The following is a 288358-nucleotide window of genomic DNA, read 5'->3' as shown; positions in this document are numbered from 1 at the left end:
CTTATTAGTCCAGTTGTGAGGAATTTTGTTTTCTGTATGTTGAGGTGTAATCCATACTAAAGGCTGGGGCTTTTGATCTTCATCCATAAGTTCTTCATGTCCTCTTGGCTTTCAGCAAGCACAGTTTTGTGGTCTGCATAACACAGGTTTTTAATGAGTTTTCCTCCAACCTGGATGTCCCATTCTTCTTCATATAATCCTGCTCTTGGATTATTTGCTCAGCATACAGATTGCATAAGTATGGTGACTCAAGCTTTTCTTTCAACATAGATTAGCTTGTATTATTTAGACCTTTATATAAATGGGCTCATGGGCTATGTACTTTTTTGTCTGGCTTTGTTTATTTAGTGCATATTTTTTGAGATTCATGCATGTTATTGTGTGTATCGATAGTTTTTTCTTTTGTATTCTTGAATAATATTCCTTTGTATGGATATGCCATTATTTGTCTATCCATTCACCTACTGAGCGATATTTAGATTGTTTCTATTTAGGGGCTTGTCTTAGTCTCTTAGTGCTGCTATAACAGAAATACCACATGCAGATGGTTTTAACAAACAGAAATTTATTTTATCACAGTTTAGGAGGCAAGAAGTCCGAATTCAGGGCACTGGCTCTAGGGAAATATCTTTCTCTCTCTCTACGCTCTGAGGGAAAATCCTTGTCTGTTTTCAGCTACTGGTCTCTGTTCCTTGATGATCTTCATGTGACTTGTATCTTCCTCTCTGTTTGTACTTCCTTTGTGCCTAATCTGCTCTTTTTATATCTCAAATGTGATTGGTTTAAAACATACCCTACTCTAATATAGACTTGTTAACATAACAAAGAAAATCCTATTCTCAAATTCGACTTCCTCCACAGGGGATTAGGATTTAAAACACATTTTTGGGGACACTATTCAACCTCCATAACAGGGCTATCGCAAGTAAAGCTGTTATGATTAATTATGTACAAGTATTTGTATGGACATATTACTCCATTTCTCTCAAGTAAATATCTAGGAGTGAAATGTCTGGATCATATAGTGGGTATGTACTTAACTTTTTAAGAAACTGCCAAACCATTTCCGAAGTGGTTGTACTATTTTTTATTTTACCAACAGTGTGTGAGATTTCTCTACATCCTCACCAATACTTGGTGTGTTTTTTTTTGCTTTGTTTTTCTTTTTTTTTAGTTTTAGCTATTCTAATAAGTGTTTCTTTTTTTCTTTCCTATCTTTGTGATGAACTTCTGCTGTCTTCATGTATGATGTTCTTGATGTCAGCCCATAACTAGTATGGACTTTGGTCGTTAGTGCTCAATGCATCAAATCTGTTCTTGAGATGGTCTCTAAATTCCAACAGAACATGGAAATTATCAAACAAGATAGTATCACACACAAGTAAATTTTTTCTGAAGATAACTCAAAAACAGTTGCAGCAGTATGTCGACAGAGAACTGCCAGAAATTCAAGCTGAATTTAGAGGAGGATGTGGAACCAGGGATATCATTGCTGATGTCAGATGGATCCTGGTTGAAAGCAGAGAATACCAGAAAGATGTTTATCTGTGTTTTATTGGCTATGCTAAGTTATTCAACTGTGTGGATCATAATAAATTATGGAAGACATTGCAAAGAATGGAAATCCCAGAACACTTAATGAGAAACCTGTACTTAGACCAAGAGGCAGTTGTTGGAACAGAGCAAGGGAAGACTGCATGGTTTAAAGTCAAAGGTGAACATTATAGTTGTATCCTTTCACCATACTTATTCAGTCTGTATGCTGAGCAAATAATCTGAGAAGCTGGAGTATATGAAGAAGAATGGGGCATCAGGATTGCAGGAAGATTCATTAACAAACTGCATTATGCAGATGACACAACCTTGTTTGCTGAAAGTCAAGAGGACTTGAAGCACTTAGTGATGAAGATCAAAGACCAGAGTTGTCAGTATGGATTACACCTCAACATAAAGAAAATAAAAATCCATGCAACTGGACCAATAAGCATTATCATGATAAACAGAGAAAAGATTTAAGTTGTCCAGGATTTCATTTTACTTGAATCCACAAACACCACGCATGGAAGCAGCAATCAAGAAATAAAGCAACACATTGCATTGGGCAAATCCTCTGCAAAAGACCTTTTTAAAGTGTTAAAAAGCAAATATATCACCTTGAGGACTAAGATGAACCTGACCTAAGACATAGTATTTTCAATAAGGAAGATCAAAGCAGAACTGATTACTTTGAATGATGATTTTGCTGAAGAATATTGAATATACCGTGGACTTCCAGATAAAGGAAAAAATCTGTCCTGGAAGAAGTACATCCAGAACGTTCCTTAGAAGCAAGGATGGCAAGATTTCATCTCAAGTACTTTGGTCATGTTATCAAGAGAGACCAGTCTGTGGAGAAAGACATCAAGCTTGATAGAGGGTCAACAAAAAAAAGGAAGACCCTGAATGAGATAAATTGACACAGTGGCTGCAACAATGGGCTGAAACATCGAGATGTTTGTGAGGATGGCACAGGACCTGGCAGTGTTTTGTTCTGTTGCACATAGGGTTGCTAAGAGTTGGAATCCACTGAATGGCACCTAACAACGATATATCTATAACTGATAGTGAAAGGGTTTGTAAAGCTTTGACAAAATTTTAAAGGTTGTAGAATAATTTTAATATTTCCCTTAGATTATTAAGATTATTTTCCATGTTTTTAATTTGCATGATCATTTATATGGTCCCTTACTACTGTGCAAAGAAAGGACGGCATGCACTGTGTGTTGCTTTGTATATAAATTATTGATTGATTATGTCATCAGGTTATAATTTAAAGCAGAAGACCTGATGACATCTCCAGTCAATGAAGACAGAGTTCCGAAAATGTCTAAGGACTGAGACTGGAGGCACTCTTAAACTCTATTAGACTTTTGAAAAAATGCAGAGAAATGTTAAGAAGCTTTAAACAAGGTAAGTGAGGGTTACTGGTAGACAAGAAAACAAAGTGTTTTCTAGAGGAAAGTGAATAATTCTGTCAAATGCTACTGCAAAAATAAGATGGAATATAGTGCACAGAGTAAACCCCAGTGGCAGAGTGGTTAGCTGTGAACCAAAATGGTCTGCAGGTCGAATTCATCAGGTGCTCCCTGGAAACTCTATGGGGCAGTTCTACTCTGTCCTATAGACTCGCCGTGAGTCAGAGTGGACCTGACCGCAGCGGATTTTGGCATAGTTGTTAAGAGCTATGGCTGCTAATCAAAAGGTTGGCAGTTCAAATTCACCAGGTGCTCCTTGGAAACTGTATGGGGCAGTTCTACTTTGTTCTATAGGGTTGCTATGAGTTGGAATATGCTTGACAGCAATGGGTTTGTTTCTTTGTTTGTTTTGGATATAGTGCACAGATAGTGAAATCAGCTTTGGCTAATGCGTGATTCATCTGTAATAATGAGAATGAATATAGCATGTGTAGACACATACACAATTAGAAGGACCTATGTGGTAGGTGAAATTCTGGAAGTAGTCTTCTAATTGGTTCACTTTTCACGATGGAAGTAAGTATCAAGGTCATCAGCTGAAGGACAAATGGAGGAGATGAAGAAGATTTGAGTAGATCCTTGACTTAATTAAATGATCAATTCTGAAAGATACCAAAATAATTTTCTTGCCACTTGTTACTTCATTACAGTTCTTTATACAGTAGAAAAAAAAATTTTTCTGAAAAATAAATCTAAAAGATCTTAGTTAAAATTTAAACTATGTAATCAAGTTTAAAAATATTTTTAAACAATATTTAATATAATCAACACAAATAGATAATGTTGTTACAAAGGTTTTAATGTGAATAAAGGTGTTTTAAGTTTAAAATTATGTTTACATGCATTCATTTTAAAGCACCCACATAAAACAATGAGATAAAAATAAACAGCAAAATAAAAATGTGCAAACTATATAAACTCAAGATAAATCTGAATCAACATAACCCTGAAGTACGGTATTTCACCTATTAGAGTGGTAGAGATTTAAAAGCTTTCTATACTGAACATGAGTATGGAGAAACATGAACTTTAATATGCTGTTTTTTTGTAAGAATATAAATTTTGGAGTGCAATTTGGCAGTATCTAATTATATGCCTTTTCACTTACCAGTTTCACTTCCAGAAATTTACTCTAGGCTAAAATCACAAATAAGCCCCCTCCAAAATAAACACAGATCGTCATTGTTTTAATGATTCAAAACTGTAAACAATCTAAATATCCACCAACACATCATATTATCAGACAGATAAAACATGAGATGGATGTATAAATAAGAATTAGCACAATCATGGGTAGTACATTATCATTTATTAAAGGTGTGTGTGTTTATGTGACTATATGTGCTCTTTTTTCTAGTTTTTTTTTTAGGAATGAAAAATGATTTTAAAAATGTTCTACAAAAAATGTCGCTTCTTGGTGAAGGCCTAAGTTAGGAAATTTGACTTTTTAAAATAAATAAATTTTCAAAAATAACTAAGGAACAATGCTACAACCATGCTAAATAGGAAGTGTTACTAAAAAAAAAAAAAATAGGAAATGAGTAATTAGTGACCATTTGGGAGTAGTGTTGGGGAGAGAAATATCAGGTTTTACTAGTTAATGTGCAAGAGTAATCAGTTTCTTCTCATCTCACCAGACTCTCCTATTCGGGGATAATATTCGCCATTATTTGTCTTTGCTTGTTCAGTGACACAACGTAGGTACGTAATAGGTAATTTGTGAACCAGTAAATCTCTACTGCTATATCAATTTCAAAGTGTGCCACCTTTAACTTTGATTTGTGTTATATGCCTTATCTTTAATTGTGCAAGTTTTGTACCTGAGCTATACATTTTCAAGCATTGTATATTTATCCCTTTGATGATATTCAGTATAGTTGTATTATCTTTTAAAAGTGTTTGCCTTCCCCAACTAGATAGTAAGATGCATGAGGCCAGGGCCCTTCTGGTTTTGTTACCAGTCTGGTGAGAGCCTAACACAAGAGTTGAAATCAGTATTTTAAATAAATAATCTTTTAGAACATTTTGAATTGTTTTAATATGATTCACCTATTTTTCTGGTGGTTTTTAATCTGTATTCAACTCTTGATTATCTATTTGTAAATTTACCCTGAAAAATCTAAAACCCCAGGCTATCTTTCTTTTGCTACTTTTTAGTAATTATTAGTTAAAGAGTGCTGATGGTGCAGTGGATAAAATGGTTGGCTGGTAAGTGAAAGGTCAGCGGTTTGAACTCACCAGCAACCCTGCTGGAGAAAGATGTGGTAGTCAGCTTCCTTAAAGCTTACAGCCTTTGAAATCCTACGGCCCTACGGTGCAGTTCTACTCGGTCCTACAAGGTGGCTGTGATTCAGAATTGGGTAGACGGTAATGGGGAACTATTAGTTATTAATATTTCTTAACATGTATCTGAATCTTCACTGCCAGATTATGAGTATTCAATGATTGAAACCTGGTATTCCTGTAGTCTGATTTCAAAAACTGAGTAAAATAAACAATAGTTCAAAAATCCATTCTAATTCTATTAGATAAAATAGTAGAGAGTTAGCTATAACAGGGCTATTAAAATATTGATTTAACTTTTAGGATTAAAGTGGTATGTATATGAAAATCACAATCCTTCTTGTGACTAATAAAGCGGCTGCATGCTGTCTCAGATAAGCTTTACCCAGTGTATTAAATTCTTCTGATCATAAAGCAAACATACACAATGTTAACGAATAGCATGTGTATTGAATGTTTATAACATATATGTACATTAAAACTAAGGCTTAGCTTTCATTTTATATTGTTTTCTGTATTTTTGATCACAATTCAAAATACCTACCAGGACTTGGTATGTGATTAAATTTGAAGAAAAAATGGAAATAAAGAGAAGGATTGGCCATGAGAATAACCACTAGATGAGGCTAGTTGTCTAGTTTTTTTAAAATCTAAGCAGTTGCTACCTTTTAAAAACTAGATTTTAAAATCAAAGTCTGCTGCTACATTTTCTTTGCCAATGTTTTTTTTTAATAATTCAGACTTCCATGTCTTTTTAGGTGTGGCAGCTGTTCAAACCACAGTGTCTAATCCAACACTAAGTTTTAGTGAAATTGAAGTTTATAAAAAGCCAAAATTTATAACATCCAAATATTAAATATTCGCTTCCAACTCTCCGCTCCATTTCTTGCTTTTATATCCTAAAAGCAGACATAGTTTCTACCATCCAAATTTAGAATATAGTTATGATATACAAAAATTATTCTTAACATTTTTCAAATATATAACCCACCTATATGTATATCCATATTCGTTTGAATATTTTTGCCTTAAGGACTACAAATGATTTAATTATGTCATAACTTGGCTCACTTCGACATATTTATTCTAGGACTAGGATAATTCTGGAACAAGGAAATGACTACTTCACAAACTTGCGATTAGAGACGGTTTCTACCTTTGCGCTATAACCTAGGAGTGGAGGAACAGCTGGAGTAGGACACCTCTTCCATGAGGAGGATTTTGGGAAGGGATTTTTGATTATGCCTGAAGCGCACAGAACTGGAAAGGCAGAATCTGCTAAGGCAGGTTTACTTATCCGTTCCTTTGGTCAGGCAGGCATTTTCAGCTTGTTGAATTGTCTTCTGCTGATGAGCAATGGAGGAAGTAAAAAATAATGAGTCCTAGAAAAGTGCTGGAGAGGCTTCACATTCCATCAATCAAAGATCATGTTACAGGGTCCTGCTGCCTGAGGACACCATGGAGAGGGCAGGCTAAGGGCGGAAGGGACTTAAAGTTAGTCATTTACTGTTGTAAAAATATTGAATGAGGTTTCTAAAAGTCACACCTTTTTTTAAGCATGCATTGCAATGACATATCTATGATTCCACTTCTAATTTTTCGCCTATATTCATCCCATACAATGTGAAATGTATCAGAGCTCTTACCTGTAGAATTAGGTGCTTTGTGGAGAAAATTTAGACCAGACAACACTGCCTCCAGAAAGTTAGTGAAGTCACTGATGAAGAGGTCTGTATCTCAGTAATAAGCATCAGTGGTGATGGGTTCTCCAGAAGAAAGAGTTCTGATCAAGATTGTAGGAATGAGGACTATGCGACGTAGTCCACAAAGACAGCTCAGCATATTGCAAATTCCGCTTCTGGTTTACCATAATATTCAAATTTAAAAGAAAGCAGAGGAGCCCTGGTGGCACAATGGTTAGAAGCTCAGCTGCTTAATAAAAGGTCAGTGGGTTCAAACCTACCAGAGGCTCCATGGGAGAAAAGACCTGGCGATCTGCTCCCAGTAAAGATTATATCCTAGAAAGCTCTATGGGACAAGTCTACTCTGTCCTACAGGGTCACTATGAGTCAGAATCAACTCAATGGCACACAACAACAAAAACATCAAGAAAGTAGAAAAAAATGAAAACTTGTTTAATTTTCTCTGAGTCTCACTCTAATTTTCAAGTAAGATGACTATCCACCATCAAATGAAGTGCATATATATTTTAGGAGCTGGAGGGAACTTTAACCTTTATTCTTTGGTAATGTGAAAACAGATCCTCAGAACTTTAAATTTATAAAGGATTATCTTATCAGATGCATCATTTTTACTTCTTTTCCCCAAGTAATAATGCTTTGTATAGTTGAGGAGAGCTAATTCCACTGTCCAGGACTAGGACTAATTAACACTCTGTGGAAATAAGAGTTAACAAAGCAAAGGTGCTGAGGCAAGATTTCTGCTGGAATCTGGCAATCTATTAATTTCAGCTGTTTTGTGAATTTAAGGATCACTTAGAAGGTGAAGCATCATTGAGAAAGAACTTGTACTGCTTCTTAAACATGTAATAGTTTTCCAGTTGCAGTCTGCCAGAAAGCTAGCTTTTTCCATATAAAAGACTGGATTTCCTCAAGGAAAATATCAAGTAGAACATGAATATTAAGGTGAGTAAAAAGTGTTGCAAGTGTATAATCCCTTGCACCATTCCTAGTTACCTGTCTAGGCATGTAGCAGGAGCTTTCCTTATAAAATATTTGCCATTACCTCTGCCTGGAGTCCCCTCCCCACCTGGCTTACCAGGTGAACTCCTATTCATCCTTCAAGACTGTTGATATGTGTCAAGTCTTTCAGGAAGCTTCACCATCCTCCCCAGAGCCAACTTAATTACTTCTTCCTCCTCCATACTCCTGTAGCTCCTTAAAGGCCACGTATTTACCTGTTCATTTCTCCCTGTAGTGAATAGGGATTAGATAATTACTGCTCTGTGTTGTCTCCAGTCTCTAGCCACCCAGCATTGTGCCCACTGAACTTCCATTTCCTGTTGCTGTCAAGTGGATTCCGACTCATAGTGACCCTATAGGACAGAGTACAACGGCCCCACAGAGTTTCCAAGGAGCACCTGGGTGGTTTGAACTGCCAACCTTTTGGTTAACAGCCATACCACTTAACCACTACACCACCAGGGTGCCCACTGAACAGTAGCTATTTATGTTTCTTAATGCTGAATAAACAATAAAATAAATCCGATGACAGCACTTACTCTCTGCTTGGGGTTTCATGCTGGCAGCACCTTTCCCTCTACAAAGACTTGGTAAGCAGTCAGTGCTCTTTTCAATACACCACGGCTAGCTGTCATATACAGGAAAGTAGAAAAGTTAGCACTGTTTTCAGTAAGTACAGCAAAGCCTTAATAATCACATATCTGGACATGAAATAAATTGCAGGGGGTCAACAACACATAAAAAAGAAAGAGAAAGAGATGAGGATGATAGATCAAGACCAAAAAACAAACAAACAAACAAACCAAACCCGTCTCCGGCCAGTCAATTCCAACTCATGGCGACCCTATAGAATAGAGTAGAACTGCCCCATAGAGTTTCCAAGGAGCACCTGGTAGATTCAAACTGTGGACCTTTTGATTGGCAGCCATAGCACTTAACCTCTAGGCCACCAGGGTTTCCAAGGCAGCAAACCAAAAGTCAAACCTCTTGCAATTGATTCCAACTCACGGATACCCCATGTGCTACCGAGTAGAACTGGGCTTCATACGGTTTTCTTTGCTGTAATTTTACAGAAGCAGAGTACAAGGTCTTTCTTCTGTGGCACTGCTGAGTGGGCTTGAACCACCAAGCTTGAGATAAGTAGGCAAGCACAAATCATTGGTGCCACTCAAGTACCTGAGCAAGACACAGAGGGCACAAAAGCAGAAGTGAAGCTAAACGGAAACTTTCTTAAAGCCAGTATTGGATGAGGACGGAGTTGGTCAATGAACTGAAGAATTGAGTGGAGTGGAGAATCATAAAACAAAAATATATAAACATGACTTAAATGTTTCATTCTAACTTAAAACCTAAAGGTATTTATGAAACACCCGGTGTTTCATCCACGGCCAGCCTTTTCTTGGGATGACTAACTGGAGTTCAGTTTTTTCTTTCTTGTCTAAACCTTGCAATGCCTTATTTGTGATTTCCTGCATAGGTTTCTGCAAACCAGGTAAAATTTAAGCATCCTTCAGAGCTGGTATGAGTGTAGAATGCTTCCAGGAATTTTCCCCAAACTTTCATAGCTCATTTCTAATACGGCAGCATTTTTTTTTCTATTCTCTTTTATTGAGCCATTCCAGACTAAGGCAAAACAAAAACAAAAAAAACCCTCATTGTATCTATCTGTTTATATAATATTTAATTAAATTAAGCCATTAATGCACTATAACAAATAAAATTGACATAAATAGATTTGAGGAAAAATACAACTGTGCCACTTGGTAAGTCATCTGGAGTGTAAGCACCTTACAGAAACTTTTTTTTTTCAGTATAATCTCCCTCTCTGGCAATACCTATAATACCTGATGTAAATATTTCTTGAACAGACAAGTCAGCTAGGACAAACTGATGAGTGATAGTTATGACAACATTCTGAATCCTAATTTTGACTGTGGTCTAAGCTGTCCTTGTACTTCAACCTCCATGAACCCTGTACAGTAATTCCCAGGCTTAGAAGCCACCCAAGTTGCAGTGCCTATGGACCATGAAATCATACCTGCCCACAGTATCTTCTACTCAAGTGAGTTCATCCTTGAACTTTGTTCTGGTGCCTATATTTGTCATTCCTTTTTTTCATTTAGGTAATTACTTCTGTTTTAATTTTTATTACTTTACTGTCACGTTCTTTATGTTAATTGAATTTACTAATTCTGTATCATTTTTTAAAATTGACATTTTTATAATTTTGTGTTTTACTATTCTCTTAAACAGTATTTATTATGGTTTTAATATTATTTTCTATTCATTTACCATTTAAATAAATTACAAAATCATTTGTTTATTTATTATTTTTCACTTTAATCCTCATCTCTCAGTGCCAGCACCTGATACACAGTGGATACCAAATATAATTATGTTGATATTACCTATTGTTGGTGTTTTTAGGTTCTACACTATGTTAATTTGGCATTTGCCTTTATTTGTAAAAAATATTCATTTATAGAACTCCTTGACTCCTTGTGCATGTATAGTTCAGATAATGAATGGATAATATCGAATCCCTTTTTCCTGACACCAACTATGAAGATACAATAAATCCCCACTTTTCACTTCTCTGTTCAGTTCAGATATCAGCTACCCATGCAGAACTTCTTTCTCCAGCACTAGCCACTCTGGAGCTAAGTCAGACCTCACAAATTATATGTTTTGATATTCTGCTGTCTCCGGAACATTCAGTAGTTATTTTCTTCATTTCTTGATTACAGATTTGTTTGTTTTGTCCTGCTTTTTTATTTTATTTTGTTATGTCTGAGCAGGTGGGCTGTGTGTTATTTGTTGTTTGCTCATCTGTAGTCGCGATAGTTTTCACCTCCTTGTCTGATGGGTAGGGCCAGTCATTCAGCTATTATGCATCAGGGCAAGTCCAGCTGAAGGGAAGTGCCTGGGATGAGTTGTTTGTGGCACATACTAGGGCGGACAGGATGGGCTAGGAATCAGTGCTGGGCAGGTTCCAGTAGGCCATGGCTGTGGTGCTCAGGGGTGTGATGTTCAGTGCATGGTGCAGGTAGGCAGTAAAGATGGGGCAGGTTGTGATGTGTGGAGCTAATAGGGGTATGGAAAAGATGAGAGAGAAACAGGAGCCAAAAACAAAGGAAGGAAAAAAAAAAAGAGTGCTAAGGGAGCTTGCCATTGGAGTGGAGAAATGAGAAATCAAGAAATGGAGAAAAGCAAAAAGGAAAGAAAGAAAAAGGGAGAAAGAAAGAAGAAATAACTAGGTAAAAATTTGGAAACAAAAAAGGAAAAGTCTCTAGAAGTCCCAGAGTCCCACCGTTGGGGCTGCTAAGACTGGGGAAGTGGCTCACAGGCTGTGCAGTATAGCCTGGATAGGGGGGTATAGATGTCACACAGCACCAGGTATTCAGGGGACAGGAAAAGAATATAAGTGTAGAGCAATGAGAACTGAGAAATGAAGAAAAGCAAAAAGGGAAAAAGAGAGAGAGAGAGAAAAAAAAAAAAAACGAACGAACGAACAAAAGAAAAAAAACACCCCAGGGATCCCACCTATGTGACTACGCAGACTGGGGGAGTGGCTCCTAAGCTGTGCAGTGCAGCCGAATAGAAGGGGATCCCAAACTGTGAAAACAAAAAGAAAACAAATAAACACAACAAAGCAAAACAAGGAGAAAAAAAGGCCCCAGGGATCCCACGAGCATGGTGTCGCAGGCCAGAGGAGTGGTTCTCCAGTTGAGTGTGGCTTCATAGCCATTCAAGAAGAAGCAAAGATGGCACGAGAAGCCAGGTGTTCCAGAAAAAGGAAGAGGAGGTGGTAGGAGGCACAGGAGAAAGCAAAAGAAAAGGAAAGAATCAACACCAGCTAAGGGGCCTAGCCAGTGTGGGCAGAGCGAATCCAAGCAGCCTGGGGCCAAAGCAGTTGCCTCTTGGCCAAGACGCTGCAGCTGGCAGGAAGCAGAGGAGGCAAAATGGGGAGGGGGGAACATGGAGGGTTAGAAAACGATATATCACTTGTTACCAGGTGTTCTGTCTCCTGCTGGGAACTTGGTGAAACTGCTTTCCTGTACTCCCTGTCCACAGATCTGCAATGTGGGTAGGGCAAACCCAAGTGGCATTGATGTTGCACTTCCTGGCTGGCTGAGCCACTGCATTCAGCCAGGAAGCTTGGAGGTAGAGCAGCAGGGACAGAAGGGGGGGTGGGGAACCGTGTATCACTGGTTACCTGGTGCTCTGTCTACTGCTGGGAGTTCCATGAAGCTTCTTTCCCTTGCTTCCTATTTGCTGATCCCTGACAAGAGTCCATGATGGTGGATCTGTGCTGCATTAGCTGATGGGGCCCTCCATACATAACTCTCCTTGCTCTCTGCCCTCTGTCAATTCCTTATTCCATTCGGTGCTTGGCTGAGTTCTTTATCTCTTCATTTGACACTTCGGGATCCAGGAATGACGTTTGTCTCTGTTGTACTTAGTATTTCAGGTCTTTGCTGTGGTGGGAAGGAATGGCGCTTCTGTCTATGGTGCCATGTTGGTCAGATCTCACAAATTAAAAGGACATAGTCCTCCAGACTGCCAGGTGGGCCTAAGATTTCAGATGCCAGCCACAAGTTTGGAAGTCCACATGATTCCCTCACCTCTGACCTGCTGGCTACAACTTTGGTGCTTTCCTACTATACCGTCAGGATGTCAGCTATAAGCTTTAGGGTTCTCAGACCTCTTCTCTTCTGATCTGCTGGCTCCCACTACTCCTTTGGTTAAAATAATACACTGGAATGACACAGAACTCATCGAAAGAGCTATACTTACAATTACAATCTTATTATAGCAAAAAGGAGACAAAGAGACTCATAGGGTGAGGTCTGGGAGGATTTTCAACTCAAAACTTCCATTCCTCAAAGGGCCCACTACCTTCCCAAGGGCGTGGATGTCTTTCACCAATCAAGAAGTCCATCTATATCCAAAGGCTTTATTGGTGTCTTAGTCATGAAGTGGTGCTATAACAGAAATACCATAAGTGGATGGCTTTAGCAAATAGAAATTTATTTTCTCACAGTTTAGTGGGTTAGAAGTCCAAATTCAGGAAGTCAGCTTCAGGGGAAGGCTTTCTTTCTCTGTCAGCTCTGGAGGAAAGTCCTTCCCCTTGACTAGGAGCTTCTCTCAGGAACCCCTGGTTGAAAGGACGTACTCTTCTCCTGGAACTGGTTTCTTGATGGTACGAGGTCTCCCCTCTCTGCTCGCCTCCCTTCCCTTTTATCTCTTGTAAGAGAGAAAAGGTGGTGCAGGCCACACTCCAGGGAAACTCCCTTTACATTGGATCAGGGATGTGACCCTAGTAAGGGTGTTACAATCTCAGCCTAATCCGCTTTAACATAAAATTACAATCACAAAATGGAGGCAACCACACAATACTGGGAATCATGCCCTAACCAAGATGACACATATTTTGGGGGGACACAATTCAATCCATGACAACTGGTTTCATTAAATAGTCATAACTGAGGCTTCATTTCATAGGCACGATTGGGGCTTGATTGCATAGGCAAGAATGATTGGATCATGCCCCCCTCCCTGAGGTCAGCTGATATCAGGCCATGTGGTAGACTTTCTAGCTGGGTCAGCTCCTACTCATTAGCACAAACCCTCAAGTGTGGTTTAGATAACAAAGGCACTTCAATTACTCAAGAAACTACAAGTGTTATCTCTCAAGAACAGAAGACAAAAGTCAAATTACTTTGAATAAAGCAATTCTTTACCTCACAGGTACATTTTAAAAAATAAGTTTAATATTTTAAAAAAAAGGTAAAAAGGAAACTTTTCCTGAAGCAAAAATTTCTGAAATCTGGCAGGCTCAATTGAGTTTCCTAACAAGGCTGACTCATATAGTGAAGATGGACCTACTTGAGTTATCTATGCTTTCTTATCCTCAAAATGAGAAATGGATCTGAATAAGTCTTGTGTTTAATTAATTTCTTAATTAACTGATCTGTGGCTCTGCTCTTTTAGTATTGTAAGCTTTGTCAGGGAAAGAAATCTTTTACTTTTTCTATCTACCTCTACTTTGTGCTTTGTAGGAGCTCAACACATATTTTTGTTTAAGTATGTCAGGTTGGAAGGCATTCAAAACACAACTGGGGAAGAGCTGCCTCCTCAAAGCAGAGTCAACATTAATGATGCGGTGGAGTCAGTCTTTCAGGGCCTTCATTTGCTGATGTGGCATGACTCAAAATGAGCAGAAATAGCTGCAAACATACTTTAATAATTAGAACCTGGAATTTACAAAGTATGACTCTAGGAAAATTAGATGTCAACAAAAATGAAATGGAACACATAAAGACCAATATCCTAGGCATTAGTGAGCTGAAATGGACTAGTATTGGTCATTCTGAGTCAATCATATGGTCTACTATGACGGAAATGACAACTTGAAGAGGAATGGCTTTGCATTCATCGTCAAAAAGAACATTTCAAGATCTATCCTGAAGTACATGCTGTCAGTGATAGAATAATATTCATATACCTACAAGGAAGACCAGTTAATATGACTGTTATCCAAATTTATGCACCAACTGCTAAGGCCAAAGATGAAGAAATTGAAGATTTTTACCAGCTTTTGCAGTCTGAAATTGATCAAATATATAATCAGGATGCTCTGATAATCACTGGTGACTGGAATTGGAAAGCTGGAAACAAGAAGGATCCATAGTTGGAAAGTATGCCTTGGTAACAGACAACGCCAGAGATCACGTGACTGAATTTTGCAGGACCAATGACTTCTTCATTGGAAATACCTTTTTTCAGCAACATAAACAGCAACTATACACATGGATCTTTCCAGATGGAATACATAGGCATCAAATTGACTGCATCTGTGGAAAGAGACAATGGAAAAGCCCGATATCAGTCAGAAGAAGGCCAGGGGCTGACTGCAGATCAGATCATCAATTACTCATATGCAAGTTCAAGTTGAAACTGAAGAAAATTAGAACAAGTCAACGAGAGCCAAAGTACAACCTTGAGTATATCCTACCTGAATTTAGAGACCATCTCAAGAATAGAATTGATGTATTGAACATTAATGACTGAAGACCAGACAAGTTGTGAAATGACGTCAAGAACATTATACATGAAGGAAGCAAGAGGTCATTAAAAAGAGAGGAGAGAAAGAAAAGATGAGAAGATTTCAAAGGGCAGCTCAAGAAGACAAAGTATTATGATGACATGTGCAAAGACCAAGAAGAATTGGCCAACGTTCAACCATTTCAGGAGGCAACATATGATCAGGAACTGCTGGTACTGAAGGAAGAACTCCAAAGCTGCACTAAAGGCATTGGGAAAAACAAAGGTCTGGGAATTGACAGAATACCAATCGAGATGTTTCAACAAATGGATGCAGTGTTGGAAGTGCTTGCTCATCGATGCCAAGAAATTTGGAAGACAGCTGCCTGGCCAACCAACTGGAAGAGATCCATATTTATGCTCTTCCTAATAAAGGTGATCAAACTGAATGCAGAAATTATCAAAAATTATCATTAATATCACATGCAAGCAACTTTTGCTGAAGATCATTAAAAATTGGCTGCAGCAGTATATTGAATTGACAAGGAACTGCCAGAAATTCAAGCCAGATTTAGAAGAAGACATGGAACCAGAGATATCATTGCCAGTATCAGATGGATCCTGGCTGAAAGCAGGATTGACTACGCAAAGACACTCAACTGTGCAGATCATAATAAATTATGAAAAATATTTCGGAGAATGGGAATTCTGGAACACTTAATTGTGCTCATAAGGAATCTGTACATGGATCAAGGGGCAGTCATTCGAACAGAACAAGGGGATACTGTGTGGTTTAAACTTAGGAAAGGTGTGTTTCAGGATTGTATCTTTTCACTATACCTATTCAATCTATATGCTGAGTAAAATAATCCAAGAAGCTGGACTATATGAGGAAGAATGGGGCATGAGCATTGGAGGAAGACTCATTAACAACCTGCATTATGCAGATGACACAACCTTGCTTGCTTACACCTCAACATAAAGAAAGCAAAAATCCTCACATTCGGACAGATAAGCAATGTCATGATAAATAGAGAAAAGATTGAGAATGTCAAGAATTTAATTTTAGTTGGATCCACAAACAACACCCATGGAAGCAGTAGTCAAGAAATGAAAAGATACATTTCATCAGGCAAAACTGCTGCAAAAAACCTCTTTAAAGTGTTGAAAAGCAAAGATGTCACCTTCAGGGCTAGGGTGTGCCTGGTCCAAGCCATGGTGTTTTCATTTGCCTCATAGGCATGTGAAAGCTGAACAATGACTAAGGAAGACGGAAGAAGAATTGACACCTTTTAATTGTGACATTGGTGAAGAATATTGAATATACCATGGACTGCCAAAAGAATTAACAAATCTGTCTTGGAAGAAGTACAATCAGAATTCTTAGAAGCATAGATGGTGAGACTATGTCTGACATACTTTGGACATGTTATCAGAAGGGTTCAGTCCCTGGAGAAAGACATCATGCTTGGTAAAGTAGAGGGGTCAGCAAAAAAGAGGAAGACCCTCAAGGAGATGGATTGACACAGTGGCTACAACAATGGGCTCAAGCATAGCAACAATTGTGAGAGTGGCACAGGACCCAGCAGTGTTACGTTCTGTTATGCATAGGGTCACTATGAGTCGGAACTAGCTCAATGGCACCTAACAAGTACATCATTTAAAAGCAGAGTGTAGTGGTATAATAAATGCAATGAACATGATAGACTAAGCTGAAAAAAGATGGGAAGTGTGCCTGCAAGAAAAACATTTAGCAACCTCCTTCAGTTTTAACCACTTCAAATTCTCTTATTTAAGCTAGTTAACAAAGTTATATATTCTAGTTGTTTACTCTTGAATTTGGTTCTGGGAGTCTGTATGTAATAATAACAATAATAATAATAGTGAACAACCCAGTAATCTATAAAGAGGACTTACTGTCAATCAATATTTAAAATATTGCCCTCTTCCTCACTACCTCTTTTTTGGGGCAGTCTCACTTCTGTTTGGCAGCTGTCAGAAGCAGAAAGAGGTTTTGAAAGATGCTACAGTCCTAATTCAACTCACAGAAACCAGAGAAGTCAAGTGCGTGAAATCCTTCACCACATAGTCTGATCAGTTGTAAAGGAATATCAGTGGATAGAAGGTGTGAAGCAATGTGAATCAAATAGCACATTGAATTATTTACTTGATTGGAGATGCCGTCAGTGAGAGAGACAGCAGCATGCACCATTTCTCAACATGCATGTCTGGATTTAAATATTCATGCAAATGGTAATACCTGTTTCTTTGTTTCTTCTCTGATTCCATTCCTAGGCTGACATATAATTCCTGATCCACACGAATGCTTTTGTGAGTGAAAAGGGTGCTATTAGTAAGTTTGCCAAAATATTAGGCAAACTAGGATGTAGAGACACCCTATTTCTAACCTGTATGTTACTCTGAATAGTTGATGACATGCTCTGTATCACTGATCTACATGCAATTTTGATAACACACACACTTCCAGGGGTTTGTACGTATGTTTATACATTGTAAATGCATTTCGTGTGAGTGTTTATACACTGTAGGTGTGTTTGTGTGTGTGTTTACGTGTTGTATGCTAAGGATTAATCTTCTAGGTATCCTTGTTCGGCTCTTGTCTACTCTGTCACTTGCCATACCCTAATGCTAGTTGTTTTTATCTCAGTTCTAATCATATAGTGATTCTGTGATCAAAAATATTCAGAGATGCAGACATTTACTTTCTATTACATTGTCAGGAGTTAAAGACAAAAATTGGTGAAAAATGAACTTCATAAAAAAATTCAATATTTGGGGGGCAGAAGGAGAATACATGACTGTTTTTTCACATATTTTCTGCCTATTTTAATTTTTGAATTGAAATACAATAAAATATCTTCAATTTTTTCTCAGCAAATATCATATTAAGTAACTAGAAAATGGAATGATATTTCAGGAGGAAAAATACAGACTACAAGTATGTTCATATCAACCAGAAGTTATTATTTGAAGTAACAGTGGGGTCAATGTTACTCACCATTAAAAATATTACCCCCAACTTCCAAAAACAAGACATGTGCAGTCCATCAGTGCATCAACTGGTCATCTTCACAAGAAAATGTCTATGATTGCTAATCCAACATGCACAATCTTATTAATATTAGGCAACAATAAAATCCCTGTCACTGAAAATCGATTCATTTACATATATAATTTTGCAATGTTATAAATGAAAGAACAACTTTTATGGTTATGGAGGAACAGTCTTCATATATTTCAGTTTCTCTGATTATTTGCAGACCATACAGATTGAATAAGTAGAGTGAAAGGATACAATCCTGATGCACACATTTCCTGACCTTAAACCACACAGTATCCAATTGTTCTATTCGACCAGATACCTCTTGGTCTATATACAGGTTCCAAATGAGCACAATTAGGTGTTCTGGATTTTCCATTCTTCATAATGTTATCCATAATTTGCTATGATCTACATAGTTGAATGCCTTTACATAATCAATAAAACACAGTTTAGCATCTTTCTGGTATTCTCTGCTTTCAGCCAGGATCCCTCTGACATCAGCAATGATATCCCTCATTTCAAGTCCTCTTCTGACTTTGGTTTGAAGTTACGTATATTAGCAATATGCAGTTGGAAAGCAAGATTAGAAAAAAATACTACTGAAAATAACTTTCCCCCAAAATAAAATATTTATATATAATTCTAATAAACATACATAGAACCTGTATCCTGAATACTAAAAATGCTGACAAAACAAAGAATTGTGATATATACACAGAGAAGGCATACTGTGCTCATAGATAGGAAGAATCATTATGATAAAGATTTAAATTCTCCCAAATTTTCTATTGATTTATCACAATACCACCTAAAATCTTAGCAGGATTTTGTACATATAAAAAAATAGGCAAGCCAATTTTCAAATTCGTATAGAATGGTAAAGGGGGTAGCAAAGGATAGAATAACTGAACAGTTTTGAAAAAGAGGAACATACTTAGAGCGATCACATTACCTGATGTTTAAGACTTAGTACAAAGTTATAGCAATTAGGACAGTCTGATATTGGGGAAGTGGTAGACAGATGGGTTAATGGAACAGAACTGAGACTCCAGAAATAGGCCCAAACAAATATGACCAATTGATTTTTGACAAAAAATCAAAACAAACACAATGATCAAATGTCAGCCATTTCAACAAATTTCTTGGGAAACTAGTTGCCCATGTGTTTTTTAAAAAAGAAACTTAACCCTAAACTATAAATAGAAATATACACAAATTGAAATGAATAGTAGATTTAAATGTAAAATATGAAGCTATGAAACACTCAGAAAAAAACATAGAAGAAAATAGTTACACCTTGGGTTAGGCAATATGGTCTTATACTTGACACCAAAGTCACAATTTATAACAGAAAAATGAAACTTTTGTTTTATTAAAGACAATGTTAAGAAAATAAAGTGATGGAAAGATTCAGAGTAGGAGAAAATTTTGGCATATCCTTTATGTAAAAAAGTACCTGTACTCAGAATATATAAAGAACTCTCTATATTCAACATTCAGAAAACAATCAACGCAGTTAAGAATGGGCAAAGAACTTGGAGAGATACTCATATCTAAAGAGGGTAAAATGATGACAAATAAGAAAATAAAAAGATGTTCGTCATAATTAGTCATTACTAGAACCAGTTGTTGTCACATAGGCCCCAACTTATGGTGATTCCATGTGTATCAGAGTAGAATTATGCTCCATAGGGTTTTCAATGGTGATTTTTTTTTGGAAGTAGATTGCCAAGGCTTTCTTCCAATTTGACTCTGGCTTTACTTGAACCACTAAGCTTTCAGTTAGCAGTCTAGAGTGTTAACTATTTTTACCACCCATTAATAAAAATGTAAATAGGAACTATGAGGGATTCTACTGCAACCCTGTAAGAACGGCTAAAATAACACTGACAATACCAAATGCTGGTAAGGATGCAGATGAACTGAAACTCATATATTGTTAGTGGGAATGCAAAACGATATAGTCATTCTGAGAAATGCTTTGCCAGTTTCTTATAAAATCATACATACACGTGCTATATGACTTGACATTCCCACTCCTGGGTATTTACCATACAGAAAAGAAAACTTAAGTTGACACAAAATTGATCATATATAATAGCTCTATTTGTAATTGTCAAAAATGTGAAACAACCCAAATGTCCTCCAATGAGTGAATGAATAAACAAACTGAAGTACATCCATACAGTGAGATACTACTCAGCCAACAAAATAAAACAAAACAAAACAAAAAACCCAAAAAACTACTGATACACATAACAACTTGGGTGAATCACAAAGGCTTAATAAAAGAAGCTAGGATAAAAATGTCACAAGATTGACATTATTTATGTGACATTCTTTAAAAAATGAAACAATAGTGATGGAGACAGATAAGTGGCTGCCAGGGAATAGAGTTGGGGCAAAGGTGTCACTCTAAAAGAATAGTATAAAGGAGTTTTTTGGGATGACTGAACTATTCTGAGTCCTGAATACAGTGGTATTTACACAAATCTAAATTTTTTTTTTATTCATGTCTTAGAATTGATAGAGATGTACAACAACAGAAAAAAATTAATTCTGTTGTTGCTAGGTACCATCTCGTCAGTTTGGACTCATAACTACCCTATGTACAACAGAACAAAACACTGCCTGGTTCTATGTCATCCTCACGATCCTTGCTATATTTGAACCCATTGTTGAAGCCACTGTGTCAATCCATCTCATTGAAGGTCTTCCTCTTTTTCACTGACCCTCTACTTCACCAAGCATGATGCCCTTCTCCAGGGACTGGTCCCTCCTGAAAACATGTCCAAAGTATGTGAGATGTAAGACAAAGTCTCCCCATCCTCCCTTCTAAGGAGCATTCTGGTTGCACTTCTTCCAAGACAGATTTGTTTGCTCTTCTGGTAATCAATGGTATATTCAATATTCTTCACTAACACCATAAACGCATCAATTCTTTTTCTGTCTTCCTTATTCATTGTTCAACTTTCATATGCATATGAGGTGATTGAAAATATCATGGCTTGGGTCAGGTGCACCTTAGTCCTCAAAGTGATTACAATTTTAGTGTATTGTGATTCGAAAAATGAAATAAAATATTCTGATCCCATCTATGTGATCTACATTAACATTTAAAAAGGTCATTTATGGATTCTTCTTAGTTTAAGAAAAAATAGAATAGTGATATAGACTTGGTTTTAATTGATAACAGGGTGTAATCATCAGGAAGTGTAGGTAGAAAATGTATATAATTTGTACTGACAGACTTCTACCGGGATTTTTTTTCTTTTTTTAATAGTATTTAGATGAAAGTTTACAGAGCAAACTAGTTTCTCATCAAGCAATTAATATGCATATTTTTTGTCACATCGGTTGCCAATCCCATTACATGTCAACACTCTCTTCTCAACCTTGGGTTCCCCATTACCAGCTTACCTGTCCTCTCCTGCCTTCTTGTCCTTGTCCCAGGTCTGGTGTGCCCATTTAGTTTTGTTCTATAGGCCTGCCTAATCTTTGGCTGAACGGTGAACCTCATGAGTGACTTCATTACTGAGCTAAAAGGGTGTCTGGGGGTCATACTTTCAGGGTATCTCGAGTCACTGTCAGACCAGTAAGTCTGGTCTTTTTGTGTGTGTATATGTGTGTGTGTGAGTAGAATTTTGTTCTACATTTTTCTCCAGCACTGTCCAGGAACCGGTACTATGATTCCTGACACAGCAGTCGGTGGTGGTAGCTGGGTACAATCTAGGTGTAGTAGACTCAGTCTGGTGGAGGCTATGGTAGTTGTTGTCCATTAGTTCTTTGAACTAGTCTTTCCCTGTGTCTTTGGTTTTCTTCATTCTCCCTTGCTCCAGACAGGGCGAGATGAGTGGAGTATCACAGATGGCCGCTCACAAGCTTTTCAGACCCCAGATGCTACTCACCAAAGTAGAATACAGAACATTGTTTTTATGTTATGCCAATTGGGCTAGACGTTCCCCGAGACTGTGGTTCCCAGAGCCCTCAGGCCAGAAATTTGGTCCTTCAGGGAGTTTGGATGTGTCTGTGCAGCTTCCATGACCTTGCCTTGGACAAGTAATGCTGGCTTCTCCAGAACTGTGTACTGTCTTACCTTTCACCAAAGTTACCACTTATCTATTGACTATTTAGTGTTTTTACCTCCCACCCCCCCCGTAACCATCAAAGATTGTTTCTTTTCGTGTGTAAACATTTTCATGAGTTTTTATAGTAGTGGTCTCAAACAATATTTGTCCTTTTGTGATTGACTTATGTCACTCAGCATAATGCCCTCCAGGTTCATCCATGTTGTGAGATGGTTCACAGATTCATCACTATTCTTTATCGTTGCTTAGTATTCCATTGTGTATATGCACCATAATTTGTTCATCCATTCATCTGTTGATGGGCACCTAAGTTGCTTCTTATCTTTTTGCTATGTGAACAATGCTGTGCATGTCTATTCTTGTAATGGCTCTTTCTCTAATGCCTGGTGATGGAGAGCATTTCCTTATATATCTGCTAGCTGCTATAAAGTCTTCTTTGGTGAAATGTCTGCTCTTACCCTTTGCCCATTTTTTAAAAATATGGAACGCTTCACGAATTTGTGTGTCATCCTTGCGCAGAGGACATGCTAATCTTCTCTGTGTTGTTCCAGTTTTCTTATACGTGCTGCCGAATTGAGCACTAAGGTTCAATATTTTTTTTTAATTAATTTTTATTAAGCTTCAAGTGAACATTTACCATTCCAATCAGTCTGTCACATGTAAGTTTACATACATCTTACTCCCTTCTCCCACTTGCTCTCCCCCTATTGAGTCAGCCCTTTCAGTCTCTCGTTTCAGGCCAATTTTGCCGTCTTCCCTCTTTCTCTATCTTCCCATCCTCCCTCCAGTCAAGAGTTGCCAACACACTCTCCAGTGTCCACCTGATTTAATTAGCTCACTCTTCATCAGCATCTCTCTCCCCCCTGCTGACCAGTCCTTTTCACGCCTGATGAGTTGTCTTCCGGGATGGTTCCTGTCCTGTGCCATCAGAAGGACTGGGGAGCATTACCTCCGGGATTCCTCTAGTCGCACTCATACCATTAAGTATGGTCTTTTTATCAGAATTTGGGTTCTGTATCCCATTGGTCTCCTGCTCCCTCAGGAGTTGTCTGTTGTGCTCCCTGACAGGGCAGACATCGATTGTGGCCGGGCACCAACTAGTTCTTCTGGTCTCAGGATAATGTAGGTCTCTGGTTCATGTGGCCCTTTCTGTCTCTTGGGTTCTTAGTTGTCGTGTGACCTTGGTATTCTTCCTTTGCCTTTGCTCCAGGTGGGTTGAGACCAATTGATGTATCTTAGATGGCCGCTTGTTGGCATTTAGGACCCCAGACGCCACATTTCAAAGTGGGATGCAGAATGTTTTCATAATAGAATTGTTTTGCCCATTGACTTAGAAGTCCCCTCTAACCATGATCCCCAGACCCCAGCCCCTGCTCCGCTGACCTTTGAAGCTTACATTTTATCCCGGAAACCTCTTTGCTTTTAGTCCAGTCCAATTAGACTGACCTTCCTTGTATTGAGTGTTGTCTTTCCCTTCAACCAAAGCAGTTCTTATCTACTGATTGATCAATAAAAAACCCTCTCCCTCCCTCCCCCCTTTGTAACCACAAAAGTATGTGTTCTTCTCCATTTTTTCTATTTCTCAAGATCTTATAATAGTGGTCTTATATAATATTTGTCCTTTTGCCTCTGACTCATTTCGCTCAGCATAATATCTTCCAGATTCCTCCATGTTATGAAATGTTTCAGAGATTCGTCACTGTTCTTTATCGATGCGTAGTATTCCATTGTGTGAATATACCACAATTTATTTACCCATTCATCCGTTGACGGACACCTTGGTTGCTTCCAGCTTTTTGCTATTGTAAACAGAGCTGCAATAAACATGAGTGTGCATATATCTGTTTGTGTGAAGGCTCTTGTATCTCTAGGGTATATTCCGAGGAGTGGGATTTCTGGGTTGTATGGTAGTTCTATTTCTAACTGTTTAAGATAACGCCAGATGGATTTCCAAAGTGGTTGTACCATTTTGCAATCCCACCAGCAGTGTATGAGAGTTCCAATCTCTCCGCAGCCTCTCCAACATTTATTATTTTGTGTTTTTTGGATTAATGCCAGTCTAGTTGGAGTGAGATGGAATCTCATCGTAGTTTTAATTTGCATTTCTCTAATGGCTAATGATCGGGAGCATTTTCTCATGTGTCTGTTGGCTGCCTGAATATCTTCTTTAGTGAAATGTGTGTTCATATCCTTTGCCCACTTCTTGATTGGGTTGTTTGTCTTTTTGTGGTTGAGTTTTGACAGAATCATGTAGATTTTAGAGATCAGGCGCTGGTCGGAGATGTCATAGCTGAATATTCTTTCCCAGTCTGTAGGTGGTCTTTTTACTCTTTTGGTGAAGTCTTTAGATGAGCATAGGTGTTTGATTTTTAGGAGCTCCCAGTTGTCGGGTTTCTCTTCATCATTTTTGGTAATGTTTTGTATTCTGTTTATGCCCTGTATTAGGGCTCCTGACGTTGTCCCTATTTTTTCTTCCATGATCTTTATTGTTTTAGTCTTTATGTTTAGGTCTTTGATCCACTTGGAGTTAGTTTTTGTGCATGGTGTGAGGTATGGGTCCTGTTTCATTTTTTTGCAAATGGATATCCAGTTATGCCAGCACCATTTGTTAAAAAGACTATCATTTCCCCAATTGACTGACACTGGTCCTTTGTCAAATATCAGCTGCTCATACATGGATGGATTTATATCTGGGTTGTCAATTCTGTTCCATTGGTCTATGTGCCTGTTGTTGTACCAGTACCAGCCTGTTTTGACTACTGTAGCTGTATAATAGGTTCTGAAATCAGGTAGAGTGAGGCCTCCCACTTTCTTCTTCTTTTTCAGTAATGCTTTGCTTATCCGGGGCTTCTTTCCCTTCCATATGAAATTAGTGATTTGTTTCTCTATCCCCTTAAAATATGACATTGGTATTTGGATTGGAAGTGCGTTATATGTATAGATGGCTTTTGGTAGAATAGACATTTTTACTATGTTAAGTCTTCCTATCCATGAGCAGGGTATGTTTTTCCACTTAAGTATGTCCTTTTGAATTTCTTGTAGTAGAGTTTTATAGTTTTCTTTGTATAGGTCTTTTACATCCTTGGTAAGATTTATTCCTAAGTATTTTATCTTCTTGGGGGCTACTGTGAATGGTATTGATTTGGTTATTTCCTCTTCGATGTTCTTTTTGTTGATGTAGAGGAATCCAAGTGATTTTTGTATGTTTATTTTATAACCTGAGACTCTGCCAAACTCTTCTATTAGTTTCAGTAGTTTTCTGGAGGATTCCTTAGGGTTTTCCATGTATACGATCATGTCATCTGCAAATAGTGATAGCTTTACTTCCTCCTTGCCAATCTGGATACCCTTTATTTCTTTGTCTAGCCTAATTGCCCTGGCTAGGACTTCAAGTACGATGTTGAATAAGAGCGGTGATAAAGGGCATCCTTGTCTGGTTCCCGTTCTCAAGGGAAATGCTTTCAGGTTCTCTCCATTTAGAGTGATATTGGCCGTTGGCTTTGCATAGATGCCCTTTATTATGTTGAGGAATTTTCCTTCAATTCCTATTTTGGTAAGAGTTTTTATCATGAATGGGTGTTGGACTTTGTCAAAAGCCTTTTCTGTATCTATTGATAAGATCATGTGGTTTTTATCTTTTGCTTTATTTATGTGATGGATTACATTAATGGTTTTTCTGATCTTAAACCAGCCTTGCATACCTGGTGTAAATCCCACTTGATCAGGGTGAATTATTTTTTTGATGTGTTGTTGGATTCTATTGGCTAGAATTTTGTTGAGGATTTTTACATCTATGTTCATGAGGGATATAGGTCTATAATTTTCTTTTTTTGTAATGTCTTTACCTGGTTTTGGTATCAGGGAGATGGTAGCTTCATAGAATGAGTTGGGTAGTATTCCGTCTCTTTCTATGCTTTGAAATACCTTCAGTAGTAGTGGTGTTAAGTCTTCTCTGAAGGTTTGGTAGAACTCTGCAGTGAAGCCGTCTGGGCCAGGACTTTTTTTTATTGGAAGTTTTTGATTACCGTTTCAATCTCTTTTTTTGTTATGGGTCTATTTAGTTGTTCTACTTCTGAATGTGTTAGTTTAGGTAGGTAGTATTTTTCCAAGAATTTATCCATTTCTTCTAGGTTTTCAAATTTGTTAGAGTACAATTTTTCGTAGTAATCTGAAATGATTCTTTTAATTTCATTTGGCTCTGTTGTGATGTGGTCCTTCTCGTTTCTTATTCGGGTTATTTGTTTCCTTTCCTGTTTTTCTTTAGTCAGTCTAGCCAATGGTTTATCAATTTTGTTGATTTTTTCAAAGAACCAGCTTTTGGCTTTATTAATTCTTACAATTGTTTTTCTGTTCTCTAATTCATTTAGTTCAGCTCTAATTTTTATTATTTGTTTTCTTCTGGTGCCTGATGGGTTCTTTTGTTGCTCACTTTCTATTTGTTCAACTTGTAGGAACAGTTCTCTGCTTTTGGCTCTTTCTTCTTTTTGTATGTGTGCATTTATCGATATAAATTGGCCTCTGAGCACTGCTTTTGCTGTGTCCCAGAGGTTTTGATAGGAAGTATTTTCATTCTCGTTGCTTTCTAAGAATTTCCTTATTCCCTCCTTGATGTCTTCTATAACCCAGTCTTTTTTCAGGAGGGTATTGTTCATTTTCCAAGTATTTGATTTCTTTTCCCTAGCTTTTCTGTTATTGATTTCTAGCTTCATTGCCTTGTGGTCTGAGAAGATGCTTTGTAATATTTCGATGTTTTGGATTCTGCAAAGATTTGTTTTATGACCTAATATGTGGTCTATTCTAGAGAATGTTCCATGCACACTAGAAAAAAAAGTATATTTTGCAGCAGTTGGGTGGAGAGTTCTGTATAAGTCAATGAGGTCAAGTTGGTTGATTGTTGCAATTAGATCTTCCGTGTCTCTATTGAGCTTCTTACTGGATGTCCTGTCCTTCTCCGAAAGTGGTGTGTTGAAGTCTCCTACTATAAATGTGGAGGTGTCTATCTCACTTTTCAATTCTGTTAAAATTTTATTTATGTATCTTGCGGCCCTGTCATTGGGTGCATAAATATTTAATATGGTTATGTCTTCCTGATCAATTGTCCCTTTTATCATTATATAGTGTCCTTCTTTATCCTTTGTGGTGGATTTAAGTCTAAAGTCTATTTTGTCAGAAATTACTATTGCTACTCCTCTTCTTTTTTGCTTATTATTTGCTTGATATATTTTTTTCCACCCTTTGAGTTTTAGTTTGTTTGTGTCTCTAAGTCTAAGGTGTGTCTCTTGTAGGCAGCATATAGATGGATCGTGTTTCTTTATCCAGTCCGTGACTCTCTGTCTCTTTATTGGTGCATTTTGTCCATTTACATTCGGCATAATTATAGATAAATAAGTTTTTAGTGCTGTGATTTTGATGCCTTTTCGTGTGAGTTGTTGGCCATTTCATTTTACCACATACTTTTTTGTGCTGAGATGTTTTTCTTAGTAGATTGTGAGATCCTCATTTTCATAATGTTTAACTTTATGTTAGTTGAGTCGTTACGTTTTTCTTGGCTTTTTTCTTGAGTTATGGAATTGATATTCCTTTTTGTGGTTACCTTATTATTTACCCCTATTTTTCTAAGTAAAAACCTAACTTGTATCGTTCTATATCGCCTTGTATCACTCTCCATCTGGCAGTTCAATGCCTCCTATATTTAGTCCCTCTTTTTGATTATTGTGATCGTTTATCTATTGATTTCCATGATTCCCTGTTATGTGTATTATTTTGTTTATTTATTTATTTTTTAGAATTAATCTTAATTTGTTTGTTTTTGTGCTTTCCCTATTTGAGTTGCGTTGATATCAGGATGTTCTGTTTTGTGACCTTGTATTGTGCTGGTACCTGATATTATTGGTCATCAGGCCAAACAATCTCCTTTAGCATTTCTTGCAGTCTTGGTTTAGTTTTTGCAAATTCTCTAAACTTGTGTTTATCTGTAAATATCTTAATTTCGCCTTCATATTTCAGAGAGAGTTTTGCTGGATATATGATCCTTGGTTGGCAGTTTTTCTCCTTCAGTGCTCTGTATATGTTGTCCCATTCCCTTCTTGCCTGCATGGTTTCTGCTGAGTAGTCTGAACTTATTCTTATTGATTCTCCCTTGAAGGAAACCTTTCTTTTCTCCCTGGCTGCTTTTAAAATTTTCTGTTTGTCTTTGGTTTTGGCAAGTTTGATGATAATATGTCTTGGTGTTTTTCTTTTTGGATCAATCTTAAATGGGGTTAGATGAGCATCTTGGATAGATATCCTTTCGTCTTTCATGATGTCAGGGAAGTTTTGTGTCAGGAGTTCTTCAACTATTTTCTCTGTGTTTTCTGCCCCCCTCCCTGTTCTGGGACTCCAATCACTCGCAGGTTATCCTTCTTGATAGAGTCCCACATGGTTCTTAGGGTTTCTTCATTTTTTTTACTTCTTTTATCTGATTTTTTTTCAGCTATGTTGGTGTTGATTCCCTGGTCCTCCAGATGTCCCAGTCTACATTCTAATTGCTCGAGTCTGCTCCTCTGACTTCCTATTGCGTTGTCTAATTCCGTAATTTTATTGTTAATCTTTTGGATTTCTACATGCTGTCTCTCTATGGATTCTTGCAACTTATTAATTTTTCCACTATGTTCTTGAATAATCTTTTTGAGTTCTTCAACAGTTTTATCAGTGTGTTCCTTGGCTTTTTCTGCAGTTAGCCTAATTTCATTTGTGATGTCTTGAAGCATTCTGTAAATTAGTTTTTTATATTCGGTATCTGATAATTCCAGGATTGTACCTTCATTTGGGAAAGATTTTGATTCTTTTGTTTGGGGGGTTGTAGAAGCTTTCATGGTCTGTTTCTTTATGTGGTTTGATATGGACTGCTGTCTCCGAGCCATCACTGGGAAACTAGTTTTTCCAAGTAATCAGCTAAAAAAAAAAAATGCAGTCAGATCCCTATTTGAATTCTCCCTCTGGCTCAGGGTATTCGGATGTTAATGGAGCTGCCTGGGGAGGGTGGGGGAGGGATCAGAGTGCTAGGAGTGTAGCACCTCAGAATATAGAGCTGATCCCCTCATTGACGCTCCACCCGCGCCTGCCAAAATCCCGGCGGGACGGCTCCCCGGCTGGGACACTGCTCTCCCCTCTCCGAGACCTGTCACTTCCTCCCGGGGACTTCTCCCTCCGGTGCGCCGCACCACTAGCGCAAACTGGGTGGGCGTCGCCTGCACGAACAGCTGGGCTCGCCCCCGGGGTCGCTTTAGGGAAATATAGCTGATCCCCATGCTCACGCCACGCCCGCTTCCCGCCAAACTCCTGGCAGGACGGCTCCCCGAATGGGACGCTGCTCTCCCTGCTCCAAGATCTGTCACTGCCTCCCGGGTGGTTCTCCCACCGGCTGCGCCGCTACGCTGCCCGCTCCAACCGGTTAGGCTCTCTCCCAGGATGAGTTCGGGGGGTAGGGCTGGGCCCCTTGTCTGTGCCGTCTGCCCCCTGGGCCCCGCCCCAGATCTGGCTCCAAAGGTCCTGCCTGGTACGCTGGCTCCTGGTTCTGACAACGATCGCTGTCTGCCCGTATTTGTTCGTTCTCCGTCTCTAAGTCTGTGTTTGTTGTTCAGAGTTCGTAGATTGTTATGTATGTGATCGATTCACTTGTTTTTCCGAGTCTTTGTTGCAAGAGGGATCCGTGGTAGCATCCACCTAGTCCGCCATCTTGGTCCTGCCTCTCAATATTTTTTTTTTAATATATTTTTCAAGTTTCTTTATAACGTTAAAAAATGGAGGGTTCCCCCTCCCTTGGCTTAAAATTTTTTTTAACAATCATTTTTTATTAATTAAAAACAATTTATGATACCAATCTTTTGGATGAAAATAAAGAACTATGATCTAATTGGTTAAAAATGTGGTAAGTAAAATTATTAGAATAAATCTTACGTGAACCTATGCATAAAATTGAAGTAGAAGAGATTTTTAAATTAAGACTGTAATTCGAATTTCATAAACGGAATAGGTATTTTTGATTATAAATAATCAAAATATATGGCAAAGTCACCATATAAAAAGGTCAAAAAAGAAAAGAGACAAATTAAAAAAAAAATGTATGCAATATACAGGACAAATTTTGAATAGCAGAATGCAAAGTGCTATTGTTGTTGTTGTTGTCAGGTGCCGTCGAGTCGGTTCTGACTCATAGCGACCCCATGCACAACAGAACGAAACACTGCCTGGTCGTGCCCCATCCTTACAATAGTTGTTATGCTTGAGCTCATTGTTGCAGCCACTGCGTCAATCCACCTCGTTGAGGGTCTTCCTCTTTTCCACTGACCCTGTACTCTGCCAAGCATGATGCCCTTCTCCAGGGACTGATCCCTCCTGACAATATGTTCAAAGTATGTAAGACGCAGTCTCTCCACCCTTGCCTCTAAGGAGCATTCTGGCCACACTTCTTCCAAGACAGATTTGTTCGTTCTTTTGGCAGTCCATGGTATAGTCAATGTTCTTCGCCAACACCACAATTCAAAGGCATCAACTCTTCTTCAGTCTTCCTTAATCATAGTCCAGCTTTCACATGCATACGATGTGATTGAAAATACCATGGCCTGAGCCAGGCACACCTTAGTCTTTAGGGTGACATCTTTGCTCTTCAACACTTCGAAGAGGTCCTTTGCAGCAGATTGGCCCAATGCAATGCGTCTTTTGATTTCTTGACTGCTGCTTCCATGGCTGTTGATTGTGGATCCAAGTAAAATGAAATCCTTGACAACTTCAATCTTTTCTCCATTTATCATGATGTTGCTCATTGGTCCACATGTGAGGATTTTTGTTTTCTTTATGTTGAGGTGTAATCCATACTGAAGGCTGTGGTCTTTGATCTTCATCAGTAAGTGCTTCAAGTCCTCTTCACTTTCAGCAAGCAAGGTTGTGTCATCTGCATAACACAGGTTGTTAATGAGTCTTCCTCCAATCCTGATGCCCTCTTCTTCTTCATATAGTCCAGCTTCTTGGATTAATTGTTCAGCATACGGATTAAATAGGTATGGTGAAAGAATACAACCCTGATGCACACCTTTCCTGACTTTAAACCAATCAGTATCCCATTGTTCTATCTGAACAACTGCCTCTTGATCTATGTAAAGGTTCCTCATGAGCACAATTAAGTGTTCTGGAGTTCCCATTCTTCACAGTGTTATCCATAGTTTGGTATGATCCACACAGTCAAATGCCTTTGCATAATCAACAAAACACAGGTAAACATCCTTCTGGTATTCTCTGCTTTCAGCCAGGATCCATCTGACATCAGCAATGATATCCCTGGTTCCATGTCCTCTTCTGAAACTGGCCTGAATTTCTGGCATTTCCCTGTCGATATACTGTTGCAGCCTCTTTTGAATGATCTTCAGCAAAGTTTTGCTTGTGTGTGATATTAATGACATTGTTCTATAATTTCCACACTCAGTAGGATCACCTTCCTTGGGAATAGGCATAAATATGGATCTCTTCCAGTCAATTGGCCAGGAAGCTGTCTTCCATATTTCTTGGCATAGACGAGTGAGCACCTCCAATGCTGCATCTGATTGTTGAAACATCTCAATTGATATTCCATCAATTCCTGGAGCCTTGTTTTTTGCCAATGCCTTCAGAGTAGCTTGGCCTTCTTCCTTCAGTACCATCGGTTCCTGATCATACGCCACCTCTTGAAATGGTTGAATATCGACTAATTCTTTTTGGTATAATGGCTCTATGTATTCGTTCCATCTTCTTTTGATGCTTCCTGCGTCATTTAATATTTTCCCCCATAGAATCTTCCAGTATTGCAACTCGAGGCTTGAATTTTTTCTTCAGTTCTTTCTGCTTGAGAAATGCGGAGCATGTTCTTCCCTTTTGGTTTTCCATCTCCAGCTCTTTGCACATGTCATTATAATACTTTACTTTGTCTTCTTGAGATGCCCTTTGAAATCTTCTGTTCAGTTCTTTTACTTCATCATTTCTTCCTTTTGCTTTAGCTGCTCAATGCTCAAGAGCAAGCTTCAGAGTCTCCTCTGACATCCATCTTGGTCTTTTCTTTCTGTCTGTCTTTTCAATGACTTCTCGCTTTCTTCATGGATGATGTTCTTGATGTCATTCCACAATTTGTCTGGTCTTCAGTCACTAGCGTTCAATGAATCAAATCTATTCTTGAGGTGGTCTCTAAATTCAGGTGGAATATGCTCAAGGTCATATTTTGGCTCTCGTGGAGTTGCTCTGATTTTCTTCAGTTTCAGCTTGAACTTGCATATGAGAAATTGATGTTCTGTTCCACAGTTGGCCGCTGGCCTTGTTCTGACTGATGATATTGAGCTTTTCCATCATATCTTCCCACAGATGTAGTCAATTTGATTTCTGTGTGTACCATCTGGCGAGGTCCATGTGTATAGTCATCATTTATGTTGGTGAAAGAAGGTATTTGCAATGAAGAAGTCATTGGTCTTGCAAAATTCTATCATTCGATCTCTGGCATTGTTTCTACCACCAAGGCCATGTTTTCCAACTACTGATCCTTCTTCCTTGTTTCCAGCTTTCGCATTCCAATCGCCAGTAATTATCAGTGCATCTTGATTGCGTGTTCCATCAATTTCAGACTGCAGCAGCTGATAAAGATCTTCTTTTTCTTCATCTTTAGCCCTAGTGGTTGGTGCGTAAATTTGAATAATAGTCGTATTAACTGGTCTTCCTTGTAGGCGTATGGATATTATCCTATCACTGACAGCGTTGTACTTCAGGATAGATCTTGAAATGTTCTTTTTGACGATGAATGCAACACCATTCCTCTTCGAGTTGTCATTCCCAGCAGAGTAGGCTATATGATTGTCCAATTCAAAATGGTCAATGCCAGTCCATTTCAGCTTACCAATGCCTAGGATATCGATGTTTTTGCGTTCCACTTCATTTTTGAAAATTTCTAATTTTCCTAGATTCATACTTCGTACATTCAAGGTTCCGATTATTAATGGATGTTTGCAGCTCTTTCTTCTCATTTTGAGTCATGTCACATCAGCAAATGAAGGCCCCAAAATCTTTACTCCATCCACGTCATTAAGGTCGACTCTTCTTTGAGGAGGCAGCTCTTCCCCAGTCATCTTTTGAGTGCCTTCCAACTGGGGGGCTCATCTGCCAGCACTACATCAGTCAATGTTCCACTGCTATTCATAAGGTTTTCACTTGCTAATGCTTTTCAGATGTAGACTGCCGGGTCCTTCTTCCTAGTCTGTCTTATTCTGGAAGCTCAGCTGAAACCCGTCCTCCTTGGTTGACCCTGCCTGCACCCGAACACCGGCAGCACATCTTCCAGCATCATAGCAACACGCAAGCTCCCTGCAGTATGACAAACTGACAGACAGGTGAGGGAAAGTGCTATTATAACTGTATAAAAAATGATAATTGGAAAAAGTAGACTAATCAGCAACAATAAGACAAAATTTGCCAGTAGGCACATGAAAATTTATTCAACTGCACTGGTAGTCAGGGAAATACAAATTACATATAAAAAAGCAATGAAGTAGCTTTTTTTTTTTTTTTTTTACCACCCACTAGATTTACTTACTTGGCACATAATCCTGAGTAAATTCATAAGTGATGAAATGTGAAATATAAATACACATTTAAAAACATGTCCAACCACACCTATAGGAAAAATGCAAATTTAAGAAGCTCACATAAAAAATAAAGCAAACTTTTTGACTTCCAGTCTGTTCCAACTCATAGCAACCCTATAACACAGAGCAGAACTGCCCCATAAGGTTTCCAAGGAGAGGCTGGTGGATTCAAACTGCCAGCCTTTTGGGTAGCAGCCATAGCTCTTAAGCCCTGTGTCACCGGGGCTCCAATATATTACATAAAAAAAACAAATTTTTTTAATTACATATGTATTAAAAAAAAAGTGTATATACTTTATTTTTATGCAAACAACACCTGCCTTCTACATTTATTTGCCAACTGTTCCCACCTCCAGTGAGGTATTTTTGTAAGCCTACTATGATAATTTTTTTTACATCAACAAGTAAAATAAAAAAGTAGAGCAGTGCTTATGAAAATACCTCAAGGGGAAAGGGAGATGTTGCCAAGCAAATGTAGAAAGGTGGCTTTTTCTGTGTAAAAACGCCATGCATATATTGTATACCTATATGTTTATACACCAGTATATACTAACACCTAACAACAACATATATTTATACATGCATATTCATACACATACCTCTGTATATATATTTTTTCATTTGGGAAGCAGGTCATTAATATCTTTATAGGTTTCTTAATGTCAAGCAATCTTTTTATTTTCTCTTATAAAATTCAAAGTAAGAGTGAACTGAAAACAAGAGAGAAATATGATGTGATTTATATATTAAAAAGATTATTCTGGGGGCCATAAAAAAAAAAAAAACCATTGTCATCGGGTTGATTTTGACTCATAGTGACCCTACAGGACAGAGTAGAACTGCCCCTTAGGATTTCCAAGGAGCTCCTGGTGGATTCAAACTGCTAACCTTTTGGTCAGCAGCCGTAGCTCTTAACCACTTCACCATCTGAGTGGGCATAGTGAGGTAATATTACGGCGCTTTTTGAACCCATCCTTAATTGAAACAAATAAATGAGGTACTTCTACATGAGCCATAGCACTGTACTCTCTGGGATGAACTAGTGGAGGTGGCTACTCATTGTCGTCGTAATTGTTAGGTGTCATTGAGTTGGTTCTGACTCATAGCAATCCTCTGTACAACAGAATGAAACAAAGCCCGACCTTGCACCATCCTCACAATTGTTATGCTTGAGCCCTTTATTGCAGCCACTGTGTGAATCCATCTCATTAAGGGTCTTCCTCTTTTCACAGATGCTCTACTTGACCAAGCATGATGTCTTTCTACAGGGACTGGTCCCTCCCGATAACATGTCCAAAGAATGTGATAAGACTCTCCATTCTTGCTTCTGAGAAGCATTCTGGCTGGACTTCTTCCAAGACATATTTGTTCATTCTGGCAATCCTTGGTATATTCAATATTCTTCGCCAACACCATAATTTGAAGATAAAAATTCTTCTTCGGTCTTTCTTATTCATTGTCAAGTTTTCATATGCATGTGAGGTGATTGAAAACACCATGGCTTGGGTCAGGTGCACCTTAGTCTTTAAAGTGACATCTTTGCTGTTTAACACTTTAAGAGGGATCTTTTTGTCTATTTGCCCAATGCAATGCTTCCATGGGTTTTGATTGTGGATCGAAGTAAAATTAAATCCTTGTCAACTTCAATCTTTTCTCCTTTTGTCATGATGTTGCTTATCGGTCCAGGTGTGAGGATTTTTGCTTTCTTTATGTTGCAGTGTAATCTGTACTGAAGACTGTGGTCTTTGATCTTCATCAGTAAGTGCTTCAAGTCTTCTTCATTTTCAGCAAGCAAGATTGTATCATCTGCACATTACAGGTTGTTAATGAGTCTTCCTCCTATCCTGATGCCATGTTTTGCTTCACATATTCCAGCTTCTCTAATTATTTGCTGAGCATACAGATTGATACAACTCTGATGCACACGTTTCTTGACTTTAAACCATGTAGTATCTCCTTGTTCTATTTGAAGACTGCCTCTTGGTCTATGTCCAGGCTCCTTATGAGTACAGTTAAGTGTTCTGGACTTCCCATTCTTAGCAATGTGATCCACAGATTGTTATGATCCACACAGTTGAATGCCTTTTCATAGTCAATAAAACATAGATAAATATCTTTCCCAAATTCTCTGTTTTTAGCCAAGATCCATCTGACATCAGCAATGATATCTTTTGATCCACATCCTCTTCCAAAGCCAGCCTGAATTTCTGGCAGTTCCCTGTTGATATAATGCTGCAGCTGCTTTTGACTGATCTTCAGCAAAATTTTACTTGCGTGTGATATTAATGATATTGTTTGATAATTTCCACATTCTCGTGGATTGATCACCTTTCTTGCAGTAAATAGCTGTCTTTCAAATTTCATGACATAGTAAGCACTTCCAGCGCTGCATCCATTTGTTGAAACATCTCAACTGATAATCTATCAATTCCTGTAGCCTTGTTTTTTGTCAATGCCTTCGGTGCATCTTGATCATATGCCACTCCCTGAAATGGCTGATCATCGACCAATTCTTTTTGGTACGGTGACTGTATTCCTTCCATCTTCTTTTGATGCTTCCTGAATTGTTTAATATTTTCCCATAGAATCCTTCAATATTGCAATTTGAGACTTGAATTTTTTCTTCAGTTCTTGCAGCTTGGTTTTCTAACTTCAGGTCTTTGCACATTTCATTGTAATATTTCTTTTTTGTCTTCTCGAGCCCTTTGAAATCTTCTGTTCATTTCTTTTACTTTATCATTCCTTCCTTTCACTTTAGCTACTTGATTTTCAAGGGCAAGTTTCAGAGTCTGTTCTGATATCCGTTTTAGCCTTTTCTCTCTTTCCTGTCTTTTAAACAACCTCTTGCTTTCTTCATGTATGATGGATGTCCTTAATGTCATTCCACAACTTGTTGGGTCTTTGGTCATTAGTGTTCAATGCATCAAATCTATTTCTGAGATAGTCTCTAAATTCAGGTGGAATATGCTCAAGTTCATACTTTGGCTCTCATGTACTTGTTTTAATTTTTTTCAGCTTCAACTTGAACTTGCATATAAGCAATTGATGGTCTGTTCCACAATAATCCCCTGGCCTTGTTTGACTGATGTGAGCTTTTCCACTGTCTCTTCCTGCAGATGTAGTTGATTTGATTCCTGTGTGTTCTGTCAGGAAAGTTATATGTCTATATTCGCAGTTTATATTGTTGAAAAAAGGTATTTGCACCCAAGAGACAGAAAGGACCACATAAACCAGAGACTGCATCAGCCTGAGACCAGAAGAACTAGATGGTGCCTGGCTACCACCAATGACTGCCCTGACAGGGAACAGGAGAAAGGTGGGATGCAGACCTCAAATTTTAGTAAAAAGACCAGACTTGATGGTCTGAATGAAACTGGAGAAACCCCGGAGACTCCCTGTTAGCCCAAAACTAAAACCATTCCTGAAGCCAACTTTTCAAAGACTAGACTGGACTATAAGACATAAAATGATACTGGTGAGGAGTATGCTTCTTAGCTCAAGTAGACACATGAAACTATGTGGACAGCTCCTGTCTGGAGGTGAGATGAGAAGGCAGAGGGGGACAGTAGCTGGCTGAATGGACACGGGAAATACAGGGTGGAGGAAAAGAGTGTGCTGTCACATCATAGGGAGATCAACTGGGGTCACGTAACAATGTGTGTATAAGTTTTTGTATGAGAAACTGCCTTGAATTGTAAGCTTTCACTTAAAGCACAATAAAAAAAAAAAATGTGTTTGCAATGAGGTCATTGGACTTGCAAAATTCTATCATGTGATATCTGGCATCATTTCTATCACCAAGGCTATTCACTAAATGGGTGATAAATAGCCAAATATTTCTTGTCCTCATGTATTACATTGCGCAAATATGTAACAAAAGACCTCTTTAAAATTTTAAAAAGCAAAGATGTCACTTTGAAGACTAAGGTGTGCCTGAGGCAAGCCATGTCCTTTTCAATTACCTGAAATGCATGCAAAAGCTGGATAATGAATGAGGAAGACTGAAGAAGAGTTGACACATTTGAATTACAGTGGTGGCAAGGAAGTTTGAATATTTCATGGGCTACCAGAAGAACAAATAAATCTGTCCTGGAAGTACAGCCAGAATGTACCCTAATAGCCAGAATGTTCCTTAGTAGCAAGTTCCTTTGTCTTGTTTCCTTTGGATATATTGTCAGGAAGGATGATCCCTGAAGAAGGAAGTCATGCTTGGTAAAGTAGAGGGTCAGCGAAAAAGAGGGCAACTCTCAGTAAAATGGATTGACACAGTGGCTGCAACAATGGTCTCAAACAAACCTACTATTGTGATGATGGCACAGGACTGGGCATAATTTTGTTCTGTTGTGAGTCACTATGAGTGGGAATCAACTTAATGACACCTAACAACAAGTCTAATGATTTGTTAAATGTGTGCATCTTGTTGACAAACGTACCTGGATTATCCTTGCAATAACTTTTCTTTTTGTAAGTAATCCCCACCCTTCAAGTTGTCAACAACCTTGGTAACAGCATTACCAAAGTAACAGCTCTTGCGAAGTAAGAGTTAGAAACACCTAATCTTGCACATTGCTAGTTCTCCCTCAGCCATCATTTATGACCTCAAGGAGAGTTTTTTTTTTTTTTTTTTTAATTTCAGATAGACAAAGTAAAAAAAAAAAAAAGGGCTAAATTAATTGATCATTCTGCATGATATTCTGATACCAGTGAAAACTAGACTTTCTGCAGTATTATTGCTTCCCTATTTTTTAACGTCTGTTCCTGGAAGGCAATGGAAATACGAAGTCTTTTAATGGGAAAAACTTTAGTGGTGAATCTGGTTATTCACTTTGCTTGGAAGCAGCAACAGTCAGAGGCAGAGATATATACTACTTCATTGACAATGGGCAGAGATTAGAAGGATATTGCTGTTGATGGTGACATGCAGGAAACTATATATGTTCCCAGATAGTGCTCAGCGTGCAAACTACAGGTAACAACTTGAGCTATGAACATGGCAACATTTTCTTGGGGTATCAGTTGGTATACAGGTAGCAAGTGGACTATAGAGTATCATTGTACCATGGAAGGAATAAGAATCTGTACTCACTGGAATTGGTACTTGGATTTGTTTTACCCTTTACAAAACTGCCAGCCTTTATGAACTTTTTCAGTCTCTTAATTGTTGTCAAGGTATTCCAGACATTACTTCTAATCAAGGTCCTCATTTACAACAGAAGAAATGTCTAGAGGATTCTCTGGTCTTGCCATGCATTTTTTAGTAGAAAGGCCTATTGAAATCTCAGATAAACACTTCTTCGTGGGGTTGTGGTACAGTCTTACAAAACATAATATACGTTCTTACCCAGTAACTTTTCCAAATTTTTTACTTTTCTGCTTTTGGAGTGGACATTAATTTTTCCACTCCTTTTTCCTTAATTTTGTGCTCTACTGATTTAAATTCTGAGGTTCTCAGAAAATACAAAAATGTTTCTACTGAGCAAATAGAAGAATTTGCACCCAGCCATTTTGGACTGTATATGCTACTGAAGTATCATTCTTGGTGAAGTCTCTCAATTTTAATTTACATGAAAATGTCTTTAGTTTACCTTCATTTTTGAGCATTTTTTATGAGAAATGAGAGAAAACCCTGAGGCTGTAATTGTTTCATTGGGAAATCAGGACAAGGCGAATAAAAAGTGTAAATTGGAGGTAATAATAAAGAATGGTGTAAGGAGGAAGACATTTAGAAAGCAATGTGAGAGGGGTAAAGCTGGCCAGTTCCTCATGCAGGAACTCCTCAATACCTCAGATAACCCTTCCTGCCCAGGGTCTGGTGCTCAACTTTGTAAACACAAAAAGTTAATTTTGTTTTTGAGCCCAAATTCACAGAACTTAGGCATCTGATTCACATTAAGTACAAAAGGAACATTTTGTTCCTTTTGAAACTTTTTGTAAACACAGAACTGGTTTATCTATTTATTTGCATAGAGGAGCCAAGATGGCTGTACACTCATGCCCTGTGAACCTTACATTTTGCACCTACAGAGGAAGCTATGAAGGTGGCCAAATTTCTCGATAAGCATTGTTCTTTAAATATTGACTAATAAAACCAAAGCAAACCCAGTGCCGTGGAGTCGATTCCGACACATAGCAAGTCTACTGGACAGAATAGAACTGCCCCACAGAGTTCCCAAGGAGCGCCTGGCGGATTTGAACTGCCGACCCTTTGATTAGCAGCCATAGCACTTAACCACTACGCCACCAGGGTTTCCATTGACTAATAAGATTGGCTAATAAATATTGACTAATACATTTCTTCAGCCTTTTCAGAATAGAGGAAACCCTGGTGGCGTAGTGGTTAAGTACTATGGCTCCTAACCAAGAGGTCGGCACTGGGAATCTGCCAGGCACTCCTTGGAAACTCTATGGGGCAGTTCTACTCTGTCCTATAGGGTCGCTGTGACTCAGAATCTACTCGACGGCAGTGGGTTTTGGTTATTCAGAATAGAAGACACACTGACTTTTTAAAATTGATATTATTCTGTAAGTAGTGTTCATATTTTGTTAACACAATCCTTCAAACTCTCATAGGGTTTCTTTCTTATTTTTGGCATAGCTTAACTAAGATGTGTCCTGCTGTGGAGGTTTGGGTGTTGCTGTGATATTGGAAGCTTTGCCACTGGTATTTCAAATACCAGCAAGCTCACCCTTGGTGAACAGGGTTCAGCTGAGCTTCCAGACTAAGACTAGGAAGAAGGACCTGGCAGTCTATTTCTGAAAAAATTAACCGGCAAGAACTTTATGAATAGCAGCGGAACGTTGTCTGATATACTGCTGGAAGGTGAGTCCCTTAGGTGGGAAACCAAAACCTGGGCCGTGGAGTCTATTCTGACTCATAGCCACACTAGAGGGCAGGGTAGAGCTGCCCCATAGGGTTTCAAAGAAGCACCTGGTGGATTTGAACTGCCAATCTTTTGGTTAGCAGCCATAGCTCTTAACCACTATGCCACCAGGATTTCCAATCTGCATAACGCAGGTTGTTAATGAACCTTCCTCCAATCCTGATGCCCGATCTTCCTATAGTCCAGCTTCTCAGATTATTTGCTCAGCCTACAGATCGAATTGGTATCATGAAAGGATACAACCCTGATGCACATCTTTCCTGACTTTAAACCACAGAGCATCCTCTTGTTCTATCAAAAACAACCGCTCCTTGGTCTATGTATAGGTTCCTCATGAGCACAATTAAAAGTGTTCTGGAATTCCCATTCTTCACAATGTTATCCATAATTTGTTGTGCTCTGCACAGTCAAATGTCTTTGCATAGTCAGTAAAACACAGGTAAACATCCTTCTGGTATTTCTCCTTTTTTGCCAGGATCCTTCTGACATTGGCAATAATATCGCTAGTTCCACTTACTCTTCTGAATCTGGCTTGAATTTCTGGCAGTTCCCTGTCGATATACTGCTGCAGTCACTTTTGAATGATCTTCAGCAAAATTTGCTTGCATGTGATATTAATGATAAAAATATATATATATATGGTTCCATAATTTCCACATTCGGTTGGATCACCTTTCTTGGGAATAGGCACAAATATGGATCTCTTCCAGTCAGTTGGCCAGGTAGCCCTCTTCCAAATTTCTTAGCATAGGTGAGGGAGCACTTCTAGCACTGCATCAGTTTGTGGAACCATATCGTTAGTTATTCCATCAATTCCTGGAGCCTTGTTCTTCGCCAGTGCCTTCAGTGCATTGGACTTCCTCCTTCACTACCATTGGTTCCTGATCATATAAAAAAAAAATACTACCTCTTAAAATGATTGGATGTCAACCAATTCTTTTTGGTATAATGACTCTATGTATTCCTTCCATCTCCTTTTGATGCTTACTGTGTCATTTAATACTCTCCCCATGGAATCCTTCATTATTGTACCTTAAGGCCTGAATTTTTTCTTCAATTCTTTCAGCTTGAGAAACGCCGAGGGTGTTCTTCCCTTTTGGTTTTCCATCTCCAGCTCTTTGCACATGTCATTATAATACTTTACTTTGTCTTCTTGAGAGGCCCTTTGAAATCTTCTGTTCAGTTCTTTTACTTCCTCATTTCTTCCTTTTGCTTTAGCTGCTTGAAGTTCAAAAGAAAGTTTCAGAGTCTCTTCTGCATCCATGTTGGTCTTTTCTTTCTCTCCTGTCTTTTTAATGACCTCTTGCTTGTATGGTCTTCGATCTTTAGCATTTAAGGAGTCAAATTATTCTTGAGATGGTCTCTAAAATCAGGTGGGATATACTCAAGGTCATACTTGGGCTCTCATCAACTTGTTTTAGTTTTCTTCAGCACGATATCCCCCAAATTCATCCGTGTTGTGAGATGCATCACAGAGTTGTCATTGTTCTTTATATTTGTGTAGTATTCCACTGTGCGTATGTACCATAGCTTGTTTATCCATTCATCTGTTGATGGGCACCGAGGTTTTTTCCATCTTTTTTGCTATTGTGAATAATGCTGCAATGAACATGGGTGTGCATATGTCTAGTTATGTGATGGCTTACTTCTCTAGGATATATTCCTTGGAGTGGAATTGCTGGATCGTATGGTATTTCTAGTATTTCTATTCCTAGCTTTTTAAGGAAGTGCCATATCATTTTCCAAAATGGTTGCACCATTTTGCATCCCCACCAGCTGTGCAGAAGGCTTCCATGCTCCCTGAGGCCTCTCCAGCATTTGTTATTTTCTGTTTTTTTGATTTGTGCCAGTAATAACAGGGTAAGATAATATGTCATTGTGGTTTTGGTTTGCTTTTCTCTAATGGCTAGTTATCGCAAGCATTTCCTCACATGTTGGTTAGCTGCTTGAATGTCTTCTTTGGTGAAGTGTCTGTTCATATCCTTTGCCCTTTTTTAACTGAATTATTTGTCCGTTTTTTTTTTTTGGTAGAGGTGGTGGATTTTCCCGTAGATAAGAGATTAGACCTTTGATGGATTTGTCATTGCCAATTTTTTTTCCCAGTCTGTAGGTTCTCTTTGTACTCTTTTAGTGAAGTCTTTTGATGAGCATGAGTATTTAATTTTTAGAACATCCCAGTTAGTTTATCTTCTGGTGTTTGTGTATTGTTAGTTATATTTCGTACCTTATTTATGCTGTATATTAGGGCCTCTAGCATTGACCCTATTTTTTCTTCTATGATCTCTATAGTTTTTGGTTTTATATGTAGGTGTTTGATCCATTTTGAATTAGTTTTTCTGTATAGTGTGATGTATGGGTCCTGTTTCATTTTTTTTTTACAAATGGACATCCAGTTCTTGCAGCACCATTTGTTAAAAAGACTGACTTTTCCCCATTTAATGGGCTTTGGGCCTTTACCTAAGATCAGGTGATGGGAGGTGGATAGATTTACACCTTGGTTCTCAATTCTCTTCCATTTGGTCAATGTGTCTGTTTTTGTACCAGTAACAGACTGTTTTGACTATCGCAGCTGTATAGTAAGCTCTGAGGTCATGTAGTTGGAGGCCTCCTACTTTATTCTTCTTCAGTAGTGCTTTACTTATCCAGGGCCTCTTTCCTTTTTATATAAAGGTAATGATTAGTTTTTCCATCTAGTTAAGAATGCTCTTGCTGTGTGCTTTGGAGTCGCATTGTAGTAATAGATTGTTTTGGGTAAAATTGACATTTTCACAGTGTTGAGTCTACCTATCCATATCATCATGGTGTGTTTTTCCATTTATGTACATCTCTTTTGGTTTCTTGAAACAGTGTCTTGTAATTTTCTTTGTATGGGTCTTTTATGTCCCTAGTTAGATTTATTCCTAAGTATTTTATTTTTGGGGGGGCTATTTCCTGATTTCTTCTTTGTAGTTCTCTTTATTGGTGTATAAGAGTCCAACAAATTTTTGTATGTTTATCTTGTATCCCGCTGTGCTGCTGAATCTTTCTCTTAGTTCTAGCAGTTATTTTTGTGGAATTCTTTGGGTTCTGTATGTATAGTATCATATCATCCACAAGTAGGACTAGTTTTACTTCTCCTCACAATTTGGATGCCCTTTATTTCTTTTTCTTGCCTTATTGCTCTAACTAGGACTTCCAACACAATGTTAAATAGGAGTGGTGATAAAGTACATCCTTATCTTATTCCTGTTCTCAGGGGGAATGTTTTCAGCCTTTTTCTGTTGAGAATGATGTCCTTGGTTCTTGGTTTTGTATAAATGTCTGTTATTATACTGAGGAATCTCCATTCTACATCTATTTTATTAAGAGTTTCGAACAGGAATGGGCATTGGACTATACCGAATGCCTTTTCCGTATCAATTGAGATGATCATGTGATTCTTTTGTTTTAATTATGTAGTGGGCTATGTTAATTGATCCTTCCATATTTGGTATGAATCCCACTTGTCGAGGTGTATTATTTTTTTATATGGTGCTGAATTGTATTGGCTAGAATTTTGTTGAGAATATTTTCATCTATATTCATGATAGATATTCATCTGTTATTTCCTTTTTTTGTGGTGTCTTTGCCTATTTGGTATCAGGGTTATGATGGCTTCATAGAGTGAATCTGGAAGTATCCCTTCCTTTTCTATGTTCTGAAATAGTTTGAGTAGTACTGGTGCAAATTCTTCTCTGAATATTTGGTAGAATTCTCCAGTGAAGCCATCTGAGCCAGGACTTTTTCTCTTTTTTAATTACCTTTATAATCTCTTCTCTTGTTATGGGTCTGCTGAGATTTTTCACTTCAGTTTGTGTTAGTTTAGATCATTTCCTCTACGTTTTCAAATCTGTGGGAGTATACTTTTTTGCTTGTACTCTGTTATGATCCTTTTCATTTCAGTTGGGTCTGTTGTAGTGTTCCCCATTTCATTTCTTATTTGGGTTATTTGCTTCCTCTACTGTTTTTATTTTGTCAATTTGGCCAGTGGTTTGGTAATTTTGTTGATCCTGTCAAAGAACAAACTTTTGTTTTTTTTTAAATTCTTTCTACTGTTTTTCTATTCTCTATTTCATTTATTTCTGCTCCAATCTTTATTATTTTCTTTCTTCTGGTGGCTGTGGGCTTCTTTTGCTGTTCTCTTTCTTTTGGTTTGAGTTGTATAGCTAACATTTTGATTTTTCCCTTTCTTCTTTTTTGATGTGTGCATCTACTGCCATAGATTGATCTCTGAGCACTGCCTTTGCTGTGTCCCAAAGGTTTTGGTATGATGAGTTTTCATTCTCATTTGATTCTAGTAAATTTTTTATTTCATTATTAATTTCTTCTTTTACCCAGTGGTTTTTAAGCAAGGTATTAGTTTCCATATATTTGATTTTTTTTTTTCTTGTTCTTCCTATTACTAACTTCTGCTTTTATGGTGCTGTGATCAGAGAAAATGCTTTGTATTATCTCAATGTTTTGGATTTTGGTGAGGGTTTCTTTGTTGCCTAAGACACGGTCTATTCTTGAGAACATTCCATGGGCATTGCAGAAGAATATATAATTTTATGCTGTTGGGTGGGGTGTTCTGAATATGTCTATGAGGTCAAATTTGTTGAGTGTGGTCTTCAGGTCTTTTATATCTTTGCGGAGTTTCTTTCTAGGTGTTCTGTCCTTTACTGAGAGTGGTGTGTTGAAGTCTCCTTCTATTACTGTGTAACTGTCAATTTCTCTTTCCAGTGCTGTTAGTTTTATGTATTTTGGAGTCTCTGTTATTGCATACGTAGATATTTATTATGGCTGTGTCCTCATGGTGGATTGTTCCTTTTATCATTATATAATGTCCTTCCTTGCCTTTTATGGTGGATTTTGTTTTAAGGCTTATTTTATCTGAGATTAGTATTGCCACTCCTGCTTTTTTTTGGTTACAGTTTCCTTGGTATTTTTTTTTTCCATCCGTTGATTTTTCATACATTTATAACTTTGTTTTTAAGGTGTGTGTCTTGTAGACAGTATATTGATGGGTCCCTTTTTTTTTAATCCATTTTATCACTGTCTGTCTCTTTATGGGTGCATTTAAGCCATTTATGTTCAGTATGATTATTTATAGGTGTGAGTTTATTGTTCTCATTTTGTAGTGCTTTTATTTTGTGGTGCTGATTTTTTTTTTTTTTTTAATTTTTCTGTGGTGCTGATGCTTTCTTTGTTCTTCTTAATCTCCTGTGCTGTATTCCTTTTGTTTGTGGATTTATTTTGTTTCTTTCTTTCTTTCTTTTTGTAGATTTTGTATTTACTGAGACTTTTTTGTCTTTATCTTGATGAATAGCTTTAAGTTTCTTTGTATTTACCTTGAAATTTACCCCTATCTTCCTAAGTTTAAAACAATATTTTATTACTTGATATCGCCTTGACTCTCTCTCCATTTGAAAGATCTATATCTACATGCTTTATTCCCTCTTTTATTTTTCTGATATTGTTGTCATTTACAGATTGACTTCTCTGGTTCCCTGCTGTAAATCTTTTAGTTTTGTTTTAACCTTGAGAGTTCATTATCTAGGTTGGTATCTGGTTGATGCTGTCCTGTGTCTTAGATTCAGGTTTGTCTTATGTTATTTGTTCTCTAACAGAAGGACTCCCTTTAATAATTCTTTTAAGTTTGGTTTGGTTGTTACATATTCCCTTAATTTCTGTTTATCTGGAAGTGTTCTAATTTCACCATAATATTTATGCAAGATTTTTATAGAACATTTTATTCTTTGTTGACAACTTTTTTTCTTTCAAAGTTTTATATATCATCCCATTGCCTTCTTTTCTGCATGGTTTCTGTTGAGTAGTCAGAGCTTAGTCTTATTGTTCCCCCTCTGCATGTAACTTTTTGTTTTTCTTGAGCTACCCTCAGGGTTCTTTCTTTGTCTTTGGTTTTGGCACGTGTGATTATCATATGTCTTGGTGAGTTTCTTTTGGGGTCTCTTTTCCTATATGGGGTTCTTGAGCTTCTTGGATGGTTGGGTTTTTGTCTTTCATGATTTTCTGTCTGTAAATCTTCAGTGATACTCTCTGTTTTTTTCTGTTTTATCCCCCTGTGTCTTGTGTCCTAGAGTCAGTTTCTTGTCTGATGTTATTTGTTCTTTAACAGAAGGACTCCATTTAACAATTCTTGTAAGTTTGGTTTTTACATACTCACTTAATTTCTGTTTATCTAGAAATGTCTTAATTTTGCCATCAAGAGTTTTCAGGATATATTATTCTTGGTTGCAGTTTTTTTTTTTTTTAACTTTTATATATGTCATCCCATTGTCTTCTTGTGTGCACACTTTCTGCCAAGTAATCAGAACAGTCTTAATGTTTCACCTTTGTATGTGGTTTTTTTGTTTTTCTGGAGTTGCTCTCAGGATTCTTTCTTTGTCTTTGGTATTAGTGAGTGTGATTAGGATACATGTTGGTGATTTTATTTTGGGTTCTATTCTATGTAGGGTTCCTTGAGCTTCTTGGATGGTCGGCTTTTTGTCTTTCGTGTTATTTGGAAAGTTTTCTGTCAGCAAATCTTCAACGATCCTCTTGGTGTTTTCCGTTTTCTCCCCCTGTTCTTTAACTCCAATCACACACAAATTTTTGCTTTTGATTGTATCCCACATCATTCTCAGGGTTTTTTTCATTCTTTTCTCCCACTTTTCCTCAAACAAAGCAGATCCAAGAATTTGTCTTCAATTTCATGGATTCTGTCTTCCATTGTTTCAAATTTGCTCCTAAAACTGTCTATTGCACTATTTCTGGAACTTTGTTGTTTATATTTTGGATTTCTAATAGCTATTTTTGTATGATTTCTAGTTGTGTATTTAATTTTGACATTTTGTTCATGTATTATTTTCCTGGGTCAATGGGTTATGGCTGGAGAATGCAGAGCAAGGTATGGGACATCACATCACTGCTGCTCATGGGTGCAGCATTAGATGCATGGTGCAGATAGGCAGGAGGGAAGGGAGAGGAAGTGGGAGAGTGAAAGAATAGAAGAAAGAGAGAGAAACAAAAGCAATAAAAATCAGAAAAAAACAAAACAAAGCAAAAAATGAAGAAAACTAAAGTAAATAAAATGGTAACATGGTAGGATTTGGAGGGTGGGGGCAGGACAGACCATTTACAGGTGGCTCTCTAACTGAGTGGTGCATCTTGGCCTGTCGAGAAGGGGTGTGGGCATTGTATAGAGCTAGGTGATTGGGAGATAAGAAAGGAAAGAAAGAGAAGAAACCAACCAACCAAAAAACAAAAAGCAACTACAACAAATCTATATATAGTGGTGGGGGAGCAGACCATTGCGGGCAAGGTGGAATTGGAGTGGTGGAGAGCTGATTTGTCTCTTACTGGGCAACACAGCACTGCCTGTCAGGAAGGGGCAGAGGCAGTGCTGGGCCTAGGTGGGAGGAAGACGCCTTAGTCACCTAGTGCAGCTATAACAGAAATAACACAAGCGGATGGCTTTAATGAAAAGAAATTTATTTTCTCACAGTCTGGTAGGCTATAAGCCCAAATTCAGGGTCTCAGCTCCAGGGGAAGGCTTTCTCTCTCTGCCAGCTCTGGAGGAAGGTCCTTTTCATCAATTTTCCCCTGGACTAGGAGCTTCTCTGTGCATAAACCCCAGGTCCAAAGGATGTGCTCTGTTCCTGGTGCTTCTTTCTTGGTGGCATGAGGTCCCCACTGTCTGCTCTCTTCTTTCTTTTATATCTCAAAAGAGATTGCCACAGGACACAATCCAATTTTGTAGATTGAGTCCTGCCTCACTAATACAACTAGTGCCCATCCCCCTTCATTAACATCATAGAGGCAGGATTTACAGTATATACAGAAATCACGGAATTCTGCAATCATGGCCCAGCCAAATTGGTACACACATTTTTTGGGGGGACATAATTCAGTCCATGACATTCCACCCTTTAGTCCCCCAAAAATCACATCCTGCAACATATAAAATGTATTCACCCCATCATATCATAGCAAAAGTCTTAACTCCAAGTCCAAAATTCAAGAATTCCTCTCCATCTGTGAAATCTAGAACACAAGTTTTCTGCTTCCAAAGGTACAATGGCAGAACAGGTACAAGCTAGAAATTTCTATTACAAATGGGAGAATATGGAGGAAAAGAAGGGATAATAGGCACCAAGCAAGTCAGCAGAACACATTACCTTAGCCTTCAAGGCTTTGAAAATAATCCTCTGTTCTCTCAGACAATTTACACAATGGCCCTGCCCTCCAGCCTCTAGGTACTGGCCACACTCTCCAGATTCTGAGTGGAGGCCCCTTGGCCCTGAGCTTCAGCTCTGCTTTCCAGGCCCCCTGGGACAGCAACTCTGCTCTCTTGGCTTAAAGTGTACCATGCTCTTAGTCCATTTGAGTGTCAACTCCACCTTTGGAAAAACTAGAGGCCATAGCTCCACCCTTTGAAACACCAGAGGTCATGGCGGCAGCTTGGCTTCTCAGGTTCCTTGTCTCTTTTGCTTCTCTAGAGAACCCAGCCTAAGACAAGGAAGGTATAGGAAGAATGGGAAAGATAAAGAAAATAAAGAATATAGTGCTGAGGGAGCTGGCCTGTTGGGGTGGTGCAGACCCAGGGAGACCATATGCCAGAGGCTCTCCAGCTGAGCAGTACAGTGCAGCCTGCCAAGAAGTTGGTGGGGAGGGGGCATATGGGACTAGGTGGGTGGGAGAAAGGAAGGGAAGGTAGGGAGTGAGAGAGAAGAAACAAAAAAAAAAAAAATGGTGCTAAGGGAGCCAATCAGTGACAGTGGCACAGATTTGGGGAGGCCATGTACAGTGACTCTATAGCTGAGTGGTACAGCACAGCCCTTCAAGAAGGGGTAGAGGTGGTGCACAGGGATGGGTGGGCAGGAGAAATGAAAGGAAAGATGGGAGAGAGAGAAAGGAAATAGAAAAAAAAAATGAACAAAGCAGACAAGCCAAAAAATTACAGCCCATTAAGAAGGGGAGGGGATGGCACATGGGGCTAGCTGGGTGGGAAAAAGGAAAAGAAGGAAGAGAGAAAGAAACAACAACAAAGAGCAAAACACTAAAAAATAAAATTAAAAAACCAACAAAAAAACAAAAGAGAAACAAACAAACAAAAATGGAGCTGAAGGGGCCATCCAGTGGGGGCAGCCTAGATCCAGGCAGCAGTGACCTGGTGTCTTTTCAGCTGAGTGACTGTGGCCTGTTGAAAAGTGGTGAAGACTGCGTAGAGGGAAGAAGGGTAGGGGGTGGGAAAGTATGTATCCCGGGTTACCAGGTCCTCTGTCTCCTGGTGGGTGCTCCATGAAACTGCCTTCCCGTACTCCCTGTCTGCGTACCTTGGTGACTTCAGTCCACAATGGTGCCTCTGTGCCATAGTAGTTGGTAGGGGACCTCCACTTGGTAGCTCTTCCAGTTCTCCTTCCTCTGTAAGATTCTTATTCCATTTGGTGCTTGATTGAGTTCTTTTTTTATTCATTTGATGCTTAGGTTTCCAAGATAGACGTATGTATCTGTTTTACTTAATTTTTCAGGTCTTTGCTGCAAAGGAATGGCATGGTGCTTCTGTCTATATAACACCATGTTGGCTCCACTGAGAATATTTTTAAAATTAGTTTTTGCACATATTTGGACTTAGGATGAAAGACATTTCCAAGCATCAGACATTCTGGATGCTACAATAGTTATTTTGTTGATAGTAAATGGTAGAGTTAAATTTGAAGCAGAAAAATATTACTAAAAAATATTATTACTTTCTAAAATTTATAAATATTAATTAATAAAAACTAAATACACCCTTAGAAAAACTGGGCAAAAGATGGGATGAAAATATTCAATAATAAAGAAATAAAAATAGCTAATAAATTTACAAAAAGTTATCATCACGAAGAATCAAAGAAATGAAAACTAAAAATGAGATATATATTTCTGGCTTACAAATTGGAAAAATTTAAAAACTATCAGTCACTCTTCATCCTAGAATGGGAAAATAGACTCTCTTATTAGTAGCTGTGAGTGAAAACTCTTACAAAATTTCTAGATAGCAATTGGCAGTATGTTGTAAAAGTCCTAAAAAAGGTCATATGCTTGGTTCCATATATTCCAATTATAGTAGCTTATCCAAGAGACATAACTGAGTAAGGGTGCAGATATGGGGTGGCATATGGGGAAAATGGAGAGAAATTCCAATTGAATTTTAGTTTTGTTTCCTCTTTCTACCTAGATGCTGAACAAGCATACTCCCTGGCTTCCTCAACCAAAGTTAACTCATAGAAACTGTAGGGGGTAAATACCCAGAAAAAACAGGAAGTCTCAAACATCCCTGGGGTGACTGTGCTGAGGTTGCAGTGGCTTTTACTTGGAGCAGGGAGCAGCCAGGTAGTGAGAAATAGAAGCTAGCTCAAATCCTGTTCCTGGAGCCCTGGTGGCACAGTGTTTAAGAGCTCAGCTACTAACCAAAAGGTTGGCAGGTCAAATCCACCAGCCATTCCTTGGAAACCCTATGGGGCAGTTCTACTCTGTCCTATAAGGTCTCTATGAGTCAGAATCGACTTGATGGCAACAGGTAGTAGGTAGCATTCAGCAGTAAATCAGGGCAGTATAAAAGACCTCTACTTAGGAGGAGCTAAGAAAAACAAAAACAGATGTATTAACTTCAGGAAGTCAGAGCCCATTTTTTTCTTTTCTAAGCTACCATGATTACTGAATTAAAATCTAAGAGGTTCTTCTTCCAGATTCTTTCCCTCTCTGAGGAGCAAAGGATGAAACTCAAACCCAAAGAGTTGCTTTATAGGAAAGAAGTAATTGAATGAATTTTCTGATGAAAACAAAACAAATAGAAAATTTTTAAAAAATAAAAGAAAGGGTAAGGGAGATGGTAGATAAAAGTAGAGTATTAATATCCACAATAGAAAATATAATAAAAATATTTGAAGATATTTTTAATAAAAACATTAGTTTCCCAGAATTTAAAAACATCAAAGACTATGTTAAGTGATAAGCAGGATGGAAACAAAAAGGAAAATTCACACCTAGATAGAGAATAGTGAATTTAAGAATATTAAAAACTCATGATACATTCTAGAAACTTGCAGAAAAAAATAGCAGATCACATGCAAAAATCAGATGACTTAGATACTTCACCAGTAATAGTGTATGCAAAAATACAATGGAGTAGTGTTTTCAGTACACTAAAGGAAAAGAACTTAGATCCTAGGACTTTATATCTAATGAAACTGTCATTCAAATTTCACGACATAAGAAAATACTCTTTCTGAAATCTAAGGTCTTCAAAACTTTACAATAATATAGTTACAATAAATTTAATTTAAATGAAGTATTTAAACAAGAGAAAGGATAAATCTAGGTCATTTTGCAAGAGATCTATAAAGTTAATGTGATCAAATGAATAAAATTAATCAAATATTTTGGTAAAACATGTTTTATCATAGGAAAATAGCACAGATAAAAGATAAAAGTGTGTTTGTGTGTATGTGTGTGCATGTAATATACCCAATAACCCAGTGCCCTACAAGTATATAAACACACTCATTTTATATGCATATATTTATGTACAAACATAACCTAAATATATGTACACCAAAAAAATCAAGCCAAACATGTTGCCTTCAAGTTGATTCCTACTCAGCAGAATTAAAATGTTGGATATTATTAACATGATGAAAATTGGAGGACTTACTGAACAAATTCATGTATTATTAGGTGAAGTTAGTTTTAAAGTAGAAAGAAATTTAAAACTTTGGAAAATAGGAAAAAATGAAATAAAAATTAAGATAGTAAAAATAGGTTGGCAAAAAAGCTGTTGCAGTTATAGTATTATATAAAATAGGCCCTGTAACAAAAATTACTATAGTTTAGGAGACAATATTACATAACGATAAAGATTCATCAGGTTTCAACCCATATACCTTTAATAAATATTAATAATAAAATGTTCAGTTTACCTCTTACCATTATTAAACATGTATGCATCTTATAAAATGACCTAAAATTATATGAAGCAAAAATTAAAACCATTTTCATGAAGGAAGAAGTTCAAGCTGCACTGAGGCCATTGGTGAAAAAAAAAAATAAAGGCTCAGGAATTGACAGACTACCAACTGAGATGCTTCAACAAATGGGTATAATGCTGGAAGTGCTCATTTATCTATGCCAAGACATTTGGAAGACAGCTACCTGTCCAACCAGGTAGAGATCCGTATTTACAACCATACCAAAAAAAGATGATTAAAGATAATGCAGAAGTTATTGAAAAATATCATTAATATCAAATGGTAGCAAAATTTTACTGAAAATAATTTAAAAAAAAAAACAAAAACTGCTGCTGTACATTGGCAGGGAACTGCCAGAAGTTGAAATCAGATTCAGAAGAGAACATAGAAGAAGGATATCACTGCTGACGTCCAGTGAATCTTGGCCAAAAGCAGAGAATACCAGAGAGATGTTTACCTATGTTTTATAGACTACTCTGGGTTACATAATGCATATATTACCTTTCTAAAATTAAAAAAAAAAAAAAAAAAAAAAACTTCTAAATGGAAAATTACTATTGTAGCTCTATCAGTTACCTATTGCTCAGTTACATACCACGCCAAAACCTGGAGGCTTATAACAACATTCATTTATGAGATCACAATCTGTGGGTCAGAGATTTGGATTAGATTCAGCTGTACAGTTCCACTGGTCTCTCCTGAGCTTAAGTGAGTTCAGTAAGTTTGTGGTTGAACTAAAGCTGGATGGTTTGGGATGCCTCATGGTGGTTGGATGGTTATCATCTGGTTTTCCACTATATGGCACCTTTAGCAAGTTAGATGAAGCTCGTTCACATGGTATCTACTTTCTAAGAGGGCAAGAACAGACACTGCAAGGCATTATGAGTTCTAGGCTTGGAAGTTGCTTAACTTCACTTTTACTACTTTCAGTTGATCAAAGTAAGTCACAAATCATCCCAGCTCAATAAGTGGGGAAGGGAACTCTATCTCTTCATGGGTAGAGCTTCAAAGAATTTGTGGCCATGTAAAAATTACCACAGTGATGTTATCTATACAGGATTATGAAACTATATTATCACAGGAGGTCAAGTGTAAAAAATGTCCTTGAAAATATTCATGCTGTTACTGGAATTCTTTTGATTCTTTTAACACAATGAATGATATAGGATCATGGTAAAAAATCGTGGGTGAGGTACTAAATTGGTGATTTAAACTAGGAAGACTATCATTACAAAAATTTGGCAACCAACAAAGGATGGAGGTGAAAATCAATAGAAGTGATCATGTTATAGGATTATATGAATAGAGTGTTCAATGGTAGTAGCTTTGAACTTGCTTAGTCTGCACCATGGTTCATGAGCTTAAGAGAATGAAATAGCGTGCCAAGGGAAATACAGGTATCAGTTAAAGGATAGAAATGGAGGAAGTTCTGTGAAGAGTATGGGGATTACATTTGTACTTATTTAAAATGAACAGGGGACACAGTGGGGAAAGCTCAAAGATAATTCAATATAGTAATGGAAAGGTGAGCCTAGATGATTCTACACTTAGGTTTTTTAAAGAAAAACATTTGTCCTTGAAAATATTTGGTACAATTTTTGTAAAAGAAAATTTGACAGAATGACATGTCTCTAGCTGTTGATTATGATCCAGGTCAAGGATGTAAAAATTTTGGGAGAAATTTTGTTTTGGTGGCAAAGAGGGCAAGAAAAACATCATTATATATGTTCCTTGAGGAAATCAACTCAATTATCTGGCAATAAAAACTATCAACATATCAGAAAGGCAAATTAATATTAATCTGCCTTTGTATAGACAACATACATTGAATTCTGAGTTATTGTAGTTTGGATCATCTCAGAGCAAGAAAATACTGAAGCTGGAAGACGAAAAAAGTTCAAGAAGAAAGAGGAAGATGGCTGTCATCAAAGGAATGGGTTTGGAAAGAGTTGTACCCTTCCTCTACTACTGGATATTAACTTTGGGAAGTGAACTGGACCCATGTGAGCCTCAGGCCAAATCAAATACCTTGGAGTCAGTTTCCTCCTCTTTCCTTTTACTTCATATACACTTCATCGGTAAATAATGTCGTTTCTTACAAGAAACACTGGAGAGTATTCTAATAAAATTTTCTCCATGGTGCAGGCAAGGAGGGGACTAGCAGCTGCTGGATAAGGGGCACAAATTTCACCCAGACCCTTTGTCCCTATTTTTCCTATGGAGAAAAACTCTAATCTATGGGTGACACTAGGAGAGGTCAATAAAAACTCACTCTAGGGCACAAGGGAAAACCCATTGCTGCCAGGGGAAGGTGACAAAAACTTTCTACGGAGCAGTGACAAGAATACATGCCAGATCCAGAAATAGAGCTTGAGGAGGAGGCAATAGCACTTGTGCAGGCAACAGAAGGAGAGGTGAGGCCAATCTCAAGGCAAGAAAAAAAAATTACCCCAGTCTCTACTGTCCTACACAAAACGTCCATTTTCGTTTTCAACAAAAAGTTACATGACAAGAAAAAGCAAGGAAAAAAAATCCCAAGATACAAAGAAATTAGGACCAGAACCAGCTATTACACAGCCTTTGAAAGCATCTGACAGAGAATTTAAAACATCTGATTTCCCTAGGCTGCACAAAGAGTTTACACTTCACTGCTAACCTAAAGATTGGTGGTTCAAACCCATTCAGTGGTGCCACAGAAGAAAAGGCCTAGCAATCTGCTTCCATTAGAATTGCAGCCAAAAATAAAATGATAATATGGAGCAGTTCTACTCAGCAACACATGGGGTCACCATGAGTTGCAATCAACTCAATGGCAACTGAAAAATTATAGCAATGTCCTTAAACAATCCCTGGACCACTTCTGTTTCAGCGTAGCACAATTCTATGGTATTGCTGTGGCATCCCTCTATATGAAGCGCCAAATTCTTTTACTGAGGTAAATTTGAAGAAACTACAACTGATAAGTGAAAAAAGACATAGTGGATGTGACACATAAAATTGTGGTTGAAAAATACTTACTACATACTTTTTGAGAATTATAAAATAAAAAGTAAACTTAAGGGCAGTAAAATAGGTTTTCAACTGATTTAATGCCAGGTGATATTAGAGTTTGCTTGGATTAGAGGTAGCCGGCATTTGATAGCCATTGTAAATAAAAGTCTTTAGTCAATACAAGAATCAAGTTACATTTTTAAAAGTTGAAAACTCAGAATTATGAAACTTGCATACAGCAAAAATAACAAATAAATATAAAGAGTAATAAGAAAGACTGGATGTAGCAATTCTCCATGGCATAAATAATTTAGAACAGAAAAAGCATTCTTTAAAGAAATTGAGCTCTTCTTTTTCCTTTACACTGTCCTATTCAGAATATATTTTATTTGCTAAAGGTAAATGCTGGAAACCCTGATGGTGTAGTGGTTAAGTGCCACGGCTGCTAACCAAAGGGTCAGCAGTTCAAATCCACCAGGTGCTCCTTGGAAACTCTATTGGGCCGTTTGTCATATACCTACAGCATTCAAGGCAATGTGCTAGATCGTGAAAGATTTGTGGAAGAATAGAAATTTGAGTTGAGATAAAAGTATAATAGAGTTAAATGGAGATGATAGGGAGAAAGTTCTACTTGGGAGAAAGACATGGACAAACAGAAATAGTAAGGAGAGCAAAAGGATCATTTGAAAGACAATGAATGAGTTATTTGCTTGAAGCACAGAGCTGTACAAGGTTGAAAATCTTATAGGTGATCAAACTGTGGAGGTAGTCTGGACTTGGTTATGTGGACAACAGAGTTTAAAGTAATGTGTCGAGTATTGCCATTGCTGTGGTTATGGGTTGCCTTTTAGTAGATTCTAACTCATGGTGACCCCATGTGTGCAGAGTAGAACTGCCCTATAGGGTTTTAAAGGCTGTGACCTTTCAGAAGCAGTTCACCAAGCCTGTCTTCTGAGGCACCTCTGGATAGATTCAAACCACCAGCCTTTTGGTTAGTAGTCACCCAAAGACCTGAATTAGTGATTAGAATAAGAAAATCAGCATAATCAAGAAAAATACATAACTATGTAATATAATTTTGTTTGGTTAAATCAACGCAGTTCACTAAATAAGTAAGTCAACAACATTGTGAGGCAAGGAGGCAACAATTCAGAATTCTTTTTCTAAATTCTCATATAACCCATTTCAATCAACTTGTAAAGTAAAAGCAATGAGTCCACATTAACATTATTAATATCATTAAGTAGGCCTTACAATAATACAAAGGTCAAACAAATTATCAGTACATTTTATTTTCCTTTAAAGTGCACAATTAGGAAAACTTCCCAAGAGTAGGCATTTTTGGATGTATATACAATGTAGACAAAACAGGCACCTCCACTGTAAGTTTTTTTTTTTTTAATAAAATAAAACACATTAACAAAAAAAGAAGGTAAGCAGCAACTGAAACTTTGACATTTATAACTAAATGCTTGTTCCCCAAAAGGTCTAACTGATTATGTTTTACTAAGAGGAGCAAAAAAGGAGCCAGTTTTTAACCTAACGTTTTAGTTCTAGTAGAGACAAGAGCTTGTCTGGGTTTACAATCCTGCCCTTTTTGATGGTAAATGGCAAACCAGTGGTGTCATAAGATCAAAATGTTGCTCTGAGCCTGTTTTTTCAGAATGCATTGTGTAAAATGAATTGGATCAGAAGGGAACAGAATTACAGACACTAGCATCCTGACTTTGCAGTGCTCTGGGAACGTAATAATAACTCTTAGAAATAAGATATCAGGTAAATGCAGTAATAAACAAGGGAAAAATTTGAAGAGATGACCAATAAGACTTGTGGAAGACTAATGGAAGTTGGGAGGGGGAAGAGACAAAGACATCGTCTATATGCTTTGACACCAATGAGTTTACTACAGTTATTAGCCTGGAGTTTTGAACATCTTAGAGAATTCATGTAAGGGCTTAGACCACAAACCAAGTGAGTAGACTTATTCAGATATCCAGTCCTCTTATGACAGCCCAGACCACTGCATCTCTGGATAGGAAATGCATTCTCTACTTCAACCTTGTACTGCCATTATTAGCGCAAATGTCTCACCATGATGTGATAGCAGGAACCATACCCTTTGTACGGCCAGTAGTAATACTCAACTCAATTTACTATGGATTTGATTGAATGGTCTATTCAACCAGGCCCCTAGCCAACTCCCTCTGAAGTAGAAAGGAATTCATACTCCAGAACACGTGCTTTTTCCAGGTAACTTACAGTGCTTAATTTAAAAAATGCTGCTTGAAAACATAAGGCAATGGCTCTCATGTTTATATACTCATGAGTTTCAGCGCATGGTTTGAAAGCTTACAAATGAAAAAGAGGGGACTAACAGAGCTCTGTACAGTAATATAAATCACTACTCTCAGGAGACCATTCCTGTCAAGTCAATTCCAACTGATAGCAACCCTATAGTTCTACAGAGTAGAACTGCCCCATGGGGTTTCTAAGACTGTGAGCTTTACAGAAGCAGACTGCCACATCTCTCTCCGGTGGAGGAACTGGTGTGTTCAAACTTCCCACCTTTCGCTTAGCAGCAGAAACGCTTAACCACTGTGACACCAGGGCTGCTTACTCCTAGGATAGGCAGAGGCTATACAAATTATTTATTAATTAGGGAAATGTTTGCTTGTTTATTATGTATTTAGCATTTAAGCTGCATATTCCCTATGCATATTCTTTTGTTCTCAAGAAGTATAAGTGTATGTATGTGTGTGTGTGTTCGAAGAATGGACATATAGAAAAAGGAAGATAAAGCACACCCTCTGTTTTGTGGTTGGCTGTATGGTGGTACTTAGGGAAATTAAGAAATGTAATGATGAGGGGAAGTGTGCATATTCTGATGCTGCGATAGCATTTTACTTTGCAAAAGGGGAGAAATAGTCTTAAGATTCTTAGAAGGTAACCCCTCTGAAATGAGCCTGGCACAAAATGCTGAATATATTATACGATTCTATGCATATGACATCTCAGAAAAGACAAAATTTTGGAAAAGCCAAAAAAAACAATCAGAGGTTGTCAAAATTGGGGGAATGGGGAGAGGCTGACTATAAAGGGACCACAGAGGGAAATTTTTAGGATTATGCAATTGTTCTGTTAAACTCTCTGTATAAGATTGATATTTCTTTCTTAAATTTTCAATAGAATTAACCACTGAAACCATCTGGACTTGGAGATTTTTTTCAATTTCACTTTTATTTTGTAGAAACTTTCTTAAGTATGAATTTAATATCCTTACTGGATAGAGGGCTAATAATATATTCTATTTCTTCTTCATTCAGTTAATGTATAATATGGGGCCTTCAAGGATTTTGTTCATGTTTTTGGCACAAAGTTGTTTTCATTCCCGAAAGAAGTCTACTCAGAAGTAAAGGGGGAAAAAAATCAACTGAAACATGCAATAATATGGTTAAATCTCAAAAATACCATGGTAAATGAAAGAAGCCAGACAGCATATTTCACCCTATTTGATTTCCTTCATATAAAATTACAGAGAAGGAAAAAATTACATCAGAGAGATTCTACTTTGAGCACAACAGGCTGAAGTCCTCTGTGGACCTGCTCTTCACCAAAGTTGGTGAAAATTATAAAGAAAACAAGCATTTAAAACATCCAAAAATGGACCTAAGAACATAGAGCAAATAAATATGTATTCAAGAAAATCTACTGAAACTTGTTAAAAATTGCCGAAGTCAGTGGTTTTTGAACCAAGACCCATGACTTTACTCCTTTTTAGCTCCCATTAGAAAAAACCCATTGCCGTCAAGTCAATTCTGACTCATAGTGACCCTGTAAGACAGCAAAGAACTGTCCCCTAAGGTTTCCAAGGAGCACCTCACCTGGTGGATTCGAACTGCCGACATTTTGGCTAGCAGCCATAGGTCTTAACCACTAGGCCACCAGGGTTCCACCTTTCAGTTCAGCAAGATTAAAATTCCACTCTGGATTTATACAGCCAAGAACTCAACGTTCCCCGTTCTCTTAGATTCCAGTTTGAGGGTTATCTTCCCGGGTGGAGTAAGACCTCAGCATTTCTCATCTTAACCCCAATTGCCTTTAACCAAGATGTGAGGGCTCCCTGCTTAAACCCAGCCACACTCAAGGGTCAGAGGCTCTACCTCAGACATGGTAATATTGACAATACGGAACCCTGATTACCCTTGCTCTGGCTCATGGGGTTGAGGTTCCACACTGAGAGAAGCAAGTTGAAGAAATCTACCAAGTACTCTGCTCCTATAGAGGGGATGCCACTTAGAGACAGAAGCATACCGTTGTCCCCATCCCCAGTACTAGAACCATGGCTCAGAGATTTTACCAGGCCATAGAACAGAGAGCTTCAAATTCCAAATACTTCCCCCCAATAAAATGATTTTCAAAAAAAATGTAGAGAAGTTCAAGGCTAAGAAAACTCTTTCCTGTGGAGTAGATCCCGACTCATAGCAACCCTATAGGACAGAGTAGAGCTGACTCACACGGTTTCCAAGGAGTGGCTGGTGGATTCAGACCACAGACCTTTTGGTTAGCAGCCAAACACTTAACCACTGAGCCACCAGGGCTCCTCAAGGATAAGCGTGCTCTCAAAAACACTGAAGCTTGTGCTGAAACACAATTGAGAGGAGACTGATTCATTGAAGATTTAGGCTAAATGATAGGCCAGCTAGCTCGCTGGAGAGAAACAGGGAAAGAAACAGTTTTTAAGAATTCTTCTACGATCAGAACAAATCTAAAACACTGATCTCGGGAACTATTTCTTCGGCAATTTGAGACATTGTAGCAGATAAATTGTGGGTACATTGTTCAAGCTGAAGACTATCATAGCTGTGTAGAAGTGCTCAGAGGCACACCCATTCCATCCCAGGTTTTTCAGCTCTCGAGTTATGTGAGTTAGGTCTATTCCGGACAGATCACTAGTCCAGAGTATACTTTCAAATTACTGGCACTAGCTGCTAATTGGGCTAATTTAACAAATGCATTTTCTCTCCAAGCACTGGAAGGAATTGTTAGGAATAGAAGAATAAGGCTTAAATGAAACTTTGTTTTGTATAATATTACCAGGACACTAGATCACATGTATGAAGCAATGCTAATAACATGAGGATAGTTACAATTTCAAAGCAAAGCTCACGAAGTTCAACAAGATGCATGGAATCTTGTTCTGTGATCTTGGGACTAGCTGTCTACCTCAGATGTCATCTGCTTCTGGACACAGGGTTATCTCAAAGTAATCTTTAGTTCTAAAGAAGGCTAACTAGTCCTCAGAGATGTTCTAGCCTTTTTTAGCTGTGACAAATGAATCCAAGATTTTATTCCTTTTAGATTGGCAGCACACAGATTGGGGACGAGAACTGGGTATGGTTCCTTCCAGTGAGGCTCTAAGGAGTCTTTCATTGGTATCTTTTTCAATATACATGTTCTCCTGGGGCAATGTTAAGCAGATTTTGGGATTCTGACATCTGGCCATAAAAAAGCTTCTTTAACCTGTGAAAAATATTCTTTCAAAGTGGAATTAAGCATGTCATATACAGCATTTTACAATAATAGAAACAAAGAAAGATTCCAAAACAAAGAAGCAATTTTTTTTCCATCATCTACCTCAAGAGGAAAACCAATTACTTATGATATCAGTTAAGGAAAGCACAGGATTGTTAAGATTCAACATTAACGATCAGCTTTAACAATGGCATAGGTGCCTCTTTGTGCAGTAGTAACCATTCAGTTTTGAAGAACTATGTCGGTAATCATAGTCATCCAGTATTCATTTCTTGGAGTCCGTGGGTGGAATCACTTAAAACACTCTGTCTTAGTTATCTTGTGCTACTATAACAGAAATACCACAAGTGGACAGCTTTAACAAACAGAAGGTTATTCTCTCACAGTCTAGGAGGTTAGAAGTCCAAATTCAGTGTACAACCTCCAAGGGAAGACCTGCTGTCACTGCCAGCCCTGGGCTCTGGGGGAAGGTCCTTGACATCAATGGTCCCCTGGTCTAGGAGCTTCTCAGGGAAGGAACCCCAGGTCCAAAGGACGCACTCTGCTCCTGGCACTACTTTCTTGGTGGTGCGCGTGAGATCCCCATGTCTCTCTGCCCGCTTCTCTCCTTTGTGTCTCAAAAGAGATTGATTTAAAATACAATCTAATCTTGTAGATTGAGTCCTGGCTCATTAACATAACTGCCTCTAATCCTGCCTTATTAACATCATAGAGGAAGGATTTACAACACATAGGAAAATCACATCAGATGACAAAATGGTGAACAATCACACAATACTGGGAATCATGGTCTAGCCAAGTTTATACACATTTTGGGGGGACACAATTCAATCCATAATATATTTAGTCGGAACTTTGACGTGCCAAAACATCTTCTAATCCACAGGATATTTTATTATTTCTCTACTTTCAATCTTTTCATTAATTGATATTTTCCAGTTTCTATTCTTATTTTCCATAGTTATTTCTTAAGATTATGCTCACCTTGGAATGAGGACAGTTTAAGAGTAAATTAGGAAAGGACAGAAGAACAGTGAGGTACGAAAGCCTGCATTCAAATTTGTTGTCCTAATAAATTCCTACCAAATCTTTACTTTCTTCGTCAGGCATGTCTCTGCTCAATTTTTTAAATTCAGATAGTAAAAATAATAAAAGAAGCCCTCATGGCACAGTATTTAAGCACTAGGCTACTAACCAAAACATCATCGGTTAAACTCACCAGCCACTCTGTGGCAGACAGATGTAGCAGTCAGTTTCCATTAAGATTACAGCCTTGGAAACCCTATGGAGCAATTTCACTCTGTCCTATAGGGTCAGTATGAGTCAGAATTGACTTGACCACAACGGTGTTTTTGTTTTGTTTTGTTTTGCTGTTCCCTTGTTAGATTACCTCATAGTCTAAGAGAGTTTGCTAGTCTCAATATGTCACATTTGCAATTCAATCCAGCAAAAAGAAATAAAGAAGAAAAGACAAACTGTCTTTTAAGAAGGTTTCCTGAAAGTTGTAACCTAACATTTTGACTTACTATCAATTGACCAGAGTCCAGTCACATAGCCACACATGAATGTAGGTGAGACTAGATAATATAGTCTTTATTCCAGGAAGATGGTTCAGTGACAAAAATCAGGGATGTTTTTACTAAGAAGGACGATAAACTTTAGATAAACTTCTAAAATTTCTGGTAGTCCTTCTCATTGTGATTGTTGGAACTGATACATTAACATATTCATAACAATGAGCCTTTCAATCCAAAAAAATGGCAATAAAAATGTTCAATTTTATTAGTATTCTTGAAGGTTTTTTCCCATATAGATCTAACACATTTATATTAATTCCTAGATACCTTAGCCATTTTGTTGATACTGTAAACGAGGACCTTTCTTATATTCTCTTTCATTTCCTAATTGTTTTTACATGTAAAAGCTATTGGTTTATATAGACTAATTTACTGCCTAGCCACTTTTACTAAATTCTCTTTTTTTCCAACATTACCTCTTCCATTTATTCTCTTTTATTTTTCAGATACTATCATATCATATCATCTGCAGAAATGATATTGTCACTTCCTTACTGCCACTTTTATACTTCTAATTTCTTTATGTTTACTAGCTTTCCTGTATAATACCTTCAAAGAAAAGATAAATGACTATAATACTGTTGTCGTTAGGTGTTCTCGAGTTGGGTCCAACTCGTAGTGACCGCATGTACAACAGAATGAAACACTGGCCAGTCCCGCGCCATCCTCACAATAGTTGTTATGCTTGAGCCCAGTGTTGCAGCCACTGTGTCAGTCCATCTTGTTGAGGGTCTTCCTCTTTTTCGCTGACCCTCTACTTTACCAAGCATGATGTCCTTCTCCAGGAACTGATCCCTCCTGATTACATGTCTAAATTATGTCAGATATAGTTTCATCATCCTTGCTTCTAAGGAGCATCCTGGCTGTACTTCTTCCAAGACATATTTGTTCATTCTTTTGGCAGTCCATGGTATATTCAGTAGTCTTCGCCAACACCACAATTCAAAGGTGTCAATACTTCTTTGGTCTTCCTTATCATTGTCCAGTTTTCACATGCATATGTGGCGATTGAAGACAACATGGCTTGGGTCAGGTGTGTCTTAGTCTTCAACGTGGCATCTTTGCTTTTTAACACTTTAAAGAGGTCTTTTGCAGCAGATTCACCCAATGCAATGTGTTATTATAATGCTAGTAGCCATTTTTTTTTCCTTTTGGTTTTAAAGGAAATTCTCTTAAGTTTTCCTCATTGAACCTGAATCTGTGCTTGGTAATAGAAAAATGTTCCTTATGGTAAATATCCATTTATTTATTTTTATAAAATGAAATATACTTTTCTTTAGGAGGCCCAGAAAGCTTGTGCTCTTAATCAGAACATAACAGCAATTTCCACCATTTTCTTTTTTTATTAAAAAAAGGAAGAGAACATATTGTAAATTGACTACAGTTTTTGTTACCAGATGACTTTCTCTACTGGGTATGGCTAATTGGACATACTTCCAGCTTCTTTCTTGAACACATTGTATTATCACTGGATCATCCACATCTTTTTCAACACACTTTTACATTATCACAAATCTTAGTATATTGATTTTCAACTTATTTCATATTTTCCATGAAATATGTTAAAGTTTTTCTTATGAGAGGGAAGTATCCTAACGTCATGTATAATATATTTTATAATCACAAAGTAGGCTGAGAAACTTCTGGAAGGTTTCTGTTGAGAAATAACTTTATCCAAAATATTATAGACAAAGTTAACCTTGTGTTTAGATTTTGAAACAGCGCTCTAAAACAGAATGGGTAGCAAAATCTAATTATTCCAAACATTAGCCAATACATTTATTCCCTCTACATTGCCTTCCCAAGCAGTAGTTGTATAACTTCTGCAGGGACAATCTTTTTAATAGGAAACTCAACCCCAGAATTGAGAATTACGAGAATAGAACGGAATAGAAGAGATTCCATTCTATTCTCATGAAATTCTAATCATTAGGAATATCTTTCTATGTTGGCTGAAATCCATTTGAAGTTAGCACCTATTAGACTTGTTTTTCCCCGTAACCTGGAGATATGTGATTAAGTGAAACATCTGACATTAGGGACCATATGACTTTAGTATTCATATTAAATAAACACTGATAAATAAATTAAAAATTATTTTCTGAGTCCTTTGGTGAGAGAGACACGACTGGGTATCTGAAGGTTTTTCATTGAGAATCTATGTTCAGAGATTAACTGGAAGTACTCATGGAACTCAGCATACAGTTGTACTCGTGATTAAGATCGACTAAAGCGATGCAATGAGGTTACACAGAAGAATTGTAAGGGAACAGTCACAGGCAATTTAGAGGAACACACGTGCAGACTCTCTCATGCTTTCTCCCTCTCATGAAGCACCACAAAGCACATTTTCCCCCCAACAATAAAAATGTAAGACATGTGTATGATTTTTTTCACCATTTTAAGTCCAAGATTTGTATTCAAGGATGGTCATATAGGCACTCTCTGACTAGCACATAGGAAAATTCCAGACTACTAGAAGAAAAAAGCAGGCATTCAGCATACACCATATTGTCTGTGCAGTCTAAAAAAAAAAAAAAAAAACCCATTGCCATCCAGTCAATTCCAATTCGTAGACACCCTATAGGACAGAGTAGAACCAACTGTCCCACAGTTTCCCAGGAGCACCTGGTGGATTTAAACTACTGACCTTTTGGTTAGCAGCCGTATACTCTTAACCACTACACCACCAGGGTTTCCTTGTGCAGCCTAGGCATGGTAAATCACCCTTATTAGATAACTGTTGACTGAGGCTGCTCTAACAGCCATAGACCCCAGCTGATGGCAATTCTTGCAAGCAGCTTTTTCTAAGGATAAGGATAGCAAGCAGTCTGGGGCCAGCTGTGTTAACTCTTTTTCTCAAAGATAAGTAAATGTCCGTAACTTTAAATTTCTAGAAGAATAAGGTCAAGAGTGTACTTAATTTAAAGGCCATAGGAAAAACAATATAAATATAATAGTATTTTTAAAAAATGTTTAAAACATTTGACTCATTTAACATTATACAACAACTTTTTTCAAATGTCACATGAATGATCAACTATACTGGCAATGTTACTTAATGAAGGAAGCACCCTATTTTTGTTGGTAAGGCAGTCCTATCTTTATCTTATCATCTCGAGGAAAGAGAAAACAAAGGGTTGATAGACTGGGATGTAAGAACAATGACTTCCTTTTCCATTTCCCAATAAAAGCCTGCCCTGTCTCCATCCCCAGCTTTGTCACCATGGCTTTCTTTCCTTCCTGGGCCTGTGTGATAGTTGGTTGTATTTCTGCTTCTTTAGCAGTGACATCCAATCTCTCAGATCTGTATCCCCCTTTATGGGAGGAGAGTCCTGGTCAGTTCAGTGATTACAGAATGAAAGATGGACAGTACATTATCAACGCCTGGGTATATCCTGAGAGAATGGGGATGTATAAAATCCTATTGACGCAGACTGCCAGGTATTTTGAAAGATTTGCTCCAGAAAATGAGCAGAATGTTTTATGGGGATTGCCTCTGCAGCATGGCTGGCAATATAGTACAGGTAAGAGTGACTCTTTTACTTTTTAAGAGTGACTCTTTTTCATTACAATTGTCTTCCAAAGTATTCATGAAGTAATTGGTAAATGAGACTCTGTATATACAATATCATGCTTTTGAAAACTGATTCTTTTACTTTTCTCTCTTTTTTTTTTTAATGTCATAATTATTCTTCTCCTTCTTCATAAATTCTTCTTTAATAGGCTGTTTCTAATAGAAATTGCAATGAGGCATAAGGCATAGGCACCAACTACAAAAAGACTTTAATGACAGAAAAAGGGATATTCAACCTTGCTTGAGTACCAAGATCACAGTACAACTCCACACATGTTCAGTTTGAGATTAAAAGAAACCAAAATAGTGCATAAATTCAAGTGAGTGCTTAGGGCTACAGAATAATTGTCACCAGCATTAAGGCACTGTTTGAAGGGTGAACTCTTTAAGGGAGTAAATGAAGCAAAAGGAGTTGGGTACTGTAAGGAGGAGGCCTAACCCACAAAGTAGACAAACGAGAAGGAACAAAGGAAGAAAATTTTACAGATTTATCTTTCACTCTAGTTCAGTAGTCTGAGAAATAATCGATTAGGAAAAGCTCGAAATTCTAATTCATTCTGGTTAACAGGACTAACAAGTTCTTCAGTAGCATTGCTTTGACAGTAAGCAGGTTGAGAAGAGCTGAGTGGCAAGAATAATGAGATTAAAAAGAAAAGAACCGAACATATGTGTGGGAAAGAGATGAGCAGAATTGGCATGCTCATGAAAGAATAAAGGAAAAAATGAAGAAGGTGTAGTTGTAGAGGAACATAAGGAAGAGAAAGTGAGTGCACAAGAGAAAGGGTAGTAGGTAAATAAGAAAATGCAACACATAGGTCATTAGAGACCTGAAAGCAAGGTTGGAGGTGAAGAAGTAAGTGAAAGTAAGTCATAGATTTACTTAGGTGGAAGTGAGGGGAAAAAGGAGGTTAGCAGGAGTGGAGAGAATAAACTGTAGATGAGTTAGGTTAAAAAAAAAAAACTCGTGATGCAACAGTTAAAACAGAGGACAGAATTATGATATAGAATCATAAGGGATAAACGGAAGATAAGCAAGGGAGGTGGAAAAAATGACATGAAAAATAGGGAAAGAGATTGAGAAATCAGCAGTTGTTCTTCGGCAAGGATAAAAATATTTGCTAATATTGATGGAGATGTACACGCAGGGTGAAACATTTTTAATGATTTTTCCCACTTGACATAACTACTTTTGAGGTTGTTGTTGTTAGGTGTCATTGACTTGGTTTCAACTCACAGTGACCCTGTATACATCAGAATGAAACACTGCCTTGTCATGTGCCATCCTCACAGCCATTGCTGCATTTGAGCCCATCATTGCCACCACTGTGTCAGTCCATCTCATTGAGGGTCTTCCTCTTTTTTGCTGATCCTTCATTTTACCAAGCATGGTGTCCTTTGCCAATGACTGGTCCCTCCTGACAACCTGTCCAAAGTACATGAAACGAAGTGTCGCCATCCTGCCTTCCAAGTAGCACTCTGGCTGTACTTCTTTGAAGATAGACTTGCTCATTCTTTAGCAGTCCCTGGTATATTCAATGTGCTTTACCAATACCATAATTCAAAGGCTTCAATTCCTGTTCAGTCTACCTTATTTTTATCCAGATTTCACATACATATGATGTGATTAACAATGTTATAGCTTTGTTTAGGGGTACCTTAGTCCTCAGACTAACATTTTTACTTTTCAGCACTTTAAAGAGGTCTTTTGCAGCAGATTTGCCCAGTGCAATAAATACCTCATTTTATGTCGTAAGTGTTGCTTTCATGGGTGTTGATTGTGGATTCAAGTAATATAAAATCCTTGACAACTTCAATCTTTCCTCTGTTTATCATGATTTTGCTTATTGGTTCAGTTGTCAGGATTTTTGTTTTCTTTATGTTGAGGTGTAGCCCATGCTGAAGGCTGTAGCCTTTGATCATTATGAGTAAGTGCGTCAAGTTCTCTTTGCTTTCAGCAAGCGAGGTTGTGTCATCTGCATAGTGCAGGTTATTAATGAATCTTCCTCCAATCCTGTTGCCACTTTCTTCATCATGTAGTCCAGCTTCTCAGATTATTTGCTCAGCATAGAGGTTGAATAAGTGTGAAGAAAGGATACAACCCTAACACACACCTTTCCTGATTCTAAACCACGTGGTATCCCCTTGTTCTTTTCAAATGACTGCCTCTTGGTCTATGTATATTTTTCATATGAGCATAATTAAGTGCTCTGGAATTCCCATTCCTCGCAATGTTATCCGTAATTTGTTATGATCCAAGTAGTCAAATGCCTATGCGTAGTCAATAAAACACAGGTAAACACCTTTCTGGTATTCTCTCCTAGCAACCAAGATCCATCTGACCTCAGCAATGATATTGCTCATTCCATCTCCTCTTCTGAACCTGGCTTGAATTTCTGGCCATTCCCTGTCAATGTATTACTGAAACCACTTTTTATCATCTTCAGCAAAATTTTACTTGTGTGTGATATTGACAATGTTGTTCGAATATTTCCAATTTTTTTTGGATCACTTTTCTTTGGAAAGGGTACAAACACAGATCTCTTTTAATTCGTTGGCTGGTAGCTGTCTTCCAAATGTCTTGACATAGGCAAGTGAGCATCTCCACTGCTTCAACCATTTGTTGAAACATCTCAGTTGGTATTCTGTCAATTCCTGGAACCTTGCTTTTTGCCAATGCCTTCCGTACAACCTGGACTTCTTCCTTCAATATCATTGGTTCTTGATCCTATGCTACCTCTTAAAATGGTTGAACAGTGACCAATTCTTTTTGGTACAGTGACTCTGTGTATTCCTTCCATCTTGTTTTCATGCTTCTTGCATTGCTCCATATTTTGCCCATAGAATCTTTCAAAATTGCAACTCAAGTCTTGAATTTTTTCTTCAGTTCTTTCAGCTTGAGAAATGCTGAACATTTTATTCCCTTTTTGTTTTCTAACTCCAGGTCTTTGTACCTTTCATTATAATACTTTTCCGTCTTCTCACGCCACCTTTGAAATCTTCTGCTTGGCTCTTCTACTTCATCATATCTTCTTTTCACTTTATCTGCTTTATGTTCAAAAGCAGATATCAGAATCTCTTCTGACATCTATTTTAATCTTTTCTTTCTTTCCTGTTTTTTAATAACCTTTTGTTTTCTTTATGTATGATGTCCTTGATGTCCTCCCACAATTCACCTTGTTCTGACTGATGATATTGAGCTTTTCCATTGTCTCTTTCCACAGATGTAGTTGATTGGATTCCTGTGTATTCCATCTGCTTAGGTCCACGTGTATAGTCACTGTTTATGTTGTTGAAAAAAGGTGTTTGCAACGAAGATGCCATTGGTCTTGTACAACTCTATCATGTGATCTCCTGCACCTTTTCTGTCACAAAGGCCATATTTTCCAACTACAGATCCTTCTTTTTTGTTTCCGACTTTCACTTTCAAATTTCCAGTAATTGTCAGTGCAGCTTGATTGCATGTTTACCAATTTCAGACTGCAAAAGTTGGTAAAAATCTTCAGTTTCCTTAACTTTGGCATTAGTGGTTGGTGCATAAATTTGAACAACAATCATATTAACTGGTCTTCTTTGTAGGCCGGTGATATCATTCTATCACTGACAGAGTTATACTTCAGGGTGCATCTTGAATTTTTTTTGTTTTTTTGATGATGAGTGTGACTTCATTCCTCTTCAATCCTTCATTCCCAGCATAGTAGACCATATGATTATCTGGCCAATACCAGTCCATTTCAGTTCACTAATGCCTAAGATATCAATTTTTATGCATTCCATTTAATTTTTATACAACTTCCAATTTTCCTAGATTCATACTTTATACAGTCCACATTCTGATTATTAATGGATGTTTGCAGCTTTTTATTCTCATCTTGAGTCGTGCCACATCAGCAAATAAAGGTCTTGAAAATTTAACTCCATCCAAGTCATTAAGGTCGATTTCACTTTCAGGAGGCAGGTTTTCCCTAGTTTTATTTTAGTTCCTTCCAACCTGAGGGGCTTATCTTCTGGCACTGTGTCAATGTTCCACTGCTATTTATAGGGTTTTCAGCGGTCAATACTTTCAGAAATACATCTCCAAGTCCTTCTTCGTAGTCTGTCTTACTCTGGAAGTTTCACTGAAATCTGTCCACCATAGGTGACCCTACTGGTATTTGAAATACTGGTGGCATAGCTTCCAGCATCATAGCAACACACAAGCAACCACTGCATGACAAACTGACAGACGAATGATAGAACAACCTTATAACCTTATAAGGTAGTTAATTTTGTTATTCCTGTTTTATAGCTGAGGATACAAAGCTATAAGAGGTTAAGTTATTTGCCAAGGTCAAACGAGTAAATGATGGAGCAGGAATTTGGATTGACTCTAGATCTTTTTTAATCTCTATGCATATTACCTCCCTAATTTTGAAGGGATTTATCTAAGGGAGTAGAGGAGAGACTAATTACAAAAGTAAAGAATACTTAAGACAAATAGTTAAAAGTGGAAAAATGTGGTGTTATTAGCTAAAGAAAAATTTGTTAAGATGGGAAAAGAAGAATAAAGAGTGATGGGAAGACAAACACAAGTCATTCAGGAGATAAGCATTTTGTACATGCTTAAAAACAAAATGCATCTAGTTAAATGACAAAGATAAGCAATTTAAAAATGGACGTAATACATACGACTGTGTATCCTCTTTCTTTCTAGGCAGATTAGCTGATCCCACCCATAGGACCAAGTGTGGCTATGAATCGGGAAATCATTTGTGCATCTCTGTGGACAGTTGGTGGGCTGGTATGTTCATTTAAATAGCAAAACAGCAAATCATTAACCTTCTCAAAAATAATGTATTCAACCTGAAATCTTAAGTACGGAGACAAGGACTTAGTCATGGTTGCAACATGACTACAAATTAAACTTGCATATATAAAATTCAAAATATCTCTTTATCAAAGCTATAATCACATTAGAATATTTTAGAAAAATGCACATTTTACAATAATACCATTTTGTGAGAAAACCTGCAACTTTCTTCCTACTTTACTTAATGATTTGAAAAAAACTGAATATTACCAAATCCTTTAAAAATTGTTTTTGTTTTAAAATATTATAGGTACCTACTCTAACCCACATTTATTTGTGATTATAAGATTATTTATAGAAGCATGTTAAAGTTATGTATACAATCCTTAGAAGGATTCATATTTAGTATTTTTTCTGTGGCCTAACTTTTATCATATGTTTCTGTATGAGTGAAGTTTTTTCTTAATGGTTTACAGCTCCTTCAAAATGTCCTTGCTCAATATTAGAAAACCAATCAATGTAATACACCACATTAATAGAACAAAAGAAAAGAGCCACATGATCACCTCAACTGATACAGAAAAGGCGTTTGACAAAAATCCAATACACATTCATGATTAGAATATTCAACAAGATAGGAATAGAGAGGAAATTTCTCAATATAATGAAGGATATTTATGAAAACCCCACAGCTAACATCATACTCAATGGAAAAAAACTGAGAATTTTCCTGTTAAGATCAGGAACTAGAAAAGTATGCCCACTCTCACCATTGCTATTCAACATTGTACTGGAAGTCCTAGCCAGAGGAAGAAAAAAAAAATAAGGTATCCAAATTTGGTAGAAGGAACCAAAACTATCCCTTTTAGTTGATGCATAATCTTGTAAAAAGAAAACCACAAAGATTTCACAAGAAAGCTATTATAGCTAATAAATGAATTCTGCCAAGTTTCATGGTACAAGGTCAACACATAAAAATAGTTGGGTTTCTATACATTAGCAATGGGCATTATGAAAAGGAAATTAAAGAAATATTTACAACAGCATCTAAAAATATATCTATCTAGGAATAAATTTAATCAGGAAATTAAAAGGCTTCTACACTGAAAATTGTAGAACATTACTAAAAGAAATTGAAGAAGACCCTAATAAAAGGAAAAATATTCCATGTTCATGGATTTGAAGACTTAATATTGTCAATATGTCAGCACTACTTAAAGCAATCTATAGATTCAACATAATCTCTATCAAAATCCCAACAGCCTTCTTTAAAGAAATGGAAAAAAAAATCTCAAATTTATGTGGAACAGCACGGGGACCAGATAACCAAAACAATCTTGAAAAGGAAGAACAAAACAGAAGGACTCATGCTTCCCAATTTCAAAGTACACTATAAAGTTATAGTAATCAAAATAGTCTGGTGCTGGTATAATGATAGAGATACAAAACAGTGGTACAGAATTGACAGTCCAGAAATAAACTCATACATCTAAGGTCAATTGATTTTTGACAATGTAGTGAAGTCCATTCAATGATGCAAGAATAGTCTCTTAAATAAATGGTACTGGGGCAACTGTATTTCCACATGCAAAAGAATGAAGCTGAACCCATACCTCATACTTTATGCAAAAATTCAATCAAAATGGATCAAGGACCTAAGTGTGAGAACGAAAACTATAAAACTCTTAGAAGAAAATATGGGGGTAATGCTTCAGGACCTAATTTTAAAAAACAGATTCTTGGATAAAAATGACACCAAAAACATGAGCAGCAAAATGCAAAGTAGAAAAATTGGACTTCATCAAAATTAAAAAGTTTTGTGCATCAAAGGACTCTATCAACAACATGAAAAAACAAAGTACAGATTGGGAGAATGTTGTGGGGACCCATATATCTACTTATCTGGAGCTCTGGTGGCGTAAGTGGTTAATTTCATTTTACTTGGATCCACAGTCAACACCCATGGAAGCAGCAATCAAGAAATCAAAAGACGCATCACATTGGGAAAATCTACTGAAAAGGAACTCTTTAAAGTGTTGAAAAACAAAGATGCCACTTTGAAGGCTAAGGTGCCGCTGACCCAATTCATGGTATTTTCAATCGCATCGTATGCATGCGAAAGCTGGACAATGAATAAAGAAGACTGAAGAAGAATTGATGTCTTTGAATTGTGGTGTTGGCAAAGAATATTGAATATACCATGGACTGCCAAAAGAATGAACAAACCAGTCTTGGAAAAAGTACAACCAGAATGCTCCTTAAAAGCAAGGATGGCGAGACCACATCTTACATACTTTGGGCATGTTGTCAGGAGGGATTGATCCCTGGAGAAGGACACCATACTTGGTAAAGTAGAGGATCAGTGAAAAAGAGGAAGACCTTCAACAAGGTGGATTGACACAGTGGCTGCAACAATGAGCTCAAGCATAACAACAATCGTGAGCATGGTACAAGAGAGGGCAGTGTTTTGTTCTGTGGTATATAGGGTCACTATGAGTCCGAACCAACTCGATGGCACCTAAAAACAACAACATCTATCTTATCAGCATTTAATACTGAGAATATGTAAAGAACCCCTACAACTTAACAACAAAAAGACAGACAATCGGATCACAAATGAGTCAAAGGAATTGAATACACATTTTACCAAAGAGGATATACAAATGGCTGATAAGCACATGAAAAGATGTTCCAAGTCATTAGTTGGTAACCCGTAACTGTGGTTTCAATTCCGACTCATAAAAAACCTTATAGGACTGTATAGAACTGCCCATAGGATTTCCCAAGAGAGTAATCTTTTTAGAAGCAGACTGCCACATCTTTCTCCTGAAAAGTGGCTGGTGGGTTCTAATCACTGATATTTCGGTTAGCAGCTGAGCACTTAACCACTGTACCAGCAGGGTTTCCATTAATCTTGAGGGGTATGCAAATCAAAACCACCGTGAGATACCACTTTACTCTTGTTAGAATGACTTTTATCAAAAAAGCAGAAAATCACAGGTGTTGGCGAGGAGGTTGAGAAATTGGAACACTCATCCATTACTGATGGGAATGCAAAATGGTACAGCTGCTGTGAAAGATAGCTTGGAGGTTCCTCCAAAGTAGAATACAGAATTACCATATGACCCAGCAATCCCAGTCTAAGGTATATACCCAGAAGCAGTGAAGACAGGAGCACAAACAGAAACCTGTGCACCAATGTACTATTGTACATTGTAGCACTGTTGTAGTACTATTCACAATACCCAAAAGATGTAAACAACCTAAATGTCCGTCAACAGATGAATGGATAAACGAAATGTTTACATACATACATAAAAAAAAATAACAGTGTGGAATATACATACAATGGAATATGACTCAAGTATAAAGAGAAATGAAATTCTGGCACATGTTATAACATGGATGAATCTTGGACACATGTTGAGTGAAATAAGTCAGTCACAAAATGACAAGTAGTATATGATTTCATTTAAATAAAATAGATAAATGTATAGTGACTAAAGTTTGTCAGTGGTTACCAGAGATGGAAGAGAGAGGAGAAGGGGAGTCATTGCTTAGGGGGCACTGAGTTTCTGCTAATGGTGGTAGAATAGTTTGGAAAGGAAATAGTGATGATATTTGCATCAATGTCACTGAATTTTACATATAAAAAATATTGAATTGGCAAATGTTTTGTTTTATATATACATATATATATACAACAATAGAACAACAAAAAATGTCCTCTGACATTTGCTAGGGCTTGTGGTAATGATAAGCTTTTTGCTCTTACAGATATAAATTATTTTCTGTGTGCATTACCTTTCCTTGCTGCGGTTGATTCTGGTGTAATGGGGATATCAACAGACCAAGTCACCCTTTTGCCACCAGCCAAGGATAAGAATCTGTTTTGTCTTAATGTTTCTACCTGTCGTTCATCCTTCCCAGAGACAATGAACAAGTGGAATACCTTTTACCAGGTTCCTTCTTGAAGATTTATAATTTATACTGGAGAGGTGACAAGAGAATGTCTTTTGGGGGATAACATTTTTTTTTTTTTTGTCTAGGATTGTTTGCGTGCATGGTACATTATTTTCCTTAGTATGAAAATGTTATGTTTTATGTAATCATTGTAGTTGGGCGTTAGGTGTCATCAACAGGCTTTCCCAAGACAACATTAACATAAAATCGATCCCCTTTTCTCACTACAAAGAAATTACACTCAAATGTGTAAGCACACAAGATCTTGGTGAATGGAGAACAGGGTATTCTGGTTAATTGGAACATCAGGTCAGTTGAAGAATAACCCTTGCAGAAATATGATTATGGAAGTGGTTTTAGAGCAGTCTATCAATTTATTCCAATTGAATTAATAAATTATACATACGGGTAGAGCATAATAATTGTAGCAATCAAAACCAAGTATTCAATGACCAAAATAAAATACATCAGTTAAAAGTAGACATGGACTAAGGCTAATAATGAAAAAATAAATTCACTAATTCTTTATTGGAGCCCTGGTGGTGTAGTGGTTAAGAGCTCGGCTGCTAACCGAAAGGCTGGCAGTTTGAATCCACCAGCTGCTTCTTGGAAACCCTATGGGGCAGTTCTACTCTGTCCTACACAGTTCCAGTGAATTGGGATCAGCTCAATGGCAAATGGCTTTTGATTAGATTGTTAGTTCATTAATTTAGATATAATTAAATTGAATACTAGAACAAGTTTTTTTTCCACTTCTTACTCTTAAGATTTTTGGTAATTTCGGCTATGATAGCAGAAAAAGAAACGACAAAAAATAAAGACCTCCAAGAGAGTATAAATTACTGACTCTGAAAAATACTTGCAGTTGATTTCTTCTAGATGTATGCATTATTACTAATAATAACTATATGTATTATGCCCTTTACAAAGCATTAGGTGTTAAGATGTCACACATAATAATTCTTAAAGCGAAGTTCTCTCATATAGAATGTTGTTAAATTATACATGTGAACAAGAGTGAATTGTAGAGAGAATTATTACAGTTGCTGAATATTAATGAGATTCTTCTTTTGCTTTAGCATTTGAAGTTACATTCTAGTACCTTTCAGGACCTGTTGAAGTACTTGTGGGCTGCACATATCTCATCCTTAGCTAATACTCTCGAAACTTTTGCATCTAGGTAAGAATGGATCCAGCCATTTCCATTTAATATGGTAAATGATCTTTGGCCTTGATTGTGACTTTTCTTGTTTTACTTCTGTTTCAATTGTCCTGATAAATAAAAAGTCTAACCATTGTGGATTATAATGATGTGGTATAAGCATTTTAATATGAACAAGTTTAAAAAGTGTTTTATGAAGAAGGGACAAAAATTTGAGGGGAAAACAAAAAACCAGTCTCACTGTTTTAGTCATCTAGTGCTGCCATAACAGAAATACCACAAGTGGATGGCTTTAACAAAGAGAAATTTATTTTCTCACTGTCTAATAGGTTATAAGTCCAAATTCAGAGTGTCGGCTCCAGGGGAAGGCTTTCTCTCTGTCGGCTCTGGAGGAAGGTCCTTGTCCTCAATCTTCCCCTGGTTGAGGAGCTTCTCAGGCGCAGGGGCCCTGTGTACTCTGCTTCTGGTGCTGCTTTCTTGGTGGTATGAGGTCCTCCACTCTCAGTTTGCTTCCCTTTCCTTTTATCTCTTGAGAGATAAAAGATGGTGTAGACCACCACCCGGGGAAACTCCCTTTGCCTTGGATCAGGGAGGTGACCTGAGTAAGTATAATATTACAACCCCACCCTAATCCTCCTTAGCATAAAATTATGATCACAAAATGGAAGACAACCACACAATGCTGGGAATCACGGCCTAACCAAGTTGACATGTATTTTTTGGGGGACACAATTCAATCTATGACACTCACCAAAAAACAAATAAAACCATAAATGAAGTTTTCTATTTGTAGAAAATGAAATAGAAAACAAATGTCTGAATTGTTTTCATTATTTTGATCATTGATATATAATATGGTGCCACATACCTGGATGAAAAATCACCTAACATCACATCAGTGTTAGCACTTAAGGTAGCCTAGATAATCAAGACACGCCATATATTATAACACTGAGCAGTGAAAGTATGAGAACGATTTGAGCTTTGGTATGAATAAAACTATCCAGAGAGTGAAATCAAAAAACCAAAGTGAGGTGTAGGGTAGAAATCTGGGTAGGGCAAATAGCAGGAACAAAGAAAAGAAGGGTCATTGGTGTTGGCAATCAGAATCCTTTTGAAACCCTATCTTGATGGAAGGTAGATTTTTTGATGATTATTATTACGGAAAATTTCAAACAACTCTTTATGAGGCCTCTGGTTTGTCCAGTTTTAAGAATTAATATTCGAAGGTTATAGACTCCTGATTGTTCATTAAGGTAAAGTAATAACGTACAGATTAAGATCTTATGCTTTGGAGTTCAACAGATATGAAGTTCTAATATGGACTCAATTTGACTTGGGGATCCAAACACTTATAAATTCAGTTTTATCGTTTTTAAAATAACAGTACATAACACATGGGGTTGTTTAGGTGATTAGTTGAGAAATGCAGTCAGCATGCTTAACATACCTCTGGCATATGAGAAGCATTCAATATAAAATAACTATTATCATCATAACAATTGGCAGTAGAGGGCTTTGGACTTCAAATCCAGATTGCCAGGGTTTAAATCTTGGCTCTGTCATTCATGATTAGCCTTTCTCACAAGAACGTGATGTAACCGACAACCACTAATCCTTAGTGTCATACAATGAGAAGCATTCACTGCTCACACATCTAGAAGGATTTGTTGCTCTGGTCTTGTCTGGGATCACTTTCATGTCTGTAGGGGTGGATTACCCAGTAAACAAGGTAAGCAATTTTACATGAATTTCACCACATTGATGTTGTGAAACCCATGTGAAATTGTTCACTACAGATTAGTAAGTAAGCACAAATAGGCCTGTGGTTATCTTGCTTGCTGGATTATCCATCCCTGTCAGTTATTGTACATTTGAAAAGAGGCTTTGATTCTGTAGGAAGAGGATGGGAGAGAGACAGATGCCAGACATGCCTAGAACCAGAATCTTTGATGTGGTGAAAAAATGTGAAATTGTTCACTACAGGTGATCTAGTAAGCAAGGTAAGCATGGTGCTTACTTGCCTATTAGATAATCCTCCTCTGTATGTCTGACTGACTTAAAGTGGCCCCAGCAGGGGTAGCTGGTGAAGTTCGGCTTGGCTCCACATGTCTCTCATTCTCCATCAGGCCAGGCTGAGTGTTGCTCATAGTGATGGCAGAAGTCAAAAGGGAGAAGACAAATTGTGGAAAATCTTTGCAGTGTCTGCTGTGTCAAGGTGGATGATATCCTAGGGGACAAATTAAGTCACATGACTAAACCAAGGCAGGAAATTATGTCTCCTGCAGTGTAATGAGTTACTTAATATGGCCCATCTAGCCATAGTCTTTGAGACTCACACAAACTGATTGAGTGAGACTATGCAAATAAGGGGTAGGGAACCCGTGATGGTTGGGGTTTTGTGTCAGCTTGGCTAGGCCATGATACCCAGTATTGTGTGGCTGTCCTTCATATTGTAATCTAATGGAATTTTGTTAATCATCTTCCATTTTATGTGTTGTAAATCCTAACCTCTATATGTTAATGAGGCAGGATTTGCTGTGTGGTGTATCTTGAGTCACAGCCTTGCAGAAGGGTAAGACTTAAGTTCCACCTTTACCTTGGTGTGGCCTGCATCCAATGTATATATGTAGGTGCTTTGGTGGATCTGTCTTTCTCTTTCTCTGCATCTGGATCCTGTGCCTGACTCATCACTCTCTGACCTCTGGTTCTTGGGAACTTCAGCCAATGGCTTGCCCTCTGACCTGCTGATTTGGGGATTTGCCAGCTTCTGCAGCCCTGTGGACAGCAGCCTATGGTCTGACTTGATTTGTCAGCTTCTGCAGCCTTGTGATCCAGCAGCCTGTCACTTGGCCTGCCAATTTGGGTTTGTCAGCCTGTGAGGCCTTGGGATTCAGGAGACGGTTACACCTGAGACAAGGATTTGGGACTTGCCAGCCTCCACAACTGTATGAGCCAGTCTCTTGATGCCATTTGTAACTTCTGTGATATGTTGCAGTGAATAACAAAAACCAAATATGGGAAGGGGAATACTGCAGGGAGGAGAAGGGAGCAGTTGATGTTATAGATGATGGAGTGGTACAGCAATTTGGAAATGTTGGACATTTGAGACATCTTTAACTTCCACCTCATAGGAACCAGCTTTGTGTTGATCCTTATGAAAGAAATTATTCATTCACCTCCCAATCACTGTACAAGGTGAGGGGCACTATAAAGTTACATGACAAAAGGTATGGGGATAAGGATGGGTGAAGATTTGGGGCCATGTTGCAATCTGGGAAACTCCCTTAAAATCCCGTGAGTTACTTTCCTTCATAGTTGTTTAAGTGAGACGGTGTTGAGTGCTGTGTAGCCTATGTATACTCAAATAAAACTCCGTGGTCCTGGGTCCTAAGATTGACTGGTACCTATATATAATTTTAATTAAAACAAATTATTTAAGCTGTGTATATATATGTATGTATTTATAAATATATATTTAATGACTACATTTAATTTAGTTTATTAGATGAACTAACATGAAATGGTCAGTTCAACTGAAGCATTTGAAAATTGAAAGAGCCAATTAAAGCATCTGAAACACTACATGTCACTTTTGCTCTTAGGCCCTTTGTACCTTCAACTGGTACCTCCTCACTTTTCTCTTCTTTCAGTATTGCTGATCCCTTTGCAATTTGTTTAATACAATGTTACTAGGGCTTTGTGGCCCTTGTTCAAAATCCTTATGGATTCACTTTACCTCTTGTCTTTATATGATTGTTAGCTGTGATGTGTTATAGAGCACTCACCCCAAATCAAACTCTCCTGTTGTCACACACAAGTGTTTCCTCTGGGTTATGTTATAGTTCACTCAACATAGGAAAGCATATTGCAAGCATCTTTTGTTTAATGGAACACATACATGTACTTTGATAACACAGAAATTAGAATATAATGTAACCTCTAGAAATTATAATATAACTTGAGAGAAATGAAACTGTAACTATGGCAATATTATAGTACTATGTGAATATAGAGAAAGAATTGACCCATTGTCCCTCAGGTGGGCTAGAAAACTTCATGAAGGAAGTGATATCTATGATGAGACTTAAACAAGGTTTAGGAATGTGCATGTCTTGCATGTTGCTATGATGCTGGAAACTATGCCACCAGCATACCAATACCAGCAGGGTCACCCATGGAGGACAGGTTTCAGCTGAGCTTCCAGGCTAAGACTCACTAGGAAGAAGGACCTGGCAGTCTACTTATGAAAAGAATTATCCAGTGAAAACCTTATGAATAGCAGCAGAAAGTTGTCTGATATAGTGCCGGGAGATAAGCCCATCTGGTTGGAAGACAATCAAAAGAGAACTGGGGAAGAGCTGCCTCCTCAAAGTAGAGTTGACCTTAATGACATGGATGGAGTCAAGTTTTGGGACCTTCATTTGCTGATGTGGCACCTCTCAAAATTAGAAGAAACAGTTGCAAACATCCATTAATAATCAGAATGTGGAATGTAAAAAGTATGAATCTAGGAAAACTGGAAATGGTCAAAAATGAAATGGAACACATAAAGATCTATATCCTAGGTATTAGTGAGCTGAAATGGACTGGTATTGGCCATTTTGAATCAGACAATCATACAATCTACTACGCCAGGGATGAAAACTTGAAGAGGAATGATGTCGCGCTCATCATCAAAAAGAACATTTCAAGATCTATCCTGATGTACAACGCTGTTAGTGATAGGATAATATCCATACACCTACAAGGAAGACCAGTTTATACAACTATTATTCAAATTTCTGCACTAACCACTAAGGCCAAAGATGAAGAAACTGAAGTTTTTACCAGCTTTTGCAGTCTTAAATTGATCAAACATGCAATCAGGATGCATTGATAATTACAGGTGTTTAGAATGCAAAATTTGGGAACAAAGAAGAAGGATCAATAGTTGGAAAATATGGCATTGGTGATAGAAATAATGCCAGAAATTGCATGATAGAATTTTCAAGATCAAAAACTTCTTCATTGCAAATACCATTTTTCACCAACCTAAATGGAGACTGTACACATGGACCACATCAGAAGGAATACACAGGAATCAAGTCAGCTACATCTGTGGAAAGAGACACTGGAAATGCTCAATATCATCAGTCAGAACAAGACCAGGGCCGATTGTGGAGCAGACCATCAATTGCTCATATGCAAATTCAAGTTGAAACTGAAGAAAATTAGAAAAAATCGGCAAGACCCAAAGTACAACCTTGTATAGTATATCCCACCTGAATTTAGAGACCATCTTAAGAATAGATTTGACATGTTGAACACAAATGACCAAAGACTAGATGAGTTGTGGAATAACATCAAGGACATAATACATGAAGAAAGTGAGAGGTCATTAAAAAAAGAGAAAAGACCAAAAGGGATGTCAGAAGAAACTCTGAAATTTTCTCTTGGATGTCAAGCAGCTAAAGTAAAAGGAAGAAATGATGAAGAAAAAGAACTGAAGATTTCAAAAGGCGGCTCTAGATGACAAAGTAAAGTATTATAATGACGTGCACAAAGAGCTGGAGATATAAAACAAAACAGGAAAAACATGCTCAGCATTTCTCAAGCTGAAAGACCTGAAGAAAAAATTCAAGCCTCAAGTTGCCATAGTGATGGGTTCCATGGCTAAAATATTAAAGAATGCAGGAAGCATCAAAAGAAGATGGAAGGAATACACAGAGTCATTTATACCAAAAAGAACTGGTTGTCGTCCAACCATTTCAAGAGGTGGCATATAATAGGAACCAAAGGTACTGAAGGCAAAAGTCCAAGATGCACTGAAGGCATTGGTGTGAAACAAGGCTCCAGAAATTGACAGAATATCTATTGAGATGTTTCAACAAACAGAGGCAATGCTGGAAGTGCTCACTCAGCCAACCAACCAGAACAGATCCATATTTATGCCTATTCTCAAGAAAGGTGATCCAACAAAATGTGGAAATTATCAAACAATATCATTAATATCACATCCAAGTAAAATTTTGCTGAAGATCTTTCAAAAGCAGCTGCAACATTATGTCGACACGGAACTGCCAGAAATTCAGGCCAGAGTCAGAAGAGGATGTAGAACAAGGGATATCATTGCTGATGTCGGATGGATCCTGGCTGAAAGCAGAGAACACCAGAAAGACGTTTACCTGTGTTTTATTGACTGTGCAAAGGCATTCGACTGTTTGGATCAAAACAAATTACGGACACCATTGTGAAGAATGGGAATTCGAGAACACTTAATTGTGTTTGTGAGAAATCTGTGCATAGATCAAGAGGCAGTTGTTCGGACAGAACAAGGAGATACTGCATGGTTTAAAGTCAGGAAAGGTGTGCAGCAGGGTTCTATCCTCTCACCATACCTATTCTATCTGTATGCTGAACAAGTAAGCCAGGAAGCTGAATTGTATGAAGAAGAACAGGGCATCAGGACTGGAGGAAGATTCGTTAACAACCTTCGTTATGCAGATGACACAACCTTGCTTGTTGAAAGTGAAGAGGACTTGAAACACTTACTGATGAAGATGAAAGACCATAGCATTCAGTATGGATTACACCCCAACATATAGAAAACAAAAAATCCTCACAAGTGTACCAATAAGCAACATGATGATAAATGGCGAACAGTTTGAAGTCATCAAGGATTTCATTTTACTTGGATCCACAATCCACAGCCATGGGAGCAGCAGTCAAGAAATCAAAAGATGCATTTCATTGGGCTAATCTGCTGCAAAGGACCTCTTGAAAATGTTGAAAAGCAAAGATGTCACTTTGAGGACTGTATGCCTGATCCAAGCTATCGTATTTTCAGTCACATCATAGGCATGCAAAAGCTATTTAGCAAATAAAGAAGACCGAAGAAGTGTAGCCTTTGAATTGTGGTTTTGGCAAAGAATTTTGAATATACCATGGATTGCCAAAAGAACGAACAAATCTGCTTTGGAAGAAGTACAACCAGAATGCTCCTTAGAAGTAAGGATAGTGAGACTGCATCTTACATACTTTGGACATGATTTCAGAAAGGATCGGTTCCTGGAGAAGGACATCATGCTTCGTAAAGTAGAGGATCAGAGAAAAAGAGGAAGACCCTCAATGAGATGGTGAGCATGGTGAAGAACAGGGCAGTGTTTTGCTCTGTGGTACGTAGGGTCTCTATGAGTCAGAAGTGACTCGATGCCACCTAACAACAACAACAACAGGAATGTATGTAAGTAAGCAATGTTTCAGGGGAATAAAGCCTATCTGCGAAACTTCAAGTTCTTCAGCATACTTACATGATGAAGACAGAAGCAGTGAATTACATAATTATAAGACTGTTTACTACACCTAAACTTTATGCTCTAATGATTTTCTCCAACCAGGGAAGAGAGTTTAGCAGACTCTACTAGAATTACCAGCAGACTTCCTCCATTAGAGAAAAATAAAACAAAACAATTGTTTAGGAAATCAGACATGATAAAGCAAACATTTGTTGAACTGTGTGGATCATAACCAATTATGAATAACGTTCCAAAGAACGGGAATTCCAGAACACTTCATTGTGCTCATGAGGAACTTGTATATAGACCAAGAGGCAGTTTTTCAAACAGAACAAGGGAATATCATGTGGTTTAAAATCAGGAAAAGTATGTGATAGGGTTTTATACTTTCACCACACTTATTCCACCTGTACGCTAAGCATATAATCTGAGAAGCCTGACTACATGAAGAAGAACTCAGCATCAGGATTGGAGGAAGATTCAATAAAAATCTACGTTATGCAGATGACACAACATTGTTTGCTGAAAGCCAAGAGGGTTTGAAGTGCTTACTGATGAAGAAGGTCAAAGACCACAGCCTTCAGTATGGATTACACCTCCACATAAAGAAAACAAAAACCCTCACAACTGGACCAATAAACAACATCATGATAAACGGAGAAAAGATCAAAGGTGTCAAGGATTTCATTTTACTTGGACCCACAATCAACACCCATGGAAGCAGCAGTCAGGAAATCAAACGATGTATTGCATTGGGTAAATCTTCTGCAAAAGACCTCTCTAAAGTGTTAAAAAGCAAAGATACTACTTTGAGGACTAAAACGTGCCTGATTGAAGCCATGGTATTGACAATCAAAAGAAGATGGAAGGAATACATAGAGTCACTATACCGAAAAGAATTGGTCGATATTCAACCATTTCAAGAAGTGGCATATGATCAGGAACCGAAGGTACAGAAGGAAGAAGTCTAAGCTGCTCTGAAGGCATTGGCGAAAAACAAGGCTCCAGGAATTGATGGAATATCAATTGACATGCTTCAACAAATGGATGCAGCGCTGGAGGTGCTCACTCGTCTATGCCAAGAAATATGGCAGACAGCTTCCTGGCCAACTGACTGGAAAAGATCCATATTTACGCCTATTCTCAAGAAAGGTGATCCAACCAAATGTGGAAACTATAGAACAATATCATTAATATCACACACAAGCAAAATTCTGCTGAAGATCATTCAAAAATGGCTGCAGCAATATATTGACAGGGAACTGCCAGAAATTCAGGCTGGTTTCAGAAGAGGACGTGGAACCAGGGATATCATTCTGATGTCAGAAGGATGCTGGCTGAAAGCAGAGAATGCCAAAAGGATGTTTACCTGTGTCTTATTGACTATGCAAAGGCATTCGACTGTGTGGATCATAACAAACTATGGATAACACTGTGAAGAATGGGAACTCCAGAACACTTAATTGTGCTCCTGAGGAACTTGTACATAGGTCAAGAGGCAGTTGTTTGCACAGAACGAGGGGATGCTGATTGGTTTAAAGTCAGGAAAGGTGTGCATCAGGGTTGTATTCTTTCACCATAGCTATTTAATCTGTATGCTGAACAAATAATCCAAGAAGCTGGAATATATGAAGAAGAATGGGGCATCAGAATTGGAGGAAGACTCATTAACAACCTGCGTTATGCAGATGACACAACCTTGCTTGCTGAAAGTGAAGAAGACCTGAAGCACTTACTAATGAAGATCAAAGACCACAGCCTTCACTATGGATTGCACCTCAACATAAAGAAAACAAAAATCCTCACAACTGGACCAATGAGCAACATCATGATAAACGGAGAAAAGATTGAAGTTGTCAAGGATTTCATTTTACTTGAATCCACAATCAACAGCCATGGAAGCAGCAGTCAAGAAATCAAAAGACGCATTGCATTGGGCCAATCTGCTGCAAAGGACCTCTACAAAGTGTTGAAAAGCGAAGATGTCACTCTGAAGACTAAGGTGCACCTGACCCAAGCCGTGGTATTTTCGATCACATCATATGCATGTGAAAGCTGGACAATGAATAAGGAAGACCAAAGGAGAGTTGACGCCTTTGAATTGTGGTGTTGGCGAAGAACATTGACTATACCATGGACTGCCAAAAGAAGGAACAAATTTGTCTTGGAAGAAGTGTGGCCAGAATGCTCCTTAGAGGCAAGGATGGCAAGACTTCATCTTACATACTTTGGACATGTTGTCAGGAGGGATGAGTCCCTGGAGAAGAGCATCATGCTTGGCAGAGTACAAGGTCAGCGGAAAAGAGGAAGACCCTCAACAAGGTGGATTGACACAGTGGCTGCAACAATGAGCTCAAGCATAACAACGATTGTAAGGATGGCGCAGAACTGGGCAGTGTTTCGTCCTGTTGTGCATAGGAGTTGGAACTGACTCGACACACCTAACAAGAACAACAATAACAATTGTCAATCATCCATATGCATGCAAAAGCTGAACAATGAATAAAGAAGACCAAAGAAGAATTGGTGCCTTTGAATTATGGTGTTGGTGAAGCATATTGAAGGAGGAACCAATCTGTCTTGGAATAAGTACAGTCGGAATGTTGCTTAGAAGTGAAAATGATGAGATTTTGCCTCATGTACTTTGGACATGTTTTCAGGAGGCACAAGTTCCTGGAGAAGGACATTATGCTTGGTAAAATAGAGGGTCAGGGAAAAAGAGGAAGACCCTCAACGGGATGGACTGACACCGTGGCTACAACGATGGGCTCAAGCAAACCGATTATTGCGATGGCTTAGGACAGGGCAATGTTTTATTCTGTTGTACACAGGATTACTATGGGTCAGAATCAACACAATGGTACCTAAGAGCAACAACAATTTCTTTGATGTTCGATGTTTTGGGGATCCCTTGATTTCAAGAAATCAACAGCTTTACAAAAGATTGCCAGAGTCCAGCAAAATTTTTGCCTTATAAATCTTAATTTTACCTCTACATTTTTGAAGAGAATGACTTAGTCAGGGCCTTACATCTGGACAGTATATCATATTCAAGTATAATGTCCCCAATTTAAAGAGATAAAAACTTAATGGCAAAGTAAAACTATTGATGGGGTGGTCCTTTCTGGCATAAAATTTTAATTGCTGTTGTTAGGTATCATCGATACCTATATCTCCAAAGTTACGGGCCGAAGTTACCACATTCTTAAATCTACATTCTAAATAGTAAAATTATGAACTTAATTTGTTGGCAGAAGATAATATTTTTTATAAAAGCAGTAATGTTGAAATTCTGAGTGAACTAATTACAATTTTATACTTTTTCACTTGTCTTTTAGATTAAAATATTATCCTAAACCAGAAGCATATTTTGGCACAAGTTGGCCTGTGACTGTGGAGTATGTTGCTGCCTCTAACTTTCCTACAACCTTGAAAAGAACACATGACTTCCAGAAGTGCCTGCCACCACAGATGCTTGTTACAGGAGATGTAGCCCCTTTCATCAAGGACTTTACTGCCCTTCAGAACATAGTCCTCTTTGGTATAAATACTCTTTACAAAGTGAATAATGCTACAGGTAAGGGCCTTATAAAGATTAAACAAAATCTCTACAGGCAGCCCTTGACTTATGCAGGGGGTTCTGTTCCTACAACTCTGTGGTAAGTCAGCTCTGACTTAAGTCGAAAACTTCCATTTTTTAAAAAATTTTCATTATTATTGACTTTTATTATCAGTATCGTTATAAATACAATCTTTATTTGTCTTTGGGGGTCTGCATGAGAATGCAACCAACAGCAAATTACACATACACACTGCAACATTTTATGTAGGACATATTACTACTGATAAGATGAAAAAAAGAAGGATGGCCCTAAGTTCAGTTGCTTGTAACTTAAACATATGGTAAGTTATGAACTACCTGTATTGTATTGAATAGATAAAGGAAAAAATATTAATTAAATCATATATATAATCACTACAACATATACTCTAAAGAGAAAGTCATGATTTCCTATGGACATCTATTCCACACATTTTCCACTAATGGTATGTTCTTTTATTTGGCATCTTTGTTGATCCTTGAAGCTACCAGAGCACCCCCAGCACATGTTTTTGTTTTTTTGTTGTTGTTGTTGTTCCATGAAGCCAGATAAATCCTTTTGTTTTGGGGTCATCAAAATTTTTGTTTGTTGTTTGTTTATTTTCCTCCTACATAGTTCTTAAATTTAAAGGAAATACATAAATCTCAAAAGGAAATCTGCCATGATTAATGGGAAAACTAGTAAGTTGACTTCTCAGTGCTTCCTCCACCCAACTCAATTAGTCATGGAAGAAGCCTTTGCTCCAGTCCTTCAACTGCTGGGTTTCCTAAAAAAAAAAAAAAAAAATGAAAAACAGGGATTCTACAATTGCAAATTTGAAAATATTGCATCATCTACATTTTCCAGATGTGCACTTAATGAATTGATCCAAGCATAAAACGTGATTATACTGTGTAAAAATGACTTAGGGGCAGTGTCTGACCTCCTCCAACCCCATAAGAGGGAAGGTGAACCAAGATCAACAGCACAAGGCTGAATGCCATGAGGCAGAGGTCAGACATGCTGCTTCTCTCCACCATCTTTACCACCTCTGACACCAACCATCCCTCCCACAGCATTCTCTACTTCTTTACTGGGTACGACAATTCATTGCAATGGCCACATCAAACTTACAGACCATACTCATGATTACAGAGTTTATTAGAGAAGTAACAGGTTACAATTCCAGTTTAGGAACACTCGGGATACTTTTCTTTTGTCAGGACAGTCTCTTCCCCACCATGCTCACAGGCATGCTTCTTGCTGACCCATAGTCTCTGCCCAAAGTCACCCAGCTTTCTTGCTTCATATGCTGGAAAGCCTACTGCACTGTCTTCTGCGAGTCTTTCCAGCAGGTGTCTCTTGCCAGTCTCTCCCTTCTTGGTGGTGGTGGGCTCTTCTCTCTCCTGGTTCTGGGATGGCTTATTTCAAGCCCAAGGAGATGGCAAAACTGACCAATCCCTTTAGGGCCACAATTACCCAATACACAGCCCTGGCCAATCACTTGAGTGGGAGTTACATGACAGTGGCGTGAAAGTCCATATTAAGTAATTCATTACACTGCAGGCCACCCCCCTGGCTTTTCTAGCCATGGTTCTTTCATATTTGGAGGATAACTTCCCCCTCCCAATCATTTTACGAGTATAAAGCAGTCATTAAGAAGTAGCCTTTCAATAAGGCAAAGAGTCCTAAGGGTGAAGTTACTCATATACCAGTCATTCAGGTCTGCTGCAGGCTTCCATCTGATCTGGTCAGTTTCTCCAAAAGTCATCTCACTTCACCCTTCTTGGTGTCCGATAAAATTTAACTGAGAGAAGATTATTCCCTTGCTTTGAGCCTCACTTGAGGTATCACCATACCAAAACCCTTAACAGACTTTAGGTTCCGCCACTATACTCCAGTCCAGCAGTGCCTCCCCGTTATACAACTCTTTCACACTTACAGATTCTACAATTAGTTTTTGCAATCACAGTTAACCCTATTAACAATCAACACTACTGAATCATATAACCCTATCAACATTTTCCCCCACCCTCTCTTCCCATCAGGAAAAGAGGAATCTATTCAGTGGGGATCTTCCCTTGTCCCCCTAATTTTCAGTACAAGCACATCTATAAAAGGGTGTAAGCCAGCCACTTCATGCCTTTATCTCCCCCTGTTTTAGAAAACCAATGTTTAAATTGCCATCCCTATCAAATCAGTACTTTGAAGAGACAAGCATTTCTTTTTTCTTGAAGAATATTCTGTTCTGGCTGGAACTTTAGCACCTGTATCCATAAGCAAAGTTCAGCCCAGAGCAAGACATCAAATTGCAGCAATCTACACCAGCTCATGGTGTCAAAACATCTTTCTTTTCATTAGATCAGGTTCTGGTCAGCTCATCCCTAGTCATCCAAGTTAGGCCACAATGGGTAGCAGCCTTAGACTCAAGAGTTCCCAAACACCTCCTGGCACTTCAGACAGCCCCTTCACACACTCATCCCTAGCCTCGTTGGACTAGGTCAATGAGTTCCACCCTTAAACTTCAGAAGTCCAACAACTCCTTTTACTTCTGACTAGCCAGCCTTTCTTCTCACTCTCATCCCTAGCCCCCATGGGCTAGGTCAATGGATGTCAATGGAACAAGTCCAAACTCAGTTTGTCTCTTTACTGCTGCACTTCCCCCACTTCCACTCATTGAGTAGGCCCAGGTTGTCACTACAAGTGAGCAGACCAAGCTGTCTACTCAGTGGCTCCCTTTAACTTCCAGTCTTGGAAGAGGGCTCCTTCTGATGGACACTGACTTTTCCTGCCTCCATGCATCTAACAACAAACCCCTTGCTGAAAATCCAAAAAGCAAGACAATCACTTTTTTTTCTTTCTTTTGAAGATCCTTGCTTCAAATGCAAATATCCAGTTCTCTCAGCAGTTCTGGGTGGTTCTGAGTGTCTTTTTAAGTGCAAAATTTGGGTGGGGCTCAGGTTTTTTACCTAAGCCCCCATATGGGATACACAGGGTTACTGAATTTAAACACCCTATGTTTCTCCCTGGCAAATCCTAGTTCCCCATTTAGCATATCCAATCAAGTATTGGCTGAAGGCAGAGTTATACACTGTCTGTAATCCATACCCACTACTGAAAACCCACTGCCATTAAGTTGTTTCTTACTCACAGTGACCCTATAAAACAGAGTAGAACTGCCCCATAGAGTTCCCAAGAAGGGCCTGGTGGATTTGAACTGCCAGCCTTTTGGTTAGCAGCCATAGCACTTAACCACTATGCAACCAGGGCTGTAATCCACAATACCCAATGTTCATTTCTATCTTACATTTAGGTCTGCTTTACATTAGGTAGGAGAAACATTCAATAGCCATAGTACATTCAGATAAACACATAATCCTAAACACATATCCCTTTTTAAAACTTTCTAGTTGCTTCTTCTCTTCTCTGCCCCTTAACTGTTTTCCCACTCATATGCATATAGTCTTGGCCCTCTGGCTAGCTGGAAGCAGTAGACCCTAGCTCCCTATCAATCATCCTGTTTGTGTGTCCTGGCTTTGGCCCCAGGCCACTCCTGTGGGGCTTCTCTCCCCTTAGCTGCACCATAACTTTTACTTCAGCCATTATGGGCAACAACAACCAAAACAACCATCCAAGAAGCTTTACTTCCCAAGCTCCTTCATTCTTTCTCTTACAAAGTTTCACACTTTCACGAGTCTGGACCCAATGTAAGGAATCCCACTTCTGAAGCCAACTGTAAAAACAACTTGCTTGTGGTGTTTGACCTCCTCTAACCCCACAAGGGGGAAGGAGAACCAAGATCAACAGCTCAAGGCTGACTACCATGAGGCAGAGGTCAGATGTGCTGCCTCTCTCCACCATCTTTACCAACTCTGACACCAACCATCCCTCCCACAGCATTCTGTACTTCTCTGCTGGGTTTGATAATTCATTGCAATGGCCACACCAAACTCACAGACCACACTCATGATTACAGGGTTTGTTAGGGAAGTAACAGGTTACAATTCAGGTCCAGGAATGCTCAAGATACAGTTCTTCCATCAGGACAGCCTCTTCCCAGCCATGCTCACAGGCATATTTCTCCCTGACCCTCAGTCTCTGTCCAAAGGCTGGGAAGCCCTCTGCACTGTCTCCTGCAGGTCTCTCTTGCCAGTCTCTCCTTCCTTGGTGGTGGTGGGCTCTTCTCTCTCCTGTCTCAGGGATGACTCATTTTAAGCCCAGGGGGATAGGGAAACTGACCAGTCCCTTTGGTGGGCCACAAATAAGCTGTCACACAGTCCCACCCAATCATTTGGGTGCAAGTTATGCGACCATGGTGAGAAAGGCCATATTAAGTAACTCGTTACACCACATACTGTTAATGTTTTTCACAGCAAAAAAAAAAAAATATAGAATCTGAAATATAAAGATGAGGAAAAGTAAACATTAATAAATGCAATACGTATTTTAGAAAACTAATTTCAAGATCTCATGATAGTGTTTTGAAAGACCAATGACTTCTTCATTGCAAATACCCTTTTTCAACAACATAAACTGTAACTATACACCTGGGCCTAATCAGATGGAATATATAGAAGTCAAATTGACTACGTCTGTGGAAAGAGACAACAGAAAAGATCAATATCATCAGTCAGGACAAGGCCAGGACCAACTACAGAACAGATCATCAATTGCTCTTATGTAAGTTCAAGTTGAAGCTAAAGAAAATTAAAAGAATTCCACAAGAGCCAATATACGACCTTGAGTATATGTCACCTGAATTTGGAGACCATCTCAAAATAGATCTGACACATTGAACACTAATGACTGAAGACCAGATGAACTGTGGGAAGACGTCAAGGATATCATAAATGAAGACAGTAAAATGTCATTAAAAAGACAGGAAAGAAAAAAAAAAAGACCAAAATGGGTGTCAGAAGAGACTCTGAAACTTGCTTTTGAATGTAGGCTAGCTAAAGCGAATGGAAGAAACAATGAAGTAAAAGAGCTGAACAGAGAATTTCAAAGGGCAGCTGGAGAAGACAAAGTACAATATTATAATGAAATGTGCGAAGACCTAGAGTTAGAAAACCAAATGGGAAGAACATCCTCAGCATTTCTCAAGTAGAAGGAAATGAAGAAAAATTCAAGCCTTGAGTTTCAATTTTGAAGGATCCTGTGGGCAAAATGTTGAACAACACAGGAAGCATCAAAAGAAGATGAAAGAAATACACAGAGTCACTGTACCAAAAATAATTGGTCAACAGTCAACCATTTCAGGAGGTAATAGAGGATCAAGAACCAACGGTACTGAAAGAAGAAGTCCAAGCTGCACGGAAGGTATTGGCAAACAAGGCTCCAGGAACTGATGGAATACCAATTGAGACATTTCAATAAACAGATGCAGTGCTGGAGGTCTTACTTGTCTATGCCAAGAAATTTTAAAGATAGCTACCTGGCCAACAGGCCAGAAGAGATCCATATTTGTTCCCATTCCAAAGAAAGGTCACACAACAGAATATGGAAACTATCGGCCAATATCATTAATATCACATCCAAGTAAAATTTTGCTGAAGATAATTCAAAAGAGGATGCAGCAGTATATCGACAGGGAACTGCCAGAAATTCAGGCTGGTTTCAGAAGAGGATGTGGAACCAGGGATATCATTGCTGATGTCAGATGGATCCTGGCTGAAAGCAGAGAATACCAGAAGGATGTTTACCTGTGTCTTATTGACTATGCAAAGGCATTCGACTGTGTGGATCATAACAAACTATGGATAACACTGCGAAGAATGGGAACTCCAGAACACTTAATTGTGCTCCTGAGGAACTTGTACATAGGTCAAGAGGCAGTTGTTTGCACAGAACGAGGGGATGCTGATTGGTTTAAAGTCAGGAAAGGTGTGCATCAATGTTGTATTCTTTCACCATACCTATTTAATCTGTATGCTGAACAAATAATCCGAGAAGCTGGACTATATTAAGAAGAATGGGGCATCGGGATTGGAGGAAGACTCATTAACAATCTGCATTATGCAGATGACACAACCTTGCCTGCTGAAGGTGAAGAGAACTTGAAATACTTACTAATGAAGATCAGAGACCACAGCCTTCACTATGGATTACACCTCAGCATTAAGAAAACAAAAATCCTCACAGTTGGACCAATGAGAAACATCACGATAAATGAAGAAAAGTTTAAAGTTGTCAAGGATTTCGTTTTACTTGGATACACAATCAACAGCCATGGAAGCGGCAGTCAAGAAATTAAAAGACGCATTGCATTGGGTAAATCTGCTGCAAAGGACCTCTTTAAAGTGTTGAAAAGCAAAGATGTCGCCTTGAAGACTAAAGTGTGCCTGACCCAAGTCATGGAGTTTTGAATCGCATCATATGCATGTGACAGCTGGACAATGAATAAGGAAGACCGAAGAAGAATTGACGCTTTTAATCGTGGTGTTTGTGAGAAACATTGACTATATCATGGACTGCCAAAAGAATGAACAAATCTGTCTTAGAAGAAGTACAACCAGAATGCTCCTTAGAAGCAAGGATGGCGACACTGCGTCTTAACATACTTGGACATGTTGTCAGAGGGATCAGTCCCCGGAGAAGGACATCATGCTTGGCAAGGTACAGGTTCAACAGAAAAGAGGAAGACCCTCAACGAGGTAGATTGACGCCAAGGCTGCAACAATGAGCTCAAGCATAATAGCGATCGTAAGGATGGCTCAGGGCTGGGCAATGTTTCATTCTGTTGTGCGTTGGGTCTCTATGAGTAGGAACCTACTTGATGTCACCTAATAACAACAACGTAACAGTTGTGCTCATGAAGAACTTGTACATAGACCAAGAGGCAGCATGGTTTAAAATGAAGAAAGGTATGTGTCAGGAGTATATCCTTTCACCATACTTATCCAATACCGCACAGTTTGGAGAAGGGTTGGACACATCTTTCACTTCATTTCACAATCTGTTGGTATGAAATAGTCAAATTGTTCCATACTTGGATTCAAAAGGGCAGCAAATTAAGCTTTTCTTACCATACTTATCCAATACCGCACAGTTTGGAGAAGGGTTGGACACATCTTTCACTTAATTTCACAATCTGTTGGTATGAAATAGTCATATTGTTCCATACTTGGATTCAAAAGGGCAGCAAATTAAGCTTTTCTTAAGCACGACTACCATACGATTATTCTACCGCATGAAAGGAGAAATACTAATTTTGTTGGTCAGCTAACCATCTCTGTAAAATTATTTGCTATCATATCATTCCAGGCCTGTGTCTTATAAACTGGGTCTTTCCTCTTAGTATATAAGAGTGAGGAATAGAGTAGAGAGTCTGAAGTTACTTAATTTGAAGTTTGAAGTGACAGACTACAAGACTTTGTAACATGTTCTAGTATTACTGAAATTATCTTTGAATTTAATATGTAATTTTGAGTTGTTTTCACAGGGAGAAAAATTGGGTTAAATTGTTGAAAACTAATGTGAAAGAAAAGTAGTCAGCCTTGTGAGCATAACTGCTTAAAACTTAGATATTATAAAATTAGATACTATCTTTTAGTGGCCATTTTCATTGCCAAACCTTTTTCTTTGTCACACTGACATTCAGGAGTCCCTGGGTGGTGCCAATGGTGTAGACTACTAGCCAAAAAGTTGATAGTTCCAACACACCAACTGATTCTAGGGAAAGAGGCCTGGTGATCTGCTTTTGAAAGGTCACACCCTTGAAAACCCTAGGGGGCAGTTCTACTCTGCACATATGGGACCTCTATGAGTCATATTTCACTTAACAGAAACTAGTAACAACAAAAGTGATTATTTTCATGGGTAACCCCTCTCCTTTGTCCCATTGACATTCAGAATTCCTTGAGGAAACCCTGGTGGCATAGTGGTTAAGTGCTACAGCTACTAACCAAAGGGTTGCAGTTTGAATCTGCCAGGCACTCCTTGGAAACCCTATGGGGCAGTTCTACTCTGTCCTATAGGGTCGCTATGAGTCGGAATTAACTAGACGGCACTGGGTTTGGTTTCTTTTTTTTGGAAACTCTTTGAATTAAGTAGAGAATAAGCAAAATTGATGTACTGAAAACAAACGAAGAAGTAGTAAAAAAAAATATTTATAATTGAGTTAGTTTACCTTCAGTAGAAATAAATATGTATTTCCATAAAACTTTTCAAAGTATCATTTAGCTCACTCAGCTATTCTTTAGTCTTTAGAAGTCTTTTGCTTTTCACATGGAACTTGACTTAATTTTATTGGATTTAATCCATAAACTAAAATTAACAGTTTCAGGCTTTAAGTTAGAGGTAATCCTTTATTGTTACTGCTGATGGTAATAAGAACTGGTGTTGAGTTTTTCATTTTTAACTATGTTAAATCCTCAACCAGCTCTTAATCTATAGTGGCATCAGGTTTCAATTTTTAAATACAGATATCCTAATAATGGAGAGCTCATATTAAATTTGAAAAATAATACTAGCTAATAAATATGTAATAGGAAAAGAAAGCTTGCCTAAATTTGATTTTTTTCACAGTGATATATAAAATAATAAAGACTGAAGCTCTTTTAAAACTGTCAGAAACTGGATGATTCATGTTAATATAATTCAAAGTGCTTTAAAAACTTATTTGATTTCAAATTTAATCATCTATTACACTTAATTGAAAATATACAGTGTGTATAATATAGGGTTAAGAGAGTAATATGAGGCAGGAAATGCACATTTATTGAACACCTTCCATGTCACTGAAATTGAAATTGTGCCAAGTGTTTTTTTTCTTTTTCTTTTCTTCTTTTTTCCATCATCACATTTAAATATCACTACAGCCCTGAGAGAAAAATGTTATTGTCAATATTTTACTGACAAAGAAACAGGGGCTTAGAGAGCTTAACAATTCATCAGCTGGTAAGTGGTGATAGAGATTTGCACCCTGGCATTAAAGTCCATGCTCTTGCACCTTATCAAATAACTTCGTAAACTGGCCCCTGAAATCTGGGATAGTAGCTTGTGTGTGTGCATGTGTACTTTAGGTGGAAGTGTACGGTGCAAATTAGTTTCGCTTTCAAAATTTTGTTTTGTGACATTGGTTGCAATCTCCTTGTCTTAGTCATCTAGTGCTGCTGTAACAGAAATACCACAAGTGGATGGGTTTAACAAAGAGAAATTTATTTTCCCACAGTCTTGTTGGCTAGAAGTCCAAATCCAAGGTGTCAGCTCCAGGAGAAGGCTTTCTTTGTCAGCTCTGGAGGAAGGTTCTTATTATCAATCTTCCCCTGGATTAGGAGCTTTTCTGTGCAGGAACCTCAGGTCCAAAGGATGTGTTCTGCTTCTGGTGCTGCTTTCTCTGTGGTATGAGATCTCCAACTCTTTCCTAGCTTCACTTTCCTTTATCTCTTGCAAAAAAAAAAAAAAAGTGATGCAGGCCACACCCCAGGGAAACTCCCTTTACATCAGATCAGGGATGTGACCTAAGCAAGGGTGTTAGGTCCCACCCAAATCCTCTTTAACCACAGGCAGAGATTATGATTTATAACACATAGGAAAATCACAAAATCGAGGACAACCACACAATACTGGGAATCATGGCCTAACCAAGTTGACACATATTTTGGGGGGACATAATTCAATCCATGACACCCTGCAATGTGTTAGCACTCTCCCCCTTTCCATCATGGGTTCCCCATGTCCATTGGTCCAGTTTTCATATCTATTCCTGCCTTTTTGTCTTGCCTTTGGGTAAGAGTTGCCCATTTGGTCTCATATACCTGATCGAACTAAGAACTTTCCTCACGTATGTTACTGTTTGTTTTATAGTCCTGCCTAAACCTTGTCTGAAAAGTGGGCTTCAGGAGTGGCTTCAGTACTGAGTTAGCTGGTGTCCAGGGGCCATAGTCTTGGGGGTTCCTCCAGTCTCTGTCAGACCAATAAGTCTGGTCTTTTTTTGTAAATTTTGCTCTACGTTTTTCTCCTGCTCTGTCCAGGACCCTCTATTGTGATCCCTGCCAGAGTGGTCTGTGGTGATAGCCAGGCACCATCTAGTTCTTCTTGGTTCAAGCTGGTGGAGGCTGTCATTCATGTGGTCCTTTGGGCTAATATTTTCCTTGTGTCTCCGGTTTTCTTCATTCTCCTTTGCTCCAGACTGGATGGGATCAACAGATGTATATTAGATGGCTGTTCGCAAGCTTTTTCTAAAAAAACTTTATTGTGCTTTAGGTGAAGGTTTACAGCTCGAGTTAGTTTCTTATTCAAAAATTTATACACGTATCATTTTGTGATTGGTTCCGATAGCCACAATGCGACAGCACTTTCTTTCCTCCTTTCCCCTAAAGTTCCCTGTGCCTGTTTGTTCTGTTCCTGTTCCTTCCTGCTTTCTTGTCTTGCTTCTGGATAGGAGTTGACCATTTGGTCCCTTATATTTGATTGAACTAAGAAACACATTCTTCACCTGAGTTATCGTTTGTTTTATAGGCGTTCCTAATCTTTGTCTGAAAAGTGGGCTTCTGGAGTAGTTCTAGTTCTGACTTAGTGGACTGTCTGGAGACCATAGTCTAGAGGGTTTCTCCAGTCTCTGTTAGACCAGTAAGTGTGGTCTTTTTTTGTGAATTTGAATTTTGTTCTACATCTTTCTCCCACTCTGTCAGGGAATCTCTGTTGTGATCCCTGTCAGAGTGGTCAGTGGTGGTAGCCAGGCGCCATCTAGCTCTTCTGGACTCAGGCTGGAGGAGACTCTGGTTCATGTGGTACTTTAGGTCTTTGGGATAGTATTTTCCTTGTATCTTTGTTTTTCTTCATTTTCATTTGCTTCGAATGGGGTGGGCCCAAGAGATACATCTTAAATGGCTGCTTGCAAGGTTTTAAGACCCGGGATGCTACTCACCAAAGTAGGATGTAGAACATTTTCTTTATGAACTATGTTATGCCAGTTGACCTTCATGTTCCCCAAGACCACGGTCCCCAACTGTCAGCCCCAACAACTCGGTCACTCAAGGTGTTTGAATGTGTCCAGGAAACCTGTATGACTTTGGTTTGGTCAATTTGTGCTGCTTTCCCCTATATTATGTGTTGTCTTTCCCTTCATCAAAGCTGACGCTTGTCTACTATCTAGTTAGTGATTTACCCTCCCCACCCCTCCCTACCCTTATAACCATCAAAGGATTTTTTTTTTTTCCTGAGTGTAAGTGTTTTTTTGCAGAGCCATGGTGATACAGTGGTTAGGAGCTAAATCTTTTTTCGAGTTCTTAAACAGTGGTCTCATACAGTAATTGTCCTTTTGTGATTGACTTAGTTCACTCAGCATAGTGCCCTCCAGATTCACACATGTTGTGATATGTTGCGTGGGTTCATCATGGTTGTTTATCATTGTGTAGCATTCCTTTGTGTATATGTACCATACTTTATTTATCCACTCATCTGTTGATGGACACTGAGGTTGTTTCCATCTTTTTGCTATTGTGAATAGTCCTGCAGTAAACATCGGTATGCATATGTCTATTTGTGTGAAGGCTCTTTTTTCTCTAGGATTTATGTATGCCTAGGAGTGGCATTGCTCAATCATATAGTATTTCTATTTCTAGCTTTTTAATGAGGTGCTGTATTGTTTTCCGCAATGGTTGTTCCATTTTACTTTTCCACCAGCAGTAAGAGTTCCAATCTCCCCACAACCTTTCCAAAATTTGTTATTTTCAATTTTTTTGATTAGTGCCAGTATTGTCGGGGTGAGATAGTATCTCATTGTAGTTTTTTGATTTGCATTTCTTTAATGGCTAAGTATTGTGAACATTTCCTCATATGTCTGTTAGCCACCTGTTGGTCTTCTTTGGTGAAGTGTCTGTTCATATCCTTTGCTCATTTTTTAATTGAATTATTTGTCTTTTTGCTGTTGAGATGTTGAAGTATTTCATAAGTTTTAGAAATTAGACCCTTGCCTGATACATTATAGCCAAAAATTTTCCCAGGCTGTAGGATCTCTTTTAACTCTTTTGGTGAAGTCTTTTGATGAGCATAAGTGTTTAATTTTTAGGAGCTCCCTGTTACCTAGTTTCTCTTCTGGTATTTGTGCCTTGTTACTTATGTATTAAGGCCCCTAGCATTGTCCTTATATTTTCTGTTGGGATCTTTAAATTTCAGATTTTATATTTAGGTCTTTGATCCATTTTGAGTTAAATTTTTGTATACGATATGAGGTATGGATCTTGTTTCATTTTTTTACAGATGGACATCCAGTTATGTCAGCACCATTTGTTAAACTGTCTTTTCCCCATTTAATGGCCTTTGGGCCTTTGTCAAAATATCTGCTGTTTATAGACAGATGGATTTACACATGAGTTCTCAATTCTGTTCTGTTTCTCTATGTGTCTTGTGCAATTACCAGACCGTTTTGACTACCATGACAGTATAATAGGTTCTAAAATCAGATATTTTAAGGCCTTCCACTTTGTGCTTTTCTTCAATCATGATTTACTTATTCAAGGCCTCTTCCATTCCCATATAAGATTGGTGATTTGTTTCTCCATCTCATTAGAGAATGCTGTTGGAATTTGGATCAGTATTGCATTGTATCTGTAGATTGCTTTGGATAGTATTGACATTTCCACAATGTCGAGTCTTCCTATCCATGAGCATGGTATGTTTTTACATTTATGTAGGTCTCTTTTTATTTCTTGCAGTAGTGTTTTGTAGCTTTTTTTGTACAGGTCTTTTATGTACCTGGTTAGATTTATTTCTAAGTATTTTATTTTTTTAGGGGTACTATAAATGGTATTGCTTTCCTGACTTTTTTTTTTTTTTTGGAAGCTCTTCTTAGTGTAGAGAAATTCAACTAATTTTTGTATGTTAATCTTTTATCCTGCCATATTGTTGAAATCTTCTATTAGTTCCTGTAGTTTCTTGTGGAGTTTTTTTGGTTTTCTGGTTTTATGGGTATGTATAAGATCATATCTTCTGCAAAAACAGACAGTTTTACCTCCTCCTTACCAATCTGTATGCCCTTTATTTCTTTTTCTTGCCTTGTTGCTCTAGGTAGGACTTTCATCATGATGTTGAATAAGAGCAGTTATTCAAGCCATCCTTGTCTGGTTCCCTTTCTCAAGGGGAATGCTTTCCATCTCTCTCCATAGAGAATGATGTTGGCTGTTGGTTTTGTATAGAGGAGGTTTTATGTTGAGGAATTTCCCTTCTATTCCTATTTTATTGAGAGTTTTTATCAGGAATGGGTGTTGGACTTTGTCAAATGCCTTTTCTACATCGATTGAGATGATTATGTGATTCTTTTATTTATGTGGTGGATTATGTTGATTGATTTTCTAATGGCGAACCATCCTTGTATACCTGCTATGAACCCCACTTAGTCATGGTGTATTATTGTTTTGCAATGCTGTTGAATTCTATTAGCTAGAATTTTTGTTGAGTATTTTTGTGTCTATAATCATGAGGTATAATGGTCTGTAGGCTTTTTTGTTTTTTGGGCTACTCCGTTGCCTGGCTTTGGTATCAGGGTTGTGCTGGCTTCGTAGAATGAATTTGGGAGTATTCTTTCCTTTTCTATGCTCTGAAAATTTTGAGAAGTATCGGTGTGAGCTCTTCTCTGAAAGTTTGGTAGAATTCTCCGAAGAAGTCGTCCAGGCCAGGACTTTTTTTCGTTGGGAGTTTTTTTGTTTTTGTTTTTATTACCTCTTCAATCTCTTCTTTTGTTATGGGTCTATTTAGTTTTTTCTACCTCAGTTTGAGTTAGTTTAGATAGGTGATGTGTTTCTAGAAATTTGTTTTCAAATTTGTTGGGATAAAACTTTTCATAGTATTCTGTTTTGATCCTTTTTATTTCAGTTGCGTCTCTTTTCTTATTTGGGTTATTTGCTTCTTAACCTGTTTTTCTTTTGTCAGTTTGGCCAATGGTTTGTCAATTTTGTTGATCCTTTCAAAGAACCAACTTTTGATCTTGTTGATTCTTTCTATTGTTTTTCTGTTCTCTATTTCTGCTCTAATCTTTATTATTTCCTTTCTTTTTTTTTTTTTTTTTTTGTTGCTCTCTTTCTATTTTTTTTTGAGTTGTAGGGTTAACGTTTTCATTTCGATCATTTGTTCTTTTTTGATGTGTGTATTTATTGCTGTAAATTAACCTCTAAGCACTGATTTTGCTCTGTCCCAAAGATTTTGGTAAGATATATTTTCATTTTCATTTGATTCTATGAATTTTTTATTCTGTCCTTGATTTCTTCTATTACCCAGTAGCTTTTAAGCAAGGTGTTGTTCAGTTTCCATGTATTTGATTTCTTTTCCTTACTGCATCTTTTACTGATTTCTACTTTTACGGCATTATCATTAGAAAAGACTCTGCATTATTTCAATATTTTGGATTTTGTTGAGGCTTTTTTTGTGGCCTAAAATGTGGTCTATTCTGGAGAATGTTGGAAAAGAATGCATCCTTTGCTGCTGTTGAGCAGAGTGTTCTGTATATGTCTACGAGGTTGACCTGGATGATTGTAGCATTCAGCTTTTCTGTATCTTTATTGAGTTTCTTTTTAGATGTTCTGCCCTTAACCAAAAGTGGTATGTTGAAGTCTTATTGTGGAACTGTTTATTTCTTTTCAACAATGTTTCTTTTATGTATTTTGGAGCCTTATCATTGCTGTGTATATATTTAGTATGGTTATGGCCTCCTGTGTATTGACACTTTAATGATGAAACCCTGGTGGCCTAGTGGTTAAGTGCTACAGCTGCTAACCAAAGGGTCAGCAGTTCCAATCCGCCAGACGCTCCTTGGAAACTCTATGGGGCAGTTCTACTCTGTCCTATAGGGTGGCTATGAGTCTGTCTTTAACGATTATATAGTGTCTTTTCTCATTCTTTATGGTGAATTTTGCTTTAAAATCTATTTTATTGGAGATTACCATTGCTACTTCTGCTCTTTTTTTTTGGTTATTGTTTAATGGATACATAAATATTTTTCTAGCCTTTGAGTTTTAGTTTATGTCTTCATGTCTAAGATGTATCTCTTGTAGACAGCATATAGATGGATTGTGGTTTTTGGTTCATTTTGCCACTCTGTCTCTTTTCTGGTGCATTTAAGCCATTTATATTGAGTAATTATCAATAGGTATGAGTTTACTGTTGTCACTTTTTTTTTTTTTGTGGTGTTGACGGTTTCTTTGTTCCACTTAATTTTCTGTGATGAGTTCTTTTTGTTTATTTTATTTCATTTCTTTCATTAATGCTGATTTTGTGTTTACTGAGTTTTTGTTTTTCTTCTGTTTTATTTTGATGGGTAGCTTTGTCAGCTTCCTTTCTGGTGACTTTAAATTTACCTTCATTTTTCTTAGTTTAAACCAATCTTTTATTTCTTGATATTGCCTTGACTTCTTCTCCGAATGGAAGTTCTATAACTACACCATTTATTTCCTCTTTTTTGTTTTGACATTGTCATCATTCATCTGTTGAGTTCTCTGGTTCCCTATTTGCAGCCTTTTAGCTTTGTTTTATTTTTGAGAATTCCCTATCTGGGCTGGTATCTGGTTGATCTGTGTTCTAGTCTTGGATTGTTGTTTGATATTCTTGGTTCTCTAACCAGAGGACTCCTTTAAATATTTCTTGCTATTTTGTTCTGGTTTTTACATATTCCCTTAATTTTTGTTTATCTGAAAATGTCTGACTTTCACCATCATATATTTTTTTTTTATATGAAAGACAGTTTTGCTGGATATATAATTCTTGGCAGGCAGCCTTTTTTTTTTTTTTCCTTCAAGGCTTTATATATATCATCTCATTGCATTCTTGCCTACATGGTTTCTGCTGAGTAATCAGAGCTTAGTTTTATTGGTTCTCCTTTGTAGGTGATTTTTTGTTTTTCCCTAGACAATTTCAGGGTTCTTTCTTTGTCTTTGGTTTTGAAAAGCTCAATTCTGATATGTCTCGGTGCCTTTCTTTTGGGGTCTGTCCTATATGGAGTTCATTGAGCTTCTTGCTTGGATATCTTCTTGTCTTTCATGATACTAGAGAAGGTTTCTTCTATCAAATCTTCAACAGCTCTCTCTGTGTTTTCCAGTAAACCCCCCCCCCCATTCTGGAACTCTAATCAAACAAGTATTTACTCTTGATAGTATCCCACATAATTCTTCATTTTTCTTTGTTCTTTCTTCTGATTTTTTCCTCTGACAAATTTTGTCAAGGGACTTGTCTTCATTCTCACTAATTCTGTCTTCCATTATCTCAGTTTTGCTCCTGTCACTTTACATTGAGTTGTCTAGTTCTTAAATGTTATTGTTAATCTTTTGAATTTCTAGTTGCTTTTTTTGTATGGTTTCTAGTAGCCTATTTATTCTGTCATTTTGTTCTCGTATTGTTTTCCTGAATTCTTCTATTGCTTTGTCTGTGTTTTCCTTGGTTATACCTGCATTTTCGCTGATCTCTTTCTAATTCAAGTAGTCCCATCACCTCATCTTCCTCCAGCAGGTTTTCTCATTCTTTATTTTGGTTGTTTACTGGAGCCATCTTGTCCTGTTTCTTTATGTGATCTCATATTGACTGTTGTCTCTGAGGCATCAAGAAGTTATTATATTTATTTATTGATTGTGTGATTGTGTACTGCATCTTGAATTATTGTTATGTTTGCTTTGATACATCTGAGTGGGTTGGGTGTGTGTGCTACTCTGGTCACTAATCTGGCTGTACTGAAGCTCTCGCTTCCTGTCTCCAGATAGGGGGAGCAGCTACTACGTGTGTGAGCATTGTGAGCATGAAACTCTATTCACTGTTCTTGCAGAGCTGCTGAAGATGTAGGTAGCATTTTTGGTGAGGTGATGTATCTGTCCTGCTGGTCCTGGTTGTGGGTGCAGGGGGTGTTCTCCCTGGTCATTGGGTTGGATATTGTGTGTGCACTCAGCCCCTTTTTGAATTTTCAGGGCAAAGATGCCGAGGTCATCAGTCACTAAGTGTGTGGTGAAAAGACTCTCACCAACAGTCCTGGGCAGGCAGGGCTGTGTGGGGGTGTTTGGAGTAGTTACAAGTCACTAGTTGCAGCGGGGAGCAATGTGGAAGGTAAGGCAGGGAGCTGTCAGCTGGCCATGTGTGCCCAGTTGGAGGGTGGCCCCATCCCCTAGAATGTGTCACGGGGGGATATTTCAGCCAATCCTTGGGTACCCAGTGCAAAGACAAGTGCCACAGGACCATCTACCAGAGAGATATAATCCTCAGCAGTTAAAATAAGGCTTAAAAGGCATATATCTACTATTCCAAAGATAGAACTAACATAATAAATTAAATACATAGTAAATTAAGTTTGTTTATTCAAAAATCATTTATACTGTTACTATAATGTTGTTTTTAGGTGCCGTTGAGTCAGTTCCAACTCATAGTGACCATATGTACAACAGAAAGAAACACTACCTGGTCTTGCTCCATCCTCACAATCATTATGTTTGAGCCCATTATTTATTGCAGACCATCTCATTGAGGGTCTTCCTCTTTTTTGCAGACCCTCTACTTTACCAAGCATGGTGTCCTTCTCCAGAGATTGATCCCTTCTGATAACATGTGAGACATAGTCCAAAATATGTGAGACATAGTCTCACCATCTTTGCTTCTAAGACGCTTTCTGGTTGTACTTCTTCCAAGACAGATTTGTTCTTTTGGCAGTCCATGGTATATTCAATATTCTTCCCCAACATCACAATTCAAAGGCATCAATTCTTCTTCGGTCTTCCTTATTCATTGTCCAGCTTTTGTGTGCAGATGAGGCACTTGGGTCGAGTACACCTTGGTCCTCAAAATGACATCTTTACTTTTGAATACATTAAAGAGTTCTTTTGCAGCAGATTTGCCCAATGTAATGCATTGTTTGATTTTTTTAACTGTGCTTCCTTCTATGGGCGTTGATTGTTGATCCAAGTAAAATGAAATCCTTGACAACTTCAAGCTTTTCTCTGTTTATGATGATGCTGCTGATTGGTTGAGTTGTAAGAATTTTTGTTTTCTTTATGTTGAGGTGTAATCCACACTGAAGGCTGTAGTCTTTGGTCTTCATCAGTAAATGCTTCAAGTCCTCTCGGCTTTCAGCAAGCAAGGTTGTATCACCTGCATATCACAGGTTGTTAATGAGTCTTCCTCCAATCCTGATCCTGCATTCTTCTTCATATAGTCCAACTTCTTGAGTTATTTGCTCAGCATACAGATTGAATAAGTATGGTGATAGGATACAACCCTGATGCACACCTTACTGATTTTAAACCACACAGTATCTCCTTGCTCTTTTTGAAAGACTGTCTCTTGGTCTATGTACAGTTTTCTCATGACCACTGTTAAGTGCTCTGGAGTTCCAATTCTTCTCAATGCTATCTGCATTGACCCACACAGTTGGATGCCATTGCATGGTCAATAAAACAAAGATAAACATCTTTCTAGTATTCTCTGCTTTCAGCCAAGATCTATCTGACATCAGCAATGATATCTCTTGTCCCATGTCCCCTTTTGAATCTGTCTTGACTTTCTGGCAAATACTCTCTTGATGTACTGCTGCAACCATTTTTTAATTATCTTCAGCAAAATTTTACTTATGTGTGATATTAGTGATATTGTTCAATAATTTCTGCATTCTGTTGGATCATCTTTCCTTAGAAGGGGCAAAAATACAGATCTCCTCCAGCCAGTTGACCAGGTAGCTGACTGAAAGAGATCCATATTTTTGTCCATTCCAAAGAAAGGAGGTCCAACAGAATGCACAAATTATGTAAAGTACTATTTAAGATGGAAACCCCGGCAGTGTAGTTGTTAAGAGCTACACGTGCTAACCAAAAACTCAGCACTTTGAATCCACTAGGTGCTCCTTGGAAGCTCTATGGGGCAGTTCTCTCTGTCCTATACGTTGCAATGGGTCAGAATCAACTCGACAGCAACAGGTTTGGTTTTTATTTTATTTTTTTCTACTATTTAAGATACTGGAGTCCTGGTGGTGCAGTGGTTAAACATTTGGTGCTAAAAAAAAGTCAGCAGTTCATATCCACCAGGTTCTCCTTGGAAACCCTATGGGGCAGTTTTACTCTGTCCTGTAGGGTCACTATGAGTCAGAATTGACTCAATGGCAATGAGCATTTAAGATACTGGAAAATAAATATATTGGTGGAAGAATATATAACAGCAGTGACAGCCCATGCCTAAATAACTCATGATTGGTAGCAGGCAGTAGAAAATTGCTGGAAATGTGACTGAAAATGAAGATGATATTCAGTGAGCATCTTGAGGGTGGAATGGGGAGGTCACTAAAAGAAATGGGTGTGAGTAGAGGTTGAAAAAAAAAACGAAACGAAATAGATGGATTTGAGAGATATTTAAAAAAAAAACTTAATTGGTAGGATTAGAGATACTGGGTGGCACAAACAGTTTGTGACTGACTCCTAAATGAAGGTTGGCAGTTTGAACCCACCCAGCAGCACCACAGAAGAAAGGCCTATTTATCCTCCTTGTAAATATTACAGCCAAGAAAATCTATGGAGCAGTTTTACTTTGCAACACATGGGATCACTGTGAATCAACCAGAAAGCAGTGGGTATGGGTATTGGTAGAATGTGGTGATAAATTAGACGGACAGAGTGAGGGATAATAAGGTTATCAAGCATGAAATCTGGAACTCTGGTATGAGGAATTAGGCGTATAGTGTAGCTACTAATTGAGCTGGGAAACACTAGGGGAGTATAGAAGATAGGGGTTGGTGAGTTCTGAATGATGGTGAGAAATTTAGTTTTACACATGTTGAATTTAAGGAAACTGTAAGATGGCCATGTGACAAAGTAGACTTAATGGTTCTACATGTATATGTGTAGAACTCAGGGGAGAATTCTTATATGCAGATTATTTTGGGGATCATTAGAGATAAAAAATTACTGATTCAATGACAAATCACGGCATTTTTGGCTTACAAAGTGGTTTTAGCTTTAAAATTATTTTTCAAAGTATAGTTGTCATGGATTGAATTGTGTCCCCAGAAATGTCTGTCAACTTGGCCAGGCCATGATTCCCAGTACTGTGTGATTGTCCACCATTTTACCATCTGATGTGATTTTCCTATGTGTTGGAAGTCCTATCTCTATGATGTTAAAGAGGTGGGATTAGCGGCAGTTATGTTAATGAGGCAAGACTCTATCTACAAAATGAGATTGTGTTTTAAGCCAACCTCTTTTGAGATATAAAAGAAGGAAGCAAACAGAGAGACAGGAAGACCTCATGCCACCACGAAAGAAGAGCCAGGAACACATGTCCTTTGGGTTCAGAGTCCCTGCACTGAAAAGCTCCTAGACCCAGGAATGATTATGACAAGGACCTTCCTCCAGAGCCAGCAGAGAGAGATAGCTTTCCCCTGGAGCTGGCACCCTGAATTTGGACTTCTAGCCTCCTAGACCGTGAGAAAATATATTTCTCTTTGTTAAAGCCATCCACTTGTTGCATTTCTGTTACAGCAGAACTAGATAACTAAGATAATAGCACTGGAAGATTCCATAGGGAAAAAAAAAAAAAAAAAAAACCTAGATTTCTCAGGCTTTCCCTAAAACATAATAATACAGGCTACATTGGGCCACATTCTTCCATGTCAACTAACTGCTGGAGTTCAGTAGCAGCTTCCTCTCCTTGAAATAGTTTTTATAGCTACCGTCATTACTGATTTTCTTATATTTGTCTGTTGTCACCCATTTACGCTACTTTCTGATTGCCATAAGTATTAGATTTTGCAATTTCCATTGTAGGTGGTGATTAATGTCATGTGTATGGTATAAATCCCTCACCAAATGAGTGATGGTAATACAGAAGGAGCAATAAATTACACTCTTTTTGTCATCACCTAAAATTAGAACCACTTGAGACAAAGAAACAAATGAAAGGAAATGAAACTTCAGCTTCAACAGCGGCAAATGACTGAAAAAGGTAATTTAGATGGACGGGAACAATAGTCTCCCCACTCCATACTCGTACTCCAGACCTGGGAAAGCCATCCAGAGTCTGAAGAACAGGTCACTTAATCTAGTATCTCTATCACATTGGTCTAGATAGGAAGAAGAGAAAAAGAGATATTCTTGGCTCTTAGGACTTTGATAGATTAGTTCCAGCCAGTTGAGAAACATGGGCCAAAATCTCTCACCCACAGTCTTAGTTGTCTAGTGCTGCTATAACAGAAATACCACAAGTGGATGGCTTAACAAACAGGAATTTATTCTTTCACAGTTTAGGTGGCTGGAAGTCTGAATTCAGGGCAGCAGCTCTAGGGGAAGCCTTTCTCTCTCTGTCAGCTCTGGGGGAAGGTCCTTGTCTCCTTTCAACACCTGTGGGCCTGGCATTTCTTGGAGATCTACATGTGTCTTGGCATCAATCTTCTCCCGAGGGTAGGAGGTTCTCAGCACAAGGACCCCACATCCAAAGAACATGCTACACTCCCGGCTCTTCGTTCTTCGTAGTAGTCAGGTCCCTGTCTCTGCTAGCTTCTCTCTTCTTTTATCTCTTGTAAGATAAAAGGTGATGCAGACTACACCCCAGGGAAACTCTCCTTATATCAGATCAGGGCTCTGACCTGGGTAAGTGTGTTGCATATCACCTTAATCCTGCTTGATTAACATAACAAACATAACCTAATGCTCTTTAACACAACCTAAACCAGCAAAGAGCTGGAGATGCAAAACCAAAAGGAAAGAATATCGTCAGCATTTCTCAAGCTGAAAGAACTGAAGAAAAAATTCAAGCCTTGAGTTACAATAGTGAAGGATTCTATGGGAAAAATGTTAAATGATGCAGGAAGCATCAAAAGAAGATGGAAGGGATACACAGAGTTATTATACCAAAAAGAATTAGTCAATGTTCAACTATTTCAATAGGTAGCATATGATCAGGAACTGATGGCACTGAAGGAAGAAGTCCAAGCTGCTCTGAAGGCATTGGCGAAAAACAAGGCTCCAGGAATTGATGGAATATCAATTGAGATGTTTGAACAAACAGATGCAGCCCTGGAGGTGCTCACTCATCTATGCCAAGAACTATGGAAGACAGCTTTCTGGCCAACTGACTGGAAGAGATCCATATTTATGCTGATTCCCAAGAAAGGTGATCCAACCGAATGTGGAAATTATCAAACAATATCATTAATACCATATGCAAGCAAAATTTTGCTGAAGATCATTCAAAAATGTCTGCAGCAGTATATCGACAGGGAACTGCCAGAGATTCAGGCTGGTTTCAGAAGAGGATGTGGAACCAAGGATATCACTGCTGATGTCGGATGGATCCTGGCTGAAAGCAGAGAATACCAGAAGGATGTTTACCTGTGTTTTATTGACTATGCAAAGGCATTTGACTGTGTGGATCATAACAAATTATGGATAACATTGGGAAGAATGGGAATTCCAGAACACTTAATTGTGCTCATGAGGAACCTTTGCACAGATCAAGAGGTTGGACAGAAGAAGGGGATACTGAGTGGTTTAAAGTCAGGAAAGGTGTGTGTCAGGGTTGTATTCTTTCACCGTACTTATTCAATCTGTATGCTGAGCAAATAATACAAAAGCTGGACTATATGAAGGAGGGGGCATCAGGATTAGAAGAAGACTCATTAACAACCTGCGTTATGCAGGTGACACAACTTTGCTTGCTGAAAGTGAAGAAGACCTGAAGCACTTACTAATGAAGATTAAAGACCACAGCCTTCAGTATAGATTACACCTCAACATAAAGAACACAAAAATCCTCACAACTGGACCAATGAGCAACATCATGATAAACGGAGAAAAGATTGAAGTTGTCAAGGATTTCATTTTACTTAGATCCACAATCAAAAGCCATGGAAGCAGCAGTCAAGAAATCAAAAGACGCATTGCATTGGGTAAATCTGCTGCAAAGGACCTTTTTAAAGTGTCAAAGAGCAAAGATGTCACCTTGAAGACCACGGTGCACCTGACCCAAGCCATGGTATTTTCAATCACATCGTATGCATGTGAAAGCTGAACAATGAATAAGGAAGACCAAAGAAGAATTGAAGCCTTTGAATTGTGGTGTTGGTGAAGAATATTGAATATACCGTGGACTGCCAAAAGAACGAACAAATCTGTCTTAGAAGAAGTACAACCAGAATGCTCCTTAGAAGCAAGGATGGCGGGACTACGTCTTACATACTTTGGACATGTTGTCAGGAGGGATCAGTCCCCAGAGAGGGACATCATGCTTGGCAAAGTACAGGGTCAGCAGAAAGGAGGAAGACCCTCAACGAGATGGGTGGACACAGAGGCTGCAACAATGGACTCAAGCATAACAACAATTGTAAGGATGGCACAGGCCTGGGCAGTGTTTCATTCTGTTTTGCATAGGGTTCCTATGATTCAGAACCAACTTGAGGGCACCTAAGAACAATAACAACAACAATCTTGTTTCATTAACATAACAGACAGCTTACTCCTAAATGAGACCATAACCACAGGCACAGAGGCTAGGATTTACAACACATCACAAAATGGAGGATAATCACACAATACTGGGAATCATGGCCTAGTGAAGTTGACTGGTATTTTGTGGGGACATAGTTTGATCCGTGACACCAACCAATCAGAAAATATACTCCACTTCCATGGAAAAGGGTAAAGGATGCTCATGAAAATAGCTCCTCATGGAAAGTAAGCATTACCCACCGTAAGAGTCTAAAGGAAGAAGAAGAAATAGACTAAGTGTTCTGGATAATTCCAAACTGTTACTTCTTGTACACAACAGATCTAAACTGAAATATTTCCTGTCTCAAAGATTGCTTTAAAAAAAATCCCTAATTACTTATTTCCTCTTTATTAATTTAACATTTTAATTGCTATAACTTTTTACTTATTTAGTTTAATATATTTAAGATATGCAAATGATAAAAATGTATATATTTTAATTAAATGAAATTAAAAGCCTTCCTCTTAACCATTCCTCTTTACTTACATCTCTTGGTCCATAAGCTAATTTTTAAAATTCATTCTTAAGTGCAAATTTCTAGAAAATTTTAATATATAAAACAGTGCTTAATGAATAAATGAAACCTGTGTTGTTTGCACAAGTGGACTCATACACACCTCTGCACTAGATTTTTTTTACTAGAAATTCTCTTGAACATTTTTCTATATCAAGACGTGTTGATCCAACTCATTTTATTTAATGAATATGCAATGATTTATTTAATGAATTTACCATAGCTTTTATAAGCTATTGCTAATAATGCAACAATGGCAGTCCACGTTTACTTTTCTTGGCATAATTTATGGTTCTACTAATAAATTCCTAGAAAAGAAAGGAAATAAAATTGACTGAGCAGATACTGTCAAAAAAAAAAAATTTTTTTACTGTCAAAGGTATTTCAAAAAAGATTTGAGGAGTTTACACTTTTATCATAAAACTCTGTATTAAGGTTTCTACTTTTACCAGCCCACTATCTCATACCAATTTCTGTAAATTTTTAAAATGATGTTGTATAGATTCTTTAATGTGGAAATTTACTGTTGTATGGATTTGTAGTTCTTTAAATGGTTTGTGCATTCATCTTGGTTTTTGTATTTGCTGCTTATATTTCTTATTTATTTTTATATGAAGATCTGAAAGTTTATTTTTAGTTTAAAAATATTATGAGCATAATTACCATATTGTGAACATACACTATTTGCATGTGAAATGCATGGAATTTTGTTTAAAACAAACATTTTAAAATTGTGCATAAATTTAAATTTACATATAATAGTTTTGTATCTTTTCCAGATCATTTATCTTTGACTATATGGAAAAATTTAATGAAGACACAAGAGGCAAGGGAGCTTGTTCTAGAGGTTTTGGAGATAATTCTCAATATTTTTTAATTCAGCACTTCTATGAATCGGAGTTGACTCAATGGCACTGGGTTGGGATGGAAGCGATTAATGAATTAAAAAGGAACAATTTTAAACTGTTGAGAGACAGTCATTTCAAATAATTATTACGGTCACAATCAGATAATTTTCTTGTGTCTGGTAATTTTCACCTATGCATGTTTAATAGAATTTTCTGGGTATATTCTTGACTTTTTTTTTATTCTTGACTTTTAAGTTCAAATTAACATTGTGATTATTTTACTTAATTAATAATTCTTGATTTTAAAAATTCATTAATGTTTAAAATGATTAAGATCAAAAGGAGATTACATTAAGTTACCGTAAATGACTGAGAAATTGATAAGCAGGTACTAAACTTCTATGGCTCTTTTTTGTTATCCTATATAAGCTAATTTCATGATATTTAGAACAATGTATATTGCTGATTTGGAAACCCTGGTGGCGTAGTGATTAAGTGCGATGGCTGCTAACCAAGAGATCAACAGTTTGAATCCACCAGGAGCTCCTTGGAAACTCTATGGAGCAGTTCTATTCTGTCAAATAGGGTCGCTATGAGTCAGAATCGACTCAATGGCAGTGGGTTTGGGTTTTTTTTTTTTTTTGGTTAATAATGCTAATTTACAATCAAATTTCACAACAATGTAAAATAAAATGCTGACATCCAATTTAAATGTTTAAAACTGATAAAACTGAACTAGCCAATAAAATACAGTAGTTGATTTATCAAGTTGTTATGTGTGTGTATGTGCATTTTCTCTGACCAGAGTTTACTACAATTACCTTATAAATTTGTCCTCCTTTATTCACACATGATAATAAATGTTAAAAAGTCAAGTTTCTCAAGGTTTTTATCTTTTGGTAGAGAGAATGCAATGGCCAGGAGGTGATTACCAGAGTTGATATGACATGAAGAACTAGAATTGGCCTTTTGTCTCTGGTTTCTGAAAATAGCTCTTGGAATCCCTCAGCAGTCAAGCTGTCTTTGTTTTTTAAAACAGTCATATAATGCTTAAACATGTGCAAATGAGTTGAGAGCCCCCAGCGTATCATCTGGCAACTAACCTCAAAGAGGGGGGTACATAACGGAATCAAACATGCATACATATTGATACTCACGCAAACGTATTGAGGTTCCAGTGACTAAGGGACCCTGGAGGTTCCTCTTTTGAGGCTTCCTGCATTAGTAGGAACATCCATGCATGGGTTGTTTTTGTTAGGTGCCATTGAGTTGGTTCCAATTCGTAGCCATGCTATGCACAACAGAACGAAACACTGCCTGGTCCTGTGCAATTCACACAATTGTTGCTGTGCCTAAACCCATTGTTGCAGCCACTGTGTCAATCCATCTTGTTGAGGGGCTTCCTTCCTCTTTTTCGCTGACCCTCTACTTTACCAAGCATGATGTCCTTCTGCAGGGACTGATTCCTCCTGAGAACATGGCCAAAGTATGTGAGACATAGTCTAACCATCCTTGCTTCTGTGGATTCTGGTTGTACTTCTTCCAAGACAGAGTTGTTCGTTCTTTTAGTGGTCCATGGTATATTGAATATTCTTAACCAACATCACAATTTAAAGGCGTCAATTCTTCGATTTTCCAGCTTTCGCATGAATATAAAGCAATTGAAAACATCACGGCTTGGGTCAGGTGCACTTTAGAACTAAAGGTGACATCTTTGCTTTTCAACACTTTATAGAGGTCTTTTGCCTCAGATTTTCCCAGTGCAATACATCAGGTTTTCACTGGCTAAATCTTTTCAGAAGTAGACCGTGGGATCCTTCTTCCTAGTCTGTCTTAGCCTGGAGCTCAGCTGAAGCGTGTCCACCACAGGAGACCTTGCTAGTTTTTGAATATTGGTGGCATAGGTTCCAGCATCACAAGCTCTCACAGTATGACAAACTGACAGACACGTGGGAAGGGATGGCAAATCCCTGGGAACAGTGGAAGTCTTGTACCTGGACCTCATCCAGAACTTTCCTGATGTTTCTCTTCACTTGTATCCTTTCTAGTTATAAATGGGTAACTGTAAGTATAGTTAATACCCTCCACGAATTTTGTGGGCTATTATAGAGAACTAGCAAACCCACAGGGGCAATGAAACTCTTACTTACCTTGGGGTGGCTAATTCAGAGAAAGACTGCACACAGTTGGTTTGTGAAAACCCAGCTCTGTGTGACTGCTGGTCAGGGAAAGGATGCACAGGCAATTGATTAAGAAGAATAGAGTCTTTCTACCTTGTGACCTAGCCCCAGGGGGTGAAAGAAAGAGAGAGAGGGATGCAGAGCAAGCAGTTCACCTGAAGTGCAGAGAGTAGTACAGACTCCTGAGCCTTGGGCTGGTACCAGATGACCTGGCCCTGAATGGCCAGGATGATTTGAAATGGCTCAGGGTGGCAGGGATAAAGCCTACCTGTTGCCCCCAAGTTGATTCCTACTCATAGTGGCCCTATAGGACAGAGTAGAACTGCCCTATGGAGTTTCCAAAGAGTGCCTGGTGGATTCAAACTGCTGACCTTTTGCTTTGCAACCATAGCTCTTAACTACTATGTCACCAAGGCTTCTGGCTGGGATTGAAGTCTGACCTAATTTTGGGTGGAAGGGTCAGATACAAAGTGCCATGTAAGTGGCTAGTAACAGGATCATGGAGTTGTGGGAAAGTGAAGCCTGGATCAACTTTCAGGTGGGAATTGGATTCATGGTGATCCTTACCTTGCTGTTAATGATAAAGATGGGGTTTGCCCATTTTGCCCCTTTTTTAGTGCAGTTGGCAGCACAGAAGCTTTCACATAAAGGCTTCACAAGGGCCTCATCCACGTATCAATCTATCCACCAACTCTTGGAATTATAAATTGGATAAATTGGTTTGAAATAACATGGACATTTGAAGAAAGATGTAGTTGTGTCATTTTTTAGTTTAGTGAACTTGGGGATTTTTTAGCCCCCTTTGTGCCTCAGCTTACTTATTGTTAAAATGAAAACTATGAAACCTACTTTTCAGGATTATTTTGAGGATTCAATAAAAGGTGAATATAAAGTGACTAGTGCTCTTCCCAACATGTAGTCAGCATCCAAAAAGGTAGGGATTGTCACAATAATTGTTCTTATAGTTCAACCTGTACTCTGTTGGTGGGACAGTAAAAATACTTGTGATGAGTCAAGGCCATGAGTATGTTTTTGTTAAGCCTGAAAACAGAATTTCTGGGTAGCTGTAGACAATGGAGACAGCGTAGTAAACAACCCCCCAAAATCTGCTCTCCAAAAGATACAAAATAATGATACATATACAAAGTCTACACAAAACTAAACCTTCAATATTACTTCATCAGACAATGATGTAAAGGCAAAATAGCTCCAGGTAAAAAGAGAAAAAATCAATACTTAATAGTTTCCAGTCCTCAGGCTTCCACCCCAGTTCAGCAATCAAAGGTAGATGGAGAAACACCATGAGGGAAGACAGAGGAGGGGCTGTAGCAAAGGAGCCTGAGGGTGGAATGGAGTGACCACCAGAAAGATTATATCTAACCTTATTCTGAAAATACTAAAAAGCAATGGAGCAGATCAGAGCACACCAAAGCACAACTGCAAGGAAAGAATTCCAAAATACAAACACATCTTCAAGAGCCAGCCACCCTAAAACGGGCCAGGACTGTGATTTAAAGGAACAGCCAAATTGAAAAGGCTAAGCATAATTTAAAGTGTCAGTCTTCCAAATGCATAAATTATGAGGGAGAAAAAATGCAAAAAGGAAGAAAGATGTCCCTTTTGACAATTGCATGGTAAAGGAGCAAAAAAGAAAAGGTAGGAAATTTAGGGCCCTGTCTTAGTTATCTAGTGCTGCTATAACTGAAGTTTATTCTCTCACAGCTTTCTCACAGCTAGAAGTCCAAATTTGGGGTACCTGGCTCTTATTTCTTGGTGGTAGGAGGTCCTCATGTTTCTCTGCTTGCTTCTCTCTTTTATATCTCAAAAGAGATTGACTTAAGACACAACCTAATTTTTTAGATTGAGTCCTGCCTCATTAACATAACTGCCTCAATCCTGTATCATTAATATCACAGAGGTAGGGTTTACAACACACAGGAAAATCACATCAGATTACAAAATGGGGACAATCACACAATACTGGAAATTGTGGCCTAGCCAAGTTGACACATAATTTTAGAGGATACAATTCAATCCATGACAGGCCCTTTAGAGAAAAAAAAAAAAGAGAACCACAAAATCTGAGTATTCACAACCTTTCTTCCATTACCGCAACAAATAAGCAAGCCAGAAAACAAAGGAAAAACAGTTAAATTACCCAAATTTAGGTAGCCTGATAGAAAATGGCACCATCAGTTAGATTGTAAAATGCCTATGTTGTGTTTACACTTTTAAGCTTGTTAAACCCCACCATATAATAAAAATGAACAGGAAGAAAATAAAATCTGTAATGAACAATGGCAGAAAATCAGGAAACAAGATTTCACATAAATCAACTGAGGCAATTATCTCCTAGAAAACACCCATAAAGCAGAAGAAAACTGTAAGCCTATACTATAAACAGAATTAAATATACTCAAATAAGAATTTTAGGATGTGAGAAACCAACTTTATAATTAGATATTCAAAATTTTAAAGCAGGGATGAATAAAAATACATGAACAAAGAGTACATAAGCTTAGGAAAGAAGCAGAAAAAAGGCAAAAGAATCTCAGAAATGAAGAGTAAAGGACAAGGTGACCAAGGAAGAATAGAATCGAATGAAATTTTAGCGACAGATCAGAGGAATAGAAGAGAAAGTCCATAATTATACCAAATGCATATGGAAACATTTGGCCCACTACCTGTTTTTGTAAATAAAATGCCGTTTACTACAGCCTTGTTCATTCTTTTATGTATTGTCTATCACACTTTCATGCTACAAAGGCAGAGCTGAGTGGTTGTGACAGAGACTTAAGGGCCTGTGTTATGGATTGAATTGAGTCCTTCCCAAAAATACACTGAAATCTTAAACCCTATACTTGTAAATATAACCTTGTTTGGAAATCGGGGTTGTTCTTTTGTTATGTCAATGAAGTCATATCACAATAGGTTGGGTCCTAAACCTGATCACTTCTGAGTTATAAAAACAGCAAAATAGACACAGATATACACACAAAAGAAGAGAAATATAGATCAGGAGACAGGTATATCTACAAGCCCAGGAATGTCTAGGAATGTTGGCAGGTACTAGAAGCTGAAATAATAGATAAGGAAGGACCTCCCACAAAAAGCCACATCCTGAATTTGGACTTCGAGCCTACTAAACTTTTAGAAAATAAATTTCTGTTTTATAAACTTGTGGTATTACTATTATGGCAGCACTAGGTAAACTCGACGGCAATGAGTTTTTAGGTAACTAAGACAGCCCACAAAGCTTAAAAGCCTATTTATTATTTGGCTATTCATAGAAAAATTTGCCTGGTCCAACTCTAATAAATAAGCCTATGAGAATAGCCAGAAAGTTTTTTTTTTCCCCTTATGGGAAAACAAAAAATGATAGCAGTTATTAAAATTGACTAGAGATAGTCCCTGACTCCTGTCAAGTCCATACTCAAGTTCCATTGAACTGCACTTACAACTGACATTTTTTTTCCTTTGTACATCTTATCATTAGTAATATGTGCTACATACAACGTTGCAGTGTTGATGCTATCATTCTCAGATGTTCACTCACAGATATTCAATGTTATGATTTACTGTTCAAAATACTGTCATATAGCAGGAAATAATGAAAAATTAAAAAAAAAAAGTGTTCAACTTATGTCAGAATCAACTTACAATGGAGTGGTTGGAACAGAACCCCATCGTAAGTCAGGGACTAGCTGTTTATAGCTCCAATCGTTAAAGCCATGAGCACTGTGTGATGCACAAGATAAACCACTAGTTCACTGGAATAGAATTATTAAAAAAAAAAAAATTCTAGATAAAAAAAACAGAATAAACTTCTCAGTATTAGTAAAAATAAATAAATAAAATAAAAATTAGTATATGATAAATGTGGTACTTTTGATCAAAGAGGAAAGTGGACCAATTAATAAATTTAGGAAATCAGGCCCATTGGCCAAACATATGGAAAAAGAAAGAAAGCTACATCCTGTTTTCTACTTTATACCAAAATAAATTGATAAACTCTACTCAGTCACTACATTTTTGATAACTGATTTTAAAGATATAAAAACACCCCTGTTGAAGTTTACATGGGAAAACATATTTTGCAGTAATTTTATTGAATGTCTATCAATAAACTAATGGTTGTATAAGTAATAATATATCCATATTATGGAATCTTATACAATTATTTTTAAGTGAACTAAAATTTTATATATGTGTGTATGTGTACAATATCTATTTAAAAAATAATATTTTATTGAGTTTTTGTTGGAAGTTTGCACAGCATTTTAGGTTCTCAGTTGACAATTTCCACATACATTGTTCAGTGACATTAGTTACATTTCACAATGTGTCAACATTTTCTTTAATTGTGTGCAGTTTTTTCCCTTTCCAGTACTCTAATTTCCCTGCCCCATCTTCCCATCTCTGCCATTGAGTAATTGCTGACCTTCTGGTCTCATACTGATGGTTTTTAAGTAGGGCTTCGATCTTACAGGTAACACACTTTATTTTGTGTGCCATTCTGCTATTCTGCTAAAAGAGGATCTCAGGGGAAATCTCGGTTCTAGGTTTAAAGAGTGTTTCAGGGCAACAGTTTCAGGGAGTCCTCTACTGTTCCAGTTTATCTTTTTTTTTTTTTTTTCTAAGAATCTGAGTTCTGCTCCATACTTTTTGGATCCCTGGTGACGCAGTGGTGAAGCATTTGGCTGCTGACCAAAAGCCCAGCAGTTCGAATTCACCAGCCGCTCCTTGGAAACCATAAGGCGCAGTTCTATTCTGTCCTAAGTGGTTGCTATGAGCCGGAATCGACTTGACAGCAATGAGTTTTTGTTTGTTTGTTGAAACCCTGGTGGTGTGCAGTGGTTAAGTGCTATGGCTGCTAACCAAAAGGTCGGCAGTTCAAATCCACCAGGCACTCCTTGGAAACTCTATGGGGCAGTCCTACTCTATCCTATAGGGTCACTATTGGTTGATGGCAACGGGTTTGTTTTTTTGGTTTTACCTAGGAGTGGTATTGCTAGATCATAAGGTAGTTTTAATTTTAGTTTTTGGATGAAGTGCCATACCGTTTTCCGTATGGTTGTACATAGTTCCACAAGCAATGGATAAGGGTTCCAATATCCCCACATCCTTGCCAACATTTGTCATTATCTGTTTTTTTAATCAGTGCCATTTTAGCTGGGGTAAGATGGCATCTGATTGTAGTTTTGATTTGCATCTCTTTAATGGCAAATGATTGTGAACATCTTTTCATATGTTTGTTGGCTGCTTGGATGCCCTCTTTGGTGAAGGTTCTGTTCATGTCCTTTGCCCATTTTGTAATTGGATTGTCTGGTTCATGAGTTGTTGGAGTTCCCTAGAGATTTTAGAGATTAGACCCATATCGGATAAGTTGTTTCTGAAGATTTTTTCCCAGTCTTAAGGTTGTCTATTTACCCTCTTAATAAAGTCTTATGATAAGCATGAGATTTTAATTTCTATGAGGTCTCAATTATCTATTTTGTGTTCTGCTATTCGTGCATCTGTTGTAATTTTTGTTATCCTAGTTTTATAAAAGATTGCATCCCATAGTTTTCTCCCAGGAATTTTATGGTTTTAGGTTTTACATTTAGGTCTTCAATCCATTTTGAGTTAGTTTTTGCATATGGTGTGAGGTATGGGTCCTGTTTCATTTTTCTGTAAGTATCCAGTTTTTCCAACACCGTTTATTAAGGAGATTGTTTCTGCCATACTGAATGGACTTTGACCCCTTGTCAAAAATAAGTTGTCCATAGATTAATAACAACAACAACAAAAAAACCCGTTGCTGTCAAGTAGATTCTGACTCATAGCAACTCTATAGGACAGAGTAGAACTGCTCCATAGGGTTTCCAAGGAGCAGCAGGTAGATTCGAACTGCCAATCTTTTGGTTAGCAGCCAAGCTCTTAACCACTGAGCCACCAGGATTCCTGTCCATAGATGATTGGGTTTAATTCAGAGTTCTCAATTCTATTCCACTGGTCTATGTGCCTATCACTGAACCAACAAGAGGCTGTTTTGATTACAGAGGCTGTATAATATGTTTTGAAATTGGGGAGTGTTCTTTTTCTTCAGTATTGCTTTGACTATTCAGAATTTCTTTTCTTTCCATATAAAGCTGGGCATTAGTTTTTCCTTTTCAGTAAAGAATGTTGTTGGGATTTGTATCAGGATTGCATTGTATCTATAGGTCGTTTTAGGTAGAATTGACATTTTCTCTGTATTAAGTCTTCCAATCCACGAGCAAGAGATGTCTTTCCATTTTTGTAGGTCTCTTAGTCTCTTGCAGTAATGTTTTATAATTTTCATAGTATAAGTCTTTTATGTCCCTAGTTAGGTTAATTCCTAGGTATATTATCGATTTGAGGCCTATTGTAAATGATACTGTTTTCTTGATTTCTTTTTTGCGGTAGTCTTTGTTAGTGCAGAAGAACCCAACTGATTTTTCTATGTTGATCTTGAACCCTGCAATGTTATTAAATTTTTCTGTGAGTTCCAGCAGTTTTCTTGTGGAATCTTTAGGGTCTTGTACGTATAGGACATCATCTGCAACTAGAGATAGGTTTACTTCTTCCTTTCAATTCGTATAAGTTTTATTTCTCTTTCTTGTCTTATTGCTCTGGCTAGGACTTCCAGTCCAATGTTGAATAGGAGTGGTGAAATTGAGTATCCTTGTCTCATTCCCATTCTTATAGGGAAGGCTCTCAGCCTTTCTCTGTTGAGTAGATCGTTGGCTGTTGATTTGGCATTTATGCCCTTGGTCATGTGGAGAAATTTCACTTCTATTCCTGTTTTCCTGAGAGTTTTTATCAGGAAAAAGTGTTAAATTTTATCAAATGCTTTTTCTGCATCAATTGATATGATCATATGGTTTTTGCCTTCATTTTGTTTGGTGGATAATATTGATGGCTTTCTAATTTTCAACCACTCTTGTAATTATCATGGTTGGTAAAGTAGAGGGTCAGTGAAAAAAAGAAAGACCCTTAATGAGATGGATTGACACTGTGCTGCAATAGGGGCTAAAGCATAACAACAACTGTGAGGATGGCACAGGACCGGGCAGTGTTTTGGGCAGGGTCAATGTGAGTTGGAACTGACTAAATGGCACCTAACAATTTGTAATCCTGGTAAGAATTCCACTTGATCATAGTGTATGATTTTATTTGATATGTTGCTGAAGCCTGTTGGCTAGAATTTTAATGAAAATTTTTGCATCTATGTTCATAAGGGATAAAAAAAAATACCATTGCAGTCAAGTTGATTCTGGCTCATAGTGGCCCTATAGGACAGAGTAGAACTGCCCCATAGGGTTTCCACGGAGCGGCTGGTGGATTCTAACTGCCAAGCTTTTAGTTACCAGCTGAGCTCTTAACCACTGTGCCACCAGGGTTTTTTGTGTGTGTGTACGTGATATCTTTGCGTGGTTTAGGTATCAGGGGTATGCTGGCTTCATAGAAAGATTCAGTAGTGTTCCTTCCTCTTCTATGTTTTTGAAGTGATTCAGTAGTATTGATGTCAACTCTTCTCTTAATGTTTAGTAGAGTTCTCCAGTGTAGCCATCTGGACCTGGGCTTTTTTTTTTTTTTGGCAGTTTTTTAATGATATCTGTAATCTCTTCTTTTGCAATAGGTCTGTTTAAATTTCCTACCTTTGTTTGTGTTAGTTTGGGTAAGTAGTGTGTTTCTAGGAATTTGTCCGTTTCATTTAGGTTTTCAAATTTGTTGGAGTACATTTTTTTCATAGTAATCAGTTATGATCTCCTTTATCTCTGTGGATCAGTTGTAACGTCACTAATTTCATTTCTTGGTTATTTGCCTCTCTTGGATTTTTTCTTTTTCAATCTAGTCAGTGGTTTGTCTATTTTATTAATTCTTTCAAGGAACCAATTCCTGGTTTTGTTGATTCTTTCTATTGCTTTTCTATTTCATTTATTTCTGCCCTGATCTTTATTATTTCCTATCTTCTGGTAACTTTTGGCTTCTTTTGCTCTTCTTTTTCTATTTATTCAAGTTGTCAGTTTAATTTAATGACTTTGCATCTTTCTTTTTTAATGTTGGCATTTATTGCTATAAATTCCCCTCTGAGCACTGCTTTTGCTGCGTCCCAAAAGTTTTGATATATTGTGTTTTTTGTTTTCATCTGATTCAAGGAATTTTTTAAATTTCACTTTTGATTTCTTGTAGTACTTAATAGTTTTTTAGTAGTGTATTGTTTAGTTTCCATGTAGTTATTTATTTTTTCCTGTTGTTGATTTCTAGCTTCAAACCGTTTTGTTCAAAGAAGATGCTTTGTGTGATTTCAATCTTTTTAAATTTGTTGAGACTTGTTTTATGTCCTAGCACATGATTTACTCTGGAAAATGATCCACGTGTGCTGGAAAAGAATTTGTATTGTTCTGATGCTGGTTGAAGTGTTTTATCCTCTGCAGGGTCCAGTTGGCTTATGGTTTTATTTAAGTTCTAATGTCCTTAGAGATTTTCTTTTAGCTGTTCTCTCTGTAGTTGAAAGTGGTGTCTTGAAGTCCTCTACTATTATTGTGAAGCTATTTCTCCTTTCATGTTAGTATTTTTTTCATGTATTTTGGTGCATTGCTGTTAGATGTATATATATTTATAATTGCTATGTCTTCTTGCTGGATTGACCCTTTTATTATCATGTAATGCCTTTCTTTATCTCTTGTAATAGATTTCAATTTAAAGCCTATTTTATCTGATCTCAATATGGCCACCTCTATTCTTTTTTGTTTACTGGTTGCATGGAATATTTTTCTCCATTATTTTATTTTCGGTCTGTTTGTGTCCCTATGTCTAAGGTGTGTTTCTCATAGACAGCAAAAGAATGGATCATTTTTTTTTATATATTCCTTCTGCCACTCTCTACCTTTTGCATGGGCCTTTTAGACGATTTACATTTAAATTTATTACTGAAAACAAAGTGTCTACCTCTCTCAATTTGCTATTTGTTTTTTGAATGTTTCATATCTTTTTTTGTTAATCCTGATTTTTCTGTTTTTGTTTGTATTTGGCTGCCTTCTTGTGATGAGCCTTTTTTTGCTAGCTTCCTTCTTTTCTTCTGAATGTTTCTTCAATTTCTTAGTACTTAACACGCGTTTTATATTACACAATTTACAACTGCAACATTTAACATATGAACAACAGTTAAAGTACAATCCTAACAAAATAAATCAATTCCTGATGTGCTACTCCCTCCCCCATTTCTGTTGGTTTGTCTCTATTAACATCAATATACAACCCATGTTTGATAAGTTTACATTGTACTTATTTCTTACAAACTTCATGTTGTATTGTGGTTTTATAAATAATTGTATAAATAATATATTCTACTAGTCTGCCTTGGGTGGCCCCTGGACCAAGTGGTTTTAGGCAGATGATAGCAGCACCATATTTATATATGAACATAAGAAACGTATCTGAAGGCCAGTATTTGAATTTCCTGGAAATGTTCCATCTGCTTAGGTCAGCTTCAGAACACCAAACCCATTCATTTGGGATGAGGAGGGTCTCAACATATTAAGGATATCTAATAGATTTTGAAGTTTAATGGATTTCCATGTTTCATTTTTCCAACTTCACTTCCATGTTTAATATTTAAAAAATTTTTTATGAGAAACATTCTTCACCAGAATATTAATGACTCCTGCGTTTGATGACATAATTTAAAATGTTGCTATCAACCTGGGGCTATTTATTAATATGTCTGTTAGTTTGTCATACTGCAGTAACTTGCATGATACTGTGATGCTGGAAGCTATGCCACCAGTATTTGAATACCAGCAGGGTCACCCATGGTGGACAGGTGTCAGTGGAGCTTAAAGACTAAGACATGTTAGCAAGAAAGACCTGGAGGTCGAGCACTTCAGAAAAAAAAAAAAAAATTAGCCTGTGAAAACCTTATGAATAGCAGCCGAACATTGTCTGATATAGTGCCAGAAGATGAGCCCCTCAGTTTAGAAGGCACTCAAAATATGACTGGGAAAAAGCCTCCTCCTCAATTAGAATTGACTTTAATGACATGAATGGAGTCAAGCTTTCTGGGCCTTCATTAGCTGAGGTGGCATGACTCAAAATGAGAAGAAACAGCTGCAAACACCCATTAATAATCAGAATGTGGAATGTAAGACGTGAGAATTTAAGAAAATTTTTATGTTGTCAAAAATTAAATGAAACGCATTAACATCAATACCCTAGGCATTAGTGAGCTGAAATGGACAGGTTTTGGCTATTTTGAATCAGACAATTATATGGTCTACTATGTGGAAATTACAAATTGAAGAGGAATAACTTAGCTTTCATTGTCAAAAAGAACATTTCAAGGCCTATCCTGAAGTATAATACTATCAGGGATAGGATAATATCCTTATGCCCAAATGTAAACCAGTTAATAAGACTATTATTCAAATTTATGCACCAAGCACTAAGGCCAAAGATGAAGAATTTGAAGATTTTTACCAACTTCTGCAGTCTCACATTGATCAAATATGAAACAAAGATGCATTGATAATTACTGGTTATTGGAATGAGAAAGTTGGAAACCAAGAAGGATTGGTAGTTGGAAAATATGGGGATAGAAAAGATGCTAGAGACCACATTATAGAATTTTGCAAGACCAACAACCTCTGCACTGCAAATACCTTTTTTCAACAACATAGATGGTGACTATACACATGAACATAGCCAGATGGAATACACAGGAATCAAATCGACTACATCTGTGGAAAGATACAGTGGAAAACCTCAATATCATCAGTCAGAACAAGGCCGGGGCCAACTGTAGAACAGATCATCAATTGCTCATGTGTTACTTCAAGTTGAAGTTGATGAAAATTGGAACAAGTCCACAAGAACCAAAGTACGACCTTGAGAACACCCCACCTGAATTTACAGACGATTTCAGGAATAGATTTGATGCACTGAACACTAATGACTGAAGACCAGACGAGTTGTGAAAGGATATCATACATGAAGAAAGCAAGAGGTCATTAGGAAGACAAGAAAGAAAATACCAAAATGGTTGTCAGAAGAGATCCAAAACTTGCTCTTGAATGTAGAGTAGCTAAAGCGTAAAGGAAGAAACGATGAAGTAAAAAAGCTGAACAGAAGTTTTCAAAGGGTGGCTGGAGGAAACAAAGTATTATAATGAAATGTGCAAAGACTTGGAGTTTGAAAACCAAAAGGAAAGAATATGCTTGGCATTTCTCAGGCTGAAAGAACTGAAAAAAAAAATTCAAGCCTCAATTTAAATATTGCAGGATTATATGGGGAAAATATTAAATGACACAGGAAGCATGAAAACAAGATGGAAGGAATACACACTGTACCAAAAAGAACGATCAACATTCCGCCAATTCAAGAGGTAGCATATGATCAAGAACTTATGGTGCTGAAGGAAGAAGTCCAAGGTGCACTGAAGGTACTCGTGAAACACAAGGCTCCAGGAATTGACAGACTACCAGTTGAGATGTTTCAACAAGCAGATGTAGCACTGGAAGTGTTCACTGGTCTATGCCAAGATTTTGGAAGACAGCTACCTGGCCAAGTGACTGGAAGTGATCAATTCCAAAGAAAAGCAATCCAACAGGATGCGGAATTATTGAACAGTGTCATTAATATCACACATTCCAAAGCAGTTGTAGCAGTACATCAACAGGGAACTACCAGAAATTCAAGCTGGATTCAGAAGAGGACTTGGAACGAAGGGTGTCATTGCTGATGTCAGATGGGTCTTGACTGAAAGCAGAGAATAGAAAGATGTTTACCTGTGTTTTACTGACTATGGAGGCATTGGACTGTGTGGATCATAACAGATTGTGGATAACATTGTGAAGAATGGGAATTTCAGAACACTTAACTGTGCTCATGAGAAGCCTGTACTTAGACCAAGAGGCAGTTGTTCAAATAGAATAAGGGGTTACTGCACAGTTTAACTTAGGAAAAATGTGCATCAGGGTTGTATTATTTCAGCATACTTATTCAGTCTGTACACTGAGCAAATTGTCTGAGAAGCTGGACTATATGAAGAAGAATGGGACATCAGGATTAGAGAAAGACTCATTAACAACCTGCAATATGCAGCTGACGCAACCTTGCTTGCTGAAAGTGAAGAGGGTTTGAAGCACTTACTGATGAAGATCAAACAACTCAGCCTTCAGTATATATTATACCTCAACATAAAGAAAACAAAAATCCTCACTGGATCAATAAGCAACATCATGATAAATGGAGAAAATATTGAAGTTGTCAAGGATTTCATTTTACTCGAATCCACAATCAACTCACATGGAAAACAGCAGTCAAGAAATTAAACAATGCCTTTGCATTGGGAAATTCTAAATGCGAAAGACCTCTTTAATGTGTTAAAAAAGCAAAGATGTCACTTTAAGGACTAAGGTGCTCCTGACCCAAGCCATTACATTTTCAATCACTTCATCTGCGTGGGACAGCTGGTCAGCGAATAAGGAAGACAGAAGAAGAATTGATGTCTTCAGAATTGTAGTGTTGGTGAAGAATATTGAATATACCCTGAACTGCCAAAACGAAGGAACAAATCTGTCTTGTAAGAAGCACAGCCAGAATCTTCATTAAAAGCAAGGATGGCAAGACTTCATCTCACATATGTTGGACATGTTATCAGGAGTGACCTGTCCCTGAAGAAGGACACTCAATGAGATGGCTGGACACAGTGACTGCAATGATGGGTTCAGGCGTTACAGCAATTGTGAGGATGGCACAGGACTGGGCAGAGTGTTGTTCTGTTGTACACAGGGTCACTATGAGTCGGAACTGATTGCGGGACACCTAACAACAGCAACATTTTATTCTAGCATTTCTGCAATAAAACATTCTTAATTAACTTTCTAAATCATCTCAAATGTGTTTTTTTTTCTGTAATGTAGAATTTATTTTCCCAACATAGTGATCTACTTTTTCATTTAGCTCATCACAGTGTTGAAAGATCAAACTGATTTGAAGCACCACTTTTATCATAGGCCAAATTATTTCATATACTTGAGTTAATTTATGATCTTTTTCTGTCCTATTTATTTGTTTGTCTTTCACCATTGCCACATGTCCTGTTTACTTATCTATTTTCTTTCTTCAGCTAACCATCCCCTGGCTCTGCCAAAAAAGAAAATAGGAAAGCTTTGAATTTTCTATTTTTATTCAAGGAACCAGTTGTTTTCTAAATTCTCTCATTTATACTGACAGTCCTTTATTTGATTATTTTGGATTTATTGGTAAATTCTAATTCATTTGACTGATATTTGTGTTTTATTATATTTTTAAAAATTTTCAAGTCATCTGTGGATACAGTGACTGAAATTGCTTGGAATTCACCTTTATGTATATCTTAATATTATTATTAATAGGTATACCTTTTTAAGAAATTAATTTTTTAGTTTCATGGTTAGGAAAAAATTAAACAAGATAAAGCAATTATTAGTTTGCACATATGTTTTCCCTCCTAGAGAACTAAAACTGTGGAAGGGTTTTTCTTTCATATTCATATTTATACCTGTATTTCTCATGTATACCACTAATTCTCAGAGGCGTACATCTGAAAATTGAATCTGACCTCTAAGCATGTAAATTTCCTTTATGAATTACAATATTAAAAATTATTTTTCAGTAAATATGTGTATTTCCCATTTTATTTCCAGTATCTCATATCATACTAAACAAAATTATGTATCTACATTAAGAAAGCTTTTCCTTTGAGTCAAATATATAAAAAATTTTGAAAAATGTTATTACATTGAATCCAGGAACACTATATTAATTTAAACTACCACACTTATTAAATAAATCTGTACACTTTCCAACTCAGCAAAGTTTTATAAATCTTCATAAGCTTTGTCTATGTAACTGATAAAATTCTATTTGCTAGATTTTGTATTTTTCTTTTAGTGAGATTAATAACATTCACAAATGATCTTTTGCCAGTTCTTTCCTCTTGAATTAATTGTGTATTCAAGTTATTTTCCTGTGTTTCTATTGAGCCCTAGTGGCACAATGGTTAAAGCACTCAACTTCAAACCAAAAGATCAGTGATTCGAACCCACCAACCTCTCCTCAGGAGAAACATGCGGCAGTCTTCCATAAAGATTTATAGCTTGGAAACCCTATGGAGCAGTTTACTTTGTCCTGTAGGGTCACGGTAAGTCATAATCAGCTCGAAGGTAGTGGGTTTTGTTTTTATTCCTTTTCATCTCAATGATTTATTAAATCTAGTGATCTGAATATTATGATCTGAATATTAAAATTTTCTCTATAATTTAAAAAAAAATGTTTAACTTTGATTATGAAGACTGATTTAGTTTCCAGTTGATCTTGTTATTGTCAGTTGCCTTCTAGTTGACTCCAACTCATGGCAACCTTATGTATAATAAGAAGGAAACCTTGCCCTCCCCCAGGTCATCTTCATGCCTGTTGGTATGTTTGAGTCCATTGTTGTGGCTATTGTGCCAGTCCATCTCATTGGGGGTTTCCCTGGTTTGTATCGGTCCTCTGCTTTACCAACTATGATGTCCTTTTCTAGCACCTGGTCATTCCTGATATGTCAAAAGTAAGTAAGTCAAAGTCTCACCATCCTGGCTTCACAGGCCTGCCGTAACAAAATATCACAAAGTGAGTGGCTTTAAACAACAGGAATTTATTCTCTCAAAGTTCTGGAGGCTAGAAGTAGGAGTTAATTGCATCAGCAGGATCATGCTCTCCCTCTGTCTACACTAGAAGAAGATCCTTCGTAGTCTCTTTAAGCTTCTGAAGCCCCAGTTGTCTTGGCATTCCTTGGCATGCAGATGTATCCTCACTGAATATACAGCCACCCTGCATATTCGGTTTCTGAAAAATAATGCAGATCCTTCATACTATTACATCTTTAAAATAAAGTCATAATAATGAATTAAAGTGAGATTACAGTGTAGAGAAAAAGAATATGGTTAGATTTAGAATTTGTTTGATGGATCAGCCAGATTTACCTTGGAAATCGGGGAAGTGGGTAAAAAAAAAATCAGGAAACTAGTTGAGTGAAATAAAGAAAAATCTGGAAAGATTCAGAGCATGGAATGCTGACAGAGTAAATAGGTTGGGATTAGGGAACAAAGTGCTAACTGTTGTTCATTGACGGAATAAAATGAGGACATAAATTGCCTGAAGAAGGAGAGTGTGAGAAAAAAAGTGAAGTGTAGTGGTATAAAGCAGAGAAAGAATTCAAAGTAATAATTTTTAATTTTGGAGTAAGTTTAAAAGCACATAAATCAGAAACAACCTCTCAATACGTACTTTTGCTATGTGTGGTATTCCTTTGCTATGAGAAACTAATTTAGTTTATCAAGCATTACAGACATTTTTATGCCCCTTTCATACACAGGAGGAGCCCTGGTGGCACAGCGGTTGAAAGCTACAGAGACCTATGGCTGCTAACCAGAAGGTCAGCAGTTTGAATCCACCAGCTGCTCCTTGGAAACCACATGGGACAGCTCTACTCTGTCCTACAGAGTTGCTATGAGTCGAAATTGACTAGAGGGCAACGGGGGTCTTACACAAAAGAAGGTTTCTTAGGTGCCCAAAGAAAAATTCAAGTATAAATTTCATAGATAAGAAGAGCTGCCTCCTTTCTCTCTCAGCCACCTTTGATTCCTATGGAATGTAACAAAACCCCATCCTGCCAAAAATGTGATTCAAACAAGACAACATTTCACCGTGAAAGACACAATGACTCCTACTGCTGCAAAACATAGATCTAACTAGGGACTCTTGAAAAATTGGGCAGTGATATACGTAAACCTACAGTGGTCCCACTGGAAAAAAAAACACTTGTTATTCAAACAGAAAAAAAAAGAGGTGGATTGTTGTTGTTTTCCTAAGCTAGTGTGCAGTGTTGATCTAAAACTCAGTATTGTTTCTTAGGAAGGTTCTTTGCCAACATTAAAAAAAAAAGAAATTTTAAAATACTTGGCATGAAAAACCCTCTTTTGGAAAGGGACAATCCATTCATATTCGAATTTTCACTTTGGAAGTAAAGCTCTTAATCTAACGTTAATTGGCTTAAGCAATTAACATTTTTAAAGGAAAAATCATCACTGGTGTGCCCCTAGAGATAAATTTGACTATATTATTTCCTTCATCACTTAAGGAAGGATTCATTTGTGCTTTGTAATTGAAAATGATAAATTTTATTTTTAAAAGGACCATTAACTGGTTCAAGTTGGTTGGTTAAGCTGATTTGCTTATTAAATTCCCATTAAAAATCCTAAAGAAATAAAAAATATATATATATTAATAATAAAGGAAATTGAAGAAGGGTGATTTCAAGCAAGTTCTGCAGGACTTGGTACTGATGAGATTATACTAGGGAAGGACAGACCACCCAGCAGTTCACTATCTGTAAAGAAAATGCCCACCTAGAAAGACAATAGACAGCAGCTCCAGAAAATATCTGAAAACATAATCAACTCCAAGGGGCAGGGAATGTAGGCAAGCCTAACCCTGAAGCAGGGAGGGTGATGAATGAGGAAGGGAAAGGGGAGTTCTCAACCTTACTCTACAAACATCCTATGGAATTTCATGGAGGATGATGCATGGATCACAGGCTGTCATTCCTATCTTTCACTTAATCCAGATGGTATACCAGTAAAGAAAATCAACAGAAAATACTATACTTAATTGTAAAACAAAAGCAAAAACAAACATAGCTTTTCACACTAAAGTCATGAAGAATATAATATAAGCAATATAAGATGTTCCATTGTCTGATGTGCCTCAACATTGTTGAGGAAATTTTAGCTAAAGCAATAAAACAGACAGAAAGGCAGATAGGCAAATAGAAAAAGAGAAAGTTTAATCCCGCAGATATAAGAAACCCTTGAATTTCCTTTCTAAATTCTCTCACCTGTTGCTTACAGTTCTTTGATTATCTTGGATTTGCTAGGTAAATGATGTTGTTATTGGTAAATAGTAGTAATTTTGACTCTTTCATACTCATACCCTATTGATCCTCTGTCTTCTCTGCCTCTCCCTTTACCCTCCCCTCTCCTTTCTGTCTTCCTTCCTTCTCCATAGGACTTCCAAGGTTGTAAGCCTTTACAGAAGCCAACTGTCACATCTTTCTCCCAAAGAGAGGCTGGTGGGTTGGAATTGCCAACCTTTCAGTTAGCATCCAAGAGCTTAACCACAGCACAACCAGAGCTCCTTAGAAAGAAGGGACGTTGTTGTTGTTAGGTGTCACAGAGTCAGTTTATAGGGACCCCATGTACAACAGAACGAGACACTGCCCGGTTCTGCCCCATCCTCACAATTGTTGTTTATGCTTGAGCCCATTGTTGCAGCCACTGTGTCAATCCATCTCTTTGAGGATCTTCCTCTTTTTCCCTAACCCTCTACCTTACAAAGCATGATGTCTTTCTCCAGGTACTGGTTGCTCCTGATAACATGTCCAAAGTACGTGAGACGAGGTTTTGCCATCTTCGCTTCCAAGGAGCATCCTGGCTGTACTTCTTCCAAGATAGACTTGTTCATTTTCCTGGAAGTCCGTAGTATATTCAATATTCTTCACCAACACCATAATTCAAAGGGATCAATTTTTTCTGTTTTCCTTATTCATTGTTCAGCTTTTGAATGCATATGTAGCCATTGAAAATACCATGGCTTGTGTCAGGCACACCTCACTCCTCAAAGTACATTTTTGCTTTTCAACACTTTAAAGAGGTCTTTTGCAGCAGATATGTCAAAAGCAACACATCAGTTCATTTCTTGACTGTGCTTTCATGGGCACTGATAGCAGATCCAAGTAAAACGAAATCCTTGACAACGTCAATATTTTCTGCATTTATGATGATGCTGCTTATTGGCCCAGTTGTGAGGATTTTTGTTTTTTTTCTGTTGAGGTGTAATTCATACTGAAAGCTGCAATCTTTGATCTTCATCAGTAAGTACTTCAAGTCCTCTTCGCTTTAGCAAGCAAGGCTGTGTCATCTGCAAATAGCAGGTCTTTAATGAGTCTTCCTCCAACCCTCCTGCCACGTTCTTCTTCATATAGTCCAGCTTCCCAGATTATTTGCCCAAAATAGATTGAATAATTATGGGGAAAGGTTACAACCCTGACACACACCTTTCCTGATTTTAAACCATGAAGTACCCCTTTGTTCTGTTCCAACCACAGCCTTTTGGTCTATGTACTGGTTTTTCATGAGCATAATTAAGTGCTCTTGAAATCTCATTCATCACATTATCCATGATTTTATGATCCACACAGTCCAGTGCCCTTATATAGTCAATAAAACACAGGTAATCATCTTTCTGGTATTCTGCTTTCAGCCAATATCCATCTCACATCAGTAATGATATCCCTTATTCCAAATCCTCTTCTGAATCTGTCTTGAATTTCTGGCAGCTCCCTGTGGATGTACTGCTGCAATCATTTTGGAATTATCTTCTGCAAAGTTTTACTTGTGTATGACATTAACAATATCAGTCAATAATTTCCACAGTCTGTTGGATCATCATTCTATGGATAAGCACACATATGGATCCCTTGCAGTCAGCAGGCTGGCCACTATCTTACAAACTTCTTGGCATAGAAAACCAAGTGCCTCCACTGCTAAATCTATTTGTTGAAACGACTCTGTTGGTATTTCATCAATCCCTGAAGCCATTTTCCCTAATGCCTTCAGTGCATCTAGGGCTTCTTCCTTCAAGACATTTGGTTCTTGATCATAGTCTACCTCCTCAAACGGTTGAAGGTTGGCCAATTCTTTTTTGGTATGGTAACTCTGTGTATTCCTTCCATCTGCTTTTAATGCTTCCTGAATCATTCACTATTTTAGCCATAGAATCCTTCAATATTGCAACTCGAGGCTTAAATTTTTCCTTCAGTACTTGCAGCTTGAAAAATGCCTAGCACGTTCTTCCCCTTTGATTTTCTAACTCCAGGTATTTGTACATGTCATTAGAATATTTTACTTTGTTCTTCTCGAGCCTCTCTTTGAAATCTCCTGTTCAGCTTTTTTACTTCATCATTTCTTTAATTTCTTTTAGCTACTGTACATTCAAAAGCAAGTTTCAGAGTCTCTTCTGACATCCATTTGAATCTTTCCTTTCTTTCTTGTCTTTTTAATGACCTCTTGCTTTCTTCACGTATGATGTCCTTGATGTCATCCCACAACTTATCTGGTCTGCGGTCATTAACGTTCAATATGTCAATTGTATTCTTGGGCTGTTCTCTAAATTCAGGTGGAATATATTCAGAGTCACATATTGGCTCTCATAGACTTGTTTTAATTTTCTTCAGCTTCAACCTGAGCTTGCATATGAGCAATTGATGGTCTATTCCATAGTAAACCCCTGGCCTTGTTCTGATAGATGATGTTGAACTTTTCTATCATCTCTTTCCACAGATGTAGTCGCTTTAATTCCTGTGTATTCCATCCAGTGATGTCCACATTTATAGTCACTGTATATGTTGTTGAAAAAAAGCTATTTGCAATGAATAAGTCATTGGTCTTGAAAAACTCTATCATGCAGTCTCTGGTGTCATTTCTATCACCAAAGGCATATTTTCCAACTAGTGATCCTTCTTCGTGTCCAGCTTTCCCATTCCCATCACCAGTAATTATCACCACCACTCATCTGTCAGTCTGTCGTACTGTCGTGGCTTGAATGTTGCTGGAAGCTATGCCAACGTTATTTCAAATACCACCAGGGCCATCCATGGTGAACACATTTCAGTGAAGCTTGAAGACTAATACAGACTAGGAAAAAGGACCTGGTGGTCTATTTCTGAAAACATTGACCAGTGAAAACCTTACGAGTAGCAGCAGAACATTGTCTGATATAGTACTGGAAGATGAGTCCCTCAGGTTGGAAGGCATTCAGAAAATGACTGGGGAAGAGCTGCCTCCTCAAAGCAGAGTCGACCATAATGATGTGGATGGAGTAAAGTTTTCAGGACCTTCGTTTGTCAGTGTGGCATGACTCAAAACAAGAAGAAACAGTTGCAAACATCTATCAATAATCTGAATGTGGAACTTACAAAGTATGACACAAGAAAAATTGGAAATCGTCAAAGATGAAATGAAACACATTAAGATCAATATCCTGGGCACTAGTGAGCTCAAGTGGACTTGTACTGGCCATTTTCAATCAGACAATCCTATGGTCTTCTATGCCGGGAACGACAAATTAAAGTGGAATGACATTGCATCGATCTTCCGAAAGAACATTTCAAGATCTATAGAGAAGGACAACACTGACAATAATAGGATAATATTCATAAACCTACAAGGAAGACCAGTTAATACGACTATTATTCAAATTTATGCACCAACCACTAATGCCAAAGATGAGGAACTTGAAGACTTTTACCAACTTCTGCAGTCTGACATTGATCAATCATGCAATCAAGATGCATTGATAGTTACTGATGATTAGAATGCAAAAGCTGGGCACAAAGAAGGATTGGTAGTTGGAAAATATGGTCTTGGTGATAGAAACAATGCTGGAGAGTGCATGACAGAATTTTTCCAGACCAATGACTTATTCATTGCAAATAACTTTTTTTTTCAACAACATATATGGTAACTATACACCTGGACCTCACTGGATGGAAAATACAGGAGTCAAATCTACTACATTTCTAGAAAAAGATGACGGAAAAGCTCAGTCAGAACAAGGCCAGGGACGGACAGTGGAACAGACCAGCAATTGCTCATATGCAAGTTCAAGTTGAAACTGAACAAAATTAGAACAAGTCCAGGTGAGCCAAATATGACCTTGAATATATCCCACCTGAATTTTGAGACCATCTCAAGAATAAATTTGACACATTTAACACAAATGACTGAAGACCAGATGAGTTGTGGGATGGCATCAAGGACATCATACAGAAAAAGCAAAAGGTCATTAAAAATACAAGAAAGAAAGAAAAACCAAGATGAATGTCAGAAGAGACTCTGAAACTTGCTCTTGAATGTATAGTAGCTAAAGCCAAAGGAAGAAATGATGAAATAAATGAGTCGAATAGAAAATTTCAAAGGGTGACTTGAGAAGACAAAAAGCATTATAATGAAATGTACGAAGACCTGGAGTTATCAAACAAAGGGCAAAGAACACATTTGGCATTTCTCAAACTGAAATAACTGAAGAAAAATTCAAGCCTTGAGTTGCAATTTTGAAGGATTCTATGGTTAAAGTATTGAATAACTCAGGAAGCATCAAAAGAAGATGGAAGGAATACATAAAGTCACTGTTCCAAACAGAACTGGCTGATGCTCCACCATTTCGGGAGGCAGTACATAATTAAGAACTGATGGTATTGAAGGAAGAAGTCCAAGCTGCACTGAAGGCATTGGCAAAAAAACAAGGCTCCAGGAACTGACAGAATAATAACTGAGAATTTTCAACAGAAGGATGCAGTGCTGGAGGTGCTCACTTGCCTATGCCAAGAAATTTGGAAGACAGCTACCTGGGTAACAGTCTGGAAGATATCCACATTTATGCCCATTCCAAAGAAAGATGATCCAACAGGATGCAGAAATTGTCAATCAGTATCATTAATATCACAGGCAAGTAAAATTTTACTAAGGATCATTAAAAAATGGTTGCAGCAGTACATCAACAGGGAAATGCTGGATATTCAAGCCAGATTCAGAAGAGGACACGGATAAAAGGATATCATTACTGATGGGAGACGGATCTTGGCTGAAAGCAGAGAATACAGAAAGAAGTTTACTTGTGTTTTATTGACTATGCAAAGGCATTCAACTGTGTGGATAATAACAAATTATGGATAACATTGTGATGAATGGGAATTCCAGAACACTTAACTGTGCTCATGAGGAACCTGTACATAGACCAAGAGGCAATGGTTGGAATAGAACAGGGAGACACTGCATGGTTTAAAATCAGGGAAGGTGTGCTTCAGGGTTGTATCCTTTCACCATTCTTATTCAGTCTTCATACTGAATAAGAACAAATTATCTGAGAATCTGGAATGTATGAAGAAGAATGTGACATCAGGATTGGTGAAAGGCTTATTAACAACCCACAATATGCATATGACACAACTTTGCTTGCTGAAAATGAAGAGGACTTGAAGCATTTACTGATAGAGATCAAAGACTGTAACCTTCAGTATGGATTACAACTCAACAACATAAAGAAAACAAAAATTCTCACAACTGGACCAATAAGTAGCATCATGATAAATGGAGAAAATATTGAAGTTGTCAAGGATTTCATTTTACTTGGATCCATTATTAACGCCCATGAAAGCAGCAGTTAACAAATAAAACAACGTGTTGCATTGGGTAAATCTGCTACAAAAAGACCTCTTTGAAGTATTCAAAAGCAAAGATATCACTTTGAGGCCAAAAGTGTTCCTGACCCAAGCCATGGTATTTTCAATCACCTCACGTGCATCTATAAGCTGGGCGATGAATAAGAAGGTCTGAAGAAGAATTGACGCCTTCGAATTATAAAAACCACTGCTGTCGAGTCGATTCTGGTGCAGGCCAATAATACTGAGTATATCATGGACTGCCAGAAGAATGAATAAATCTGTCTTGGAGGATGTACAGTCAGAATGCTCCTTAGAGCAAAGATGGCAAGACTTCGTCTTCTGTACTTCAGACATGTTATCAGAAGGGACCAGTCCCTAGAGAAGGACACCATGCTTCGTGAAGTAGAGGGTTATCGAAAGAGAGGAGGACCCCCAATGAAATTGATCGACACGGTAGCTGCAACGATGGGCTCAAACATAGCAGTGATTGTGAGGATGGTGCAGGACCAGGCAGGATTCTATCGTGTTGTGAATGCAGTCACTATGAGTTGGAATCGACTCGAGAACCTAACAACAACAAAAACAACAGTTTCCCCAATTAGGAGAATATAAACAAATGTCACTCTTTCAGGCACCCCAAGATCTTGAGCCCTGAGTGTGTGCATGAATACTGATTCCTAACGAATCCCAACAGTTTTCTGGGTCATCTCCAAATTTCTCAGGAATGAGAGAGTGGTAAAGGAGGAGATACTGCAGGAAAGCATTTTTTTAAATTGTGGTTAAGGTATTATATTTTAAAATAACATCTAGAATGACAGTTGGTTTCAATAAATACTCCAAGTATACTTAGTAAAATATATTATCACCCACATAATTTTACCAAGCAGAAAACATAGATGACAACATGTATACATTTTATACTTTAAGGCCCTATTTAAAAAACAACTCAACTTTTGCTTTTAAACAAAAGAGATTTGTATTCAAAGTCGATCTAATTTTAAATTTTACCATTCAGTCAACTTCATTCATCAGCTCTTAGTCTATCTGTGTCACTAAAACTACTTTAATGCTGGCATTTGATACAGGAATTGAGAATTAAATTAATTTTAAACTAATTTTAACAAACCGAAGTAGCAGGTCTTCTTACTTCGGGTGAGGTTAGAATAATATTTCCACACAACATGAAGTACTGTTACTTCAAGGGAAGAGAATATCATATTCACAGTACCATCTTCTTATGATTTCCCTTGCTTTGGAAATAGTATCAAGATTTGAATGACCTCTTCAACTAACTGGAGATTTTGGAAAATTAGCCAGAAACCAGGCTTAGAAAGCATGCTATGGTGAATTCTCCAATGATATGCAAACGCTCTTGGCATACATTGAGTGCTTCAGGCACAAGTTCACTGACCACATACACTATGAAATACTATTTCTGCAATGAGCAAAACATCATCAAATAATGTTGAACTAAATATAATCTTAAAAGATATTGAAAGTGGTCAATATTATTTTTTTAAATAATGTTGCCGCTTATCCCTTATCCTATAATTGTGCTAGACTATTCCAAGCCAGTTGCTGTCAAGTCAATTCCGACTCATGGAGACCCCATTTGTTTCAGAGTACATCTGTGCTCCATAGGGTGTTCAGTGGCTGATCTTTCAGAAGTAGCTGCCAGGTCTTTCTTCCAAGGTACCTCTGAGTGGACTCAAACTACCAACGCTTCAGTTAGCAGCCAAGTGCTTAACCATTTGTGCTATCCAGGGACTCCTAGTATACTACTACATGGGATGATAAATGTAGAATCGTGCTATTATAAATCACATTTATAGAAGAGGAACAGCGTTGTTTCAAGGTATTTGGTGGTACCAAAATGGTGACGTGAATTCAAAACCAGGCTGATCAGCCAGTTCTGTGCCCTGTGGCTAGTCTCTGTGTCTTAGCCGCAAACTAGCAAGAGCAGTTCCCAGTGCAGGCCTGTGGGATAATAAAGAACATCCTGAGGAAAGGCAAGTCATAGCAGGCTCACCCTAGCACTTACTGATTTTCCACTTCAACCTCAGTATCAACCATTTGTTTTTCAGAAAGAGGGATCATATGACAAATTATCACAAATCTCAACATCTGGCTTATTCCAAACTGTGAGAACAAGTGGCTATTTTCTGTGAGAGAATTTATCCCAGATTTTTAAAATTTCAGCCATATGATCAACATCACAGTTCTTGCATTTGAATTGAAATGATCCTTTATATGTTTGCTGTTCTTTTATTGAGCCCATCAAATATGTAAATATGTGATTATAAATATATTGCCAATTTATTATGTTTCTTTTTAAGATTACATTAGGAAATATAAAACTGCCTCAGTTATTAAATAGAGTAAAATATGAATAACGCTGAAATGTTACTAGATGGTACTATATAACCTATTAAATATAGTGTATCCCCCTTGTTTTGCTCTACTGTGTTTCAGCCTCTTCCAAATGGTTTTTTAATTGTTGTAAGTCTAATTATAACTAGTATTTATTTATTGACTACTTTAGACACTGAGCAAATACTCTTTTACTGAGTGACCTAGGACAAATTATTTATCCTCTCTGTATTTCTGTTTCCTCATCTGTGAAATGGGAATAATAAGTTTACCTACCTACCTCACGGAGTCCCTGGGTGGCGCAAACAGTTAACACACTAGGCTGCTAACTGAAAGGTCAGAGGTTCAAGTCTACTCAGAGGTAACTTGGAAGATAGGTTTGGAAATCTACTTCCAAAAAATCAACCATTGAAAACCTTTTGAAGGCAGTTCTACTCTGACACACATCAGGTCTCCGTGAGTCACAGTCAATTCTACGGCAACTTTTTTTTTTAACCTACCTCACAATAGTTGTTATAAAGATTAAGTGACTAAACAGACATAAGCATTTAGAGAAGTATCTGACACCTTGTAAGCACTATATAAGTTAATTATTATTGCTATTAAACTATTATTATTATTGTTAGACACCCCTTTTTTTCTTATCAGACACCTTTATAAAAATGTATGTATGTCTGTATGTATATAATCATAACAGTAGCTGGTGAGGAATATATTATTTTCCAATTAGTAACTTTCCCAAGATCAGAACTGAGACTCAAATTAAAGGTATGTGTGGCTCCAAAGTGCTTGGACCTAATCACCAGGCTACATGGCCTCTCAGTGTGTTGTTGTGCTGGGGCTCTTTATTTATTCATTCTATATTAATCACTCCCCACGTGTCTGTCAGTTTGTTGTACTGTGGGGGCTTGCATGTTGCTGTGATGCTGAAAGTTATGCCACCAGTATTCAGATACCAGCAGGGTCACCCATGGACGGCACGTTTCAGCTGAGCTTCCAGACTAAGACAGACTAGGAAAAGGGACCTGGCAGTCTACTTCTGAAAAACATTAGCCAGTGAAAACCTTATGAATAGCAGAGGAACATTGTCTGATGTAGTGCTGGCAGATGAGCCCTCCAGTTGGAAGGCACCCAAAAGATGACTGGGGAAGAGCTACTTCCTCAAGGTAGAGTCGACCTTAATGATGTGGATGGAGTAAAGCTTTCAGGACCTTCATTTGCTGACGTGGCAAGACTCAAAATGAGAAGAAACAGCTGTGAACATCCATTAATAATCAGAACCTGGAATGTACGAAGTATGAATCTAGGGAAATTGGAAATCGTCAAAAATGAAATGGAATGCATAAACATTGATATCCTAGGCTTTAGTGAGCTGAAATGGACTGGTATTGGCTATTTTGAATCAGACAATCATATAGTCTACTATGCTGGGAATGACAACTCGAAGAGGAATGGTGTTGTATTCATCGTCAAAAAGAACGTTTCAAAATGTATCCTGAAGTACAGTGCTGTCAGCGATAGGATAATATCCATGTGCCTACAAGGAAGACCAGTTAATATGACTATTATTCAAATTTACTCACCAACCACTAGGGCCAAAGATGAAGAAATAGAAGATTTTTATCAGCTGCTGCAGTCTGAAATTGATGGAACATGCAATCACAATGCATTGATAACTACTGGCAATTGGAATGCGAAAGTTGGAAACAAAGAAGAAGGATTAATAGTTGGAAAATATGGCCTTGGTGATAGAAACAATGCCAGAAATCAAATGATAGAATTTTGCAAGACCAACAGCTTCTTCGTTGCAAATACCTTCTTCCACCAACATAAATGGCGGCTATATACACGGACCTCGCCAGATAGAATACACAGAATACACAATCAAATTGACTACACCTGTGGAAAGAGACAATGGAAAAGTTCAATATCATCAGTCAGAACAAGGTCAGGGGCTGACTGTGGAACAGACCATCATCATTTGCTCATATGCAAGTTCAAGCTGAAACTGAAGAAAATCAGAGCAAGTCCATGAGAGCCAAAATATGACCTTGAGTATATTCCACCTGAATTTAGAGACCATCTCAAGAATAGATTTGACACATTGAACACTAGCGACCGAAGACCAGACGAATTGTGGAATGACATCAAGGACATCATACATGAAGAAAGCAAGAGGTCATTGAAAAGAGAGGAAAGAAAGAAAAGACAGGATGGATGTCAGAGGAGACTCTGAAACTTGCTCTCGAATGTCAAACAGCTAAAGCAGAAGGAAGAGTTGATGAAGTGAAAGAGCTGAACAGAAGATTTCAAAGGGCATCTCGAGAAGACAAAGTGTTATAATGACATGTGCAAAGAGCTGGGGATGGAAAAGCAAAAGGGAAGAAAATACTCAGCGTTTCTCAAGTTGAAAGAATTGAAGAAAAAATTCAAGCCTCCAGTTGCAATAGTGAAGGACTCCATGGGGAAAATATTAAATGACGCAGGAAGCGTCAAAAGAAGATGGAAGGAATACACAGAGTCATTACACCAAAAAGAATTAGTCGATGTTCAAACATTTCAAGAGGTGGCATATGATCAGGAACCGATGGTTACTGAAGGAAGAAGTCCAAGCTGTTCTGAAGGCACTGGTGAAAAACAAGGCTTCCGGAATTGATGGGATATCAATTGAGATGTTTCAACAAACAGATGCAGCGCTGGAGATGCTCACTCATCTATGCCAAGAAATATGGAAGACAGCTTCCTGGCCAACTGACTGGAAGAGATCCATATTTATGCCCATTCCCAAGAAAGGTGATCCAACCGAATGTGGAAATTATACAACAATATCATTAATATCACACACAAGCAAAACTTTGCTGAAGATCATTGAAAAACGGCTGCAGCATTATATCGACAGGGAACTGCCAGAAATTCAGGCTGATTTCAGAAGAGGGCGTGGAACCAGGCATATCATTGCTGATGTCAGATGAAACCTGGTTAAAAGCACAAAATACCAGAAGGATGTTTACCTGTGTTTTATTGATTATGCAAAAGCATTTGACTGTGTGGTTCATAACAAACTATGGATAACATTGTGGAGAATGGGAACTCCAGAACACTTAATTGTCCTCATGAGGAACCTTTACATAGATCAAGAGGCAATTGTTCAGACAGAACAAGGGGATACTGACTGATTTAAAGTCAGGAAAGGTGTGCATCAGGGTTGTATTCTTTCACCATAGCTATTTAATCTGTATGCTGAACAAATAATCCAAGAAGCTGGAATATATGAAGAAGAATGGGGTATCAGGATTGGAGGAAGGCTCATTAACAACCTGCTTTATGCAGATGACACAACCTTGCTTGCTGAAAGTGGAAAGGACTTGAGGCACTTACTAATGAAGATCAAAGACCACAGCCTTCAGTATGGATTGCACTGCAACATAAAGAAAACAAAAATCCTCACAACTGAACCAGTGAGCAACATCATGATAAATGGAGAAAAGATTGAAGTTGTCATTGATTTCGTTTTACTTGGATCCACAATCAACAGCCATGGAAGCAGCAGTCAAGAAATCAAAAGACACATTGCATTGGGTAAATTTGCTGCAAAGGACCTCTTGAAAGTGTTGAAGAGCAAGGATGTCACCTTGAAGACTAAGGTGCACCTGACCGAAACCATGGTATTTTCAATTGCATCATAGGCATGTGAAGGCTGAACAATGAATAAGGAAGACCAAAGAAGAATTGACACCTTTGAATTGTGCTGTTGGCAAAGAATATTGAATATACCATGGACTGCCAAAAGAACGAACAAATATGTCTTAGAAGAAGTAGAGCCAGAATGCTCCTTGGAAGCAAGGATGGTGAAGCTGTGTCTTACATACTTTGGACATGTTGTCAGAAGGGATCAGTCCCTGGAGAAGGACATCATGCTTGGCAGAGTGGCTGCAACAATGAGCTCAAGCATAGCAACCATGGTAAGGATGGCTCAGGACCTGGCAGTGTTTCATTCTGTTGTGCATAGGGTCACTATGAGTCGGAACCGACTCGACGGCACCTAAGAACAACAATATTAATCACTTAGTTCTTTGAGATTTATTGAGTGTCTACCATGTGCCAGAAGTGGTGTCAGGTTCTGGGGATATTTTCAGCCTCTAAAGAAAGAGATTTCCTCTGCCAGCAAGGAAAAAGTGTGCAGCTTGGTGGTTGTTGAACAGGGAACTGCCAGTATGTGCCACATAGGTCCAGGAATTGTTTTATTTTGTTTTTAATTTTTATATAGGTGGTAGCCTTAAACCAAAGGAATAAATCTCTAATAGGAAACTTTACAATGCCAAGCGTGTAGGAGATCAATGTTTATAGAAACATAAAGGCTTTCTCTTTCTTGAAGTCTCTTTTTAGGGTTGCTATGAGTCAGAATTGACTTGACAGCAGCAGGTTTGGTTTGGTTTGTTTTTAAGTGCAAACTATAGTAATATGGCTTGTTTGCTTGCCTCTCTGGATCAACATATCCTTTTTTCTTGGAGCTGCCCCTCTCCCCTCTTTGACCACATGGTTCAAATGAGAATTCTTACGTTATTTCATATCTGACTCCCCAAACCCCACACCTCCTGTGATATTGACTGGTCAGGAACTGGCGTCAGATTCAAGCCGGGCCCATCATGCATCATGGCCTCTTGGCTTCATGGTGAGCATGTGACCTAAATACAGCCATGTAGTCTCCTTCCCTGGGGTTTTTCAAACTGGAATTAAGAAAAGCCAGCCATATCTTTGTAGTAGTGGGAGCAAAAATATGTGACATGTAGGTGCTGTGGGAAGCTGAGGAGGCTAGCTTTGAGTAGGAAAAAAAAAAAATCCAGCTGAAAAGCAGAGGGAAGGACAGAAGAGGCTGAGAAAGAGAATCTTAGCAGTGTTCTTGCCCCCAGTTCTAGTTATTCCTAAAGCCCATGGCAACGCTGTCCTTCCAGTGGTTGGTTATTTGTATTTCTTAATCATATTTGATAATAAGATGTTTCTCCAATAAATGTATCTTTTGCCCAACCCAGTTTGATTTCGGTTATGGTCAATTAAGCCAAAGGCATTCTTAATTCTGGATTGTGGCTACTCAGTACATCCACTCAAAAGAGTAGCCTCACAGTTTAAGTCCTTACCTCTGAAATCTGTTGAGGTTTAAGTCCTATCGTATATAATACCAAACAAGGAAACACACCACAAAGAAAAAAAAAAAAAAAAGCCCAAAAGACAGTAAATAAGAAATTAATAAGTTCAAAGCTTGTGGCTTATCAGATTAAACCTTCCCAGAAATTTCAAACACTCTGCAAATGAGTGTCACCTCTTACAATCATCCCCTCAATCCTGGCAATCTGAATGGCTCAGTCCTCCCTGATAATCCTACCACTGGGGATTTCAATAGCTCGAAGGATAGATGTGTGGTATGGTTTTATTCCATTAATGTATAAAGGTTCTGATTTTAGTCCTTATAAACTAATGAAGTAAGAATTACTTACACTCTCCGGAGTTTAAGATTAAAGAAAATAACAGAAGATGCTTAGTTCGAGTGCAGAACCCCCAAATAATAAAACAATTCAGATCCTCTATCTCTCTGTTAAGATTCCATTACAAAATGTGCTGTACTGAAATGGGGACATGGTTAGAGGGGTAAAGCCAGAAGGAATCTGGGGACTGGTAGATTAGTTTACAACTCTTTTAGACCTAGCAGGAACACACCCTAAACTAATTTGGAGCAGTACAGGATCATTCCTCTGTTGATTAGTCTACAGATCAAATTACAGCTGTGTGATATATGGAGAAGCAATTTAAAACATAAAAAGAAAAACACATGGTTTGAAAAGTCTTTTATGGCTGGAAACTTTGTGTTTATTCACCCTTCTCTAAATAACACCAATGAAGAGGGCTGTGGAGTCAAAATAATAATAATCAAAAAAAAAAAAAAACTATCATTGAACTACAGCTGCTCCTCATCCCCAACTCCTAGCTGTGTCATTTCACACAACAAGCTTAACTTCCCAATTTCTTCCTCTTTGGGAGTGGCCCCAACACTTTCCAATTTTCTACAGATCTTAGTACAATATTAGGAATATCTATGAAATGCTGCACCCGCTCCCCCCCCCCACTAAACTCAACTCAGCCAATTCACATGAGTTCATTACTTTCTCTACACTTCTGTAACTGTTTCGCTAACATAATGATCTCAGATTAGATTATAGAAATTCCTTCCTTACTCTTTTTGTCTTCTTCAGATTTACTCTGCTCTTGACTGTCAGATAATCTCTACTCCCTCAAGTATCTACAATGTATCCCTATTGTTTTTCCTATCAAAACAAAATTCTGTTTTGGCATTTGAAACTTCTATCAAGTATTGTTCTTATTTATTCATGCATTCTTTTTTTTCATCCACCCATTCTTCCATCCATCTGTTCAAAAAGTAAGCATATTTTTCAATGCCTATTAAGGTCCTACTAAGATGCTGGGGATATAGCAATTAAAAAAAAAAAATTCTACCCTCATGGAGCTCCCCTTCTAAAGGGAGGGAAATAGACAATAAGCAAATAAATCAATACAGGATATGTCAGGTGGAGATAAGTGCTATGAAGAAAAAAAAAAAAAGAGGTTAAAGGGGAATAGAGATTTTCGAGTGCATAAAGAAGTCAGAATAGAGATACTAAAACCTGCCAATATCACATCTCACCAGGCTGCGATAAAGATTAAAAAATAATGTGTCAAGTTTAAAGCTTTATACAAAGGAAGCATGTTTTTATTTACTACTACAACCTGCTTTATGCAAGTTCTGTCTCTTCCTGGAAATATGCGATCGGTCAAAATAAGAAATTTCATCTAAGATGGCTGAAATCGTTTTGCCGTCTCAGCATCAGTATTCCATTCTTTTGGTAACAGAGCATTAACACTCATTTAGGCCCTGAATTCCCCCACCCTGCCCATGGGGACTGGCGAGACTGACCCAGTGCCTAGCTTAAGCAGCCGACCCGTAATCCAGACCTAGTAGTAATAATTACACCCTCTCACGACCATTGCAGGGGTGGACTCAAGACTCAACACGGAATAATGAGAGCGATGCCTGGAATTTTGCTGGAGCTGCTAGAAAAGAGATGTCCTTATCCTCCTGGGGCTGCGAAGCCTGGTAGTTCCCTATACACAGAGAGTCTGCCTGAGAGTTTAAAGCCAACACAAAGGAAAGCAGAGATCCAGGAGGAAAAAGACAGATTGGAAATAAGCTTTGAGCACAGGATTCAAGCATTTGAGTTATTCCTGAAGCCATTCCTACTCGTAAACTACTTTTTTTCTCTCACTCAGTCACCCATTATCCTGAATTTTGTTTTCATCTCCTTTATACTTTGTGTTCTAGTTCCATGTCTGTGCATGACTCCCTAAGTAATATGTTGCATACTTTTGCATGTTTTAAACTTATGTATGTTTTTGTGTATAAAAATTGTGACTTGCTTCTTTTGCTTAACTCTATGTTCTTGAGAACCATCTATTTTGATGTTTGTAGCTGTAGTTTACTCATTTTCACTGATCAGCAATACTCCATTCAATGAATATATTGCAATATATTTATTTGCGTCTCTTCTACATTTTCATGATTACAAGTGTCTCTAGGAACACACATTATGGTAAACGTGTGCAAGAAGTTCTGCTTCTATGTTTGGAGGAGCCAAATTGTAGAAATCTTGCATCTTCAACGTTTCTGCCTATTACATTGTTTACCAAGTGGAATGTACCTTAATCCTACCAGCCATATATAAGCTTTGCTGTTGCTTCATATCCATTTTGATACTTAGCTTTACAGACTTTTTAATATTTTAAAAATATGTTGGGTAAGACATGGTAGTCCAAGTGTTTTTACTTACATTTCTTTTTTTACTAACAATGTCGAGTGTATATTCTATATTTATGGGCCATTTATGCTTGTTTTTCTGTGTTTCCTTACTCATGTATTTTAACCTTTGTTCTTTTAAGCTGTTAATATTTTTTATTGATTCGTAAGAGCATATTTAAATATTCTGGATACTAGTTTTTTGTTGTTATACTTTTGAAGTTATTCCTCCAAGTTTGTGGCTTGTCTTTTCATCCTTTTTTCATATTATCTTTTGATGAATGGAAATTCTTATATTTAATATAGTCTAATGTGTTTATTTATTAGCCCTAGTGGCACAGTGGTTAAAGTGCTTGACTGCTAACCAAAAGGTCTGTGGCTCGAATCCACCAGCCACTCCTGCAGGAGAAAGATGTGGCAGTCTGCTTCCTTAAAGATTTACGGCCTTGGAAACCCTGTGAGGCAGCTCTACTCTGTCCTGTAGGGTCACCATGAGTAGGAATCGACTCGACAGCAATAGAATGTATTAGTACTTCTATTTGTGTTGTACATTTTTTGAATCTTATTTTAAAAAAAATTGTTTCTTATCTCAAACTAAAAACTACATTTTCCTAATTTCTCTTCTAAAAGTTTAAAAAAATTGCTTTTCACATTTAAATCATGAATCTATTACCAAGGGTTTTTTGTTTATCATATGATATGACTCAATTTCTTTTGTTTCCATAGATTTAACCATTTGTCTTAGCATCATTTATTAAATAATCCATAATCTCCCCCAATGATCTGCAATGCTACCTCTGTATTTTAACAGGTTTATTTCTTTAGTTTCTCTATCTCTAGCCAGTAGCATGATATGTAAAGTAATACAATTTAAATCTTAACATCCCATAGAGCATGTTAACTCACCTTATGTCATGCATAGTCTTAGTCCTTGATACTTACATATAAAACTAAGAATCAAATTGCCAGAGTTAAAAAAGAAATATGACCTTAGCATAGCATAAGGAGCACGGTTGGTGCAATGTTTAAGCACACAGCTGCTAAATGAAAGTTGAATGGCTCGAACCCACCAGCAGCTCCATGGGAGAAAAGGCCTGGTGATCTGCTCCCGTAAAGATTACAGCCTACAAAGCCCTGTGAAGCAGTTCTACTCTGTCCAATAAGGTCACTATGAGTCAGAATCGACATGACAGCACATGACAAGAACAACAGCATAGCATATTATAATATCTAAAATATGCGACCACTTTGAACTAAAATCTCTCTGATACTTCGGAACAACAAAATAGTTAAGATATAAGAATATAAAATATAGGTGCAGTTTCCTATTTTTTTTTTTTTATAACTGGACCAATTGAATATTGCAATATTACTTTTACATTTTACTTAAATATTCAGCCAGAAATAAATATCAAATCTACCAAATCCATTTCCCGTTAGTAGGATCTTTGCTAGATTATGCCTATGCAGAGGACCCTTGAAAATTTTTTTCAGACAACACAGGTGAAGTGACGAAGTAGTAATACAAAACATGGACTAAAATTTCCCTGTGAAGTACAGAGTCATGCAGGATTGTCATCCTTCTTGGTTTGGCACAATAAGAATGGGCCTAGTGTTTTCATATTAAAAAAAAAAAAAAGTGTTTTCATATTAGGGCAGTTTAATTATTGATGAATGCTGAGAGCTGCAGGAAGATCCATAGTAGGTGAGATAAAGAATTATTAAACGGTCGAAATACATTGGCTGGAATTATGCAAGTAAGGTGCCAAAAATTCTCTCAGGACAAGGCAAATGAGGTGACTGTGGCCTAATCAAGGGGATTGGCTGGTTTTGCTATCCTGCTAGGCTTATAAGGGCTAATACCACAGAGGTTAAAAGGAACTTAAATACCATTAAGAAGAGTCTGGAGCAGAGTGCATCTTTTGAATCAAGGACCAGCAATACCTGTGCTGAGAACCTCTTAGGCCCAAAAGAAAGAGTTAACACGAGAGGCAGCAGCAATGAGCCTGCCTGGCCCAAGGAGAGAGAACTGAGTGCCTCTGGCCAGAAGGCTTGCCCAAGGAGCTAAAAGAACTGGGCAGAGGCCTCAGTGTGCCCTGTGCAGGTGTTGCATACCAACCCCCACTCCCACCTCCACCAGGCAGTGGGGTACTGGGTAAGGGGAAAGAGAGTCCCACAGTTGCGATAGCAAGTAGTGTGGGGTGAGCCAAAAGCAGAGGCTTAGAAGAGCCCAGTAGCAGAGGCTCAGAAGACCCTATGCAGAGGTCTCCATCCAACAGTGAGGCCCAGTGGCAGAGCAGAAGCCTTGGGAGCCCTGCTCACCACCTTCCCTGCCCCAAGCAGCTTAGCAGTAGCCCAAGGTAGTGGTGACAGGAATACAGCATCTGATATGAACCACGGCTGCTTCTGCCCAGCAGCATAAGAATGGACACGGGTAATTTAGGGAATGGTAAGCAGTTCTCTTTTGGGAATCTCTTGTTATTGTTTAGTGATTGCTTTCTGTAAATAGAAGCCCTGATTAAGGACTTGGCTGCTAACCAAAGGGCCGGCAGTTCAAATTCACCAGCCTTTCCTTGGAAACCACATGGGGCAGTTCTACTCTGTCCTATAGTGTCACTATGAATCAAAATAGACTCCACAGTGGGTTTGGTTTGTCTTTTGGTTTCTGTAAACAATAATCATGGCTTTCACTTTGCCAACACTGTGTAAGTATGTCATGTGCGTGGCTTGATCACAGATGAACATAGCACTCACAGTATGGTTGATGCCAGCAAGTGTATGTGTCTCATTCCTAGTAGTCTAATGTTCGCCAGGAAGTTTGAGGCATGGCCTATCAGTGTGTGCAATGCTGACAGATGTGTACACACACTGCCATTCACAAAGCAGCCTTAATCCAATATGTGATTCATACTGTTAAACTATAATGTGTACATTTACTCTGAGAGATTGTAGAATAGCTTTTATTGAGGTGTCTGAAATGAAGGTAAACCCAATGTATAATATGGTTTAGGTAGTTTGCGTAGAGATAAAGAGATGAATCCTGATATTTACAAACCCAGGAGTCTATGATTCATCAATTATTATCTAAAATTTACAGAGAGCAAATGTGGCTCTTGACTACATACATATGCCAGGAGAAGTTAGGACAATGGCACATCTCCAAGTTAAATGACTCTCCAAAAATAGAAAATGGATCTGAATACATCAGCCTTTCTCTATAATAAGGTCTCTACCAATCAGTCAGTATATATTGACCAGTTTCTATGTGCTCACTTTTCTGGTGGAGATAATGAGAGAAACAGGAGTATTGTTTTGAGATATTTATCATCTGGATGAACAGTTATGAAATAATCTAACACTAACCTAGTGTGTCTAGCAGTGTGATGTTAGTTATTAGTTCTATGGGAGTTCACAAATGGTTAAACTTGGTGTAAATAGTATAATAATATTGATAAAATATTAATGATAATAATGTGAGCTAACATTTATCAATAGCTTATAGTCCCAGGCACATAGTAATTGTCATTCATTGTTAGTTATTATTACTAAGTTCCATGCACTGTGATAAGAACTACTTTCACTATTTTATAATAATAATGACATAAATTAGGTACTATTAATAACATGAATTCAACAGTACATGATAAATGTATATATAAATGAGTGAAACAGTAAAAACAAAACAAAACTGAACTTCTGAAAGATTAAATAGTTTGCCCAAGTTCATGTGACAGAGGGATTTAAAACTTAAGCTGAGCCTTAAAATATGGATAGCTTTTGGATAGGAGAGGAAGGAGGACATGCTAAACAGGAGGAAAAGTTGTTGTTGCTGTTGTTAGGTGCCATCAAGTTGGTTCTGACTCATAGCGACCCTTTGTACAACAGAACAAAACATTGCCCATTTCTGCTCCAACCTCACAGTTGTTGCTATGCTTGAGCTCATTGTTGCAGCCACTGTGTCAATCCATCTCCTTGAGGGTTTTCCTGTTTTTTGCTGATCCTCTATTGTATCAAGCATGATGTCCTTCTCCAGGGACTGATGCCTCCTGACAACATGTCCAAAGTATGTAAGATGTAGTCTTGCCATCCTTGCACCTAAGGAGCATTCTGGCTGCACTTCTTCCGGGACAGATTTGTTCATTCTTTTCACAGTCCATGGTATATTCACCAACACCACGATTCAAAAGGGTCAATTCTTCCTCGGTCTTCCTTATTCATTGTCCAGCTTTCGCTCACATATGAGGTGATTGAAAACACCATGGCTTGGGTCAGGCACACCTTAGTCTTCAAGGTGACATCTTTGCTTTTCAACACTTTAAAGATGTTTTTTGCAGTGCAATGTGTCTTTCAGTTTCTTGACTGCTGCTTCCATGGGTGTTGATTGTGGATCCAAGTCAAATGAAATCCTTGACAACTTCGATCTTTTCTCCGTTTATCATGGTGTTGTTTATTGGTCCAGTTGTGAGGGTTTTTGTTTTCTTTATGTTGAGGTGTAATCCATACTGAAGGCTTTCATCTTCATCAGTAAGTGCTTCAAGTACTCTTCACTTTTAGCAAGCAAGGTAGTGTCATCTGCATAATGCAGCTTGTTATTGAGTCCTCCTCCAATCCTGATGCCCTGTTTTTCTTCTAATAGTCCAGCTTCTCGGATGATTTGTTCAGCATACGTATTGAATAGGTATGGTGAAAGATACAACCCTGATGCACATCTTTCATGACTGTAACCCAGGTAGTTTCCCCTTGTTCTGGAAAGGTACAGAAGCAAAATGAACCCTTCATACTTATGGGAAAAAGAGATAAAAAAGTTTAACTGGGGCAGGGGTATGTGTACTAATGTGTTAGGAAGTACATTTTGTTACAGGGTGGTAATAATGCAGTTCCTTGAAATCCCAGAAGAAGAGTCTGGAATGATGTCATGACGAGAAGCAGAGTGACATGAGCAAAGTGGTGCTTAGTAAAAGTGTAAACTGGCAGCATTAGACAGCGTGAGTTTGGGAGAAAGAATGTTTCATTTGGTATAGGAAAGAGTTGCAGCAGGCTGGATACAGAATTATGAGGGTCTAGATTTTGGTAGTGACTACAAAGGAAAGAAAAATGAGAAAGTAAGCCTGAGAGGCATTTTAAAAGAAGGAAAAAATGGATACAGAAGAGAAGGAAAACAATAAAGCAATGAAGAAACCAATGTTTAGTAGGAAAGCATCGAATGATAGTTTCACTAAAAGAAGAATACATGTGTAATGCATTTTTTTCACTAAAAGAAACATAGTATATAAATGATACTACTTAAACCAAAACCAAACCCAGTGCTGTGGAGTTCATTCCAACTCATAGCAACCTTACAGGACAGAGTAGAACTGCCCCATTGAGTTTCCAAGGAGCTCCTGGAGGATTCAAACTGCCGACCCTTTGGTTCGCAGCTGTAGCACTTAACCACTATGCCACCAGGGTTTCCAAATGATACTACTTAGAGGAGAAAAAATTTCATATGGTGTTTGAGGTGATGGTGTCATCTGTAAATGAGGACATTCTATAAATAGGTGAAGATTGGTCTAGGATACAAATGCAAAACTGGGCTTAGAGATACACATTTTTAAGTTATGGTATGAAAAAGTGGCATCTGGGAAGAGTATAGGTAGCCCCTGCTCGGTTCTGAAGATTCTGTCATAAGTCAGTTCTGACATTAGTTGAATACCTCTTTTTTTTTTTCATTGTTATTGCCTTTTATTTTCAGTATCTTTATAAATCCTATCTTTATTTGTCTTTGGGGGTTGGCATAAGAATAATTACATCATCAAATTACACATTGCAACATTGTATGTAGTACATGCTACTAACCATCAGAAGTAACACAAAACAAAATAGACACTGGTAGGTGCTATTCTTGTAACTCCAATACAACATCAGTTGGGGACTGTTATAGATTGAATTACGTCCCCACAAAATATATGCCAACTTGTCTAGTCTATGATTCCCAGTATTGTGCGACTGTTCACCATTTTGTCATCTGATGTGATTTTCCTTTGTTATAGATCCTATCTCTATGATGTTAATAAGGTGGAATTAGCAGCAATTACATTAATGAGGTAGGACTCAATCTGCAAGATTAGGTTTTGTCTAAAGCCAATCTCTTTGGAGATACAAAAGAGAGAAGCGAGCAGAGAGACATACCACCACGAACCAAGAACCAGGAGAATAGCGCATCTTTTGGGCCCTGGGGTCCCTGTGCTAAGAAGCTCCTTGACCAGGGAAGATTGATGACAAGGATGTTCCCCCAGAGCTGACAGAGTGAGAAAGCTTTCCGCTGGAGTTGCCACCCTGAATTCATACTTCTGGCCTCCTAGACTGTGAGAGAATAAATTTCTGTTTTTTAAAGCCATCCACCTGTGGTATTTCTGTTACAGCAGTACTAGGTGACAAAGACAGGGGCTACCTGTATAAGAAGTACACTTGACTGAGGAAAGGAACCAAGTTCAAGTTGCGATTGTGAAATCGAACTTGAGTAAGTCACGTCACATAATTAAACCTCAGCTACTCCACATTTAGAGAAAATAGCTACTTCACATTTTGAGTATACAAAATGAAAGAGTTTTGCAACCTGTACAGCTAAACAGATAAAGATATCATTATATAGCTAATGTCATGAAAATTGAGAGGTAGGCATTATAAGCTACGTATTTCTTAAGGGCATTTAAGTTGAGACTTTAGCCTTCTTCCCTTCATCAAAGATCCATATCTTCCTGTATTACAGTGTGGATGATTCATTATTTCAAACAGACATTAAAAGGTCAGTTGGCCTGCCTGCTTTGAGTTTTCTTAACTGGAGAAATATAATCTTAACTAGCAAATAGGATAATAAGCCATACAAGTGTTTCAAAAGTTCCATATCTTATCCATATTTACAAGAATAAAGAAGCATCTTTAATATTTCTTATTCTTGAAGACCAAAGACTACAGTGTTCAGAATGGATTGCACTCAGTAAAAAGAAAACAAAAATCCTCACAACTGGACCAATAAGCAATATCATAAGTGGAGAAAAGATTGATGATGTCAAGGATTTCAGTTTACCTGGATCCACAATCAATGCCCATGGAAGCAGCACTCAGAAAACCAAATGATGTATTGCATTGGGCAAATCTGCTGCAAAAGACCTCTTTAAAGTGTTAGAAAGTGAAGACGCATCACCTTGAAGACTAAGGTGCACCTGACCCAAGCCATGGTGTTTTCAATTACCTCATATGCGTGTGAAAGCTGGATGTTGAATAAGGAAGACCAAAGAAGAATCAATGCCTTTGAATTATGGTGCTGGCAAAGAATATTGAATATACCATGGACTGTTAGAAGATTAGAGTCACTATGAGTCAGAATCGACTCGATGGCAACAGGTTTGAGTTTTTTGTTGTTGTTTTTCAGAAGAATGAACAAATTCATCTTGGAAGACGTATAGTCAGAATACTCCTTAGAGACAAGGATGGCAAGACTTCATCTCATGTACTTTGGACATGTTACCAGGAGGGACCAGTCCCTGGAGAAGGACATCATGCTTGGTAAGGTGGAGGGTCAGTGAAAAAGAGGAAGACCCTCGGTGAGATAGATTGACACAGTGGCTGCAACAATGGGCTCAAACACAGTAATGGTTGTGAAGATGGCACAGGCCAGACAGTGTTGCATTCTGTTGTACATACGGTCTCTATGAGTTGGGACCAACACCTAATACACACGCATACTTATTCACTATTATTTTCTTTTCTCAACCTTGGAATTGCATAATAATTAGAAAATAAAACACTTAGACACTCTGCTTCATTTAGTCAAGTATAGTAATGTATTTTTATTTTTGTTAGATTTATGTTACTAACTGCATTGAAATTAATAATACCACTTTAGGAAAAAATTGAAACTTAGATGAAGGAAGAGAGCGCAAGTTCTCAGAGAAGAACAGTATGTTTTTGTTTTTATTTTTTTGTCCTAACACTACATTCATAACATCAATATTTTATTTGTAAGGACTGCTTGGAAAAATATTTTTATCCATTTTTGTTGAATAAGACCTGTGGGTTTTAGTATTTATTAAGGAAATTACAAGTCAAGTTTGGGTAAGTAATGACATGTTGTCCAATATAAATTCCAGATAAACTGTAACTACATTTCACTTTTTTCCTTGGCTGTTAACCAAAAGGTCAGCAGTTCAAATCCACCAGCTGCTCCTTGGAAACCCTATGGAGCAGTTCTACTCTGTGCTTTAGGGTCGCTATCAGTTGGAATCCACTCGATGGCAATTTTTTTTTTTTTTTTAGTTTAGTAAAAGTCCGACCTTTATATTTATTATAGATGTCACTCTTCCACCTCTCAAAAATATTTAAAGGGGAATAAGGCAATTATCTCAATTCTCACCAACATTCTTGAGCCTTCCTATCACAGGGACCATTTCTTCTCTTATCGCTGCATCCCCAGCACCTTGGACAGTGCTGGGCACACAATAGTCACTTAATACGTATTTTTGAATAAGTGAATACAAAAATGATTTTATTGTGATAGCATCTTTGTCTTATATGCCACTGGAGATATTACTCGCCATGGATTGAGCATATTTTTATTTTGCTTTAATGATATTGCCTGTATGAAAACTACTTCTAAAGTGTTTTTATTTCATTTTTAATGCAAGATGTTGCACTTGGAAAATAAAATTACTTATACTAAAATTCATGTTAGCACAAACGATTATTTCAAGACACTAACCTCCTTTTACCTAAATGCTCCTATATTTAATGGAAAAGAACTATAATTTTAGAAAATGCACTTTCCAAAGCAGTGCTTATCCTCACCTTCTAGATCACAATGGAATTCTTAAGGGTAGCGGAGAAGTCCCTATAAAATTGAAAAAAAAAATTTTTTTTGAGGGAGAAAAGAGAATTTTCCAGTCAAATTTCAAAAATATTATTACTGTGGAACAATATGAACTAGTGTAAATTGCAAAGCCATCTATTCTGAATTCTTTTTTAAACTCGTATCTTATACATAAACACTTTTCCTGATTCCTGTTACCCACGTGCGCTGACATAAAGACCATGAATTCTAGCAATTGCTCCTTGTCTTCCAATGGAGCCTGAAACTTAACATAAGAGGGAGGAAAATGCATCAGGGCAAACCCGTCCGTAAACCTTCTCCGTAAATCGGTATTTATTCTGTTCGCACGAAATTTGTCGTGGCTTCTCAAGAGCCCTTTGTCTGTGCGATGGTGAGTCTGGCAACCATTATCTACTCGTGGAACCGACGTCTGCTGACTCCGCCCGGAATGGGGGTGGGGAAGAAGCACCGCGTGGAAAGCTCGACTGAGAATTAACATGAGTGAACAAAGAGAACTCCCAGCAGCCGTCCGCCAGCGCCTCGCGGCTGCATCAGGAGACGTCAATCACGTCCAGACGGCTCTTGCAATCCGCCTCCCTGGGAAAAGAGCTCAAATGAATAATTGATGGAAATTGATCCAGACCAGAACAAAGCTTTGCAAAAACCAGTACATTCGTTTTCAAGCGGTTTTGGAAGCTGCGGCCAGTTCTGGATATGGGAGCGGAGCAAAGACTTGAAGCGCGGCGATAGCTCTCGCGTCTCGGGAGTGGCTCTGGCCTTTTTGTCTTCTCCCCCCCCCCACGCCCCCGCCCTCTTTTTCTTTTTCAAATTAACCTCTCTTTGGTTACTTCTCCCTTGCAGTCCCGCCCCTCGCCTATCCAGGCCGGTGAAGTCAGCTCATGAATATCACTGCACTTCCTGGGGAGCGTCTGGCACGGCTTGATACCTCGTGGGTTCGCCCGCTCAGAGCTTCAGATCCAGCCCAGCCGCCGACCGCCGGGAATTAACGCGCGCGGGGGGCCGCTGCGCGCTGACATTAACGCCTTTGTTTGGAGAAATCCCGTGGGTGTGGAACTGGGGCTAGCGGGCCCAAGTCGTGCTCAGCCAGAAAGTCGCAGATAAGACGAAGTTGAACTTTCCTTAGCTCTGGAAAACACGGTAAATCCTGAGTCCTGGGAAGATCAGAAGGAAAGCGCTGTTGATTTGCTTCAACTTCGGAAACATCGCCCCTGCTGAGAAGTGAGCAGTTCTGGATTTCTAAAGGGATAAGGATGAGAGATGGGATGGGTCAGCGAGCAGATGAAACCTGAGTTTCTAAATGCTGATTTAGTCTCGGCTGGGGTTGCTTGGGTGGCGATTTCCACGGGAGAAGCCTTCAAGAGACGCAGCATCCTGTCACTTTGTGAGGACCACGTGACAGCTGCCAGGTACCTTTCATTGTGGAACCGAGGTCCGGGAACGCGAGCTTTCTCCTAGGTAAAAGCTGTGTGGGGACCTGGGTTTAAGCATTCCCTGATTGCGTTCCAGGTCCGAGGTGGTTCTGCCTAATTAGAAATAAAATAAGGTTGTACTGGCAACAGGGTAGCTCTCGTTTATTGTGACCCGTTAGGATCAAGTAGGCCAGACATTCTAAGAGCGTTATGGTTCCCAGAGAAGATGTACAACATAAGTTGATGGGTAACTTTTTTTTTTCTTTAGTGTTTTCTTTGTTCTCTATTGTTTCCCAAAGTGAGTTGTAAGGAGATCGAGGAAAGAGAGAGATAGGAGGGCACCTTCCAATAATATTTCTTTATAAAATGAGAAATGACTGCAGGTTGACTAAGTTATGATACTGAAAATAGATGATAACATGAATAATGCAAGTAAAGTGACTGGCAGGCACCTCCTCTTAATAGGAAGAATTTTTAAAAGCAGAACATTCTGCCTAGTCATGCCATTTTCAGTTCTTCAGAAAAAAAAAATATTTTTAAGGAAAAAGTTTCTAGTTGACTAGCTGGCTGAATTATAAGGGAGAAGAAATCACAAGGCAGTGGCTTGCAGTTTTCCAGACTGACTAAGCCAGTGATGGATTTATTTTGGAAGAAGATACAATGGAGACTGACTTCACCACCATGAGTGAGGATGCACTACCTTCCTGGGTGCAGTGTTATTCTACATGAAAATTTAGCTCTGTAGAAGAAAACAGACATTTAAAACTACAGCTGTGCCCCCGATGATCCAAGCACTTCAAAGATGCTTGCGAATGAAGATATTTATATATTTAGCAATTACACTTGAAACTAAAATGATTCACAGCAATTATCAAAGTCAGTAAATATAGAAAAAGTCCTCACTTGTAACATAAGGGACTGCAGACAGCCCATTGATTTTTCTATTTAAGTATTTTAAAAATTATTTCCCAAAGCTAAAAAAAAAAAAAATCTCTTTATGATTGTGAATGCCTAACAAATATAGGTGATTCTTAATGCTATTATTTTCTTAAACCTGAGGATGATTTAGTTAAAGTAATTCATTATGTTTTCTTTCATTTCTAGCTTAAAGGAAAGTGGGTGTATTTCTCTAAACAAAGACAACATTAGGGATTGGAGCTGTGACAGAAAAGTCATTAACCCATACAATTTTTTCTCAGGGAACCTGAATAGTAACCCTTTATCTCTATTTGAAACTTGGGAATACTAATTAAATAAAACTTTCTCCACTACACTGGGCTTTAAATGCTCATTTGATACTGAAGAATACCAAAGCAGAAAAAGCATGTGCTGACAATTCTAGCATGTGGACATCACCTTTTCCTTTTGAAGTTATCTCTTGCTCTTTCCTCTTCTTTTTTATAGTCTCCGTTTTCATCAATTTCTTTTTGATTCTGTATCTCACCCTTTCCAAAACCTGCTACTGTGAGAATATGTTAGGTTCTGCCGCTTTCAGATTTGTCATCATTTTACTGGGGTGGAGTGAGATGGAGACAGCGCCTCCCTCGGCAAAATAAGAAATGACAGCTCTGCATCAAGGTTTGGTCCTTTTTCTCCCTTAAGAGCAAAGCTTTTATTAGGCGCCTTTCAAATCTCATCATATTCAAGGGCTTCTCTTGAACAGCAAAATCATCCTTTGCTCTTTAGCCATGCAGACATGCTGTGTACTTCCTTTCTTTTGTCTCTGTCGCAGCTTAGAAAAGAAGGTTTGTGGCGGCGAGGAGGGAAGAGGATGACTTGGTAATGGACGATTCCAAATCGCATCTGGTAGGTTTTCCCTACACGGCCATGAGTCAGCCACCGACCGGGGGTGCTGCCCCTGCCGCTGCAGCCTCAGGCGCCGCCACAGCCGCCGCCGCCGCCACTGAGGCTCGCCTGCACCCGGAGGGTAGCAGCAGAAAGCAGCAGCGAGCTCAGTCACCCGCCAGGCCGAAGGACAATTCGGCTCGACAGACAACCGCGGCCACCCGGTCCCCGGTGGGGGCAGGCACCAAACTCAATTCTGTCCGGCAGCAGCAGCTGCAGCTGCAGCTGCAGCAGCAAGGCAACAAGACCGGGAACCGAGCGGCGCCTGCGACCAGCGTCCGGGGAGGCGGAGGCGGGGCTGAGAAGGCGGCGCCCCCGGCGCCCAAAGGCGCTGGGTCCGGAGCTGTCCAACCGGCGGCTGGTGCTGAAGCAGTCTTCGCGGCAACCCTGGCCGGTGTGAGCGGCAAGAGGCCGGGCCAGCCGGAAGAGTCGCCCCGGGAGTCAGAGTCGGTGCCTTCGAAACTCGGGGAACCCCCTCCGCCCCGGGAAGGACGAGGAGGGGGCGGGGAGGGAGGAGGAGCCGGCGGCGGCTCCGGAGAAAGGGAGGGGGGCGCTCCGCAGCCGCCGCCGCCGCCGCCGCCCAGGGGCTGGCGAGGGAAAGGCGTGCGCGCTCCGCAGAGGGGCGGCAGCAGCGGGGAGGAGGCCTCCCCTTCGCCGTCCTCATCTTCCGCGGGCAAAACCCCAGGCCTCAGCGGCAGAAACGCCGGAAGCGGCGTTGCCGGGGGTGCCAGCAGCGGCGGAGGGAGCTACTGGAAGGAAGGATGTCTGCAGTCTGAGCTCATCCAGTTTCACCTCAAGAAGGAGCGGGCGGCAGCGGCGGCCGCCGCAGCTCAGATGCACACCAAGAACGGCGGCGGCAGCAACAGCCGCAGCTCCCCGGTGGCCGGCGCCACTGCCGTTTGCGAGCCCCTTGCGGTCCCTTCCGCCTCCCTGATGGCGGCGGCGGCGGAAGGCCCCCAGCAGAGCACAGAGGGCGGCTCGAGCGGTGGGGGCATGCAGGCAGCGGCGCCCCCTTCCTCGCAGCCGCACCCGCAGCAGCTCCAGGAGCAAGAAGAAATGCAGGAGGAGATGGAGAAGCTTCGGGAGGAGAACGAGACTCTCAAGGTGAGGGAGGTGAGGGGAACCGGGTGGGGGAGGGGAGGTGCGGGCCTTGGATGGGTAGGGCGTGTCTGGCGGATGTGAGAGGTTGCTAAACTGCTCGGGAGCCTTATGAGGGAGGGGAGTTCGTAGGCCTTTCCCAGGTTCGAAACAGAACCTGAGATTGAGATCATTAGGGTTTAATTTAAATCCAAATCTAGGCCTTCCTTCCTCTTATTATAATGGTTTGCCCCACATTTTCGTGAAAGCATCTAGAGTGAAAGAGCGAGAGAAGGCCTAAAGAGGGCCCATTTTCTTAGTTTTCGTCCCCTTCGCTCAGCTCCTTGGCACGTCTATCTCAAGGAGAGGGGGCAGTAAAGCTAAGAATTTGGAGCTGGGATGGGGTGTGCCCGGTGCAAGTCGGAGGAACTGGGGACGAGGCTGATTTTGACCCGCGGCCTGTTACCGCCTCAGAACGAGATCGATGAGCTGAGGACCGAGATGGACGAGATGAGGGACACTTTCTTCGAGGAAGATGCGTGTCAGCTGCAGGAAATGCGCCACGAGTTGGAGAGAGCCAACAAAAATTGTCGGATCCTGCAGTACCGCCTCCGCAAAGCCGAGCGCAAAAGGCTCCGCTACGCGCAGACTGGGGAAATCGACGGGGAGCTGCTGCGCAGCCTGGAGCAGGACCTCAAGGTCTGGGGCGGGCACTGGGGCTTGAAGGCGCGCGATAGGGCGGTGAGTGGGGGACTCTGGTCAAGGCCTCTTAGCACTGAAAGGCCTTCAGTGGGGTATGGAGTTTCGTAATGCTGACTACGAAATGTCAGGCTCCCGGATAGGGGGACAGGTGAGTCTGAAGAGTCGAGTATGTGGAGGGCTTTATGGAGAGCGACCTGGCTTTCCTAGGAGTAACAGTGGCTTTTCCGGAGCTAGTGGGAGAAGGGCGTGCCCCCCTCCGGAGCAGAAACAAGGGCGTGGCGGAACACAGGCTCTGGCCTTGATCTAGCTTCCCTAGTCTGTTTCCCAAATGAAGGAGAGGTGGATTCAGGCACTCAAAGCAACGCAATGAGGACTACTTAACGCGATCGGGCCCAGAATAGCAACACAACAGACACCAGGGTTAGGATTTCTCTCTGCAAGTTTCAGCCCCCCCATACCCACCCCTTCTTTCAGGACTCTTTCCTTTCTGTACTTAGCACTGGAAGAGTGAAGTAAATTCTCAATGGAAAGTTGCTCCTTTAGAAGCTTCCCCAGTGAAGAAATCTCAGCAGTGAAATGCATTTTTTTTTCTTTAAGACAGGTGTGATCTGTTTAGTTGTTTGACCAGAAGCAGATTCATTGACAGTGCAAACCAGATGTTACCTTCGTGGCCTTAAACAACCAAATGTGTATAATTTTAATAATATTAACCTCATCAAAATATGAAAGGCAGATGTTATTATCCTATATTTGATTTTTTTAAAAAGCTATGAGAAAACACTTTATGGAAGTCATTGTATGATTTTTTTCCTTTTCCTAATATTTGATGAGAGGTTGCTATGCAACAGGCACCATGACAAGCATTGTTATGTACATTATTATCTCATTTAGTTCTCAAAAATAAAAAAAAGCCTATAAAAAGTTTTTTTTAATAATAAGGTAGAGATTATTATTAGCATCATTTTGGAGATGCAGAAGCAGACCCTTTTACAGAGGTTGCCTACACAGCCCTCAGGCTACTATGTGGCTCGGCTGGCTCCCTACCCGGTTTAAGAACCGTCAGTGTCTTGAGCCTTTACACCAGACAGCTCAATTTCTCTTCCAAACCTTGAAATTTTAAAAGATGAGCACAAAACATGGGACAAAAGTACATACCATCAAGAAAAAAAAAATTAACCCCCAGGACTCGCCTGGAATTCTATAGGATCAAAATTCAAGTCTCACTCCCCACTTGGAATGGAAAACTTCTATTTTTATTCTTTATAACGGGTAGTAATGGAATTATGCATCCCACAGAGTTGTTTTAGAATTAGAGGGGGTATGTAAAATTTCTATACAAATGGTAAAACACATTATGACATTTATGACCCTAGAGTAGTGCGATAGTGGAAGTGTCCACTCCAGAGTTGTTTTAGAATGATAAAACACAATAGGACATTTATGACTATAGTGTAGTGTAGAGGTTAAGGGAGTAGAGTCTAGAGTCACTTGCTAGCCCTGTGACCTTGAGCAAGTTACTTCAAATTTCTGGGACTTAGTTTTCTCATCTATAAAATAAGAATAATAATAGTACCTATCTCATGGGGTTGTTGTGAGGCTTAAATTGTGTATATATGAATGGTTTTTATGTAAAGCACTTGGAACACTGCCTGGCACACAGTGAGCACTATATAAATATTGGCTCTTAATGCTTTCAGTATAGCTCACTTATCATAGTAGCCCACTTATATTGTCATTGATTTATATTTTATTGTTACAAACTCTTGAATTTTAGGTTGCAAAGGACGTATCTGTGAGACTACACCATGAATTGGAAAATGTAGAAGAAAAGAGAACAACAACAGAAGATGAAAATGAGAAACTGAGGCAACAGCTTATAGAAGTTGAGATTGCAAAGCAGGCTTTACAGAATGAACTAGAAAAAATGAAAGAGGTCAGTATTGAGTTATCTCACGGCATGCTATTTTCAGAACCTCAAGGGCTAATATGACAGTTGAAATATCTTTTTTTTTTTTTTTGCACCGCAAGAGGACAGTTGTCCTTGCTCAGTATACTAACAAAGATATGATTTTATACTAAAGATGAGCAGCAAACAATAATGAGCAGAGGCAATTGATCTGAGTTTATCTGAGTCCTGCCTCTCTATGAGCTGAGTATATGAGCTGTAACTGATTTTTATCCTTGGGTCATTTAAAGGTAAAATAAAAAAAAACCTAAACTCATTGCCATCAAGTCAATTCCAACTCATAGCGACCCTGTAGGACAGGGTAGGACTGCCGTATGGAGATTCCAGGGAGCACCTGGTAGATTCAAACTACCAAGTCTTTGGTTAACAGCCATGGCTCTTAACCACTACCTCACCAACATTTCCAAATTTAAATATATGTTAATTAAATGAAGTATATGTTAATTAAATAAATTACACAGTCACACCGAACACAGAGGGTGTCAAGAGTATGAAGGGATAAGCCTTGTGTTAGCTGAAGGGAGAGCTAGTCCTGTCACATTACTATTGAGTTCACTGAACCACGAACTTTTAGGATAGAAAAGACTGTTAATCTAATTCAATCATTGCTTGAATTCTCTCTTAACAAAGCCCTTCAAATAGTCTAATGCTTACAGCATCACCAGGGACTAACCCTCAAGATATTCCGTAGTATTTCAGATTATCACAGACAGCATACCTCTGTTTAAAGGATTCCTTTGTTGTGAGTTGAAATCTATTTAATTGTAACTCTAACCAGTTCATCTTAGTTCTGCCTTTTAGAGTGGAGTTCTCTTTCAAGTATTTAAAGATTTTGCCATCAAAGAACAGAATCAGGATCAAAGGAAATAACTGAAGGGTAAAAGAGACGAGATCTATCAAGAAATAATTAGCTTCGTAATAAATAGCAATTTAATTTGAATTAAAAGAACATTTTTCTTATCTGTTCATGCCAAAGAGGAAATTCATATTCTCCCTGGAGTTATAAAAGCCAAACCCCAATCCTTGCTTAGAGAATACAACAGTAGAAGTGTAGGAATTTAGGAGCACATATACAGAGATACTTACTGTAAAGTAGCCTTTTTGTAAGAAGGTGGGCTCTAAAATATCATTCATTGTATGAGAAATACAGGAAAAGAAATGAAAATGGGGAGGATGAAAGAGAAAGTAGATAGCTGAGAAATTCTAAATGTGATAACCGAAAATATTCTGGAGGACGGTTCTACCCATTTGAGGTTGACCTTCATAGTGTTCAGAAAAGTGTCAGAAATAGAAAAAGTAGTTTAAAAATATATTTAGAATTCAGGAATGTGTCATTCAAGTAAGATTTTTGCATAGTAGTTATCCTCCATGAAGGTAAATAATAAAACTGAGCAGGAACAATAACTGGCTAGCTTTGGTTCAGGAATGTGTCATTCAAGTAAGATTTTTGCATAGTAGTTTTTGTTACCCTCCATGAAGGTAAATAATAAAACTGTGCTGCCACAATAACTGGCTAGCTTTGGGGAGAGGGCTCTGTGCTTGACGCTTGCCTTGACCTTGTACGACTTGCAAAAGCTTCAGTTAACCATCCGCTCCCTTGGTTGTAAAATGAAAGCATATTCAAGTCCTTGGTTAACCACATAGTCTGTCATCCCTTTGTCACATTCCACCAGTGGAGAGAATAGAACCAGGCCACGCTCTCCATTATGAAGAAATGACACTAGTTATGGAATAAAATCATAAAATGTTAAATAGAATATATCAGGGAGAAACAGTCCTCCAACTGCCAGATTTTAGTCCCTTATGTGGAGTCATATAGATGTTGAACAGCACCACTGGGACCAACAGACCATCTGCTAGAGTTTGGAAACCGTTTACTAAGGGTTTAACTGGCTTCAAGGGTATCGACCAGTTGGTCTTAGGCTAGTGGCTGCAGAGGCATCTGTATACCTTCTCACATCCATCTGCTTATCTTCTCCTATTGAGAGCATGGGGTAGGCACCTGGGAATAAGAAGAGTTGAGCAGAGGCAGGATGAGGATAATTAGTTGAGTCGACTGCAACTCGTCGCTTGTATAACATAGCTGATATTCTGCCAACTGCAAACAAGAGGGACCTCTCAGGATGCTGTCTTAGAATCTTAATGGTATTTGCTTCCAGATTATAATACATTGATTGCTACTTGCTACTAGAATTATATTTTCTTGCTGAAGAAAAATGCCTTTAGCGTTATGTAACCTGGGAAAAATGGTGGCCTGTCTTTCAGTATCACAAACAAAAATATAGGTTTTTGTAAAAGTTGTTATTTCATGGAAACAACAATTAGCTAGCTTTTTGAGTGTAGGACAGGTTAATGTACAAATAGGATAAAGTAAGGGTATAGAGGAAGCCTTATAGAAAACATTCTCTGTGAAGGGGAAGTTTTTGTCACAGTTAAATTGAGGGTCACAATCTTTCCTGAAGTTCTGCTGCTGATTTTCAAAGCTCTGAAACCCCCTGTGTGCTTCAGAATGAAGAAATTTTTTCGTATAAACTTTAAGGTATGGTGCTTGGAGAAGCATTAATGACATACATTTCAGCGAACAAATCACCAACAGAGAACCTTTGAAGATGGAAAAGGAAGAAACAGTAACTGAGATATGATGATAAGGAAAACTGTTCATTAGATCTTTTTCATTTTAGAATCTGCACCCTTTGTGTTCCCTCATCCCTCACAGTCACGCAAGAGTCTTAAAAGAAAATAGTTTTAACTTTTCTCAGTCTTTGCTCTAGAGAGCTCTTAAATGGCCTATTGCAATAGCACTATCTATCTTGGGACTTTTATTTTCTATGCACTTGGTTAGTATCTCCTATCTACCCTGAAACTTTCATTCTAGAACACAAAAAATAATTTGTACTATAAATTTCAACAGTGATGTCTTTTTTTTTTTTAAGAGTACATTGAAAGTATGTCTATATACCAGATTCTCTTTCCAGATAGAGTATTTTAATAGATAAATGCTTGCCCAGTATATTTACCTATCTGTCATCTTATATAAAATAAGTAACTCACCGTAACTACACTTGGTTTTGATAGGCCATATTTATCTAAGCTATAATTTTTTTTTTTTTATAAAGAGTCAGAAAAATATGTTAAGCAATAAATCTGTGAAGAAGCAGCCCAAGAGGTAGTTTTCATGGGAGATTTCTTTGTCATTTCAATATTTTCCCCTGAATCTGATTATTTATTTATAAATGGAACAGTGGCCAATGGTGTTTTAAAAAGAAATTGCCATAAATATTTTTAAATGTATCAATTAAAAACTATCACTTTAGTTATATCTTCTCAGAGCTAATAGTTTGTTAAATAATGTGGGCAGGAATAATAGAAACATTAAAAGCAAGAAACTGTGTGCCAGGTAAGCATAAGAAAGTTGTCTTCCAGCGTATATATGATGTGTTATTCATGGATTTTTAAAGATGTATTTACTTAAAATTTATAAACATTATTGGATTTTTTTTCATGAAATTGGATAAGCAGTTGCTTGTACTCTGAAGTGATTCTTAACATGCCATCTTGGGTCAGTGGCTCTTTACTTTTACCCAAATGGCATCCCCTCAGCAGAAACATAATAGTGCACTGATCAGTTGTGGATTATTTCGTGAAACACATTGAAACTTTTATTGTAACAAATTTCTGATCACTTACATAAAAATACATGTCAGCATTGCACACCCCACATCCAATGCCACATAGTTGATCAGATCCCAGTTCCTTTATGGGCTACCATTTTGAACTTTGTATACTTGAAGCTTTAATGGCTTCAAATCACTGTACAAATGTGGGTTTTACCTGTGTAAATATTTGCAACTGAATACTTTTGTGGTTCTCATTTAAAATATCTGTCGATAATAACACGTTGAGATGTTCACTGCATTTCCTGATAAAACGTGACCAATTGGGGTAAGTCTCCAAACCTGGACTCTGCTAGAGGCCAGTTTAACATAGTCTAAGGATTCTAGGCTGAACTCTGAGTGGTATTTCCCTGAGACACGAGCAGCTTACCTGTGTTAAAATATCCCCATAGAAATATGTTACTTATATAGTTATTGGGAAACCCTGGTGGTGTAGTGTTTAAGTGCCACGGCTGCTAACCAAAGGGTCAGCAGTTCGAATCCGCCAGGCGCTCTTTGGAAACTGTGGGGCTGGGGCAGTTCTACCCTGTCCTATAGGGTCGCTATGAGTCGGAATCGACTCGACGGCACTGGGTTTTTTTTTATATAGTTATTGAAGGTTTGTTTACTTCTCTGACTTCTGCATCCCACCTACCTTAAAAAGGGATTTGAAATGGTTCACAGTAAAAGACAAACTTAGGCCAAGTCTGATTAAAAAAGCTTTATATGTGTTATATTTTCATAATAGCTGTACTATACCATATGCTGTATTGTACCAGGTACTTTGATGTACACTTTCTTAGGAAGCCCTCAAAACACCAGACTGTGAGCTCCATGAGAACAGGGCCCATCCCTGTTTTGGTCACTGTGGACCCCTGGTACCCACTTAAGTGCCTGGCATGTAATCAGTTAGACCGTATTCTTCTGTAGTATAATGTGTCATTTCATACTTAATATGTATGACTGTTTTCCTCACCAGACTGTAAACTCCCTCAGGGTAAGAACTGAGTCTCTTTATTCATCATTGTGTTTGCAGTACCAGACAAGGGACAGGCACAAAACTGATAAACAATAACTAATTTTAAATGAGTGAATGGATGGCAGTTGGATGAGGTGTTTCAGACCCTATTTTGCAGAGGCAAAACCAAAAACAAAACCAAACCCGTTGCCGTCAAGTCAGTTCTGACTCATGGCAACCTTATAGGACAGAATAGAACTGCCTCATATGATTTCCAAGGAATACCTGGTGAGTCTGAACTGCCAACGTTTTGGTCTCACATCAAAACTCTTTCCAATAGTGCTTAGTGAAGTACAATCAAAATGAGAAAGGAGCAGATGGGTAATTCTAGCCTCACCTCATTTCCCGAATTAGAGGTCTACTGAGATTTCCTACCTCCTAGAAGCTTCCAGTTCTCTACTTTGCTTATTTTATATCCCAGTTATCCCCCAGAGGCAGCAAGTGTTTTCTAAAACAAAGTCACATAGGCTTCTCAGAAAGGGGGTTGAGGGCAGGAACTCAAGAACAAGAGGACGACTCTGACACTCTGAACATCAGCTCTGCAATTCAATTTCTGAGTGCTTTGGGGAGAAAATATGAGAAGCAGGCTTAGGGAATGAGAGAAGACCCTACATCCTGTCACTCTCAAAAACTACCCATTTTAATTTGCTTTAAACCCTTCAGTGTTTGGAACGGTCAGTTCAGCAATTAACTTGGCTGGAAAGATACGGATAATTGCCCCAGGGTGCAATTGCTCAATAGTCATCAGTGCAGAGTATTAATTATATTTTAGTCTGTGTACCCTGTACTTTGTGTATAATTATGTTGCTTATATTTTCATTTTATGGATGAAGACTCCAAGGCTCCAAGTTAATATCACTAATAAGCAGGCCAGGTTCCCACCCAAGTCCATCTGGCTCCAAGCGCATGGTCTCTGCTAGCCAAAACTGCACAGCCATGGTGTGGGGACTCAGGCCACCCCTCCATGGCCACTGCCATGTCCTTTCTGAGCCCCGAATGACCTGCCTTCTTCAGGGATCTCAAAACTCCCAGAGTCTCCAAGTTCCAGAGCATATTCAGAGAATGCTGAACAAGCCTTAAGAGAAGACTTCCAGTGTGGAAAGAAAAAATCTGTTTTATCTCATGAAAAGGGAATCTTTGAAGTAAGAACTAGAAACATAGGTCTAGAAAAATATTTTTAGGTCTGTTGATTCCATCTCTTTTAACAGCATAATAGCTGTGTAATTTCAGTTAAGCCACTTAATACTGAACCTCAATTTAATCATCTGTTAAAGAAAAATAAGTATTTTCCCTATCCAGTATTTTTTTTTTTTTTAGTCTACTTAGGGATAACATGAGGTAATATGCATGAAAGTGCTTTATAAACTGTGAGACACACTATATGTTGTTGTTGTTAGTTGCCATCGAGTTGCCCACTGACTTATGGCGATCCCATGTGTTACAGAGTAGAACTGCTCCATAGGGTTTTCTTGGCTGTGATCTTTACTGAAGCGTTTCACCAGGCCTTGCTTTTGCATAGCCGCTGGGTGGATTGAAAACTCCAACCTTTATGTTAATGGGATATAGACATCAGAGTATTGTTTTTGCTATTATTATTGCCACAGAGCTCTAGGTGAGCTGATTAAGACTTAACTCCTAAAAGGAATTTTTTTTTTATTGTACTTTAGATGACAGTTTACAGAGCAAACTATCTTCTCATTAAATAATTAATACACATATTGTTCAGTGACATTGGTTGCCAACCCTACAACATGCCAACACTCTCCCCTTCTCCACCTTGGGATCCCCATTACCAGCTTTCTGTCCCCTCCCGCCTTCTTGTCCTTGCCCCTGGGCTGGTGCGTCCCTTCAGTCTCGTTTTGTTTTATGAGCCTGTCTAATCTTTGGCCGACGGGTGAACCTCAGGAATGACTTCATTACTTAGCTAAAAGGGTGACTGGGGGGCATGCTCTCTGTGTTTCTCCAGTCTCTGTCAGTCCAGCAAGTCTGGTCTTTTGTGTGTGTGTGAGTCAGAATTTTGTTCTACATTTTTCTCCACCTCTGTCCATGACCCCCTATTGTGAGCCTGTCAGAACAGCCAGTGGTGGTAGCCAGGCACCGTCTAGTTGTGCTGGACTCAGTCTGGTGGAGGCTGTGGTGGTTGTGGTCCATTAGTCCTGTGGACTAATCTTGCCTTTGTGTCTTTGGTTTTCTTCATTCTCCCTTGCTCCAGATGGGGTGAGACCAGTGGAGCATCTTAGGTGGCCACTCACAAGCTTTTAAGACCCCAGACGCTACTCACCAAAGTAGAACGTAGAACATTTTCTTTATAAACTTTCTTATGCCAGTTGAGCTAGAAAGTCCCAGAGACCATGGTCCCCACAGCCCTCAGCCCTGTAATTTGATCCTTCAGGGAGTTTGGATGTATCTATGGAGCTTCCATGACCTTGCCTTGTACAAGTTGCGCTGATTTCCCCTATATTGTGTGCTGTTTTACCCTCTACCAAAATTGCCACTTACCTATTGTCTATTTAGTATTTTTCCCTCCTGCCCCTTCCATCCCTTGAAACCATCAGAGATTTTTTCTTTTTGTGTGTAAAACCTTTTAATGAATTTTTATAGTAATGATCTCATACAATATTTTTTGTTTTTGTGATTGACTTAATTCACTCAGCATAAAGCCCTCCAGATTCATCTATGTTATGAGATGCTTCATAGATTCATCATTGTTCTTTATTGTTGTGTAGTATTCCATTGTGTGTATGTACCTGTCCTAGCCATCTAGTGCTGCCATAACAGAAATTCCACAGGTGATTGGCTTTAACAAATAGAAATTTATTTTCTCACAGTCTAGTAGGTTACAAGTCCAAATTCAGGGCATCGGCTTCAGGGAAAGGCTTTCTCTCTCTGTCAGCTCTGGAGGAAGGTCCTTGTCCTCAATCTTCCCCTGGTCTAGGAGCTTCTCAGGAGCAGGGACCCGGTGTCCAAAGGATGTGTTCTGCTCCTGGTGCTGCTTTCTTGGTGGTATAAGGTCCCCTACTCTCTGCTTGCTTCTCTTTCCCTTTATCTCTTGAGGGATAAAAGGTGGTATAGGCCACACCCCGGGGAAACTCCCTTTGCATTGCATCTGAGTAAGGCTGGTATTACAATCCCACCCTATTCCTCATAAAATTACAATCACAAAATGGAGGACAACCACAGAATCCTGGGAATCATGGCCTAACCAAGCTAATACACACATTTTTGGGGGGGACATAATTCAGTCCGCGACAGTACCGTACCTTGTTTTAAAAGGAATTTTGAAGTTCATGAATTTGAAATTTCATATCCAACATCTGTGACTCCAGTTCTCTTATACAGGCCTTTGAACACATTTGTTTTCTCTTTTCCCGTGCTTTCCTAAGCTCCTCTTTACATTTCGCTCCATTTTAATGTTATTATGATTTCTTCCACCTATTCCATTCTGTCTTCCACTAGGCATGTTCTTAGTTGCTACTGTATCACCATCTGTTAGCTTGAATTTTGCAAGTTTGGGGGACACACAGATAATGCAGCTACACTGTCTGCCTCTACATTCATAAACAGCTGAATATGCTAATTTGTCTGGTTAAATGCCTCTCTCTTCCCTTGATGTTTCTGTGAATATTTTTCCTGAAGAGAAACACCCGAGCAGAGAGAGGAGGGCAGCTCTTTGATCAAAAATATTCAAGTACAAGATACTTTATTTTTTTTTAATAATTTTTATTGTGCTTTAAGTGAAAGTTTACAAATCAAGTCAGTCTCTCACATAAAAACTTATACACACCTTACTACATACTCCCAACTACTCTCCCCCCAGTGAGACAGCCCGCTCCCTCCTTCCAGTCTCTTTTTGTGACCGTTTTGCCAGCTTCTAATCCCTTCTACCCTCTCAGCTCCCCTCCAGACAGGAGATGCCAACATAGTCTCAAGTGTCCACCTGATGCAAGTAGCTCAGTCCTCATCAGCATCTTTCTCCAACCCATTGCCCAGTCCAATCCATGTCTGACGAGTTGGCTTTGGGATGGTTCCTGTCCTGGGCCAACAGAAGGTTTGGGGACCATGACTGCCGGGGTTCTTCTAAGCTCAGTCAGACCATTAAGTCTGATCTTTTTATGAGAATTAAGCACAAGATACTATAGATTGCTTTGTAGAATTTATTGACTCCACAGCTAAATTCTATGCTGTCTGAATTGAAGAACCATTTTTTCTATTTAATTCACACACACACATACTGCCATGCATATAAAAACCGTCAATAAGTGCTTGGCTGAGGGAAGAGGTGTTTGAGAAGATAAGATTGCTTTTAGGGAAGCTCAGGTTTAGCTCCTTAAACTAGAATTTACTCAGTTCCTTTGTTTTCCAGCACTTGAGTTACTCTTGGGTAAGTATAACCTGCAATTTCACAGTATTTCGGGAAGTATTTCCAAATTGAAAATTCATATGTCTAGAAGATTTTAAATTTGGTTGTATTTTAATGGCAATACAATCACTTATTTGATGTCTCTGCTCTAATTCCACCACTACGTTTCAAGGTCAGTTAAGCTGATCTTTATCCAGATGATAATGACATTTGTAGATAACCATTTAGCTTCTCTCCTGACATTTTCCATTTTGTACTTATATATTTCACTTAATGGGGCCATTTATATTCAGCATGATTCAACTCAGAAACACTTAATATTAAAAATTTAAACTCTTCTATATTCATCTGCTGGCTAGTTCAGTTATTTCCAATTTGTCTAGCCAATTAATTGTAGTGGTAAGTGGTTAATAAAATTAACTACATTGTGTTTTCTGCTCTTCACAGAGTAAGCATTCATACCATTAAGTTGGCCAAAAACCTTGAATAATAATAGAAAAATTAGGAAGCCCAATTGATTATTCAAGCACATAATGAGCAACTAACATGTTGGTATGAGGTTGTATTCACTGCCTGCTTGCTCAAGAAAGAAAATATTTTCATAGATCTTTATCTAGTAACATCCGTCCTTGTGCATTTAGGAAGTTCTATTATATGGAAAGTATTGTCTTACAGGGTAAATATAGCTACTGGATTCACTTATTTCGAGGTACAACTAAATTTAAATTAGAATAATTATGTTCTGCAGTGAGATAGAAAGCAGACATGTTATTTTTAATTCTACTAGTGTTAACTTTAAGGGTTTTTGGTAATACCTATATGATTCTCAGTTTTTCCCAATTACCAGAATCAAAAATGAAGGGAATTAAGAATCCTTTCAGTTAGTCCAACCCCTAACATTACTGCCTGGTCTTTGTTAATTTAAGATCTAAGATTGTACTATTAAATTCTCACTGTTAAAGTATATAGTTTAAATTTAGTGATTATCTTTTGCTTTCATAGGCAATTTTAGTCATATAAACAATTCTATATGTTCAAACAGTTTCAGTACTTATCATCAATGATTTTAAACCACAATTTCTGCATTTCTGAGACTTTCCCATTAATTGATTAGATAACGTCCTTGACTCCCCCCGACCCTTAACCCAAAGAAAAGTGTGTGGATGTTTTATTTTCTGAGCCTTTGTGTTTTTGAAAATAACATTTGGTTGCCTTCACACATGAATGGCAGAATGGAATTACTGACTTGAATTTTTTTTCTCAAAACTAAAGATCATGCTTTCTGTTCCATTAGTTTCTGGCATTTGTTTTACATTGGAGAACTGTGAAATTAGTCTGTCTTTGATTGCCTTGTAGATTGAATTATTTTCTCCCTTTACTTATGGGACTTTTTTTCCACTCTTTGTATTAGTCAGAGCTCCTGAGTAGAAAACAAATTCACCCCAGATGGTTCAAATAAAGATACTTCAACAAAGAGGGTTATTGATCGTGGTGTGGAAAGGATTAAGGGAACAAATCAGGAATATTGAGGCATTCAGGGAAGCCTAGCAACACTTGGAAGCCATTGCTGCCTGTAGAGGTGATGACATGAGCTAAGTAAATTGTGTTACTGCGGCCAGAGAGAGCTGGACCAGTGGAGTAGGGTCCACCCAGCGGGAGCTATCATCCATAGGGAATTTAGTTATTGCTAAACATGTGGTGTTGAAAAGTGAAGGAGTAAGGAGACATATCCTGAACAATTTCTTTTTCTACCTACCAGCCCTCAGCATTCCTGCCAGGACCTTTTGATGGTCAACTTCGACTAGGAATATACTGCTGGAGCAGCCTGGGTAGAATACTATGCAGGAGTCAGTCTCCTGGAGCAAAGAGCAGGGAAGAGAAAGGTGAAAAATGGACCTGCATAGCCAAGAGAGAATAACCAGTTTAAAAATATTGTCAGGGCTTATCTATGTGATGTTGTTGTTGTTGTCAGGTGCCTTCAAGTCACTTCCAACTCATAGCGACCCTGTGAACAACAGAATGAAACACTGCCCAGTCTTGTATCATCCTTAGAATCTTTGTTATGCTTGAGCCCATTGTTGCAGCCACTGTGTCAATCCATCTCATTGAGGGTCTTCCTCTTTTTCGCTGACCCTCTACTTTACCAAGCATGATGCTCTTCTCCAGGGACTGTCCCTCCTGATAACATGTCCAAAGTACGTGAGACGAAGTCTCGTCATCCTTGCTTCTAAGAAGCATTCTGGCTCTATTTCTTCCAAGACAGATTTGTTGGTTTTTGTGGCAGTCCATGGTATAGTCAATATTCTTTGCAAACACCACAATTCAAAGGCATCAATTCTTCTTTGGTCTTCCTTATTCATTGTCCAGCTTTCATATGCATATGAGGCGATTGTAAATACCATGGCTTGGGTCAGGCACACCTGAGTCATCAAATTGACATCTTTGCTTTTTTAACATGTTAAAGAGTCCTTTTGCAGCAGATTTGCCCAGTGAAATACATCATTTGATCTCTTGACTGATGCTGCCATGGGTGTTGACCATGGTCTATGTACAGGTTCCTCATGGGCAGAATTAAGTATTCTGGAATTATCATTCTTCTTCGCAGTGTTATCCATAGTTTCTTGTGGTTCACATAGTAGAATGCCTTTGCATGGTAAGTAAAACACAGGTAAATATCTTTCTGGTATTCTCTGCTTTCACCAAAGATCCATCTGAAAGTGGAAACTTTGGTGAAGGGCAAGACAGTATACAATACTGGGGGAGCCAACACAACCTGTACAAGGGAAGGTCATGGTAGCTCCATAGACATATCCAGACTTCCTGAGGGACAGAATTGCTGGGCTGAGGGCTGTGGGTACCATGAGCTTGGGTAATATCTAGCTCAATTGGCATAACATAGTTTATAAAGAATATGTTCTACATTCCACTTTGGTGAGTAGCGTCTGGCGTCTTAAAAGCCTGTGAGTGGCCATCGAGGATACTCCACTTGTCTCACCCCTTTGGGAGTAGGGAAGAATAAAGAAAACTAAAGATACAAGGGAAAGATTAGTCTAAAGGGCTGATGGGCCACATCTACCACAGCCTTCACCAGACCGAGTCCAGAACAATGAGATGGTGCCCAGCTACCACCACTGACTGCTCTGACAGGGATCACAATAGAGGGTGCTGGACAGAGCTGGAGAAAAATGTAGAACAAAATTCTAACTCAAAAAAAAGACCAGACTTGCTGGCCTGACAGAGACTGGAGAAACCCTGAAACCATGGCCCCGAACATCCTTTCAGCTCAGTAATGAGGCCACTCCTGAGGTTCACCCTTCAGCGAAAGATTGAACAGACCCATGGAACAAAACAAGACGAAAGGGGCACGCTAGCCCTGGGGCAGGGACTGGAAGGCAGGAGGGAACAGGAAAGCTAATAGGGAAGCCAGGGTTGAGAAGGGAGAATGTTGACATGTCATGGGGTTGTTAACCAATGTCATAGAACAATGTGTGTACTGTTTGATGAGAAACTAGTTTGCTCCTTAAACCTTCATCTAAAGTACAATAAAAGAGAACAATAAATTAAAAAAAAAAAGATCCATCTGACATCAGCAGTAATATCCCTTGTTCCACATCCTCTTCTGAATCCAGGATTTCTGGGATTTCCCTGTCCATGTACTGCTGCAGCCACTTTTGAATGGTCTTCAGCAAAATTTTGCTTCTGTTTGATATTGGCATGGGCACAAATGTGGATCTCTTCCAGTTGGTTGGTAAGGTACCTGTCTTCCATATTTCTTGGCATAGCTGAGTGAGCACTTCCAGTGCTCCATCCATTTGTTGAAACATCTCAGTTGGTATTCCGTCAATTCCTGGAGCCTTGTTTTTTGCCAGTGCTTTCAGTGCAACTTGGACTTCTTCCTTCAGTATCATTGGTTCTTGATGGTATGCTATCTCCTGAAATGGTTGAACATTGACCATTTCTGTTTGGTACAGACTCTGTGTATTCCTTCCGTCTTCTTTTGATGCTTCCTGCATCGTTCAGTATTTTCCCCATAGAATTATTCAACATTGCAACTTGAGGCTTTAATCTTTTCATTTCTTCAGCTTGAGAAATGCTGAGCATGTTCTCCCCTTTTGGTTCTCTAACTCTAGACCTTTGAACACTTCATTGTCATATTTACTTTGTCTTCTGTAGCCGCCATTTAAAATCTTCTGTTTAGCTCTTTTACTTCATCGTTTCTTCCTTTCTCTTTAGCTACTCAGCATTCAAGAGCGAATTTCAGAGACTCTTCAGACATCCATTTTGGTCTTTTCTTTCTTTCCTATCTTTTTAATAACCTTTTGCTTTCTTCATGTATGATGTCCTTGATGTCATTCCACAGCTTGTGAGGTCTTCAGTCATTAGTATTCAGTGTGTCAAATCCATTCTTGAGGTGTTTTCTAAATTCAGGTGGAATATACTCAAGGATGTATATTGGCTTTTGTGCACTTGCTCTAATTTTCTTCAGCTTCAACTTGAACTTGCTCATGAGCAATTGATGGTCTGTTCTGAGTTGGCCCCTGGCCTTGTTCTGACTGATGATATTGAGCTTTTCCATAGTCTCTTTGCACAGATGTAGTCAATTTAATTCCTGTGTATTCCCTCTGGTGAGCATTAGGTGTATAGTTGCCATTTATGTTGTTGTAAAAAGGTATTTGCAATGAAGAAGTCGTTGGTCTTGCAGAATTCTGTGATCTCTGGTGTTGTTTCTATCACCAAAACCATGTTTTCCAACTACTGATCTTTTCTTTTTTGTTTTCAACTTTTGCATTCCAGTCACCAGTAATTATCGGTGCATCTTGATTTAGTGTTTCATCAATTTCAGCCTGAAGAAGTTGGTGAAACTCTTCAATATCTTCATCTTTAGCCTCAGTGTTTGGTGTGTAAATATGAATAACAGTCATTACCTTGTCATCATTGTAGGCATGTGGATATTACCCTATCACTGACAATGTTGTACTTCAGGATAGATCTTGAAATGTTCTTTTTGACAATGAATGCAATGCCATTCCTCTTCAATTTGTCATTCCCAGCATAGTAGACCATATGATTGTCTGGTTCACAATGGCCAATACCAGTCTATTTCAGCTCAGTAATGCCAAGGATATCGATCTTTGTGTAGTGCGTTTCATTTTTGATGATGTCCAGTTTTCCTAGATTCATATTCTTACATTCCATGTCCTGACTATTAATGAATGTTTGCAACTGTTTCTTCTCAGTTGGAGTTGTGCCACATCAGCAAATGAAGGTCCCAAAAGCTTGACTCCATCCATGTCACTAAGGTCAATTTTACCTTGAGGAGACAGCTTTTCCCCAGTTGTATTTTGAGTGGCTTCTAACCCAAGGAACTTATCTTCCAGCACTGTATCAGGCAGTGCTCTGCTGCTATTTGTAAGGTGTTCACTGGCTACTTTTTTTAGAAGTAGACTGTCAGGTCCTTCTTTCTATCCTCACTTAGCAGGCTCCACTGAAATCTGTCCACCATGGGTAACCCTGCTGGTATTTGAAATACCGGTGGCATAGCTTCCAGCATCACAGCAACATGCAAGCCACCACAGTACGACAGACTCACAGATGAGTGGTGGTCTATGTAAGGGTCTTTGTTTATTAATGTTCCCTGACCATGAAAGCTTTTAATCAGAAAATCAACATTTATTCATTGTAGTATAGAATTGGTAATCGTATGTGGCCTATTTTTTTTCTTAGGATTTTCTGAACTTTGTACTTCTTATCACTACCTTTTCATCCCTTCACCTTATTTTTATTCTTTTCCTCTCTGCCCTTGGACAATTTCTTTTTATCCTCAGTATCATTGAATCAGTTTTCTACCATTTTAGTCCCCCTCTTTAGAGACTGCAATGCAAAATTTACTTCTTGCATTGAATTTTTTAATGTCCTTTGTGTGCTTTCTTATTCCCCACAGCTCCCTGTTCATCAGAGCTTGATCTCCTCTATGACCATCTGTTCTTAGTTCATACAGGCCGTAATTGTTTTTATCTCATTAAGAATACAATGTTTTTGAAAACCGTCTTCTGTTTTTCGTAGTAAATATTTTCCAGAGATATATATATTTTTTGTTTTTTGTTTTCAGTTAAATATTTTCTATTCACCCAGTGCATTTTATTGTAACAGCTTTACTGATGTATACTCAATGTAGCGTAAGTTCACATATTTTAAGTGTACAAATTGTTGTGTTTTACTAAATGTACAGAATTGTACAACCATCACCACAATCCAATTTTAGAGCATTTCCGTCACCCCAGAAAGACCTCTCATGCCCATTCACAGCCACTTTTCATTTTCAACTCTACCCTTAGTCAACCACTAAACTTTTTTCTGAATCTATAGCTTTGTCTTTTCCGATTATTTCATATAATCGTAATCATACAATTTGTGGCGTTTTGCATCTGGCTTTTTTCACTTAGCCTAATGTTTTTAAGGTTCATCTTTGATGTGTCATGCATCAGTACTTCGTTCCTTTTTGTTTCCAAATAATACTCGATTGTGTAGGTATACCACATTTGTTCATCCATTATATATTCATCAGTTGATGTATATTTGGATTGTTTCCATTTTTATGAATTAATACTGCTCAGAAAATTCAAGTACAAGTCTTTGTGTGGTCATACAGTTTTTGTTTCTCTTGTGTTGATACCTTAGGATTTTTAGGCCATATGTTGAGTTCATGTTTAAGTTTTTAAAGAAACTGCTAAACTCTTTTCCAAATTGGACACTGCATTTCACGTTTCTACCAGTGATGGGTGAGGGTTCCAGTTTCTCTATATCCTCACCAATACTTGCCATCTCTCTTTTTTAGTATAGCTATTCTATTGAGTGTGAAATGGTATCTTAATTTGTATTTCTCTAATGATATGGAGCATCTTTTTGTGTGCTTATTGCCCATTTATATATCTTCTTTTGTGAAATGTTTATTCAGTTTTTTGACCATTTTTAATTGGGTTATTTGTCTAATGTTTAGTTCTAATTGTTTTTTTGTTTTATATATTCTGGATTAAAGTCATTTATCAGATATGTGAATTGCAAATGTTTTATTCTGTGGTTTGTCTTTTTACTTTCTTAATGGTGTCTTTTGAAGCACAAAAGTTTTTTAATTTTGATGAAGTCCATTTTGTTTTTGGTGTCCCATCTTAGATATTTTTGTCTAACCTAAGATCAAGGAGATTTACTCCAATGTTTGCTTCTAAGACTTTTACAGTTTTAGCCCTTGCATTCAAGTCTGTGATTCATTTGAGTTAATTTTTGTGTATGGGGTGAGGTAAGGGATATACGTTGATATTCTTGCAAGTGGTTGTCCAACTGTCCCAGCACCATTTCTTGAAAAACTGTCCTTGCCCCATTGAATTGCCTTGTCCCAATGTACATTTATCTCCTTCTCATTTTTCCTTCGATTAAAAAAAAAATCATCGTTGAATGTCAGACATTCTGTACAGATTCAGTATTGGCTCAAGGTTTTTCAGTCCCTCTGACTTGAGGAAAATGCGTATCTTAGAATATTTGAGGCATCTTGTAGTTGTTCTTTGCCTACCTTTAATAAATGAAAAATGATAAACCCCAGGTGCTCCCAAGGCATTTCTGCCTATGCTTCTACCCATGAAACTCTGGATAAGGAAAGAATATGTCTCATTATTCATTGCAAAATTAATCATCTAACTCCTTCCCTGCTTGGTTCTGATTTGTATTGGTGCAATAACCAGAAAGCTGCTGATTGCGAATGGGCTGGCCACTTCTCCAGATGCTTCTTAAAACAGTGTCTGTGCAGATTTATTCATATATTGGGTAAAATTGAATTGGTGTGCGTAAGTGTTGGCTGCTTCATTGTTTGTTTCTTGATAACTTTTTAACGCATATTTCACATGTATAATTAATTCACCTCGACTATATAATTCAATGATTTTTTAGTAAAATTTCCAATTTATGCACCTACAATAATAACTCAGTGTTAACATATTTTCATCACCCCAGTAAGATCTGTGGTACCCATTTACTGTTAATCCACATTCTTCCCCTCCCAGTCCCTGCCCCAGACAATCACTAATCTACTTTCTATAGCTATAGATTTGCCTTTTCTAGACATTTCATGGCTGTCTTCGGGTGGTGCAAATGATTAAGTGCTTGACAACTAGCCAAAAGGTTGGCAGTTTGAACCCACCCAAAGATGCCTTGGAAGACAGGCCTGGTGTTCTGCTTCAAAAAGGTCACAGCCTTCAAGACCCTGTGGAGCAGTTCTACTCTGCACACTTGGGGTTTCCATGAGTTGGAATTGACTCAATAGCAACTAACAACAACAGCAACATGGCAAATTTATGTTTAATTTTTTAAGAAACCTATACATAATTTTGTTTGGTCTGCATTTCTGTTTGTTCTGTTACAGAGTGTAAAGGCTACATGTAAAAATAGATTATGTTTCTTGGTTGAACTTCACTGGTGCTATTGTCAAAGGAAATGTTTGCCAGATTCTGGCAAATGCTTGACTGTTACCCTTAGTTCCCAGTGTTACTGTGTTTACATTTTTATATTTGCCTTCAAGTATATTTTTACACAGGAGCCCTGGGTGCACAGTGGTTAAGCGCTTGGCTGCTAAATGAAAGGTTATTGGTTTGAAACCACCAGCCACTCTGTGGGAGAAAAGACCTGGTGATCTGCTCCCGTGAGGATTACAGCCTAGGAAACCCTATGGGGCAGTTCTTCTCTGTCCTGTAGGTTCACTAAAAGGTCACTATGAGTCAGAATCGACTCAAAAGCACACAGCAACCACAACACATTTTAGGAAGATGGAAGAAAATGATAGGCTGATGTCATATTAACCCAGAAGTTTGTCAATTTGTGTAACAGTATGAACGGGTAAAATTAAAAAATTAAATTAATCTGATTCATTTTGGAGCCCTGGTGGCATAGATTATTTTCTATAACTTCCTTAATATGTGGCATACTTTGTTTCTATTCCAGCAATAGCTCATGCTCTTTGTTCATGCATGTATTCCCCAGGTACTTATTATTTATTAAGGCACTGTTATATGTGTAGCTCTCACTTAGTGCTGATAGTTAAAGGCTAAAGAAAATTGTGTGTATGCGTGTGTTATTTAGCATTATATCAAGGGGCTAAGTATTTTACTTAGTCTAGAATAGAGCACTTACTAAATATTCAGAAATTTAGTGATTGTGTATTTATTCTGAAATAACTCGGAAAGGAGCTGACTAATTCGATCAAATAGACTGTACTTCCAAAGGGTATTAAGATGCTCCTTAATAGAAATTAAAATCAAATTTTAACATGTTTAACAGGCATGTGTTCTGATGTCTGTAACAGATTTCAAAATTGCCTATTTAGTACATGGATAGAAGCTACAAAGATTGTGACTGTCCTTGATGTGTTTTAGAATTCACTGAGCAATTTTTAGCATGCTGAAATTCCTTCCAGAACCTAAAACATACACATTCACACAGGCACATACACACACAGATACGCACACACAAAATGCATCCACACACATTTGCACTATGAAGTGCACATACACGTACAAACATACTCCATGAACGTTATTTGATTTTAAAAGATTAGGGTCCTCTCTTTGTTCTTTTAAATATACTCTGTGAACTTTTTATAAAATCTATTGCCCTGCGTGTAGTTTCCGTATCTTCAAAATTGGGAAAGGGCCAGTCGCCTCAGAATATTTGCTATATCTTTGGCTCAAAGCAGAGAGACACGATTTTTGTTCAATCCACTTAAGATCCATAGGAAAAATCTTCTATAGTCATGCTTTACTCATGATTTTTACTTACTTGGTACATGGATTAATGTTACCGAGATTGTGATTGTCATGGTTTATTCATGATTTTTTCATTAATTTGTAACAAGATGTTAATTCAGTCTTTCTTCTTATGTCATTTGTTTTCAGGGTACTTCATTTTTTTTTTTTTTTTCAATTATATCTCTAGTAAATACCGGTGATCATCTAGTAAAAGTACAGAAGGAATTACCCTTGTTAGCAGTCAGGTATACAGGCAAAGACAGAATAAGAAACCAGAATGATGTCAACATACTAGAGTGATAAACTCAAATCAGTAAGATGAAATTTAATATGAATATATGTGAAATCCTACAGTTTGGTTTCTGTCTTAAAAATTCACACAAATGCAAAAGGAGAGAAATATATTCACAGTTATTTACACAAAGGACACTCTGGGTGGTGCCAATGGTTAACATGCTTAGCTGCTAACCAAAAGGTTGGAAGTTTGAGTCCACCCAGAGGTGCCTTGGAAGAAAGATCTGGCAACTTGCTTCCAAAAAACCTGCCATTGAAAACCCAAGGGAGCACAGTTCTACTCTGACACACATCGGGTCACTAGGAATCAGAGTCAGCTCAATAGCAACAGATTAGTGATTAGTTTATACAAAAAACACTTAAGGAATGTAGTTGACCATAAGGTAGGTATGAAAACATAAGCTAAATATGACATAGCTATCACATGAGGAATGCTTGAGAGAACTGGGGAGTTGTAAATACCAGAGATGAAGATACTTGCAATGTGATCATTCTCTTCAAATATTTGAAGGGATGTTATATAGAGGATAACATAGATTTATTCTTGGAGTCACTATATGGAATCTAACCTAAAGTAGATTTGAGAACAAAGTAAAGTCATTTTATCCATTATACTCATCTGTATAGGGTTGCTGTGAGTCAGAATCGACTCGACGGCAATGGGTTTGGTTTTTTTTTTTTTTTGATAAAAAGGGAATACACTGCCTGTTGCATATGGAAGCACATTCCTGGTTACCAGAAGAACTCTGACGGGCTGGGTAGTATAGAAGGGAATCCTTAAAGGTACTGAATGGAAGATTGGGTTTCTTGGGCTTCTTCCAAATAAGTGATCTTAACAGGCTAGGGCAGAAACCGAACATTCCAATCAGTGGCGTCACTAGGGTTGGTGTCACCCCCTCTTTCGCTGTAGGAGGGCTGGCGGGGAATCCTCCCTCTGGTGGGTGAAGCCATCTGGCTCTGCTTCACTCTGCGTATGACCCAGTGCTACTCTGCCCACCTGCCAGTCCTGGCCACACCTCTCCTGCCCCTGGCGGCTCCCCTCAGCTCCTCCTTTCTGCCACTGGCCAAGTCGGAGACCCTCCTCTCCACCTTTCCGCCAGCCCTGCACCCTGACTAGCAGGTGATGGGGGGCAGGACGGGTGTGTGTGCAGTGAGTTGTTGCACTGGTGAAGGGTGACACCTACCCTAGTGACACCACTGCCTTGGCAGCCCCTCCCTCCACAGGTGGCACTGGCTAGGTCGGCCCAGACCCTGGGTTCATTTTGGTGTCACACACTCTGACAGTGTCAAAGGATGCAGTTCACAACTCCCTGCTCCAGTGCAACCCCTTAGTGATGCCATTAATCCCAATGTCACTAGGGGTTAAGCAGGTTATATGAATGAGTGAAGCTGGCTATGTTAATTGTGATGGAGCAAACTGAAAAGTGTATGTCCCAGTGTTCAAGTCCAACCCAAGACTGCCATTCTGTAATCTAGACTCAGCTTTACCAGGTCCTTCCTTCAAGAGATATTGGAAATCTGGATTTGTTTAATGTATAAATTATTCACATTTTAAAATTTGACAACAAATTACAAAATTTTTAAAACACAATTGTGGCCTGTCATTTTCTAACCTAACCTAGCAGTTATTCCAGAAACTGGCTTTTACTCCCTTTCAGTGCATTTTTTTGAATTTAATAAACACTCTACCTTTAAAATTGCATAATGAAATATCTAAAAATGTGTAGTTGTATAAAGAATCATTTTTAAATGACTATGTAATACACAGGAAACCCTGGTGGCATAGTGGTTAAGTGCTACAGCTGCTAACCAAAGGGTCAGCAGTTCGAATCTGCCAGGCGCTCCTTGGAAACTCTTTGGAGCAGTTCTACTCTGTCCTATAGGGTTGCTATGAGTCGGAATTGACTCAACGGCACTGGGTTTGGTTTTTGGTTTTATGTAATACACACCCCCTAGCTTCCTGCCATGTTTTAATGACACTTTCAGACATATTTTCTTAAAAGATTCTAAAGCTGTTGCAATAATGATGTTAATATCACTGCATTAATTAGTAAGAAGCTGGTCGAGACTCAGTCGAGAAAAGACTGGACAAACCCATCATTTCAGCTAATAAATGCAGGCCACAGTATTTTATCTTTGCCTTGTTATAGGTAAAGGCTACAAGGAACTGCTGTCACTGTCCAGTCATAACTTTCTAAATGTGCTTTAATTGCTAAATGCAGTGGGGCTTAGAACTCAATCCAATAACGAAAGCAAAGTCAAAGGCATATAAATGTCTGCGTTTGCGGATGTCATTCATGGCTTAGTAAGCATCCATTTTACTTTGGTTCACATATCTGAGACATAAAATAATGAATTTTTTAAACAATTATTTTTTCAAAAGTCCCCAACCAGTTTCTCAGATAACAACAACAAAAAAAAAACTCAGCTGGGAAAGCTTCCAGTCCTAAATAAAGTTGCTTTTGTAGGGCTCTTTGAAGCCTCTGCAGGTCGTAAGTGTGATATTATATGAATATCAGAGAAGGACTTATTATGATGCCTTTGCTTTTAAAAAAGCAAGGTCTTGCATTGCAATCAGTTTAGTCTTGGTAATTTGGCAGGCCCTTTAACAGCCTTAAAAACAAACAAACAAACAAACCTGTTGCCATCAAGTTGATGCCGATTCATATCGACCTCATGTGTTACAGAGTAGAACTGCTTCATATGGTTTTCTTGGCTTAAGGGTAGCAGATTTCCAGGCCTTTCTTCCATGGCGCTGCTGGGTGGGTTCAAGTCGCCAACCTTAAATTAACAGCCAAGTGTAAACCTTTACTCCACCCTGGGGACCTTTTACAGCCTATGCCTGCTATGACAGAGGGTTTCTACAATGATGTGGGAATTACTGGTATCAGAACCTAGCTCCCCCAGCCTTGAGCCCCTTAGAGGTCCCAGGGAAGCATAGACAATACATAGACCAATTCTAAGAATCCAGGAGATGTTTTTGTCATAAGGTATGAGCCACACAATGAAAGGCAATTATTGAGTTCAAACCTGATGTTTAAAGGGAGTACTTTCACAAAGATGTTATAAGCCCTAACTGTTACAGTATCATCTCTACTTCCTTCCTATTTCGACTTCTTCTTGTTCTGTGGAAACCCTGGTGGCATAGTGGTTAAGAGCTACAGCTGCTAAACAAAAATGTTGGCAGTTCAAGCCCACCAGGCGCTCCTTGGAAACCACATGGGGCAGTTCTACTCTGTCCTGTAGGGTCACTATGAGTCAGAATCGACTCGACGCAACGGGTTTGGTTTTTTTTTTTTTTTCCCCGGGTCTGTTGCAACCACATCCCATTAAAAGAGAAGCCTCCATTTCTTTTCTTCTCTCTGATATCCCATGGTCCTTAAGAACGCTTAGATTTTCTGGATTTAAGTTCAACATTTTACTTTTCAAGTTTCTGGCTCACCGAAGTTTAATTGTACTAGTCATCACATGTGAGTTTAAGCACTATTAACAAGGAATATGCTAGGAAAAGAACAGAGGTACTTTAAAGCAATTATTGGTACCAAAGAATGACTTTTAAAAAGCGGGCAGTATGCATCTCCAGGGCTATTCAAAGTCACTGGGCCCTGAGGGCTTAACCCTGATTCCCACACAGAAGATTCAAAAGTTTTCTCATTTACAGGTGGCCTGGTTTGATAGCATGCTCCCAAAAGTTCACTCGTTTATATTCCTTATCAGTAAAAACTCACATAATTGCGCTGCAAGCCGACCTCTGCTGTAGATTGCTACTGCAGCATAAAGGGAAAGAGGATGGAGGAGCCAGAAAAGAAAAATTAATTGGATTCCTTAATCATGTTTTTTAAATAAAGAAAATGATTCTAGCTATTTCAGTTTGGCATTGGATTGAGGTTTTTAGAGCAGAAAAGTAGTTTGTCTAGGTTTTGAAAATGTTTTTTAGGCATTCACTGGAGACAGGGAAAAATTTGCAGTCTCCTAACGGAAAACTTAGGAATGGGGTCTGGGCTTGAGTGAGGGAGAAGATAACTGTGTGGCAGAAGAGGGCTGACTTACTGGTTGCAGATGGGATCACCATCTCTGTGACATACATGCCTATCTGCCACATATACCTCTCCACATCCGTAACGTGTTCGGAGGGGGGTCACAAGAGGGGGGTCACCACCTTCCCCAAGAAGGAAAAGTCCATTGCTTTTTTACTTATTATCTTTTGAGGACAAATCACAACTTTCCGTTGTTGATCAGCTTCCTTTCCTGTATGTTCTGAGGTTGTTTCTTGGAGGAGATGAATTAATGACAACTTTCTGTTCTTCCCATCTCCATTTCATTCTTTTCTAAATTCTAGCCTTTTTGACTAACTGAAGAAATTTAGAGAATCTGATCCTTAAATTACAATTGCCAATTTTTTGACTACAGTGTCCTCTGAATTTCTCACTATGTTTCAGCCCTATTAATTGACTTAAGTAGGGAGTCTGATGAAAAAATTATTTTCTTCCTCTGCCTAGGGAAAATATAGCAAGGGAAAGACAAACAAAATTTGCTGGAACTAAGGATAAGATTGACAGATAAATTGACTTAGATCCCGGGGAGCACTATGAAGGAGCATACATGACTTCTTCCAGAAAATGAAGATAAAAGCTAAGTTCAGCTGAAGGAAGTACATTGAAAATGTGCTGAGCCAGACCCAGTAATACACTTGAATGTTAGGATGAGCTTTATTTGCTTTTAACTCATATCACACCTTCAGTGCTAATTGGACACCTGCTTTTATTAAAGGAAGCATCTGCAATTTAGAACTCAGAGGTTAAGTTTTAAAAATAATTATTTAAAGCTCAAGCTCATTAAAAAAAAAAAAACTTTACTGGAATCAAAATGTTGGCAAAGGTAGAGGAAAAAAGGAAAATATATTGAACTTGGTTCTTTCCCACATTGGACAACCCCCTTTAACTCTTTTTCCTGGCCTTTTACATTTCATTCTTTTGCTTTTCTGGGATAAAATAAGGGATATTTCTTGTAAATATCAGCCCACTTCACTTTTTCTGTTTCATTAGCCTAGTGATTTTTTCAGTCTCAAGGGTAAAAATATTTGAAAAATGTATCAGTTAGCTTTGGCTGTGGAACAAGCCGTCCTAAAAGTTAGTGGCTTAAAACAACATTTATTTAGCTCATAATTCTGTGGGTCAGTTATTTGAGTTAGTTTGATCTCAGTTGGAGCCACACATGTATTTGCTGTCAGCTGATGGTTTTGAGGCTCCACTGTCAGGGGTTGGATGGCCAGTTGCTGGGGCAATAGGAGCAGCAGGGCCAGGTGACTCTTAATCTAGCAGACTATCCCAGACTTGTTCACATGGCACAGCAAGTTTCCGAGAGAGTGAGCAGGAGTGTGCAAGATCACTGGAGGCTCAGAGCTAGCACACCATCTCTGTTACCACACTTTACTCCCACCATGTTTTACCGTTCAAAGCAAGTCAAAAGCCCAGCCCAGGTTGAAAAGGTACAGAAATAGTTAATGCCTCCTAATGGGGCACGTTGGAAATAGCCCTGCCTACTGGGAAATGAAAATATAGCCATTTTTGTGAACAGTTTACGTCTTAGTTATCTAGTGCTGCTATAACAGAAATACCACAAGTGGATGGCTTTAACAAACAGAAATTTATTTAGGAGCTGAGAAGTCCAAATTCAGTGTGCTGGCTCTAGGGGAAGGCTTTCTGTCTGTTGGCTCCAGGGGAAGGTCCTTATTCCTTGGCTCTTTGATGATCTTCGTGTGGTAGGACATCTATCTTCTCCCATCTCTGATTGCCTAATCTGCTCCTTTTGCTCTTTTAGAGATTGACCAAGGCACACATTGTACTTATCCTGCCTCATTAGCATAACAGAAAACTCATTCTCAAATGGGATTATAACCACAAGTTTAGAGGTTAGGATTTATAGCACATATTTTTGGGGGACACAATTCAATCCATATGCTCCTTTTATCCCTTTTGAAGATTGACTCAAGACACACCTTACACTAATCCTGCCTCGTTAATTTAACAGAAAACTCATTCTCAAATGGGGTTATAACCACAGACATAGAAGTTAGGATTTACAATGCATATTTTGGGGGAACACAATTCAGTCCATAACATTCCACTCTTTGACCCCCCAAAATTCATGGCCTTGCCACATGCAAAACACATTCACCCCATCATAGCATCCCCAAAGTCTTAAATCAACACTGAGTCCAGAATCCCATCTTCTGAATTGTCTAAATCAAATATGGGTGAGACTTTAGGCATATTACGTCCTGGGGAAAAATTCTTGTTCATCTGTGAACCTCTGAAATCTAGAATACAAGTTACTTGTTTCCAAAGTACAGTGGTAAATAGGCACAAGGTTGATATTTCCATTACCAATGGAAGAAATTGGAGGGAAAGAAGGGATAATAGGCACCAAGCAAGTCCAAAGCCCAGCCAAACAATTTACATTAGCTTTCAAGGCTTGAAAATAATCTTCTGTTCTTTTAAACCATCTGGGCAGTGGCTCTGCCCTCCAGATTCTGGGTGCTGGCCATGCTGTCTGGATTCTGGGTAGAAGCCCCTTGGCCCTGGGCTTCAGCTGTGCCTTCCAGGCCCACTGAGACTGCAACTCTGCTCTCTTGGCTTTGAGTGGCTCCATTCTCTTAGTCCATCTGAGTGGCCATTCTGACCCCTCTGCCCTGACAGAGCCCGTACTTCTGCCCCTTGGGCATAGCAGCACTGCCCTGTCAGCTTTTAGCAGAAGCCCCACCCCCTGGCACTCGTGAATGGCAACCACATGCCCTGGAACTAGGTTGATGAAGATCTGACTCTTTCACACATAGAAGGCCATGGCCCCAGCCTTTGAGACATAGCAGGCTGTGATTTCACTTTTGAAATTGTGGCAGCCCTTCTTCCCATGCTCCTTCCAACAGTTCCGCTGATCTCTGAGTTGCTCCAGGGGTGATCCTTTTCTTTTCTGGGAGGACAACAGATGTAGCTCCTTTGGCCTGTTTCTGGCATATAGAATTCCAAGAGGGAGACAGAGCTATTTCCTTTCATTCTTTCCCTGTCCCCTTTAGTCTAAGCTGATGGGTTTTTTGCTATGGTAGTTGCTTAGATCCATCAGTCACAGGCTTAATCTCTTTAACAAAAGTTTGAGTAGCCACATCCTTAGTGAAAATTCTAGAGTATGTGTCCTTAGTTTGTACAACAGAATTTTCCAAATCTTTGAGTTTTGTTTTTCTTTTACACAGTTCATTTTTAAGTCCATCTCTTCCCTCTCACATTTTACTATAAGCAGTATGGAGAAACCATGTGGTCCCTTTAAGATTTTGCTTAGAAATTGCCTCAGCCAAATATCCAAGTTTATCACTTACATGTTCTACCTTCCACCAAACATTTGAACATAATTCAGACAAGTTATTTGCCACTGCATAAAAAGCAGTGAGATTGACTCCAGGCAATCCTGCCTCATCAACATAACAGCAAACTCATTCTCAAATGGGATTTTGACCACAGGCTTAGAGGTTAAGATTTATAGCACATATTTTTGGGGGGACACAATTCAATCCATAACAGTTTACTATGGAAGATCTTAATCTAACATTTAATAGATTCTGGTTAGATGTCTTTATGCCCATAATTTCCAGATTGTTTTTTATAAGTGCTTAGTAAATTAAGTAACATAGTCCACATCAGAGTCATCACATTGGTAAGTCTCCAAGGCTAGTGAAAGTGAGTCAGGAGAGTCATTAACTTGGCTCTTGCCCAAGCAGCCCTTCTATGCCCTAGGGGCAAAAAAGAGAGCACTCTAGAAAGCAACTTGGACAAGAGTCCCTGTGACCTGAGCTTGAGGACAGAAAGATAGAGCTTCTGGGGACTTGGAGGGCCAGTGATAGAAGATCAGTTGGGGGGGATGAGTAGAAGCCAAAAATACAGATAGGTCATCAAAAAATGTTGATACCAGAGATCTTTGACCAAATGATTCTGAAATCCAGAATCTGAGTGTATGACTACTAAAAATGGATTGGTAAAAAACAAGAAAAATCTTAGGCTAGAATGAAGGTATATGACATGTCAGTAGTTTTCAGCTCATACATTTTTTGCTCCTTTAGGTTTTTTTTTTTTTTTTTGTCGTTGAAAAGGCTGAGACATTTTTATTTTTCCAGGTTTAAATGAAACTCTTAAAATGGACCTCTTAAAATAGGATTTTATTTATCCTTTTTAACCTTCTATTAATGTCTTATGTAGGATGCTTCTAAACCAAATCTGTGTAAGAAAGAAGGCTAAAGTAGTCATTTCCTCCTTTAACAAATATTTATTGAGCAACTACTTTGTACCAGGTCTATTTCTAAGTGCTGGGGGTGTAAGGAGAATAAAATAAAGAGTCTGCCAGCCTGAGGCTCACATTCCAGAATGAGGAGGCACACATAAACAAGAAGAATACACAACAAGTCAGATGGTGAGAGGAGCTATGGAGAAAAATAAAGCAGGTTAAGGACTAAGGAGTGTGTGGAGCAAGGAGGGGGGCATATCTGTTGTCTTATATGAAGTGACCAGGGAAAGCCTCTGTAACTAGGAACTATGGATGTGGGATACAAGAGTGTATGTGGGCCAACAAGCACATGACAAGCTGCTCAACATCATTAGCCATTGTTGTTAGGTGCCATTTAGTCTATTTGAACTCAGAGTGACCCCATGTGACAGAGTAGAACTGCCCCATAGGGTTTTCAAGACTGTAAATCTTTAAGGAAGCAGATTGCCACATCTTTCTCCCATGGAGTAGCTGGTGGGTTCGAACCACTGACCTTTCTGTTAGCAGCTGAGTGCTTTAACCACTGCAACGTAAGGGCTGCTTTCAGTAGCCGTCAAGCCAAAAACCAAACTTCTTGCCTTGAGTAGATTCCAACTCATAACCACCCTATAGGACAGAATAGAATTGCCACATGGGGTTTCCAAGGTTGTCATTTATATGGAAGCAGACTGCCACATCTTCCTCCTGTGGAGCTGCTCATGGGTTCGAACCACCCAGTTTTGGTTAGCAGCCCAGTGCTTAACCACTGCGCCACCAGGGCTTCCTTCAGTGGCCGTTAGGAAGATGCAGATCAAAACCACAATGAGGTATCACCTCACCCCCATTAGAATGACAATGATCCAAAAAAAAAAGGCAACAATAAGTGAACTTAAAGAGAAACTGCAACCCTCATCCATTGTTCTTTGGAATGTAAAATAGTGCATCCACTGTGGAAAACACTTCAGCGGCTCCTTCAAAAGTTGAACACAGAATTACCATCTGATCCAGCAATCCTAATCCTAGGTACATACTCAAAAGAAGTGAAGGCAGGAAAGCAAACAGAAGCCTGTATACCACTGTTCGTTTCTGCACTTTTCACAATAGCCAAAAAAGGCGGAAACAACCAAAATGTCCATCAACAGATAAATGCATAAACAAAATGTGATGTGTGTGTATACACATACACACACACACACACACACGCACACACAATGGAATATTATGCAGCCCTAAAGAGAGATGAGGAGCCTGGTGACACAGTGGTTAAGAGCTTGGCTGCTAACCAGCTGTCCTTGGAAACCCTATGGGGCAGTTCTACTCTGTCCTGTAAGGCCACTATGAGCTGGAATCGACTCAATGGCAACAGGAAAGAGAAATGACATTCTGATGCATGCCACAACATGGATGAACCAGGAAAACTTTATGCTGAGTGAAATGAATCAGTCAAAAAAAGACAAATACTGTATGATCTCATGTATGTGAAATAAGCAAAGATATAGAAACCAAAGATTATTAATGGTTACCAGGGCTGAGGAGGAGGAGAAAAGGTGAGGTTTTTGTTTGGGGAGCATTGTTAATAGTAATGGAATGTTTTAGATGAGGATAGCGATAATGGTGGTCCAACATGAAAAAATGCAAGTAATCAATGTCATTCAGTCGTAAATATGGAAGTTATTTTGTTGGCAGATGTTTTGGTGTGTATGGATTCACCAAAAAGAGAGAGAAAAGTGCATGTGGGAAGAGTTGCCAGCAGAGGAAACAGTAAAACCAAAGGCCCCAAATCTGGAGCATGTTTGGCATATTTGAGGAATTTCAAGAAAGTCTGTAATACTAGAGGAAACAAAGCAGGGGAGAAGTGTGATGGGAGTCAGGTCAGAGAGCTTGCTTGAGGTGGGGGTGGAGCTAACCGCATAGAGCAGGCTAGTGGTTCACAGAGCCTGCTACACATTATACTTCCCCTGGGAGCTTTGCAAAAATGTCTGGGCCCAATCCCAGAATCTTTTTTAGTTGGTCTGTCTTGAGGCCTGGTCACATCTTTTTAAAATGTTACTAGGATAAATTTAGAGTGTAATCAAGGTCTTGTGTGCCTTAGGAAAGCATGACTCTGACTCTGAGGGAGATGGGAAACCACTGGAAGATTTTGCAAAGAAAAATGACATGGTATTATCACCATGGCATGTGCCTCTCATCCACCCTTCACTCTGGCCCCCAGATCATGCCTTAGTATAAATCCATTCTGCCCTACCGTTTTGGAGGACGAGTGAAGAATGTAGTTATGAATAGTATTGTGGGAGCCCTCACCTGCCTCTCCTCTGCTAGGCTTTCATCAGGGATGTATAAAGGGAAGGAAGAGAACTTCTGGGAGTAAAAGCCCCTCCTGTTTCCTTCCAAGATGGGTTAAAGCTGGAGCTCCTGCCTCTTTTAGCTCCTCTCCAGCCTTCAGTCATGCCTCCCACCTAATGCTGCCCTGAAGTCACAACTATTTACAGGATGACTGAGAAACAGTGAGTGTGTATCTCTCTTCTGCTGGCCCCTACTTTCTACATGTGTGACATATGTAAAATAGTGCCCCAAACCATGCAGCCATGCTGTCTGAGTGAACACAAAAGCATGCTAGAAAACAATAGAACCCTGTTTCCTAGACTGCATTTTTCTCCTTTGAACTAAATTTTTTAGGAACTCTGAAGCCAGATGACTTGGGTTGGAATCCTGTTTCTAGTAGTTGACTGACTTAACCTTTTATTTACTCCAGGTAACGGTGTTTCCCTGATAAGGCTGTTGTGAAGATTAAGTGAGCTACTACACATAAAGTGTTTAGAAAAGTACATGCTGTTGTTGTGTGCTGTTGATTCTGACTCATAATAACCCTATAGCACAGAGTAGAACTGCCCCATAAGGTTTCCTAGGCTGTAGTATTTATGGAAGCCAATCACCAGGTCTGTCTTCTGCACAGATGCTGGGTGGGTTCAAGCAGCCATCCTTTCAATTAGCAGCTAAGCCCTTAACCGCTGCACCAGTAGGGCTTCTTAGAATATTGTGTGGCAAATATTTAGTGCTCAGTAAATTCCAGATATTAATATAACTATGGCTTCCTTCTTGATCTGTCATACAAATGGCTCTTTTTAATTTAATCAAAATATAGGCAGTCTTTATACATGTAATATGTCTTTCAGTCCATTTCAGGTTCTTCTCTGTTGTTTAATTTCTGAAAACATAAAGGTGCTGCATATTAACAAGTGGACGAAACTTCAACTGAGAAAGAAGGAAAATCTCAAAGCATTTTTAAAACAGAAGCAATCCATTTTATATAATTGCCGTTTAAACATAATTATTGGCAAAACTCACTAATTCCTGGCCTTCACATCAATTAAAAAAAATAAAACAGTCTCTTTTGGCCAAGCTGAAGTTGGAAATGCAAAGAATTAAGAAGTGGACAAGAAATGTTTTTGACATATTTATTTAGACATCTGAAGAGCCTACGTTGCAAACAAAGATGAATTCTAGATTTCGTTCTAGGCTCCCGAACTACTCCCTCTGTAGAGGCTATAGATTTAGGGGATGAAGCTGGGCAAGAGGAATGGGGTGGGGGGCTGGGGGAGGAGGAAAGACAGTTTTGTCTTCATAGGAAAGGGACTGTTTCAACTTACATTGTTTCGCTAACTTTCTCTATCGCAGAAATTGCTTCTCATCTTTGTTTTCGTAAGAGTCAAAAATTTAATGGAAATTTACTCGAATATGAAAAGATGATTAAATATTCATGGGAATTTTGCATATGATACTTAAATACCTATAGTCCTGGGAGCACCCTGAAGCCAATATACCTTTCTACATGGGGAAACTATTTTTCAGATCTTTATCTGAATTTGACACCCTATCTGATTGATATGTAAATAAAAGTATAATAGAAAATGCCTCTTAGGAAAGAATGGCCTAGTTTCAGCATATCTCCTATATTAATTTACGAGACTCATTTTAACATTGCCCACAGGATAAAGTCAAAAATTTCTCATCTCAACAAGCTGACCTCAATCTTTCCAGCAACATCATCTTTCCCATTTCTGCAGTGACCCTGCCTTCATTGTTGGGGGGCAGTGGTGGTTCAGTGGTAGAATTCTCACCTTATGTGTGGGAAACCCGGATTTGATCCCCTGCCAGTGTACCTCGGAAACAGCTACCAGCCATCTGGCATCAGAGGCTTGTGTGTTGCTATGATGTGTGAGTGGATTTCCACGGAGTTTTCAGATAAGACAGAGAAGGGAGAAAGTCCTGGTGACCTGCTTCCAAAAGTCAGCCGGCGAAAACACTATGGATCAGAGTGGTCTGACTCACAACCGATCATGAGGACAGCAGAGGACCAGGCAGCAATTTATGGGGTCGCCACGAGTCATGGGAGACTCAATAGCTGCTAACGACAATGGCAAACACAACCTCCATTACTTCTTTTCAGAACCTATAGGGTATATTTAGGGCATACTCATTCCTCCCTGCCTTCACTCTTGCTGTTTACTCGGTTTTTTTCCTGTTGAATTCCTGCACGTCCTTCAAAGATCAGCCCAAGGGCTATACACCTTGGAAAATATTCTCTGATTCCCTAATCCTGGCATTCGTAGTTTCTTGCTGGCCCTTTCAGTCCTTTATTTGCTTTTCATTTATTGCCCTTAGTTAATTTTGCCTACAGTTTTAGCTAATTGTATCATTTTTTGTGTCATTATAGACATCTCTTTGAGGAAAGAAAATATTCCTTAGTCATATTTGTATACTATATAAATACTGTATATGCCAGGAACTCAACAAATAAATGAATGAAACACAAAGAAAAAAAGTTTTCAGACCTAGAACACATTTTTCCCTATCCCCCCTTGAATGTCATCCCTCTACCTCATCGCTCTTTGGATTGTCTGTAACCCTTGTGACCTCATATTTCTTCTGTGATGTTTCTTTTTATGACATTCCTAGCTTAAACCCCTTCAGTGCTTCTGACTGACCTTAGAAGGGTAATTTGAGGTTAGTAAGATAAAATCTAGGCCTTACTTAGATCCTTCAAGATCTAATTTATGCCTCCAGGAAATCTCATATCACTCCTCTCCCCATACCCTGTTCCAGCCATACTGATTTCTTTGTCCTGGAAGTGGTTCTTCTACATGGAATGATGCTTTGTCCTTCCCTCCCTCACTTGACCCTCTTCCACTGGCTAATTCCTCATTCACCATGTTCCAGATAAAATGGTACACCTGAAAATCATCCCTAGCTACCCACACTATCTCCACCACAGACCAAATGAAGCCTTTCACAGCACACTCTAATAGGTAATCATTTAAGATCAGAAAGACTTGAGTCCAAGATCTGATCCAACGGACTACCAAATACATGACATTAGACCAGTGATTTTCAAACTTTACTATATGCCTGTAGGAAACCCTGGTGGCATAGTGGTTAAGAGCTACAGCTGTTAACCAAAAGGTCTTCAGTTCGAATCCACCAGGTGCTTTTTGGAAACCCTATGGGGCAGTTCTGCTCTGTCCTATAGGGTGGCTATGAGTCGTAATCGACTCGATGGCAATGGGTTTATACATCTGTACCACCTGGAGGACTTTTTTTGTCTTTTTTTGATTGCACTTTAGATAAAGGTTTACAGAACAAGCCAGCTTCTCATTAAACAGTTAGTACACATATCATTTTATGACATTGGTTAACAACCTCATGACGTGTCAACAGTCTCCCTTCTCAACCTTGGTTTCCCTGTTACGAGCTTTCCTGTCCCCTCCTGCTTTCTCATCCTTGCCCCTGGGCTGGTGTGCATCTTTAGTTTCATTTTGTTTTATGGGCCTGTCTCATATTTGGCTAAAGGGTGAACCTCAGGAATGACTTCATTACTGAGCGAAAAGGGTGTTTGGGGGCCATACTTTTGGGGTTTCTACAGTCTCTGTCAGGCCAGTAAGTCCGATCTTTTTTTGTGAGTTAGAATTTTGTTCTGCATTATTCTCCAGCTCTGTCCAGGACCCTCTATAGTGATCCCTGTCAGAGCAGTCAGTGGTGGTAGCCAAGCACCATCTAGTTGAACTGGACTCAGTCTGGAGGAGGCCATGGTAGTTGTGATCCATTAGTTCTTTGGACTAATCTTTCTCTTGTGTCTTTAGTTTTCTTCCTTCTGCCTTCCTCTCCAGGAATGAGACCAGTGGATGGGCGCTCACAGGCTTTTAAGACCCCAGATGCTACTCACCAAAGCAGAATGTAGAACATTTTCTTTATAAACTATGTTATGCCAATTGAGCTAGATATTCCCTGAGACCAATGGTCCCTATAGCCCTCAGCCCAGCAATTCAGTCCTTCAGGGAGTTTGGATGTGTCTGTGGAGCTTCCATGACCTTGCCTTGTACAGGCTGTGCTGGCTTCCCCAGTATTGTGTACTGTCTTACCCTTCACCAAAGTTACCACTTACCTATTGTCTATTTAGTGTTTTTCCATCCCTACTCCTCCCCTCCCTCCTAACCGTCAAAGATTGTTTCTTTTTGTGTGTAAACCTTTTCATGAGTTTTTATAGTTATCTCATACAATATTTGTCATTTTGTGATTGACTTATTTCACTCAGTATAATGCCCTCCAGATTCAGCCATGTTGTGAGATGCTTCGCAGATTCATCGTTGTTCTTTATCATCGTGTAGTACTCCATTGTGCGTATGTACCACAGTTCGTTTATCCATTCATCTGTTGATGGGCATCTAGGGTGTTTCCATCTTTTTGCTGTTGTGAACAATTTTGCAGTGAATGTGGTGTGCATATGTCTATTCGTGTGACAGCTCTTATTTCTCCAGGATTTATTCCTAGAAGTGGGATTGCTGGATCATATGGTATTTCTATTCCTAGCTTTCTAAGGAAGTACTATATCATTTTCCAAAATGGTTGTATCATTTTGCATTCCCACCAGCAGTGCATAAGAGTTCCAATCTCCCCGAAGCCTCTCCAACATTTGTTATTTTCTGGTTTTTTTTGTTTTTTTTTTTATATGATGCTGAGTTCTTTTGGCTAGAATTTTGTTGAGAATTTTTGCATCTGTATTCATGAGAAATACTGATCTGTAATTTTCTTTTTTTGTGCTGTCTTTGCCTGGTTTTGGTATCAGGGTAATGCTGGCTTCATTGAATGAATTCAGAAGTATCCCTTTCTTGTCTATATTCTGAAATAATTTGAGTACTACTGGTGCAAGCTCTTCTCTGAATGTTTGGTAGAATTCTCCAGTGAAGCCATCTGGGCCAGGGCTTTTTTTTGTTGGGAGTTTTTTTTTTTTTTTTTTTTAATTACCTTTTCAATCTTTTATTTTGTTACGGTTCTGTTAAGATTTTCGACATCATTTCATGTTAGTTTGGGTAGGTAGTCTGTTTCTAGAAATTTGTTCATTTTCTCTCGGTTTTCAAATTTGTTAAGAGTATAGTTTTTCATAATGTTCTGTTATGATACTTTTTATTTCAGTTGGGTCTGTTGTAATGTTCCCCATTTCATTTCTTATTTGGGTTATTTGCATCCTCTCTCATTTTTCTTTTGTTAGTTTAGCAACTGGTTTGTGGATTCCGTTGATCCTTTCAAATGCCAACTTTTGGTTTTGTTGATTCTTTCTGTTGCTTTTCTATTGTCTATTTTGTTTATTCCTGCTCTTATCATCATTATTTCCTTTTTCTGGTAGCTGTAGGCTTCTTTTGCTGTTTTCTATTTGTTTGAGTTATGTAGCTAATGTTTTGATTTTGTCCCTTCTTTTTTGATGTGTGCATCTATTGCTATAAATAGACCTCTGAGCACTGCTTTTGCTGTGTCCCAAAGGTTTTAGTATGATGTGTTTTCATTCTCGTTTGATTCTAGGGATTTTTTGATGCCGCCTTTGATTTCTTCTATTACCCAGTGATTTTTAAGGAGGGTGTTATTCAATTTCCATGTAATTGTTTTTTTTCCCACCTTGGTTTTCCTGTTGTTAATGTCTACTTTGATGGCATTGTGATCAGAGAAGATACTTCATATTATCTCAGTGTTTTAGATTTTGTTGAAGGTTGCTCTGTGTCTATTCTGGAGAATAGATATGGTCTATTCTGGAGAATGTTCCATGTAAGTTGGAAAAGAATGTGTACTTTGCAGCTCTTGCGCAGAGTGTTCTGTATATGTCTATGAGGTCACATTGGCTGAGTGTGGCCCTTAGATCTTCTGTATCTTTGTCTAGTTTCTTTCTAGATGTTCTGTCCTTTACCAAGAGTGGTGTGTTGAAGTCTCCTGCTATTATTGTGAAACTGTCAATTTCTCTTTTAAGTGCTGTTAGAGTTTTATGTATTTTGAAGCCCGGTCGTTGGGTGCACAGATATTTATTATGGCTATGTCTCCATGATGGATTATTCCTTTAATAATTATATAATGTCCTTCTTTGTCTTTTATGGTAGCTTTTGTTTTAAAGTCTATTTTATCTGAGTTTAGTATTGCTGCTTCTGCTCTTTTTTGGTAGCCGTTTGCCTGATACATTTTTTTTTCCCATCCTTTGGGTTTTAATAAATTTAAGTCTTTGTTTCTAAGATGTGTCTCTTGTAGACAGCATACTGATGGATTCTGTTTTTTTTTTTTTTTTTTTTTTAATTCACTCTGTCAGTTTCTATCTCTTTGTGGGTGCATTTAGGCCATTTATGTTCGGTGTAATTATTGATAGATGTGAGTTTATTGGAAACCCTGGTGGCATAATGGTTAAGTGCTACAGCTACTAACCAAACTGTCAGCAGTTCGAATCCACCAGGCGCTTCTTGGAAACTCTATGGGGCGGTTCTACTCTGTCCTATAGGGTCGCTACGAGTCGGAATCGACTTGACAGCACTAGGTTTGGTTTTTTTGGTTTGGTGAGTTTATTGCTGTCATTTTGTAGTGCTTTTTTCACGGTGCTGACGTTTTCTTTTTGCTCTTGTTCTGCTGTGATTAATTCCTTTTGTTTGTGGATTTTCTTTTTTTCATTTCGTTTTTGTAGATCTTGTTTCTTCTTTATTTTGATGAGTAAGTTTCTGAACTTTCTTTCTGGTTACCTTGAAATTTACTGTTATCTTTCTAGGCTTGAACCAGTCTTTTATTACTTAGTATTGCCTTGCCTTCCTGTCCATTAGAAGTTTCTATACCTATACCATTTATTTCCTATTTTATTGTTCTGACGTTGTTGTCATTTACAGATTAACCTCTCTGACTCCCTGTTGTAAATCTTTTAATTTTGAATAGTCCTTGAGAGTTCACTTCCTAGATTGATATCTGGCTGGTGTGATCTCGTGTCCCAGATTCAGGCTACCATCTGATGTTGTTTGTTCTCTAACTGAAGGACTCCCTTTAATAATTCTTTTAAGTTTGGTTTGGTTTTTACATATTCCCTTAATTTCTGTTTATCTGGAAATGTCCTAATTTCACCATCATATTTGAACAAGAGTTTTGCAGGGTATATTATTCTTGGTTGGCAGTTCTTTTCTTTCAAGGTTTTATATATGTCTTCCCATTGCCTTCTTGCCTGCATGGTTTCTGCTGAGTAATCAGAGCTTAGTTTTATTGTTTCCCCTCTGTATGTGACTTTTCATTTTTCTCAAGCTCCTCTCAGGATTATTTCTTTGTCTTTGGTTTTAATGAATGAGATGATGATATTCCTTAGTGATTTTCTTTTGGGGTCTATCCTATATGGGGTTCATTTTCATCTTTCATGATATTAGGGGAGTTTTTTGTCAGGAGTTCTTCAGTGATCCTCATGTGTTTTTTGCTTTCTTCCCCTGTTCTGGAACTTCAGTCATTTGTAAATTTTTCCTTTTGATTGTATCTCACATAATTCTCACATTTTCTTCATTTTCCTTTGTTCTTTTTTTTCTGATTTTTCCTCAAAAAATGTGGTATCCAAGTATTTGTCTTCAATTTCACTGATCCTGTCCTCCATTGTTTCAGACCTGCTCCTCAGACCTTCTGTCACACTGTCCATTTCTGAAACCTTGTTTACCTTTTGGATTTTTAATTGTTTTTGTATTATTTCTAGCTGTGAATTTATTTTGACATTTTTTTCCTGTATTATTTTCCTGAATTTTTCCATTGTTTTGTCTGTATTTTCCATGATTTTGTTGCCTTTTCTATGATTTTGTGTAGTTTTTCCTCATTTATCTCTGCTTTTTGCTTCAATTCTTGAATAGCTCAGACTATTAGAAATTTGAATTCCCTATCAGGTTAGTTCCAGTGCCTTTTCTTTTGCTGGAAAATTATCTGGTGTTTTATTTTGGGCACCTACTGGAACCATCCTGTCCTGTTTTTTAATATGTTTTGATATCATCTGCTGTCTTCAGGACATTCAGTAGTTATTTTCTTTATTGATTGTGGAGTTGTTTTTTTTCTGATTTTTCATTTTATTTGTTATGTTATTGTTGTTTGCTTGTCTGTGGGCATGATACTTTTCACCTCCTTGTTCAATTAGCAGGACTATTCACTCAGCTATGGTGCAACAAGGGCAGGTCGAGCTGAAGGGGAGGGGTTGGGATGGGTTGTTTTGTGGCAGGTACGGGGGCTGAAGAAAATCAAAAAGGAATAAAGAAAAATAGAACAAAATAAATAAATAAAAATTAAAAAAAAAAAAAGAAAAAGGAAATGCTTCCAGGGATACCGCCAGTGACCGGGGCAGTGACTCCCAGGCCTCAGGACACAGCCTGTCCAGAAAGGAAGGGGACAGTACACAGTGCCAGGTATTCAGAAGACAGGAAAAGAAGGAAAGTAGAGAGAGATGAAAAACTGAGAAATGAAGAAAAACGAAAAAAACAAAAAACAGAACAAAGAAAAATTAATTAAAAGAAAGAAAAAAAAAAAGAAATACCCCCCAAGGATCCCACTGGCAACTGAGGAAGTGGCTGCCAGGCCTTGGGGCACAGCCCAGCTAGAAGGGACAGAGATGGCACGCAGCACCAGGTATTCAGGAGGCAGGAAAAGAAGGTAAGTAGAGAGAGATGAGAAACTGAGAAATGAAGAGACACAAAAAGGAAAAGAGAAAAAGAATAAAAGAAAAAAAAAATGCCCCCAGGGATCCCAAAGGCGTGGCTGTGCTGACTGGGGAGGTGGCTCCCAAGCTGCACAGTAGAGCCTGGCTAGGAGGTACAGCGATGACACACAATGCCAGGTATTCAGGAGACAGGAAAAGAAGGTAAGTAGAGAGAGATATGAGAAACCTAGAAATGAAGAAAAACAAAAAGAAAAAAGGCCCCAGGGATCCCATCAACATGGTGGTGCAGACCGAGGAAGCAGTTCCCTAGCTGAGTGCACTTCGCAGCCTGTCAGGAAGAAGCAAAGATGGTACACGGAGCCAGATGTTTGAGAGAAAGGAGGAAGAGGCGGTGAGAGACAGGGAAGAAACCAAAAGGAAACCGAAAAAAAAAACACCAGCAACAAACAAATGGTACTGAATGAGTCGGCTGGTGTGGGTGGGGGAATCCAAACGGTACAGAGCTGGCACCTCCTGGCCGAGCAATCACGGCCTGCTGGGAAGCAGCAGCGGCTGAGTAGAGGGAAGAAAGATGGAGGGTGGGAAAGTGTGTATTGATGGTTACCAGTGCTCTGCCTCCTGCTGGGGGCTCCCTGAAGCTGCTCTCCCATACTCCCTGACCACCAGTCTCTGACAGGAGTCCAAGATGGTGAATCCATGCTGTGTTAGCAGATAAGGACCTCTGCTCTGTATCTCTACTCACTCTCTGTTCTGTCAGTTTCTTATTCCATTTGGTGCTTAGTTAAGGTCTTAATCTCTTCATTTGATGCTTGGGATTCCAGGATTGATGTTTGTCTCTGTTTTACTTAGTTTTTTGGGTCTTTGCTGTGGAGGGACGGCGTGGTGCTTCTGTCTATAGCACCATGTTGGCTCCCTGGTCTGATGGGCTTTTTTAATCACAGATCATGGGGCCCCACTCCCAGAGGTCAAATGGATTGTGAAAATTTGCATTTCTAACAAGTTTCTAAGTGACACTGATGATACTGTTCTGGGGATCACACTTTGAGAACCACTGCTTTAGATAATTTATTTAACCTCTCTAAGCTTTAATTGAGGATCCCTGGTGATGCAGTGGTTAAAAGTTTGGCTGTTAACTGAAAGATGAATGGTTCAAACCTACCAGCCGCACAGTAGGAGAAAGATATGGCAGTCTGCTTCCCTAAAAATTACTTGGAAACCTTACGGGGCAGTTCTCCTCCATCCTATAGGATTGCAATAACTTGGAATTCACTCGACTACACACAACAACAACAAATTTCTACTTTCAGCATCTGCAAAATGAGGTTCAAATGAGTGTCTTAAGAATTAGTTGAGATAATGCATGTAAATTGTTTTACATGAACTAGTGCTCAATCAATACCAGCTAATACTGTTGTCACATTATCATTGCCTTCATCATATGGTATTAAATTGCAGTACAGTTCACCTCCTTGTCCAATTAGCAGGACTAATCACTCAACTATGGTGCAACAGGGCAGGTCCAGCTGAAGAGGAGGGGCTTGGATGGGTTGTTTGTGGCAGGTACTGGGGCTGAAGAAAATCAAAAGAAAAATAGAACGAAATAAATAAATAAAGATTAAAAAAAAAAAAGGAAATGCTCAGAGGGATCCTGCTGATGACCGGGGCAGTGGCTCCCAGGCCTCAGGACACAGCCCATCTAGAAGGGAAGGGGACAGCATATAGCACCAGGTACTCAGAAGACAGGAAAAGAAGGAAAGTAGAGAGATGAAAAACTGAGAAATGAGGAAAAACAAAAAGGAAAAAAACAAAACAAAAAGAAAAGGAAAAAAGAAAAATAAAACATTTGCTGAATAAACTAGGGACCCCATGAAGAGCAGAGACCATGCTGGTTTTGCTTATCGTTGTATCATGGGTGCCAGGGCTGATTACGGTAACCAGTAATAACAGGTGAAATTGTACACTACAAAATGTGTACTAGTGTTAGTAAGCACAAGTAAGCCTGTCTGTACCCTGCTGATTGGGTAATCCATCCCTGATAGATGCCTTATGAAGTGTTTTAGTAGGCACAGAATAAATATACAGTGAAATGAGTTAAAAAATAAAATCAATAAATATAGTAAAAATGAATGTAGGTGCTACTTTGTAAGTAGTGTCCACCTAGGCTTCCCTACATAGCTCAGCTCACTATATTCATGCTTTTCTTAGGACTATTTTGTTGATTGGTTCCTAAATTGCTTTTGGTTGTGGTGAGTCCCCACAGCTTTTGTTTCTAATACAACAATATGGATTACGTTCTTCCTGTAAAGAACTAGAAGTTAATAACCACATGGACTGTTTACTTGGCTCTGAAATTTCAATTTCATACTGAAATAGTGCAGTTGCAGCAGTGTATTTCCCTGCCTTCTGTATCTGAACATACACCGTCCTTTAACACTGGATTTTTGCCATTCTTTCCAAATTCATGAAATATCTTTTGAGAAGGCTTTCTTGCTTTTCCCCTCAGTCCACACCCTCATTCTCCAGAATAAGTACTTCCTCCCCTCTGACTCCAGGATCTTATATTTTGTATTCACTCAGTAATTCAGCAGGTATTTTTTCATCACCTGCCATGTGGCAGTCATTATTATGTCTCATAGACAAAATGCCTGCCTACAGAACTAACAGCATTACATTTACCAGCCTGTACTGTAATTACTTGCTTCCCTGTCTCCCATACTAAATTGTAATGTTGGGTCTCCAGTTCAGTATCTGGTACATGGTAGTATGTTACTTAGGTACACAGAGGGACCCTACCTTTATTATATTGGTACTGAGAAATGGAACTGAGCACCAAAGTTTATATACTAATGGCCTGTGAGACAATTTGACACTATATATGTAATCTTTGACCTACAAAATGTTCATTGTTTTTAATTTCAATTAGGGCCAACCACTAAAAGTTAGGTGATTTTGCATAACAATCCAGATTTCCCATTTTTTCTTGAAAAATGAAGACCTGGCCACAAGGAACCCAGATTCTTGTATTGCACAATCAGCTGAAGCAAATTCCTAGCCTGCTAGTCCTTTTGGATGGGGTATGCCCTATCTATTTCACTATAATCCCTGCCATTCCCTATTGTATTACCCATACGTGTTTATGTACATTATGTGTGCTTGCATGGATGTGTGTGAGGGAAGAGTGAAATTCTTATATCCTATGTAAATCCACTGAAAGTTTGTCTTTACAACCTATAGCAACTTAACTCCAATGCTGGAAATAATATATTGTTGTTAGGTGCCATTGAGTTGGCTCTGACTCATAGCGACCTTGTGTACAACAGAAAGAAACACTCCCTGGTCCTGCGCCATCCTCATGACTGTTGTCATGCTTGAGCCCATTGTTGCAGCCACTGTGTTAATCCATCTCATTGAGGGTCTTCCTCTTTTTCATTGACCCTTTACTTTACCAGGCATGACGTCGTTCTCCAGGGACTGATCCCTCCTGATAACATGTCCAAAGTATATGAGACATAGTCTCACCATCCTTGCCTCTAAGGAGAATTCTAGTTGTACTTCTTCCAAGACAGGTTTGTTCCTTCTTTTGGCAGTCCATGGTATATTCTATATTCTTCACCAAAAGCACAATTCAAAGGTGTCAATTCTTCAGTCTTCCTTATTCATTGTCCAGCTTTCACATGTATATGAGGTGACTGAAAACACCATAGCTTGGGTCAGGCGCACCTTAGTCTTCAAGGTGACATCTTTGCCTTTCAACATTTAAAAAAGGTCTTTTGCTGCCGATTTGCCCAATGCAATGTGTCTTGATTTCTTGACCTTTGCTTCCATGAGTGTTGATTTTGAATCCAAGTAAAATGAAATACTTGACTGCAATGTTTTTCTCCGTTTATCATGATGTTGCTTATTAGTCCAGTTGTGAGGATTTTTGTTTTATTTACATTCTACGTAAATCCACTGAAAGTTACAAGTGGTAACAACTTAACTCCAGTGCTGGAAGTAATAACATAGTCTCTCTCTTTTTTTTTTTTTTTTTGGTTAGGGGGGAATCTGAATTACTTTCATTTGAGCTCAGTAGCATGTTAAGTCATCAGTCTAAATTTTGTCTAAGATGTTCTTCATTTTCACAGGTTTCCTGTATTTTTTGAAATTAATTGGATAATTGCCAGCTAATCTTCTACTGTGATGTATATACTCGTCAAAAGGAAAAACCTAAAACTACCTTGTTTTGGGCTTTTTTCCCTTCATGATTATTGAAATAATTGTTTTTATCTGTCTTGAATTTGTTACATCACAGTAACCCACCCACTGCTGTGAAGTCGATTCCAACTCATACCGACCCTATATGACAGAGTAGAATGTCCTCATGGGGTTTCCAAGATTGCCACAACTTGCTCCCATGGAGCAGGCTGGTGGCTTCAAAGGTGACCTTTCTATTAGCAGCTGAACACTTAACCACTGTGCCACCAGGGCTCCTCCATGTCATATTAAAAAAACAACCCTTAAAAACATAAAATGGAATTAAAATTAATGTTTGTGAAATTAAATGTATTCATGCTTTCTTTCAGTTATCCTTAAAAAGAAGAGGAAGCAAAGACTTGCCAAAATCTGAAAAAAAGGCTCAACAGACTCCTACAGAGGTATGTAGAAATAAAATTTTATCTATTAAATCAAACATTGCTAAATGTATGTAATAGATTACACTTACGAATTGACTTAATACCCAGATACACTCATGCAAAAAAAAAAAAAATCAAATTACATGTATTCGGTTATGTAGCTGTAGACATAGGCAGTATAAAGCATTCAGTATGTGTGCTTGTAAGGCTGGCACTAACATTCCAGTTGTAATTGCTTTAAGATTGGAAGTGCACAGCAAAATGTCTTCATTACTTTATCTGTTGCTATATTTGAGAACTGTACCCATGGTGCTAATCTTGTTCTTTCACAATTAATAAGGTCTGTAGAATGGCTGTTCCTAAGTATTGGGGGAGAGTAAAGAAAGGAATGTTGTAGAAAGTGATGGCGAAGGAGACAGGGGCTCCTGATGTCATCAGAGAGCCCTAGAATGAAGTAATTGTCTATACCAGTGATTGGGGCAGCAAGTGAAACTTAAAAGATGTACTCAGTATGGGCCACAGTAAAGACTAGCTCTGTTTCCAGGGTCAGAGTAGGTGCTGATGGCTGCAATGAAGGAGACTTGAAAATAGAAAGGAAGATATTTGGGACAGATGTGATGTTGTAGGAGATGCGGCAGAACACCTGCCTAGATACTGAATTTTAAACATGGACATTGCAATCTATAGTTTTTATGTGTGTACTCTTTATTCCTATAAGATTATTTTCTCATTTGAGAATAGCTTTAACTAAATATTTAAATATTCAGAATTTGAGAAGGTTGATCTGAATTGTTTTTTGAGAAAAGAGAGTATATCAAAATGTTTATTATGTTCCCTTTTTCTCTGCTCCCTCCTCCGTTCTTACTGCTCTGCTCGTCTGATTAATTTGCACAAAGAACACTTATAGGCTTCAGCATTTCTAGCATACCAGAATGTTGCATAGCAAGATCATTACTTTTTTCGTACCTTCCTCCCCTTTCCCTTAATAAGTCCAAGTATGCTCTGTCACTACAGCTTTTCTACTCCATCCTTGTCATAACAATAGCTATCTCACTCTAAATATTTTGCTCTGGGTCATTTCATGTGTTGCCACAAATCCTCTTCCCTAATTCACTTTGTTTTGGAAGATACTGTGTGCTCCCTGCTCTAAATCCTTCAGTCAGCTTTAATCAGCAGGTTTTTTTTTTTTTTTTTTAAATAAATCCACATAATACCGTTTGCCCTATTCTTACACTTCTTATGTTAAAAAAAAAAAAAAAAACTCATTGCCATCCAGTCAATTCCAACTGATAGCGACCCTACAGGACAAAGTAGAATTGCTGCATAGGGTTTCCAAAGCTGGAATCTTTACAGAAACAGACTGCCACATCTTTCTCCTGCAGAGCTGCTGGTGGGATCAGACCACCGACATTTTGGTTAGCAGTCAAGCACTTACCAACTGGGCCACCAGGGCTCCCTGCTTCTTATGTTAAAGTATATTTATTCTTTTCAACAATATCCTCTAATCCAGGAGTTTAGGCTCTGTGGACCCCCTACTACCTGTCCATGTGTACACCTTTCTGCAAAAAACATCCACGGCTTTCACCAGTTTCCCAATGAAACCTGGGACCTCACAAAAGTCAAGATACATTGCAATCTACCAGTTTTTATTTCATGGGCATAAACTTTCTGGGAAATTTATAATGATACTGTTGGTGGCATTTGAAGTCTCTGCCATCATTTTCAACCCATTTATTTTCAGAAGTTACAATTTGCAAACACCCAACCCAGGAGATTGATCCAGATGGATGATTCTGTTGCTCAGTAGAGGTTGAGGACTATTGATCCACAACATAGGTTACTGCAAGCACTACCTTCTATTGTAATCCTTGTTTACATATTCATCCCTGCTACATAGCCTGGGGCATTTTGTAGGCAGGGGACATCTTATTCACCTTTGAATTCCCAGTGTCTAGGGGAATGCCTGATACTCTACATATGCTTATATGTAGAATACTACCATGTACTTTTGAATACTACCGTGTCCCCATTTTCTAGGTTGAACCACATGAAATTGCCAACATGCCATGGATTTTGACCTACAGAAATGGTGATTTCATGTGGCCCAACCTAATATTCATATAGCTTTGCATTTTGTTAATTTGCTTCAGCTTCTTTGTCTATTCCTTATATGTGACTTTATTTACTCAGAAATGGTATAAAATAGTAATTAGGAACAGTGGCTTTAGGGCTAGGTTGCCTAGGTTGAAATCTTATCTTTGCCATATACCAACTGTATGACCTTAGATAAGTTAACTTATTTTTTCTGTGTCTCAGTTTCCTCATCTATAAAACTGGGGTCATAATAGAGAGTTGTTGTAAGGATTAAAGGAGTTAATACAGGTAAACACGGCATAGCCCACTGCTTACTGGCCCTTCAACTTCATGTTCTACTTCCTTGTATGTAATTTGTATCTTCTTATGAACAAATCTTTAAGGTACACCAAAATTAAGAAACAACTTCCCTTGCATTTCAGAGCATTTTGATTTTTCTTGCTTATCATTCATTCCCTGAGGAAAATGGGAGCAAATGTGTGCTGCTCAGTCACTATAGACCAGGCACGTTCCATACAGTCTCTGGTTTAATATTTGAACAATCATATATGCTATTTCCATGCCCAGTTCTCAATGCAGCCTAAAAAAATCAGGCTATAAGGATGTAAGTTACATTGACTTAGAGGATTCTTAAACTTTTGACCTTGTAGAAACTATCACACTGTGTATCTTGAAAAGATTTATTTTTCGTTAAATAAAAGTTACCATCATTCCCTTGATGTATCTCCTCTCTTCATAATGCCTTTATTACATGCAGTGTATTTCTGAGTCTTAAAATAACTTTTATGTTTCCACTCCTTGGGGCAGGAGAGCTTACAACATAAATCAGATATTCTTCTTTCTTTTTGTTTGCTTCATTTAGCTCAGTGAAGTGAATTCAGCTCCAATCTGTGCTTCATATATCACACCAACTGCTGTTTAGGTTAGTTTCAATCTGCAGCATTATGCCAACATTTTTTTCCTTGTACTAGCAAATAAGGGCTTTATCTTGCAATCAAGAACTTCCATCATAGATGTAGCCCTAATCTAGTTTCCCAGACTCATCTACCCTTATTTTCCAGCAAAACCTAGGCTACATAAAAGCGTATTTAGTACTGTTGGTCACCTTTCTATTCAAGCATTGTCTCTAACTGTTGGCCTGCGGGACGCTGCACTCTCTCTTGCTCCACCTCCCAAACCTTTGACCATTTCTTATCTGTCTCCCTTTCTGTTCTTCTTCTCTTCTGTTGGCCTTACAATAATTGCAGTATCTTTGGCCATCACCTCCATGCATCTGATTCTTACATCCTCACCTCTGGACCTGAGCACTTATGGGTCTTCAGCCGAGACGCTGCATGCCTGTTGATAGGTATTTCCATTAGGTATCCCTCCACTACTGACCTTAAAGACAGCATTTTAAAAAGTCAAACCCATATTCTTCACACAAAACCTGCACCTCTTTGTGTTTGTTCTCTAACCTCATTATTGGCAGCACAATCCAGCCAGACATTTAAGCTCAAAACTTCAGGGTTATCTTTGATTCATGTGTTGATATGATATTAAATACTGCAATAGGTTCTTGGTTTCATTCTCATCGAATTAGTTTGAGAACCCCAATGCATAGTCTCTGGTAGGACCAAAACTTCTCTCTTCCCTCGTGAAGTGGATTCTCACATCAAATCCTCCCATGACATACCCTCTTACCTTCCTCTCAGGGTGCTGCTGAGATTCTCCCCTCTCTTCTTTCTGTGCTTCTCTCATTCCTTCTCAACCTCTTCTAGAGGAACGTGTACAAGCTAGCATATCTGCTTTCTTTAATTTTACACCATTGGCCTACTTTTCTCCTTTGGTGCTTGTTTTCTGGAGGCAGCATGTGCAGTGGAAAGAACATGGCTTTGGAATCAGACAGGCCTAAATACAGATTGTGCTTTGAGACTTACTAACCTGTGCTCTGCCATGTCAATAAACCTCCCTGGAGCTCTGTTACCATATCTTTAAGAGGGAGATAATGTTGCTTTCCTGCCATGGCCAATGTGAGGACTTAAGATATGTGAAGTTCAGACTTTGCACACACCCTGCAGCTCTCAAAACCCCCGTATTCCCCTTTGCAGATGGGAGGACAGAAGATCTGTGCCCTGTTGTCCACTTCCTCCATCTCAAAGGCTCTCGGCCATATTTACTGAGCATCCCTGAAAGAAGCTCATTTTTTCTCCTCACTGTCACCACAAGTGGTTGCTACTTCTACTCCAGAGTACATCTCAAACACAGGTGACTCTCAATGCTGGATAAGAAAGGCAATTTTATTACCATTTTAAAGATGAGGAAACCACAGTTCACAGAAGTTCCATGATTGGTCCAAATTACCTCCTTAAATTAGTGACAGGTTTAAGACTAGAGAAGTTCGTGGAAGAGTCTTCTGTTCTTCATGAACATAATAATATGCTTCTGTACTATCTGCCGGAGAAAGAGCTGATTACCATTTCTCTTCTTTTGTGCTTTTCAATTTAGTTACAATGATTTGGGCTTGAAGGTTGTCATGAGAGCCTGTGAGAGGAACTTCTACTGGGTCTACTCCATTGCCTGTTCCCCGGGAATGACTGACGTTATCCATTTTGGACTGATGGGAATATGCCCTATTATTACTGTGACCTAGACAGAATACCTACCAGTTTCCCCTTGGATGGACCATTCCAGTGTTAAAGTTCCCCTATTTTAAAAATCTTTTCAAAAATTCATCCTTAACTAAAGCTGGAGAGCAGATTATTTTCTGTAAGGCCAAGTCATCATGAGCCTGAGCACTAGTGCCAGTTTAGAACTGAATGTCGTCCTAATCTTACATTTGCCAAAGAATTTGGATGATTTGGACAAAATAACAGCATCTTCATTCTCTCCTTCTCTTGAATCAAATCTAAATTACAAGAAAAATTACTCTAGCAGGTGCCATTTTTGATTGTTTTCTTGTTTTACATAAAAATGATCTCCTGTCCTCTCCCCCTCTTTTCCCCAAATGAGGAGGACAGTGGAGATCTGAAATGCCAGCTGCAGTTCGTTAAAGAAGAAGCGGCTTTGATGAGAAAGAAAATGGCCAAGATTGATAAAGAAAAGGACCGATTTGAACACGAGCTCCAGAAATACAGATCCTTTTATGGAGATCTGGACAGCCCTTTACCCAAAGGAGAAGCGGGGGGACCTCCCAGCACCAGGGAGGCTGAGCTCAAGCTACGGCTGAGGCTGGTGGAGGAAGAAGCCAACATCCTGGGCAGGAAAATCGTCGAACTGGAGGTGGAGAACCGCGGCCTGAAAGCGGAACTTGACGACCTGAGAGGCGATGACTTCAACGGCTCGGCCAACCCCCTCATGAGGGAGCAGAGTGAGTCCTTGTCGGAGCTGCGGCAACACCTGCAGCTGGTAGAAGACGAGACGGAGCTGCTGCGGAGGAACGTGGCCGACCTGGAGGAGCAGAACAAGCGCATCACAGCGGAGCTCAACAAGTACAAGTACAAGTCGGGTGGCCACGACAGCGCGCGACACCACGACAGCGCCAAGACCGAGGCCCTGCAGGAGGAGCTGAAGGCGGCGCGCCTGCAGATCAACGAGCTCAGCGGCAAGGTCATGCAGCTGCAATACGAGAACCGCGTGCTCATGTCCAACATGCAGCGCTACGACCTGGCCTCGCACCTGGGCATCCGAGGCAGCCCCCGCGACAGCGACGCCGAGAGCGACGCAGGCAAGAAGGAAAGCGACGACGACTCCCGGCCGCCGCACCGCAAGCGTGAAGGGCCCATTGGCGGCGAGAGCGACTCCGAGGAGGTGCGCAACATCCGCTGCCTCACGCCCACCCGCTCCTTCTACCCGGCGCCCGGGCCCTGGCCCAAGAGCTTCTCTGACCGGCAGCAGATGAAGGACATCCGCTCGGAGGCCGAGCGCCTGGGCAAGACCATCGACCGGCTTATCGCCGACACGAGCACCATCATCACCGAGGCGCGCATTTACGTGGCCAACGGGGACCTGTTCGGACTGATGGACGAGGAGGACGACGGCAGCCGCATCCGCGAACACGAGCTGCTCTACCGCATCAACGCGCAGATGAAGGCCTTTCGCAAGGAGCTGCAGACCTTCATCGACCGTCTCGAGGTGCCCAAGTCCTCCGAGGACCGCGGTGCCGAGGAGCCCATATCCGTGAGTCAGGTACAGTTCTGCCTATTGCGAGCTACGGCGATGGGAGGCTGGCCCGCGGAGCCGCGCTCGCTGGTGGGGCGGCTCCACGCACCGACTTCCACGCCCCGCTTTAGGGAAGGCCCAGCTCAGAGCCTCTCTGGGTTTTGAAGCCCACAGCGTGCCTTTTCTTTTACACTAACCTTCTTCAGGCCTGAGGTTTTTGTAACGCAGTCAGTCACTCCTTATTTATTTCCCCTCTGCCTTGTTTAAAAGGAAAATTGAATCCTCCAATTTTTGTGTAAAGACTAAAGGGTGTTTTAAGCATTATTTATAGAAAGGCAACATTTTCAATATTACCCTACTTATTCTAACAGATGAAGCTGCAAGGAGAACTTGAATAGGAATCTTCATTTGCGAATTTGCAGTTTTCAAGAAAAGATATAAAAAGTGTAAGACCAACAAAATTGATGCATAGCTACTGGTAAAGTGTAGAAACCAAGTGGTAAGGAGAGATGATACTGTGTCTAAGGCCTTCCCAAAAGGTACAAATGGAAGCTTCTCTTATTATCTACAAGTTGAAGTAGCATGATCATTATTTCTGGAGAAAATTTTATTGTCCCCTCCATGGTGGAGAATCTTAGGAGTGGGGAAGGAGTGTTTACTGTACCTCTAAGAAAACCACACTGATTCTACCACCTCAGGGAAATAGCAATAACTTTGTGGAACAGGGAAAACTAGCATTTTTCCTTCATCCTGATTTGTAGAGGCACACCCGATGTGTTGGACTGAGCTGCTCTGGCCCGGCATGGCGGCCACTTAAAGACCAATGTGCTTTGTCAACCACGTAAGAGATAATGTATAAAACAAAACAGGCAGTGCTCCACCTCTGGCAGGCATGGTGCTCGCTATCCATTGGAGAACCAATGAAAGTACGACAGCATGCATGGCTTTTAAAGAGATGCGAGGCATTTATGTTTAAAAATTATACACAGGAGCTTGACATTAGATTATCTGCCTGTTAGTAACCACAGGCAGACATACTGCAATTCTGTCGCTTATTTATCTTGCACGTTGCTCTGCTTTGCTATAAAAAGAAAGTTTTATGATAAAACTTGTCAAATTTTGGAATGTTTAAGCTTATTTCTTGTGTTTATGATACCAAATAATTGATTTTCCATTTTCTTGTTGCAGATTTCTTGAATAATGTGAATATGTGTTTTTTAAATTGTACCCTCAGGGGAAAAAAATAGAAATCAGTGAGAGAAAGCACTGTGTGTAATAATAGGCTTTCAGCTATGTTACCTTTGGTAAATATAGGCTTCAAGGAGGGTTCTTCTTTCTTAAGTTGAGCAAATACTTAGATTAGTTGATTACGAGCTTAAATTTTTAATTATTATTAATTAACTCTTCTTTTTGTATTTACCTTCCCAGATGTTCCAGCCTATCATTTTACTTATTCTCATTCTTGTATTATTTTCATCGCTTTCTTACACAACAATATTTAAACTTGTCTTCCTTTTTACACTGTTTTTTGTGCTGTGAGTCTTTCATCATTTACCATTCATTGTAGCATTTTCAGTTTGTTTATTTTGTTCACCCTTCAAGACAAGAAGTAAAAGAAGTATAATTTCTGTAGTAACCAATGCTATAAAAACACTGAAGACTGCTTATTTCTTTAAAAAGACAACTCATCTTACCACTACAAAATTCAACAAGAAGCCCAAGCCCTAAAATTTCAGGTAAGGAAGTAAGTGTGAATTTTTTTTGTGTATGAATCACATTAATTTTTGCATCTTCTACTGGCAGATGGGCTATAGAAATTGACTCAGTCTCTCAATGATTTCTTAGTTGATTTTTATGATAATCCAAAAGCCGGACATTCATAAATTGACTGTATTTCCAAATATAAAAATATAGATTTATAAAGCCTTCTTTGCTGGGAGGTAATTTTGACATCCAGTAAATGTGTGTGAAAAATATGGTAAGCCTCAGGGAAACTTCAATTATTTGTTGCAGTGCTGATGGTATTCTGTCTGAGGAGATGTGTTTGGAAGTATGACAGTGGATCAGGCCTGAGTTTATTGAGAAAATAATTATCTCCATCCTACTGTATTTGACCAGGTTTCCAACCAAACCAGTTGTTTCTGCCTTTAGTTATTATTATACCTCAATCTAAATGTTGCTGATCAAGTTCATTGCCTGGAGCCCTGTTTTCTATAATAGATTGCTACACAGAACTTCCTCCAGAGCAGAAAATATGCTAGAAATATTGTAGATAATTTAAATAGGGAAATAATACAGTAATTCTCTACAATTCTATTAAATCACAATTCAAGGCCAGTAGCATTGTTCTGATGGGAGACCTGCCCTCTAGACATACATCTCTTTCTTTAGTGAACCTGACCATCACCTTTGCTCCATGTGTCAAAGTGGCCTGGATAGACTCCATGGACCCAGAAGGCTGCATGAACCAAGAAAGATTGTGTCCATCTCGTTGGCAGTTTACCAGTGAGCTGTAATGTACCAGTGCCACCCAAGATTCATAAATATACTAGCACTTGTTGCAGTCATGCACTTGTAGATATTCACAGGTTGGTAAACATGAAAATCTGTGGTAATGTAAAATACCTTGTGCCCCAACGTAAAGAATAATATGTGAGAAATCTTTACTCCACCTCAAGAGCAGTACAGCCTTTTGAAGCCCAGAAATGTAACTTGCAAAGGGTTCAGTTTATAATCTCATCCCACAGCACATCTTTTTCCCTTTGAGTATTAATTAAAAAAACAAAAAACACTTAATGATTGCCAAAAAGTTCAATTTAAAATAACTGCTCATACTTTTCATGTTTTTGGTTTTTTTTTTTAATTTTGTTGCTCTGTTTTGTTTGGGGGGGAGTCTCTGTCACAAAGTTCCTCTGTGTTGATGCAGAGAAATGATACAGCTTCCCATAAATCCACCAGGAATGATGGATGACTCTACTGTCCAAAACAAAATGGGAAGGAGCATATGAAAAATATATGAAAATGGAGCAAAAAGATGAGGCATGAATCTTTTGTTTATTTAACAAACATTTTAAATAGCTGCTATGCTAGGTGTAGAGAAGAGTGAGGTTCCATTGCTGCTCTTTTTGTTGCTGGGTGGAAACCGCAGGTTCTGCTTGGTATGACTTGCTACAGGTGATAAACAAGAGGCCAAGGTGGGAGATCAGAAAGGCGCCTTTATTTCCTTGGCCAAGGAATGGAGGCAGTTGGGGCTTTTGCCTCCAAGACTGCTTGCAGGCAGCTTGAGGAGGCGGGCCTTTACAGAGAGCGTACAAGGAAATGCAAATTCATTGTGAATACTCAGGGATTAGGATGACTGTGCATTTTCTCCAGACAAGTGTTCAATCCCCTGGGATGGAGGAAGAGGTCAGTTTTCCTTCATCAGCATGTTAAGTCTCCTTCCAGAGGCGGGTGCTTATATGTTGTTTTGCACATAATGAGCTAACAGGTCACTTGAAATGTTAAGATGGCATAGAAACCTTGCTAAAACCGGTTGAGGCCAGCTATGCAATGGCCCGTTCTCTGGTTATCTTGTCAAGTATAATTTCTGGACAATGTGCAGCCTGTTCTGCTTGGTGTAGGTGTCTCCTAGAAAGGTTGGGCTCTAAGACTGTCTCATTTTTAGAGCTTTTTATTAGTTGATTGAGCAAGATAGACATGTAAACAGCTAACTCTAACATGTACTCTTATTTGTTGAACACATTTGATTTCTCTAAGAAAACAGAAAGAAATCCCCAGCCTTCTTTAAATGGGTTGACACTCTAAGTGTATGGAGGACTAGTGCAAATATTTTAGCAATACCATGTGATTTGAGTAAAGGTGTCTGGGCTAACCAGGACATCTGCCTCCTCTTCAGATCTCTTTTTAAGACCTAAAGTCATCCTGGCAACAGGGGCATTAATTGCCCCTATGAACTCCTAAGGCACTGACTTTATAGAAGAATTATGTGAAAATTCTTGAACCTCATCCAGACCTTCCATGTATAGAACCCCAGTGAAATATCACAGAAGGGGAAAGTGGGCTGAAACAGGACTGACATGTCCCCTGCTCACAGATTCTGGGGATTTGAAGTTGCTCTGATAACCCCGCCGGAGTTGGTGAGGTGAGTTTACTGCACAGTGGCTCTTTCCAATGCTGCCCTCATCACTGCATAGCTGACCCCACAGTTGTGCTTGTATGTACACACACACCTCTCTCCCACTCTGGTGTTTACTGAGAAACACATCTAGAATCAGTAAATTCAAACCTGCTGTACCCCAAGGAACATGCTCTGACCAGTTGGAGGGGAGGTGGTCTCAGCAAACGGGCAGCAGGCACAGGTGACCTTTTCTATTGCAGTCTTCTCCCTGAACTGTTAGACTATTCTGTTAGCACCCCGGAGCCAGGGCACATACCTTTCTTATACCGTAAAATGCTAACTTGGGAGGAGATGTTACCAGAGATGGTGCCCAAGACCTCAGAAAGAGGATCCTCGCCCTCTTCTTTGACCCTGTTACTTGATCTTTGTTGAGCTAACTAGCTAGCCCAAGAGAGTAATAGCCAAGCGTTTTTATTCACTTAGAGAACAAAGTCTCCAAATTTGACACAAGGGCTCTTCTATGTGCATCTCTGAAGCTATGCTATTTAAACATAACACTAAAATAAATGCAAACACACAATCCTTATTTTAGGGAGTTTCTTTGCATGCATATTCTTGGGCATAGGAAGGAGTGTGTTTGGTGGCTTGGCCTAGATTTAAGAAGAAAAGAATTCAGCTGGCTATTTTTAAGCATAAATAACTCAAACTTATAAAACAAAGGAAAATTCAGTGGTGAGCCTGGAATGTGTTTTGGGCTGCATTTGCCAACCCTCACCTCAGTTCGTGGGGTGGAGTGGAATATGATTATTTAATCAGCTGCCAGCGAAATTTGGAATGTCAATTTGGTGGCTCAGCTTTAACTCCAAATATTCTTGCAGTATCTGTAACTATATTCTCATAGAACTACACCCCAGTTTCATCTGGTAGAGCCATACTTTGAGTCAGATGCCCTAATGGTAAAGAAAGTGGTAGAGAATATCAAAAAGTGAGAAAACACCCTGGACACTTTTGTTAACCCAGAACTAAAATCAGTTTTCAGAAAAAAAAAAAAAAAGTGAGAAAAGTTGATTATCTAGTAAACTACTGGTATTTGGTGCAATTCAAAGACAGCATTTGTGAAGGTACTTCTGTTTAAAACCTAGCTATAAACCAATAATGAAAGATGGTTTTGATTCTGTGTTTGTAATTCTCTGGTTTTTGGTAGATGAAGCAATTGCATACCTCTTTTGATGAAACTAACACTTGATGGGTAGGGCCTGGTGTTCTTAGCAGCCTACATGTGGAATTTCAGAGGGAAACTCATACAGCGTAAGAGGGCTTTATGATCAGGACACATCAGGAAAGCCTTCATATTTATAGTAATAACTGTGGTAACATCCTAGATGTTTCTAAATAGTATTTTTGTGTTGATCAGTTGGGAGAGGGGAGAGTGTTGGTGACTGTTTTCAATGTCGGTCATTCTTAAAGTGTGTACAAAATCATAGACTCTCTAGTAAATCCGTTTCTGCCCACTGCTTCTCTCCCTAACAGAACCGTATTTTTGTGTATTTTCTCTACTTAACTCACAGTTCTAAAATAGCTCTGTAATGCTCATAGCAAAGTTATAATTTTTTAAAAATACTTCCAGGAACAACTTTTGAGTAGAATATTGGTGTAGTCCCACTTGATCAAAGTGTTAACAGCAAGTGTGAACCTCAGAAGGCTCTGCAGGACAACGCAGCATGGCTCATCAGTGAGCCATGCTGTGTTGTCCTGCAGAGCCTCATCTTATTTTATATTGCAGATGCTTAACTTTAATAGAGCCCTTGGGGGGCACAAACAGTTACGCAGTTAGCTACTGACCGAAAGGTTGGTTTTTTGAATCCACATGGAGGCATCTGGGAAGAAAGGCTTGGCAATCTACTTCTGAAAGACCACAGCCATTGAAAACTCTGTGGAGCTCAGTTCTACTCTGGTACACGTGGAGTCACCATTAGCTGGAGCCGACGCAATGGCAACTGGCTTTTATGTTTAATAAACGTAAAAATATTAACATTTTGTCATCATTCATTTTCATTGTTAAACAGTTTTGAAGGATGTTTTAGTTCATTGTTGTGTTTTCTTGTAGGAATTTTCCAAAATAAGGTACTGCCAGAATCTCAGCACCTGATAATGAAACTGCAAACTTTTATTGATGTTATATTTCTGTGATGTAAGAATATGAAATCAGTGATTTTTAACAACCATCCTGCCTTTAAAATTTTTTCTCTTAATTTCATTGACTTGTGCATTAGAATGTTTCTTTAAATGTTTTCTAACGAAGTTTTTTTTTAAGTTATTTCAAGCTCAGTTCATACAATTCTAATTTTGTTGCGATAATCTTTCTTTTAAATTCCCAGTACATTTTTAGAAATATTAAGTAAATAATTTAAAAGTTTCACCTTTTACCAAAAAAGATATTTTAACAGTAAATTGCAAGATTATACTCATTTAAAAGTTAAAACTTTTCAGAGAAGTTTAGAATTCATATTCATTGAACAAAGTGACCAAATCCCCTTCTAGTATTCAGGAACGGTGCAATTTCTTGACTTCTTCAGGAGCTTTCATATCCTCAATACTTGAGAGATGGGGCTGTAGAAAATACTGATTCTGAAAAAGTATAGCCTGTTATGGATGTTTAGAATTGAGCTGCTTGTATAATTTATATTAACACACAGTATGCATAAGTGATTCTTGAGGGCTGAAAAAAATTTTGTTCCTTTCTGAGGCTGTCCAACATGTATGCTTTTAAAGTCAGCCCTTTAAGTTTATGTCAGAAGTACCTGCCCTAACTTATACATTTAAGAATTAAAAGGGTGTGGGAACAGAGAGAAGATCACTATTTTGTCTGTTGTTGTTATTGTTAAGTGCCATCAAGTTGGTTCCAACTCATAGCGACCCTATGCACAACAGAACGAAACACTGCCCGGTCCTGCAACATCCTTACAATCGTTGTTATGCTTGAGCTCATTGTTGCAGCCACTGTGTCAATCCACCTTGTGGAGGGTCTTCCTCTTTTCCACTGACCCTGTACTCTGCCAAGCATGATGTCCTTTTCCAGGGACTGATGCCTCCTGACAACACGTCCAAAGTATGTAAGATGTAGCCTCGCCATCCTTGCCTCTAAGGAGCATTCTGGCTGCACTTCCTCCGAGACAGATTTGTTCATGCTTTTGGCAGTCCGTTGTATATTCAATATTCTTCTCCAACACCACAATTCAAAGGCATCAACTCTTCTTCGTTCTTCCTTATTCATTGTCCAGCTCTCACATGCATATGATGTGACTGAAAATACCATGGCTTGGGTCAGGCACACCTTAGTCTTCAACGTGACGTCTTTGCTCTTCAACACTTTGAAGAGGTCCTTTGCAGCAGATTTACCCAATGCAATGCGTCTTTTGATTTCTTGACTGCTGCTTCCATGGCTGTTGATTGTGGATCCAAGTAAAATGAAATCCTTGACAACTTTAATCTTTTCTCCATGTATCACGGTGTTGCTTATTGGTCCAGTTGTGAGGATTTTTGTTTTCTTTATGTTGAGGCATAATCCATACCGAAGGCTGTGGTCTTTGATCTTTATCAGTAAGTGCTTCGAGCCTTCTTCACTTTTAGCAAGCAAGGTTATGTCATCTGCATAATGCAGGTTGTCAGTGATCCTCCAATCCTGATGATGCATTCTTCATATAGGCCAGCTTCTCTGATTATTTGCCCAGCATACACATTCAGTAAGTGTGGTAGAAGGATACAACCCTGAAGCATAACTTTCCTGATTTTAAATCATGCCATATCCCTTTGTTCTTTTCCAACTACCTCTTGCTCTGTGTACAGTTCCTCATAAGCACAATTAAGTGTCCTAGAATTCCCACTCCTCTCAGTGTTATCCATAATTTATTATGATCCACACAGTCGAATGCCTTTGCATAGTCAATAAAACACAGGTAGGCATCTTTCTGGTATTCTCTGCTTTCAGCCAGGATCCATCTGACATCAGCAATAATATCCCAGGTTCCATGTCCTCTTCTGATGTGGCTTGAATTTCTGGCAGTTCCCTGTTGATACACTGCTGCAGCCACTTTTGAACAATGATCAGCAAAATTTTACGTGTGTGTGATATTAATGATATTGTTGGATAATTTCTATGTTCAGTTGGATCACCTTTCTTGGGAATAGGCATAAGTATGGATCTGGTCCAGCCGGTTGGCCAGGCAGATGTCTTTCACATTTCTTGGCATAGACGGGTGAGCATTTCCAGTGCTGCATCTGTTTGTTGAAGCATCTCAGTTGGTATTCCATCAATTCCTGAAGCCTTGTTTTTCACCAGTGGCTTCAGTGCAGCTTTTGGGCTTTTTCATCCAATACCGTCAGCTCTCAGTCATATGCCACCTCTTGACATGAGTTCTTTTTGGTATAGTGACTGTGTATGCATTCCATCTTCTTTTGATGCTTCCTGTGTCATTTAATATTTTCCCTGTAGAATCCTTCAGTAATGCAACTTGAGGCTTGAATTTTTTCTTAAGTTCTTTCAGCTTGAGGAATGCAGAATGTGTTCTCCTTTGGTTTTTCTGACTCCAGGTCTTTGCACATATCATTGTAATACTTTGTCTTCTCGAGCCACTCTTTGAAATCTTGTCTTCATTTCTTTTACTTCATTTTTTCCTTTTGCTTTAGCTACTTGACATTCAAGAGCAAGTTTCAGAGTTTCTTCTGACATCCATTTTGGTCTTTTCTTTTTTTCATGTCTTTTTAATGACCTCTTGCTTTCTTCATGTATGATGTCCTTGATGTCATTCCACATCTTGTCTGGTCTTCAGTCATTAGTGTTCAGTGTGTCAAGTCTATTCTTGAGATGGTTTCTAAATATAGATGTGATACACTCAAGGTTGTCGTTTGGCTCTCGTGGACTTGCCCTAATTTTCTTCACCTTCAACTTGAATTTACATAGGAGCAATTAATGGTCTGTTCCACAGTTGCCCCCTGGCCTTGTTCTGACTAATATTGAGCTTCTCCATCGTCTTTTTCCACAGATGTAGTCCATTTGATTCCTGTGTTTTCCGTCTGGTGAGGTCTGCATGTATGGTTGCCATTTATGTTGTTGAAAAAAAGGCATTTGTAATGAAGAACACATTGGTCTTTCAGAATTCTATCATGCAATCACCAGCATGCTTTCTATCACTAAGGCCATGTTTTCCTACCGCCAATCTTTCTTTGTTTCCAATTTTTGCATTCCAATCACCAGTAATTATCAGTGTGTCTTGATTGCATGTTGTATCAATTTCAGCCTGGAGGAGTTGGTAAAAATCTTCAGTTTCTTCATCTTTGGCCTTAGTGGCTTGTGCGTAAATTTGAATAATAGTTCTATTAACTGGTCTTGTAGGTGTATGGATAGTATCCTATCCTATCACTGACAGTGATGTACTTCAGGATAGATCTTGAAATGTTCTTTTTGACAATGAATGCTTCACCATTCCTTTTCAATTTGCCATTCTTGGCATAGTAGACCATATGTCAATTTGTCGTTCTGTGGCAGCTGCATGTTGCTGTGATGCTGAAAGCTATGTCACAGGTATTTCAAATACCAACAGGGTCACCATGGTGGACAGGTTTCAGTGGAGCTTCCAGCCTAGACAGACTAGGAAGAAGGACTTGGCAGTCTACTTCTGAAAAATCAGCCAGTGAAAACCGTATAAATAGACAGGAACATTGATATAGTGCCAGAAGACGAGCCCCTCAGGTTGGAAGGCACTCAAAGGACAACTAGGGAAGAGCTGCCTTCTCAAAGTAGAGTCGACCTTAATGATGTGAATGGAGTCAAGCTCTTAGGACATTCATTTGGTGATGTGACATAACACAAAATGAGAAAAAACAACTGCAAACATCCATTAATAAATAACTGGAATGTGGAATGTAGGAAGTATGACTCTAGGAAAATCTGAATTCTTCAAAAATGAAATGGACTGCCTAAAGATCAATATCCTAGGCATTAGTGAGCTGAAATGTACTGGTATTTGCCATTTTGAATCAAGACGTTCAGCACCTACTATGGCCTTTTATTTCTTAAAGTCAGAAAACTGTTTAGTGTCTAGTGTACAATCTTCCTTTTTTCCCTGAGCATGTGCAATTTTTTAATAAGCCTTGTAATTGCCTATGTATTATTAACTCCTAGACAGAAGAAACAGAGTTCAGCTTTTAAAATAGAGCATCATATATGTTGGCCTAGATAAATCATTTAGAAAGTTGTAGGGAGAGGTTAAACATGACATGTCACCAACATTTATTCCATCCAGATTTTAGGTAACTTTTAGGAATCTGAGCACCTTTCCTAAAAGGAAACACGTGTCTGCTCAGCCACCAGGCCTGCCTCCTAGAGGGCCTTAACGTTACCCTAAAATGTACTAAGATATCATATAATGGAAGCCACAGTGAAGCAGCCAAAGGGAGGTAGTTAAAGGAAAGGGAGGATGTCCCAGCCTTTGACCTCACAAACCTCGAGGTGAGAAAGCTCTTTAGGAGGGGAAACACATGTCTCTGCTCACGCTGCTTATTTAGAGGGAATGTAATTGATTCCAAAATAATGACTTGTTATTGGCAGAAGGTGGGTTCTACTTTTAGCAGGTGGATTCAAAATAGTTGGATAGGAAAGAATGAGGTCATAGAAATCTTATCTGGCAAAATATATCTATGGTAACAAGAAGAAAGGTTTATAGTATAGGGGCTAAGCGTAGCTGTTTTTCAGGGTATACTAAGTATCCACTGCTGCTTTCTCACGCTTTTGCTACTATCTGGTTTTCTTTTTTTCTTTGCTCCTGTCACCATTTCCTGTATGGATGTTTGAGAAATTCAACGGCAAATGGCCCACCAGGATACTGTGTTCACAGTCTTAAGTGTACTTACTAAGGAACCCTGGTCTTGGAGAATGAGTCTGGCTGGCTCTACAGAAGTTCTCTGATCAGAGAGGCCTGAGGCTATAGTATAGTGTGACTTTGGCCATCTCTTTTCTATACCCTCATTTCCAGATCTTATACTATACCCTTCTCACATTATGATGCCACATTTCTTTTTACCTGAGTGCCAAGACCTGTCCCATGAACCCCTCAAAATCTAATGTCATCTCTTGCAGTCGCTCATTCTGATCTTCCTTCCCCCTCTCCACACCATACTTTGTGAATGAAACATCTCTTTCTTGAGCTCCAATCCAAGTTTAACTGTATTAACTTACTCCCTTCTATCTTTTCAATGTGCTAGCTGTTCTTTTCTGTGCCAGTGTGTTACTAGCCAGTAACTGCTTCCTGTATTAATGGCATTTTCGTAGTCATTTGATGGAAATATAGTGCTGTCACCCAGTGATGATGAAGTTAACATTTCCAGTTAGGGGCTAGTAACTCCCTGTTGGAGGGTGGGTTAATTCTTGTGAAGATTATACTTAAAATTCTTTGAAAGTTATACTTAAGTGGCCTCACCCTTAGTTTGCTTTATACCCCTGAAACTTCCTAGCAGAGAGAAGGTGACTCAGGGTAGCCATCTTGTGGTGGACAGGCATTCCCCGGGGCCTTTTTCCAGTCACTGAGTAAAAGGTAGAATGGTATTATTATTATTTTGATTTCATTGTCATCATTATCAACATCTCCAAAGTCAAGAATCTGGAAATAATATAATGAGATGCCAAAAAAAAGAAAGAAACTTGAAAGATGTAAACAAGATTTGTCCTAGTCTTAAATAGAGCCTACATTTCTAAAATGTTTTATTGTTTTGTTTCTTCAGAATATGAAGCAATACTTAAAACCAGCATATAATTTGAAACTGTTTCTTTTGAATGTTTCTGTCATCTGGAAATGCCTGTACATAAGCCTGTGACAGATCTACTTGGCTAAAAACTCTGATGACATGTCACCCGCTCTGCGAATAGAAGAGAGCGAGCCAACATCTCATGATTGCAGGGAAAAACCTCCAGCGCTGGGGAAATAGCACATTAGCTGAAACACCACAGTCTAAATATGTAGCTCCCATGAATAATAACCACTCTGTGTATGACTTTAACAGTTTTATACCTGAAAATAGAGCCTTGTTAGTATTATAATATTTCTTTTACTAAGAATCCAAACTCTGTCGTTTTAGGACTCTCACACAGGACCAAATTTGACAGAATCAGCTATGGAACTTTGTAAAAATTCAGAAGCCTGGCTCTCACTACTAGATGGCTGAATTAAGAAAGTCTAAGGGAAAGCTCTAGCTTTAGTTTTTTAAAAAAATAATAATTGTCTGAGTGATTGCAGCCAGGGCTGAGCAAAACACTAAACTGTGGTCCTCTTGGAATTCTACGAGAACTACCAGAGAGGCTTTCTATTGTAAATTTGTTTCAAGATTGTTGTAGGCTACTCAGGATATAGGCAGGCATACTGCAGGTCACATTTCAGGCATCTTCAGAGTTGTTTTAGTTACTGAGAACAAGGATTTTTCTGACCCATCTTTGAATCCCTGTAGTCGCACATTACACCTGGGACAGAGATGGTGCTTACAAATGCATTTGTTAATAGATGTTAATTGAAGTGCCAAGACCTCTCCCTAAAAATTTAAGATTACTTAAATTTCAAGACAATTCCACTAAACAGCTGAGATCATGTATCTTTACCCATTGCCATGGACTCAATTCCGACTCACAGCGACCCTGTAAGACAGAGTAGAACTCCCCCGTGGGGTTTTACCAAGGAGTGGCTTGTGGATTTGAACTGCCAAACTTTTGGTTAGCAGCCAAGCTCTTAATGACTGCACCACCAGGACTCCTATCTTAAAGTACTTTGAAAATTGCAAAGGGAAGACATTATTCTAAAAGATAGGATTACTTAAAATATAAGTCGCTTACAATAGTCTGTTAGCTTTAATATGCATGAGTTCAATTGTTCAAAAGTAATTTTTTTCTAATGTTTTGAAGATAGAAATAGAGTACCCCCCTTATTGGTAAATATGTTTAAAGAATAAAGGAAGCGTGACTGAAAAACTATATAAGCAAGAAGTTAGATCCATTTAGCCTCACACAGAGTTAAAGTGTAAAGAGATTAAATATATAACTGTTTATGATGCTTCAGGATCATCCTTCAGACAGAATATTATAAATTAAGTGCTTACTGGCAAAGTAGCTGCATTTATCACCAGATTTTTTCAACCACCCACTTAAAATCCTTTTGTGTCTGTAGTTTGACCCAGTATTTATATTAGCCGAGGACACAAGCCTCTTTAGGTAAATAGTAACCAGGACACATACTCTGCTTTATGACTCCTGTGTTATACTTGGAAGACAGCATAGAGTATCATCTCCCTCATTTGGACTTAGAAGAAAACGGAATTTTAAATTTAACAAAGCCAGAAATCAGCCTCTCACTGTCTCCTCACAGCCTGAGTTCTATTCCCTTCTCTTGAACTCCTTGGAATTTTAAAGTTCATGGCACTCCACTAGGAATGAGAAGACCTGGATTCTATTCCTGGCACTGCTAATAAGTGGCTTTTTGACCTTAAGCAGTTGACTTAACATCAGGGCCTCCTTCCTTAGCTGTAAAATGAGAAGTTTGGCTAGATGGCTTCAGAGGTTCTTTCTGACTCTGAAATTCCACAAGTATGGAAACACTTGATAGTGACATTTATGAACTCATAATCTCTCACCCTTTCCAAAATATTTTCTTTGTGGCTTAATATCATTAATAGAGAATTTTTCAAGCCCCTTTCCTGAATTTTCTTTTTTGTTTCTTAATGACATCTTGTGTTTCTGCATTTATTTTTCACTAAGTATTCTTAGGTACATTTGTTTACATATTTGTTGTACATTGAAATAAAATAAGCATGTCATCAGGCATAAATGTTTTAATTCTTTCTGAAACAGAGCAATAATTTAGATCAACTTCTGTTTGAAGGTTTAAAAGTTTAAATGGTTTAAAAGTATCCTGGAGTACACAAACAAATTGCATTTTTCCGTAAGGATTTCAGCCATTCTGACAGCTGCCTGAAAATGTCAGGAAGTTCAAGATATCTGAATATCATTGTAGGGCTGAGTTTATAAGCCTCAGTCTTTAAATCTATTCATTTTATGTATATAACTCTAGGAACTTATAACAAAGTTTTTAAAACAAAAGTTTTTAGGGAGAAGATTGAAAAACACCTGTACTGAATATTTATTGCTTTCAGATCCTGTCTTCTAACTGGGTTATTTTATGACTTCCTTTCAGTATGAAATATAGCATGGAAATGTTAGATAATATATAAAAAAGAATTATTCAACAACCAGTGTTGGTAAGTGTTAGAATAAGTGGTAGATTTGGAGTAAAATACTTGTCAAAGCCTGCCCTTAGTTTTTGATTCTATATACAGTTTAAGATCAACTTTACCAAGAAGCAGATGAAGCAGATGCATTAAAGAACCCCGAAACATGCTCAAAAAGGACATTAAAATATCACCATTTAGTGACAGTGTCAAGAATGGCCCAACATAATGTCTCCTATAATTTAGCCACATACTACCTGGGTTTATGATGGGATTTGAAAAACAGCCTTAATTAGATTTATAAAGAATACATAGAGCTTAAAAGGTCTGGAGTGGAAGAGAAGGTAGGAGGAACAATGCGTAAGTCTGCATCGATGCTGTTGGAGAACCCACTGTCCCTCCCCCCAGGATCTTCCTCCTTTCCAGGTTAGGGTGGAGGCAGAAATGAGCACATATTTATTGTGTTCCTAGCACTGAATATATTCCTTCATATTCTTACAACAACCTCATGAAGTAAATGTAAATGTCTCCTTACAGGAGAAACCGAGGCTCAAAGATCACACAGTTACGTGGTAGCAGTAGAACTGAAACTAAGATCTCAAAATTCCAAGGAGTTAATTACAGTTAGAGAAATGGGTTCCAAGCCCTACTCCACATGGGTGCGTTTCTATGAACTTTGGCAAGGTACTTCTTTAAGCCAAGGTTTTATCAATAAGGTGCAGTTAATAATAACTCCAAACAGTTGCTATGAAGGTAAAATGTGATAAAGATCTAATCTAAGTACTTAGCACAGAGCCTCAAAGAGAGTTGGTCCTCAATGAATAGTCACTATTATTATACATGTATTAAAGTCCTACTGTTTGCAGATTGGAAACACTGGTGCCATAGTGGTTAAGAGCTACGGCTGCTAACCAAAAGGTCAGCAGTTCAATTCTACCAGGCACTCCTTGGAAACCATATGGGGCAGTTTTACTCTGTCCTATAGGGTCTCTGAGTCGGAATCAACTTGGTGATAACAGGTTTTTGGTTTGGTATGCAGATTAGGGAGCCCTGATGGCACGGTGGTTGAGTGTTTAGCTGATAATCAACAGGTCATTGGTTGGAACCTACCGGGTGCTTCCCAGGAGAAAGATGTGACAGTCTGCTTCCATAAAGGTTACAGCCTCAGAAACCCTGTGGGGCAGTTCTCCTCTGTCCTACAGGGTCACTATGAGTTGGAATCGACTGGCCGGCAGTCCTTTTTTTTTTTTTGTATCCTTTACTCAGTTCCCCCCAATGGTAAAATCCTGCAAAAGTATAGAATAAAATCACAACCAAGATATTGACATTGATACAATCCACGAATTTTGTTCAGATTTCCCCAGTTTTACTTGTACACATTTGTTTGTGTGTATGTTTCGTTTTATTCAATTTTATCTCATGTAGGCTCGTGTGTCTACCACAACAATCAAGATACAGAACATTTCCAAGGATCTTTCCTGTTGTCCTTTCATAGCCACAGCCTCTTCCCTTCTGCTCTCCCTGTCGTCAATCTTGACAACCACTAATGTGTTCTCCATTTCTAAAATCTTATCCTTTCAAACACATTATATAAATTAGATGCAGTATTTAATCTTTTGGGCTTGACTTTCTTCACCCAGCATAATTCCCTGGAGATGCATCAGGTTGTTGCATCTATCAATAGTTCACTTCTTTTTATTGCTGAGTATTGTTCATTGTGACGCAGTAGTTAAGTGCTCAGCTGCTGAAACCAAAAGGTTGTTGGTTTGAACCCACCAGCCACTCTTCGGGAAAAAGATGTGGCAATCTTCCTCAAAGATCTATAGCCTTGGAAACCCAGTGGGGCAGCCTACTCTGTCCTGTAGCGTTGCTATGAGTCCGAACTGACTGTGGCAATGAGTTTTTGAGTTTGAGTGTTCCGTGGTATGGATGTGTCACAGTTTGTTTAACTGTTTATCAATTGAAGGACATCTAAGCTTGTTCTAGTTTTTTGGCTATTGCGAATAAAGCCACCAGGGACATTCATTTACAGGTTTTTGTGTGGATGTAAGTTTTCATTTGGCATCTCATTGTTTAATTAGCATTTCCCTGATTACCAGTGAGGTTGACGAGCTCTTCATATATTTATAGATCATTCATGTTTCCTCTTCTGAGAAGGGCCTATTTTGCTCGTTTTTCTATTGGGTTGGGTTTGGTTTTGTGCAGATTACTATTTTGACACTTTTTAGCCTCCCATAGAGTAATTATCTTGAAGCAGGCACAGATGTGAAAGTGAATATATAATGTTTTAAAGATCACACAGAGGAAACCATTCTGACTTGAGTATGTTGTGAGGTGCTATCGAGTTGTTTTCGACTCATAGTGACTTGAGGATAGGACCTTATTATTTAAACTTTACACAGCATATTTGCTGAATTAGATTTAAAGTAGCTGTAGACTTTTTTTTTTTTTTTATAGACTTACCCTGGTGGAGTAGTAGTTAAGTGCCACGGCTGCTAACCATAGGGTCAGCAGTTCGAATCCGCCAGGCACTCTTTGGAAACTCTGTGAGGCGGTTCTACTCCGTCCTATAGGGTCGCTATGAGTCGGAATCGACTCGAGGGCACTGGGTTTTTTTTTTATAGACACTAATTGAGAAACAAGTACACAAAACCTAGAAATGTTCCTGGGGAGGCAATTCTAACATTTCCATGGTAGGCCAATTTGGTCATGGCTCAGGAAGCCTTTCCACACATTTGGGCTGCCTTGTTTTCCTGTTTTGGCAGTAGCACACCTTAGCTGAAACAAGCACATGGGTACCTAGTTTATTCTTTCCTCCCAAAATAAGCAGTATCATCCCTTGCCATGGTCCTGATTTCTTCTAACCTAAAGACATCACTATCATTGTACATACAGGCAGCTATAATAGACTTCATAAAGAGCTATGAAGTCAGTCTTTATATATGCCCCATTCGTATTTTATATAAAGACAGAAGTTTGTTAAGCTTTCAAAAATCTTTTGAGACACACACACACAGAAATTGGTGCGCATGTTGTTCTGCTGTGCCCAGTGGTAAACTCCTATCGGCACTGAAGAGTGCGTCCCAAGGCTAGCCAAGGAGGGGAAGGTGTGAGGTATGTCAGGAGGGGTGGATTCTTGTCTCTAAAAAAAGGAGTTTACTTTTCCTAATGAAAAAGCTAAAGTTGGCCATTGTCATTGTGTGATATTAACACCAGTCCTTCTGGCAAGTTTGAAAATACTGGGCTCCATTATAAAAGTTAAAAATGTCCTGGACCTGGAGTTGTTTACCCAGAGCGTGAGCTGCTCTAAAGTTACAGAGCTCTGGTTGGAAGAGGTGGCTTGAAGGCCGCCTCCGAGTAACTGACGTCACAGCAGTTTCAGCTGCTGCTGTGACACTGAGCTGAGCAGCTTTTTGATTTGCGAAGCTTTCAAAAGGACTTGTCAGTACTGCTCTGTTGAATGGTTGTGCTTATTTAGCATTCCCATTTCTTGTAAAAAAGCAAGATTAACCGAGCTGAGACTTTTCTCTTTGGGATAACTAGCTATCCTTTCTACTTCCTTCCATTGCTAGATTGACCAGTGGTCGAACGTGCATGGGATTTTTCCCCACTGCGAACAGGTATGTTTTCTTTCTGGAAGTTAGAAACCAAGTGCCTAATTGTGGCAGAATATAGAGGGGCGGCTGATGTGTTTCAAAATACGGGTACTGTTTGAGCTGAGGGTTATTTCAACATCTGCCTGTGTCTCTGCGTCTGGTTTTAAAAACAGCGGGGCGGGGTACATAACGGACTGTACTGACTCCTGGGGACGAGGCGATTCAGCTGCTGAGGGTGGATTTCCCAATTCTGTACAGAGTGCCGTCTACTCTCTGAGCTTGTATTTTTCAAACGCTGCTTCTCAGCACTTCGAACAATACTCTGTACACAGATTTCACTCAATATATTTATTAGAATGAAGAGTTTTTTTTTAATTTGCAAAGTGACGTTTGCAGCCCTGGAGATTGCTGGTATTTGGAAATCGCAGTTAATAAATAAATAAATGTAGTTTTATCCAAGTTTTAAGAGTTTGCTCATTGCATGATGACAGTTTCTGTAATTCGAGTGCCATTCATTATGGATTAATCTCCTGCAGGTAGAAGGGAACCATACCATCACATCTTCTTTTGTTTATGCTCATTAATTTTAGCTATTTGTTTTCCCAAGACAAAAGCATCTTTCAAAACTTTTATTTTATAAGCTAACTAGAAGTAAAGCTAGTGCCCCAACAGCTTGGGTGTTTTCTACTTGGAGTAAATAAACAGGAGAGAAAAAGAAGGAGAAGACAATTAAATGAGGAGGCAAAATTGATTTCTTTGGAAATTCTTCTGGTAGTGTCTGCTTGACCTTGTTTGGAACATGAGGAACATGCTGAAATTGCAATAAATAATAATAAAAATGTTTCCTTTCACCCAGTAACAAAATCTAATCATGGTAGTCTTTAGAAGGATGCATTTGCAAACAAAAGGGGAAGAACAAGGTAGGTTAATTAGTTGAAATGATGCAAATGATTTATAATATCCTGGAGAAATGGCAAGAGTATTTTGGAGGGAAAAGGTGCATTACTCCAATGGATATGGGCATGGGAATCCCTAGTTTAAAGTTAAGCAGAAACAGAACCTGCCCAGGGCAAATGATTCCTCCAGGAATTGTAAGGTTGGCAGCCCCTAGTGTTTGGCATTTTTATTGGAATATATATAATCATCTACATTTGAAAAATCTTCAGTTATATGAAAAGTAATATGTTTAGAAAAAGGAAATAAGAGAGCAATAAACAAGTACTAGGAAAAAAAAATCTCAAAAGCGAGACGTAGCTATTAAAAAAAATTAATAATTTTTTTTTAAAAAAAGCCTTCCCTAAAACTCTCTTTCATTGTTTGGCTAACATTTAGTTTTCAATGGAGAAGATGGAGGTCAGAATGGTAACCATGGAGACATAGTAAGAATGAAGCACCCTTCAGATGAAAGACTTAGCATGACCAAATTGAAGCTGATTTGGGGAATGAAAATAATTTGTCAGAACCCTGACTATGTTACTCTTATGTTTTGCTCACTGGTAGGGCCAGAGGTTAGCAGACTGACTGTTTTTCTCCCATCACCATACTAACTCAACCCACTCACAACTCTTTACAATTCTGGCTTCCAACTTTGGGGAGGGGGAGGTAGGTTAAAAGGAACTACTTAATGCCAGCATATAGTTGTCGTAGACTACTTATGTAGTTCACTCTGTCCTTTACACATTAGCTCTAACAAATTTTTATTCTGAATGAAATTCTAAAAGTAATGAAATGGAGAATGAAAGCGACATAGAGGGTAGGGCACATAGCAGAAATCCTTCTTTCTCTCCCACATAGATGCCGATATCTGTGGGAGAAAAAAAGTGGCAGCTATGAACAAAGAGAAGGGTTGTGTTTGCCTCCGTAAAGAGCACTGAAATTGAGTTTTTGTCTGCTGGACCAATTCACCCCATAACTTTTCATTACAGAACATTCTATTCCTACAAAGATGCCCCTTCAATTTAATATTTTTTATATTTAACTTAGCATTATAACAAAAGGAGCTTTTTAAAGATTTGTCTATTCAAATTTTTGCTAACAATAAAAAAGCTGTTCTCTAAATACTTGCCATGTATCCTTAAAGTACTTGAAAAATACTGAGGCCAAAGGAAAGTCATTGGAAATAAAAGAGATTTCAAACAGGTGCAGACTTGTTTCTATAAAATTTCTAATGAAAGATCAGCATAAGTTGTGTTCTAGGGAAAGAAAACATTGAGGGAGAGGACAAATAAAGGGAAGGAGGGAAGGAAGATAGGAGAAAAGGAGGGAGAGAGGGGCATGATAAGAAATCAAGAAATGGACATTTATCGAGCACCCACTGTGAGCCAGAAGAGTGTTAGCACTTTTACGGAGCATTATGTCTCTTGCTTGGAGCCCTGGTTCGCAGTGGTTAAGAGCTCGGCTGCTAACCAGAAGGTCGGCAGTTGGAATATACTGGCCACTCCTTGGAAACCCTATGGGGCAGTTCTACTCTGCCTCTGAGTTCGAATCAACTTAACGCAACAGGTTTGGTTTTGGTTTGAATGTCTCTGACTCACGTAATTCTCATAATGATTCTATGGTCCCACTTTATTTGTAGAGGAGGAAGCAATATATGTAGTCACATTGCACTTGGTATTTATGACAAGGCAGAGATGCTAAGAAGGCTACATAAATCCTGCCACAAAAATCGGCGCATATTTTGCTCTATAGAATTTTTTTTCCCAAAGTCATCTTTTTGATTCATAACCATCACATTTCCTGGCACTAGATACTGCTCTGTCCCTGGAAAGATGAAGCTTTGTTGACTGACCCTCCTCCATATTAAGTGATGAGTTTGGCTCTTTGCAAATTAATACAGGATTTAGTCTGCTTCGAGAATAGTACCTGGGTTCAGATATAGTCCTGTTACCAAGAACAAGCCAAATTTAGAGTATTCCTGGATGGTCTTCAGGGAGGTAAAAAGAGAAGGGCCTGACAGCATTTTGACTCTGATATGGAAGTGGTTATAGAAGAGTTAGGAATAGAGAGAAAAAAATGGAGCCATTTGCTACATAATTGTTAGAGAAACTTCATGAGGATTTTTTAATATTGCCAGTGGTTTAAAATGGTTGGCATAAAGCACAGAATCTCACAGTACCTCTTTTCCAGATAGCATGAAATTGGTTTCCTCTCTCTTTGTAATGTCCCTGCTTAAATCTGCAACTATCTCTTGATTTTATTTATTTATTTATCTTTCATTTGCTCTCTCTCATGTAGAACTACCCCACTTGTCCTAAGAAGTTCCAGTAAACTGGACAGCAAGACATACTCTGCTCACAGCTAATTACGCACAGTTTTAAAGTCGTCTGCCAGTCTCTCAAAATAAGCACTGTCTGTATTTCCTGTGAGCAGTTCTTGGATGAACCTGAAAGATTACTAGATAATCAAGATTAATAAAAGTTAGAGCAGTCAAAACAAAAAGCAAATCCTGCTTCTTCTCTACTGTCTCTTGTTGGGTCTTCATTGACATATTTATTTTAGAGCAGCTGTGCATTTGCTATGGCAGATACTTGTGGTCACTGGCTCATACTTTTGGGGGTTAGCAAAGAAAGGAATAACAGGGGATGGAGAAAATGAAGTTAGAAATACAGTATTACTAAGTAGATAAAATGAGGCATGATAACATTTTTAATGACTAAATCTGAAATTACATTTTTTCCTGACTGAATTAATCATAGTATTGTGAGTGCCAAAGAAAAAGGTAAAAATCATCAAAGTGTCTGTAGCAAATAGTTTGAGACAAGAGTAACGATATAGATTCCAGTATTATTAGGGTGTTTTGAGAGGTGAAGCTGTGCATCTATAGCTAACATTTTCTTAATCCTTATTAGTCTAACTCGTTAATAGATTGCAGCTCAGTTAATCCTTATTACAAACAAAAAAAAAATTCCTTATTAGTCTGTTATAATTAATTAATAGATTACAGTGTAGAATAGTTTCCCACTCAGATATGTTTAGAACAGTCTGACAAAAATAAGTCTTAAGTGTTTGTCTTATATTTGGGATTTGAAATTAAGCAGCCATCTTTTGTGACTACAAAAGTGGCATTTGCTGCCTGGCTATGTAAGTTTAATTCCACAATGCCAGCATTCAAGAAGCTATAGACTCTTGGAAAATTTGCCCATAATTAGTATAAGCTGCCACCTGATAAGGCAATTTGGTAATGAACTAGTAAACTGAAGAGTTAGACTTCTTATAGGCATGCTTATTGTAGATGGATAGTCAAACATTTTAAATATGTTTTTTACCCATTAAAAAGTATATGACTTTATTAATTACACATATATTTAGTTGAAAGCAGAGCAAGATTTTAAATGTAAAATAGAAAAAAATTTAAATTTCACAAATTGCATTCAATGTGGCATTTAATGTTTATAACAACCTTGTCGATAAGCCTCCATTTTAATGTAAATTAACTAAAACTCAGAAAGTTTAGATGACTTATAACAGAATTGGAAACCCTGGTGGCGTAGTGGTTAAGTGCTACGGCTGCTAACCAAGAGGTCGGCACTTCAAACCCACGAGGCCCTCCTTGGAAACTCTATCGGGCAGTTCTACTCTGTCCTGTAGGGTCGCTATGAGTGGGAATCGACTCGACGGCAGTGAATTTGGTTTTTTTTTGTTATAACAGAATTACAGATCTCAGATTTAAGCTGCATCTTCAAACCCTAAATACACATACCCTTGGATGCTAGAAACCTAATTATTTCAGTCACTATTTAATATAATAGAAGATTTCCTGGTCAACGGAGTCAGATGTTCTTTTTCTGGTCTCAGAACTCTAATAGCCTCAATAGATTATGGTATATAGTCTATGAGAAGGAATAGGCAGCATGAATAAAATTTAACATATGAATCACAGGATAGTTTTCAATGTTTTCAGATTTTGTTTGATGAGGTAAAATAATGAAAGTATTATAATTTAGTGTGATCTCTTATTGGTACATCTCTTCCAGAGTGACAACTAACCTTGGAGTCATAGTTGATATTGTTGTCATTTTTGACATTAAGTCACAGAAATACATAATCAGGTTGCATCAGAACAGGAAGAGTAATTCAATTGCAGCAGAATCTGACATAGTTGTATAAACATGACCATGTAAATTTGATACCACCATTCTTAGATATTCACGGAAAAAAAAAAAAAAAAACTAGATGAAGTGGTTAGTTAAAGGTACATGTATATCTCACATATGCATTTAACCATCTTGTCCACTGTAATTTTGCTGTCTGGTCTCAGAATGGAGAGAAGAAAAAAAATACGTTGGTAATATCTATTGACCAAGTGTGTTTCTTGTGTTTATGCAAATCGGTATCACCTCTTTTTTTTGAGTCCAATTTTCCTAGAGTTTGTTTATGTGAACAGCTCTTGACAAAATGATAAAATATGTTCCCAGAAACCACATGGGTTTGGAACTCTCTCTTGTTATGTTTACATTAGGCTTTCTTTTAAAGGCAAGTGAGACTGTTTCAAATAAAACAACTCCAAGCTTCCAAGAAACAGTTAAGAGAAGGCAGAGACAAGCAGAAACACCTCTTCGCTGACACTCACGCAGTTGCCATGGACCTGCATAAGCAGTGGGAGAACACAGAGACTAGCTGGCATAAGGAAAAGATGGAATTACTGGACCAGTTTGACAATGAAAGAAAGGAATGGGAAAGTCAATGGAAGATCATGCAGAAGAAGATAGAAGAGGTACAAGTTGATTTGTTTTGAATGCATTGTAAATGTCAACCTCAGAATGAAAATTAAAGTTAGTCTTGTATTAGAAATTTTTTTTTAATTCAACCTAATATGTGCATGTCTCAGTAATATTTACTAGTCTCAAAATATCTTAACCTTAGCCAATGGTGTCTTAAGACCTATGCTTATTTTGTAGCCCCACATGGAAACTAAGAACTTGAATTGTCATTCCAAAATGTGTCCACTTATTATTTCATGGCCAGAGAGCCTTGATATCAAAAATGGGGTATGTATTTTGCAAGAGTTTTAAAACACCAGGGCCTAGCTCAAGACAGTAAGACTTAATTGTTGGATCATATGTTAGTGAAATTACAATTAGTCATTAGAATATAAAGCTTTCCTTTCCTGAGATGATTTATAAATAATGTCTACCAAAGGAAATTACATGCTAGGCAACTCAGTGTGATCAAAAGGAGTGTCATATATCAAACAAAATGGCACTGGACATGAGATTTATTCTGACAAGTGGTGCTACATTTATTGGTGCATTTAAAAGAAAGGGATTATGAAAAATGACATGCCATAACTCTGACACAAACAGTCCTTTTATCTCCATTAACCATCCCTGGTCTGTCAGGCCTGGAATATTCAAGCATTTACGTTAGTGTACGCTTAGGTTTGCTCCAACTGAAAATTATTTATACTTACCTTGCATTCTTCTGGTAACAGCCATAGTTTCAGCTTCTGTGGATTTATGCATATTACCCAAGTGGTTGTTTTAAGAGACTTTTTGGCCTTTATTCACAGGCAATCAGAGCATGTGTCTTACGTGTTTATAGTACACATGTTTTTTTTGTTATTAACACCCATGCAATTGACTGTGAATAAAATCCAAATTGGCAAGCTAAAAGGAAAAAAAAAGTATCTATTAAGCCCTTCCTCTAAACTTGAACCAAGAAGGAAGGCATACCATGCATGATTAGAGGTTGAAAAGCAAAGAAACCTACCTTTTTGCTTGTAAAGAATTCCGTCCTTATTCCTCTATAGTTTGGCAAAGGAGCCAGCTCCTGCTTACTCCCTTAATGCCTCTACCCAGATATTCATATTGGATCAACAAGGAGATGCCCAGGTCAAATCAAAATCTAAACTCTACTTCAATCACAAGCAGACCTCTAGTCATGGGTCATTGGCTCCCAAAAGTCTGGGAGGTTCTGTTAGTAAGTCTCATGCAATTCTAGCATCCAATCAAAATAGTTAAGTCAGGCAGGATTTGTCTACATGAAACCATGTACCTTAAACTGTCTTGTGTCTGGTTAACTTTGTTATAGTCGAACAATTATTCTGACTACTCTATAGGTTTCCTCTATGGTAAATATTATCCCTATCAATTAACCAAACAAAAAACAAAAAAAAACCCTGTTGCCATCAAGTTGATTCAGACTCATAGTGAACCTATAGCGATCTTATCAATTAGCAGTCATTAAACATATTTTAAACAGGATTATTGTTCATATAGATACTGTCCTTTTTAAGACTCACTATTTTCCATGTCAGGGAACCAGAAGGACTGCAATGAAGAAATATTTTCTTCATCTTGCACAGTTACTGTGGTGATTTTCAGTCCTGCTGTCTGAATAGTACCTGAGTATATAGCTCTATAGCTGGGAACTTGCCCCTAGGTGATGTTCTCCAATCCCTAAATATCAGCACTATGCTCTTCTTATCATATTATATATGTTGTTGTTGTTGTGGTTAGGTGCCCTCGAGTTGGTTCCGACTGATAGCGACCCTGTGCATAACAGAATGAAACACTGCCCGGTCCTGAGCTTTCCTTACTATCGTTGTTATGCTTGAGCCCATTGTTGCAGCCACTGTGTCAGTCCACCTCGTTGAGGGTCTTCCCCTTTTCGGCTGACCCTGTACACTGCCAAGCACGATGTCCTTCTTCAGGGACGGATCCCTCCTGACAGCATGTCCAAAGTATGTAAAACACAGTCTCGCCATCCTTGCTTCTAAGGAGCATTCTGGTTGTACTTCTTCTAAGACAGATTTGTTCGTTCTTTTGGCAGTCCATGGTATATTCAATATTCTTCACCAGTACCACGATTCAGAGGTGTCAATTCTTCTTCAGTCTTTCCTTATTCATTGTCCAGCTTTCACATGCATATGATGTGACTGAAAATACCATGGGTTGAGTCAGGCTCACCCTAGTCTTCAAGGTGACATCTTTGCTCTTCAACACTTTAAAGAGGTCCTTTGCAGCAGATTTACCCAATGCAGTGCATCTTTTGATTTCTTGACTGCTGCTTCCATGGCTGTTGATAGTGATCCAAGTAAAATGAAATCCTTGACAACTTCAGTCTTTTCTCTGTTTATCATGATGTTGCTCACTGGTCCAGTTGTGAGGATTTTTGTTTTCTTTATGTTGAAGTGCAACGCATACTGAAGGCTGTGGTGTTTGATCTTCATCAGTAAGTGCTTCAGGTCCTCTTCACTTTCAGCAAGCAAGGTTGTGTCATTTGCATAACACAGGTTGTTAATGAGTCTTCCTCGAATCCTGATGCCCAGTTCTTCTTCATATAGTCCAGCTTCTCGGATTATTTGCTCAGCATCAGAACAAGGGGCTACTGATTGGTTTAAAGTCAGGAAAGGTGTGTGTCAGGGTTGTATTCTTTCACCATACCTATTCATATTATATATGTATGATTACACGTATATTAACATACATATTATGTATCTTAAAACATGCTCAGAGGGTACTTTCATCAAGCCTTCAAAGCTGGAGGTAAAAAGACTAAGAAAACAGAAGGAAAGTATCTTCACATTGTCACAGAAAGAATCAATTTTTAAAAAAGCTAAAATTAAGAAATCAACACTTAGAAAAATTATGTCATGCCACAAACACAGTAGACTGTATTTGTATAACATTTACCACTAAGTTTTATGTATTGAATCAGATACAGATTATTGAGCCATGTATTAGAAAATTGTAGATACCCAGGTACAGACATATAGCTTCAGTGATTTCAAGTGACCGTATCACCTAGTGAGAAAATCTGGTGTTGGATATTAAGACTTGTAATTATTCTCTTATCAGCCACTAACAACAATCACTGCATTTGCAATTGCAAAATAAGATGTACATACATGGATTGTTTGGAACCTGGAATAATCCGGATAGAAACTCTGGGTAGAGTTCATAGGTGGTTGATAGAGTTGAGAGATGTCTGGGAACTTTGCTTCACAGTGCACTCATTCCTGCTTCTTTCCTCTGGTGGAATGATTAGATAACCATTGACAATGGCTGGCTACCCAGTAACACAGATTCCTTTATACAAAATAAATGTTTTTCCATCACAAATATTGTATTTTTTATTTTAACCTTACCTAGGCTCACAAAAGGATTTAAGATGGCATACAAAATTACAGATAAGGTAAAGAATGCAAAACTAAAAAGATGAGATGAAGACAAGAGGAAGGTTGGTATGTGAAATGCATGTGCTGGGCCCAAGCTTTCTAGCAGCATACAAAATTTACCAAGTGTATATATTTCAATATTTAGAAGACAAAAACGAACCTGTTTCCCAGGAATAGCATTTTTTTTCTCCCTGGTTTTGAAACTAAAGCAATTTTGTTTTCTCCCATGGCTCTCCACCAAAACAAAACAAAACACAATGTCAGGAACAACATCCTTATACTTAACATCATACTTTTTAGGGCTGTTTTTTATAATATCCCTCAAGGCCAGTGAAAATCATAATGCCTAATGGAATTCAGTAAAAATAATTTTACAGGGGCCTAAACATTTGATTCAGGGCTAGAGTTTGAGGCTATTCTGACTTAATGCTAGAGTCATAAGTATCTAAAGAAATAAATGGATATATATCCCTCAGGCATGTATACTGTTTCTGATACTTGAGATTTGAGTAAATATTGAACAGCAATAAATCTGATACTATATTCCTTGAATTGTGTTTGTAGTGCAGATACTGATTGTGGCCGTAAAATATAGACCCATTTGCTTAATAGTTATCTAACCATCTCTCTTGAAATTTGACAAGAACTCCAAAGAGCACTTCCTTGTCTATTTAGAGGTGAGCTGAGTGAATGCATACAGGCATCATCGAGATCTGTCTAATCAAGAAGGAAGCCTTAAGAGTTCTGTTATGTAGAATTCTGTTAGATTGCATAGGATGTTGTCACATTTGTTTTAATCTGGACGAGAAGTGTTTTTAGAATGTGTATAGCCATGGCATGGTATTAAAAATAATCTCAGTAATATTTAGCCTTGATCAACTTAACTTCCAAAGGAAACATCGTTTGATTGCAAAATGTCTACTTTGGGAATGGAATGAGCTGACTTACTAAATGAGGTTGTTAACTATTAAACAGTTAAATAATGGTGTAGAAATAGGGTCATATATCAGAAAAAAAAGACTTTCAGTTAAACTCTTCTTTCTCTCTGAAAGCAACTAGAGATCATGGCCAATTATTGATTCAGTTCATTTCAATTTTGTGTTTCTGTATCATCGTAATACCTATATATAGGAATCAACCAAAAAAAAAAAAAAAAAAACCCTTCGCCATCGAGTCAATTCAGACTCATAGCAACCCTAGGATAAAGTAGAACTACCCCCATAGGGTTTCCAAGGCGTGGCTGATGGATTTGAACTGCCCACCTTTTGGTTAGCGCCTGAGCTCTTAATCACTGTGCCACCAGGGCTCCATATATAGGAACAGGTTTATTTTGTTTTTTATTGTATTTTAAGTGAAAGTTTACAGCTCAAGTTAGTTTCTCATACAAAAATTTAGACACACATTATTATGTGTGTCTAGTTGCTATCCCTGTAATATGTCAGCACACTCCTCCCTTCCACCCCAGATTTCCCATGTCCATTCAACTAGCACTCTGTCCCTTTCTGCCTGCTCATCTCACCTCTGGGCAGGAGCTGCCCGTTTAGTCTCATGTATGTATTTGAACTAAGAAGCACAGCTTTCGTGAATATCATTTTATGTTTTATAGTCCAGTCTCATCTTTGTCTGAAGAGTTGGCTTCAGAAATGGTTTTAGTTCTGGGTTAACAGAGAGTTAGGGGGCCATGTCTTCTGGGGTTCCTCTAGTCTCTATCAGACCATTAAGTCTGGTCTTTTTCCTAGAATTTGAGTTCTGCGCCATACTTTTTTCCTGCTCCATCAGGCACTCTCTGTTGTGTTCCCTATCAGGGCAGTCATTGGTGGTAGCCGGGCACCATCTAGTTCTTCTGGTCTCAAGCTGATGGAGTTTCTGGTTAATGATGCCCTTTTTTGATTCATGGGTTTTTTTGTTTGTTTGTTTGTTTGTTTTTATGTTCCTTGTGTCTTTGGTGTTCTTCATTGTCATTTACTCCAGGTGGGTTGGGACAGGTTGATGCATCTTAGATGGCTGTTTGCTAGCTTTTAAGACCCCAGATGCCACTCACCAAAGTGGGATGCAGAAGATTTTCATAGTAAACTTTGCTATGCCAGTTGACCTAGATGTCCCCTGAAACTATGGTCCCCAGACCACCGCCCCTGCTACTCTGTCCCTTGAAGTGTTTGGTTGTATTCAGAAAACTTCTTAGCTTTTGATTTAGTCCAATGGTGCTGACTTCCCCTGTATTACGTGTTGTCCTTCCCTTCACCTAATTCTTGTCTATTTATCTGGTTAGTGAATATTACTTTCCCTCCCTCCCCACTCTCATAACCGTCAAAGAATGTTTTCTTCTGTGTTTAAACCTTTTCTTGAGTTCCTATAATAGTGGTCTCCTGGACTGTTTGTCCTTTTGCAACTGACTGATTTCACTCAGCATTTATGCCTTCAAGATTCATCCATGTTACGAGATGCTTTGCAGATTCATTGTTCTTTATCATTATACCATAATTCGTTTATCCACTTACCCATTGATGGGCACCTAGGTTGTTTCCATCTTTCTGCTATTGTGAACAGTGCTTCAGTGAACATGGTTGTGCATATACCGATTAGTGTGAGGGTTCTTATTTCTCTAGGATATATTCCGAGGAGTAGGATTGTTGGATCTTATGGTACTTCTATTTCCAGCTTTTTAAAGAAGTGCCAAATTGATTTCTAGAGTGGTTGTACCATTTTACATTCTCACCAGCAGAGTGTAAGTGTTCAAGTCTCTCTGCAACCTCTCCAACATTTATTGTTTTGTGTTTTTTGGATTAATGCTAGCCTTGTTGGGCTGATACAGCATCTCATGGTAGTTTTGATTTATGTTTCTCTAATGGCTAATGATCATGAGCATTTCCTCGTGTATCTGTTAGCTGCCTGAATGTCTTCTTTGGTGAAGTGTCTGTTCATATCCTTTGCCCATTTTTTAATTGTGTTATTTGTCTTTCTGTTGTTGAGGTTTTGCAGTATCTTGTAGATTTTAGAAATTAGACCCTGATCAGATATGGCGTAGCCAAAAAAATTTTTACCAGTCTGTAGCTTGTCTTTTTATTCTTTTGGTGAAGATTTTTGATGAGCATAAGTGTTTAATTTTTAGGAGATCCCAGTTATCTAGTTTCTCTTCTGGTGTTTTGCATTGTTAGTAATGTTTTATATTCTGTTTATACCATGTATTAGGGCTCCTAGTGTTTCCCTATTTTTTCTTGCATGATCTTTATTGTTTTAGATTTTAAATTTAGACCTTTGGTCCATTTTGAGTTAGTTTTTGTGCATGGAGTGAATGTGCATGGGTCTTGTTTCATTTTTTGCAGATGGATATCCAGTTATACCAGCACCATTTGTTAAAGAGACTGTCTTTTCCCCATTTAATGGACTTTGTGACATATCGGCTACTCATAGGTGGATGAATTTATGTCTGGATTCTCAATTCTGTTCCATTGGTCTGTGTGTCTGTTGTTGTACCAGCACTAGGCTGTTTTGACTACTGTGGTGGTATAATGGGTTCTAAAATCAGGTAGAGTGAGGCCTCCCATTTTGTTCTTCTTCAGTAATGCTTTACTTATCTGGGGCCTCTTTCCTTTCCAAATGAAGTTCGTGATTTGTTTCTCCATCTCATTAAAAAGTGTTGTTGGATTTGGATAAGATTTGCATTGTATCTGTAGATCATCTTGGATAGAACTGACATTTTCACAATGTTGAGTTGTCTTATCCATGAGCAAGGTATATTTTTTCACTTACGTAGGTCTCTTCTGTTTTCTGGCAGTAGTGTCTCGTAGTTTTCTTTGTACAGGTTTTTTACATGTCTGGTTAGATTTATTCCTAAGTATTTTATCTTCTTGGGGGCTATTGTAAATGGTATTGATTTGGTGATTTTCTCTTTCAAATTCTCTTTGTTGGGGTAGAGGAATCCAACTGATTTTTGTATGTTTATCTTGTATCCTGATACTCTGCTGAACTCTTCTTTTCCAATAGTTTTCTTGTGGATTCTTTGGGGTTTTCTGTGTATAAGATCATATCATCTGCAAATAGGGATAATTTTAGTTCTTCCTTACCAATTTGGAAGCCCATTATTTCTTTTTCTAGCATAATTGCACTGTCCAGGACTTCCACCACAGTGTTAAATAAGAGTGGTAATAGAGGGTATCCTTGTCTGGTTCCCGTTCTCAAGGGAAATGCTTCCAGACTCTCTCCATTTAGGATGATGTTGGTTATTGGCTTTATATAAATTCTGTTTATTATGTTGAGAAATTTCCTTCTGTTCCTATTTGGCTGAGAGTTTTTATTATGAATGGGTGTTAGACTTTGTCAAATGCCTTTTCTGCATCAATTGATAAGATCATGTGGAAGAACAGGTTTATTTTATTTTTGAGAGTTGATTTCTAGCCAGAAGGGTACAAGTTACCATCCATACATTGTCCCACTAAAAGCAGTATTCTGGTTCATCAAAAGTTGTTCCAGGTAACCTGATTTTAGAGACACTATTTGACAGCATAAATATCTGGTATTGGCAACAATTAATGCTTCAGCTAATAACTGAAAAGTTAGAGATTGGTGTCCACCCAGACGTTCCTTGGGAAAAAAAGGCCTGGTGATCTACTTAGGGAAAACCACCCGTTGAAACCCCTGTAGAGCACAGTTCTACTCTGACCCATATGGGCTTGCCGTGAGACGGAGTCAATTCAATGGCAACTGGTTTTTGAGAGTCCCTAGGTGGTATAAATTGTTAACATGCTCAGCAGCTAACTGAAACGTTAGAGGTTCAAGTCAACCCAGAGTTTCCTCGGAAGATTGGCGGGGTGATCTGCTCTTGAAAAATCAGCCATTGAAAACCCTGTGGGGCAAAATTCTGACACACGTGGGGCTGTCATGGTCAGAACTGACTCAATGGCAACTGGTTTGGTTTAAGCATTAAGAGCCAGAGTAGTACATAATAGTATGGCAAAAAGAACTCAAAACCGTTTGCTTAGGACCAAAAGTATAATGAATTAGAAAGAAAAAGTTTTATCTTTATTTGCTTTATAGCTTTGCCAAGAAGTAAAGCTTCGGAGGAAAATCAACATGAATGAAAGTCCTAAGGCCATTGATCTTGATTGTGAAAAGGTCCTTCAAGGCAAAATGGTGGACTCTTCTCCAAATTACCCCATTTCAGGACAATGTGAATTTATAGGGATGAATCACATACTTGGTCTGGAAAAAGAAAATAAAACAGAACAGAACTTACTCACTGAAGGAGATCAAATGTGTAAGGAACAAAAAGCAGCACAAAAATCAAAAGTAGGGTTTATGAATCCTTTGGCTGCAGACAACCGAAAGGAATGTGAATCCTGGCCTGACCTGAGGACCTCTGACAAAGAAAGCAAGAGCTGTTCTGGTGCCCTCAATACAGTAAGTAAGATGTGCCTGGCCTAGAATTGTTTCTAAAGAAATATTTACATTTTAGAGTGCTAACATGCTGTTGCTTATATGCATAAAGGCTCTTGAAGAACTTGCCAAAGTTAGTGAAGAATTATGCAGCTTTCAAGAGGAAATTCGAAAGCGGTCTAACCACAAAAGGTAGGCTGGTATATCTGTATGATTACTTAATGTTGGAAAATCAAGAAGAATATTGTTTTCAGTTAATGAATCCACACTGCCTCCTACATAAACTTTGTTAGTGGTACTTAACAATGAATCATAAAAATGTGTTACCTCGGATGGAAAATAGAAACTCCAGTTGTGTCCTTCTCTGTTTACTAATTCCCTAACACAAACCTTCCAGTTCTCTTGGCGATTTGACTGTTAGTAACACTTTACTCTTTTGGTATTCAATTAAAGTAGACTCTTTATAATAAATTAACAAGTATCCTTTAGTGTGGTTCTTTTTCATTTTGAATATTTGTCCAGTAAAACTAGGCTAATCAATTTAAGTACACTTTAAAACAGATTTAACAAAGTAGTGTTTTAATTATATAATGATGCTCTACTGAAATATTTTATGCCCAAAAGTAATTTATTTCTGTACATTGGTTATATATATATACTGAAAGCCATACATAATTTTCAGTAGAACAACGTATTGTAAATAGGTACATACATATAAATGACATTACAGAGAATATTCTTTCAATTCAGAAACACTATGTAACTGTAAGAGTAGGCTTTAACCAAGTTAAATGTATGTAAGTGTATATGTGTGTGTATATATATATATACACACATATATATACACACACACACACACATATTTGAAATTCCCTACACAAGGTAAGTGAAAATGGATTGTTCTAGGATCACCGGTTATCTCCTAGTCCTCATAGTGCTTCTCTATGAAAGACATGATAATATTTCTCCTTATTTTTCTTTAACTATTAGGAAGCCCAGAGAGAATTTTTGTGCTTAGTTACAGTAGATTTTCTTAGCCAACCTTGATTTGTACATCATTTTGCCCTGTTGTTTCCCATTTAATATTTACTACTATTCTCTGTGAGTGGATATTTATCTCCCTCCACTTTATTATAAACTATCTCATAATCTTGTATGAGTTAAAGAGGTATAAATAAATACGATTAATTAAGTTTGATTTGTGAATCCACGTAGTGGCTATATTTAGGTTTTTATTTAGATAACTTGGAAAAGACTTGCCAATTTGCTTCTACGAATCATACCTGGTAAAAAGCTTTCACTGTCATTTCACGACCTTTAGAAAAAAAGCTCAAAATCCCAAATATGTAATTCAAAGATGCTGTAATTTGACACTGACCTAATGTTTCACTTTTACTCCATATCTTCCATCCCATTCTGCTTTATAATCCATCCACACCAAACTATTCATTGTCCCTTGAGTAGCCACACTATCAGTCTTACAGTTCACTTTGCCTATTTGCTCTTTATTCGTGCCCCAGCCCATATGACACTTTCCATTTGGAATTACTCATTTCTCATTGCAGTTTCATTCAGATTTATGTCATACTACTTTAAATTTTATTTCAAACTAAAGAGGCCAAGCTTGAGTTCACGTTACATGATGGATGGTAATTCAGCAGGCAGAGAGGACGTAAGTGAGCATTCCAGGTAAGGAATGGCAAGAGAAAACCTATAGAAATGGTCATATCAAATAGTAGAAAGCCAAAACACTATATAGTCTAAGTCTGAGTCTACATGAAAATTTAGATAATCGAAAATTGAGACAAGGTTTGAAAGGTGGTTTGGATCTGAGTAAGTAGGGTCTTGAATACAACAATGAGAAGTGGGCTTTGTCCTATAATAAAAGGACTCGAAGTTGTTGAATAAAAAATTTATATTAAAATTAGATTTGAGGAAGTTTTGACTCCTATTCCTGTAGAAGCAATCAATTGCTTAAGCCACGGTGTCTTTTGAGAGCTTATCTTAGATACAGTTATCGCTAATATACCACGTTTTATAATTTTTCAGGATGATGTCTGATTCTTCTCTCCGGGACATGCCAAATGTAATTAATATGCCTCACAGGGACCACATGATCAACAGTGACCAGTGTGTTCTTCCAATTGATTTAGAAAAAGAAAAGCAGAAAAACAGAAAGAATCTGAACTATGAGGATGTCCTCCAAAGTGATTCTTTGAAAAAACATGGAATTGACACAATTGATTTGCAAAGAAATGAAATCCCACCAGTTCCTCCTCCAAGAAGCACATCTCGAAATCTGCAGAGCCCATATTCTGAAAGTATACAAGCCCATGAAGCATTGAAGGAAAGTTTAGACAACAGTTGGGTGCCCCGAGGGGGCCAAGGTGGAAAGAACTGCAATCCTTATTTCCTTTTGAGGCAGCATGAGATGCCTATGTCATGTCCAGATGAAGGGGAGACTTTGAAAGATGGTGTCATATTTTCTTCTTTTGCATCAGAAGCCAGTATAGATAACAAGCCTCCATGCCATGAAGATATTGGACTTAGCATGTGGTCATGCAACATTGGGATAGGTGCAAAAAATAGCCCTTCCACATTGTGGTTTCAGAAAACCTGCTCTACCCCCAATAAGCCAAAATATGAAAAGGTGATCCCAAATCATCCTGCTAAATCTCATCCCAGTCTTCACGTCAGCCATGACTTTAGCTCCTCAGTGACACAGAGCAGTGGCCCACTTACAAGTTTCAGTTGCAGCTTTGAAAGGACCACAAGGAATGAAAAGCTAGCCGCAAAGACCGATGAATTTAACAGAACTGTATTTAGAACAGACAGAAATTGTCACGCAATACAAAAAAATCAAAGCTACTCAAAATCATCTGAAGATCCTAAACCCTGTGATACCTTAATTACTCATGCAGATAACATATCAGAAAATGACAATGCGTCTGGTGTTCTGAAAACCAATGTCCACATGCCTATGCCCATGGAAAATGTGCCTGATAGTCCTACCAAAATATTCTCAGCAGGCCAAGTAAGACAGATGCAGGAACACTTAAGTCCTAGCAGTTATCGGAATATGCTCCACGAACATGACTGGAGACCAAGTAATTTGTCTGGACGTCCAAGGTCAGCTGATGCTAAGTCAAATTATGGTGTTGTTGAAAAGCTGCTGAAAACCTATGAGACATCAGCAGGGTCTGCCTTGCAGAATTCTAAATGCTTCCAAGATAATTGGACTAAATGCAACTCTAATGTCAGTGATGGCACCATATTAAGTCAGGATTTAGAAACGCTCCAAATGGAACAAGAACTTAAGCGAAAGGCAGCTATGTGTGGGGGTCAGCAAGTGAAGAAAGGAATAGATTGGAAAAAGATAACAGAGGTGAGAAAGTAAACACCAGTATTCTGGTAGAATTGTATCCATATTTAGGAGTGGCTCAGAGTTCAGTCAGTCTCCCAGTCATATAAATAGAATGTAGGCACATGTTTTGGCATCTAAGAAACTTCTTCCCTTTCATTTTTGAATAAATAGGAAACAGGGTTGTAACTCAACATGAACTTTAATGAAATAACTATAATAGAGGCTTAAGAATGTCAAGAAGATCAAGTGTTTGTTGTAAGTCTTGAAAAAAAATATCAGAATGTACATTTGTTGGTTTCTAGAATTTTATTCTTTTAAAGTGTTCATATTAAGAAAAATATATAGAAAATAGTTTTTAGATAACTCACACTTTGCAGTAATTATATTTGATTGGTTCAGTCGTTGCCAACATTTGACTCATGTTCTTTCTCAAAGGATTAGTCACATTAATGTGACTATGAGTAAAAGACATAATTTTAAAATAGTGTTTTATAAAGTTCTTTTATTTGTGGGAACTAAAAGTGCAATGAAAAGAAAACACAATATTATAGTTTAAAAAAATTAAGGTCATTCTTAGCTATATATGTATTTTAGCACACAAATTGCCTCAAAAAATAATAAACATGGATATTCTTTTTGTTCCAGTCTGTTTATAAAATACTATAATCTTCACTAGTTATAGGATATAGGAAGGTCAAAGAGATTGGTGTTCACAATGAAGAACTATCCAACAGTTCCTTTTTATGCGTATAATTTTTAAGAAGATAACATAAAAATTATGGGTGTTATATTATTATTATTGTTATTATGATTACTGTTATTCTCCAAGGCTTCAAATTCCTAGCTTTACATGATACACTTTAAATGCAGTATAATTTTAAGCTATGCAGGTTGCCTCCTTCTGTTGTTAAAAAAGAAAAAAAAAAATTAGGTGATTTTCAAACCTTGCAAAAACATCAGTGTTCTTCAGTTTTACCAGAAATTTTGCCTTGTTTGTACAGGATACAAATAATTACCCGGCTTTTGTATTCCTGTGTTTTTCTATTTGAGCCCATAAATACCTGTAAGGCCCTATAGCTGGAGATGGGAAACGGAAATATATATACATTAACCAGCTGTAATTATTAGCTACCAAGCAGTATTACTAAATGTTTCCTCTTCTTGCATTGATTAGAGGTGGTAGAGAGTGTCCTTTACTCAAGCTCCTTAGAAGTAGTTGTTTTTTTGTTTTTTTCCTCCTAGGGACAAATAAAAAATTAATAAGTCTCCATAGAGAAAAAAAAAAACAATGCAGGTTTCTGTCAGTGTCAGGCCATGATCAAAATAACAGAAATACAGACCATCCTCACTGCCCATCTCAGATGAAAGAGCACAGGCTTTGTTAAAAGAGTCAATAAGAAGAACCAAGGGTATAGAATATGTTATGGAAGCTTTTTTTTTTTTAATTGCAAAGATCAAATAATACTTTTCTTCCATTAAATTAAAGAAAGAAAGTGAAGGAAATGTTTTACTCATTGAAAGAATTATTAGTGGGGAAAAAGGAAGGCATCACATTAGTCATTTTGTGTGTTTTTACTTTATAACCTCTTAAATGTCAGTAACTTGATTTAAGTGCACAATGTTTCTTCTATGATTCATTCAATTTGTTTTATTTTTACCACTAAAAAATTTTAATATCCCACTAAGAAACATCTGCAGTTCAATCATATCTCTCAAAGTTATCTACATTTTTTGAGCCCTGAGTTCATAATTACTTCTACAAAGAAAAGAGATCCTTGTACTGAAATTTATCAGTGAGAGACCTACCAGATTGTCAATACCATATCCCATGTTAAAATACAATTGCTTTGATTAAAACAGTCAAGAGCACAAAATATTAAATACCTTCTTTAGTTTTTCAGTACTTTTACTTGCATATAAATATGTTAACACATTAATCCCATGATAGGAATCCATAATATGTTAAACTCATCACTGGTTCCCACATAGTGAGATGAATGTCTTCATTTATGCCCTAGGAACCCATGGCAGTGACATGTTCACATGGAAAAGGGTTTTCCAGACCTGCTAGACCAGCAAATCGCCGTCTCCCGTCCAGATGGGCTTCCAGATCTCCATCTGCACCCCCAGCTTTTCGGAGAACTGCCCACAACTGTACCGTTTCTCTGCGATCTGAAGCATCGATGGTCTAAGTCTGGCCTGGATTGCTAGATGCCAAAAGCTCTAGTCAAACCAGTTGCCAAACAAAGTATCTGAGTGTTTACAGCCAGTCCTGTTCTCTTTGGTATCTTTCAGGATCACTGGGACATGCAATTTAAATCTTAAATTTCCATCAGTCTTCAGTGTTTTTAACTTTTGGAGTAATTATCTTCTTGTATTTTTCTTTCTTAGATCAGAATTTTTTAATGCCATCCTCATTAATTTTCAAATATGATTTTGGTTGAAACAATGTACAGTATTGTATATCTAACTTTCTTGCAAGTGACAGAAAGCAAGTGGTTATGTGCATGGCCATGTGTTTGTAGGTGCATGTGTTGAAATAGGAAGTATCTTAGTACGTATTTAGATGAGAAAAACTTATGTGCTAGTGTTGACTTTAAAATTATAACATGTATACCTATATACTCTTTGTGTTTATTTTACATTTTTGAAAATATACAATACTGTTTATATTTGTATGCCTCAGGTATTCCAGTTAAGGCATTTGAGGAACATATATTAACCACTTTCTCAGCCCCAACTACATTGAAAACTAAGAATTATACACATATCTAACATTGGTGGATATGATTCATAAATGCTTTCTTAATCCATATAAGGATAAACTAATACCATTGATCTCCTTTGGTTTCACTTTTAAAGAAAAATATCACAGTTTTAACAGATCAGCCTTCTAAATGAAGCATAGAATGTTCACAAATGTTTTTATCTATCATTGGGTAGTATATTGTGACTTAAAATTTATACTTGATTCTCAGAACCAGTCTCATGAGTCTACTTTATAAATGACATGAAATGATGACTTTCTTTTGCTTCAGGAATAAACATTCCTTAAATAGGACATAAAAGCAAAAAAATTTTAATTACATTGAATTCTGTTTTTTGTTAAAATTGTGGTAAACTTAGTTTAGTTGCTTTATCTGGAGTATCATATTTAGAGGTCAGTCATTCACGTTTTCCCTTTTCTTTTTCCCTTTATTAGGTAAAGGACTAATTCAGTTTTTATTAACAAGAATGATCAGAAATAATGTTTTGCTGAGAGCTGAATTATAATATTGTTCTTATGCTGTGCTATAAAAGAAAAAAAAGCCTTAAGCTAAACTTTGTCATTTATGAGTAGTATAAGGGACAGATGGAGCCCTGGTGGCACAGTGGTTAAGAACTCAGCTATTAACCAAAAAAGTTGGTAATTCGAATCCACCAGCTGCTCCTTGGAAACCCTATGGGGCCATTCTGCCCTGTCTCGTATGAGCTCTGTGAGTCAGAATCGATTTGATGGCAATGGGTATAAGGGAGAGAGACTTGTATTTTGGCAACGTCTTGCATATAGTGAACACATGAAATCTGTATTGAGAACTGATAGAGATATGAATGTTGAGGTTCCTGGAATCCTACACGGAAGATCTTGGAAGCAGCTTCGCTCCCCATTGTCTCTATATAGTACCGTGTTATTAGTTAGATATTAATTCTATTTAAGCATTTCTTTATTACAAAAAAAGATTAAGGAATTCTTATGCCAAAAGTATTCAAAGAGCCTTGTCCTTATGATATATTATTAACCATTTAGAGAAATTCTCTTTATTATACACCATGACTTGAGATAAAGTAAATAATTTTCAAATCCCAGACTGCCTTAAAGGCTCAAGACTGTTGCTTGGTGATGGATAGATTCGTACTATCCAATAAGGAGGTAAGCTGACTTAAACTTCTAGAATGTGAAATTGGATTGGATGGTAAGCAAGGGCTATAAATTCACTCTTTTACCAAGTGTTGTCATTCTCATGATATACTTCTCATCTGAAGAGGAAGAAACACTGGAGAGGTGGTAGCTTGCAGCATAAAATGGCGGGCCTGTAGGAAGATGCTGTGTGTAACATTGAGAGGCTGCCCAAGGACTGTGCAGCATTCCTGTTTCTCTCCAATACTGTATCCCAGGGGTCTAATGTGGATCTGTGGTTCCTACCTTTAACTACAAAATCGAAATATTGACCATTTCTTAAAAACTAGAATTCTTGACCTTAATCCCTAATTACTAAAACATGGTTTCCAGGGTAGGGACTGGAAATCTGAAGTCTTTAATAAAACAAAACAAGGCAAAGAAAGCTTTTGATGACCAGGCAGATTCAGGACCAGTGGCATTGATTGATAATAATACATCCCTAAATGGATGGATTCTCTTGGTAGTCACTTCCCTGGGCCACGCCTTTACTATCAGTAAATAAAAAGGGGTCATATTGTCAGCCTCTACAATTGGCTTTTTTTTTCTATTGCCACTTGAATGAAACAATGGAACATATGTTAACATTTTGTGTTTGCTATAATCATGAAATATTAGAGTTCGGGAAAAAAGTGCTTAACATCTAGTCCAATCCCCTTGATTGTAAAGATGAAAAAACTAAAACAGAGATCATTTGTATGGTCTGTTTTCCTTCTTAAAATATTTTATAATTTTTTATGGAAAAATCTATCAGGCAAATAGAAATTATCCTTGAAAAAAATTTTTTGATGTATTATATTTTAAGTGGTCATTTTTCTATTATCCTACCAACATGGGCACTGTCCTGCCAACAACATATCCTTCATTATGCCATCATTGCTGGATTTAAGGAATTTGTAAATATTCCCAGAAATATTTGATTAGAAACGCTTTTGTTAATAGATGTTTCCCTAGCAGATTTTGGGGGAACATTGTTAGGTTATTTCAGTATGGGATTACTGACATTATTGGCTATGCTCAGAAAGTAATAAGAATGAGGCACAAAGAACAGTGTGTGTGTATGTGTTTGTGTGTGTGTGTCCTCACATGAGTTCTCTATGTTGCCTTATATCAAAGCCGAATATAAAAATATAAATCGTGCTTTGTATGATTCACTTTGTTAAAAATTATCCATAACTTTCATTTGTTTTTACGTAGACAATGAAGATAACCATATTTCATTTTGCAGATATTGCTACAAAACATGACTTACTTCTGCAAGGGGAATTTAACCATGTCATTGTATGAAAATATCTCAACCTAAAAAAGAAAATGTGCTTCCCTATAAAGATTTTTCAAAATTATTTTTAGGCATATTTACTGATAAACGACTACATGATATTGAAATCTCCTTCAGTCATTAGAAGCTATCAAATAAAATAGGTGTGGAAACACCCAGTGTGGCATTTATATACATTGAAAACATTTTTATTTTATTTTCTACAGTGATCTCCAGTCAAGCTGAGAATCTTACAAAGTTTTAAACTCAAATATGTACACGGTTCAACCTAGTCTCTCAAAATATCTCTGGATAGGAGAATCTGAAGCCAGTCTGCCTGAATCCCTGCACCCTGCCACACAAAACCCCATGGAGTTTCTCATACACAGACATCCACTCTTTACCATTTAAATGCAAATTCAGTCAGATTAAATTTTTGTTGGAAAAGAGCATACACTTCTGAAATTTGTGTTTACATGGTGAAATTGGTTAAATTTGCGTTAAGCATGTTCAGATGTCTATCATAGTGCTATCTTGCTTCAAATTCTGCCTGTTTCTTCATAAGTAGCAAGTACCCTTACCAGAATGTACAGCTATGACTTGCTCATCTTATAGAGCCCAGAAGTATTCTCCTGCAAAAGATGGACTTCATAAAGCAAAAAAATTAAAAATGAAAATAAGGCAAAGAAGGTGGGGGTGGAGGATGCTTCAGGCAAGTGCCTAAGATGATTTCTACTCAATTATTTTTACTGTATAAAATCTTTTATCATAGGAAATCTGTTTCAGTGGGGACAAAATAACAATACTTAAAATCTCATACATATCTGTATCATTTTACAAATTCAACAGGTAAATTTGGTGAATTCTGAAAAAATGGCTGCTTATAGAAAGCTACAGAGGTGTCTAGAAATGAGGGAAGAGTCTAGAATTGGAAGTCACTCAGAACAATCACAGTTTCAAAGTGAGAAAGCTGAGACTCAGAGATGTCTGCTTGGCTGCCAAGCTTATGCTGAAGGAATCCAAGTCTGAGCTCAGTGTCCTGCCTTCCCGTATAAAAGCTCGTGTGCATCGATGACTTTATTGTTTGGAAAGCACATTCCTGTTCCTCAACTTGTTTCTTCCTTACAACAGAACTTTGAGGCAGGCATTGTAATTTCTAATTTCAGAGGAAAAATTAAGTAGTCCCTTTCCCAAGATAATGGTTAGAAATGAATGAGTGACTCTCAGTCTCCATTTTCGGGCTCTCTCCCCAATCTTCTTTTCCCAAAGCAAACTGCTTACATTGAGGTTGCATGGCTATTTTTTTTTTTTTTTTTTTTTTGTGAGGAAGAAGGAAAAGAGTGAACAGTTCTTTTTCACTTACACATGACACTGACATTGTTTATTTTGCTCTCATTGATAGTTTCTGGTAATGCTTTTAATGATCTTAACAAAGTCATGATTTACGTGGTCTCAACAAATAAGAGATAATATTCAAAAAGTTGTGAACAAGGCTCACTTAATCAAAACATTTTTCACTTTGAATGCCCGTGCTCTGATTTTACATAAGTTTTGTATGTAGGACAAAATATTGACAGTAAACCTCGTCATAGCCAAAGCAATCCTCATTTAGAGCACCAGCTCTGAATCCTGACCACTTCAGTCTTCAAAAGAACCACAAAAGATATCCATGGTGTATGACTTACATGTACTCCAAAATTAATGAGAGCATTCCACTGGAGTCTGCAGTTATTTCCAGCTTATACTCTTACTCCAAAATTAATTTTACCAGTTTCTTTTTGAAGTCTTATACTCAAATTATTTACTCATGTGGTAATTTTATTTAAAAAATCGTTAAATTTAAGCCAGCTGTTTAAGATTTGCAGATTTTTTAAAAATTACATAATGCTCAAAATCATCCCAGCCTCAAAATAATACCAAATTATCTAACCTGAATATTTGGTCAATCTTTGCAAGAAATTTTGTGTTAACATGAATCCAGTAAGGTATTTTATAAATTATTGGGAAAAAAAAAACCAAACCCAGTGCTGTCAAGTCGATTCCGACTCATAGCAACCCTATAGGACAGAGTAGAACTGCCCCACAGAGGTTCCAAGGAGTACCTGGTGGCTTTGAACTGCCAACCCTTTCGTTAGCAGCCATAGCACTTAACCACTACAACACCAGTGTTGCCTACACCACCAGGATTTCTATCTGCAATGAAATAGTTAATTTACAATGAAGGCCAAAGAACCATACACAGTATTTTAAAAAGCAATTACTTGTAGGAGTACAAAGGAGGCAACAATTCCTATCTGTTAGAATTCAGGAGGTAAACCACCGGGAATAAAAATTCTTTCAAAGAAAGGCCGAGCAAGGAAAGAACTGCTGAGACCTGGCATGTTACCTCCTTAAAAGGAAGCTGTTTGCAGGGCGGGGTAGCCTAGGGGTGCAGGGTTAGTTGAATTTATGAAGTATCCAACCTAGCAAAAGTAAGTGCTAGGTTTTCCCAGGCAGATCCAGGCCCTGAGAAAACATCATCAAGGACTCCATGGTGGACAGTGCTCAGGAGTCAGGCACATGGTCACCCTCAAGGGGACTGCTTCATAAAGCAGCAGAAACCTGACACTGAATCCAGGTCTGGGGAAGGAATGAAGTATCCAGGGAAGAAATTTGCAAATGCAAGACAAAAAGTCCAGTCCTGGGAACCAGCACAGCTAAGGGTAGTGAGGGGGGTGCCACAAGAAACGAGTAGAGAGGTTTTCTCCAGCACATGAGCTCTTTACTATAGTTTAGGAGGCAAGCAGACTGGAGGAGCAAGTGAAGGACCCATTTGTAGGCGGCTGGGACGTTAACCATTACTAAGTTAAAATATCCCGATGTATCTGTCAGTTTGTCCTACTGTGGGGGCTTGTGTGTTGCTGTGATGCTGGAAGCTATGACACCGGTATTCAAAAATAAGCAGGACCATCCATGCCGGACAGGTTTCAGCTGAGCTTCTAGACTAAGGCTAGGAAGAAGGACCCAGCAGTCTACTTCTGAAAAGAATTAGCTAGTGAAAAACCATATGAATAGCAGCAGACATTGATACAGTGTCGGAAAATGAGCCCCTCAGGTTGGAAGGCACTCAAAATAAGACTGGGAAAGAGCTGCCTCAGAGTAGAGTTGGCCTTAATGACATGGTTGGAGTCAAGTTTTCAGGACCTTCATTTGCTGATGTGGCACGACTCAAAATGAGAAGCAGCAGCTACAAACATCCACTAAAAATCAGAAGGTGGAATGTACGAAGCATGAATCTAAGAAAATTGAAAATCTTCAAAAATGAAATGCATAAACATCTATATCCTAGGCATTAGTGAGGTGAAACAGACTCATAGCAGCCATTTTGAATCAGACAATCATATGGTCTACTATACAGGAATGAAAACTTGAATGGTGCTGCATTCATCACCAAAAAGAACTTTTTTCATATCTATTCTGAAGTACAACTCTGTCAGTGATAGGATGATATCCATATGCCTACAAGGAAGACCAGTTATTATGCCTATTATTCAAATTTATGCACCAATCACAAGGCCAAAGGTGAAGAAATTGAAGATTTTTACCAACTTCTTTAGTCTGAAATTGATCAACATGCAATCAGCATGCATTGATAATTACTGGTGATTGGAATGCGAAAGTTGGAAACAAGGAAGAGGGATCGGCAGATGGAAAATATGGCCTTGGTCATAGAAACTTTCACTAACATAAACAGCAGCTGTACACATGGACCTCACCAGATGGAATATGCAGGAATCAAATTGACTACAGCTGTAGAAAGAGATGATGGAAAAGCTCAATATCATCAGTCAGAGCAAGGCCAGGGGCTGACTGCAGAACAGACCATCAATTGCTCATATGCAAATTCAGGTTGAAGCTGAAGAAAATGAGAACAAGTCCAGGAGAGCTAAAGTACAACCGTGAGTATATCCCACCTGAATTTAGTGCCCATCTTAAGAATAGATTTGACACGTTGAACAGTACGGATTGAAGACCAGACAGGTTGTGGAATGACATCAGGGACATATACATGAAGAAAGCAAGAGTCATTAAAAAGACAGGAAAGAAAGAAAAAGACCAAAATGGATGTTAGAAGAGACTTTGAAACTTAACTGTTGACCGTCGAGTAGCTAAAGCAAAAGAAAGAAATGATGAAGTGAAAGAGCTGAACAGAAGATTTCAAAGGGCTCCTGGAGAAGACAAAGTAAAGTATTATAATGACATGTTCAAAGACTTGGAGACAGAAAACCAAAAGGGAAGAACACTTTCGGCATTTCTCAAGTTGAAAGAACTGATTAAAAAAGTCAAGCCTTGAGTTGCAATATGGAAGTATTCTACAGGGAAAATACTAAACAAAGCAGGAAGCATCAGAAAAAGATGAAAGGAATACACAGAGTCACTATTCCAAAAAGAATTGGTCGACATTCAACCATTTCAGGAGGTAGCATATGATCAGAAACTAATGGTACTGAAGGAAGAAGTCCAAGCTGCACTGATGGCATTGGCAAAAAAACAAGGATCCAGGAATTGACGGGATACCAATTGAGATGTTTCAACAAAGGGATGCAGTGCTGGAAGTGCTCACTAGTCTATGCCAAGACATTTGGAAGACAGCTACCTGGCTAACAGACTTGAAGAGATCCATATTTATGCCTACTCTCAAGAAAGGTAACCCAACTCAATGCGGAAATTATTGAACAATATCGTTAATATCACATGCAAGCAAAATTTTGCTAAAGATCATTCAAAAGCAGCTGCAGCAGTATATCGAAAGGCAACTACCAGAAATTCAAGCTGAATTTAGAAGAGGACATGGAACCAGGGATAACATTACTGATATCGGATGGATCCTGGCTGAAAGCAGAGAATACCAGAAAGATGTTTACCTGTGACAATGGAAAGGCATTCAACTACGTGGATTGTAACAAATTATGGATAATATCATGAAGAATGGGAATTCCAGAACACTTAATTGTGCTTATGAGGAACCTGTACATAGATCAAGATGAAGCCGTTTGAACACAACAAGGGACTACTGCACGGTTTAAAGTCAGGAAAGGTGTGCGTTAGGGTTGTAGCCTTTCACCGTACCTATTCAAACTGTATGCTGAGCAAATAATCCAAGATGCTGGACTATATGAAGAAGAACGAGTATCAGGATTGGAGGAAGACTCACTAACAACCTGCACCATGCACATGACACAATCTTGCTTGCTGAAAGTGAAGAGGACTTGAAGCACTTACTGATGAAGATTGAAGACTCCAGCCTTGAGTATCGATTACAGTGCAACATTAAAAAACAAAAACTAAAATCCTCACAACTGGACCAATAAGCAACATGATGATAAACAGAGAAAAGATTGAAGTTGTCAAGGATTTCATTTGACTTGGATCCACAATCAACACCCATGGAAGCCAAACTAAAAACCAAACCCAGTGCCGTCGAGTCGATTCCGACTCTTAGCGACCCTATAGGACAGAGTAGAACTGCCCCATAGAGTTTCCAAGGAGCACCTGGTGGATTCGAACTGCCAAGCCTTTGGTTAGCAGCTGTAGCACTTAACCACTACACCACCACGGAAGCAGCAGTTAAAAAAATCAAAAGACGCATTGCATTGGGCAGACCTGCTGCAAAAGACCTCTTTAAAGTGTTGAAAAGCAAAGATGTCACCTTGAAGACTAAAGTGTCCCTGACCTAAGTCATGGTGTTTTCAATCACCTCATATACATGTGAAAGCTGGACAATGAATAAGGAAGCCTGAAGAAGAATTGATGCCTTTGAATTGTGGTGTTGGCGAAGAGTATTGAATATACCATGGACTGCCAAAAGAAGGAACAAACTTGCCTTGGAAGAAGTACAACCAGAATGCTCCTTGGAAGCAAGAATGGCAAGATTATGTCTCATATATTTTGGACATGTTACCAGGAGGGATCAGTCCCTGGAGAAAGAAATCATGCTTGGTAAAGTAGAGGGCCAGCAAAAAAGAGGAAGACCCTCAACGAGATGAACTGACACAGTGGGTGCAACAATGGGCTCAAGCATAGCAATGGCTGTGAGGATGGCGAAGACTGAGCAGTGTTTCGTTCTGTGGTACATAGGGTTGCTATGAGTTGGAAATGACTAGAAGGCACCTGACAACAAGTTTGTACCACTCCCTGAATGGTACAAATGGTTAGTGAGCTCAGCTGCTAACTGAAAAGTTGATGGTTTGAATCTACCCTAAGGTGCCTCAGAAGAATGACCTGGAGATCTGCTTCTGAAAAATCAGCCACTGAAAACTCCATGGAGCACAGTTCTAAACTGACACACATGGGGTCACCACGAGTCGGAGTCAACATATATTATATATGTATATATGTGTGTGTGTATATATACTGAAATAAATGGAGAATCTGTGTAGCTTGAGTCCTCATCTGGAATGTTTTTAGGAACTAGGATTGTTAAGAGTCATCAGAGGACCTTGCTATAAGGGACTGAAAAGGGCAACGATGATGAGCTAGGGACTGATAATTGATACTCTGTTTTCTCTCTACCTTCCCTTTGTTGTTATTTTCCTGTGACTCTATCCGGAGAATGTAAAATTTTATCTAGATAATCTGCTAAATAAAGTAAGCCACATATACCTTCATGTAATCAGACCATAAGGACAAAATTAGATACCCAGAAGTTTAAAAGTGGTATTTTCCTCAAATTAAAATAAAAATAGGCACATAATTAAAGAGTAAGGCTACTTTTAGGACAACTTAGAAAATTGCACAAAATTATCTGTATATATGAAGTGGGTGAGCGTTGGGAACACCCAAGTTGCATCAGGGAGAATAGAATATAGTCTTAAGAAAATTGAAATGTAGTGTGATTATAATTAAAGAAGCTGAAACTTAATCAACTGCACTGAGCTCTGTCTGAATGGAAGGGTGCTGGTCTGCATGGAGCCTAGGAAAAGGAGCCCTGAGAGCAAGAATAATACCCAGTGTTGATCCAGTGCTGTTCAGTGGAAAAGGCCAACATCTAAAATTATGAAATTCTGGCTACAGAACTATTCTACCACTGGACCGGAAAGGTACCCAGACTTATCTGTGTCCACGTATATATCTTTCAAGGTCACCCAGTTCCATCAGCTCACTTCATCCACACTCACTCAAGCAGCCTTCTGATTCTCAAACTAACTACTGGGATGCATAGAGAAGTTATGACAGCATTTAGACCAGTGTTTCCTGAATGTTTCTAGAAAGTTTTCTCTAATAGCAGAGAAAAGAAATAACCATCTACAGGTCCCTGATAGTGTCTGAAATAACTAAATCTCTTTGAATTTTTGAGATTTTATCTTTAGAGTTTTTACAGTCCATAAGCAAAGATTTTGTCTGTTCATTGATTATGCCAAGTACTTAGAAGAGTGCTTGCACAAAATAGGTACTCCGTAAGTATTTGTTGAATGAATTCATTAAATAATTTAAATGTATTGATTACTTTCTCTCAGGAAAGAAAAAAAAGTTTCTTCTCTGTTTCCTTAATCCTTGCTGGACTGAGTTTACTTATTTCATAAAATCGAGCTGACCTGAATTTACATTGTATACTAATGTTTCTTCTTCTTGTGGTGCCACCATATTTTCAGAGCCTAAGCTCACCTAAAACATGTAGGTGTAAACTGAAATCTTTTTTTTTTCCCCCCATTGCTTTGCAAGCTTTATCAGCATAATCCCTTAGGCAAAATGACCAGAATACTACCAAAGAGATAGTATTATGGAATGTTTCAAACTACTGCTGGTAGATATTTTGATTAGCATTTTTTAGCTGAAAGTAAGTAGCTCGTGTCATATGGAATATTGTAAGGCTGTCTTCTTTACTATTTTAGGGAGAAAAATAACCAAAGAGACTTTTTGAAGGAAGAAAGATTCTGTGAGCTAAAATTTTCAATGTAGATGAATTAGTTTTCCAAAAATTCATGATCCATAAATTCAAATCTTCACAATTCTCATACTTTAATTCTGCTACGACCTTATAATACCCAGGGGAAAATATCCACAATTTTACTGAGAGAATTCACTCATACAATATTTTTGCTGAATAAGCCAACTTTGAGAACCACTATTTATCATTATGCAAAAAAATAATTCATTTCAAACCATGTTTTAGCCACTGTCATGATAAATTTAATTCTCCATTAAAAAAAGGTGGGGGGGTAATTGCACTAAACTGAAAATCTGGTGATCATTTTCCTCTGCCTCGGCAAGCACACATATACATCAAAGAGCAAGTTTCCAAACTCATTTCGCATTTCCTTTCAAATGTGTCTAACAGTAGCATCTAAATAAGTATTTCTGCTAATTTTAACCAAAATTCATCATTTCTAGCCCATTAAGACACAAAGAAAATCAAGAAACAAATTCTTTGAGAGGAGGCACTATTGGTGGGTGACTCCAGGGTAGGTGATTCATTGAAGGTGCAGAAGGGTTACCTGTCTCACAATTGTAACCATCATAGATTTGTTTCCGTGCATGTGCCAATTTATATGTGCTTTTTTATTTATTTTTTTTTAAAAAAACTCAGTTATCTTTTTTTTTAAATATTCCTTCCTTGGGTATTTTACCATAAATTATCCTTGTAAAAATAGTGAACAAAGATCAAATTACTAAGTTATGAACATCCATACTTTCCAATTTTAAAATAAATGGTAAGGTTAACATCCATCAACCATTTATTCTAGGATGTTCTTCAGGCATGTTAAAACTCTGAGCACCATTCAATAAGTGTCTCTTCTTTACCTTGCCAATTTCTTTTAAAACTAGAGAGAGGTTTGACCGTGACTGCGGCATGGGTCTTTATGAGTGTTCTCCTGATATCTGAGCTTCATCTTCTAACACAGTTCTGAAATAGACTTTGAATTAACCATCAGACAATTTTGCTTCTTCAGTTGTGCCTTTCATCATAGTATTCCCAGCCAATAGTTACTTCCTTTGTTGGTTCAACATCTTCTGGTTGTTTGAAAAGTTGGTTTTTAATGTTACCACAAGAGAAATGATGGTTTATTCTCAAGGTGTCATCCACTGAAAGGTATAAAGGATCGGGCCATTGGCAGCTCTACAATATTAAAACCCATATTTTAAATACACCTCTAAGTACATCCTACAATTTTTTTTGTAATCTATCTACTATGAGTTCAGTAGTTATAGAAAGCAGTCTATGATTTTCATCATCGACTTCACTGCAAGAGCTTCATTTCTCCAAACTTTGCTCATTTCAGGACTCCCTGGACTTATATAGAAACAACAGATTCACCAACATCATCAGCTTCTCCTGATGATGACACCTTATACAGCTGTAGCACAAAGTCAAAACCAGGGTAAAAGTCTTACACTTTTTTGGTTGAAATTTTTCCTAAGTATTTTTGATGCTATTGTAAATAAAGTTGTTTTCTAGATTTTCTCTCTGAATCATTCATTGCTACTGTATATAAATACAACTTATTTTTGTATATTGACCTTGAGTCCTACATCCTTTCTGAGCTCATTTATCAATATTAATTCATATGGATATGTGTGAGAGTTCCTTAGCATTTTCATATACAAAAGCATGTCATCTGCAAATACAGTTTTTCTTCTTCCCTTCCAATCCGAATGCCTTTTTTTTCTTTGTTAACTGCCTTGGCTAGAATACCCAGGACAATGTTGAACGAAAGTGTCAAGAGTGAACATCCTCGTCTTATTCTTATGAAAAAAACCATTCAGTTTCTCACCAGTAGGTATGATGTTAGCTGTAGTTTTTTCATCAATACCCGTTATTAGTTTGCCAAAGTTTCCTTCTATTCCTGTTAGCTGAGGGTTTTTATCACGAAAATGTGTTAAATTTTGATAAATGCTTTTTATGCATCTATTGGGATTATCTGTTGTTTTCTCCTTCGTTCAATTAATCTGATATATTACATTGAGAGATTTCATATTTTAAACTAACCTGGCATTACTGGGGTTAATCCCACTTGATCATGGTATATAATTCTTATTTTATGTTGCTGGATTCGGTTTGCTAGTAAAAGTTGAAGATTTTTACATCTATGTTCATAAGGGACATTTTTCTGTAGTTTTCGTTTGATATCTTTATCTGGTCTTAGTAAGAGGGTAATATTGGCCTCATAGAATGAGTTAGGAAGTGTTCCTTCCTCTTCTAGTTTTGAAGAGTCTGTGAAGAATTGGTGTTAATTTTTAACCATTTAGTAGATTTTGCTAGTAAATCCATCTGCCCCAAAATTTTAAGGATGAAAAAAATTAACTTTTAAAATACACATCTTAAAGAAAAATATACAGTCCAGAAAGCTTAGTTTATAAGGTGGCACATCTGTGGAGCAGTGCTGAAGTGATCAATTAGAACAATGAGCTAAACTGAAAATAACAAGCTTTTATCTACTTACTATAAAAAGTGCGAGCAAGAGGCAAAAAGTAATGTCAGCTCCACAGTACTCAACTCTCCTCCCCACCCCTGCCCCAGAATAGCACCAGGTGAGGGTCAAATGAAGCAGTGCAGGTGGTCAGGTGGAAGAGTCTCACTGCCAATGAGCAGAGGTGCCTGGGAATGGCTTAACCACGTACTCTAATAAAGAAGCCTCTGATCCTAATAAATGTGCCTCTGATCCACCTGGACTAGGAATGCTGATATGCTCATGAGCATGGCTAGCTCAAGGGAAGGAGGTGCTGAGTTCTTGATTAATCTTCTTTCTAGAAAACTGCAATGCACTGGCTGTGCTCTAAGTCTGGGGTGAGAAGGGCAGCTGCCCCCATGAGGCATGCCAAGCAAAGCCTTGTAAATGTCTATTTGGGGGCCTGAAAGGTCACACATAGAATTTTTGCCATAAGTCGGACTCCTCAATACCACTTTATATTATCTCTTCATTTCAGAAGCTTGAATGTAATTCATTCATTCTTTTGTGAAACTGTATACCTTGTTAAAAAATGCGCATAATTTTTGAAGTACCTCTTTATTCTAGTGTTAAACATGAATATGCTCTGTTTGTACTGTAGAATTTCCAAAAGCCTATTATAGGTACTTTGTCAAGATCAAGTCAGGAAAACAGAAACACCACCATGAATTTAAGTACATAACAACAATGTAGGGAATTTGGAACAGGAAATTAATAAAACGCTATTGGAAACCCTGAAAGAAAAAAAGCGTGATAGATGTGCTGTAGTTTTTATTATCGTTGCTTGCCATGGAGTCGATTCCAACTCATGGCAACACTTATTTGCAAAATAGAACTGCTCCATAGGGTTTTCAGGCTTGTGACCTTTCAGAAACAAATCACCAAGCCTGTCTTCCTAGGCATTGGCGGATTCAAACCACCAACTTTTTAGTTAGTAGTCAAGCACTTGACTGAGCCACTCAGTGACTCTGGTACAGATGCTAGTGTTCCAAAATCAATCCAAAGTACAGCATTAGGAATGTGCTCCATGCTGGGAATATTAGAGCCTCCTAATCTCCAAGTGTTGTCTCTTCATTTTGGCTCCTTTAGCACCTCTGGCCGCATAGTGGTTAAGTGTTACTGCTGTTAACCAAAAGGTTGGCAGTTCGAATCCACCAGCTGCTCCTTGGAAACCATGGGGCAGTTTTATCTGACCTATAGGGTCATTATGAGTTGAAATCAACTCGACAGCAAGGAGTTTTTTAGCACCTCTAAGAACGAACAAATCTGTCTTGTAAGAAGTACAGCCAGAATGCTCCTTAGAAGCAAGGACAGTAAGACTTTGTCTCACATACTTTGGACATATTATCAGGAGGGACCAGTCCTTGCAGAAGTACATCATTCTTGGTAAAGTAGAGGGTCAGCAAAAGAGAGGAAGACCCTCAATGAGACGGATTGACACAGTGGCTACAACAATGGGCTCAAGCATAAAAATGATTGTGAGAATGGTGAAGGGCTGGGAAGTGTTTCGTTTTGCTGTACATAGGGTCACTGTGACTTGGAAAGGAATCGATGGCACCTAACAACAACAACAAGCACCTATACGTAAAGGACCCAAGAAGAACAAATAATACTTGGAAATTAGGAGCTGGAAGAGCTCACTTATCTATGGAAAGAAATCTGGAAGACACCTACCAGGCCAACTGACTGAAAAAGATCCATATTTGTGCTCATTCCAAAGAAAAGTGATCCAAAATATTATTGAGCAATATCATTATCATATGCTAGTGAAATTTTGCTGAAAATAATCCAAAATGGTTGCAACAGTACATTGACAAGGAACAGCCAGAAATTCAAGCTGGATTCAGAAGAGGACATGGAACAAAGGATATCATTGCTGAGGTCAGACGGATCTTGGCTCAAAGCAGAGACTACCAGGAGGAAGTTTACCTGTGTTTTATCTCAAAGGCATTTGACTTTGTGGATTATAACAAATTATGGATAACATTGCAAAGACTGGGAATTTCAGAACACTAAATGGGCCCACGAGGAGCCTGTACATAGGCCAACAGGCAGTCGTTCAAACAGATCACGGGTATACTGCATGATTCAAAACTGGGAAAGATATGTGCCAGAGTTGTATTCTGTCTTGGGCTGGGTTTCCTAGAGAAGCAAAACCAGTAAAGTGTATAAATATATATATAGAGAGAGAGAGATCTACATCAAGGAAATGGCTCAAGTGGTTGTGTTGTTGTTGTCAGGTACTGTCAAAACACTGCCTGGTCTTGCACCATCCTTACAATTGTTGTTATACTTGAGCTTGTTGTTGCAGCCACTATGTCAATACCCCTCCTTGAGGGTCTTTCTCTTTTCCGCTGACCCTGTACCTTGCCAAGCATGATGTCCTTCTCCAGGGACTGATCCCTCCTGGCAACGTGTCCAAAGTCCAGGGACTGATCCCTCCTGACAACATGTCCAAAGCATGTAAGATGCAGTCTCGTCATCCTTGCTTCTAAGGAACATTCTGGTTGTACTTCTTCCAAGACAGATTTGTTCGTTCTTTTGGTAGTCTGTGTTATATTCAATATTCTTTGACACCACCACAATGCAAAGGCATCAATTCCTCTCAGGTCTTCCTTATTCATTGTCCAGCTTTCACATGCATATGATGCGATTGAAAATACCATGGCTTGGGTAAGGCGCACCTTAGTCTTCAACGTGACATCTTTGCTTTTCAAACCTTTAAAGAGGTCATTTGCAGCAGATTTACCCAATGCAATGCGTCTTTTGATTTCTTGACTGCTACTTCCATGGCTGTTGATTGTGGATCCAAGTAAAATGAAATCCTTGACAACTTCAATCTTTTCTCTGTTTATGATGATGTTGCTTATTGGTCCAGTTGTGAGAATTTTTGTTTTCTTTATGTTGAAGTGTAATCCATACTGAACTGTGATATTTGATCTTCATTAGTAAGTGCTTCAAGTCCTCTTCACTTTCAGCAAGCAAGGTTCTGTCATCTGCATAACACAGGTTGTTAATGAGTCTTCCTCGAATCCTGATGCCCCGTTCTTCTTCGTATAGTCCAACTTCTCGGATTATTTTCTGGCATACAGATTGAATAGGTATGATGAAAGGAAACAATCCTGACGCACACCTTTACTGACTTTAAACCAATCAGTATCCCCTTGTTCTGCCCAAACAACTGCCTCTTGATCTATGTAAAGGTTCCTCATGAGCACAATTAAGTGTTCTGAAGTTCCCATTCTTCACAATGTTATCTATAATCTGTTACGATCCACACAGTCGAATGCCTTCACATAGTTGATAAAACACAGGTAAACATCCTTCTGGTATACTCTGCTTTCATCCAGGATCCATCTGACATCAGCAATGATATCCCTGGTTCCACATCCTCTTCTGAAACCAGCCTGATTTTCTGGCAGCACCCAGTCGATATACTGGCGCAGGCATTTATGAATGATCTTCAGCAAAGTTTTTCTTGTGTGTGATATTAATGATATTGTCTGATAATTTCCACTTTTGGTTGGATCACCTTTCTTGGGAATAGGCATAAATATGGATCTCTTCCAAGCAGTTGGCCAGGAAGCTGTCTTCCATATTTCTTGGCATAGACGAGTGAACACCTCCAGCGCTGCATCCATTTGTTGAAACATCTCAATTGGTATTCCATCAATTCCCGGAGACTAGTTTTTCACCAGTGCCTTCAAAGCAGCTTGGACTTCTTCCTTCAGTACCATCGGTTCCTGATCATATGCTACCTCTTGAAATGGTTGAACATTGACTAATCCTTTTTGGTATAATGACTCTATGTGTTCCTTCCATCTTCTTTTGATGCTTCCTGTGCCCTTTAATATTTTCCCCATAGAATCCTTCACTATTGTAACTCGAGGCTTGAATTTTTTCTTTAGTTCTCTCAGCTTGGGAAATGCTGAGTGTGTTCTTCCCTTTTGGTTTTCTATCTCCAGCTCTTTGCACATGTTATTATAATACTTTGTCTTCTCAAGTCGCCCTTCAAAATCTTCTGTTCAGTTCCTTTACTTCATTATTTCTTCCTTTTGCTTTAGCTGCTCAACATTCATGAGCAAGTTTCAGAGTATCTGCTGACATCCATCTTGGTCTTTTGTTTCTTTCCTGTCTTTTCAATGACCTCTTGCTTTCTTTATGTATGATGTCCTTGATGTCATTCCACAACCCTTCAGTCACTAGTGTTCAGCGTGTCAAATCTATTCTTAAGATTGTCTCTAAATTCAGGTGGGATACACTCAAGGTCATATTTTGGCTCTCGTGGACTTGCTCTGATTTTCTTCAGTTTCAGTTTGAACTTGCATATGAGCAATCGATGGTCTGTTCCACAGTTGGCCCCTGGCCTTGTTTCGACTGATGATATTGAGCTTTTCCATTGTCTCTTTCCACAGATATAGTCAATCCTGTGTGTTCCATCTGGCCAGGTGCATGTGTATAGTTGCTGTTTATGTTGGTGAAAGAAGGTATTTGCAATGAAGAAGTCTTGCAAAATTCTATCATTCGTGCTCCGGCATTGTTTCTATCACCAAGGCCGTATTTTCCGACTACTGATTCTTCTTCTTTGTTTCCAACTTTCGCATTCCAATCACCAGTAGTTATCAATGCATCCTGATTGCACATTCAGTCAATTTCAGACTGCAGCAGCTGATAAAAATCTTCAATTTCTTCATCTTTGGCTCTAGTGGTTGGTGTGTAAATTTAAATAATACTCATATTAACTCATCTTCCTTGTAGGTGTATGGATATTTTCCTATCATTAACAGTGTTGTACTTCAGGATAGATCTTGAAATGTTCTTTTTGAAGATGAATGTAACACCATTCCTCTTAAAGTTGTCATTCCCAGCATAGTAGACCATATGATTGTCTGATTCAAAATGGCCAATACCAGTCCATTTCAGCTCACTAACACCTAGGATATTGATGTTTATGCATTCCATTTCATTTTTGACAATTTCCAATTTTCCTAGATTCATACTTCGTACATTCCAGGCTCTGATTATTAATGGATGTTTGCAGCTGTTTCTTCTTATTTTGAGTCATGCCACATCAGCAAATGAAGGTCCCAAAAGCTTTACTCCATCCACATCATTAAGGCCGACTCTACTTTGAGGAGGCAGCTCTTTCCCAGTCATCTTTTGAGTGCCTTCCAACCTGGGGGGCTCATCTTCCAGCACTATATCAGACAATGTTCCGCTGCTATTCATAAGGTTTTCACTAGCTAATGCTTTTCAGAAGTAGGCTGCTGGGTCCTTCTTCCTAGTCTCTCTTAGTCTGGAAGCTCAGCTGAAACCTGTCCTCCATGGGTGACTCTGCTGGTATCTGAATACTGGTGGCATAGCTTCCAGCATCACAGCAACACACAAGCCCCTACAGTATGACAAACTGACAGACACGTGGTTGTAGTGGCTGAATGTTCCAAGTCTGTGAGTCAGGATAGACACTTCTCCTGATTCATGTAGCTGCAAGGGCTGGCGAACCCAAGAGCAGCAGATCAGAGAGCAGGTCTCTTGCTCATAAGCTGCAAAGACAACGAATCCCAAGATCAGCAGGCAAGACCACAGGTAAGCTGCTAGTTCAAGTTTCCAAGAACTGGAGGTCAGATGAACAGGAGCCAGCTATTGGAAGAAAAACCCCCCAAGCCTTGGCAGAATGTCTTCTTATATTCAATGGAGGCAACACACCCAAGGCAACTTCCTTTCAACTGATTGGCTTCTCACAGCAGATCCCATCATGGGGGTGATCACATATCTTATCTCAACAGGGAAGTGATCACAACAATATAGGACTAGCAGAACACTGAGAATCATAGCCCAGTCAAATTGACAGGCAATCTTAATCATCACAGTATGCCCCTTGTCAACTTGGCACCTGTTCACATCTCCTTAAACTATACATAACCTCTGAATAAAGACAATTATAAAGTCACACTTGCACTGTCTCTCAAATATGAAGGTGAAATTAGGACATTTCCAGATAAACAGAGGTTTAGGGAATTTGAAAAACCAAACCAAAACTACAAGAAATACTAAAGGGAGTTCTCTGGTTAGAAAACCAATAACATCAGATATCAATCCAAGACTGGAACACAGGACAGAGCAACCAGACATCAATCCAGATAGGAAAACCACAAAAATAAATCAAATAAAAAAAAGCTCAAAACAGGGAAACAGCAATGTCATTATGTAAAAGATAACATTAACACAATAAAGAGGGGCTTACAAATGTAGTCATAGATCTTTCATATACAGAGGAAGTCAAGGCAACATAAAGAAATACAAGTTTAGTTTAAACTTAGAAAAATAGGGGTAAATATTAAGGTAACCACAAAGGAGACTAACAATCCTACACATCAAAATAAAAAAAAAGAAAAACATAAAGACTCAGCAAGTACACGAGCAACAACAGTGAAAAAGAGGAAAAGGCAATATATAAAGAAAAACTACTCAGCACAGCAAATTAAGTGGAAAAAAGAAACTGTTAACAACACAAATTAAAAAAGACAACAAAATGAAAACCCTAAACTCATACCTATCCATAATTACACTGAATGTAAATGGACTAAACGCACCAATAAAGAGAGAGTGGCAGAATGGATAAAAAAACACGATCCGTCTATATGTTGCCTATAAGAGACATGACTTAGACTTAAAGACACAAATGAACTAAAACTCAAAGGATAGAAAAAAATATATGAAGCAAACAACAAGCAAAAAAAATCAAGAGTGGCAATATTAATTTCTGACAAAACAAGCTTTAAAGTTAAATCCACCACAAAGGATTTGGAAGGACACTATATGATGATTACAGGTATACACAATATACCAGGAGGATGCAACCATATTAAATATTTATGCACCCAACAACAGGGCTTCAAGAAACATAAAACAAACTTTAACAGCATTGAAAAGTGAGATAGACAGCTCCACAGTAATAGTAGGAGACTTCAATGCACCACTTTCAGTGAAGGACAGAACATCCAGAAAGAGCTCAATAAAGACACAGAAGATCTCAATGCCACAATCAACCAACCTGACCTCGTAGACATACACAGAACACTCTACCCAACAGCAGCCAAGTATACTTTCTTTTCCAGCACACATGGAACATTCTCTAGAATAAACCACATATTAGATCATAAAGCAAGCTTTAACAGAATCCAATACATCAAAATATTACAAAACATCTTCTCTGACCATAAAGCCATAAAAGTAGAAATTCATAACAAAAAAAGCAGGGAAAAGAAATCAAACACTTGGAAACTGAATAATACCCTGCTCAAAGACTGGGTTATAGAAGATACAGAGGACGGAATAAAGAAATTCATAGAATCCAATGAGAACGAAAACACTTCCTCTTAGAACCTTTGGGACATAGCTAAAGCAGTGGTCAGAGGTTGATTTGTAGCAATAAATGCACACATCTGAAAAGAAGAAAGTGCCAAAATCAAAGAATTACCCCTACAACTTGAATGAATAGAAAGAGACCAACGAAAGAAACCCTCAGGCACCAGACGAAAGCAAATAATAAAAGTTAGAGCAGAATTAAAGGAAATAGAGAACAGAAAAACAATTGAAAGAGTTAACAAGACCAAAAGCTGGTTCTTTGAAAAAATTAACAAAATCGGTAAACCACTGGCCAAACTGACAAAAGAAAAACAGGAGAGGAAGCAAATTACCCAAATAAGAAATGAGATGGGCCATATCATAACAAGACCCAACTGAAATTAAATTATATAGGCATTATTTGTTAGTTTCATTGTGCTTAACCTATTAAAAAAATATTCTTAAATAATAGACTGTAAAGTGCTGAGTTATTCACCCTGACCCTGATTAAAAAATTACCATCCAAGAGAAAAACAGTTCCAGTAAGTAATCACACATCTGAGGTTGCTAGATTTAGCAAATAAAAATTCAGAATTCCCAGTTAAATTGGAATTTCAAATAAACAACAAAAAAAATGGTTTAACATAAGTATGATCCAAACATTTTATCTATCTGTCTGTCTGTCTATCTCTGTGTTAATAACCACTTCATCGATTTATTCTACTCTGAACCATAGGCTCTCCAACCCCAGATTCTTTTGACTTGGGTACAATCTGTTTCATTTTCTTCTCAAAGCTGCAAGTTGTAGGGTTTTAACAGGGTTGTCATAGGATATACTTATACTAAAAAAAATTCATTGCTTCTCTAAAATTCACATTTAACTGGGCATCCTTCATTATATTCGACCATCCTACACACATCCAGGTTTGCCTGGGACGGTCCTAGTTTAAGCTGTCTTCTCAGTAATTATTAACACCATTTTCTTTTCACCAAAGTGTCCCAATTTGGACATTAAATTTTAGGGTAATTCTATGCACATCCAACATAATGCAGCTCAAAGCCCTCAAAGGAGCATCAGAAGACAGAGGAAAGAAAGAAAAATTTAAAAAACCAGGAGACAGGAAAAAAAAGGGAGTACTTAACAAAACTAATGATAAATTGGTTGCTTTGAAAGGCAGGGAAGGTTTTTAATTGACCTCTGCGGGGCACTGGTGGAGCTCCTACTTGTAACAAGATGTATTTCCCAGGCTTAAAGCCCTATAATTTGCAGCTCAGAAAATGGAACAGACTGTATTTAAGTCAAAAGAATTTAGCGTGAAGGGAAGCCAATAGCTTAGAGTAGGATAAACCAAAAAAAAAAAAAAAAAAAAAAAACCAATAGAGTGGTTATAATCTGATTGTTAACAAAAAGATACAGAAACCATCAATTAGAAAAGTAGAAACAAATTACAAAAGAAAATACTTATTTTTTCATTGCAAACATAATAAAAGCTTTTTATATAAAATTTGAAAAGAGAATCTCATACTACCTATGCCTGGATATAATCCCATTAGCATTTCGGTATTTTCTTTAATAATATTTTATGTATCATTTTGTTTGTTTTTTTCAGCTTTAATAACATACATAACGTTATGTCTGACTTCTTCTCTTAACATTATCCCATGTTATCATAAATAGCACTTTTAATTGCAGTATTTTTTTGGTTGCATTAGATTTCATTTTACACAATAGGTAATATGGTGAATGAAGCTTTCATTCCCTCATAATTACTATTATTTCTTTCTGAAAGCTTGTCGGGAATAAAACTTCTGCATAAATAAGAATGAATATTTTCAAGATTTTGATAAGTATTACTGTATTGCTAAAACCTTATTATTCTAAATAACAACATGCCCTAGCCAATAGTTTTCTCCCCTTGTCCTTCAAGCAGTTGCAAAGCTCCTGTGATTTTTTTAAAGTGATGTTAACAAGTCCTTATTTTTATGCTAATTAAATATCTTAAAACATTCAAAACTATTGCCAAGTGTGAAAAGGAACATCCCTTTTGTTCCTTTTTCTCTCTTATTAGGACAAACCCTACTCTCTGCCCTCATTTGTGGCCCAATGAGCCATCATCAATCATCTGGTAACAGTTTTCAAAGAAAAGAGAAGGGATGATAGGTTAATTTCAATAGCTGCCTTCCACTATGCTTTAAAGCCTTAGCCAAAACTTGGGACAATTTTATACTCATACAGAGAAACAGATTGCTAACTCTTTGACGGCACTGGGTGCTTGGTATGGGATGTTAATAACTGAAATGTGGCTTTTTAAATAATTCATTTGGCTCTGTTGCATATTTTTCTTGCTCTGCTCCAGACTGTTGTGATGTTTACCCTGGAGGCCTACTGAAATAAGCCCTGGAGGCTTCACTGACCTAAGTCTCTGAAGCAACCACTGACGTCTTGTGATCAATGGTTAAAAAAATAGGTGCCTAAAACGATGCATTGCTTTCTCTTCTCCCATTCCATCTCCTAGCTTTTCCACTTTTGTCAGCTGTTTAAAAGCTCTAATTAAAACTGTTTTGCCTCAATACACAAGCAGCCCCTAAAAGACTGAATTACAAATCAGCCTGCAGTCAAGAAAGAGACTTAAGACTGGGTCCTAAGTTTTAAAGCTGAAACAGTGCATATCAAGCTACATTTGACCAAATTCAGCATTGGTTTTCAGGCACAGAGACAAAAAGGAGGGATATACAATATTTTTAATAGCAAAATACAGCTCCACTGCGTCCCAAAAGTATTTCAGTTTTAAATTACCCAAATGTCCTGTAATTAACAACAACAACAACAAAAAACAAATGTATGCCAGCATAGCCTGACTAATGAACAGACTATCAAACATGAGATTATCTGGAAGAATGCCAACACTGTATCCAATTCTACTCTGTTAATAGACAAATATTTTTGTTCATATACAGTAGAAAGGACACTTGGTCTGACATACTGAGGAGAAAAAGTACAAGAACTCTTCACCAATCTCAAGGATTTCAGGATGTAGATAGATAAAATATTTACACACAGAGTTGTGACTAATAAATAACACATAGTATTGAACAGAAATTATAATGATATACCTAATATTTCCACAACTTTAGAGCTTAAAAATTTCCTTAACCTTCACAACAACTCTGTGAATTGTGTATTATTACCACCATTCAATGAATGAGGAAATTGGGATTTAGTAATGCTTGCCCAAGATTTCACCACTGATAAAGATAAGGCCTGATATCAAATTCATGATTCTGAATATTCCACACAATTAAATGTCTAGAATATCAGAGCTGAAGCATGGCCTGACGAGAGGAACAGTTGTGATGGATGATGGATTTGACTGAACTAGAGACATAGGTTTTTGAGTTGGAGTTTAGAGACATAGGTGGCACAGTCGTTAAGTGATGCCAAATGGTTAGCAGTTAAAATCCACGCCCCTCCTTGGAAACCCTTTGGGGGAGTTCTACTTTGTTCTCTAGGGTCGCTACAGGTTGGAATCGATTCAATGACAAAGAGTTAATGGGTAGAGGCATAGGTCATGCTATGTACAGGAGAATTTGTTGACAAACGAGTGCCAGTGGGAATTCTGGAGGCTTCCTGTGGGAGTTTGGAGCACAGTGAGTGGGGCCAATTTTCTTGGTGGGAAGGCTCTAGGTGAGGCTGGAAAGGTAAAGCTAGCATGTCTGTACTTTATTCAGTAAACTAATGGTAACCAAATGAAAATTTCGGAACATGAGAATGACATGATGTCCTCAAAGAAAATGATACTAGGCTTGAATAAGTTGCATGAGTCAGAAGCGTTCTTTGTCACTTTTAAGTTACTTCTAGGATCCCAGGGATGCTATAGCAGAATAAATGTTCAGACCACTAATCTTGGTCAAAAATGTTACAGCTATCACTGAGCTGCCAAAATCCCTTCACAGATGCTCAGGTTTTTTGTTTTTTTTTTTTTTTTTTTTTTGATAGGAAGCCCTGGTAGCATAGTGGTTAAGTGCTACAGCTGCTAACCAAAAGGTCAGCAGTTCAAATCCACCAGGCGCTCCTTGGAAACTCCATGGGGCAGTTCTATTCTGTCCTATAGGGTTGCTAGGAGTCGGAATCAACTCGATGGCAATGGGTTTGCTTTGGTTTTTTGGAAGGGGTATCCAAAGAGCCCTGGTAGCTCAATGGTTAAGCACTCAGCTGCTAACTTAACCCAACCCAGTGCCATAACTTAGAGGTTGGCAATTCAAACCCACTTAGCAGTTCCAAGGAAGAAAAGAACTGGTGATCTGCTCTCGCAAAGATTATAGCCTAGAAAACCCTGTAGGGAAGTTCTACTCTGTCCTATAGGGTCATTATGAGTCAAAATCAACTTAACCGCATCTAACAACAACAAAGGGGTATCCACTATGTCACACTGTTTCTTTGAGTAAAACCTAGAAATTCCAAGAACCATTTCTTCAGATGAGAAGCTCAAGTCATTATTATCGCAATGAATAAAGAGTCTCTGTATTCAAAGGACTTGAACATTTTCTGAGGCACCAATATTTTTTCTGCAAAGACTTAAGATTCCTAGTGCTATGAATTGAATTGTATCCCCCCAAATATATGCTGAAGTCCTAACCCCTGTACCAGTGAGCATGACCTTGTTTGAAATAAGGCCTTTGACGATATTATCAGTTAGTTTATGTAAGGTCATACCAAAGTAGAGTGAGTCCTAGTTCCATCCATCTGGTGTCTAATAAAAAAAGAGAACAGATATGAAGAATTAGATAGAAGAATGCCCATATGATGATGAAGACAGCCGCATCTGCCAACCAAGGAACACCACGGATTCAGGAGCAAACAGAAGTTAAAAGAGAGGCAGTTTCTCAAGAGTCCTTAGAAGGAATCAATATAGTGATATGCTGATTTGGACTTCTACCCTCCAAAACTGTGAGACAATTAATTTCTGTTCTTTAGAGCCACCCATTTTGTGGTATTTTGTTATGACAGACTTAGGAAAGTAAGAAACCCAGGAAACTGGGTAGAGGCATGACAAAAACAAGCCCAAACCCATTGCTGTCAAACTGATTCCAACCATAGTGACCCCATAGGACAGAATAGAACTGCCCCATAGAGTTTCCAAGGAGCAGGTGGTGGATTCAAATTGCTGACCTTTTGGTTAATAATCGAGCTCTTAACCACTGAGTCACCAGAGCCATGACAGAGTGGTAATAAACAGCATAACAGTAACAATTGTTTGGAGTCTATAGAGTGAAGCTTTAAGACCTACCAATAGATTCATTTCTAGGGTTTGGGAACATTTGTCTCTCTGTCTCTCTTTTCCAGGTCAGAGGTAAAAGAATTATCTTCCATCTAGCTGAAGGAACTTAAGAAAGACCTATCCCAGTAGAGCCTTCACAAACTTAACTTTACCCCTTTCCTAAAATTTTCTTGTCAGTGAACACAGAATCTATAAATTTGAAGGATTTGCTAAAATTGTTCTTGTGACTACTATACTAATTACTTTTGTAATAATAAGACTCAAGATACACCAGATGAGTAAAATGAATTAGCATTCTGAACATGTTTTCAACATTTAAAATACTGGAGACAAACATTGAAGCAATAGAATATAAAGTTGTTCTTTTTGTCGTTCTTTTTCTTTCTATCCTTTAATTGCACATTTCTTCATATTTTAAGAATATTAGAATATTTCTTTTTTATTATATGGCTCTTGAGTAGCTTGGTATAATTGGTACCCATGGATTATGATGATAATTTCTATGGAATTATTTGATGCTCATAATTTTAAAAAGTACTGCATGAAATCAATCTATACTCATTGAGCACTTTCGCTGTGCATATTACCATTTTAGACATCGTAGAAACCTGCCCCCTACTCTCAAGTATTAAAATCTGGTTAAAGACAGAAAATGTTATGCTTTGAAGTATTTCTAAAGTTAATATGTTAGTGATCATAAAAATGTTGTAATAGCACAAATTAAATACATAAATATAGTATTAAAACCTAGGTATAGAGAGAAAATACATATGCTTTGAAGTATTTCCAAAGCTAGTATGTTAGTGATCATAGAACTATTTTAACAGCACAAATTAAATACATAAATATATGATTACAGTGAAGATTACAGACTAGAAAGATTGAGTGTTATTATTTTTAAACACAGATGTTACCCATGTCCCAGAAAGCATATGAAAGATTTGGCAAGGTCCCAGGCTTTGCCAATCCCCGTTCTATGACCTAGAAGAAATAGATTATCTTTGGCCAGCCTAAATAAAACTCTGGCAACATTGTCAGCCCTGCAAGTGGAGGAGAAGGAGCCTCCAAAACAAAAAGCCATACTACACAAGGAGATGAAGACATTTCCCTAGGTTCACAGAAACCAATAAGAAATTGAACAGTACTTTTAATAAACCAAAATGTCCAAAGAGGTGGTATGCCCTGCCATTTGAGAAAAAAAGTCCTCATTTATTTATTTATTCATTCAACAAATATTTTTCAATCAGTTTTATGTGCTAGGTGTGAGCAGATACAACCATGTTCAAAACTGATCAAATCCCTGCCTGGATGGTACCTACATTCTAGTGGAGGAAGGCAGACAGAAAACATACAAATAAAGATAGAGGATGACAGATATGGTGGAAAGTAGTATGTTGGAAAAGAAAGCATAAAGAGGAAAAAATGTGCTGGAGTGAGGATTCAGTTTAAATAAAGTGATTGGGGGGCCTCATCAAGATGGTGATATTTGAGTAAAGACCAGAAGGAGGAGAGGGGATGAGCTCTGTAGGTATCTGGGGGAAGAGATAGCTATAGATACCCTTCTAGGCAAAGGAATAGCAAACGAGGCAGGAGAATGCCTAGTGTGTTGAGGCACAACAAGGAGGCCAATGTGGCTAGAATAGAGTGAGAAAGAGGGAGAGAAAGAGGAAAGAAGATCAGACGGGTAATGGACGGCTAGATGTGTAAGGCCTTATAGGATGTTGTAAGGGCTTTTGCATTTATTATAAGTAAAACAGAAAACCATTGGAGGTCTTTAAACAAAGGAGTGAAACAATTTTATACATGTCTTAAAAGATTAGTCTGACTGCTATGTTAAGAATTAAAAAAAAAAACCTAAATGTATAATTCTCCTTTGGTCTTGAAAACAGAGTCCATTAAAGTACAAATTGAAAAAAAAAAAATTTGCCCTTAATATTCAAAAATGTGGCCCATTCATCCTCATTTGGATACCTAGCTGAAGAATGGTGGTAAAACTTTAAACTGATCCATCCCCCGCCCCCTGAACCTTGCCACCCTTTTGACCTGCTGTACACACTGAAGACCCAGCTGGTCAGGATTAAGTGCTTCCTTCCCATACCGGAGAATGATGGGAAGGTGTGGGCAGCAGGGACTTATCAGTGGCAGGTGCACACAAAATTACTTATCTCTGCCCCTGCTCCTCTTAAGAGGAAAATCAACTTACTCTTATAAACAAACAGTATTTTTATTAATAAAAAATAAGTCCTGTTTACTTACTTTCTTGAAAAAATACAGCCCACATTTACTTCCATATGGTTTCAATGAGACTGGTCACTGAACTGTTCAAATCTAATAATATTACCCTTTCTCATTTTATTTCTGAGGCAGGGAAGATGAGAGAACATTCTTAGAGACCATCGCTCCTTCAATCCTTTCATTGACCAGACATAAAAACAATGTCAGGAGCAAGAGCTGGAGATCAGGAACCTGGCACAGGATGGAGAGGCCTAGATTCACTCTAAGTTCAGCATTGGCTGTGCTGTACCCTGATTTCTCCCTATCTGTAGAGTTACCGTGTTACTGTGAGCCCGATTTTAGATCGGGAAGGGAGCAATGGTGGGGGAACTCTGAATGAAGACTGATTTTGCAAACACGAAGAATATGCAGCACTGGGAACACGGCAGAACTTCAGCGGACCCAGAAAATCACACCTAGAAAAAGCTCTACCTCACAGAAATGTGAAATTCTGGAAGGAATTTTTCTGTAAACAAAAGTCCCAGGAGATATGGGACAGCATTCAAACCACTTCCCATATAACTGTACTTTATGTCCTATGTAAGTCAAGGAGTGTCTCATCAAATCAGAGGCTTCAGGGTTTCCCCCAGAAACAACCCTGTAATTGAAAAAGAATTGTAACTGCTCATAGTCTATCAGGTAGAGCAGAAAGATTGGTGGTTTGAACCTACCCCCAGGCGACTCAGAAGAAAGCCCTAGTAACCTGCTTCTGAAAGGTCAGAGATTTGAAAACCCTATGGCGCAGGTCTGCTCTGCACATGGGGGGCCACTATGAGTCAGAACAGACTTGACAGAAACTAACAACAACAATCCAAGTAAAGGTAGTAGATTCAAATAAGTTTAGTTTGTCAAGTTTAAAATGCTCTCTTCTTAATCTAGATTGTTTAGAGAGAGTAATTCAGGGATTTAGGCCACTCAGAGTATGTGAGTGTGGGACTGGGGTTGAGGGCTGATCACAGGGGTAAGAAAGCAGATTTCCATCCCATCCGAAATGAAGAGTGCTGAGGAGTCAATCTGAGTTCTGCCCTTCTCATGCAGTAGGCTGGGGAACGAAATGCATGCTTCTTCACATAGCCTCAGTAGACAGCAAGGTCAGCACCCTGTGGGAAGAAGATAAAACAGTAACAGGAAAAAGAAGGCAGGAAATCTGCTTTATTTCTCAGTGTCTCCCTCTCCTTCTCTACCCGATACTCAAAAATATCCTTGAGGGAGAAGTACTCCCTGTAAAAATGTTTAAATACCAGGATTGTGATCAAGGCACATATTTTTTTCCCCATTTCAAAAGAATAAGTGAGAGGACTCCCACTGGCCTTAAGAAAGTGGTAGCGAGATACTTGAAAGGAAAGCTTGCACAAACCCCTCCTCACAGAGGATGACTAGGGGTTTTGAAGCAACAGGCTCAAAGCCCAGTGGTGACAGACAGGAACTTCTCACAGGCAAGTTAGAGGTCATGTGGCTGAGCAGCCAAAGATGAGGCTGTTGACATTCAGTGGCTGACCAACTTTATTAAGAAAATGTGTTTGCCCAGGTGGGAAACAAAGAAATACTATAACCAGTCTTCGAACAGATGGGACACAGGCCTCCTCTTCCTGAGCTACTAAATGTGATGTGCAACTCTAGGCAGGTAGAGAAGATTGAGAGGAAAAGGATCAGAACAGGAAAGCTTTAGGAACCCCATCTAAACTGAGATGGAATGTAACGAGAATATTAATAGTGGTATCAGGGTTCAAATAGATGTTAAATGAGAGAAACGAAGGGCAATCCTCCTCGATGAATTTTTTATATTCTGAAAATTATAGTATAGTTACTGCAACAATCTAGGTTAGCCTGGTTGTTATACTACATTACTATTTGCCTTTCTTTTTTCCTTTTTTCATTATTTATTCAATACCCATGGCTTTTTTCTTCTACTTAGATCAAAATGAATAATTAAAACAAGCAACTTTCTAATCTTTTAACTCATATCTTTGTACCATATAGTGTAAAATTAAATCTTATAATTAAATGTTTCTAAAAAAGATGATATTTTTCTGAATATGGAGAATGATTTTTTTTTGCATTATTTTTCCTTTAGTCCAACAGAACAATTTAGAAAACTGATAAAAGCATTTAGGAGACCATATCTGAGCAAAAAGATACTTGATAATTGTCAAACTGACTGCAAGAGAGGTATTAGATTCAGAATATAGGCAGTGGCGTTCTGCCTATTACCAGAAGTGGCCAGTTTAGGAGCACCTGACAATTTCAGTACAGGATTTTGACTCTGAATTTCTCACATGATTAAGACAACTTTATCACTGTAAAAATAGATTTAAAATTTGAAGAAAATAGAATACCATGTTATATATTCATTGATTTTCATTATATAAAAAATAAAAATAGGTATAAAAATTATGTGAATAATTGTATCAAAGTGCTATTTGTGCATTTTTTCATATAATGATGTATGCTCCTTCCTTCAGAAAGAAATTTAGAATCCTTATACATTTTTAAAATTTCTTCTAGAGTTTAAATAATACATGTTGGAGAAAGATGAAGTACTTACACCTAGTCATCTTACCCAGCTGGAAAAATACCAGCTTTATATCAATCCAGTCGTTTTATTTTTCTGTCTTTAGGGACTGCTGAGCAAGCTAGAGAAAAATCACACCAGTCTTCAGATTAGTGTGTTGCAACAAGAGTCATGGTGCCAAGTTCACTTGAATCTCATTATCTGGTGTATCTTTGGTTTTCCCAAGTTCTCTCTTTTCTATTGCCCTGTGGGTATGTCAGTCCTCCACCTTTCCCAAACCCTCTACTACCTCTTTTATTTTCAAGATTTCATCATCTCCTTTTTAAATGGAAAAAAAAAAGTCATTAGGCGTAGTATTCCATTGTGTGAATATATCATAATTTATTTATCCATTCATCTGTTGATGGGCACCTTGGTTGCTTCCATTTTTTGCTATTGTAAACAGTGCTGCAATAAACATGGGTGTACATATATCTGTTCATGTAAAGGCTCTTATTTCTCTAGGATATATTCCAAGGAGTGGGACTGCTGGATCGTATGGTAGTTCTATTTCTAGCTTTTTAAGGAAGCACCAAATCAATTTCCACAGTGGTTGTACCATTTTACATTCCTACCAGCAGTGTATAAGTGTTCCAATCTCTCCACAGCCTCTCCAACATTTATTGTTTTGTGTTTTGGGACTAATGCCAGCCTTGCTGGAGTGAGATGAAATCTCATTGTAGTTTTGATCTGCATTTCTCTAATGGCTAATGATCGTGAACATTTCCTCATATACCTGTTAGCTACCTGAATGTCTTCTTTAGTGAAGTGTCTATTCATATCTTTTGCCCATTTTTTAATTAGGTTATTTGTCTTTTTGCAGCTGAGTTTTTGCAGTATCATGTAGATTTTAGAGATCAGGCACTGATCAGAAATGCCATAGCTAAAAACTTTTTCCCAGTCTGTAGGTAGTCTTTTTACTCTTTTGATGAAGGCTTTGGATGAGCATAAAAAATAAAGTTTGATTTTTAGGAGCTCCCAGTTATCTAGTTTTTCTTCTACGTTTTTTACAATGTTTATGCCATGTATTAGGGCTCCTAACGTTGTCCCTGTTTTTTCTTCCATAATCTTTATCGTTTTAGATTTTATATTTAGGTCTTTGATCCATTTTGAGTTAGTTTTTGCACATGGAGTGAGGTATGGGTCTTGTTTCATTTTTTTGCAGATGGATATCCAGTTATGCAAGCACCATTTGTTAAAAAGACTGTCTTTTCCCCATTCAACAGTTTTGGGGCCTTTGTCAAATATCAACTGCTCATATGTGGATGGATTTATGTCTGGATTCTCAGTTCTGTTCCATTGGTCCATGTATCTGTTGTTGTACCAGCACCAGGCTGTTTTAACTACTGTGGCAGTATAATAGGTTCTAAAATCTGGTAAAGTAAGGCCTCCCACTTCGTTCTTCTTTTTCAGTAATGCCTTATTTATCTGGGGCCTCTTTCCCTTCCATATGAAATTAGTGATTTGTTTCTCCATCTTATTAAAGATTGTCCTCGGGATTTGGATCGAAATTGCATTAAATGTATAGATCGCTTTTGGTAGAATAGACATTTTTATAATGTTAAGTCTTCCTATCCATGAGCAAGGTATGTTCTTCCACTTATGTAAGTCTCTTTTGGTATCTTGCAGAACTGTACTGTAGTTTTCTTTGTATAAGTCTTTTACATCTCTGGTGAGATTTATTCCTAAGTATTTTATGTTCTTGGGGGCTACTGTAAATGGCATTGATTTGGTGATTTCCTCTTGGATGTTCTTTTTGTTAGTGTAGAGGAATCCAACTGATTTTTGTACGTTTATCTTGTACCCCGATACTCTGCTGAACTCTTCTATTAGTTTCAGTAGTTTTCTGGAGGATTTCTTAGGGTTTTCTGTGTATAAGATCATGTCATCTACAAATAAAGACACTTTGGCTTCTTCCTTGCCAATCTGGATGCCCTTTATTTCTTTATCTAGCCTAATTGCTCTGGCTAGGACTTCTAGCACAATGTTGAATAAGAGTGGTGATAAAGGCATCCTTCTCTGGTTCCCAATCTCAATGGGAATGTTTTCAGGCTCTCTCCATTTAGGGTGATGTTGGCTGTTGACTTTGTATAGATGCCCTTTATTATGTTGAGAAATTTTCTTTCTATTCCTATTTTGCTGAGAGTTTTTATCATGAATGAGTGTTGAACTTTGTCAAATGCCTTTTCTGCATCAATTGATAAAATCATGTGATTCTTGCCTTTTGTTTTATTTATGTGGTGGATTACATTAATTGTTTTTCTAATGTTGAACCATCCCTGCATACCTGGTATGAATCCCACTTGGTCATGGTGAATTATTTTTTTGATATGTTGTTGAATTCTATTGGCTAGAATTTTGTTGAGGATTTTTACATCTACATTCACGAGGGATATAGGTCTATAATTTTCTTTTCTTGTGGTGTCTTTACCTGGTTTTGGTATCAGGGATATGGTGGCTTCATAGAATGAGTTTGGTAGTATTCCATCCTTTTCTATGCTCTGAAATACCTTTAGTAGTAGTGGTGTTAACTCTTCTCTGAAAGTTTGGTAGAACTCTGCGGTGAAGCCGTCCAGACCAGGGCTTTTTTTGTTGGGAGTTTTTTGATTACCTTTTCAATCTCTTCTTTTATTATGGGCCTGTTTAGTTGTTCTACCTCTGTTTGTGTTAGTTTAGGTAGGTAGTGTGTTTCTAGGAATTCATCCATTTCTTCTAGGTTTTCAAATTTGTTTGAGTATAGTTTTTCATAGTAATCTGATATGATTCTTTTTAATATTAGTTGGGTCTATTGTAATATCTCCCGTCTCGTTTCTTATTTGTGTTATTTGCTTCCTCTCCTGTTTTTCTTTTGTCAGTTTGGCAAATGGTTTATCAATTTTGTTAATTTTTTCAAAGAACCAGCTTTTGATTTTGTTAATTCTTTCAGCTGTTTTTCTGTTTTCTATTTCATTTAGTTCAGCTCTAATTTTTATTATTTGTTTTCTTCTGGTGCCTGAGGGTTTCTTTTGTTGCTCTCTTTCTATTTGTTCAAGTTGTAGGGATAGCTCTTTGATTTTGGCCCTTTCTTCTTTTTGGATATGTGCATTTATTGATATAAATTGGCCTCTGAGCACCGCTTTTGCTGTGTCCCAAAGATTCTGATAGGAAGTGTTTTCATTCTCATTGGATTCTATGAATTTCTTTATTGCATCTTTAATGTCTTCTATAATCCAGTCTTTTTTGAGCAGGGTATTGCTCAGTTTCCAAGTGTTTGATTTCTTTTCCCTGCTTTTCCTGTTATTGATTTCTACTTTTATGGCCTTACGGTCAGAGAAGATGCTTTGTAATATTTCAGTGTTTTGGATTGTGCTAAGGCTTGCTTTATGACCTAATGTGTGGTCTATTCTAGAGAATGTTCCATGTGTACTAGAAAAGAAAGTATAATTGGTTGGTGTTGGGGGGAGTGTTCTGTATATGTCTACAAGTTCAAGTTGGTTTATTGTGGCATTTAGATCTTCCGTGTCTTTATTGAGCTCTTTCTGGATGTCCTGTCCTTCACCGAAAGTGGTGTGTTGAAGTCTCCTACTATTATTGTGGAGCTGTCTATCTCACTTTTCAATGCTGATAGAGTTTGTTTTGTGTATGTTGCAGCCCTGTCATTGGGTGCATAAATATTTAATATGGTTATATCTTCTTGGTGTATTGTCCCTTTAATCATTATATAGTGTCCTTCCTCATCCTTTCTGATGGATTTAACTTTAAAGTCTATTTTGTCAGAAATTAATATTGCCACTCCTGCTCTTTTTTGATTGTTGTTTGCTTGATATATTTTTTCCATCCTTTGAGTTTTAGTTTGCCTGTGTCTCTAAGGTGTGTCTCTTGTAGGCAGCATATAGACAGATCTTGTTTTTTAATCCATTCTGCCACTCTCTGTCTCTTTATTGGTGCATTTAGTCCATTTACATTCAGGGTAATTATGGAAAAAAAAATTATGGATAGGTATGAATTTAGTGCTGTCAGTTTGATGTCTTTTTTTGTGAGTTGACAGCTTCTTTTTCCCACTTGATTTTATGTGCTGAGTAGATCTTCTTGTATATTGTCCTTTCCTCACATTTGTTGTTGTTGATTTTGTTTCTGCTGAGTCTGTATTTTTCCCTTGTATTTTATTTTGATGAGTAGGATAGTTTGTCTCCTTTGTGGTTACCTTATTATTTACCCGTATTTTCTAAATTTATAACTAACTTTTATTTCTTTGTATCGCTGTATCTTCCTCTTCATATGCAAGGTGTATGATTACATTTCTTAGTCCCTCTTTATTATTTTAATGTTGTCTTCTTTTATATAACAACATCGCTGTTACCCTGTGTTGGGCTTTTTTTTAAATCTTGCCTTGGTTTTTTTTTGGATTTCCCTGTCTGGGTTGACTTCTGGTTGCTCTGCCCAGTGTTCTAGTCTTGGGTTGATACCTGATATTATTGATTTTCTAACCAAAGAACTCCCTTTGGTATTTCTTGTAGTTTTGATTTGGTTTTTACGAATTCCCTCAACTTGTGTTTTTCTGGAAATATCAATTTCACCTTCATATTTAAGAGACAGTTTTGATGGATATATGATTCTTGGCAGGCAATTTTTTTCCTTCAATTTTGTAAATATGCCATCCCATTGCCTTCTTGCCTGCATGGTTTCTGCCAAGTAGTCCGAGCTCATTCTTATTGGCTCTCCCTTGTAGGTGACTTTTCTTTTGCTCTTATAATTCTCTCTTTATCTTTGGCTTTGGCAAGCTTGATTATAATATGTCTTGGTGACTTTCTTTTAAGATCTAACTTATGTGGAGTTTGATGGGCATCTTGGATAGATATCTTCTCATCTTTCACGATATCAGCGAAGTTTTCTGCCAACAAATCCTCAACAATTTTCTCTGTATTTTCTGCTATCCCCCCCTGTTCTGGTACTCCAATCACTCGTAGGTTATTTCTCTTGATAGTGTCCCACATGATTCTTAGGGTTTCTTCATTTTTTTTAATTCTTTTATGTGATTTTTCTTCAATTCTTTTATGTGATTTTTCTTCAAATATATTAGTGCCACGTGATTTATCTTCAAGTTCAGAAGTTCTAGCTTCTACTTGCTCAATTCTGCTCCTCTTTTTATTGAGTTATCTAATTCTGTAATTTTATTGTTAATCTTCTGAATTTCTGATTGCTGTCTGTCTATGGATTTTTCCAGCTCATTAAACTTTTCATTATGTTCCTGAATAATCTTTCTAATTTCTACAGTTGCTTTATCTATCTGTGTGTTCCTTGGCTTGTTCTGCATATTTCCTCATTCCCTTCCTGATGTCTTAAAGGGTTCTGTATATTAAACGTTTGTATTCTGCATCTGGTAATTCCAGGAATGCACTTTCATCTAGAAGATCCCTGGATCCTTTGTTTTGAGAACCTGTTGAGGTGATCGTGGCCTGTTTCTTTATGTGACTTGATAGTGACTGTTGTTTCCGAGCCATCTATAAGTTATTGTATTAGTTTATGCTTGCTTACTGTGTTGTAGCTACTTGTTTTGTTTTGTTTTGGTACACCCCTATGGGTTGCTTGAGTGAGTTAGCATGATTATTTTTGCCTTTGGAGCTCTGGTGTCCTGTCCCCAGCTGGCTAGAGCTGTTATCAGGTATATCAGTGTAGAAGTCCATTCAGTTTTCTTGTATGAATTCAGCTCAGGTTTCCAGGTAGCTGATATCAAGTCTGTGGTACAGGCTCTGTCCTACAGTCTTAGAGGGGCAGGGGTGATTGGCACATATACCCGTATCTGATTGCAGCAGGGGGTCACGCTCTGAACAAGGCAGGGGGCTGAGAACCGACCCCCAAGCGTCTCTGAGGAAAATGCGTCTCTGTTCCCTAGAGCGTGCTGGTGGGTGGGTTCTGTAGAGGGACCATGGGGATCCAAAGATTTTGTTGTAAGGACTGGGAGGTACCGGTTTTCCCTGGACCCCTGTCACGGGTGGCTGGGCGACCCAAGTGGAGCCACCAGTCCTTAGGTCCCTGTTGTGGGTAGGTGAGGACCTTGTTTAATAGGCAAAGCAACGTCAAACATCAAATACCCACCTCTCCACCACACCGCTGAAATGGTTGGAGTTTGCCAACAAGGGCCTATTCTCCTGAAATAGGCCCACAGAGTTCCATGCAGAAGGGAAAGGTGCTCAAGGTCCATGGACAGTTTATGCCTGGACAGGAGCTGCTTCTGTCCTGAGCTCCCCCATTTAATGAAGCTAGCAAATTCTTTTCCCCCCAGTTGCAAATTTTTCCTTCCCCAAGGCTGGGAGGATGGCTCCAGGTACTCACCAGGGTCTATCTCAGGCCTAGGGATTCAGCCGCTGAAGCTGGCTTGGGGGTGGGGGTGGGGTGCACTAAAATATACGCAAGTACTTAGCTTTTGCCTAGAGCGCCCTTCTCAGGTTCCAGAGGTGTCAGTGCGCTGGGTAGCTGGCTGCTTCTCCCTGAGGAAACTGCAGCCGAACGCTAGGACCAGCCTGCCACCGCTGCCGCCGCCGCTACAGGAATAGTGCCTGAGGGATTCCTGCGATTCAGGTCCGGTAACTCCTCTCAGCTTCTGAATGGTCTCTTTCTTCCCCTGCCTCTCAGTTCATTGTCTAAGCTTGCCTTTGGTGCTCAGGGCTCCCAGCTTGTCACAAATTACTGATTTCACTTGTTTTGGGTCTTCGTTGTAAAGAGGGCTCGACGGAAGCGTCTGTCTATTCCGCCATCTTGGCTCTGCCTCCCCTGTTGTTGGATTTCTTGATGGCTGCTTTTATGAGCATTAATAGTGGATCCAAGTACAGGAAACCCTTGACAACTTCAATCTTTTCTCTACTTATCATGATGTTGCTTATTGGTCCACTTGTGAGATTTTTCATTTTCTTTATGTTGAGGTGTAACCCATACCGAAGGCTGTAGTCTTTGATCTTCATCAGTAAGTGCTTCAAGTCCTCTTCACTTTCTGGAAACAAGGTTGTGTCATCTGCATAACTCAGGTTTTTAATGAGTCTTCCTCCAAACCTGATGCCCCATTCTTCTTATATTGCCCATCTTCTCAGATTATTTGCTCAGCACACAGATTGAATAAGTATGGTGAAATATACAACCTTGACTCACACTTTTTCTGACTTTAAACCATGCAGTATCCCCTTGTTCTGTTTGAACGACTGCCTCTTGGTCTATGCATAGTTTCTTCACAAAAACACTTAAGAGTTCTAGAATTCCCATTCTTCCCAATGTTATCCATAATTTGATATGATTCACACAATCAAATGCCTTTGCATTTGATTCAATAAAAGTCAATAAAACACAGGTAACCATCTTTCTGACATTCCCTGATTTCAGCCAAGATACATTTGACATCACCAACGATATCCCTTGTTCCATGCCCTCTTCTAAACCCAGCTTGAATTTCTGGCAATTCCCTGTCAATGTACTGCTGCAACCATTTTTTAACTATTTTCAGCAAAATTTCATTTGCATGTGATTATTTATGCTATTGCTCAATAATTTTCACATTTTGTTGGACCACCTTTCTTTGGAATGGGTACAAATATGTGTCTCTTCTAGTCAATTAGCCGGTGTTGATACATGTTACAATATGGATGGAGCTTGAAGACATTATGCTGAGTAAAATAAGTCAATCACTAAAGGACATATATTGTATCACCTCACTTATACAAAAAGATAAGAACAGGCAAATGTATAG

The 288358-nt window shown here is 38.4% G+C and overlaps 3 protein-coding genes and 1 non-coding gene across 8 annotated transcripts; 3 read left to right on the top strand and 1 right to left on the bottom strand.

Annotated features, from left to right (window-relative positions):
* Positions 1–22672: 22672 nt before the first annotated feature.
* On the bottom strand, positions 22673–22779 carry LOC111750421 (U6 spliceosomal RNA). The gene has a single exon (XR_002785555.1). It is a non-coding gene; the product is annotated as a U6 spliceosomal RNA (small nuclear RNA).
* Positions 22780–66049: 43270 nt separating this feature from the next.
* Positions 66050–156633, top strand: C1H6orf58 (chromosome 1 C6orf58 homolog). The gene is made up of 6 exons (XM_064294820.1): positions 66050–66350; positions 71091–71177; positions 74964–75148; positions 76229–76329; positions 86927–87165; positions 156479–156633. The coding sequence occupies exons 1-6, from the start codon at positions 66050–66052 to the stop codon at positions 156631–156633; spliced, it is 1068 nt and encodes a 355-aa protein (XP_064150890.1).
* On the top strand, positions 156461–213288 carry MTCL3 (MTCL family member 3). Of its 4 annotated transcripts, XM_023558458.2 has the most exons (7): positions 156464–156987; positions 158674–159890; positions 160338–160562; positions 162340–162498; positions 205456–205527; positions 210592–211767; positions 213169–213288. In XM_023558458.2, the coding sequence occupies exons 2-7, from the start codon at positions 158724–158726 to the stop codon at positions 213277–213279; spliced, it is 2910 nt and encodes a 969-aa protein (XP_023414226.1). In that variant the 5' UTR covers positions 156464–156987; positions 158674–158723; the 3' UTR covers positions 213280–213288. The 4 variants fall into 4 exon arrangements, with proteins under 4 accessions (XP_064146687.1, XP_023414226.1, XP_064146673.1 ...); XM_064290603.1 differs by having other exon boundaries at positions 210592–213169; XM_064290617.1 differs by lacking the exon at positions 160338–160562 and having other exon boundaries at positions 156461–156987; positions 210592–213169.
* Positions 213289–213365: 77 nt separating this feature from the next.
* On the top strand, positions 213366–253157 carry KIAA0408 (KIAA0408 ortholog). 2 transcript variants are annotated; one of them, XM_023558508.2, is made up of 7 exons: positions 213366–213476; positions 229693–229740; positions 235189–235429; positions 243869–244231; positions 244320–244399; positions 246257–247592; positions 249590–253156. In XM_023558508.2, exons 2-7 carry the CDS (start codon positions 229715–229717, stop codon positions 249761–249763), a joined length of 2220 nt encoding a protein of 739 aa, XP_023414276.2. In that variant the 5' UTR covers positions 213366–213476; positions 229693–229714; the 3' UTR covers positions 249764–253156. The 2 variants fall into 2 exon arrangements, with proteins under 2 accessions (XP_023414276.2, XP_010591908.2); XM_010593606.3 differs by lacking the exons at positions 213366–213476; positions 229693–229740 and adding an exon at positions 238809–238896 and having other exon boundaries at positions 235346–235429; positions 249590–253157.
* The last annotated feature ends 35201 nt before the right edge of the window (positions 253158–288358 follow it).

The sequence above is a fragment of the Loxodonta africana genome, chromosome 1, assembly GCF_030014295.1.
Source record: "Loxodonta africana isolate mLoxAfr1 chromosome 1, mLoxAfr1.hap2, whole genome shotgun sequence".
NCBI lineage: Eukaryota > Metazoa > Chordata > Mammalia > Proboscidea > Elephantidae > Loxodonta > Loxodonta africana.
The sequence above is the reverse complement of the archived record's forward strand: the minus strand, read 5'-3'. Positions and strand labels throughout refer to the sequence as shown.

Excerpts from the sequence above, each read along its gene's own strand:
- C1H6orf58 (XM_064294820.1), top strand. The coding sequence starts at position 66,050 with ATGGCTTTCTTTCCTTCCTGGGCCTGTGTGATAGTTGGTTGTATTTCT. Across the intron at positions 75,149-76,228 it reads AGTGGAATACCTTTTACCAG|CATTTGAAGTTACATTCTAG; the intron begins GTTCCTTCTTGA and ends CTTTTGCTTTAG. Across the intron at positions 87,166-156,478 it reads CAAAGTGAATAATGCTACAG|AGCTTCAGATCCAGCCCAGC; the intron begins GTAAGGGCCTTA and ends TCGCCCGCTCAG.
- MTCL3 (XM_064290603.1), top strand. The coding sequence starts at position 158,724 with ATGGACGATTCCAAATCGCATCTGGTAGGTTTTCCCTACACGGCCATG. Across the intron at positions 159,891-160,337 it reads AGGAGAACGAGACTCTCAAG|AACGAGATCGATGAGCTGAG; the intron begins GTGAGGGAGGTG and ends TTACCGCCTCAG. Across the intron at positions 162,499-205,455 it reads AACTAGAAAAAATGAAAGAG|TTATCCTTAAAAAGAAGAGG; the intron begins GTCAGTATTGAG and ends GCTTTCTTTCAG.
- KIAA0408 (XM_023558508.2), top strand. The coding sequence starts at position 229,715 with ATGGGATTTTTCCCCACTGCGAACAG. Across the intron at positions 235,430-243,868 it reads TGCAGAAGAAGATAGAAGAG|CTTTGCCAAGAAGTAAAGCT; the intron begins GTACAAGTTGAT and ends TTTGCTTTATAG. Across the intron at positions 247,593-249,589 it reads ATTGGAAAAAGATAACAGAG|GAACCCATGGCAGTGACATG; the intron begins GTGAGAAAGTAA and ends TTTATGCCCTAG.